General features: G+C 39.0%; 1 protein-coding gene across 4 annotated transcripts; it reads right to left on the reverse strand.

Annotated features, from left to right (window-relative positions):
* Positions 1 to 11,868: 11,868 nt before the first annotated feature.
* Positions 11,869 to 226,361, reverse strand: CDH8 (cadherin 8). Of its 4 annotated transcripts, none has more exons than XM_081963430.1 (13): positions 225,827 to 226,352; positions 200,981 to 201,435; positions 142,766 to 143,060; positions 117,315 to 117,434; positions 96,395 to 96,562; positions 82,434 to 82,621; positions 77,896 to 78,149; positions 64,731 to 64,867; positions 43,329 to 43,450; positions 34,873 to 34,990; positions 18,805 to 19,056; positions 15,135 to 15,317; positions 11,869 to 12,383 (listed from the first exon to the last, which is right to left on the reverse strand). In XM_081963430.1, exons 2-13 carry the CDS (start codon positions 201,230 to 201,232, stop codon positions 12,364 to 12,366), a joined length of 2,109 nt encoding a protein of 702 aa, XP_081819556.1. In that variant the 5' UTR covers positions 201,233 to 201,435; positions 225,827 to 226,352; the 3' UTR covers positions 11,869 to 12,363. The 4 variants fall into 4 exon arrangements, with proteins under 4 accessions (XP_081819556.1, XP_081819557.1, XP_081819555.1 ...); XM_081963429.1 differs by lacking the exon at positions 11,869 to 12,383 and adding an exon at positions 224,139 to 224,197 and having other exon boundaries at positions 13,844 to 15,317; positions 225,827 to 226,357; XM_081963431.1 differs by lacking the exon at positions 15,135 to 15,317 and having other exon boundaries at positions 225,827 to 226,361.
* Positions 226,362 to 235,557: the final 9,196 nt, after the last annotated feature.

A 235,557-nucleotide genomic window follows, 5' to 3' on the forward strand; every position in this document is an offset into this window, starting at 1 on the left:
CCGCGTAACAGAGTGAGCTCCCATTACTTGTTCCAGCTTCTGCCAACCTAGCAGTTCGAAAGCATGTAAAAATGCAAGTAGAAAAATAGGAACCACCTTGGTGGAACGGTAACAGTATTCTGTGTGTCTTTGGCATTCAGTCATGCTGGCCACATGACCGCGGAGACATCTTCAGATAGCACTGGCTCTTTGGCTTTGAAACAGAGATGATCACTGCCCCCGAGAGTTGGGAACTGCACATATGTGCGAGGGGAACCTTTAACTTATTCAGTTATACTCCGATTTACAAGTTGGTGGCAGCTTCTGTAAACATTCTGGAGACAGCAGTTAAAACTTTTGGAGGTTGAAAGGGCCCTTGGGACAAAACTTGGGCACCTCTATCTTAAATAATTTTGATTGCAATCTGCCATCCTTCCACCTTCCTCTTCAATCAGGACAACAGCAATTCTAGGAAGAATAGATCTGGGATTTGTCACTTGGCTCCATACAGATGGAGATGACCCATCTATCATTCCTTTAGCTCTGTCAAAAGTGTAATTTCACTTAGTTCCTCCATTTCTTCCTGGGCTGACCCCCTCTCTGTGAGGTTTCCAATTTCCACTTGTGCCTCTCCTTTTCTGACATCTCTGAAAATCTTTACCGAGATGCCTTGGCTGATGGCAAACCAATTACATTAAAAGCAATTTCCAGGTCATCTTTGCTATTTTCTTCTTAGCATGCCAGTGAAATGCATAGCTCAGGTCAGCCAAGAGCTCTTTGCTATTAAAGAAGGGTGTTCCTCCCATTACCAAGCTTCATGGTTTACACTAATGCTATTCTGAAAATTCCCAAATGTTCCCCCCCTCTCTTTCTCTCCCCCCCCCCCATCAATATGTCGAAAGTCTTACAACACGGCACTCTTTGCTCAGGAAAAAACAACAACATCCTAATTGTCTCGTTGGTCCATAGCAGATCATCGTAGAAAGACTCTAAAGACTGTTAATTCTGAAGAGAATGAGCTTTCCACATTTTGACTAGTTGTATTTTAGTACTGCTCTGGAAAGAGCGAGTAACGTTCTGTCTGAAAGCATTGTGCTGAAAGGGTTTATTGGGCCCTTCGTGATCTCTGGTGAGCTAACTTAATTACAAATCTGCCATGGAAACATCAGCACGGTTCCAAGTGATAGATGGCCATTGTTATCTCCTAAAACACCTCAAAGGAGGCAGATGGAGTATTTAGGTAAATGAACAGAGCAGATGCTGGCAGAAGATGGGTGGGCAGGAACAACTGCCATAAAGTGAGGTTTAAAGAACATTAGGCTTATTGTAGACAAACTGTGTTGCTTTGATTTTTTTGGGGGTGGTGGTGGTGGTTCCTGTTTATTTTTTACTTTAGCGAATGGAACTCAGAAATATACCAAAATAGAAAACAAAGCAACTCACTTTTGAATGGAGAATCAAAGGGATAAATGCAATCCTTAGAAAATCATTGATCTCCACGCCCAATCTTTCAAGATACTCCTACTCGTATAAGGTAACAAGTCAGCATAGGTTCTTTCTGTTAGCAATAGCACTGAGACTTACATACCAATTCACAGCGCTTTTACAGACCTGGATAGATGGAAGGCTGAGTCAACCTTGAGCCTGGTGAGATTTAAACGGCCAAATTTACAGAGTCAGCCTATTGCCCCCCAACAATCTGGCCCCTCATTTTACCCACCTTGGATAGACGGAAGGCTGAGTCAACCTTGAGCCTGGTGAGATTTGAACTGCCAAATTGCAAGCAGTCGGCAATCAGCAGAAAAAGTCTGTAGTACTGTATTTTAACCACTGTGCTACCATGGATCTGTTAATTTAAAAAAAAAAAAGGTTTGTTCCATATCTGGAAAATCCTAGATTATACGCAGGTCACTAAAATTGGCACCTTCGTTAAAACTAAGACATATCATGCTCACACTAACTCTCAATATATTCACATTCAAATAATTTTTGCTGCACTATCCAAAGATCAAAATGTGAACAAACAGGCACACAGACTATGTATATATGTGATGCTTGCTCATGTTTAAGTCAACCATGGTTTACACAGTTATTAAATGACATAAACTTATTAGCCACATAATCTGCCTCTCTGTGTTAATCCAACTGTTTAATGGCTCATTGGAAACCATACAGTAAAAGTTCATTACGTTATTAAGAGTAGCCATGGCATGAATCAGAAGAGACATTGTCTAATGTCCCCTTTCCTCCCATACCAATTTGGGAATTTCAGAACATTTAAGGTACAAAGAAACCCATTATACACTTTAAAACCAGAACCCGGGGGGGGGGGAGGGAGGGAAGGAAGGAAGGAAGGGAGGGAGGGGGGAGGGAGTGAGAGAGAAAGAGAGAGAGAGAGAAAAAAAATAGAGGAAGGGAGGGGAGTGGTGGGAGGGGGAATAGATGGATGGATGGATGGATGGATGGATGGATGGATGGAAGGAAGGAAGGAAGGAAGGAAGGAAGGAAGGAAGGAAGGAAGGAAGGAAGGAAGGAAGGCTAAGAATAGTTTCATTTATTTTCCTTATTCAGTCTTGCATTTTGGGTCTTCCAATCCTATGATACACTAACATAAAACCTACTTTACTCATTTTCCACATCAACAGACTTACTTCTTAAAATGCAGTGGTTTCCTCTTTCATTTCTTTTAAATATGTGGGAGGTTATAATGCCATAAAGGCAACAATGCTTCACACATTCTATTATTGATGAAACGGGTGCCAGATATTAATTGACCTGAATGTTCCATTTTAATTTAAAATACAATTGTCTTTGGTTGAATAGACAAAGATTCACCAATGGCACCAATTCTTAAAAGATGCTATAATCTAGGCAGATAAAGTTCCTTGAACAAACGAATTAGTTTTATTTTTAGCAATCACCACTCTCTTTATTCCAAGGTCGCACTAACTGTTAAAAACAAGTTAAAACAAGGTCTGATGCAGTGTGTTAAATAGTGTTAAATAAATCCAAAGAAGTGACATTTATTTTCAAATCCTTACATTTGTACGGCTTCAGATTTTGCCTCTCTCTGAACCTGGCCTCTTTTAAATGTTTGGTATCTTTGGCAGAGTCAGGGTCAGTTAAGAGGATGTCAGAATTACCTTTCGATGAGTCCTCAAAACCAAGAAAACTTATCTTTATATATCCCAGGTTTCCTCTAGGAGAATGTTGATTGTGTCTTGTAGAGAAACTCTCTCTCTCTCTCTGTTCATCCTTCCCTCCCTCTCTCTCCCTATATTGTCTGTCTCTCTGTTTATCTATATCTATATCTGACCATCCATCCATCCATCCATCCATCCATCCATCATCTATCATCTATCTATCTATCTATCTATCTATCTATCTATCTATCTATCATCTATCTATCTATCTATCTATCTATCTATCTATCTATCTATCTATCTATCTATCATCTATCCAACTTTCTTTCTCTCTCATCTATATCTACCATGTCTTTATTTTTCTATTTTCTCTCTATTTTCTATTTTCTATTTATCTAATCTGCATCATGTATTATCTGCACACACACACACACACACACCTGAAGCTTATTTGTGAGCTATCCTGTTCATACCTTTTCTCTTCCAATAAATGAAACAATTTTATTTTTTAAAAAAAATGATTATAGCTTTTAAGGAGGAAAAATCAAATGGCCTACCAAATCTTCCTCTACACAAACTGATTGGAAATAGTCAAGGGAAACAAAGTTTTTTCCCCTCCTTCTATCTCTCTTTCTCTCCTGTTACTAGTAAGCATTTTTAAAAGGTTATTGTTGAATGATCCTTGAAATGCCCTTTTGAAAGAGGGGATTGCTTTGCCCCTTTTTTAAAAAAACCTCTGTTTATCCTGTTGTTTAAGCTATTATTAATGTGATTCCACATGTTATTATCCAAAGAAGCTTTGGCATCTCTTTGGTACTATTTATCAAACATAGTATATGCAGAGTTATAAATCCATCCCTATACAGTATTGCCTGTTGGAATCTAGAAGCTGTTCTTTGCAAATTGGTTTGGCTTTGAGGTAGCTGTACAGTACGCTTTGAACTACCTTAGGTGGGTGGCACAACCAGTAAACAAACAGATAAATCTCAAGTTGTCCGAAACTATGAATGGCTTCTACAAGACTGGTCAGGCTAATGCTCTCCTTGTAGAATAATGGCTTTGCTAATCTTACATTCACATGAGATGCATAGAAAGATCTGTATTAAAATAATGCCACTCTTTTTGTTTTAAAAAAACCCAAGCAAACATAATTCATTGTTTTTTTTTATTCTATTTCTGCAGTGATTTCTTTCCAGGTATTTTCAACCCACTATTCTAACAGTTTTCATTCTAATGGCTGAAATAAAGTAGAAGGAAAAAGCTTAACATTTATGTGTAACATCAGTGAAATACAGAAAACATATTCTATATATCTTGTAACTGTTTTTATTGATCTTTTTCCTTCCTTCCTTCCTTCCTTCCTTCCTTCCTTCCTTCCTTCCTTCCTTCCTTCCTTCCTTCCTTCCTTCCTTCCCTGAAATTTCTTCTGCGTCCCAGTGTTTGTTTTCCCCTTTTCCAGATTAGGAAATTTCCTCTCCTCACTTCCAAAGAAAAATAAATGAATATATTAAATTGGGGAATGGGGCAGGTATTTTGGCAGCTTTTCCAGCTATATTAACATATTGTACTTAGCCATCTTTTCCATAAATATGGCTCATTAAATGCCCCAGTTTAAGATGGACTCACCCATAAACTCTGGCTTGTGAAACAGAAATGCACTAAACCCAACCCAAAGAAATACCTAATTGCTGGCCCTTTATTGTGGATGCAGCCTGAATCTTCCATGGAACTGACTTTATGAATTGATTTTTAAGGTGAACAATAGCTCTTAACTTTCAATGAACCAGCATTCTGGGGGTGGATATATATATATGTATGTATGTATGTATGTATGTATGTATGTATGATGTATGTATGTATGTATGTATGTATGTATGATGTATGTATGTATATATATGCTGGTTTTGTTGTATTTGGGTCTTTTCCCGTGTAAGGTTGAGATTGTCTTTGCAACGTTTCGGCAGGATCTCACCTGCCACCTTCAAGCATGGGCTCAAAATGTGGGCCCACATTGCTTGAAGATGGCAGGTGAGATCCTGCCGAAACGTTGCAAAGACAATCTCAACCTTACACGGGAAAAGACCCAAATACAACAAAAACAGCATACCTACACCCGTGAAAATCTACGAAAACACACACACACACACACACACACACACATGTATATGTTGTATTTGTAACACATATATATGTTGTATTTTTAACACAAATACATATATATATATATACACAAATACATAAACATATACATATACATCATATACATATACACATACACATACATACATACATATACATATACATATACATATACATATACATATACATATACATATACATATACATATACATATACATATACATATACATATACATATACATATACATATACATATACATATACATATACATATACATATACATATACATATACATATATATATATATATATATATATATATATATATAGCAATTGAGTCCCATTCCCAATTGGATTTGTTGGTCACTCCCCAAAGGGATTTCCTGCAAATGGAAAGAAACATCTTGAAGACCCCAAAGTTTTCAGGCACTAGTGGGATGTTCTGCAATATGAATGAGCATGTTTCCCAGATATTGCTATGCATCACTTTTATTTATGCATTTATTTATTCATTTACTTCCCCTCTTAATTACTCCTATAAATACATCAAGGCAATGAGCATACCTAATACTGCTTCCTCCTCCTATTTCTGGGGTGGGCTGAGAGAGAGGGATTGGTCCAAAATCACCCAGCCAGCTTTCATGTTATAGGTGGGACTACAACTCATCATTCTCTGATGATTAGACCAAAGTCAACCAACTGATTTCCATGCCTAAGGCATGATTAGAACTCACAGTCTCCTGGTTTCTAGCTGGTGCATTAAACACTAAACCGAACTAGACCAAAATGGCTTAGTTTGCCTTTGTGAAGCCTGTTGGGAAATATCTTTGTTGCAGGGTGACAAAAAGAACAGCCAACGGTTTATATACATTTTCATAAGAGAATCCTGTGATGGGTTTAGGAGAAGCATTCTCCCCCCCCCTTCCTCGGCATTGCAGCCTCTAATATAGCATCCTATAATAGAACAGCTTCTCTCATTTTACAGTGTGATTACAAACTCCATCATAGTGAATTATACAGTGGACTAAATTGGCTTCCACTTTCCACAAAGCCAGAATATTATCGTTCACCAAAAGTGAACATGTAGAAATAATGCACATCATATCCAGCTTATCAGAGCCATAACTATGGAAATCCATTTTCTGGTTTCTGGTGTCTCATCATTAGCAGGTTGGCTGCTTATGACATGCTCCCATATGGAAACAAGCTCTAAATGTGGTCAATAGCTTCCTTTTCTTCTCCAACTTTTGAAGGCATTCTCAACATTATGGACTGCTCTTCAAAAGAATGATGAATATTTATTGGAAGACATTTCTCAGGCTGCCAGAGTTCCTGGAAATTCTTTTTGGCAGGTTGTCTAAGCACCATATATAACTCTTGTGAAATGTATGCTAATCATTCTTATTTGTGCCAAGAAATCCTGGCTATAATCCAACAGAGTTATGGTTAACCTTTGGTAGCCATTAGTGTGAAGTGGTTTCAATCCATTGCCCCTATTTGAATTGTTACTCAGAAGAATAGCGGAATTGTTGTAACTGCTACCTTCTTCCACTCTTTTTCCTTCTGCTTTTAGAGAGGAAAGTAGCAAGAATGATATTTGGCACTCGACAGATTCCTATCATGCTTTCCTTTCCCTTTTCAATGTAAAATGACTTCTATTTTCTTGGAATTTTAATGTGATTTTACACATTTATTCGTATGTTTATGGTTTCATGTTAAGGTTGTAAGCTGCCTTGTGGCAAAGCTGGGTGGAAAATTTAATGAATGAATGAATCAATCAATCAATCAATTTATTTATTACTAATTTCAAACTGCTGATCAGGATTCTGAAAACGTTCATAGTTGGTCATGAGGTTCTTGTGTTGAAATGATGGAAATGAAGGGGACGAAGGCCTTAAGGGGCCTGAAACCCCTGATAAGAAATTACTAGTGAAGTTTAAAAAAGAAAACAAATGGGAATGTGTACAAGTATTTTTGTAATTGCTATATCTTATCTAGTATGACCATATTCCTGTTTATGTAACTGCAAAAAAATGTATATATACTTGCTTGAAATTGCATTCTTCCAGCTTTATGGGAGAGCCCACCTTTGTCCAGTGTTGAATAAACTTGTTATCTAGAAAGAGAATATTAAGTCTGTCTCTTTGTTTGCACTGAGCCATTTTTAGTTATCCACTTGACAAAATCTTCCTTCTTCAGCCCCCTCACAGCATCTTACAAACTTCAGCCATTGCCAATTCTGAAAGCAGTGGCATACAAAGGAAAAGATCGGGGCGAGAAGTAGAAAGAAAGATCACCATGAAGAAAAGTGGCCAAAAAGAGAGAGAGATGGAAATGGACACAAATTATGGGTCTTAGATCTTTTGCATTTTCTTGGTGCCACTTCTGCTCAGTGGATGACAATTCTTGGCCAATCTGAGCAAAATAGCTAATGATTGGTGAAAATATGGATCTAAGATTTCTAGCTAATACTGAATAGAGGAATAGAACACTAAAATAGAAGCCAGAAAGAGAAGGGGAAAAAAACAGCCCACAAATGCTGAAGCTTCCACACTGTTGCTTAAAGAAATCTACGTGAATGTACATAGGCATTGAGCTTGAACTGGCTGCATCTTCTGAGCTATCTAAACAGCACTTTTCGGTCTCCTTTTGCTAACATGAATTGGAAAAATCCTTGAGGGTGGCTAGGAGTGATCATGGATAATACTCACCCAATTGATCAAAATAACTAAATAAAGAAGTCACATCATTCCAAAGATCTGTAGTCTGCAATGTGAAATTCAAAGACTTTTACAGATTCTTTCTCCTTCCTACTCCTCCCTTCCCCTCCAGGGTTGAAATGCTACCAGTTCACCAAACTGGTATTTCCAACGATGAGCTGGACAACAATCAGCTGTGACATGTGATTTATATTAGCTAGAATCGTCAGATTTCCTGCTTTCTAACTAATCTAAATTGCATAGCACAGCTGATTCCTTACCTTTGCAGACTCAGGAGGCTTCAAAATGTTCCTTTCTTAGCCCTGTGCAGGGACGCCTCAGGCATGCATGTGTGCGCAAAGCACTCGGTAGCAGACTCACTGACCCGGTAGCATCTTCAGAAGATTACATCGCTGCTCCCCTCCCCTCCTTTCCTCACTAGGAAAGTAATTAGTGTTCAAGAGATGGAAGGGACAAACTTGACCATTCCCCAGGAAGTGGAAATAGCATTCTGCATTCAGACAATTGTGTACATATTGTTATATAGGCATCAGATAATTTTTTTTTGCTGAGAGAGAGAGAGAAAGGAGAGAGGGAAGAGGACAAAGAAACTATATAGCAGGACTGTCAAACTCCCAGCCTGTGGGCCGCATGCATCACACCCACATCTGGTTTAGCAAAGGGGGGGGGAATATGTCACGTGATGCCACCATGATGAGTTTGACACCCCTGCTGTAGAGTCTTTGAATTTCACATTGCAGACTCCAGGTTGTAAGGATGACGTGGCTTCTTTATATAAAAAAGAACACATAATAATTATTATAATATCCCAGTCTAAAATGATAGTCCCTCTTTGTCACTCCTGAGGTTTCCTGAGATTTTGTCAATGCAGAGCTTTGAGAATGCCAAACATTTCTTGGATCTCTCTCAAATATCCTAGAATCTCAAGAACTTCAAAAGGATGCAGAGGTTTTGTGACCCCTTATGAATTCTCTGGAGGATTTGGTGCTTCTGCATGGAAGATTAGCAAATGTAATTTGGGGGATATTGTGCAACGGTATCTAGCTCTGAAAAGGTTACTGATCCTTGAAATGTGGAATAGCTAAATAATAAAAAAGGTATTTGCTTTGAACCCTTTCCCACTCCACAGCAGAATTTCTGTTGATTTCACCCACTAAACGCTGTTAGATGAGACCGGTTTCACAGGCACCTTAACATTTACCACAGATAGAATTGTGATTAGTTCCCATCTTTCCTCAGATTCATTTTGTGCTTTAAAATTGCACAGACACATAATTTAAAGTAACACCCGGTGATACAGGTTATTGGGTCCTCTTTGACTGATGCCAATGAGATTTGTGACATGCTTTGATTCTCCTACAGTGGAGACAATAGCATTTTAGGGAAGGAGGGAGGGAATCTTATTACTGCTGTGGTCTCTGTTGCAGTTTCAATCAAAAAAGGCAATTGGAAGGTCATATATTTGAGAGTTTCTCTGCAAAGAAATCTGTTAGGCATTACATGAAGAAATGTAATCACAGGGAGGAACTACTTGGCTTAAATTTCTGGGCGACTTAGAAAGGTAATTCAATCCACATATTGGAGTACTTGTATTTTGGATTGGAACATTGACATAAATCTCAAATTTCATCTCTAAAAGCAAACCATATCTAAGTCTGTGTGAATTTGTGCACGTGTGCATAAAAATTAGAATGCAGATCATAGTTTCATAAGTCAGCTGAAGCTCAAATTATCTGTGCACCATCGGAGAACATTATCACAAACACCCAGCTTTTCCATTGAGCATAACTATTTTATCCACTCATTAAAATATTTTGTTGTTTCTTATTTACTATTAAATCCATCCTGTGCCTTTCAGCTTATTGAAGTACCCAACATGGCTTGCAATATTAAACCATTTATAGCCTGCCATCTGACCTGAGGATCTCAGGGCCAATTGCAAGCCATGCAATCCACAGGATAACATTCTGAAATGAAATAAAGTGGCAGTGGGCCATGGCCCAGGAATTGGGTAACCTGTTTTAGGTGATGGATTCAAGTACCCTATTTGCTCTTTCAAGGATGTGAAACTCCATCCCTAGGTTTTTTTTTTAAAGAAAACCCATTACTTTCTCTAAGCCAGCTTTCTATCCATGCTTTGGAGATAGTTTTATACTCATTTTGTGTTTTTCAATTGTTCTTATTCATTTGTGCAAAGTACAAAGGTGTTCGTTTCATTCTCTGTTGTTTTTCTGAGACAGGATGTGGCCATGGTGGCTTCTCTATCTCTCACAATTATTTCTCCAGTGGCCTGAAATCCTGCAGGCCTATATTTAAGTCTCCATGGAAGACACCAGGAAGACAGAATTCCTTCTATCAGGCTTTCTCAGCTCAGACAGGAAGCTTAAAGAGTAAGGGGAAGTTGGGTAACCGAAAAACAAGCCAGTAAAATGAAAATATCCAGGATCCGTTGACAATTAATTAATTAATTATATTATAATTAACAATTGATTAAATAATTAAATTTGACAACAGTAAGGAATAAGTTCTAAATTATTACAACTCTCCCCAAAAATAATAATACACAAACACTCTGAGAAGGAGAATTTTTTTTTAAAAAAAAGCAATTTCTAGGAATTTTCCCAGATTGCATATTGCTTATGGAGAACTGAATTAAAATAGGCATTATATATTTTTAATTTTTTTTGGAGGGGGGGGGGAAGATGGGATTAACAATCCCTTGGTGTGGCTTCATGTGTTTTTGAGATCTCAATATGTTGAGAGAAAAACATGAGTTTTCAGTATCCATAATTGTATGAGCAGTATAGATGCTAACACTAGATTCAATTCTCCAGATGCTGTACGCTCCCAACAAATTAATTTAAAAAACAAAACAAAACAAAGGAAGGATAGCAATAGCAATTAAACTTATATACCACTCCTTAGTGTTTTACAGCCCTCTCTAAGCAGTTTACAGAGTCAGCACATTGCCACCAACAATCTTGGTCTTTATTTCACCCACCTCAGAAGGATGGAAGATGGAGTCAACATTGAGCCCAAAAATCTGCTGTTTGTGTTAAAAACAAGTGCCTTCTGTAACTATTGGGATTTGTTTTACATTATTTGTTACAAATTATTTTCAAGAAAACCCAGCAGTTGTGAAAGTTCACTGTTCTTATTTCAAAGGTTCAAAAGGGATGTATTTATCTGGAATCTAAATGGTCAGGATTGAACTTGTGGCTGTGGGCAGAGTTAGCCTGAAGTAGTGTATTCTAACCACTGCGCCAACACAGTTCTTGGAAGGATGGAAAGAAGGAAATGAAGATTCTCTAAAGAAATGGGGTCTTCTCTGAAAAAGTAAATATTGCAATGAATTTGTTCATTAATCATTGAATGCTTACCATAAGGAGCTATAGGGGAAAATGGGATTGGGGGGGGATATAAAGTCCAAGATGAGTATATAGATGTGGAGTGAAACCTTCAAGAGAAACACTTCATACTGCAACATTTTTTGTTAGTTATCTACAGGAGATATTTTAATCTGAACGCAATGCTATCATATGGAACTCTCCACCCCATGAAATTATGACTGCTTGTTAAATAACAAAACAATCTTCTTTTGAAGCAAGCATGAAAACAAGTGCCATACTGGGACACTATTTCACCCTTCTGCACACCCCCATCATGCTGTTATGGTTAACTTTAATAAACAGCTGTCAATGATCCTGTTTATAGTCCATTTTTCAGTTTATTTACGTTCTTACGAATGTGGGAGGGAAGTGACATTTTTAAATAAATTGTAACATCACCTATCACACAGTCATTTGCTCCTATGACAAAGTCATTTGCTCACTTACATCGATACGGTATAGTACTGCATTCTCATTTTAATATATCGAGCAGAATGTTTTGAGATCAATAATTCAACTTTATTTAGTGGCCTTCAAGGATATCAGAGAAATGAACATTGAGGAAAACCTTCCCACATTTATTCTATGAGTCCTAATGCTTAGTGGCTGATCTGCAAAGTATACAGATCAGATGATTAGCCACACAAGGAATTTGTCTCCAATGCAAATGATCTCAGTTTGGCATGTTTTGCCTTTGCGTACGCTTGTGAATTGAACATAGAAAAGGTAAGATAGAAAGAGTATTAATACTTTTGAACTTTGGTGTTGAAGATGAATCCCGAGATTAACATGGACACTGAAGAAAACAAACCAGTGAGTCAATAAACAAGTCAACCCAGAGTTCTCACTCAAGGCACAGATGACCAGTCTCAAATTATCCTACTTCGGACACATTATGTGAAGTCCCAGCTCTCTGGAGAAGGCTGTAATGCTGGGAAAAGTAGAAGGAAAGAGAATAAGAGGATGACCAGCGGCAAGTTGGATGGACTCAGTTACAGTAGCGATGGGTGCACTGTTGGAAGATGAGAAAGACGAGGTTAGGGATAAATCATCACGAAGAAAAACTATCTATGTGGTTGATAAAAGTTGAAAATGACTGGATGACACATAATCAAAACAATCAAACTGTGTGTGTGTGTGTGTGGTGTGTGTGTGTATGTGGGTGTGTAAATTGAGGCATTGTGTTAAATCATGCTATGGTTTCATTGTTTTGGCAATGCATCAACGTAGCAATTCTGGACATGGTGAATTTGAAACATGTACAGGTCTTCATAAAATCTAATTCATTTTTGCATCTTTTATTATTACGGTTGGTCACAGAGTCAGTCAGTTGTTTACACTGGGTTTGCCATTTGTCCACCTATCGAGCCCTTCTCAAGGACCAGGAATAAGCAGTTGTTGCTGTTGTTTAACAATCTTAAACGCATTGTCACAAGATGTAAGGTATTCCAAGTAAAGCTGCCTTTTGCAATTGACTGATGGTGATTTTGTCAATGCCGATGGTATTCAATTTCCCTCATTGGTTTCTTTCGTGGCAGACATTCTACTTCTACTTGCAGGGCAGGAAATGCATATATTGACTGATATCCACATAATGTACTTATTACTTAAAAAGGCTTTAAAAGAAATTAACAACTCTCTGCAAGATGCAGGTAACACTAAAAGAAACCGTGATCACAAAGAAGGTATTTATATAAAAATATATTTCCATAAAGTAGGAAACAATACAAGTATTTTGATTTGTTTTTTCTCCCTTTTCTTTTTCTGAATACAATACATTGAGAATTCTTTTTTTTTTAAAAAAAAGCTTCCAAACAGAAATAGGGAAAAAAAGTAAAATGATTTTTATATACCATTTAATTTTATTATACAGACGCTACTTCTAAATGATAAGTTTCCATTACAAATTGAGGATGCTGACAGCTTCCATAGGTGGTTTTCTCTGAACAAGATTTTCATACAGAACTATGAATATTTTAAGGAAAAAAATCAATAAAAGCTAAGAACATTAGCATAAAATATATTTATATATATATACACACACACTGGATCCTTTTTCTAGCACAGCAGAAAAACCTTATGGTATTTTGTGTGGAATTTTTTTAAGAGTCATTTTTTTGTTTGTTTGTTTCAATATTCACATGAACTGGTTTACTTCCAGCTATTTGTGCTTCTATTCAACATAGTTAGTAGGTTTATGATATAAATATAAAAACATCCAAAGTTAATTTCCTCTAGGGACATTTTTTTTTCCACTCACTAGCATTCTTTTTTTTTTTTTTTACTCCTCTAAAGCTAACAATCCTTGTGTTTTCTTTTTGGAAAAAACATGTTTCAAATAACATTCACTATATATAGAAGAAGTCACTCTAAAACTTTTGTCAGTGGATGGAATACAATACTTTAGATGGTTCTTTTTTTTCCCCTTATACACTTCCAAAACCCAACCTTAATAAATAAAAGCAGTAATGGACATCAATAAAATATTTATTTCAAGGATTAAACAAATAAATGCATTCTTTAGCAATAAAACCAGCTTCAGTTTCATATATGTGAGTCCAAACTCCTTCACTGATTCCTCTCCTTTTTTTTTTATCCTTTATGAAAGTCAAAAAAGGATCAATCCTTCTAGAAAACAATCCATATTGTCAGATTTCCTCCCCACAACTGTGGATTTTGAATCCTGTCCCTGGAATGGATTAAGAACATGTGAATATTTTAAGGCTTGACACAATATTGAAAGATGTTATTGTTCGGTCTGTGTTGGTGGTGTTTGTTTGTTTTTGTTTGTTTGTTTGTTTTTTGCAGCCAACAGTTATCCTATGTACAACTTTGAGTCACTGCACAGTTGAGGTCAAGAGGGTTTTTTTTTTTATTATTATCAATCCTGTCTTTAAGGGGAAAAAAAATCAGCATTGGAAAGACGACAGATATTGCTTTAAATTTTTATGCTTTTTTTTTCTTTTTCCCTTGTGAAATATTGGTGGGTAGTGGGGAGATAAACCCTTTGTTCTTAATGGACTCTCAGAAGATAATCTTCTTTACCAAAAAAAAAAAAGTCCTACAAAAGTCCATTAGGAAGTGAAAGACCTTCTCCATTGCATTACTGGTTCCCGTTGCCAAAGACGATCAACGCTCTAGACCCCATCTTCAGAGTGGTCATGTGAATATAGAATATCCAAAGACTTCTAGACACTCTACATAACGCCACACTCCACGAGACTCAGACCTCCTAACATATATTATTATTTTTTGATTTATGTACTTTTCTTTTTTCTTTTTTTTGGTTCAACATTACAATGTAGTTGATTTTAAAAGATGACTGGTGCTAAAGTTGTCCCCTAAACAAAAAGCCACGTTAGTCATAATGAACTGTGGTGGCCGTAGAATATTACATGAGAGTTTTAAGTCAAGACTGGGGGGGAAAAAAGGTGAGCATTTGTAATCCACTGTCAAGTTTCTTTGTCACTTTCCCCCACTGAATATAATTCCCCAAGTCTTTTAAAACGGGGTCCCCATTCGCTGAGGTAGTCAAAATTTTGATCTGAGTCTGAAGTTGATGACTCTAAAGAGCTTAAGGAACCAGCCACCGATCCTCTTCCCTCATAACCATATATCTGGATTGAGTCATAAGGAGGCGCTGTGGGGTCATTATCAGCCTCGTGGAGTCTAACGTTGATAAATTCATCAACATCAACTCCATTAGGGACTGGTGCCAGGCCCTGCCTGGGCATAAATTGAAGATCAGGTTTAATATCCTTACGGGGTAAAAATCCATTTATTCCGTCTGGATTCTGCAGTGTCGCGATGTCGAACGCTTCGGTGTCCTCTTCGCCGCCCCCTTCGTCGTCGTACCGGATGATGTTTTCTCTCACGTCTTCATCGTCTTTGATGATCAGGGGCTCATTCTTATGTCTCCTTAACGTTACAAAAAGCACCACAATGACTGCAAAGGAAATATCACAAAAATGGTGAGCCCTAATTCGACAGCTCCTAAGACAAAGCTTGGAGTCAAAATGAACAGAAGTCAGGAGAAATGAAAACATCCCAAGCACAGACCCTCCATTGGAATCCATGTAGCAAAAATGAGCTTTTTCCACTCTAAATCCTTCTTACTCCTCCCTCCTAACAGTTGCCTTCCTCTGGATCATCCTACATTCTGGAAAGGCGGACAAATTTTCAAGGTTGCTCTTTAACGTCTCTTCATAGGATTTAAGTTTATACTTACATACTTAGCTTATAAGAGGCTCTTAGGTTAAGAACTGTGGTGGTGTAGTGGTTAGAGTGCAGAACTGCAGGCTACTTCTGCTGACTGCTGGCTGCCTGCAATTTGACAGTTCGAATCTCAGAAGGTTCAAGGTTGACTCAGCCTTCCATCCTTCTGAGGTGGGTAAAATGAGGACCCAGACTGATGAGGGCAATTAGGCTGCCTGTGTAAACTGCTTAGAGAGGGCTGTAAAAGCACTGTGAAATGGTATATAAGTCTATTGCTATTGCTATTACTATAACCACTAATACGGGACACACAGCTACATCCACTTTTTGTCATGATTCTATCCCACTGGGTCAAGTGTGGCCTTTGGCCATCAAGAAGTTCTGATTTAATTATTGTTAGTTATAATTATTAATTATTTAAATTATTAGTTATAATTATTTTTGGAGCTTTGGAGACTTGATGCTTAAAATACCTGGAGGACACTAACACTTTTTATCTGTGTTCTCTTAGCATAGATTTATTTCTGTCAGGGTTTCATTCCAAGTTCAATTATTTGAAGCCAAATGAGAGTATTTCCTTCTCTCCTAGAAAAAAGTGAGAATTTTAGGATACAAAATGATTTTCTTGAAAATACAGACACACACTTGAGCGGTGTTTTTGTGTACTATGGAACTAGTATTTTACTTTCTTTCAAAATGGTTGGAGGAAGATTTATGCTTGGCTGAAATTTCTCAAAACATTTATTCCCTTTCAGAAAGACAATGCGTGGGAACTTTTTCATCACTCTCTTGTTTTAAGTTGATTGGTAATCAGAAAAGGGATGCTGCTTTTGTGGGGTGGGCTTGTTATTGTTACACATTTTTATATAAATCTGAAAAAAAAAAAACAGTTGTACAGGCCAACCAATCTCAAACAAAGAAGCCAAAAAGGACAACAATAAAACTCTCCAAAGAGTGTCTATCTGTGGTCTTTTCTTCAGCCCGACCGTTAAATATGAAAAGTCAGGGAGAGAAGAAAGAATATTCATATATCCTTGGTTATCTTAAAATAAATAAATACAATAAATAATTCTCCACTTGTGAGAATTTTACCAAAATTCTCCTGTCCTTTGGAAAACAAAACAAATTTCTTTCTTAAAATGAATGAGAACATCTAAATTAAAATACAGGGTATTAATTACACAAGGGCCGTTTGAGACCTGGAAGCCATCTTTTACTTTACTCCAAGCCTGCCACATTTTCTACTTTGGGAAAATGGGAGGGGGCATTATACACAGTGTGGGTGATATATTGTCAAAATAACCTTCTTTCTCAGAGAGTCAAGGCCACCTTGCCCTGCAGCTGCGATGAGGTGACTGAGAAGCATCTCCAGTTTTGGATGGTGCCTGATTGGACCATGGGACGGGCATGTGGGTGCTGGGCAGGGACTTGGACTTTCTTTTGGGTGCGGAAATCCTGAAAACTTTCAGATTCAGGTTTTCCCAGATGTGCCAATATGACAGCTTTAATAAAATGGAACTTTGAGGAAACTCAAGCCTTGGAGTTTTCTTCTGTTGGGGGTGTTACTTGGAACCCAATCAAGCAGTTTGCAAAGAAAATTGAAGTGAAGACCACTGTAGATGTTTGCAAATGAAAGTTTGGGTGTTTCTGCCTTATTTTATCTTTTTCAATATATTTCATTCATATTTTTAGCCAAATTTATTTCTGAACTTCTGTTGGTCCCTACAAGTCCTGCTTTAAAAAAGTCTACTTGAAATCTGAGACCCAGGGAACCTATAGATTACAAGGTGTGTGTTTTTAGAAAAAATAATAATACACAGAGGCGAAAGAATGATAAAGATCCGTATTCACCTATCTGCTAAATCAGTTTTCCCCAACTTGGATTCTCTCCAGATGTAGGAACTTCAGTTCTCAAATTTCTTAGCAATGGCTTCCTGCTGACTGGGGAATTTTAAGATTTTAACTCTATGGCATCATTATTTCAGTTCTATTTTTAAGCTTTGCACCTACAGGCTTAGCTTTTTTTAAAAAAAAATGCCTTCATTTATACTGAAGATGTTTTGAAAGTAGACAGAGATGAGTATTTAAGCCCGAGAGTTTGCCTGATAAACATATTTTAATGGAATGTTGACTCATTTTCAAGAATGTTTCCCTTGCTTTTTATGTCACTATTTTATGCTTTTATGCTTGTCTCTCACGTTGGGTTAAATTTGTATTAATGCTGTCAGGCATCTGGGTTGCCATTGACAGAAAAGTGGACATAATTGGAAGAAATTAAACGAATGGATGATTTGAATTGGCATATAAAAAAACAGTGGGGGTTAGGTTGACTCAATCTATACTCAGATTCCTTCCCCAGAAGTTCTTCCTGAGAAGTGCATTTGTTTATTCATCAGATTTATATCTCTCTGATCCAGATAATCAAGGCAGCACACATTTCCTTCTGTTGGGCATTTTTTCTCTCTCTCCTATCATCATTAGCCTTTGGTATGGTAGGGATCTGAATATGATTTAGAAGAAATGCTTTGAATGTCGCACAAGACTAACCACAGCACCCCTCTGCTTTCATTAAAAGAGATACAGATTTCCTTCAGGCTTGAGAGCTTGAAAAAAAGATGTGGCTGCTTTAAGAGCCTCGTTTCAAGGATTCAATGAATGAGTTGAATGCATTGAAACACATTTTTAAAGCTCACAAAGAAACGGGGGGAGATGGTTTAGGGAACATAAGAGAGTTCTCTATCTTCTGAATCATTTTTGAAATGAGAACACCCAGAGAAAGACCAGCCCAAGTCACCCTATCAGAGGTGGCATTCAGCAGGTTCTGATCAGTTCTGGAGAACTGGTAGCAGAAATGTTGAGAGTTTGGAGAACCGGTAAATACCACCTCTGACTGTCCCTGCCTCCATCTATTCTCTGCCTCTTGAGTCCCAGCTGATCAGGAGGAAACAGGGATTTTGCAGTAACCTTCTCCTGGAGTGGGGAGGGAATGAAGATTTTACTGTATCCTTCCCCTGCCACGCCCACCAAGCAATGCCTACCAAGCCATGGAACACTTACCAAGCCACACCTACAGTAGTAGATTTTTTTTGAATCCCACCACTGCACCCTATGATCTTCTATGGCCCAGAATGAATTTCAATGCAGATACCCATCATCCCAGTCTAACAGCCTAATCATTGCAACGTGGGTGTCTTTCCCAGCAACATATTCATACGTACCTAAAAGCAAAATGATGCAGGCCAGAATTGCTATTAACGCTCCCATGCTGAGACCAATTGGGAGAACATAAGCTTCCGCATTGCAGGACTGGGCAATGCCATCATTGCTGCAGCCACAGACCTTAATGGTAAGAGTACTAGTGCTACTCATTGGAGGATTCCCACTGTCACTGATGATGATGGGTAAAAAATAGACTTCTTGTTTCTGCCGGCTGAATCCGTTGCGCTTGGTCAAAATGTTGAAGGTGTTATCTGGAAGGGATGAGATGCGTAGAGTGGTGAGGGAAAATATAGTTTTCAGTTTACCTAAAATTATTAGCCTTGTGGAACCTTCCTGATTTTATTTCTGTGCACTATTCTAAATATTTGTTATTAACGAAAGGGACAAAATAGTGTAGTGCCACCTATTTATTTTTTAATGTTCATCTACCCAATATATGCTTTTACTTACCTTGCTTGAACTCCCTTCTCCTGTTTTTCTATTGTTAAGTTGAGACATTTCCATTTGTAAGTGTTGGTTCCCACTTTAAAATAAGACAATCAAGTTCTTGGGGTCTTTCTTTAATCTTTGGCTAATGCAATCCTGGACCTTAGTCTAACTTAAATGTATAGCTTCATGGTAGCAATTTGAAAATTCATTCTTTTGAGAAAAAAAAAACATTCAATTTGAGACATCTTTTAATCAAAAAGAGAAATCATGAAACATCGGTATGAACATCTATACCTTCTTTTAGTTCAGTGGTCCCCAAAATTTGAATCTTGGCGTCTCGGTGGAGATGGGGGGGAGAGGGGAACGGGGCCAGGTGTTGACCTGCACACATGTGCATGTATGCCAGCCCATTACTCACACAAGTTGAGCTCTACACATGTTGTGTACCACCCACCGCTTGTGTGGCCCAGTTGTGATCAGACACAGCCAATGGTGGGATTCAGCCAGGTCGCACCACTTCGGGAGAACTGGTTGTTAACTTTCTGAGCAGTTTGGTGAACTCGTTGGAAGAAATCATTAGGGCAGAGAACTGGTTGTTAAATTATTTGAATCCCACCACTGGCCACAGCTCAATCCTTGGACAACAACCCAAGGATTGGCGACCCCTGTTTTAGCCTATGGATAAGATGTCCCATATAGCTCCTGGAGATGAGGTAAACATAGAAAAGGCACTGAAAGGATAGAGGCAGAAATTTGACTATTGGAATATCCATTGTATCCCAATAAAGGAGAATATTTGTTGCTCAGAGCTGAAATGAGGGTTTCTTGCTGCTCTCTAACCTTGCTTTGTTTCTTACAGAAAACATTACCCCAACTAGGTAACATCATCAGCGATAGTTTAGGTGGCAGTGGTGAAATCTAAATTTTTTTTTTGCCACCGGTTCTGTGGGCGTGGCTTGGCGGTGGTGGGGCATGTGACTGGGTGGGCATGGCCAACTTTTTTTTTCTTCACTTTTCAAAGCATTTTTTTCCTGCCAGTTTGGGAGAATAAGCAGGAAAAAAATGCTTTAAAAAGTGGGGGGAAAAAGAAGTTCCAACAATCGCGGCTCTTACACCTGATCCGCGTGATCGACGGAAGCTTTTTTCCCTCGCTTTTTAAAGCATTTTTTTCCTGCTTATTCGCCTGAACCAGCAGGAAAAAAAAATGCTTTAAAAAGCAAGGGGAAAAAAGTTTCCAATGATTGCGAAACTCACAGCTGAGCCTCGCGATCCTCAGAAGCTTTAGTTTCTTTACTACGGGTTTGCAGAACCAACGACAATTGTCCTACCGGTTTTGCCGAAACGGGCCGAAACGGGAGGATTTCCCCACTGCTAGATGGGTAATGAAATGTTTTTTTTTAAACCCCACTAAGCTCAGAGAGCACCAAGGTGAGCACCCTCACCTATTGTATTCATTTGGATCAATGGGACAAGCAGTGGCCTCAGTACAAATTGCTATGCTTCCCCAAAGTGATCTTACTTTTATTTTTAACAGCTTTGGGGCCCAGTTTGTCATTAGCAAAGCGATGGTCATTTGCCTTGTGTATTTGCTGGATTTACTGAGCCCTTTCTTTCATTTAACATGTAAAATATAGGCCATGCTGCATAGGCTCAGGTGAAGTAAATGGTGGCTTTATTTAATAGCAGGTATTATGAGTGTATTAAATCAAATAGCTAAGGATCCCTCAAGTAATTATCAAATTCGTTTTATTCCTGAATGCATGAGATTTTCCTATTACGTGAGGGAGCTCTGCGTTATTGGCAGGCAACAGCTCGCCCACTATTTCCCACCTATTAGCATCTCTGGGTGAGGCAGAAAACATTTCAGAAATGTAACATTATTTGATGCATTTCACATTAGCTCTTTATTGCTTTCATTTGAAGAATTATAAATAGCACAATAACAAATGTTGGAATTTTCCTACTCAGAAGTCCGCAGGCTTCAATTTGTTTCCGCCCCCCCCCCCTCAATATAATTTTTCATTTTCTTTTAGAAGTTAAATTACATGTACTATCCAGGTAAGCTTGCTTGCTTGCTTGCTTATTTATTTATTTAGTTATTTAGTTAGTTAGTTAGTTTGTCACTCATGTACAAGATAACAGGAAGAAGAATAAACATGAATAAGAACACAGGAAATGGGGCCAAATAAATGGGGACGGTAGGACAGGGACCTTTGGCACCCTGGTGCACTTATGCGTGCCCCTACTGACCTCTTAGGAAAGGGGTGAGGTCAACAGAATAGAATAGAATTCTTTATTGGCCAAGTGTGATTGGACACGCAAGGAATTTGTCTTTGGTGCATATGCTCTCAAGTGTACATAAAAGGACAAGATACATTCATCAAGAATCATAAGGTACAACACTTAAGGTACAAATAAGCAATCAGGAAACAATCAATATCAATACAAATCGTAAGGATACAAGCAACAAATTTACAATCCATAAGTGGGAGGAGACGAGTAATAGGAACGACGAGAAGACTAATAGTAATAGTAGTGCAGCCTTAGTGTATAGTTTGACAGTTTTGAGGGAATTATTTGCTTAGCAGAGTGATGGCATTCAGGGGAAAAAAAACCTGTTCTTGTGTCTAATTGTCTTGATGTGCAGTGCTCTATAGCATCGTTTTCAGGGTAGGAGTTGAAACAATTTATGTCCAGGATGTGAGGCATCTGTAAATATTTTCACAGCCCTCTTTTTGACTCGTGCAGTGTACAGGTCCTCAATGGAAGGCAAATTGGTAGCAATTGTTTTTTTCTGCAGTTCTAATTATTCTCTAAAGTCTGTGTCTGTAAACAATTTAAGGTTAAAGTTATGGGGGTTTGAGGAGCTTGCTTAGTAACTTTTTTCCCCCTCAATTGGGACTGTAGGTTTTGTCCAAACATTCTTTAATTTCAGGAAATCCCAAGCTTTCCCCACGTTTCTCCATTAAGCCATATTTATGGATAAAGCCACATGGGTGGTATCCTATTATCTATATTATCTAGCATTAATGGTTCTTGGGTCAGTCATCATTAATGGTCATCAAGTCTGCTACAGATACATGTAGTCCTCTATGTACAACCATTGTTTAGTGAATGTTCAAAGTTACAATGGCACTGAAAAAATTGACTTATGACTGGTTTCCACACTTATGACCATTGCAACATCCTCCTGGTCACATGATCAAAATTGACAACTGCTTTATATTTATGATAGTTGTAGTGTCCTGGGCTTATATGATTCCCTTTTGAGAATTTCTAATAAGTCAGTCAATTCATAAGTCAGATTCATTGAACAATTATGTTACTAGCTTAACAACTGCACTGATTCCCTTAACAGCTGTGGCAAGAAAGGTTGTAAAATGGGGCAAAATTCACACCAATGGCTCACTTAGCAAGAGAAATTTGGGGCCGTAAATCAAGGACTACAAGTGACAGTTCAAAGTTACAACAGCACTTAAAAAAAAGTAGCTTACCACTGGTCCCCAGACTTACAACCACCACAGCAACCTCACAGTCATGTGATCAAAGTTTGGGCACTTGGCAACTGGCATATATTTATTATGGTTGCAGCATCCTGGAGTTACCTGATCACCATCTGTGACCTTCTCCAACATCTTCTGGCAAGCAAAGTCAATCAGGGAAGTGCTAAATGAATTCCGATTCACTCAACTGCTGTGATTCATTTAACAATTGTGGCAAAAGTGGCAGTAACATTGGGTGCCACTCATTAACAACTGCCTTGCTTAACAGAAATTTTGATCCCAATTGTGGTCAAAAGTTGAGAACTACATAAAAAAACTATTTTTTTTTTAATGTAAAAGTCTTTGGTATGATTTTTTCTCTCTCATCCAATCTCATAAGATTTAATATTCTTGCATGATACTGATTCTGGTCAGGCAAGAATTAATGTAGTAGCTTGCATAAAAGGAAAAAATTGTAACTACAATAATTGATCTGTCTTCTTTGTTTGTTTGCTTGCTTGCTTGCCTGAGTTTCTGCAGATTCGAATACCTTTTTTTTTGTAAATAGAAACAAAGAAGAAAAACGAATAATGGACCACATCTATAGCAGCTCAAAGATTTCCGAAGATTAAAACAAAATATTGGTAGATACCAAAATAGTTTGACATAAAGCAGACCCATTGAGATTTTAAATCCATTGAGACTTCTATGGAATCTTCTATCTGATGGTGATTTTTTTCAGGTTCAACCCATCAATTTTTTATTATAATCATAGCCAGAGTCTCCTGCTAATCTTGAATTCCATGAGATCTCAAGACAAGCTAAACTATTAATTAAACAGATAAAGGGTTGATATAACATTCTAAAATATGGTGAGTTGAGTTGTAATTCAGAATACCATATAAAAATGGCCTGTGGTTGGATTTTTAAACCCTTCTCTATAGTATATTCTGTGCAATATTCCCATGTTAATAAGCTTATTAATAGAAGAGAATATTTATGATTGAATTTAGGATTGAACTGCAGAGTCTTTGATGTCCTCAGAGTTTGGTTGTTTTCTTGCAAACATTTTATTACCCAACTGGGTAATATCTTCAGCAACTAGCGAGTGCTGCTTCAGACCAAGCTCAGAGAGCACCAAATCAGTAAACAAATTTATTGACCTAGAAATGTTTTAATTTGGTTATTTAAAATATGGATTTAGAAACAACTTTAAATTTCATGCATAAATGGAATATAAAGAATGGGAGAATTGGCAAAAAATATTGTAAGCAATGGAGACTGACAGATTGATCCATAAAAACAACGGTTTCCAATATTCAGTTCTTATGGACTAGTTCTGAATCTATCTTCAATGGTGATTGGAAATCCTTAGCATGACTAAAAGTAAAAGTTCCCCTTGCACATATGTGCTAGTCATTCCCGACTCAAGGGGGTGGTGTTCATCTCTATTTCAAAGACAAAGAGCCAGCACTGTCCGAAGACGTCTCTGTGGTCATGTGGCCATCATGACTAAACACCGAGGGCGCACAGAACGCTGTTATCTTCCCACTAAACTGCATTTTTACATGCTTTCAAATTGCTAGGTTGGCAGAAGCTGGGTCAAGTAATGGTAGCTCACTCCATTATGCGGCACAGGGCTTTGAACCGCTGGACTGCTGACCTTTCTGATCAACAAGCTCAGCGTCTTAGCCACTGAGCCACTGCATCCCTTTAGCATGATTACCGCATGATTATTTTAATCAAGAATAGTTTCATTGATTAAACTGGACCAGTGCAGGTAGGTAAAAATTCAGGAGAGTTTAATGGTCAAAATTAATAAATGTTTTCATAAATTAGATTTAAAACATCAGCAAGAAGAAAGACTAAATGCAGGAGAAAGCAAAACTGACAGATTCATCTATCCTTAGCTTGACACATTGCATTGAGGTTAACCAAAGGATTTAGGCACTTTTATTGAGTTTCTCCAACTTGAAACTTAAAGGCCACCTATCTTCCTGACTAGTAATAAAAATCACTTTATCTGACTGACTTTCCCTTCCTGGCAAACACTTTAAAAATAGCACTTGAAAGCTGAGAAAACAGCAGGTGGTTTTTTGAGTTGTAGACACCAAGGCTACTGCATGAATTAGCTGGGAAACAGATGTTCAAGAGGATTGTGGGAGTCTTGCTCTCCACTCATCTTCCCAATTAACCTCCTCAGCCGTCATTATCTTTCTTTTCATGTATTTTATTTACCCGTGCCTTCCTTAACAAAGTAAAGCACTTTCCATGTGGAAATAAGTCAGTGATTAATACTGGCTCTATGTATTGCTATGTTCTTTAATATTTACTTAGACCAAACTCAGCATAATAGAAGGACCTACATATTGGGGTAAGAGAAATAATTGTATCCTTACTTCTTTTTTCCCCCTCTTTCTCCCCAGGCCAAGATCTACATCTGCCTTTGGGGGATATGACAAGAGCCACACTTTGGAAAAAAAAATAGATAGGGTCGGGACAAAAATGAAATTGGATTTCATCCAAGTTGAATCAAATAATAAGGTGCAATTAATACTATTGATTTCCCATGTACCTAATAATTTCTTCTCCAGGTACATTATATACTTTGGACAGAGAATTTGAAGGCCTTCGTAGCTTGAGATTGTATAGATAATCCTTTATTTACAACACTTCATTTAGGGGTCATTTAAAGTTATGGGATGTGGTGGCTCATTGGCTAAGACACTGAGCTTGTCAATCAGAACGGTCAGCAGTTCAGTGGTTCAAATCCCTAGCACCGTGTAATGGAGTGAGCTCCCGTTACATGTCCCAGCTTCTGTCAACCTAGCACCATAATTCAAAGGCCTCAATTCTTTAGCGCATAGCCTTCCTTGTGGTCCAACTTTCATAGCCCTACATTGCAAATGGGAAAACCATAGCCTTGACTATACACACTTTTGTTAGCAGGGTGATGTCTCTGTTTTAATAAGCTGTCTAGATTTGCCATAGCTTTCCTCTCCATTTGTAGGCTACATTTGTAGGCCGATTTAAAAGATTAGGAGGAGGACAAATAGTCGACATGTTAAATGTCTCTAAGCCAGGCTTTTCTGAGAGCACCTGATGTTCCTTTACTTCATGAAACTTTCTTTAATAAGTAGACATCTGTAAGTTCCCCTGCTGTGCAACCTTCCAACTAGCCATCTACTTTTTTTTTTCTTTTTCTTCTTTCCATTTTTTTAAAATAACTGTTTAGAAATATCAAATCATTAACAGCATTAAAGACCGTATTATAAGTTATCTGTGCTGGATATGTTGCCTTTGAAGGGGAAAGAAAAGATTTTTTAATTGGGAACTTTTACAGCTGGAGATTTGAGAAGATCTGGCAAAGAACGTTTCTTTATGTTTAGATAAAAGTTGGTCAGCCTGAATTGAAAATTGTGGTGTTCGGAGTCCTTCTGTGCACTTGGTTAGGAATTGCAATAAGCTGTTACTAAGAGGAATATTAAATGGGATTGTAAGCAGGAGTTTTTTGGAATTCTATAGTATTAGCCACCAGTTGGAATATCTTAGATCTTCTGATTAGTTTTGGGCACTTTTAACGATGCTGTACAGTTTCCCATTTTTATCATTCCATAGATTTTTTTCCTGGCCACCATCATTGAGCCTTAGTGGAGCAGTGGTTAGAGTGCAGTACTGCAGGCTACTTCTGTTGATTGCCGGCTGCCATCAGTTTGTCAGTTCGAATCTCATCAGGCTCAAGGTTGACTTAGACTTCCATCTTTCTGAGGTGGGTAAAATGATGACCCAAATTGTTGGGGGCAATAAGCTGACTCTGTAAACTGCTTAGAGGGGGCTGTAAAGCACTGTAAAGTGGTATGTAAGTCCCAGTGCTATTAAAGCAAAAGGATCCTGAGAGTTACAGCCTAACATTTTCTGTAGGTTTTTCATAGGTTATATTCCATTTTCTTAGATCATTTCCAGTTTTTCCTAACAAAATTTGGAATCAATGGCAAGGCTCCAGCCTATAATATTCAGATGTAGTCACAAAGGTAATGTAAGGCTTCTAGATCAAGATAAATTTAATGGAATGGGCTGAGACATTTCCTAAATAATATGTAACCAAGAGAATTGGTCAGGTATTGGAGGTAGCCCAATAGTTAACCAAGCCAGAAGGTATGAGAAAACACTAAGGCAACGTACAAACCAGTTCCGAATCCAAGAAATTAATATGTGGGGTCTAGGGTAAAGTTCAAGATATCTTACTATTTTAATAACAGCATATGAATTTTGTTTTCAGCACTGACTTGTTTCCAAATCACAAGCATATAACCTCCAAAGAATGTCATGACTCAAAAGTAATTTTAGCTCCAGGGGACATTTAAACACCTTTGAGTCTTTTTACTGGAGGTCTATCTTGTCTCACTTTTCTTTTCAGGGAATCTGAAGCAACTAACAGAAGCTGGGGGGGAGGGGGGGGAGGGATCCCTTAGGTTGACCAAATAGCTTAAAAAGAATCACATGTTTTAAAGAGTATAATACAGCAGGTCACCGAAACCAGGCACAATACATTCTTTATGAGAAAGATTCTTTACATGAGCTTGACAATAAAGACAGAATCGTCCTATTCAGCCAGAAGGCTGATTAAAATAAATTAGGCTACTTGATGTTACAACTTTTATAAGTTGTTTTAAAGGGTGATGTTGGGGTAACTGAGCTGTACACATGTAGACATTTTCATTCATGTAAAATGACAAATTTTCAGTAAACGTCAAAGATTTGCAACGGATGCTCTGGAAAAAAAATCAAATTGATGGCCGCCATAACATTTTATATTACAAATCTTACAGAACCACAACACAGATGCAAAAGCCGTTTTAGAATTCCAGTTGACTCATTTAGTTTGGCATCTTCTGACACACAGGAAACAAATATTACTACAAAATATCCCAAATTCAGTCAAAGAATCACCTTGACTTGGTTCACTGGAACCATTTGATCTGAAATGAGGATGACATTGGTGATTTCAGAGGAGCAACATTTAAGAATCTACAATTTCCACACAGACTTTTTTGTTGAGAAGTTGGAATTTGATCCGGACAGTCAAGGTTGACTCAGTCTTCCATGCTGCTGAGGTCAGTAAAATTATGACCCACATTGCTGGGGGCAATATGCTGACATTGTAAATTGCCCAGAGAGTGCTGTAAAACATAAGTTTTACAGAGGAGCTATTGAGTTCCATCATCTGAACCTCTATAACTGTCTGGTTTTGTTCTGCAACCCAACAAGACAGACACAGACTTCAACAGATAATTAGAACTACAGAAAAACCAATTACTAACAACCTGCCTCCCATTGAGAACCTGTGCACTGCACGAGTCAAAAAGAGGGCCGTGAAAATATTTACAGACCCCTTGCATCCTGGACATAAATTGTTTCAACTCCTACCCTCAAAATGGATGCTATAGAGCACTGCACATCAGAACAACTAGGCACAAGAATATTTTTTTTTTCTGAACGCCATCACTCTATTAACAAATAATTCCCTCACACTGTCAAACTATTCACTAAGGCTGCATTACTATTACTATTAGTCTTCTCAACGTTCCTATCACCCATCTCCTCCCACTTATGACTGCAGGATTGTAACTTTGTTGCTTGTATCCTTATAATTTATATTTATATTGATTGTTTCCTGATTGCTTATTTGTGCCCAATGACTATCATTAAGTGTTGTACCTTATAATTCTTGACAAATGTATCTTATCTTTTTATGTACATTGAGATCAGATGCACCAAAGACAAATTCCTTGTGTGCCCAATCACACTTGGCCAATAAAGAATTCTATTCTATTCGACTCTATTTTATTAGTCTAAGTGCTCGCTATTGCTATTTTGAAGGGGGTGATTGTGGCAAAGATATATATTAAGGGATGGTGCTTGCAAAAACATAGGTAAATATTTACTCACAGGAAAAGATACACATAATATCAGTAGTGGGATTAAAAAATACTACTGGTTCTGTGGGCGTGGCTTGGTAGGCATGGTGGGGCTTGGTGGGCCTGGCAGGGGAAAGATATTGTAAAATCTCCATTCCCTCCCCGCTCCAGGGGAGGTTACTGCAAAATCCCCATTCCCTCCTGATCAGCTGGGAGTCGGTAATTCATTAGAAGATACTAAAGCTTTGCAAAATTTTGCTTTGGCGATTTGATTCAAAGTTCATTCAATTGAATCTTCAAATCTCCTGAACTCTGATCAATAATTCAGATAAAATTATCAAATAAAATAAAATTGAAAGCCTTTCAAATAGTTCGATCTATAACAACAACTTAAATTAAAATGTGATTAATTACAGGAAATGACCATTAGACTTGTCATTTTTTATAAAATTACCTAACAGAGGTAGATGTTAATGAATACCTGGTGTTTCTGAGGATATATCAAATAAAACATTTATTTGATTCTGTGAGCTTTCTAGTAACACTTGGCCAACTGATATCCTGGATGAAGTGGCAGAAGTGACAGAAAGAGAGAAGCATTCATATTATGCTATTGGAGAGTATGTTAAAATTACTTTTATATGAAGAGGAACCCAAAACTGATATGTTTTGTGGATACAATGTAGACAGAAAATGGGCTAGACATAATTAAGCTTTGTGAATTGAGGCAAGTAGAAGGAGAAAACAATGAACAAAATGGATAAATAGCATTAAAGAGATTACTGGAATGTCCTTAGAAAAACCATGGGTTAAAATTAAAGGTCGGTTAAGCCTCAATCCATAGAATCACTAGGAACTGGATTCAACTTGAAGGCATAAGTGTAATTGGATATGAGTCAATTGGATCGTCTCATTTACTTGTACTTGTTCATGCTGTAAGGTGAGAGCTATACTTAATAATTATGGAAAACATAAGGAAAATATCTAGAACCACAGAAATGAATTTTTCCTTCCCTGGAGAAAAGTTATTTCAGAGTTCAATGCCAGAAAAGTGCGCTTGAAAGAGAGGATTATTTCCAAGTAAAGCTTCCTTAGTAAAGCTTGAATTTAGTATTCTTGAGACATTTACATTGATTTAATTTGCCATTCAGCTCTTGAATAAAATCCGTTAAAGTCCACCCCACATAATAACCAGCTTCCTTGGCAATTCTGTCTTCGGGTTGCAAGCATCCATCTCATCACAAAAGCCACGAGAAAGGGATTAAATCATTCACCAAAGAACTTCACTGTGGAGGGGGATTTTTAACGGCTCAAAGGTAACAAGGCAGGTGACCAATTTAAATGCCTTTAGATCACATGTTCGTCCTCCCTGGTTGGATAATAGCTGTATCAAAAGAATGTTTGCCAGCTTTCCATGACTTCAAATGAAGGCTTATCTGCAAGAATATCCATTGATTTATCATCTACTGGACCCCAATGGTTAATAATAAAAAGGAAGAAGTATAGCTGGACAGGTTGAGGAGAAATTAATTCATATTCTCACCAGCAATCCACAGTTGGAGAATATTAAATACAGCAATACTCCAGAGGAAGAACAAATGATTGGCACATAGATATGAATAATATAAAACTGGCACATTTAATAGTTTCTTTTCCTTCTCGATCTCTCTTTGTCATGCAGCGCACCCCTTTTCCAAGCAAAGGTTCATTTTCTAATATATCAGTTAGTAATTTATTTATTTTTTTAAAAAGGAAAGCAATTGCATATTATGCATAGTCAGAACCTGCTGAACTAGTATTCAGCAGGTTCTGACCAGTTCTGGAGAACCGGTAGCGGAAATTTTGAGTAGTTTGGAGAACCGGTAAATACCACCTCTGATTGGCCCTGTCCCCCATCTATTCTGTGCCTCCTGACTCCCAGCTGATCAGGAGGGAATGGGGATTTTGCAGAAACCTCCCCTGGAGTGGGGAGGGAATGGAGATTTTACAATATCTTTCCGCTGCCATGCCCACCAAGCCCCACCATGCCTACCAAGCCATGCCCACAGAATCAGTAGTATTTTTTTAATCCCACCACTGATATTATGTGTATCTTTTCCTGTGAGTAAATATTTACCTATGTTTTTGCAAGCACCATCCCTTAATATATATCCTTGCCACAATCCCTCCCCCTAATATTTATTCTTCTGTGTAATTGTTTTTGTTAAAAAAATCAATTGATGACTAAATTTAGGAAATTATGTCATGGAATACCAATGTGGTTGATGATGAAGATAATGTTTTCATCCCATTGAAGTTTAAGATGAATTTATGCAGTTTACACCACTATTGCTAAAGTACATCCAGAGTGAGGTTTGAGATGTTTACAAGGCAAAATCCAAATATACCCAAATGTTTTTGTATCAACAAAATATGAATGTTGAGAAAAATGAACATAAAACTCTGGAAAGCATGGGAAAGATGCTGGGAACGATTGAGGGCAAAAGAAGAAAGGGATGACAGAGAATGAGGTGGCTGGATGGAGTCACTGAAGCAGTCAGCGTGGGCTTAAATGGACTCCAGAGGATGGTAGAGGACAGGAAGGCCTGGAAGAACGTTGTCCATGGGATCGTGATGGGTTGGACACGATTTCGCAACTAACACAACTTTTTTTTTTAGTACATGGATCACTTAATCATGGATAAAGGGTTGAATCTTGTGCTGCAACAGTACAATATTGCTTTTGTCATTTTGATCCTGCACATTTCCCTGACTGACGTACTTCTTTACCCAGATGTTTGTTTTAAAGCAACGAACATTACTTTTTAGGCTGCCTTTTCCAAAGAACTTAAGTTTTGGCACTTTCAAAATTTTGTTCTGACTTGCTTTTACTTTATGGGTGAATGCTTTATTACTGATTTATTTTTTGCAGGAGGCTTTTTTATATTAAACCGTTCCTTTTTGTCCTTTTATACTATTCAGGGTTTCTTTGAGCAGAACAGAAAAATCAGCCTTCATCATCACCAATCTTTTTCAGATATTAAGAGCAGGAAAAGAAATGTTAGCAACTGTGGTCATGTGGGTGGCATGACTATACACCGAAGGCACACAGAATGCTGTTACCTTCCCACCAAAGGTGGTTCCTATTTTTCTACTTGCATTTTTGCATGCTTTTGAACTGCTAGGTTGGCAGAAGCTGGGAGCTCACTCCGCTAGGCTGCGCTAGGGATTCAAACCACTCAACTGGTGACCTTTCTGATTGACAAGCTCAGTGTCTTAGCCAATGAGCCATTGTGTCCCTGCTGTTGCCTGTACTCTCCAATAATTCATTATTTTTCTGAAGTGAAAAGATTCTATAATAACTAAGCTACCAGCATGCTGATTTAATGAGTAAGTTTGAATGTATGTATTTCAAAATCTATTAAATGGGAGATAATGATTACTTTCAAAAAAATGCAAACAAGTCTTGGCATTGCTTCCCCAGAATAAAGGTTATTTACTTAATGCAATGTCATCAAGTCGTACAAAAATAGCATCATATCTATTTAAAGATAAAGTGTTCCTATGCTGCATTCGGTAACTGAATTTAGAGGGGCAGGAAGTTTCAGAAAAGAAAACTGATTGGAGGGAAGAGTTAAGGATTATTTAGCATGCCTAAGATTTAAAAATGCAAGGCTTTGTTGCTTTCACACAGTTATGAGTTACATTATTGCCATTTTTAATGGCACTTTGAATAATTAAAGAAAGGAGGGAGTCTGATCCATGCAAGAAAGCCCGAAGTAGGGCATGAATATAGATGGCTATCCTATCCCTTTTTTTGCCAAGACCTTTGATCTCTCCAGATAATTAGTTCGGTTACTGAGGTGGCCTTACCCTACATTTCTTCTAAAGTCTAAATGAAATCTATGCCCTCTCTAACATACAATTGCTACATGTAAACCCATTTGTTGAAAACAAGATCTTTGGTTTTATAGGTAGCATTGATTCAGCATCAATGAAAAATTCTGTTATTTCTTCCATCACTCTTGTTTCCTCCTGCATCAATACACTAAATTCTTAATTTTTCATTGTTGGTTGCTTCCTGAGTAGATCTTTTATGGAACTGCAATAATGTGTTACTAAAGCATAGTAGGAAGGACTCACTGGAGAAGAACCGAATGCTGGGAAAGATTGAGGGCAAAAGAAGGGGACGACAGAGAATGAGGTGGATGGATAGAGTCACCGAAGCAGTGGGCATGAACTTAAATGGACTCCAGAGGATGGTAGAGGACAGAAAGGCCTGGAGGAATGTTATCCATGGGGTTGAGATGGTTTGGACACAACTTTGCAAGTAACAAAAACAATAAAGCATAATATCCAAAATTATCAACAACACAGGTGTTTTCAAGTATTCCCAAGAATCTGAATGTACTCTGGGGACTTCAATTGATGGTTCTAACTAAAACTACATTACTACATGGTTCTACCTTTACTGTCATTCATAGCCAACAAAACTATTGATATAACCTTAAAGTCTGTCTCCATCTCCTCCTTTGATATGGCCATTAGTGAGCTCTGGGAAAACCATTGATTGTGAATAATAGTTAAACTTTTTGAACACATAACTACAGTTTTCTTCCCTACCCCAAGCCTGATGTTGCTATTAACAGAGGTCGAACTTGAGAATAAATATATAATTAGGGGACAAGCAAGCCACTATACAGGCAAGCAACTAGAATAGGGGTGTCAAACTCAAGGCCCACGGGCCAGATCTGGTCCGCAATGTCCCATAGATTCATCCTGGTCTACCCAATGAGAAGAGGAAACATGCCATCAATTTAGGGAATGATGTCAAGCTGGCCACCACCCAATTGGCCACACCCACCCGGTGAACCACAACTCTCTTCCCTCCCTCCCAAAGTACACTACAGCCCTGATGTGGCTCTCAATGAAAAAGAGTTTGACAGTCGTGCACTAGAATATAAACTGACAGCAAACAGCACTTCTTAATAGCACTGATGATGTTACTTAGTTGGGTAATGAAATATCTGCAAGAAAACAAGCAAGCTCAGTAAGCACCAAGGATCCCTCATGTCAACCCTGAGCTACAAATATTCTCCTTTATTAGTGTAATGATGTGTAAGTTTTATGTTATATTTTAAGTGCAATTGCTGTGCTTAGCTCTTTAAGAAGGCTAGGAAAAAGTTAACCTTTTTAATGATGTCATCTAGGGCAGAAGTCAGTTTTACAGATGGCTGCCGCTGAATAAAGACAAGCTCTAGTCAAGCTCCTTGCTGTCTGCCTTTATTTTATGCCAAGGTCATCACAATTAGTAGGGAACATTTAAAGGCTTTTCAAATCTTGAATAAATTGTGATTTCAAAAAGGCTTTTCAGCTTGGTCTGCAATTTTATCTGGCCATTTCCATTTTTTTTTTTTTGCAAACTATTTTCAAATAGTTCCAGGAAAATGAATCTAAGAAAAAAGAATCTATCCAGAAACTTTATCTTAGTTCCAGTTTCATTTCTTTAAACATATGTAGTATCTATTGAAGGTTGGAAGAGGCAAATAAATCAAAACAGAAACTACAGGAAACTTCCTATTCCGAAATTGATGTTTATTATCGTTAAGTCAGAATTCAGAAGGAGTGTCTTGTAGGACAGCACCAAAATGTACAACTGGAAATAATTTCACTCCTTGTTAAACGTGAAGTCAATATTACTTTGTCCGTGAAGAAATATGCCATAATGTATACAAATAATCACTGTTATATCAAAAAGAGCAACAAATATACTACAATATAAAAATCTGCAATATGTTGCTGTGAAATAATTATTGTGTCCATAATTTGCTGTTTTCCAATGTATCATATATATCTTTATAGCTCTATATTTCCCTATGTCTAACTTTAATGCTCTCTCTCTCTCTCTCTCTCCCCCCCCTCTCTCTCCCCCCCTCTCATATACACACATATCCATCCATCCATCTGGAACCCATCACTGATGTAAACATCTGTCTGTCTGTCTGTCTGTCTGTCTGCCTGCCTGCCTGCCTGCCTGCCTGCCTGCCTACCTGCCTACCTACCTACCTATCTCATCAAGATACTTTGAAAACAAACATTGACCGTGTCATAAAAATTAAAGGCAAATGCTCACGATAAAACAGAGAATGACATTAAAAACATTAGCAAAACAAAGCAATGAACACAGTAAAAGGTACCAACTTTTCCCCACATTAATATTATTATTAAAGATGGGATAAAAATAAAGAAATATATTTACCTTCATTTTCCTTAATTGTAAAATTAGGGTTGTTGGCCAGTTCAGACGGAAGGTTATAAACAAAATAGTGTCCATTTTTGGGATCATCCTTGTCAATTACTCTCATGGTATGAATGACCTAAAACAGAAAAACAAACACATTTACACATAAATCTGGTATGTTCAGCATAATATTGGCTAGAAACTGACAAAATTGTGTGCAATTCATCTCCTCTAATGTCAGAACTTTCTCTTATTAACATTCAAGGGATATAATATTGTCCTAGGGATCAGGGTTTTTTTTTTCCCTGAAGAAAATATGTTAAATGTTAATATGGGAGAGTCACGATAATTCTTTCCAGGATAAAAAAAAAATTACTCTAAGGTGTTATATTTCCAAGCTTTGGAGAATAATGGAGACAGGAAATAGTGATACTAATTGGTCTTGATTTCAGTGGTGAAATACATGCAAATGCTTAATTATCCCATGGACTTAAATGGTTCTCAGTTTTACTGTTTGACTTCAAAGTAATTCCTTTTGATACAAATATAACTTTTTAAAGTGTTTTTTTTAAACAACGTTTTATTGGTTTTTTAAAAAAAATTACAAGGAAAAAGGTAGTGGATAAGTACAAATTTTGACGGTTGCAATGTGTGGTAGGTGTCCCCTCCCTCCATACTCAAAGTATACATTTGCGGAAAATTTCATTACTAAAAAGTTACATATAGTCAGCATATAAGTTCAATTAATAAATTCGGTCAACTTATGTCAAGCAAGTTTTCTTACTCATTTTTGTGATCTGGTTTTTCTTGGTGTCGCCCCATCTCCCCCCGCTGGCAGAGCTCCGGCCCCTCCTGTGTCCTGTGTGTCTGGTGTTTTTTAAAGTGTTTTTAAGACTATACTTAGGATGTGTAATTTGAGCTATATTGCATTGCATGTTAGAATATATTTAGTTAAGTTCTCTTCCTGCTCAGAGACTAAGCATTTATCAATTTTTTTTGTCCATGCTAAATTAGCACAGAAAAGTGAGAAATATACATTCCCCATCAGTTACACCATTGTGAATATTTAACCTGTGGATTTTGTGTGTCTACAGAAACACCATAGACTGTTTCACTATGCCAACACTTTAATCCCATTGCTTATAACGCTTATGCGTGGATCAGCAAAAACATAAAGAACAAAGATGGCTGTGTTTTCCAGTATAGTTATGGTAAATTTGTCATGCCCACTTTGCAATAATGTACAATCACATACAGAAAGGGAAAACAAAACAAAACAAAACAAAAATAGCTCAACCTGACTTGGGTGCATCAGTAAGTGGAATTTTGTTTGTTAATCATAATGTCACTCGATAAGGACTTTATTGGCTTTATTCTGGTTTCTTAGGAGTTCTAGATTTCAAAATCTCACAAGAGATTACTGAATTGCAAGCTTTTGTCATTCTTATCCAAAGTCTGTTAATAGTTTAGGTGAGAAAACCAAACATTGGTTGATTTCATGTTATTTGGGCCATGTAAAGACACACAGAAGCTTCTGTTTAATTGTGGGGCATAACACATCACATCTATGAGATTCACATGTAGCACCCTAGATGCTACATGCCCAATATCTGACTTATTTACGGGCCCTCAGATCTCAGTCTAGCAATCTTTTTGAAGAAAAAGTTTGGGAATCAGTAACAGTAACAGTAAGGATGAAGTTGGTGGGAAGGGAAAGATCACCTAATTTTAGCCTGACAACAATCTGGTGAGATTGTTTAGGGTGAGAAAATGGGATGGCTGTCACCCAGTATTCTCTATGAGCAAACATTGCTTTGAAATTGGATTTCCCTGATCCCAGCCTAGCACTCTGTTTATCATAGCAAATTTTAATGACTGTACAGCTTTGATTTAATGAAGGGATGAGCAAAATGTCTCTGGTGTCCCTTTACAAACTCCATATTTTATCACTTCTAAGGACGGAATCACATTGGCTGTGGATTATTCCTTGATCAAAATGCCTAGTGAGTGCACAGACCATACTTGGCCAATGAAAGGATAATTGTTTTTATTGTACAGAGATAACCATATAAAAAAGGTACATAAATAAATTCAAGAATACCCATTATCCTTGAGAATCTTCTTCTTTCTTTTGAAAAACATTTGAAAAACATAAAAAAACAATACGTTTTTCTGAAGAAGTTTTTATTTTCTGAAGAAAAACTAGATGAAGCTAAAAAAATGTCCTTCACATGTTTGATTTTCATAAGTGATTCAAAATGTAGCTGAGATGCACTCCACCCTCATTCATGACACATTGACTCACTAAGTGTGGGCAAACACAAGTATAATGGTGAAAAAGTTATGTAACAGAAAAACAACACCATTGCAGTTGCATCTTTCCCCAGTTCATAATTAAGTTCTAAGTTTTCAATGAGAAATTCAAAAGACATTTTCAAGTATTCTGAAAAGAAAGTACAAGTACCGAGGCCTCTTTCATGGGGTGGGGTGGGACAACTTCTTTTCAGAATTTTCAAGGCAAATTCCAGCACTGTGTTAATTTCTGCACAGACAAAGCCCTTTCTTTGCAGTATATTTTCCCTCACACAGGGAAATACTAGAGCATATCTTAAATCTTAATGGATTTAACCAGTATCACATTGAGAGTGATAGTTTCCTAAAAAGCAAAGCAAAACAAAACATCCCTGTAGATAAATGTACAACACAGCTTCTATTTTCAGTTTTCAGAGAATGGGTTTACATTTTTCTTTCTTTCTTTAATTTGTAGAGGTTTAAGTGCCTGGTATCGGTTTCTGTTCTATGTGCTCTTCTGATTTATGTCTCCTAAGGTGGTAATCACAGCATTTTCAAAAGACCAGTGAAATTGACTAGTGGCAATGTGGAAGGTAATTGTCTTCTGTCTTTGAATTAGATTACCCATCAGAATTTGGGCATTCCAACCACTAGCCAACATATAGAAGAGGGTAGATGAGAAGAAGCAATGTTAAGCTTGAGATGAGGGCATGAAATGGGTGGAAGGAGAGTTGGACAAGTTAAGAAGCCAACAACTGGTTCAAGATCAAATAATACATAGCCTATTTTTGGAGATCTATACTTTATATCTTCTGTTATGGCAAATCTAGACAGCATACTAAAAAGCAGAGATATCACCCTGCCAACAAAAATGTGTATAGTCAAGGCTATGGTTTTCCCAGTTGAAATGTATGGCTGTGAAAGTTGGACCATAAGAAAGGCTGGGCGCCAAAGAATTGAGGCCAACTATGGTGCTGGAGAAGACTCCTGCGAGTCCCTTGGACTGCAAGGTGATCAAACCGGTCAACTTAGAGGAGATCAACCCTGACTGCTCTTTAGAAGGCCAGATCCTGAAGATGAAACTCAAATACTTTGGCCACCTAATGAGAAGCAAGGACTCAATGGAGACAATCCTAATGCTGGGAAAGACTGAGGGCAAAAGAAGAAGGGGACGGCAGAGAATGAGGTGGCTGGATGGAGTCACTGAAGCAGTCAGCGTGAGCTTAAATGGACTCCAGAGGATGGTAGATAACAGGAAGGCCTGGAGGAACGATGCCCATGGGGTCGTGATGGTTCGGACACAACTTCACAACTAACAACAACAACATACTTTAGTATAGAATTGAGGATCTGCCAGCCTGATCAGGAGAATTCACACAATCATCTTTTTTGCAGCATTCAGAGCATCTCTTAATATTGCCTCCAACTGAATTAGCTTAATGAAAAAGAGAATAAATCAGAAATAACCATAGTTACTGCACTTAAAATTTAACGTAAACTGAAAGTTTGGGCTTCAGTCTAGCTCAATTCCTTGTTTCTGTACCGCCCACTTTGGGGAAGTCAAACCCTCTTGTGCTACTCCAAATCAAAATGAGGCCTCAACATTCTTGGAGAATTTTGACAGTAACAGAGTTGGAAGGGACATTGGAGGTCATCTAGTCCAACCCCTTGCTCATGCAAGAGACCTACACTAGGGATTCGAATTGTTGTTGTAGAATTGGCTATTTTATAGTATTATGCAAAAATAATAAGTTGAGATTTGATGCTGTTATCTTATTCTGCTGCACTAAAGAGAGTTGGAACTCAAAATCTTTTCTTCCCCCCTCCCCTTTCCTTCTCCTGTTTTCCTATTATCTTCTATTGTATTTTATATTATGAACTAATTTAAAAAATCTGATATAGCAACTAACAGAAAAGGACATTAGAGGATCTGTAGTTGTCCTTCTGTAAGCTACGAAAACCCGCTAAAACAGCAAGATGGGTGGAATAAATATAAATGTAATAAATAATAAATAAATCTCTAGACACCAGAAGGAGCATGTGTGGAACTCATCTTCCCCTTTATTGTGAGATAAGAATATTTTATATCAAGCATCTCCCCCTCAATTTAAAGGAGCGTCATAGTACATATTATCTGATATCCTTTAAAACAGAATTGAGTTGGGATAGAGTACAGTGTCTTAGAAGATAAGAAATGATATTTTATACAAGTGAGTGTTCTTGAATACAGGATATTTTTGGCTCAGTTTAACTTTTCTCCCTATTCAGATAAGGGGTTTGATGACTCTTCTCTAGCAGTTTTCTTTCCCAACTGGTGACTAATTAAATTAATTAATATTAGACTAATGAGGAGAAACAAGGATGGTGTCTAAGTCTGCAAAGTTGTGTAAAGAACACCCAATGCAACGCAATATGCTTTTTCAGCAGATTCTCGTTGAGCAGTCAACTGTTACAAATTTGGAATAAAAGCATAAAGAATTTATCTTGCAATGTTGTATATCAACAGTTTTCAATGTATTCATTCATATCACTGGCAGCCGTTGTTGCCATTCTCAATTATAGCAGGATTCAAAATAGAACACATGGAGAAATGAACTGCACCAGCTAGTTTACCCCATATATTTACAGACTGCAAATCAGGTTTTCTAAGAGGTTGAGATGTAATCAGCTCCCTCGAGGTGATTCAAACTCAATTTAACTTAGCTGTAAGTTAACCTGCAAATGTGTAAATGTATTCAGTGAGTGCATTTGTCCTTCATGTTATACGATAGAGATTTAGCTTCAAAGAATCTGGGGAATTCAGATTTAGACTAAGGAAAGCATCTATAATTGAATAAGTATTTTCCAAGAGTAGTGTTGTGGCCCATCAGCAGCCAGAGGATCTGGCAGCAGATTCAGGCAATGAGGAGGGTTGGGGAGGAACATGGGCCAGTCCTGGAGTCTGGGGAAGGCTCTGATGAGGGCTCTGTGTCGGAGGCAGAGAGGAGACCAGGGCGGTATGCCAGTTATCAGCTGCCTTCAGAGTCAGACATCAGTGAGACAGACAAACAGCTGGAGCCTATTCACAGTGTGCACATGTGCAGAGCTGCGAGACAAAGGGAACAGCTAAAGAACAGGGGTCGACTTGGGAGTGAGGCCGCAGGTGGATGATGAATGGCCCCTCCCAGAGAAAAGAAAAGAGGAGCGAAAGGGGAGTGGAGTTTGCAGGAGACAATTAGCTCGCTTAATTGGTTCGTGACTCTCTAAGACTCCTTGCCACGTTCTGCAGATATTGGCCTGTCAGCTCTCCAAGCCAGATAAGGTCTGTGACTGTAAATCCTCCCATGGAAGACTTTGCTGGATGTGAATTAGCAGAATTCACAGTAAATTAATAAAAGGGGTTTTTGTTGGGACAAGGGGTTTGCTTCATGCTCTTAGGAAGCCTCGGTCAGAACAGATGTGTGTATAGCTACATAAAAAATTGTTATTTAAAAAAAAAAAGCTCAGAAACACATTCATAGTCCTAAAAAACTTCGAATCCCAGATATGCATAGCTTGGGTTTATGTTTCATGAGCCTGGAACATAAAGGGTCACATCCCGGTTGCTAGATTATAGTAATCACGACCCTGCCATTTCCAAATTCTTTTTTTTTTAAGCAATCCAAAAGAGCAGCAGAAAACTGCAAAAGAGGGCAGGGTTAATTACAGTGACGAAGAGATAGGTTAGGAAGTTCAATGTTTTTACTTCTTTGGCACGGAAGTTGATTTTTTTTAAACCCTGAATTTGCATAATTTCAACTGCATTTTAAGGTTGCTGGTTTCAGTGTATCAGTGTTGGTTTTAATTCAGGATTAAGAAGGGATTCTTCGCCTTGTAAAACTAATATAGATGTTCCGAGATTTATTGAAGTTGGTATACAATATTAAATATTAAGTGGTTTACCAAGATGTGTTCTAGCCTAAGAAGTTGTGTGATTTTCCTTTTGGAAAATCCATCCTTTCTATCCATTTCCATCTGTTTTTTTTTTTTCCTTCTTCATCCATTCTTTGAAGACGTTTACTTTTTAGCCTAATGTAGTGCTTCTCAAATCTGGATACATTTTCCCAAATTGGATAAAAGTGTTTTTTTCTTTAGGTATCGATGCACGTAATCCAAATCCAATCACAATGTGGATGTTTAAATAAAAAGTATTTTCTGATGTATGTAATGGATAATGAAGTAAAAGTTTTGGGAAGCCCTAGCCTAGTATCTTAGTTATATGCCTGCCCTTCCTTTAAGAACTCTCTATCCATTCTCTGCCTTCTTCTCTCAGCTATGTTTTCCTTTCATCATCAAAATTATACACTGAAATTCTCAGCCTATCATTGCCAACTGAAGATATTTCTTTCCTTCCAAATCCATTACTTGTGGGGGGTCCTTGGTGCTTGCTGAGCTAGGTGGTTTTCTTACAGACATTTTATTACCCAACTAGATAATGTCATCAGTGCTAGAATGGAATGGGGCTTGCTCTCTTTACCTTGTTGGGTAATGAAATGTCTTCAAGAAACCAAGCTCAGAGACCAGCAAGGACCCACACTTCAACCCTGAGTTACATACATCCTCTTTTATTCAAAGTGATACTTGTTTGTTTGTTTGTTTGTTTGTTTGAACTGCTTGGAAATTCAGACTCTATTATCAAGCAAGCTGTTTTGGTAAATGGTGATTTTAATGCCAAACCCCACAAGGCATAAAATTAGTTGGATTAACAACTTTAAGTGACATGCTGTCAGTTGCTGTTTATTTAAATTAAAATGTCACTGCTCAAAAGTAAATCAGGTATATAGAAAGCTGTGGATTTCTGCCACCCATGGATTATAAAATTATTTGTCCCATGTTGTATGTCACTTTCTAGGACAGGAGTCACCAACCTTTCGGATCTCAGGAACCACTAAATTCATACTTTTAAAATTCCGTGGACCACTAATATGAACTTTTTAAAAAGATAAATAGTATTTAGTGCAATATAAAAAATGCAAATAATTTTTCTGCCAAGCACCAACATTTTCTCGCAGACCACACTGGTTGGTGACCCCTGTTCTAGGAGATAAGGGTCTATTATATCATTCAACACACTCCAACATTATGGGTCTTCCTGAATGATGGTCACTATAGACATTTGGTGAGTTTTTGCATGGCCATCTGATCAAACAACTCATCTGGAAAGAAGCATTTTCTCCATCACTTATGTTGAATATGAACTTCCATAATTCCAAGGCAGCTGCATTCTAAAAGTGACAGGATTAGGAATCTAATACACCAGAGAATTCCAAGATGGGAAAAGTGTTATAGGGTTTATGTATTAGATTTATATTCTTGCTTTCCTCTAGGATCTTAAGGTGACTTATAGAGTAATCACTTCCCCAAGCTTTTCACAAGTCCTCTGTCGGATTGGGTAGGGAACGAAAGTCACCCTTTTCAGCTTTCCTGACTGAAGGATGAATCTTGGATCTCTCAAGTCCAAGATTTTAACTTTCAATACACTATTCCACATTGGCCCAAAGGTTTTTTCTTTAAACTCTACTTTCTTTGTTTTTCCTTGAAGAAGTTTTGCTTTTCATCCAAGAAACTTCTACAGTTCTGAAATTATGTAGGAGCTGAAGAAGCTTGAGAAGTGAAACAGCTTCAAGGAAAAACAAAGAAAGTCCGGTTGCCTTTTGAAAAAAGCCACTTAGAGACAACCATGGTCTGAATGACTGAGAATCTCCAAAGATATTTCACATTGGATCTCTAAACCGTTGAGTGACACAAATGGCCAGGACCCACTGTTCTAGGAGATAAGGATCTATTGTATCATTCAACATACTCCAACATTATGGGTCTTCCTGAATGATAGTCTCTATAGACATTTGGTGAGTGTTTGCAGTTACCTTTTGAAAAAAAGCACCTTTCAGACAACCATGGCCTAGATAATTGAGACTCTCCATAGATATTTCACATTGGTTCTCTAAACCACTGAGTGACACAAATGGCCAGGACCTGCTATTACTAAAGAGAGGACAAATTTGAATGGAGTAGAGCCAGTTTCACATCAAACCAGATCAACAGAGAGGCAATCAAGAGGAGAGAGAGAGACAGACAGACAGAGAGAGACACAGAAACAGAGAGGAGAGAGAGACAGAGACAGAGAAAGAGACAGAAAGGTTGGAGAAACAAGGCATATTTACTTTTCCAGTTTTTCCATTTTCGCATAAATAGGCTTCATTCCCGGACACAAGTTCAGGAGCGTTGTCATTTACATCAAGAACTTTGATAGCAACGGGTACTCGAGATATTTGACTAGGATTTCCTAAGAGAAGAAAAACACAGCAGAGGGGAGGACAAAAAGAAAAGAGAAAAGAGAAAGGTAAGCACACTTCATACCATACTACTAATGACATCCAGGGCCCAAGGTAGATATACATTTTTTGTGCTGAAAGCTCAATGAACCTTTTCTAGTTCTAATAATTGGGCTGATTGATTCCAAATTGGAGCAGGAAAGAAATGAAGATAAAGAAAAGGGTAGTATTTAACAAAGGAGAGAGAAAAAGAGAGAGAGAGAGCAAATAAATTGCTACTGAAAACAGCTTTTGCTGGAGATTAGGTTGATGAAGATCTTGGATTAAATTGGTAGATGTATTCTTTCTGATGAAGTTTGCATTGTTTTATTGATAAAGGGCATTCTGTTTGGGAGAAGAGAGGCTGTAAGCAACCAAGATTTATTTTCATTCTTACCTTTCTCATTTTACTCTATTAGCTGACCTGATTGCACATCTATTATTTCAACAGTGAAAAGGAAAGGGGAAAAGGAATAGAGGGAAGGAGGGAGTGAAAGAGAAAGGGAGAGAAAGAGAGGGAGGGAGAGAAAGGTTAAAAAAAATCCAGCAGGAGGGTTCTAAAATATGGAAAGCGTAAATAATAGAAGTTGAGGGGAATCATTAAAAAGAAAAGGACAAAGAATATCTCCTACTTATTCAAGGTAGTCGGAATATTCTCGGGTTGATTTATTTGATACAGAAGTGGGCTTTTGAACTCATGAAAATTATGCACAGAGGAGGCAAAAGTCTGACCCACATTTATAACTACAATTTATCACACTTCTCTTAATTCATTGCCTGGTTCCTATGTGTGTTTGCTTATATATATATATATATACATCCTGTTTTATTTCTTACAGTTAATTTTCAAAACAGAGACCACCCAATCAGTCTTTTTTAGTTTATAATTGTTCCTTAGAAATAACATTTGGGGGTCTTCTCCTTGAAAAAAATCAGACTCTGAATGTGACAATTTGCTGAAGATACAATAGAATGGTATACATTTATTCCATATATTTGGGTGCAAGTTAATGTTGTATTTGTACAATTCCATAAGAATAAACCAGCTAGCTTTTGTCAGTATGTCAACTGCTTACCAAACTATATAAAGAACCCTGCCTCCCAAGGTCAAACATAACACTGATGAGGCCCTCAATGAAATCGAGTTTGACACCCCTAGTATACATTGAACACACAAAAACAATGTAAGTTCTCATCAGGGTAAGATTCAGTTACATGCAAGCTGAATATTCAGAACATCACAAATACACACACACTCACACACACACACACACACAGAGCATTGAATTTTCAGTGCCAAGTGTCACATTTAAGCACTCAAGATTTCCTTTTATCTAAATTAACAGAACAATTGGCAGTTCAAATTTTAGAGACGTTGTACTGAAATGCAATTAATTAGATAAGCTTCTGAGGAAATCATTTATGTCTCTTGTGGCTGGTCCCAAATGTTTGTCTTTCATCTGAACCACAAACACGAATCCTACAGTTATTATTCTTAGAAACTGGAAAATAATTCATTAAACAATCTATATAATTTGCTAAACTCACTAAGAGAAAAAACCTATTGAGTACAGAAATTGTCAAGATGGACACACCAAGAAGATTACTTAAGACACAGCTGAAAATTGGTTTTTTAAAAAAAATTTCTTCGCTCCTTTTGCTCATAAAATTTTGATTCATTGCTGCCTGATATGTTACACAACATGGGAAGATCTAAGTCTAAGTTTTGTTCATGAAATACATAAACATTATTATATATATATATATTTTATTTCAGAGTGAAAGATCAACAGAAACCCTACATTGAGTGTCCTCCCATAATGAGAAGTTGTAAGATGCTACCTAGAACTAGTTCTTTCAATGATAGCCTTGTGATTTGTTAATGTCACCCCTGCGCACATGACCCCCCGCACTTGCTTGGGCAACCCCCCCCCCCCCATCCTCCCCTTGCTTTTGGTGCATGATGGCACGGTTTACCCATTTTTTCAGGGAAGCCTCCTGAAGTTTCCAGAGGGAGAAAAATGATCCTGCAGGCAACCCAGAAGTCCATTCCCAAATTAGGGCTGTTTTCTGCCCCCCCCCCCCCCGAGGCTTCAGTAGGCTTCCCTGAAGCCTCCGGAGGGGGAAAATGGCCAACAATGAAGGCCGAAATCAGCTTGCCAGCATGCGCATGGAGCTTGTGTGCCTAAGAAATGGCTCCATGTGCCACCTGTGGCACATGTACCACAGGTTCGCCATCACAGCTATATAGTATTTTAAGTACTATCCTAGTTCATATCCACACTCATTTTAAGGTAAAACAAGAGAAACAAACAGTGGCAAACAGCTTCTGGAGTGCTGTCACAAGTGGTCCAGGTTGCTATTTTTGATCGTTTCACAAGATACCTTTCTTTATAATAAGTGGTTGCAGCAGAATTTACTAACAATGATAAACTGTCTTTAGGGACAACATTATTGTCTTTTAAAAAACATACAAGTAGATAAATCACAATATATTTTTGTGCCTTAGGAAAAACATTCTGCATTCAGAATTTCCTACATTTATTTCCTTCGTCGGTGAACTTAATACCCCTATTATCCTTCTTCTGATTTATACAAGAAAACAATACAAGACGAGATATACGGACAGGTTTTTCTCCATTAAACTCTCTTTCCTATGCTGTTTTAACAATGCACAGAACTGCATTTGTATAGAGCTAAAAACTTATATATTCCTACAAGTGTTTTTTTGCAGGAGAGCAGCAGTGTTTAATGAATCCCTGGGTTTGGTAATGCAAAGGGTGATTGGAAAAGCAAATGAATGCAAAGTGTTGAAAAATACAGGGCTGAAAACTTGACTTTTGTAAAAACCAAAAAGACTGAAAGTACTACAAATCTAAAAATACTGAAAACTATTATTCTAGAGATTGTGCTACTGGTCTCGGAATGCACGAAGAACGAGACAGAGGTCATACTAAAATCATCAAAACAGAGGAAAGGAGCAAAATCAGCCCTCTCACTCCTACACATCCCAGAGTTTGCATAGATGATTATAACTAGCTACATGTGAAATCAATCCTATTCATATTCACCCAAAACTCAGTATCTAACTGCATTTGTGGTCAAATTGTAACCTATCCGAATACTGAAATTGTATTTAAAATGCACTAATACAGATCTCATTTGGGACCGGAATAGGTGGAATTTAAAAGAATGGTTATTGCATTTCTGACATTTAACACCTACTTCATTTAATAAGCGCTCGGTGGGCACACTGCCTCCAGTGTAAATGATTTTGGATAGCTTTCAAAGGACAAGAGGCTGAAAATCTATAAACAGTGGCAGCCGAGCAATCTACAAGTCTGATTAGTGACTCTCCGAGTTTTTCTTGATTCACCTTCACGAGGTGACATATATCTGCCAAGGTCGTTTACTATGTGAGGGATCGATAGGTGAACTGGAGGTAGACAGGCAAAGGTGGATTTTTCATTCTTCATTTCCTAAGTTGCAGAGTATTTAAGATTTATAATTGCACCAATGCTGAGGCGTCATTAAAAAAAAATCTATGAGGTCCAGTCTGAAGGTTCCCCACCAGATATGAAGTCCAGAGCATGTAAAGCAAAGCAGTCATCTATATGCAGCTTCCTGGTGTTGGAAGAAATATCCATCTGGTTCAGTTCCAAGTGGGGAGAAAGACACTGGAAACATGGAGGCTGATTGGAAAGATGGTTTATTGATGGACAGGACCACATGGGTTTGAGGTCCTGGGCAGCTGACCACATGGAGCTGAGAGAGAGAGAGAAGTATTTATACCCTCTCTTGGGCCTTGCCCTTGAGCTTCCTGTTCCTGTGCAAGAAATGCATTCTATTGGTCATCAGACTCCCAGGGGGCTATTCAGAGGTCATAGCTGAGGTTGTCTGAGATGAGCCTTGGTTGACCCTTGCTGGGTGATGCAATGAAGGGGGCTTGGTAGTGCCATGTGGTGAGATCTGCTAATAGATAATCCTATTATGTCCTGGAGGGCCATGTCTTAAACCCACCACCCTGGAGCTGAAGGTCTAATTGTCTTGTAGGTAGGCTAGCCCAGTCCTGCTGGGGCTATTAACAAAGATGGGAGCTGCTTTCCAAGAGCATGTTTCTCCTTTAGGGAAATATAATAGCAGACAAACAGCTGGAGCATGTCCCCGATGTGCACGTGCACAGAGCTGCCAGATGAAGGGAACAGCTAAGGAACAAGGGTCGACTTGGGAGTATGGCCACAGGTGGATGGTGAATGGCCTCTCCCAGAGGAAATCAAAGAGGAGCGCAAGGGGAGTGGAGTTTGCGGGAGACAATTAGTTGGCTTAATTGAGTTCGTGACTCTCCGAGACTCCTTGCCAAGTTTTGCACATATCGGCCTGCCATTCTTATGAGAAGATGCTAGGCGACTGGAACCTTTTTCAGTTCTCTGGGTAGTTAATATTCCTTAACTCAAGAATTGGCAACCTTAAACACTCAAAGAGCCATTTGGACCCATTTCCCACAGAAAAGAAAACACCAGAAGCCCCCTGTTCAATTCTGGAGCTGACCGGAAGTTCAGTTCCCCCACCATGGAGTCTCCTCCTAGCATGGCATACTTTTTCCTCTACCTGTCATAACCGAAAGCCCTATCAATTGTGGAGACAACTGGAAAACCCTCCCCTTGCCGTAGAGTCTTCTCCTGGCACACTGTGCTTCTCTCCCCCTCCCCCACCGGAAGCTCCTCTCAAAATTGTGGCACTGACCGGTGACGGAGCCACAGCAGAGGGAGGAAAGAGCCACATGCGGCTCCAAAGCCGCAGTTTGCTGACCCCTGCCTTAACTGATTTACTTGTTGGCATGTGGCATAGATAGAGAGCGTTCTATCAAATGTGCATGGTTAGGATACCCAAGAGAAGTGGATATTTATGTCACAAAAATCTTGAAGGACAAACTTTCTTCTGTACTGACAAAACTTCTTGGATGAGAAGCGAAATATTTTCAAAGAAAACACCAAGAAACTCCACTTGCCTTTTGGAAAAAGCAGCTATGGAAAAATATGACAAAGTGAAGCAGATTTTGAAATGATCTAAAAATGCGAAAGTGTTGATTTAAAAAAATGCATTAAGGGGGGGGATCCAAGATGTTAAATCCAAGAAAAGGGTAAAGTATTCTGCAGACAAATTGATTGGAAAGTGAAGTACTATATCTGTTGAATGCATCCTTTATTGCCTCTTCTGCATGTGCTTTAAGAACTGTATGAAAGGAGGAAACGAGCCAAACCTGAATGTTTTTATATCTATTGATCTCAAAAGGAGAAAGCAGGAGAAGGAGCCTAATTCTCTCCAGCAAAATCAATGGCATTTAGATGGTCTCAACACTTAAAGAGATCATACAATATATAGCTTTGTTTCCCTGAAACTTTTCTTTTCTAAAAAAAAAAAAAATGATTGCTTAATAGACCACAAAATGTCAGAAAGCATTAGAGTCACATCTCAAACATATTGGCATTACTACCTACCTACGCCCCCAAATCAGGAAAATAAACTGTGACAAGAAAATGAAACATTTATTTCTTTTTGATCTAATGATTCAGTTTGAAGATAATAAAGGAACAATTACTTTGCTTTGAAAAAAATCTTTGCTTTAATCAGAAATAGCCATTGTCCATGCCTGCTACGTAAAATAACAGATGGATTTATAGCACAGCCAGTTGTGTTTAGTAGATATGTGTGCATATATATATTTCATACATATGCTCATCCATATCTTGACTGAATGGATATTTAAATGTATTATTCATCTGAAACGTGATGGAAAGGATTAAATGCTAGCTTTGAATCTGAAAACACCAGCTTCAAATGTCTAACTACCTATTAAAGAAGACCATATAAATAGTTTTTTTTTTCAGAAAAAAAAGTAATAAAGATGGTAATGGAATTACAAAATACCTAATTTTTTCCTCTTTCATTGGTCTTTATCATTAAAAAAATCATTTTATTATTAATTCAGTAAAAATACCCATGTCCTCTCTCCCCTCCCTTTCCTTCTCTTTTTTAGAGCCTCAATTTGATTTTCAACAAAACATTTGGTTTTGAACATCACATGTAAGATAACTTGGTAGGTCCTTCTTGTTCTACGTTGATCACAATTTACTCAACAAGTTACCAATCTGGAACATTCTAATCTTTTCAAGTGAAGATAACATTATTCTGTAATTTGCTAAAAAAAATACAATAATTTGTAGAAGGTGAAAGATCACCTTGCAGTCCAAGGAGTCTTCTCCAGCACCATAGTTCAAAGGCCTCAATTCTTTGGCGCTCTCTTATGGTCCAGCTTTCACAGCCACACATTGCAACTGGGAAAACCATAGCCTTTATTATACACACTTTTGTTGGCAGGGTGATGTCTCTGCTTTTTAGTATGCTGTCTAGATTTGCCATAGCTTTCCTCCCCAGGAGCAAGTGTCTTTTAATTTCTTGGCTCAGTCCCCATATGCGGTGATCTTAGAGCCCAGGAAAATAAAATCTGTCACGACCTCCATTTCTTCCTCATCTTTAGACAATACTGAAAGTAAGATTATTTTCTCCCTGTTGCTCACACAAAGACATTTATATATACTTCTGAAACATTACACAGCTTCATACTTGAGATTCTTACTCTTTTTTTTTAATAACTATTTAATCAGGCTAATTGCCAATATCAACATATGGACTTGTCCAAGTTCTCCTGGAGCAATATTTGGTGCCTGGTAACAATTCCGATTGGCTTCTTCTAAACTTTAAACAAAAAGTCACTTGAAGCCAACCACTTAATAAAACAATATAAATGTGCTGCAGCTGCCAAAAAACCCAATGCAGTCCGGAGCTGTATTAACAAGGGGATAGAATAAAGATCACAAGAAGTGATATTACCACTTAATAATGGATCGGTATGACCACACTTGGAATATTGCATACAATTTTGGCCACTGCAATATCAACAAAGAGGTTGAGACTCTGGAAAGGGTGCAGAAAGAGTGACAAAGATGATTGGGGGGGTTGAAGGCTAAAACATACGGAGAACAGTTGCAGGAATTGGGTATGCCTTGTCCAGTGAAGTCTTCATTTAATGATCACGACTGGGACCAGCAACTCAGTCATTAAGGAAAAAGTTGCCAAGTGAATTTCCCACTGTGTTTATGATCTTACTTCAGTTTTAATTTGATTTACAGACCAGTGAAGATAATAAGTGCAAGGATATGTTGCAAAATTACTTTTTCGTCAAGGTCACAACTGCAAATAGTCACTAAATGAGGCAGTTACTAAAAGAGGGCTAGAAAAAAACATCCATAAGCTTTGGCTGGCCTACATGGCTTCTTTCAGCTCCAAAACGGTATAAAGCTCAACCCTTCCAAGACGGAGTGGCTGTGGGTACCAGCCCCCCGGTTCAGCCAATTAATTCCATCATTGGCCATTGGGGGCATTCATCTTGCCCCCGTGGAGCGGGCGCGCAATTTGGGCATCCTCCTGGATGCCCGGCTGTCCATGGATGACCATGTGACAGCCGTGGCAAGGGGGGCGTTCCACCAGGTTCGCCTGGTGCGCCAATTGTGCCCCCTACTGGACCGGGACGCTTTACGCACAGTCACTCATGCGCTGGTGACGTCTCGCTTGGACTACTGTAACGCTCTCTACATGGGGCTTCCCTTGAAATGCACCCGGAGGCTACAGTTGGTCCAGAACGCAGCCGCGCGGGTAATTATGGGGAGTACTAGGTACTCCCATGTGACACCGTTCCTGCGCGAGCTGCACTGGCTTCCTGTGGTCTATCGGGTGCGTTTCAAGGTTTTGATAACTATCTTTAAAGCGCTCCATGGCTTAGGACCTAGTTACTTGCGGGATCGTATTCTGCCCCATACATCCCTGCGACCAATTCGCTCGCACAGAGAGGGCCTCCTCCAGGTGCCGTCCACTAGACAATGTCGTGGGGCGGCGCCTAGGAGTAGAGCCTTCTCTGTGGCGGGCCCAGCCCTGTGGAATGACCTCCCTCCGGATATTAGGAATACCTCTGACCTCCGCTCCTTCCGTATTAAGCTTAAGACCCACCTATTCCAAGCAGCTGGCCTGGCTCAACTTTGATCTAACCATATCGCTCCTGACGGGTTTTTAACTGGGTATTTTAATTATATTTAATTTCTAGGGGTTTTAAATACTGTATTTTAATTGTTTTTATTTATCAGCCGACCTCCTTCTTGTGTATGTCTCAGTATATGTCTCTGTTATATGTTTGTTTTGTCCACATATTTATTTCGTATGTTTCATTGTACGCCGCCCCGAGTCCTTCGGGAGAGGGTGCGGCTAAGAAATAAATAAATATAAATATAAATATAAATATATATGTATGTATGTATGTATGTATGTATGTATGTATGTATGTGTATGTATGTGTGTATATATATATATATATATATATATATATATATATATATATATATATATATATATATATATATATATATATATATATATATATATATATATATATATATATATATATATATATATAATTAATTAATTTTAAGAGCATCCTTTGGAAATCTTTTTGTGAAACTTAAGGGTTTTTCTGTGGAGCATTAACATGTTTTATGTCTCCAACATGAATTTGACCAATTTAATTTTAAGACCAACTAAACCAGTTGTACTGGGCAAATGACAGCTATCTACAGTAAGCCATCCCTAACATTTCTGCTTTAGGAAAACCAAATGAAAGAAAATATATATTTTTCCACTACATTTTCAAAGGGATTCTCTCTAACCTTGGTGACATATTCAGAATTCCAATTCTTTCTCAGTGGGTAGAAAAAAGTCATTTCTGGGGAAAACATTTTACTTCATTGCTCAATTTTGGAAAAGTCCCTATCTCAGCACATGTATCTATATCTATATGTATATCTTTCTGTCTCTCTCTCTGTCTCTGGCCCTCAGAATAATAATAGTAATTAAAAAAAAATGACAATATCTTTATTGTCATCTCTTTCTCTCTCCCTCCCTCCCTCCCCCTCTATCTCTATCCCCCCTCCCTCTCTCCCAATCTCTCCCTCTCAATATCTCTCTCTCTCTCTCTCTCTCTCTCTCTCTCTCTCTCTCTCAATCTCCCTCCCTCCCTCCCTCCCTCTCTCTCTCTCTCTCTCTCTCTCTCTCTCTCTCTCTCTCTCTCTCTCTCTCTCTCTTTCCCCAACATCCCTGAGTCCTACACAAGCCTTATAGGTAAAGGTAAAGGTTCCCCTCCAAATTAGCATTTGGTTCACCCGAAGCGGCTCAAACAGGTTGAATCCGACCTCCGGTGAAACCCAATTTTGGCAAATGAATATGAAGTCCCAAGCAAGATGGGGAAATTACAAAAGAAAAAAATCCACCCACCCTTGAAACCATGCTTCTGCATTTTTATTACAAAATGTATATAGATGTATTCATTAAGGGTCAGTTCAAAGGAAATAACATCATTTTACCAGGATAATTTTTCTATGTGTACCAGTAAAGTAATGAATTCCTTTAAGATGCATCTTAACTCTACAATTTAAGTAGCTTTTAACTTAGATATATGAATGTTGCAGGTCAAAAGATACATTCTGTGGGTGTAATTATCATCATTTAAATTCTGCCTGCCTTCCTCGGTGTAGTTATCTGGTTGCCACTGTTGTAATCTATTTATGCAATTCTGAACAATATTAAATCCCCATTTGTATCTACTGTTGTTTGCATCAATTAATTAATCATGACGGAAGGTGAGGACACTACGGAAGTATTAATGCCAAGTTGGAAAACAATGAATGTAGACAGGTTTTTGCCTCACGCTAATAAGATTGAAATGGCATCTATGTACTATAAACAGGGAAAGAAGCATTGTAATTGTGATATGAGGACAATGGCGTAGTACTGTGTAAGCTTGAATAATCCAGTCTTAAGTCTTAAGGAATGCCATTGTTCTCCATATATTACAAACAGCAAGCATAGTGAAGTGGATGTTATGGAAGTTAAAAATAAATTTAAATACCCTCCACATTTGATTTTGCTATAACCTTAAAACAGCCGTCAATAGAAATATTAATTGTGCACTTAAAGAGAATCATAAAACCCACTAATGTGTTATTTGTCAAGCCTGAGGAAAAACAGGAGAAATTAAAATGGCAAAAAACAAACAAACTGCCAAGTTTTGATTCTTCTGTTTGGATTTTCCACAGCAAATGCTGCAATTCAATCCAGAGAAAGAAATGTAATAGAATTCATTAAAAGCAGTGGATCTGAAATCTACTTTTGGACTTGTTTGGGGTTTTTTATGTTCATAATAGAGTATGAAAGTAAATTTATAGCAAAAGCCAGTTCATTGAGGAGTTTATTTTATTTATTTATTTCTTGGATTTCTAAACCGCCCCCTCTCCCAGAAAGGGACTCTTTATAATGGTGAGGTGACAGCAAAATTTCTTAGAAGTTCAGTCCATGTCTCTCTGTGGGAGAGTCTTTCCTCTCCCACAGTCTTTCAAGATAGTTCACAATTACCGACCTTTATCAGGCTTGGAGAGTGGCCAGGCCGATATCTTTCAGACGCCGCAATACTTGGCAAGAATGCAGAAATGAAGTAATTGTCTCCTGCAAACACTCCTCCCCTTTCACTCCTCTTTTATTCCCTATGGGAGGGGCCATTCACCGTCCACCTGTGGTCTTACTCGACCCTGTTCCTTAGCTGTTCCATTCGTCTGGCAACTCTACACAGGTGGACACTGGGACAGGCTCCAGCTGTTCATATGCCTCTGACCTCCGCTCCTTCCGTATTAAGCTTAAGACCCACCTATTCCAAGCAGCTGGCCTGGCTCAACTTTGATCTAACCATATCGCTCCTGACGGGTTTTTAACCGGGTATTTTAATTATATTTAATTTCTAGGGGTTTTATATTTTGTATTTTAATTGTTTTTATCAATTGACCTCCTCCTTGTGTATGTCTCAGTGTATGTTTTTGCTTTATGTTTGTTTTGTTTACATATTTATTTCGTATGTTTTGTTGTACGCCGCCCCGAGTCCTTCGGGAGAGGGTGCGGCTAAGAAATAAATATATTATTATTATTATTATTATATGCCTCACTGATGTTTTACTCTGAAGGCAGCTGATAACTGGCATAAGGCTCTGGTCCCCTCTCTGCCTCCGACACAGAGCCCTCATTAGAGACTTCCTCAAACTCCAGGACTGGCCCTTGTTCCTCCCCAACCTCCTCACTGTCCGAATCTGCTACCAGCTCTGCTAGCCACTGGCAGGCCACAACAATAGATCCTTCCCTGATACAATTATGATTCTGGAAGAGGCCACAATTCTTTATGAGCCTGGCCCTGCAATCTGGCATTTTCCTTCTCCTGGTTCTTTGCCCTTCAACCGAGTTGCAGTGACATTCATTTGGGATCACAAGTTAGGGGATTCTTCCAGGGATTGAGAAGTGCAGGTTCTAAGATGTGAAAGAGATTCACTTCTTTCTAGATTACATCCTCGTGAGACAGAATTACATGCTTCAGGCATAATTCAATTCACAGAATCTCTGTGTTCGTCTTCTGACAACTCTTCTCCTTGGAGATGGTCCAGGGAGATCACGGCAAGAAAATGCCACTGAACTCCGTGAGATCAATTTCCAGAGCAGCTTGTATAGCACTGTTGCACAATCTATTTTCTGTCAAAGGACTTAAAAGCCTGAAGTATAATCCCCTGGAAACCATACAGTTGGCAGGCTTGAAGTATTCTCACCTATTCTTTCTTCTTTCCCTTTGGAAGTCTGCATCTTTCTTCACCCCAAGCTGCAGAGAAAGGATTGCTCAACCTTATGGGATATCTGAATTTCTTTTTCATTAGGCCTTTACATTTAGGCTGATGGTGGAGGCATCTGCAAAGGGAGATCTGGATGGCAAAAGCAGCAACTTGCTGTAAGCTTGGTCCCATTGGTGTATGACTGTGATACCATGCATATAGGACACTTTTATCATTTGGATGAAAGCCTCTGACTACATTGACGTAACATCCAAATGAGGGCTACAAATTGATCCCTTCCTTGCACAGCCTTAATCCTGTTGTGTAATTGTATAAATCAGTGATGGCTAACCTTTTTGTTGTTGTGTGCTGAAAGCGCCCGTGGGTGCCACAGTGCGTGCATGCATGTGCACCCATAATGCAATGTGTGCATTACGCCGCCCCGTGCATGTGCACACAATTCCTTCATGCTTCCCCTGCCCCCGCGCATGCGTATGTGACCTCCCCACCCATGCATACCCATCTTCCGCATTCACCTCAACTCCGCACATGTAGGGCAGAGACCTGGAAACCAATTGGCTGGCGGGAGGCATCCACGCATGCATGGTGGAGCTGAGCTGGGGTGATGGCTCACGTGCCCACAGAGAGGGCTCTGCGCGTCACCTTGGCTGCCTGACATACGGGAGGTTCTCCATCCCAGGTATAAATGATAGATTGAGCTTTTTTTCCCCCCTCTGGACTCTTCTTTACCGTTTCTCAACCAATACGAAGAAAATCAATTGTGGGAAGCACGGTCATATTTTCGCAAGATGCCGCAGAACATCTCTGATGTTATAATAAACATATTGATTTGTCATTGAATCTTCCTGCAGTAAAATTGGCTTCCAGGGTAAAGTTGACTTTCCACTCAAGGTTCTCTATTACATGTTAGAGCACACAAAATAGCCAATCCGTTTTGCAAAGCACGCCTTGTTATCTGGATAAAGTATGAAACAATGAGGAAGTCTTCAAGTTCAAACTTTCTATATGATGTTTGTTACCTCTGTAACTGTCTGGTTTATTTCTGCAAGCCAACAAGACACACATAGACATCAGAGGATAATTAGGACTGCAGGGGGAAGAAAAAAAAAACAATTGCTACCAACCTGCCTTCCACTGAGGACCTCTACACTGCATGAGGGCTGTGAAAATATTTGCAGAACTCTCACGCCCTGGACATAAATTGTTTCGACTCCTACCCTCAAAACGAGGTTACAGAGCACTGCACATCAGAACAACTATACACAAGAACAGTTTTTTCCCCGAATGCCATCACTCTGCTAAACAAATAATTCCCTCAATACTGACAAACTATTTACTAAGTCTGCACTACTATTAATCTTCTCATTCCTATCACCCATCACCTCCCACTTATGATTGTATGACTGTAACTTTGTTGCTTGTATCCTTACAATTTATATTGATTGTTTCCTAGTTTGATTTGATTGCTTATTTGTACCCTGCAACTATCATTTGTTGTACCTTATGATTTGTGACGAATGTATCTTTGCTTTTATGTACACTGAGAGCATATGCACCAGAGACAAATTCCTTGTGTGTCCAATCACACTTGGCCAATAAAGAATTGTATTGTATTGTATTGTATTGTATTTTACTCTCTGTGGGCATGTGCGCTGTCACCAGCTGGGCTTCAGGTTTCTGGCGCTCGAAGACCAGCTAGCCATCAAGCATGTGTGCACCGTAAACCCAAAGATCAGGTGGCCAGTGCATGCATGCACGCCAGCCACCTGCTCTTCAGGTTTCTGATGCTTTGGTGTGCATAGGCACAAGTTCCAGTTTGGGCACTGGGTGCCGTAAAGATTCGCCATCACTGTCATAAGAGCTAAGGTCTCTCAGGAACAAGTGAGTTGTTTTAGAGTGGGCTAATGTTGGTGAAGAGGAAGGGGGCAATTCAAAAAGTAGGTTCTTTGTTTGTAGTTTTCCTAAACTTTTTATATTCTTTGAAAATATTAATTTAAGGGAAATCTATGAGAAACAAGATGGCAGAAGAGGTATCTGTCCTAGTAGAAATTATAGCCCCTGTGTCTTTTGCAATAACCCCTTTTCCGAAAGAAGATGCTGTTAAAAAGTTTTTTTTGTACTGCATATTGGTCCCTTTTGCCCAATCTATGTCAAATGGATTATTGTTGCCCAATTAATTAAAACCACACAAACAATATTTTCTTCAAAAGAGGGTTGCATTTTGAAGGTATTTTTTTAAAGATTTTTTTTTTTCCTGTTCAATGATTTTGGGGACTGAAATCTCGGTGCCTCCAATTCTTTAGAATAAATTCAAGGCCTATTTTTGCTTGGAAAGTCCATACAGTTTAGGAGGAGAAACAATTGATTTATGACAAACACAAAATTGACTCCCAGGTTCCAAATAAGGATCTTCCTAATTTTCCAGTAATTAAAACTTTTGATAACTATTCAGTGATAATTTCTGGAGATTATCATTTATCTGTTTCAATCATTATGTTTCTCACATATGCAGCAAGCAGAATTGATTCTATTTCTCTTAAACATAGCTTTCATGCACAGAGACACAGAGAGAGGGGGGGAGGGAGGGAGGGGGGAGGGAGGAGGGAGAAAGAGAAAGACTCAATATTTTCTTAACAGTTCTTTTTTCTTCCCCACAAAATGCTACACATTTTGGTCTTTGTTTCATCACAATTCTAATAAGAATAGGTTTTCAATGGTGATAAATGCTACATTGATGCAAGTTGGTTGGGATTATCTAAAAAAAGCTTAAGATCAATTGTATTTCTAAATTCCTTCTGTTGGATTCAGAAGCAGCATATTCTTACTGTCTATCTAGTGGGATTATTAATGGTGTGATTTAAATTTGAATGAGAGATAGCCAAGGAATTCCTAAGACTTGTCCCGAAAGTAGGGGAAAAAAGCATACAGCTTCAAAGCTATTGCCTGTATGTATCTATCCATGTAATTGTCAGAAGTTGAGATCAGCTCTTAAACTGAGCTGGCTACAATTCATTTGAGTTAAGAAGAATTCCAGACAAGTGAGTCTGATAAAAATAAAAATAGATTTTTATATCTACCTAATGGCTTGAAAAGATGTAAAAATATATATTTATTTTTTTATCAGATTCACTTGTTTAGATTTTTTTCTTAACATTCAAATGAATTGCATCTACTTGAGGGCTTGAACAGGGACACAGTGGCTCTGTGGCTGAGCTTATCAATCAAAAAGGTCAGCAGTTCAGGGGTTTGAATCCCTAGCACTGCATAACGGAGTGAGCTCCTGTTCCTTGTCCCAGCTTCTTCCAGCCTAGCAGTTCCAAAGCATGTAAAAATGCAAGTAGAACATCAGGAACCACCTTTGGTGGGAAGGTAACAGTGTTCCGTAAGCCTTCGGCATTTAGTCATGCCGGCCACATGACTATGTAGATGTCTTCGGACAACGCTGGCTCTTCGGCTTTGAAACGGAGATGAACACTGCCCCCTAGAACGACTAGCACATATGTGCAAGGGGAACATTTACCTTTACGGGCGTGAACCTTTGGATTGAAGCATCATGCCACATATCTTTGCTGAGATGTTAGATGTTCACAAACACACCTCTTTTCTCCTCTCTTTTTCCCTGACAGATTCTCTTAACGTGGCGGAGGAAAAAATGATTTGTTGGTTTTTAATAAGAACCTATGAGACTGGTAATGATTATGGAATTAGGCACTAGGACCTGCAAAACCCAGGTTCTGGTCTCACAACCTTAGGAATAAATAATTGGGAGTTAATAATTTAGGACCCATCATTCTCAGTCTACGTCATAACACTGGCAGAGCAATAACCTCGGAGAAAAAGGTTATATGAACCACTGTAGAATAAATCTAAGAACTGAAGATACACACATTTCTACATCAGTGGGTTTGACAGAACTTGAAGCTTAATAAGCAAAATAAAATGTGGCAGAAAACAAAGGAGACAACTAGCCTGAGCTTCAGGGCGGGGTCAAATGCATCATCAGTCTGGCACACCTGAAAGAGACAAAAGTCAAGTCCCCCTTTCGGTCCATTGACTCTGATCTGGCACCAATTTGGCTTGATCATTAGTAGATCAGATTCTTGTATGTAGGTTGCATGGAATAAACCCACAGTGCTCCTGGTTTCTTGCCTCTGATGAAAACCTATATCTATGCTTACTTCTAATATCTAATCCTGACTTTAATTTCAGGTCCTCCATCTAAATAGAAAGTGTCTCTTTAAATAGAAGTGCCATTGCAGCCTCCTTGGTAGAGAAAAGTCATTTAGTAATGAAGTTGTCATCTTTTCAATAGCACTTGAACATTTGTTTTAATTTACGAAGGCCTTTAAAAGAAATACATTGTGTCTATTTTACTTTAATGAAACAGGATCCCCCCCCCCCCCCTTATGCTTTGCATTTCTTTGTTAACAACCCCTGCTGTTGTTAATGTGCTTTTGCTTTATGTATCTGAATGATTGTTGTTTTGAACCATTGGCTTTAATTATTAGTACCACTGTTGTTTTATTTTACATGTTTGCAATAAGTAAACATTAAAAACCCCAAAACCAACAATAGCAGGAAAACACAAAACTGCCTGGTCACATTTGTAATTTATAGTTTTAGTAACTTAAACAAATACATAGATAGTATGATATTTGACAGATAGATAGATAGATAGATGATAGATAGATGATAGATAGATAGATAGATAGATAGATAGATAGATAGATAGATAGATAGATAGATAGATAGATAGACAGACAGATAGATTGATTTATTTGCACCAATATGGATGGGGTTGGGTTTATTGTGGGGGAGGGAGTAACATTTAGGAGTATAGAACAGTTCAGTCTAACAAAATTTTGTTCCATGCAGAAAGAATCAGGAAGGTGATGGCATCTGTTCAAACTGCTATTTCCCTAATGTCTAAAAGGTCTACTCAGTTCATTTTTCTTCTGTTCTGCAAAGGTCACAATTTTTCCAACTGAAAATAAACTTTCGTGTTTTGCCTGTTCTGTAAGATCCTTCTATGACCTCATTTGCCAGAAGCGTTTCTAAATGCTCTTCTCCCTCTGGTTTGAATTCTCAGTTTCTAGAAGACTATGATTTCCTGTGTCAAAAATTGTATTAATCTCTTTTGTGAAAAGGAGCGAATATAGTATGTTTGTGGGAGGTACTATAGTATATATAATAGTGAGATTTTAATTAGTTTTAATTGCTATTATAGTATCATAAAAAGAAAACAAAGCAAAACAAAGCAGTAGAATCAAATCAAAACAAATTGCAAAAAAGTCAGCGCAAACTATATATACCCCATAAATCCTAAACCAAATATAAGAATGTAATGATAACTGCATATACATAAAATATGCTATGACTCAATTTTAAATAAATTAAATCTTGATCATATTGCTTAATCTTTCTTGACTTTAATAATAAAAAAAAACCCGTTCAAAGTTTGGAAGCTGATACATTTCACCTCTTTAACCTTTCATACCTGGTATACATGCACATTTTCAAGAACCATTTTTTGCCCAAAATCCTGGGATGGTAAATCCAAAGTTCTTGATAAATGGGCATGTCTCTTCCAAGAACCTAATTTATCATAGTAAGAGGATACTAAGGGACACAATCAAAATGTATGTACTAATATATATTCAGACTTCTATCTACCTGCCATCCATCCATCCATCCATTTTATGAAATAAACTTCTTTTAGGATCATGATTCTGTATATTGATTCATTGGACAATATTCTTCAAAAGATCATTTACATTCTCAATTCATAATTTCTTTCACACTATTCATGTTGCATTTTAGTGAAGATTCTTTAATCACAGTAATAAGAGATTCCACCCAACACTAGGAAACTTGCAACATGAAAAGCAGGAAAAAAATAAAATAGGAAAACAGATCATATGTGTCCAGAAGGAGACCATACACAGCATGCATAAGTCCATTTGTGCATCGGGGCCTCTAAATTACAATTTTTCAAGGATTCTCTTCCTCATCCCCAGATATGAAAAATGAAATCATTCCAGACATCAATAATCTTGAATGCACTCACAATTCGTTATTAATAAGCTGTAGCCTACACTGGACAATGATACTGCATTTCTCGAGCATTGCAGATCCGTACTAACATACAGTTCGCTGCTGAACCTGAATTCTTACAAGCAACAGAAAAGAACAGGTCAATAATACCAACATGGGAGCCAGTTCCTCAATAAACTAGATATCTTTTTTGCAACAAACTAGATATCTACTCATATCTAGACTAAGACCATTAGTTCAGGACCCATAAAAGCTATACGCAAGACTAGAAGCACCTTCACAAGCTCTTCCTCCAATATGATATATGCCAGGGTCGACAAACCTTCTCGGCATCAAGTGTCAAAACCAGAACGCACACACGCTGCCCGGTGTGTGTGCTGGAAACTGGAAGAGCAGCTGCCTGGTGTGCGTGTGTGCCCCGGCCAGTTGCTCTTCCGGGTTCGGGCATGCATGCCGGCCAGCTAGTCTTCATGCATGTGGGAGCGCCAGAACCTGAAAGAGCATTTGCCTGGTGTGCATGTGCTTGCCAGCCAGTTGCTTTTTGGTGGGGTCCGCCGTGCACATGTGCGCTGGCCAGTTGGTCTTTGCGTATGTGGGAGCACTGGAAACTGGAAGAGCAGCTGCCTGGTGTGCATGTGTGTGCTGGCCAGATGGTCTTCTTGTTTCTGGCGGTCCTGTGTGTGCAGAAACCAGCTGGCTGGCACGCATGCACATGCCAGAACCCAGAAGAGCAGCTGGTGATGGTGTGTGTGCTCAAAGCGAGAGCTCTGTGTCCCACCTCTGGCACACATGTCATATGTTTGCCACCACAGATATATCCCATCATCTTCCAGTAATGATCCTCTTACATTCTACAGAGGATAAACAGGCGAAACTTTGCATAAAATAATTAACATATACAAGATTGACATCAGGAACTCAAAAGAAGGACACCATCACATCAGAGCACTTCAACCTCTCAGGACTCAAAGTGATTTCAGGAAATGGGACTTTAACAATAGAACATCTACATGTTTCTGGCTATCTCAGAAGGGCTTAACAAACACAATTGATTTTAATACATTGCAATTGCTAATTAGTAAAATATTTGTAATCTGTCTCACGTGTAACCTTCATCTGCATAAGTAGCCTATCTTTCTTCCTCCTCTACCTTTCCTCTTCTTAAATCTTACCACTCTGTGAATCCAATTAAGATGTGGCATATGCTTTCTACCAGGGACGTGCGGTCAGAGGAGGCAGAGCCTCACCGCTCTCATCATGAAAAGAAAAGAAAAAGGGAAAAGGGAAAAGGCACACGTGGTCCGATTCCCTGCCTTCCTGAGTCAACATGAAGGGGATCGCGGAGCCTCCTGCACACATGGTCCCATTCCCTGCCTTCCTGATGACGTCACCAGCCTCACCAGTCATAAACCTCACCGCACGTCACTGCTTTCTACGTATAAAGTGTGTTAGTCAGAAAAAGCATTTATCAGACTTCTGATTATTATTATTATTTTTCCCATCATAGATGAACACAACTTATTTCCTAAACGGCCTGCTGCAAGTTTCCACAGAACAGGAAATATTTTCTGGTGTTCTGGATATGACCTGGCCAGAGGTGGGTATTTAGCAGGTTCTGACCAGTTCTGGAGAACTGGTAGCAGAAATTTTGAGTAGTTCGGAGAACTGGTAAATACCACCTCTACCTGGCCATGTGCCCATCTATTCTCTGCCTCCCGAGTCCCAGCTGATCGGGAAGGAATGGGGATTTTGCAGTAACCTTCTCCTGGAGTGGGGAGGGAATGGAGATTTTACAGTATCCTTCCCCTGCCACGCCCATCAAGCCACGCCCACCAAGCCAAACCATGCCCATCAAGCCACACCCACAGAACTGGTAGTTAAAAAAAATTGAATCCCACCACCGGAACTGACCTTGCAGTAGGCTTGTTAATTGTATCTCAAACATCACAAACTACTTTATTTTCCACAACAGATCTGACTTCACTATTTAACAATTTTTGTTTGGGAAAAAACAAAACAGGACTTTCTGGATTTTCATATTATAATTCTGGCAGAAGACACTGCACATTCCTTACTGCAGCCTTATGAGATTAGAAACAAATCTGACTGTATTTTTTTTTTAAATGAGTCTTTTATGACGCAATGTGTATTTAAATTTGTATATTAAATGTTGCAAACCAGAAAACGAGTTTCAGGACCTCTTTGTGCCATGAAAAGAAAGCAAACCAAAAATCTACCTTACATTATTTTAGGCCTCAGAATTGGGTAACAAACGTCAAGACCGTTTAGCTGGAATTGGGTCTGTTCAGTGCCAGAAGTTTCCAGAAGCACTAATATTTGCTGAGTTTTATTGCGCAAACTGAATATATTGTACGGTTGCATCCATTGATGTATCCATCGGACTTCTTTCAGTAATTTATTTATTTGTTCGATTTTTATAGCTGCCCATCTCAGTCAATGATTCTGAGGCAATTTGCAATTCATTATGTATCTCCTACATCACCAGCCTGAATTGTTTATATTATTTTTGGCTTGGAATTGTTATAGTGGACCCATTGCCCTTCATTCCCTCCCTTTAAATTAATTTTTGTATCCAAACAGACATCTTTAAAACTCAATAAATATATTTTAAACAATTTAATGTAGTTTTGTGATACTTCCTCAGGTTGGTTGTTCAACTCCTTCAGGAGTTAGGTAACGTAATCAGAGCAAGTGAGGGCGGGATTTGCTGTGTGCTTCACTAATATTGAAGCCAGTATTTTGGAACCAAAGGGGGGGGGGGATATTTCTAGACCTGGAGTACATCAACCTGATAAAATCACTATAGAAATGTCTACATTCTGTTGCCAACACTCATTTCTGATTTCAACATTTATCCATTCGCTTGGCAAAACCTTAAAAGGGAAGGCAGGAAAGCTAATGCTTTTTAGGAAACTAAATAACTAAGTAAAGGGATTTCTGGCAATGCTGTTAAATTTTGTATAATGTTTATATCTCATGGTTTGAAAGGAAAATGAGGCTGGTCCAAGCATCTAGGTATTATTTCAAAGGGAGAAAGAGAAAGAGAGAGACATCTACATGCCATAAAAATGTCATCGCGCACATGCTGCTCCAATGTATTCATTAAAAAACATTACTTGGAGCATTTCCCATGCTATTCCATTCCCGGCTGGCATAATTTTACTCTGGTGGCATATCTGATTAAAAACAACCACAATAAACAAGAATACATGCAGATTACTCAGCATAAACAATTATTTCCCTTTCTCTTTTGCTCTCCTCCCCCCCTGTGTTTGAGAAGACTAACTGATAAATTACGATTGCAGGTGGCTTTAGCTCACTGAACCTTTCCAAGGAAATAGGAAACACACAACAGAGCGGTCAAAGATCAAATAGGCAAAATAAAAATGAATAAAAATGAACAATCACTTACTTTCTTCCATTGCTACAATGGTTATATTATGCCATGTGCTAGTTTCTCTGTCCAGCGGTGTGGCCAATGTTATCTTTCCATCTTGAGTATTAATGTTGAATTGTCTCTCAAGGTCAGTGTTCCGATCGATGGAAAACCTAGGGAATAAAGGTCCTTATTCAATTATTCACTTAAATATTTTTTTGCCTGATCTGAATAGCACTTGCTCTCATAAACTGACAAATCCGTGTTTGGTTGAATAGCAGCTTTGTAGCCTCCGTGGATTCACTGGCTCAATAATGGTATAATTCATAAGGCCCAATAAATAAATAAATAAAGATGGACTGAGGATCAGGGAGCAGAATTATAGTCCACTGAGTAATTAGCTGCATGCTCTCAGCGTGAAGGTTAGGAGCCATCACTAAGATCAGTCGGTAGCAATCTTTCAAAAACTACTGCGAATCAAGAGTTAATTAGATGATCCATCACTTTTATTGGACAACTCTTGTTGTATTTCATCGTCACTGCTGATAATTCTGTCAATACATTAAGAAGGAAGGTTGTTTTCTACATGTCTGTGTGTTTCAAAGATGCAGCAAGCACTCCAACAAAAATGACTTTACAGTAATTAGGCAAATATGTCATCTCTGTATGCTGCAAACCAATTCTGAAGACAATAGCTGGTTTTTGGTTTTTTTAAAAAAAGCATCTTTTCACGGGTAAAATACTTTTAAAAATGACCGTTTGATGAACTCATCTCATTGGTGTCTCACAAAACAACTTTGATCTGATAGCAGAGCAAAGGAGAAGGTACAGGTGCATTATGCAGCCTAAACACAAGAAAGCCAATTTGACAAAGCAAGAAATCTCAGTAGTAAATTGTTCAAACGGTGCATTAAACAAAATGGTGACTTAGAACGCTCTGAAAATTCTTCAAGAAAGCTTTTATGCTGGTCCATTTTTATGGAATTGTTTTATTAATGCATTACTTGTAAAAGAAACCAAACTGGGAAATTAAACTTTCAGATTTTTGACAGGCCATGCAGAGAGCGAAAGAGAAAGCAAGAAAAAAAAAAGGACTGGAGGAAAAAAAATGATACAGTACCAGCAACCACAGTTTTTTATGATTCTACTAAATCCTTATGGAGAATTTAAATACAGAAGCATATTTAGTATCATTCTAAAGCGTGACATTCTCCAAACATCACACTAATTCATTTACATCTATCCAGTATTCTTCCGTACCGTGCAGCTATTAATTAGTATTAGCTATCTCATACCGCAACTCAGGCTGTTGAGTACATGAGGAATTGTTAGAAAGTTTTTCTCTCCAAATTTTGTTCTGACCTGATTTGGATCTGATTTGAACCAGATTTGAGAAAAGGAATTGCATCGCAAGTTGGTTATATGTTGGTTACATTTTGTCATGCATAACTTCAAGGAAAAAGACGAAAAGGAGCAATTGTAAATGTACCATGCCCCCATAACTAAATACCATGCTGGATAAAATCCACAATTCATCCTGTAACATTGTAAAATTAGGGTATAAAATATGGAGCTTCAAGGCAGTAGGAGCCAATAATGATGATGAAGGAGGAGGAGGATGACGAGATAGAGGAAGGGAGGAGGAGGAGGAAATATCTCAAGAAGGTACTTGGTTGATACCAAGGATGCTGGCAGCAACTTGTATCAACCATTAGCACCAGCCAATGACATTTGTGATGCATTTTTGAATGTTTAGTTGACTATTTAACAATTTTTGTTTGAAAAAAAACAGGATTTTCTGGATTTTCATGTTATAATTCTGCCAGAAGACATTGAACATTCCTTACTGCAGCCTTATGAGGTTAGAAACGAATCTGACTGTATTTTTTTTAAAAAAATGAGTCTTTTATGACACAAACTATACTGTTTTTAAATTTGTATATAAAATGAGTTTCAGATTTAATTAAGAAAGTAATAATAATAATAATAATAATAATAATAATAATAATAATAATAATAATAATATCTGAATGTGTAAATTCATAAGAATTAATTAATTAATTTAAATGGTTTCACAGCATTTCAAGAAAAATAGTGTTTTAGTGCTTTTAAACCTTAGGTGATCTGACTGTAAAATGTAATTTGAGAGGGGATTCATTTAACAAAAATGGAGGGAGACATAAAAAGTGTTGCAACCATAAACTGCCTCTTCTACTACAGAAATATTCCATTGCTGGAGGTTTTCAAGAGAAGAGTGGAGAACCATTTGTCCAGGATAGAATAAGGACTCCTGTCCTGGGCAGGGAGCTGGACTAAAAGACCTCCAAGGTCCCTTCCATCCCTATGTTTCTAAAGAAAACATATGGTCCGATATTTGGATTAAATTGTCGATTTATGAACCACCAGAAGCTCTTTTAAATTACTGGGTAGACCCTTATGCAAAATAGCTTGGGTCAACAGTAGCAATGTTATGCCAGGCAGTCAGAAGAAGTAGACATGAAAGAAGGAAGGTCTTGCCTTTCTTCTTGCACAGATTGCTGTACAAATAGCAGCAATCTGCACAGAGATCAAATGTTGGCATGAGTCTTGGGTAACTCAGCCAACAGCTTCCATAATAATTCAAGAGAGAGATAACCAGGGCATGAACCAACTGCTTAGCCATCTTGGTGGTAAGGAACTGATGGATCCTTTAAATATTCACGAAATGGAAATTAGTACTTTTTTAAAAAAAAATGTAATACTTTAAAAGAAACCTGTAGCTGAAGCCTTGAACCAAAAGAATAAAGAAAAGTGGAGGAAAGGAGATGATATAACCAAGATGGACTACAATAATTGCCTGTCTTCTGTTTGCTTCCATCGTCCCATTTAAGGCCATCCAATCAGACCTTTTGCTTAGACGTTGAAAAGAGATGCCTAGGCCAAACCATTCAGAGCAGTGACAAAAGAATAAACCTGAAAACCATCAATATAGATGCAATAATTGAAATGAGAAATGAAATTAAGGAGCCTGGAAGAAAGGTTTATAGCAGGGGTCGGCAACCTGTGGCTCTGGAGCCACATGTGGCTCTTTCCCTCTGCTGCGGCTCCCTGCGGCTCAAAATATGTGTCACAACCACCAATGTGTGATACCCGCCGGCACATTATTTATTGAGCTTTTTGACCCCCAACCATGGGTAAATCCAAGAAAAGAAAAGTTTCAGAAGAAAACAGAACATTTAACTCAACTACACATGCTAGTTCTGTGGCCACTGTGGAAATAGTCAGTCACAGGAAGGGTTTTGTGGCCCCCCAGTGATTTCTTTTCTGTGGGAAACGCGTCCAGATGGCTCTTTGAGTGTTTAAATTTGCTGGTTTATAGATAAAACCACAAGGGTCACAATAGTGAACCCAAGGAATCCCCACGGGTAATGGAAAAGATAAAAAGATCAAACTATTTCAAGAAATCAGAAATGCCCAATGCAATAACAAAGCACCACCCTACGTCTTATGATTCCTGAGCTATCCATAGGATATGGGCATTGTCTTGAATGTCCTGTAAGGAGTGATGGATGGATGATATTTCCAAATATTCATGAAACTGTGATTGGATTGTTAAGTATACCAGTTAAACTGCTAGCTTTCTGAAGACAAAACAGAACAGGATTATCTTCTGCTCACTGTTCAGTTCAATTTAAGCCCCATCAGATGGATTTTGGAATTATTAAAGAATGCATATTTAGAAAGATCACAGGAACAAATGAACATTAAATAGGCAATTCTTCCATTAAAATGATGAACTCCAATTTAGATCTGGAGCAAAAAGTCATATTTCCAATCAATTTTATTTAGTATCATAAAGAAACCCTTCCCTGGGCAAATTTTGACTTATAATCCCCGTAACTCTTTAAACAGAAACAAAACTGGGGATTTGTGAAATTTTCTGCATTGATTTTCAACAAACTCTTCATGAGATCAAAATGTATTAAAAAGGTAGATTTTTTGGGGGGGGAGAAACAGGATGCCAGGAAGAAAAAAAAACCTTTTTTCCTCTGATTTCAGACCAATATACATCACATACAACAGTTTTGGTAATTATATGATAGTATTATTCTTTTTTGAGGGACACGGTGTCTCAGTGGCTAAGATGCTGAGCTTGTCGATCAGAAAGGTTGGCAGTTCGGTGGTTCAAATCCCTACTGCCACGAAATGGAGTGAGCTCCCATTACTTGTCCCAGCTTTTGCCAACCAAAACCAACCCTAAAACAAATAAAAATGCAAGTAGAAAAATAGCCACCACCTTTGGTGGGAAGGTAACAGCATTCCGTGCACCTTAAGTGTTGAGTCATGCTGGCCACATGACCACGGAGACGTCTTCGGAAACTGCTGGCTCTTTGGCTTTGAAACAGAATGAGCACTGCCCCCTAGAGTTGGGAACAACTAGCACATATGTGCTAGGGGAACTTTTACCTTGATTTTTACTATTTTTTTTAATGAGGATATTGTCAAAAATCTAAGCAACATACAAAGGAACATTTTAATCAACTGGATAAAAGGGGGATGGAAAGAATAGCTTACTAATTAACACCTTTTGAAATTGCTTCAGTAGTGCCAGAGTTTATTGAGTAGTGGTGGCTGGTTGTGAAAACTGAGTTTGGAGGGAGTAGGTGGTGACTGAGACATATTTCTTCAATTGATGGTTGAGAAATATGGATTTGAATGTAACTCTACCTCCTTGCCTTTTTATTCCTTTCCACCAAAATGCTGTTTTGTATTGATGCAAATTAAAGCTTGACAACCAAATCTGAACCTTCCCAGCCTTTCAGACTTTTCCTGCTGAGACATGAATCACAATATTGATACTGTAAATCACTGTATCTCAGCATTGCCAACCAGAGAGGGCATGCTACTAGGTGACTGAGATAAACAGCTACAGCTGGGGAAGGCATAAAATATTTTATCTGGGGTTTTAAAGCCTGCTGTGTATTAAGAAAATGATTTACTTTTGCTAAAGATGAAATACCCTTCTAGACTCTATGCGTGTGTGTGTGTGTGTGTGTGTATGGGATTGTGTACATATGCATACACAAGTATTCTTTCTTAAAGAAGAAGAATGCCGAATGGAGAAAGATCCAAGAACCATTAGCCACCAAAGTTTTGAATGAAACCAAACACAAGTTTGGAAAATATCCCCCTTTGAATTGGAAGGTATAATATTAAAAACAAAACAAACCACCATGGAGAATATATGTCTATGGAGATTCTCAGTCATCCAGGTCATGGTTATCCCAAAGATGCTTTTTTATAAAAAAAAACCTAGATTGAAGATAGACATTTTGTATATCTATTTCCAATCTAGAATACGGTCCATTCAACAGTCCCAAGAAGGCTCCACACCTATTTGCACCACTCAGGTGACCTTGATGACACAGATAAATCTCCAGGTGACCTTAATGACTTGCTAAAGAATACAAATGTCCAGCTGTCTGCAAGGAGTACAAATCCTTCCATGACCCACCATCCAGTCAGAGCCAAAGAAGCTTCTTGGACGAGAAGCAAAACATCTTCAAAGAAAAAAAAAAACCAGAAAGTCCAGTTGCCTCTTCAAAAAGCATATTTGGGATGGAGAATATAATATTTCAAAAAATAAAAAATAAACTAATTGACATGAACCTATGGCTTTAATGTGTGAATTAGGGCTTGGTTCTTTTCCTTACATGACACCCTTCTCCAGCTGTTCACACATCACTAAACTATGCAGTTCATCACAACTCCTCTCAGCTACAAACTACATTTTTAAATGGACTGTATATGTTTGAGTTTAGAATGATTTTGAATAAAACGATGCCAACATGCCTATAATTCGTACCGTTTTAGTGAGGTACTTGGTGCTGTCTGAGACTGCTTAAGTTCTTACAGATGTTTCATTAACCAAACCAGGTAACATTATCAGCGCTAGTGTAGCTATTTTAGGCCCAGAAAACACCAAGGACCCCTCATTTCAACCCTCAGCTGCAATTATTTTCCTTTATTGGTACATTTCAGTATTGTCAAGTGCCAGGGAAATAGGGAGATTCAGTTGGTTCAAATGAGTATAAAGATTTATTGTAAACTTAAGTTCTCTACAAGAATCTGAACTACTTATGGTCAAAGTAAATTAAGGGGAGTTAAAAATACAAAGGAATTCAGGATGGGCTGGACTTAGATCGCTTATGGGCATGAAGGGACTCATGATTGATGATGTGTTTGACCCCTTCCTTGGGCTCAGGCTGGTCATCAGTGTGCAGCAGCTGCCAAAAAAGCCAACACAGTTCTAGGCTGCATAAACAGGAATAGAATCAAGATCACGTGAAATGTTAATACCACTTTATAATGCCTTGGTAAGGCCACACTTGGAATACAGTGTCCAGTTTTGGTTGCCACGATGTAAAAAAGATGTGGAGACTCTAGAAAGAGTGCAGAGAAGAGCAACAAAGAGGATTAGGGGACTGGAGGCTAAAACATATGAAGAACGGTTGCAGGAACTGGGTCAGAGGTGGGTTGCTCCCGGTTTGGCCTGGATCAGGCAAACCGGTAGTAGTGGAGGGAGGCTCCACCTACCCACCCAGACACTTCTGCGCATGTGCAGAAGTGTCATGCATGAGCACCTGAACTGGTAGTAAAAAAATTGGCAACCCACCACTGAAACTGGGTATGTCTAATTTAATGAAAAGAAGGACTAGGCGTGACATGACAGCAGTGTTCCAATATATCAGGGGCTGCCACAAAGAAGAGGGAGTCAAACTATTCTCCAAAGTACCTGAGCAATGGGTGGAAACTAATCAAGGAGAAAAGTAACTTAGAAATAAAGATAAATTTCCTGACAGTTAGAACAATTAATCAATAGAACAACTTGCCTCCAGATGTTGTGAATGCCCCAACACTGGACATTTTTAAGAAGATGTTGGATATCCATTTGTCAGAAGTGGTGTAGGGTTTCCTGCCTAAGCAGGGGGTTGGACTAGAAGATCTTCAGGGTCCCTTCCAATTTTGTTATTCTAAGTATTTAGCCAACTTTGAGATTCTAATATGTCCACTCTTTGGTTACCCTGGTTCTTTTTGCTGCATGGAGATTTGGATCATCTTTCCAAAAAGACACTTCATATCCCAATTGTATCTGTCCTCAGGACTGTAAAATTTGGACAATGAATTTCAAGCACTGAACCTCCATAGCTCGCTTCATAAAAGAAAGCTAGAAATGACTAGAATATTTTGTTCACTTAAATGTCAGCACAGGAGAGAACTAACTCCTGAGATTTCTTTATTTTCAGCAGGGGATTTATGTAAAGCGTTTAGGGAGAACTATCAAACAGGAAAAAAAAAAGCCACATGAAAATAGACATATTGATGAATGAATTGAAGGAACTAGAATTAAAACCAAAACAGAAGCCACTTTGGATTTTGACAAAAAGCTGGAAATGTTTAGTAAACAACTGTGTAAACAACGGGACTTAATGGATGGGATCAGACCAACGTGTTGCAAAGATGAAGTGTTGCAAAATATATATATATAGAAAAAGGTAGCTGCAATTTCTTGATGTATAGCTTCCTGCAATAACACCAGCGGAACTGCAAAAAACTATGCTGCTCAAAACATCATATATTTTAAAAAGACACTTGGTACATATATTTAAGAAAATACGTAGATGCTGGCAGCAACCCGCGGCAACCATTAGCACCAGCCAATGGTATCTGTGACACATTTGTAAATGTTCAGTTGACTGAGTTACATGTTTAATGAATAAAAGAGATAATAATTAAAATTTACTCTTATTCTTTTTTGCAAATACTAAACCAGCATCTTATCTAGTTTACTACCTTTTGCAAAATATTTTTTTTAATGATGATGATGATGATGAAAATAATTATTATTATTATTATTGTCATTCACACAGTCAGCCAGATGTTTAGATTCCTTTTTTAAATTCATCTTTCAAGTCTTTATGATGATGATGCACACAACAATGTGAAATTCTTCAACGATGTATCTTGAGATAAAACTCTGCCTCCATTTTTCCATTTTTCTTACGACCTATTATGAGTATCACTACAGGGATATAATGCATAGTGAATAGTCATCAGGTTGTTGTTGTTGTTGTTTTTCAATCCAAATAGTCCATTTCAGCTTGTGTCCAGTTAATAATTCCACCACTGTTTTGTATTGTACATCCATATAGCTTGGATGTTATTTCTGACATTCATTTTTGTCTTTAGCAATTTTCTCCCTCTTGATGTACTCAAAGATGGTGTTCTTAGCTAATCACGTTTTTGACTTGCCCGTGCTTGATATTATCCAGCTATGAAATGTCCAGATAATTGTAGGTTTCGTCCGGATGGCGCCTGATGGTTTGCTTATATGACAATTCAATTCCATTAGTGTTTGTGATTTTATACCAATTTATTGCTAATATAGCAAATTTCTCTAGACCAAATTCCATGGCTGAATCTGTGCTAAAAATTCTTGTGGTGCTTGTCAAAGACTGGATTTCAATTTTAGATTTTCCCAAACAGCTTCAGATTATTCATATAAAGGAAATGTGAGATTTTATTTGGATTGTTGCTATTGGAGAGCCAACATTTGTTTTCTTCAGAATCACTGAAAGTAGGATCACAGCAAAAAGCAATTACAAATAATAAGGGTGGTAATGAATCACCAGGCAGCTGCCTCCCCTAATGTTGATAAGGACTAATAAAGGCCTTGATTTTTTTTTCCATTCCCAACCAACAATTCTTTCTGCTACTGCTTCCAGTTTAATGTTTTTATTGACACCAGTTGTTTTCAAACTTCTGATGACCCAACTATGCGGCAATGAACCAAATACGTTGGCACAATTGCCTCTGGTTTCACTGAAATAGCTGATTTTAGTTCAGTTGGGTGATTTGTGCCTCACAGCATTCAATTTTTTCCAAGTTATCGCTGTTATTTGTTGTTTTATGATCGCCATAGCTTCAACAACTTTTCCGGTGCTGAGCCAATATTTTGTTTTAATTAGACTTGTGTTGAGAACAGAGTCTATATTTTTTTAAATTTCACATTCTTTAAATTACTTGCATCTGACCTTAATTTCTTTACCTCGGTCTCAGGTTTGATCTTCCACTTTGGGACTGAATATAACTTTGCTTTTAGTTTTTTGAATTTCAATTCCCATTATTGATGTACTGTAGGCAAGTTGATTAGTCTGTTCAATAGATGTTAATTCTTGCAAGCATCTTATTAACACCCGTTATAAATGTCCGGTTGTTTTTGGACATTACTTTCATTGCAGGCAGTCTTTCTATTGGTAGTTCTGCACATAACACATTTTTATGTTTTAAATCTTCTTGTCTGGAGGTCAGTTTACAGTTTGCTACACTGCTGGCCTGTACTGATTATGTTGTTATTACTTTTTCTAAGTTATCATTCATGTAGTTCATATCGGCTGTTTCCTCTATATTTATAATTGTTGTTCCTTCAACTGTTCTACTACTGTTTTGGATCTTTCATTTTCACACACACACACAAACACAAAAATTGGAATCTCTTCCAGTTGTGCATCCCTGAATAATTTATTTCTGGTAATGAACTTCCTTTGATCTGCTAATAATTGCTCAGTGATAATTGATTCTCGATAGAGTTAGATGATCATCATTCTTATTCGTATTTCTACTTAGGATTGCAACAAGAAAGAAGGTAATAAATCAATTTGTTAAATATTATTTTAAATTATACAATAAGCATACTGAACCAAGAGCAGATGGAAAAATATCTAACTATGGTTCAATTTATAAAATTAAATGAACAATATGAAGTTCTCGGTAAATCAGTTATTGAACCTGAAACATCTGTCTTTCAACCGTCTATGACAATCATTTCTATTTTATTTCAGCATATTCTTCTAAGAAAGGAGGGAAAAAAAGAAAAGGGAAAAATAACACACGTCTAGATTTGTCTACTAAAAAGGTTATGAAAGAGATATGATTTACAATAGGAAAATGTACATTACACATTATGGTATGTTTCATGTAAAATCTCTTTAGAAGGAAAGTTGCATACAACTTTTTTAGGGGGAGGGGTCAAGCACATCATTAGTTTAGAATCACTTTTCATTCACAATAGAGCTAAGTTCAGCCCCATTTGAATTCCAGTAGGAATTCTACCAATAATTTACCTTGACTGTTAGTAGTTCAGATTCTTGTTTAAGAATAGTTGGTGTCTGTATTCATTTTGGAACCAACTCAGGCTCCTGTTTTTTTGTGCTTGACAGAACTGAAATTAAAGCATTGGATTGCTCAGAGACCACAGCTCAGCACACAGACATTTAAAACACACACACACACACACACGTAAAGAAATGCAGGCCATAAGCATCATAAACATGAGAAAGGCTGAATCAGTATGTATATCAGGCTGAATCCAGATGAGAAAGGGGAGACACACATGCTACTTTTGCATATTTAATTAAAACATGTGAAACGCCATCATGCATGGTGGATCTTATGGGCCAGGAAATGCTCACAAGGCTTAAATAGGGTTATTGGCACAGAAAGATACAGTATATACTTTCAATAACCAGTCAGGAATTTCTGCCTCCAATTTTTCCCTCTTGTGACTTAATAACTTGAAATTTCTTATCTGATTAACCACCAGCCTTGTATAATCCTATTGCACAGATGGCGGCTTCAAAGAATTTGGTGTAGGCCTGCACTCATGAGGCAAAGAAACATTTCCAAAGCAATTAAAAATGAAGAAGTGCCTAAAGGTGATGGATTTGAGAACTTTTCCTCACAACATTTTCTGATCAGCCTGAATGTTTACGTGTTTTTTTTTAAAAGCACCTTGAAGACCAGCAAATTCAATCTGTGGCATATATTTCCTTAAGCCAGAAAATGTTCTTGGATCAGATGTACTTGATAGACACTATATATAGTTTTTGGATAAGGAGGAAGAGGAAGAGAGAAAAATGGAGTAGGTGGATCTTCACTAGAGTACCCATGGACATTAAATATATATTTTTTTAAAATAAAATATATAAACATTCTTTTAATTATATTTAACATTTAAGCTAACCTGCAAAGCAAAATAGCAGCCTCCAGATCAGTTCTTTTATATCAAAAAGACCCTTGGGTATATTTGTTTTGTTAGACTTATTATTCCCTGCAATCAAAAGTTTCTTGGCAGTTCACAGCATGACCTAAAGAACAATACAATAAAAGACCTACCAGATATCATTTAAATAATTTCTAATGGGAAAAAAAAACAATCTCTCTCATGGCAAAACGAACAAATGGATTACAGTAGCTGCATTTTCTAACAGTAGTAGAGTTGGAAAATGAAGATTATAGGCAGTGGTGAGATTCAAACATTTTTACTACTGGTTCTGTGGGCCTGGCTTGGTGGGCATGGTGTGGCTTGGTGGGGCATGGCTTGGTGGGCATGGCAGGGGAAGGATACTGTAAAATCCCCCTTCCCTCCCAATCAGATGGGACTCAGCAGGCAGATAATAGATGGGAGTGGGGCCAGTCAGAGGTGGTATTTACTGGTTCTTCAAACTACTCAAAGGTTCCACTATCGGTTCTCCAGAACTGGTCAGAACCTGCTGAATACCCACCTCTGATCGTAGGACTGTACATTTCTATTTTATTTGCAAAGGTGCCCTCTAGCTTGGTGGTGGTGGTGGACAGGAGAATAAAATTACTAACAATGGGTGTCCAAGGAGGCTACAAAATATGGAACAACCTGATTCTGGCAGACATCTTTTATGGCAGGTTTTTTTTTTTAATTGTTTGTTCTTAAGTTTTACAGCATGCTCAGCAGTCCAAAAGAAGCTGGGTGTAGGGGAAGGTGTGGCCAAACCTGGGATTGGAGTTAAAAGAGGGATCAGCCTAGAATCCCTACGTAGCCACAAATAGAGTTCACCCTCCGTTGAATCCCATTGACCCTTATCTAACTCAAGGCAGGTGCTAACCCTTAGCTGAGAAGATTCCTGCATAGATACAACTAGCAATAAATCAATACATCAATAAAGTCGACTTTCACATGTAGATCCAGTCTTTTATGCTTGACTCTGGGATTCTAATTATTTTTAAAGTATATTATTCATCTTTTCTTTCATTCCAAGGGAAATCTTTGAAGACCATATCATTTGAAGCTTGCAAAATATTGGGCTTTAATATGTTCTTCTCCTCCCTCACACCCCAAAAGACACAACAGAGAGGATACCGTTAGAAATAGAGACTTTACAAGAATGATGTTTATTCACTCATTGGCTATCAGTTGCCTTCATTTGTTCTGTTGGCTCAATTTAAGGGAACTCAATGGTTTGATGGCATCTGGTTCGACGTGCAAAAAATGAATGTGCACATTTGCACATAATAAGTTCTGTGCACACTCAAAAAAAATAACAAATCAGTTTAGTATCACTTTTTAAAAAATACCAAGAAATGTAAAATGATCTCTCTGGACCTGGAAAGATATCAGACACCAATCAAGCACAGGTATGATAAGGCCACTCAAAAGATTTCTGTAATGCTACACTGGTAAAATTAAAGAAATCAGAATAGTTAAGATGTAGTCATATGGAAAGAGGAACACTGGATGACGTGCATTAACTTAGGTTTATTAGAAAATTTATGAACATAACACTGAGAAATTTTACAGTAGCTGCCTTGAAGTTTATCTGTCTGGTATAGTTAAACAAAGTGGCGCAGTATGCAGAAGTAATTGATGAAAAACATCAATGATTCAGACAAAGAAAAACTTCCTTTTATTTGGAAATCTAGAAAACTCCGGACAGAGTTAATTTAACTTAGGTGTAAAAATGATCTGACTAGATTTAATGTTTAAGTTCTCCATGGGAGAAGTGGAACAAGTCAAACACAAATGGAGATTGGAGATGGTATGTCAGGTATCATGCACTATTGACCCCTTTTGAGCCATGGTGGCGCAGTGGTTAGAGTGCAGTACTGCAGACTACTTCTGCTGACTGCTGGCTGCCTGCAATTTGTCAGTTCAAATCTCACCAGGCTCAAGGTTGACTCAGCCTTCTATCCTTTCGAGGTGGGTCAAATGAGGACCCAAAATTGTTGGGAGCAATATGCTGACTCTGTAAAACGCTTAGAGAGGGCTGTAAATCACTGTAAGTATAAGTCTAGATGCTATTGCTCTTGTTATTGTTCAGCAGGAAGAATTGTGTTAAAGCAGGATTACCGTATAGAGCTTGAAGATCCATCTGGATCGTGGGCGGTCACCTGACCAATCACGGAGTTAATAGCAGCATTTTCATGCACTTCCAGGAGATACGTTGGTGATGAAAAGATTGGGGGTTCGTCAGCATCTTCCACTACAATTTTTAATGTTGCCGTATCCTTAAATGGCCCCATGCTGATGAAACGTGGATCAATGTAGACATTACTTGCTTCCACCTTCAGCGTATATGAATTTTTGGTCTCAAAATCCAAGGGCTGTAAAAGAATGAGAAACACAAAAGCATTTTCTAGATGTTCACAACAGCAAGAACAAGACAATAAGTGACAATACATCTGCTTCTCCTCCATTTCTTGACTTTAGTGCAATCCCTTTTCCCTTTCTTTTCTCGCGGCTGCAAATTTTATGAGTGCTTATTAATGTCACATTTATTTTGTAAGCTTTAGTGAAACCCCACCAAATTGGAGATTTGCTATCTCCATTAAAACATTTTTTTTAAAGAAAACACCACCACATATAAAGGTTTCTCACTTGGAATTTTTTTCTTTTCTTTTTCTTTTGCAATGGAAAGATTTTTTTTTTACTGTTAATGACCTACATTGCATATTAATAACTCAGCTAATTGTCATTCTGTTCACTATAGTTAAGGAGCAAAGAGAGCGAAATGAGCAAGTTTTATGTGGCAGAAGAATTCTATTGTTTGCAGAAATGAGTGGGGGGGAAGACACCGGACTGAAGGTATTGTTCTTTGATTAAGATCAAACAAGACAGAACAATGGAGATCTAGCTATACGGGGAGAGGAACATTCTGGTATACATTTAACTGAAGTTTATAAGAATAGTTGTGTATCATAACCATCAAGAGATTTTTACAATATCCCTCCTGAAGCTTAACTTTCTGGTATAGTTAAACAAAGCAGCATTGGAGAAATGGGCACAGTTTAAAGGTGTTCAACACACATTGAGCTTTGCTTGGGATTTAACACATTGGTATTAGCAAAAATGAAAACATTCACGTTTGAGAGGCTAACTACATTCAGATCCAAATTATAATCATTTCAATTCCAAAAAGGCAAGAACATAATAGTACATATAACAGGAAAGACCTAAATCCCTACGAGTAATAATAACAACAAACCTCTGAGAAAAAAAAAGAAAACACTTTTGTCTTCATGGCATAAGTGAGTTTCAAAATTGCATTTAATGTCCATTTAAACATGGCCCATGTTCTTTTCTCCTGGCTTAAAGAGGCCCCACTATTGGTTTTATGAGACTTTAGAGTTGGTCATTGAGAGCACAACTTGCAAGGAAATTCTTTGGCTGTTAAGTTGAAGCTCAAAGAATTAAGAAGGTGAATATTGTTTTTAATTATTGAGAAACAGATGGAGCACAGCTTTAGAGATTTAAGCAATGTGATCTTTGTTTTCATAGAGGTTTTAGGCTTCTTCTCATTAGAATCACAGGTTTTAGAGAGTTACCTTGAAGGGAAGAGTTGTTAAGTGCATAAATGCACTGAAGATATGAATAATCATGATTATATTGGTGAGTTAGTTAGTCTGTCTCTTCACCTTTCCTCTGGAAACACTAGAGAACAGGTCTCTATTCCTTATTATTATTCTTGGTCATACAGTCAGCCAGATGTTTAGATTGGACTTGGCATTCTCATTTACCAATCAACTTCCTAAGGACATGGGGCAGGCAGAATAGAGTTGTTTGATAGGGTTAAACTGTTCCTAATAAAATTGCCTTTTGCAAGTGATGGATGGTGATTTTGCCAACGCCAATGGGTTTTATTATTATTATTGTTTTGTGCATAAGGATTCCAAGAGACAGTATTGTGAGATGAGAGAGACAGCCCTCACACAATGGCTGGATACAGAAGCTGATGTGCAATTAGGTCAATTGTACATGTTATATGCAAAATGATCTTTGTATCAGGAGTGCCAAGAAAAAGAGAAAAAAAAAAGAGAAGAAAAACCCTCAGATTCACAGCATCTCTATAGAGCAAGAGTGATTGGATATTCATATTTGCAATTTGCCAATCATTTCAATAGGTCTTGGAGAGAAGCACTTCTGATTGGTTTTGCTCATAAATATTTGAAACATGCAGATAAGAAATAATAAGAGTTACAGGACTTTTTTTTTTTTAAAAAAAAAAGAGGCATCACAAATTTTATGACCATCCAAGATTAATATCTACTACAACTTGAAGAACATTGACATGTGCGGCTTCACAACACAACCCTTTGATGCCTCACAATGATTAACATTTCAAATGTACAAATTTGTCACGCTTTCGAAAGATATATAGATTTGCATCACAATGTCCCATCGAACGGAACAAAGAGAAGGGGGAGAGAAACATAGAGAAGCTTAAATCTGCAATGCAAATATAAAGAGCACAAATAAAAATCCCAGAACTCTTTCAGAAAGTCTCCAAAAGCTTAAGTATATATTCATATTTTCATATCTTTTTTAAAAAAAAAATCAGCAGTTTTTGAATCTAGTTCTAATGTAACTTTGCCATTTTTACTAAACATGACAAGCACTTGCCTCTCTGCCAACTCAGAAATTACTAGGTCTTTGTACCAATGAATAGGTTGCTGGAAATCAGCATATACACAATTTGCCAATCACACAACGGTATCATTTGAACCGTTGCAAATTCAGCAGCAGTAAATCATACCAGTCCAAAGCGTTTGTCAGCTTAGTGCTCCAAATGCACGAAGTTATTATTATTTAAAGTATATTTGAAATTAAAAACAATAACAGATATGTGTCTATTATGGTGTGTGTTAGGTGAAGACTATGTGCTTGATTGCAACCAGGGTCTACTATTGAGTGCTGAACACAGTGGAAACTTACAATCTCTAGAATAATCACTCTCCCCAAATCTATATCAGAGGCAAATAGTAGATTTTTTGATACAAAGCAGAGAAAGTTGGGGAAAATATTTAATTTTTGCTTGGGCAGGCTGCTGCTGCAGGGAGGCTGAATGACATTGTTCAAATGGAGTTCATTGAGAGATTAAAACAAAACAAAACATTAAACATATTTCAGGCTTATCTTATGGCCTCCATATGTTTCCCACTTCAAAATGAAAGCTCAACAGTGAAACTAGAAGGGAGAAATCACCGTGATGATTTTGCACTCATGTCAGAAGCACTGAGGCAGTTCCAGGTTGAAAGGATTAACCAATGACATCATTGTTGCCCTGGAGACACCCAACGGGGGGGGGGGGGTCCTTGTCCCCAGCAGGAGCTGGAGTGAAGAATGAAAGCTCAACCCCACCTCATGGCAGCTCTCAGGTCTCAAACACGGACTTGTTAAACTCCTGCCCAGCCTTCCAACCATTTGTGTCACCATCCTCCTAATTATGATAATGATGAATTTTCCATCTATTAAAAAAATACTTTTCACCAAAATACTTTTTGGGGAGAGTCAGGTGCAGAAAATGCCAACTGAACATAATGACGATGGAACACTTTCAGTATTAAAAAGTAAAGGTAAAGACTCCCATCGCACATATGTGGTAGTCGTTCCTGACTCTAGAGGGCGGTGCACATCTCTGTTGTAAAGCCGAAGAGCCAGCACTGTCCAAAGACGTCTCCGTGGTCATGTGGCCGGCATGACTAAATGCCGAAGGTACACACAAAGCTATTACCTTCCCGCCAAAGGTGGTTCCTATTTTTCTACTTGCATTTTTTACGTGCTTTCGAACTGCTAGATTGGCAGAGGCTGGGACAAGTAATGGGAGCTCACTCCATTACGCGGCGCTAGGGAACCAACTTTCTGGTTGACAAGATCAGCGTCTTAGCCACTGAGCCATCACATCCCTTCTTTCTGTATTAGGAAAGAGTAAATTGTTGTTCTGAGGGTTTGTTTTTTTTAAGGGAAATCTGTTGATTATTGTAAAATTGCACTCCCTTACTTTGTGTGAGATCAGGACTAGGGTCCTGCAGTGAAACTAGTTGGATGGACATTGAGAACAAGAGAAGAACATAGGATACAACATACTGGAATTTACAACCACTGGATTTGGTGATGGCTTCAGGAAAATTACTAAAATCTATGTATTTGGGATATGGGATACCTGTGGTTATTGCCTCTCTGTGCACCTGCAAGATAATTAGAAACAATATACCTCAAGTAACAACTTATGGAACAACAAAAAAGGTAGACCTTCCATAAGTGAAACACAGCTCCTTGGAACGACACATGACATATTAATGTAGTTCTATTGGCAACAATATGAAAATTACTCTCTTCTGGGATGTATTTTTGACTTCTCAACTCAATTTACAGTTCTTGGATTTCTTGGTCATCTTCCAAGAAGCTATTAAATAGGTCATATCCTGCTGCTTAGTGGTTTTTTTTTTTTTTTTATCAACAGTGGTAGCTATGAAATCAAATATATTTCTTGAGCTGGTCCATATCTTCTCTGGTCCCCATCCAAAATTGGGCACCTCTGCTTTAAGAACTGCTTTGGGTATTGTCAGAATCCACAAACCCACATTTCTTCCAGTTCCCCTGCCAATTACCTTTCTTAATCTAATAATGCCTTCTTGATTTTGAGAGTCAGGGGTGATCTCAAAGATATCCATTCCATCTCCCTCTATGATGTCATAGGATGACTTCGCATTCTCACCGATGTCCAGGTCATTTGCTTTAATCCTTCCTATCGCTTCGCCAACAGCAATGTCTTCCAAGACTGAGAAATGATACAAACCTGAGAGGAAGAGAGAGGAAGAGAGATTAAAAGAACAACCTGAAGAACAGTAAAACCTTATTACACCACCTATTTTCTTCCTGCTCTCAATTTCTTAAATGTGGCAGTTTAGAATGTAGTCATGTTTTTACAGCTTTCTCGGGCTATATGTCACATCACATACAGTACACTCTGCAACAGGATGACAAATAACTAGGTCTAAGAATGATTCATTTTGCTAGCCCACTTATAACTTATACTGCTAATGCAAAAACATTCTGCTATTTTCAGCAACAAAATGAAAAGGAGAAAGAAAACACACAACTTTCCAGATGTTTTGAAAACTGTCTACCTATTTATAGATCGGCTGCTAAGGATACAAAAGAAGTCTAGCACATATTTCTTTTATTTTTAAATTGTATGGTGCACCAAAGTAAATTCAATTATGGCACGGATGACAGAAACATGGAGTTTGGTGCTTTTAACATGCACAGTTAGAACAAAAAAAGAGAGAGGACGAAACGTCAAAACAGGTTTCAAAGAATGGTATAAAACCAAAGTATAATTGGAAAAAAAGTACTTTTATAATGAAGTTAAGGCAAACCCACATTTAAATATAGCATATTTAGTGGGGCATTTCTAGAAGAATTCTCTGTTTTGTGCGACTGATTTCAGAGATGCATTCAGGTGACTCAAGGATTGGGGGGTATTAAAAATTCTAATGAAATGTGGAGATATGGGGTTCGCTGTGCAGAAGCTCAGACCATTCTTTTGGTGATTCATGGAAATCCAGAGATAGTCAAAACATATGAAATCTCTGAGTTGACCAGATCTGATGGGCATAGAAGGGGATGCCCTTCAGTCTCCACCCAGCCCCAAATTCTTAATATATAATGGTCTGGATCTATTATAGCCGTGATGGCGAACCTATGGTATGTGTGCCAGAGGTGGCATGAAGAGCCCTCTCTGTGGGCACACGTGCTGTCGCCAGCTGCCCTTGTGGTTTCCATTGTGCATCTTTGTGGGCACTGGAGTGCTGGAAAATGGCCTGAAAAAATGGCCAAAAAACCCAGGCCATTTTCAGGCCTGTTTTTGGACAGTTTTCCAGGCCATTTTTTTGGCCATTTTGTGGCATTTTTCAGGCCATTTTCCAGCCATTTTCAGCCTGAAAAATGGCCCCAAATGGCTAAAAAATGGCCTGGAAATGGCCAAAAAACCCAACATGCACTGGTAACAGTGCTCCAACATGCATGGAGACCAGCTGGCCAGTGCGCATGTGCATGCCTGAAACCCAAAGACCAGCTGGCCAGTGCATGTATGCGAACCGGCCAGCAGGTCTTTGGGTTTCCAGTGCTCTGGGATGTGCACCCACACAGATGCATGCGCATGCATTCACATTCTGGTTTGGCCACTCGGTGCTGAAAAGATTCACCATCACTGTATTATAATCAGACTCTGCAAGTCTTCCGGTTCTAATGTTAACAGACAAGGGATTTTCCCATGGGACCACAGAAGGAGACGAAACTCCAACCTTGCTAAGAATCTTAATTCATAACCTTTCCTATATAACTGGGCAGAAAAACAACGTATCAGTTTCACCCCTCCGCGGTATCACAGCAAAAGAACAGTGGGGAACTTATAGATTGGTGTACTAATTGCTGCAAATTAATTAATGTTTAATTATGGAGCTGAGTAGAGAGAGCAAGTATTGCCAAGTCGATGAATAAGATCTGGGAAGTTTTATCTATTTGGAGACATTTGGCAAAATATCAAAGGATGAGTATAAATGTAAAATAGAACAATGAACTATTGCATTAGCTGGAATTTGTTCCTTCCAACTGATTATTTTAATTAGAATGTATCCTTTGTTTACCCTCTTTATATATTTTACTCAGTCATTCAGTTTGTATCTACTACATTGAAGCATTTTGAACCAACAGCAATACAATAAAATATCCATGCTAAATGTAGAATAGCATAGCATAGCATAGCATAGCATAGCATAGCATAGAATAGCATAGAATAGAATAGAATTCTTTATTTGCCAAGTGTGATTGGACACATAAGGAATTTGTCTTTGGTACAGATGCTCTCTATTAAGTTTACATAAAAGAAAAGATATATTCATCACGAATCATAAGGTGCAACCATTTAATGATAGTCATGGGGTACAAATAAGCAATCAAATCATGCTAGGAAACAATCAATATAAATCATAAAGATACAAGCAACAAAGTTACAGTCATACAGTCATAAGTGGGAGGAGATGGGTGATAGGAACGATGAGAAGATTAATAGTAATAGTAAAGCAGACTTAGTAAATAGTTTGACAGTTTTGAGGGAATTATTTGTTTAGCAGAGTGATGGTGTTCAGGAATAAATAATAAATCAATAAAATCAATAATAATGAAGCCATCAATCATTCATAGGTGCCATCACAATTACCATAAGTCCTCTAAAAAGCTTCCCATTTTTAGCAACTTTCAGAAACATAATCACTAATAGAATTTTTTACATACCACAGTTTATCACATCACTGTAAAATATCCATAATCGTTTCAAATTGTCTTGAGATAAGTCAAACATTAAAAAAGGGAGATAAAGATCCCTAAACTTTTAAAGAACATTAAATTGAGAATTGTAAAAGACCTTTTCATTAAACTAGGACAGGTAGAACATGCTAATGGTTTCACCCACTCCTAATTCAAAACACAGGGAAATATTTCTTATCTGCTTCAACTGGTTTCCAACATAATTTTTTACATCACCTATCAGTTTCTCATTACTTAGAGAAAGAACCAAATTGTTCATTCTGATGACATCTCTGACTTTTAGTAATGAACTGGAAGCTGGCAAAGCATGGGCAATCTCGGTCTCCTGAACATGTCTACAGATGGCCTAATTACGCATGCTTCTTAGTAATTCACTTGTTCCTGGGTAAGAGGTGAAATGATCTGTTTCAGAGACTACCTATCTCTGAAACCAATCAGATACAATTCATGCATACCCGATGAGTATGGCAGTCTTAAATAGAAATACCAGGACCTCATCTTCTCATTTTTTGGTTCCTTTCACAGGAAGAATTTGCTGGTGTCATAACATAATTGCCATAACTATTTGCACAGATTATCATCCACAGTATATCTCAGAATGGTTATAAAATGATTGTATCCAAGAAGCCCAGTGTTGGAGACACACATTTTGTTTTAAAATATTAATAAGTCTCTTGGTGAAATAACAGTATGCTTAAAAAAAAGTCTCTTTATTAATAAATATTTTCATTCTGTTGACAGAATCCAATCATCTAAAGGAGATTTACTGAAAGATTTTTAAATCTATTGATTAGAACAGTGGGATACGATAGCTCAGCGGCTTAGACCTGAGCTTGTCAATCAGAAAGGTCGGTGGTTCAAATCCCTAGTGCCACATAATGGAGCTCATTACTTTTCCCAGCTTCTGCCAACCTAGCAATTCGAAAGCATGTAAAATGCAAGTAGAAAAATAGGAACCACCATTGGTGGGAAGGTAACCGTGTTCCATGTGCCTTTGGCGTTTAGTCATGCCAGCCACATGACCACGGAGACGTCTTCAGAAAGTGCTGGCTCTTCGGCTTTGAAACGGAGATAAGCACCGCCCCCTAGAGTCAGGAACAACTAGCACATATGTGCAAGGGGAACTTTTACCTTTATCTTTTTAGGCAATATGATGCTTTCCAGATGTTTTGAATCTTTTAGCATTGGAATGCAGCTGATGATGAGTGGAAGTCAAAACATCAGGAAGGCACCAGAATACTTAACCTTAGGAGATAGTAACTCCAGTTTTGGGTTAAAGTTAGGGAGTTTGCTACTTATCAATAAAGAAAAATAGACTCTATTGGTGTTAGAAAATAATGCAATTGGGGATCTGTAGACTTGGAGACAATTAAAAAAAACCTACTCTGGAGCCAGAAAACATGAGTGAAAATATCCTTTCTAGTGGGTTGGAAGCTAACTGTTGATAATGACATTTCTCTCCTGAATTGGTTGGTGGACCAACTTCTTGCTGGGCAAACGGGAAGTATGAATCAGCCTTTAGTCAAAGCTGGATATGTAATGTTATTTGATGGGCATTGTCAGAAAATAGGGGATGGGGATACCCCAGTGTTTGTTGAAGGTATATCCAGATGCCAAGCAAAATAAGAAAAAAAAGTAAGCTAAGGTAAGATGAAGTTAAATGAAATTGTATTCTGGGTGATAAGGAACATCCTTAGAGGATGAGTGTCAGTTTCTCATTTGGTGCATGAATGCTTTATGATTGCTCACATCTACCATGACAAGCATGTTGGACATGGCTAAGCCGCTTAGTGGCAGCTATTTTATGAGAGAAACCATAGCATATTTTCAACATTACAAAAAGTCTCCTTGGCCCAACAGATTTGCCAACCTGAGCTACAGAGGATCATTCACCACTCTTTAGCATATGCTAATCTTCTCCCAAGTACATTACCCTACGGATATCTGACACTAAACTTCCAGAATTCCCTTCTTCCACATGACCTCTGCTGAGAATTCTGGGAAATGACTGAATACCTGCCTAACTAGCTGGAAAAAGAGATACTACACAGACATAATATTTGTAGTCTAAAGTAATTGAAATTAAACTTCCAATGGGCCTTTAAAACTTGGGTATTCTCCAAGGGTTACATGGGGAAATGGAGTCCCAGTTAGAAGGCTGTGTGTTTCTAAAGGTGCAACTTTTATTTCTTATGAATGTGCATTAATTTCTTTTCTCGTTGTTGCAAATTTGCTACAGAGAGTCAGAGGACCTTAAAAAGGTGATAAATAAGTTTAATAAATATGTTTTACATCCTGCTCTATTATACTATTACTGACATAAAATTCATGTAAGTATCAGATTAATGTGGTTAGCTTTGTGTTCTGACTTAGGCTTCCTTAAAAAGCATGAAGCAGAGTCTTGGTCCTGGCAAAACCTCTTTTATTTACACGACTATGAATTCCTTTCATTCACAGTCAGCAAAGCTTGGCAAGCAATCTTTCAGAGGAATATTTATCAACACAAACTTTATCTCGCTTGGAGAGCTGCCAGGCAACTAGTTTCCAAATGCAGGGCAAGGCAACCTTTTGGCACAGAGTCTGTTATAGTCACAAAACAGAACTTTCCACTCTTGAAACGACCGAAGGAATGAATTGTTTCCTGCAAAAGCCCGTTCCCCATTCGCTCCTCTTTTGTTTCCTATGGGAGGAGCCAATCACCTCCGAGATGTGGCTTTACTCCCAAGTTGACCCTGCTTTAATTGTTCTTGCTTCTGGCAGCTCTGTGCATGTGCACACTGGGAAGAGACTCCACCCAAGAGGCTTCCTCTGCCTCACTGCTGTCTAGCTCCCTCTCTACCTCCAACACAGAGCCCTCGTCTGAGCTTTTCTCAGTCCCCCAGAACTGGCCCATGTGCCTCCTCACTTTCTGACTCTGCTGCCAACTCCGCTGGCCACTGGTGGGTCACAACACTTTGGTTTGGGAAGCTCAAAGATGTTAGTAGAGATTAAACAGTGATTTAAACCGATATTTTGCCCGTCTCTAGGAAGGAAATGTGGGGGGAAAAGTCTGCATGCAACTTTTCACTCTGACAATAGGAGCAAAAACAAATATAATATACTCGGCTTCATACATCTCCTTGAAAATCACCATTTGTGATGATTCAAGATCCTTCGTGTAAAAATAAATACATAGATGAAAGTAAAACCATACACTGGAAACGTTCATTTGTAGCCATAAGATAGAATTGATTTCTTTGTTCCCTCCATTCACATTCTGTGCCCATTATATCTTATGCTTATTGCCTAAAATAATGCAACATGGGCTACAAAAACAGAACAGCAGTTAATTATGTACTATATTCTTTCTCAGTGTTTCCAAGGTTGAAACACAGATAGGGATCCCGCTGGCAACCACTAAAATAATTCATAACATATATGCAAGAAATGGAATTATAATGAAAGGTTATCGCAGGGAATTTTTCAGATGGGTTCTATTTGTTTAATCAGGCATTTCCTTAATATATTCAAAAATGCATGTCACAACTCATACTCAATTTTTTTACTTCTTTTTTTAAAAAACCATAGTTTAAGGATATAATCAGTTGGATCAGAGATTCCATTTAAGATGCCAGTACTGGACACACTTTATACTCTTAATCAAGATGGTGTCATGGTCTGAGATATAATTGTGGATACAATCTGAATAGAAAATGAGTCCAACGTTATCTCGCCTGGGGTTATTTCAAGAAGCAATCTTACAGAAGGCTGGAGGCTAAAAGATATGAAGAATGTTTGCAGAATCTGTCTAGTCTAGTGAAAAGAAGGACTAGGGGGTGATAGCATTGCTCCAATATTTGAGGGACTGCCACAAATAGAAGAGGTTCCACAAATCTACAGTGCCGTTTAGAACCGGTTCCAGCTCCCTCCCCCCGCCCATCCGCACATAATCAAGATGAAGAGCGAGAGGAGGAATTCTGGGAGCTGAAGTCCACAAGTCTTAAAGCTGTCAAGTTTGAACATCCCCGGGGTTTTTTTCTAAAGGGTTAGGGGTGCAAGGGTCTTGTAACTTGACAGCTTTAAGACTTGCGTGCTTCATTGCCAGAGTTCCTGAGCCAACATGACTGGAGGAAGATTTCTGGGAGTTGAAATCCACAAGTCTTAAAGCTGTCAAGTTTGAACATCCCTGGGTTTTTTTCCCCCAAAGGGTTAGGGGTGCAAGGGTCTTGTAACTTGACCGCTTTAAGCGTGCATTAACTGCCAGAGTTTCTGAGCCAACATTTTGGTTGCTAAGAAAGAGCGTTGTTAAGTGAGTTTCACCACATTTTACAAGTTGGCCACGCCCATCCAGTCACATGACTGCCAAGCCACTCCCACTCAGTCACATGGCCGGCAAGCCACTCCCACCAGTCACATGGCCGGCAAGCCACTCCCACAAAGCAGGCCACACCTACAGAAGAGGTTCTAAAATTTTTGAAACCCACCACTGGGGTCAACCTATTTTCAAAACCACAGGAAACCAACACAAGAAACAATGGATGGAAACTAATCAAGGAGAGAAGCAACCTAGAACTAAGGAGAACTTTTCCTGACAGTGAAAACAAGTAACCAATAGAACCACTTGCCTCCAGAAGTTGTGGATGCTCCCTCACTGGAGGCTTTTAAGAAAAAAAAGTGGACAGCCACTTTTCTGGAATGGTATAAAGCAGTGATGGTGAACCTTTTCAGCACTGAGTGCCCAAACTGGAACATGTATGTATGCGTGTGTATGTGTCTGTGCTGGAGTGCTGGAAACCCGAAGACCATTTGGCTGGCGCACATGTCTGTTTTCAGACCGTTTTTGGCCTGAAAATAGGCGTGCGCGCTGGCCAGTTGGTTTTTGGCTGTTTTCAGGCCATTTTCAGGCCGTTTTGCAGGCCAAAAATGACCCAGAAAATGACTGCTTGAAAACAGCTTGAAAAACTGGCTATTGGCCGTTTTTTCAGCCCATTTTCTGGCACTCTGGCGCCCACAAAAACCAACATGCACGCTGGAAACCAGAAGAGCAGCTGGCAATGGTGTGCATGTCCACAGAGAGGGCTCTGTGTGCCACCTCTGGCACAGAAGGCATAGGTTCGCCATCACGGCTTTAAAGTCTTCTGCTTGAGCAGGGGGTTGGACTCCAAGGTCCCTTTCAATTCTCTTATTCTGCTAGAATTCCACCTGCCAGATAAATCCTGTAGGACACTAAATAATCTCTTTAGAACCAGTCTAATAACGTCCACATTCACTGATCAAGACTTCCCAAAAAACAATTTAGCACACGGTATTGACCATGTTTTCAGCAGTGACAGGTATATGAGAAACGCTCCTCTTTATTTGATGTACAGGCCTCAGGAAATATATCAGTAGACTTTTATATATGGAATATCTATGTTTTCCTCTCAGTAGGGATGTGGAAAATTCACTATTTCAGGAACGGAACGTCTGGTACACCTCTTCAAGAAGATTTGCTTTCAGAAAACTGGATCCAAAGATCCAGTTCATAAGCAGATCAGCCCGAGCTGAGTCTACTTTATTATTCAGCTCTGTTATTCTATTCTATTCTATTCTATTCTATTCTATTCTATTCTATTCTACCGTGTTTCCCTGAAAATAAGACAGGGTCTTATTTTCTTTTGACCCCCAGAATAGGCACTTGACCTTCGTTTCAGGGAGGTCTTATTATTTTTGAGGTGCAGGTGGTGGCAAAAAACAGATTCTGAAAGGGAATTAATCCATTAATTAATTCCTGAAAGGGAATTAATCCCCTGTAAGAAAAAAATAATAATTTGAAAAAAGGTAGCTGTTTACATTGCTTAATACAGAATATAAAGCTGAAATATGACTTACATATCAGACATTTATATATACATTTATTTTTGTGCCCTGAAAGTTTTGCCCAAAATTCTGCCGTTCTTATGAAAACAAGGGCTCTCTGTAACTATTGGGGTTTGTTCTACTGTACATTATTTGTTATAAATGCCCCTAAAATTATTTTCAAGAGAACTCAGTAGTTGTGAAAGTTCAGTTCTTATTTCCAAGGCTCAGGAGGGCTGTATTTATCTGAAATCTAGCCACAAATACACATGTATATTCTGTGCAAAAACAATAAAGACGCATAACTCTCTCAATACTGTCTGAGTTCATTAAAATTTATTGTGAATATGCCAAGTGTTACGTCTTATGAATATTGATCACCTTCTTGTTCAGTGTGGGTCTATTGTTGCTACAAACATTTTGTTCTTTATGCTTGTTTATTTTTATTTTCCCAGAAAAAAATATATGTGTAACAATGTCTGTGTGCCTATATATCTATTATATTTTTCCTCCAGGACTTCAAGGCAATATAAGTAGATATCACTAAGTACTAATTAGGCTACCTGCCAATCTCTGAATCAAATGTGTTCAATAAATTCCATGACTGATTGAGGATTCAAACCTGAATCTCACCCCAGACCAAGACAATAACTACTATATTACTCTTATTTTCATGAAAAGCATAAAAGTTCTGTGGGCAACTATATACAGTTGCTTTCTGCTATTAATCTCTCCTGATGGCTAATATAGCTAGATTCAATTTCCTGTAAAATCAAAACACGAAACTAGGGCTGTATCAGACTGTCCAAAGATTGGAAGCCAACGTGTGCTGAGTTAATTTTTATTCCATAAAATATCCAATTAGATTAAAACAATGAGCAGCAAACAGATTACAGCCGCCGCAGTTAAACTGATGGCAACAAAAACACTTCCTGGGGGAAACAGAGTGTAATTTATCACAATCTGCGTGTGACTTTTAATGTGGCTCAGTCTTGTTTTAAAAGGTTTGCGGGGCAATATAATATGATAGATTCAATGCTCACTACTCAACCAGTATTATGGACAGGGCTGGCCTATCCAGGGTAACTAACTATGCAATGAGGAGCATTTTATAACTACTCTACCTTTAGCTAACATATAACACATCATTTATGGGTAGCGGTTTATAATGAAATCTTCCTTCTTTTCCCTTTTCAGGGCAGAAATGAATATTAACTTCATGTGCAAGTAGGTGGATTCCTAACTTTGTAGATTGGCTCTAATTCCTATTGTTGATTTATTTATTTTTCTTGTTCATCTAGAACAACTTAGAGATATTGAAAGTATATTATAAGCGATTCATCAATCAACTTTCTGATTTTAGCAGTGACTGATTGTTCTTATAATCTAACAAGAGTTCTTTTAGATGGGGAGACGTACAAATCTTTTTAAATAAATAAATAAATAAATAAATAAATAAATAAATAAATAAATAAATAAATAAATAAATAAATAAATAAATAAATAAATGTGTGTGTGTATGTTCCAGCATAACTCTGGAACACCTCCATCAATTTCAACCAAACTTGGTACATAGATGACTTACTCTCTGGAAACAAATACTGTGGCAGGTAAGACACCCCTAACACCCCTCAGGGTGTGTGTTCTGTTACGATACAGCCTATTGTGCCTTAAAATGACTTCTACTGTACTGCCGTAAAATGGTTTCTACTGTACAATGCAGTGGAGTTGCCATGGCACTTCATGAGGGGGCTCTCTCTGGTAGGGGGCAAAATCCAACATAAGAAATTATGTTTGGTCTGGACATTCCCCCCCCCCCCCATATAAATAAATACCCAGGCAACAATAAGTAATAAAATAAAATAACGAAACTAAACTAAACTAAAATAAAATAAAATACAGCCACCAATGTATAAATTGTAACACAATCAGCAACTACTATACAGGGAAAAAATGCTGAAGGAATGACTGATATTTAAGTGGTGTTTGCACATACTGACTGAACATCACTATTCTGCTTGCACAAAATACATTGACTATAAACTAACCAAATAAAGTCATCAAGATACAGATAAAAATTAAGATTAGCACTAACTAGTGTTAATCTAACACATTGACTATAAACTAACCAAATAAAGTCATCAAGATACAGACAAAAATTAAGATTAGCACTAACTAGTGTTAATCTAACACATGTGAATGTACCTGCTCCAGGATTCACTAACCTGTTTAAGTTTGTTGGGCAAACATAAAATCCCCCCCCCATTGTTCTGCTTGTCTTTCATAGACTGGTTATAATAAATGAAAGGGGAAAACAGCTAACAGTGATAGATGCTTATAAGAAAATTCTAGCAGAAAAAAAACCCATGTCTAATAAAATCAACCCTTATTATAACTCTCAGAAAGCACCATAGGATAGATCAACAAAGCATAGCACCAAACATGGGTTTTGAATTTAAGATCAGCAATTAACCAGACCTAGGATTGTTTTCCCAGTTTTTATCTCCAATTATGCATTGGTCGATCGCTTGCTTTTAACAACAACACTATGTATCTTTTTAGATATGTCACTCATTGACTCTAACATAACACATAATCTAACAGGGCTTTGAAAGCACTGGAGATAACACAAGGCTAAGAAATAGACAAAGAAAAGGAGAAATGCAGGAAAAGGGGGAAAGGAGACTCTGAAAATCAATATTATAAACGGATTGTGTGTGTGTGTGTGTGTGTGTGTGTGTGTTGTATTTGTGTTGATAATAAATAAAGGGAGACTAGTATAGATCCATTTCAAGCTATTTAGCTCTCATCAGCTAGCCATACCCTTACTGGGATTTGAACCTGGGCTGTATTACATATTAGGCAGGAGTCTTAGCCACTAAGCCACAGGCTCTCGTCCTTATCAGCTGAGCCAGGGAAATAGGTATGCATTTGTGTTACAACCCCTGGTATGCCCAAATATGAGAGGAAGCTCACTACTCCCTCTTTCTGTCCTTCAGCTCATTACAGAAAACCATCCAGGCAGAAAACCATAGTTTTTTATATATGTGTGTGTACACACACATACACACACAGAGAGTATATTCCCTTATGGATTTGTAGGGCTCACATTTTTGAACTTCTCATTAATTCGAGCCGTGACCCTAAAAGCTGTGTGACATTACTCAGTCCCAAGGCTGTTATATATGAACCTGACATATCAATATTTAGTCTCTGTATGTCAGTCACGGAAAGTGCCTGTTTGAAGTAGGCATCTCAATAGGATGACTTGTTGGAATAGGGTGACCCGACTTCAAATCAATACTCATCCACCCTTCTCCTTTACACAGGTCAAATTTAAATTTAAGCAGCTGCAGGGATCAGTAGACCCATGGTCATCCCGAGATTGTTACCAACACAATATAAAACAAGTCCCTGTGTTTATAATAAGCATTTTAAGGGGAGGCTAAGTACAAAAAGGTCAAAAGACAGAGTGTTTGAAGAACAATGAGATTAGATGTGTGATGCGTGCCAGGCAGAGAATTCTTACTTCCTCCCAGCAGAAAAACAAAAACAATGTTTTAAAGCTTCTTACAAGGAAGAAAAAGTTTCTATTAGACTTTTACAGGTGTGACTTTCTTCTGCTTATCAACTAGACAAATATTTCACCCAGTTGATTTGCTCTTAAACTAGGAGGAAAGAAAGAAAGGCAATGAGAAGACAAAAGAGATCAACATTCCTGGGTTGCTGTTATACTGAATTAAGCAACCATTCCCCCCCCTTTTTTTTTTCTGTCCCTCCAAATAGTCATATTCCAATAGTCGTATCAACCTGTTTGGTTGTGAGCTCTAATTGCTTTGCCTTGAACATGACTAAAAGTCTCACAATAAAAGGGTATCAAACCATGATGTGATCAGTGGATTGGCTTGTTTTTGTTCTGAAACTTCTGTGTTCAGTAACCGGACACTTATTTGGGCTGAGAGGGAGACTAGAATTACACAACTAGCCTCTATGCTCAAAGGGCGTGTGGGTTTTTGTTAGCTCTGTTAGTTGGTGGGATTCAAACATTTTTTACTACCGGTTCTGTGGGCGTGGCTTTGTGGGCGTGGCAAGGGAAGGTTACTGCAAAATCACAATTCCCTCTGAACCCGACTAACCTGCTTTCCAGTTCCGTTCTCCTGTTCAGGGCAACAAAAGAAGATCAGCTGGGAGGCAGCAGGGGCAGGGCCAGCCTGTTTGCTGGTTCTCCAAACTACTCAAAATTTCCGCTAACGGTTCTCCAGAACCGGTCAGAACTGGCTGAATACCACCTCTGCTTTGAGGTAGTCCAGAAAGATGCTCATCCAGGACTAGCATCACTAGGTTTATTATAAGGTTACATTAAACAGAATCTTGTGCAACCTGATGGTCCCCTCTGTCTTTTTAGTCTCTAGAAAACTAGGGAGGGTCCCTTCTGAAATGCTCGCCATATTTTTTTCTCCTACCTGCGGTCTGAAGTGTCTCTTATCAGACCATTGAGACATGGTAGCTCACTGGTTAAAATGCAGTACTACAGGCAAATTCTGCTGATTGCCAGCAGTTTGGCACTGAGTCTCACCTGATCAAAAGTTGACTCAGCCTTTCAGTCTTCCAAGGTTGGTAAAATGAGGACCCAGATTGTTGGGGACAATAGGCTGACTCTGCAAACCACTTAGAAAGGGCTGTAAAGCCCTGTGAAGCAGTATATACGTCTAAGTGCTATTGCTATTGCCCTTTCTGTGGATCTTCCTCCTGCTCCCCAAGGCCATTCCACACACCATCACAGTCTCTTCACCCCTAGTCTAACACCTACAGCACTCCACTATTCTACTTTTCTATTTTATGCATTAGCAAGCTTTATAAATCACACATTATGGTTATTTATCAAGTAAATATGATGGCTGGCTACTGTCAGAATATTCATGAACTGGAAAGTGCCATAGCAACAGGTCAGCCATTAGAGACTGGCTGGAATAGGACATGGTAACATGGTCAGCCAATGTATAGGCATGAAAACTAGGTCAGCCAACGGGAATATTTAGTGACTGAGAGTCATGTCAGATGGCTTGGAGCCATCTAGTCTACTCTCTGAATTGAAACGGAAAACCAATCTCTCTACCACGTTGGAAGAATCTGCTATTGGCATTGTACATTTATTCATGTGTTATTATGTATATAAAGAAGTTAATGAACCCTGCTGAATCAGTTATCAGTGTGTGCTTTCTGGATCTGATTTTTGCAATAAACTCTCACAGCTACACCTTAAAGAACATGCCGCGCATTGCATATCACAGTGATTAGATCCACACAATGTGTCAAGATAAAACCATACAAGGTCTTCGTTCCTTCCAATGATATGTGTATCCAATTATTGTCTTGGCCCGATATTTGATTATTATGAAGTGGATGCACCAGAAATGTCACTTACTTTGTGCAAACTTTGGAGCATTGTCATTGACATCAGTCAGTGTAATAGTCACTGTGGTGGTTCCAGAGAGTCCACCCATGTGTCCACCCATATCCTTTGCTTGGATGACCACGGTATATTCCTCTTTGGCTTCCCGGTCCATGTTTGAAAGAGCAGTTTTGATGATGGCTGGGGGAAAAAAAAGAAAGAATAAAGAGAATATTGTCACGAAAAAAAAAAAAAGGAAAGTGTGAACATCATGGCATCTGACCAAAGCTAGATTTAATATTGGGGGTCATTCTCTTGAAACCATCTTCATACAAAGGTAATATTTAAAATGCAGTAACACAAGAAGAACCCATCTGGATGTGGCCATTGGCTTATTTAGTCAAACATGTTTAATATATATGAAATTTGGGGATCTAGTTTGGGAATTGCCCACCGCATTAACTACCAGTTGATTTGGATTATCTGATTGCCTAGGTCAGCAACCTGCGGCTCTGGAGCCACATGTGGCTCTTTCATCCCTCTGCTGCGGCTCCCTGTTGCTGGTCGGCTCCACAATTGACAGGGCTTTCGGTTAGTACAGGCAGAGGAAAAATAGTGCCATGCTAGGAGGAGACTCTATGGTGGGGGAACTGGACTTCCGGTCGGCTCCAGAATTGAATGGGGGGCTTCTGGTTAGGACCTTTGTGGCTCTTTAAGTGTTTACGGTTCCCGACCCCTGATCTAGGTAGATATCATCTTCACTGCTTCATGGATGTCTCTCCAGAAACTTCAATGGCAAAGGTGACTATCCTGCCCAGCACTGAGCCATTCTGTGGCTCGGGATGTATGAGAGCTATGTTTCTCTTGCACCTGATAAACCAGCTCAACTCAGAAGGAGTGCAATTGCTTCCAGTCCACTCTACTCCCTGGAAAATGGAGTTCAAGGCATGCTAGTAAGGATTCCACAAGTAGAAACCAGCATTAAAAATAACAGCCACTAATAGTCTGACCCTACCCAAATATTTTCCATTTCAGTTCTGAAACCTTCTAAATTCACAATTAATTCTGTAGTTTGACTTTACTTCTCTTCACATTTGGTTCCCCTGCGCAGCAGGAAGAGCTACTTTGCTTCAGGCAGCCCCAGGCAGGAAGGGAGAGGAAAGGAAGGGGGGAAAATTAAAAGAGAACAAATGCCTTCAGAATGTATTTATTTACACCTATAGATGAGCATGGGTAAACAGTTCCCTAAAAACAGGGAGCACATGCATACAAAACTACCTTGCATTTGATCTTTAAAGATCAACTGTTAGTCTTCAAACATGCTTCAGTTTTAGATTCCATCTAATTTAATTCAATCAGATAATTGCCTCTGGCAGTCCTTGTCCCTCTTCACCTAAGGAAAGGTATTTTGGATATCAAGGAACTATGAATATTGTTGCTGTCCTTATTACCAAGCCAATGTTTATATTAGTGATTTCCATTCGGCCAGAAGAGCATTGAAATCACAACAACACACTACCAAAGCATGGCCTACTTAGTTCTGGATAGATGCCATACAATGCAGGGTGGCCAATATTATTTACTTTCAGTCTGGCCAGGAAATATTTTAATAGAAAAAAAATAGGTCTCTTAAAGCATCTAAGAGTAGCATAAATCATGGGAATTTGGGTGACTTAAATCTCTAGATTCTGATTCTTAGCCTAAAAACAAAATGCCTCATATAGAGATCCACAAATCCACAATGGAAACATTGGTTTCCTCCATTCCAAAACTCACTGGGATGAAGAATGGGAGCTGCATTCAGTCAATGTCCTGTGTGAGGAGTCTCTGTCGCAACCAAGTGTTCTGACTGAGGCTTCCCAAGAGCATGAAGCAAACTCCTTCTCCTGACAAAAAACCCTTTTATTAATTTATTATGAATCCTGCTCATTCACATCCAGCAAAGTCTTTCAAGGGAGGATTTACGGTCACAGACCTTATCTGGCTTGGAGAGCTGACAGGCCGATATCTTCAAAACTTGGTAAGGAGTCTCGGAGAGTCACAAACCAATTAAACGAACTAATTGTCTCCTGCAAACTCCACTCCCCTTTTGCTCCTCTTTTATTTCCTCTGGAAGGGGCCATTCATTGTTCATCTGTGGCCTTACTCCAAAGTCAACCCCTGTTCTTTAGCTGTTCCCTTCATCTGGCAACTCTGTGCATGCACACACTGGGAACAGGCTTCAGCTGTTCATCTGCCTCACTGATGTCTGACTCTGACAACAGCTGATAACTGGCATATGTCTCCAACACAGAGCCCTCATCAGAGCCTTCCCCAGACTCCAGGACTGGTCAATGTTCCTCCCCAACCTCCTCACTGTCCAAATCTGCTGCCAACTATGCAGGCTGCCAGTGGACCACAACAGAAACATTGGTTTTCTCCATTCCAAAGCTCATTGGGATGAAGAATGGGAGCTGCATTCAGTCAATGTTCTGTGTGAGAGGTCTCTATCTAGCCACCAAGTCTCTAGCCATCAAGTTACTGTTTTTACTTGTACATCCCATGGCCCATTCTGTTTTCCCCTGAAGTTCAGTACTTCTGTACATGCTGAACAACAGCCTTAAACACCTGCAAAATATTGTTACAGATCAGAAAATGACTTGGAAGGCTACATGTGTTTACTGGCTATGAGATCAGGAACAGTCTTTACATGATGGCTTGGAAGACTACCCTTATGCCAACTGGGCAGAGGTGCATGCCACTTGATGAGATCATTTGAATTTCTTTAGAGCACCCAACTTTGGTTTGGGGGTTTTAAAAGTTAGAGAGGAAAAACCAGCCTCCTTCCATCAGGTTGGCCCACAATCGCCTCACTTAAAATAAATAAATAAATAATAAATAGAAAATATAGACATTAGAAAAGAAACCACAGAAGTCAATTGCAGCAAGCTGAATTTATTCACACTTGCTCTGCATATTGAACATGCAGTCTATAATAATGGATTAGTAGCCCCCCAGGCAGCAGGGATAAAAATGATAATACTGTCAGCTTTTGTGGCAGAAACTATCTATTTCTGCTGAGTGAAACTTGAATTTCCTCTCCTGCTTATTAAATAAGTGATTGGTGGTGTCCATTCTTAGAACATCTGGCAGCTTAATGGCCGTACATGAAGATATTGTTTATTTATGTATTTATTTACATATTCTTAAAAATGTGCTAATTGCCTTCCTGGAAAGAAGAAAAAAAGCAAATGCATTGACGAGTCAGTTATAAAATGCCAGTGACAAAAGTACGGTCTGCAAAACAAGATATTCACAATGGGAAAGGACAGCTCTACAAGGAATGCAGACTAAATCAACCGGAGAGTGAAACCATTTTTAGAAGTACACACAACAACTTACGTTTCTTTTTCTTTTGCACTGGGATAGCAACCGCACTTAGGCTTATGTATCGCTTCCCAGTGCTTTTACAGCCCTCTCTAAGCAGTTCACAGTGTCAACATATTGCTGACTGAGTCCTCATTTTACCGACCTCGGAAGGATGGAAGGCTGAGTCAACCTTGAGCCTGGTGAGATTCGATCTGCCAAATTGCTGGCAGCCGGTGATCAGCAGAAGTTACCTGCGGTACTGCACTATTGACCACTGTGCCGCCGCAACTCTGATAATATTTATGTTGCAATTGACAGGACTATAAAAAAAAAATACCTGTAGAATATAGAATTTCCCTACCTTTGGGTAACAACCCTTTGAGCATTGACGTGCTTTCATCTCTTTGCTCCCTATATGCAGGAAGTCCTCAACTTACAACCACAATGGAGTCCAACATTTCTGCTGCTAAGTGAGACAGTGGTTAAGTGAGCTTTATCCCATTTGATGAACTTTCTCGTCACAGTTGCTAAGTGTTATCACTGCAGCTGTTAAGTCAATAACACAGTGGTCAACTGAATCTGGCTTCCTCATTGGATTTGTGTGTCAGAAGGTCACAAGAGGTGATCAAATGGCCCCGGAACCCTGCAACCATCATAAATACGAATCAGTTGCCAGTCATCTGAATTTTGAACACGTGATCGTGGTGATGCAGCAACAGTTGTAATTGTGAAAAACGGGTTTAAGTCGCTTTTTTTCCCAGTCCTGTTGTAATTTCAAAACAGTCACAAAATGAACTGTTGGAAATCAAGAACTACCTACAATCTGTTCGTTAACTATGAAAAACAGGAGGATGGTCTAGATAAGCCACAATGTTTTCATTTTTTTGCCTTCTAATGCTATGCAAATGGGGTCAGTGAACAAATGATAATAAGGCAATAAAACTTAGTTTGAAGCGATGGTTTACTTTTGATATACTGATTACAAATGTGCCTTCGAGTAATATGTTAATAGGATACACATGGTTCATTTAGAGTATTTTAGCTTATTCCTAGTTTTTATATGTCCCTTGAGCTTGTAATCACTCCCCAGGCAAAGGAAGAGTCACGGAAACACTACAGAAAGCAAATTACAAATTGACCAAATAACTCATAATTATTGCGCTGATCCATTAAACTGCCTGTGGTTTATTTACCCAATCAAGATAAAAATAAATAATGTTTTAATGCGAGACCTGGACATGAAATGTAGGGTTACATGCTACTCAATTAAGATGTGCTTCATATCAGTTTTATGTTGTAGTTTAGCTGGAGGTCTCTTGTATTACCTCTCTCCATTAAAACAAAAACATCACAAGCGCGAGGAATGCACTTCTATTTTTTTTTTTTTTTTGCTCTAATTTTCTGTAGTAGATCAACTTGCACATAAAACATCCCAATACTGTATGTGTTTTTAATGGGTGTCTTCTCTGTCCACATGGTTGTATAAAGTAGTCCTTGATTTACAACACTCTGTTTGAAGTGACAAAGACCTGACAAAAGTGATTTACAGCCGTTTTTTCACATGTATGACCATTGCGACATCCCCCACCGTCGTGTGAACAAAATTCAGGTGCTTAGCAACTTGCTCATATTTATGACGGTCGCAGGGTCCTGCAGTCATGTGATCCCTTTTGTGACCTTCTGGCAAGAAAAGTCAATCGGGAAGCCAGGTTCCTTTAACAAGCGTACTACTAACTCAACCACCGCAGCGATTCACGTAACAACTGTGGGAAGCAAGGTGGTAAAATGAGGCAACACTCACTTAACAAATGTCTCGCTTAGCAACAGAAACGTTGGGCTCAATTGGGGTCGTACGTCGAAGATTGCGCGTAGTTAACGTATGTATTGCAGAGGGGAATTTAATAAACAATTGTGCATCCTCTGCAGAGAAGCTGAGGAACTGGGAAATAAAATTAGCTCCTTTCAAAACACAGGCCAACCAACCCTCTTTTACCCTCTTTTCATGAAATTCCTCTTTTTAAAACTGTTGTTTCATGAACTTACTTTCGTGAATAGTTTTTAACATCAGGGAAGACATATGAAACATTCTATGCCCTTGAGTATATAACACAACTCCCACCTTGTATTAGGGAATGAGTATTTCTTTGTTACTGGCTTTAAAAAAAAGCCTCCCTTTTACCAATCAACTATTGTCAGCTATGGTTTACACTGCAGATGCTAATAGGTGAATTAATAATTAGGGAACAGCTTCCCAGCTGGCACACAGTTTCCCTTTGTCAAACCTATTTTTCTTTATCATAAAACTGTCATAGAGAAACCATTTCACCATCAAATATCTGTTTAGAAAAGGGCAAAATACAATTGTCAGTACTGTGGCAGATGTAGAAGATGGCCACAGGGAAAGGGAGAGGGGAGAAACCCAGCTTGTTTTTTTAAAAAAAGAATGAGAATTGGAATTTTGGAAAATCAGTTCTGTTTTAAAATGCTTTCAGTTCAGCTGTTATTTGCAAACCACCTCTCTGATAACATCAGAGGCAAATGGAATTATGTGGAAAATTCTGGATTATGCTTCACATCACTTACTGCCAGTTACAAAAAAAAGGGTAATGGAGCAAAAAGAGAAAGAGAAAAAAAGAAACAGAACACTGTACGTTGTTAGCTGACTTTCAAAATAGGGTGGTTTCCCTCCCCCCCCAAAAAAAAATCTAAGAAGAAACAGAAACATTGAGATAGGGCTAACTGGGAGGTTGGCAAAATCAACTAATTAAGGAAAAGAGTAAAGATTCCCCTTGCACATATGTGCTAGTTGTTCCCAGCTCTAGGGGGCGGTGCTCATGTCCTTTTCAAAGCTGAAGAGCCAGTGCTGTCCGAAGACATCTCTATGGTCATGTTGCTGACATGACTAAATGCCAAAGACGCACGGAACACTGTTACCTTCCCACCAAAGGTGGTTCCTATTTTTATTATGCTTGCATTTTTACATGCTTTTGAACTGCTAGGTTGGCAGAAGCTGGGACAAATAACGGGAACTCACTCCATTACATGGCGCTAGGGATTCGAACCACTGAACTGCCGACCTTCCTGATAGACAAGCTCAGGTTTTAGACACTGAGCCACCACATCCCCATCAACTAATTAAAGTTCCCTATCAAAGTGGTGAAGGGTTTGGTCTGCTCCTGAGATGCATATTTCTTCATTTTAGAAACTAGAGTACACCCCACTTCAGGAGTGCCACATCTATGCAACATTTGTTGGTAAAACAGCTTAGCAAATGGCAAATCTCAAACAAGGTGCGTGTAGTTTTCAGAGTAAGTAGAAATACTAACACATTGCAAGGAGAATGAACATTTTCTTTCCACTTCTCCCCCCGCCCCCAATGCAAACCTATAGCATATTTCAAAATCTAAGCAAAAGAAGGCAAACCACAAAACATTTTATCTTTCAAAAACCATGTTACAAAAGTTTGGGAATTCCTTATGATACAAAAAAAAAAAAGGACAGGAAATGATCTCATCATTCAGTTTGAGAGGTCCTAAAGTCAATGTGTGATTGTCACAAATTAATCAGGATTTGCATCATTTTTGAACACATACACACACACACACACAAACACACGGGGGGGGGGGAGAGATGAGGAGGCAGAGAGAGGGGGGAGGGAGGAGGGAGAGGGAGAAGGAGAGAGGAGGGAATGGTACAACTTTTAAAGGGTTGCATTGTATGCAAGAAATTACTCTTCCTCCACAGAAATACACAATACTAGGGATGAAAGTCTTCTTGAGATCAACCTTAGGCGTACAGCGACATTTCCTGTAAGTGAGAACAATTAATCAATGGAGCAACTTGCTTCCCAGAATTGTGGGTGTTCCATCACTGGAGGTTTTCAGAAATAGACAGGACAACCCATTTGTCTGGAATGGTATCAGATTTCCTGCCTTAAGCAGAAGGTTGGACTAGAAGACCTCCAAGATCTCTTCTAGCCCTATCATTCTATGTTCTAAAGACTCATGCAACTAAATATAATAATACTAATAATAACAACAACACAACACGCCAGATATCACGGTTATCGAGGGTTGAAGCGTACTGTTTGTTGATATTGCTGTACCAGGAGATGCCAGAATCGAAGAAAAAGAACTGGGAAAAAAATAATGAAATATTGCGACCTGGCCATTAAAGCTACACGGCTATGGATTAAACATGTAATACCCACTGTCATCAGGTACCATGTCCAAGAATTGTATAAGATACATCAACAAACTGCAGCTTCCTGCAATAACACCAGCAGAACTGCAAAAAACTGCGCTACTCGGAACATCTTATATTTTAAGAAGGTACTTGGTTGATATCTAAGACTCTGGCAGCAACCTGTATCAACCATTAGCACCAGTCAATGGTATTCATGATGTATTTTTGAATGTTCAGTTGGCTGAGTTTCATGTTTAATGAATAAAGTATATAATAATAATAATAATAATAATAATAATAATAATAATAATAATAATAATAATAATAATAATAATAATAATATGATGATGATGATGATGATGATGATGATGAAAATATTAATAGAATTGTTCTTTTCCATAGTTGAAAATAAAAATAAATAAAGCAGGGTGTCAGACTTCTGACTTTTGCTTTTCATTCCTAAATCCTTTTCTTAGGGTTAAAAAAAAGAGTGACAAGTGCTCCTACCTCCAACCTGTGTGCCATTACAATTCCTACTCGGTGTTATATGAATAAAAGCAAAAAAAATAAAAAATAAAAGAGGCAGAGGAGGAGGAGGAGGAGGAAGAGGAGGAGGGAGGACGAAGAAGAATAAGAGGAGGAAGAAGAAGAAGAATCTTTTTTTTTCTGGTATACTTCTTCATCATCCACTAAGTAAAACAATGAGCAAATCGTCTATCAGAATCAGCCTTTTATTATTCCCGACATCCACTTCTCAAGACAACACATCTCTCTTAATAAGTGGAGACACAAAGAAAATGACAATGAACAGTAGAAGAGACCCTTCTAAGATGCATACCCAGGTTGGCAAAAACAGCAGAGATTTTTAATGGATCTGCAAAGATGGAATAACAGCTTTAAGAGTCTATCAAATGTTGCTCTCTTAAAACTTCGATGCCATCAGCTTGCTTTTATAAACTCCTATCATAGTGATTTCTGCCCCTCTCCAATGTGCTAATCGTGACATCACATTTGTTAAAGCTGCAGAAATCTGTAAATGTATTGGAAACCTGGCAGTCCTCATCCCTGAGACTCCGTGTCCATTGCTAGAGCAACTTCCTTGAATTTCCAAGGCTGCAATCTTTGCAAGCCATCGTTTTGCAAGACAAAGGCTGGCAAGATCTAACTTTTATCTGAACCATGTGCGGCAGCTGGGACAAAAGCCATACAGGAAGATCAGATACTGGTCTGACATGCACAATGCTCCCTTCAAAAAGTGATCTGCCCATTTAACATGATGAATTGTTTCTTCTTCTTTTTTTAACTTGCTTGGGCATGCTACTAGACTCTAGAAAAAGTGCAGAGTAGAGTAGAGCAACCAGGATGATTAGGGGACTGGAGACTAAAACATATGAAGAACGGTTACAGGAACTAGTCTAGTGAAGAAAAGGACCAGGGGGAGACATGAAAGCAGTGTTCCAATATTTGAGGCGCTGATCGGAGGGTGTCAAGCTATTTTCCAAAGCACCTGAAGGCCAGACAAGGCATGATGGATGGAAACTGACCAAGGAGAGATTCAATCTATAAACAAGGAGGAACTTTCTGACAGTGAGAACAATCAACCAATGGAACAGAAGTTGCCTTCGGAAGTTGTGGGAGCTTCATCACTTGAGACTTTCAAGAAGAGATTGGACTGCCACTGGTGTAGGGTCTCCTGCTTGAGCGGGGGGATTGGACTAGTTGACCAACAAGGCCCCTTACAACTCTGTTAATCTGTTATCTGCTATCTATAACAGACGCACCTTGGAGCAGGGTGCCCAACTCTTGTTTCATATGCTATGTGAAACGCCAAGAATTCCATTTGCACCCTCCAGATTTTTAGCCTTCTTGAATTTTAGTGGGTTTTCCATTGGTTTTTTTTTTAAAAAAAAAAATTAGCCCACTGTGTTTTAACATTTTAACAACCTGGCACCTATAAACTCCAATGTGCTCAGACATATTTCTCATGGTGTGCTCAGTTTAACCTTTAAGATTCACAAAATAATAATGGCAATAACAATAACAATGGGATAAGGGGGCTCTACCCATTAAAAAAGAAAATACAAAGATATTGTAATGGAAGAAGTTTAAAGAGTAATATGATTTATTTTCCAAGACTCAAAAATTCCCAGGGATGGTGGCCATAGCCCTGAAATGAAAGGGCTGCACCTTGGGAAGAAAAAACTATGAAAATCTAGACAAACAATTGAAATGCAAATATATCACACTGATATCAAAGCCGTGTATTGTCAAGACCATGATTTTCCCAGATGTAATGTAAATCTGGACCATCAGAAAGCCTGAACAAAGAAAAAGTCCTGTCTTTGATTTGAGGCACTGGAGAAAAATTGTAGAGAACACTTTGGACCACAAGGAAAACAAATAACCCAAGACTAGTTGAAGCAAAACCAAACTGTTCACTGCAGGCATAAATAATGAAGCTACAGTTTACACATATTAGACATAAAACACAAGGGCAAGTGTCGCTGGAGAGAATTCTGATGCTTGCAGGAAATCAAAAGCTATTGAAAGGAAGTTCAACAGAAGACAAAGTGCATAGAGACAGTCAATGAGGACACAAGAAAGTCACAATCTTTATTACTGAGCTGGGGAAGAGAGGGAGGGAGGGAGGCTTGCAGAGCTCAGGAAAAGCAATTGCCAACTTGCAAAATGAAGACAACATTATGTTCTTTGGGTCATGAAGACTCGGAAAGAGTTGAATGATTAATCAACAATGAAAAAGAGAGCATAATATGGGGATACAATGGATAGCTGGGAACAAACTTTATTAATGTGCTTTATAGTGAAGGAAGAATCCTTTGTGAATCCTATAGTGAAGGAAGAATCCTTTGTCTTCAACTCAAAAAGGTGCTTCATGCTGCAGAGACAACAAGATTCTCTATTTCAAGGCAAGGAGATACAATTCTTCTTGATGAGCTCTTTGTGTCAGCTGGACTGGCAGTTGCCATAGATTCTGCGCAATTGTTTACCTTCCTGCCAAACTACAAATACATGAGAGCAAACAACTAAACGTGTTAGAGCAACCCTGATGTCTTCTTGTTCTCATTATTATATTCATTATATTTCTGGTACTGGATAGGTAACTTTCACAACAGAAATTCTGCCCTGTTGATGTAAGTTTTCCATAAGGTTTAGAACCTCTGATATGCAAAATAATTAATGTGCAAAAGCTAAACCCCAAAATTATCTCTTTATCCTAAAAGAATACCATGCAAATGTCTGAAAAGTTTTCCAGGTTTCTTGTTATAGATAACTGAGAATACCTCTAATGCTGGCTTCCTTATTTCTGTGTGGGCTGCTTTGAAAATATGAGATAGTCTCTCAGATTGTTCTCCTCTTTGTAAACTTTCAGACAATGGTGGAGACCACCCAGCTTCTGAAGCCAAGACTTACATTTTGAATGAAATGTATGCAGCCACTTTTCCTGAAAGAAAACCATCTGCCTTGGATACAGAAACAATGGAGCAAGCAGTATTGTTTAAAACAAACAATCTATAGTGATATTAATTTTTGAAATTTATTGGACTGAAAAGCTAAGGCCTATTTTTTTCCTTCCTTTTAAAATAGTTTCACTACACTGATGCTCTCATCCTTTAGATGAGTGCTTCAACATTTTAAGCTCTTCCTTCGAGCCAAATAAGAAAGCAAGCTGTTTGTCTTAGTGCAACTAAGTGCAGCTGGACTGAATCCAGTTACATACGGGAGAGAATCCTCGTGAGTTAAGTACTCCCTGTTTCACTTTTAGTTAGGCACAAATGACTTTTTTTCGGCTTTAAGAAACAATTTCTCACTTCTATTATTAAGGCAACAATATGATGGTCTCCATCGGAGGTGTCAAAGTCGTCATGGTGGCATCACGTGACGTATTGCGACTTTTTTGCTCTTCGCTAAACCAGGTGTGGGAGTGGCCAGCGTGTGACGCATCTGGCCTGAGGGCCGCACGTTTGACAGCCGTAGTCTAGGCAGGGGGTTGGACTAGAAGACCTCCAAGGTCCCTTCCAACTCTACCATTGTATTATTGTATTAAATGGCCTAGAGATTAAGGTACCAGGCTAGAAACCAGAAGATCCTGAGTTCTAGTTCCACCTTAGCTACAAAAGTTGTCTGGGTGACCTTGGGCCAGTCACTCACTCTTAGCCCAACTGACCTCATAGGGTTGGTTCTGGGAGGAAAATCGGCACCTTGAGTTATTTGTGAGAAATCATAAGGGGGGGGATAGAAATAAATGAATAAAAATCTATCTAGCTTTTCTTCTTTCACCATGTTTCTTTCCTCGTTTTTTTTTTCTCTGTCAACTTTTTTCTCCATTGTAAAGAAATAGAAAACCCCAGGATACATAGTGAGCTAAGTCTCGGTCTACTCCTAATGACCCAAAAATCTGTAAAGCTGCTCAGACATCATGTTTAGCAGCATCAGGAGCATTGAAATTCCTCCAATTCAGTCTAATTCAAAAGGTGGATGGCTGTTTAAATGCTCACAAAATGCTAGTAGAAAAATAGGGACCATCTTTGGTGGGAAGGTGCATCTTCAGCATTTAGACATGCCAGCCGCATGACCATGGAGACATCTTCCGACAGCGCTGGGTCTTTGGCTTTGAAACAGGATGAGCACTGCCTCCTAGAGTCAGGAACAACTGGCACATATGTGTGAGGGGAACCTTTAACTTTACCTTATAGCCTTCCTTATGCACACCCAGTTTTTTGTTTTCCTAATTATTTTGTTGTCGAGGCTCTAATTAAAAAGAAGCTATCTATTTTGCGGGGACATGAAACCCCTTCACCTCGTCCTGATTTAAACAAATCAAATCTTTAAATAGGACCCAAGTGGTTGCTTTATTTAATTCTAGGACAGTACCTTTGACACTTCCTTGTACACAGCTACAAACTGTCTCCTCATACACCCTCATTAACACTTCTCAAATATTTGAGCAGCGATTTGGTAACTATCATAATTATCTCCTGCGCAACTGTTATCCAACTAACATCACACATCAGATTCCATCATCTCTTTCTCTCTCCCTCCCTCCCTCTCGCTCATTTTAACACTCAATTATTTTCCCCCAGTGAAAGAACTCCAACACCGTTACAATATTTCACCAAAACAGAGTGATAAAATTACACACTGCAGTAGGAGAAAGGAAGGTGGGGAGAGAATCTGAAATGTGTCCAAGACTTTTGAAGCAAACAGCAGGAGAGGCTGTAGATGAGCTAGAAGAAAAGGTCAATAAATCGTAGATGGAGCCAAATTTTAAATTAGGTAGCCAATAGCTGGTATCTGAATGAAGATCTGGTTCCTTGAAAACCAAAAATCGAACATTTCCTCATAAGGAAATATAACTGTATGAGAATGCTTTCATTTTCTTATTTTGATAATTTTAGCCTCCTTGTAAGCCCAAATCAAGTGCAGTGATTTGAAATGAGGGACATGGACTTTAGAAGAAGAGAGAAGTATACATTTAATTAATTAATTAATACACACACACACACACACACACACACATATATATATATGGTAAAGGTTACCATCGCACATATGTGGTAGTCGTTCCTGACTCTAGGGGGTGGTGCTCATCTCCATTTCAAAGGAGAAGAGCCAGCTCTGTCCGAAGACGTCTCCATGGTGATGTGGCCTGCATGACTAAATACCGAAGGTGCACATAACACTGTTATCTTTCCACCAAAGGTGGTTTCTATTTTTTTTCTACTTGCATTTTTACATGCTTTCGAACTGCTAGGTTCTCAGAAGCTGGGACAAGTAACGGGAGCTCACTCCATTACGCGGTGATAGGAATCGGAACCGCTGAACTGCTGACCTTTCTGATTGACAAGCTCAATGTCTTAGCCACTGAGCCACCGCGTCCCTGATATATATAAATAAATAGATAGATAGATAGATAGATAGATAGATGGATGGATGGATGGATGGATGGATGGATGGATGGATGGATGGATGGATGGATGGATGGATGGACGGACAGACAGACAGACAGACACATAGAGAGATAGAGAGATAGAGAGATAGAGATAAGAGATATGGAATTTGGAATTACATATGGAATTATCTTTGTCAGATCTCATATTCTGAACACAATCCATCTATACATAAAACCAGTAAGCATTAAAAAATTCAGCTCTTTTTTACCAGTTCCAACTGTGTTAGAAGTCTCTCATCAGGTACAGTTTGTTTGAATCCCTTGTTTGGGCCCTGCTGAATTAAGCAAAGTCCATAGGACACACGTTTCTGAGAAAAGCTATGCATTACTCTATTTCTCTGCCCTTTTCACTCTGGGTCACATTTACTGATAAAAATGCACCTCAAATACAGAATATGTTTTTCCCCTTTGCTTGTTCATATGTTCTCTTTGCTGGTTCGATAAATAAAATTTACATGCAGTTGATTATCACAGAATCAAAGAGAAGTTAGGGGCATCCATGTTCTAATTACAGCTGAACACTGTTATCTTCTGCAAGTCTTTTAAGGTTTATAGGTTAACTCCAGGTTTACCCGGAGATGTCCACTTCTGAAAATTGGACAGCTACAATCTAAAGTACTCTGTTTAATAAACCAACTTCCTCATTATGCACCAGTTTTATGTTTGGATTGCTCTCATGGTATATAGTCTCAATTGCCCACCTGTGCAACCACACAGCACTTAATGGATTTCCTCAGATGTTACTAAGGGCATTGCTGGAAGTTAAGAAGATTACAAAGATGACCTTGTAAACATTTGTGTGTGGGGGGGTTAACCTAAATAAAATGTAACACAACAGAAACCAGTTCAGTCTCTCAGGTCATCCCTGCTGGTACAAAGACGTTACTAGGTTATGTGTGGGAAGAGGGAAACAGTTTTCAATAGAGGTTCAGGAGCCCATAAAGACATTTACATCCAAATTAGTTCAATTGATAGCATAAAGTCTGTTTTCAATTAGTGTTCTCATCTTGTTTCCTGAAGAGTGAACAGATTTGGTATCATGACACTCACATTATTCATCCAAATTATGAGCTGGGTTTGCCTGAGATAAGTTTCTTACAAGTTTCTATAACACACATTAAAATCTGGGCCATATGGATACCATCAAGCCAATTTAGATCTCCCTGATAAGAGTTGTGCTGTATTAGATGAAAAGCCAATAGTGTCAATCGCTTTGATCGCAATTCTGATTGATCAGATTTTGATCAGGATAACAACCTGCCTCTTTAGGTTATCTAATAATCGTTTACATAATTTACTAATAAGAAAGTTTTGATAAAAATCATAAAAGGAACTATTGTTGTTCCATTCATCTAACATCCTATTTAAAAACAACAACAACAACCTAGGACAGTAGACATTCTCACAATGTTGCTATGGAGTTACAGTTATGTTGAGTAACTTCACCAAATCCAATTTAATGTGCTGAATGTAAGAAGATGTCTTCAGATGAAATCGGCAGTTTGGTGGGGTTATGCACAGGGTTACACAAATTAACCAAACCAAAAATCTGATTCCATATGAATTTATTCAACTGTCCAATTGATGATTCAAGTTTGATTTGACTGGAGTCACAGAGAGAATTTGAATCAAAGCTATATAAATCCATATCCATATCAATTGATATCTATTAATCTATCCTTCTACAGTGCACACAAGTTGAGCCACAGGTAAACTTAGCTTTCATATATATTTTCTACTCTTAGCATAGGAAATAAGAACAAGAACTCCTGTTCAACGCATACCCCAAACTGTGTAAAATGTTACAAATAGAGAAACAAGAGAGACAAATGCTTTGAAAGGCACCAGAAACATTAAATACAAAACCACCCAACATGGATTAACTCCACAGCTAATTAAGTGGCAGACAACATTTGAGGAAGTCACAGTTTTTAATCCAGTAACTAATGGCACTTTCAGGATCTAGCCCATCAATGGGTCTTAAGAAGCTTGTGGATAAAGCTGGTATTATAACCATTAGAACCATGTGCTACAAGGAGATTAAGGAATTATTAGTTCTGGATCTGAACTAATATTCATTGGCAAATCTCTTTAGGAAATGAAATGGAAAGCTTTCATTTTGGGGGGAAAGCTATCCTTCTACAGTGCAAACAACTTGAGCCACAGGTAAACTTTCATTTTACGCTGTTCATTTGAGAATGAAAGGGATAGCTCCTGGTTGAGCCCTGATGCTTCAGCTAAGCATGCAGAAAACCCCAAATTCAGTGCCTGACATATCCAGTTAAAAAGCTTACATTTAGCGCATGGTGAAAGTAGCTGCACTTGGCATGAAACTCTAAAGAACTTTGCCTGAGAAAGATAGACAACCTGACCAGGAGATGCATACAATTCATTTTTTTTTAATCAGCTTATATTTTTTTAGGATGTTGGGATGATTTATGCAACATGAGTAAATTCTTAACATTTAAATCATATTCGTAATAGGCCAATTTCTAGGCTATTTTTTGTCGGTTGGTTGGTTTTTAAACAAGAGAAATATGATGCTGTAAATTGTTGTCATGTTTTCGGGTTTCAATTTGGAGGACTCCCAGTTTTGAAGAAGACCTCATGTTACATTCCATCACTATGGCTTAGATAGATATCAAAGTAATGAGAGTCTGGTGTGAGACACCTTATTGATGACTGTATCCACATATGATAATGAATAAAATATTTCTAAGTACATTTATTCCATTGTTCCTTAGTTACCAACAGTGATGGGAGTTTGCCTATCAAGATAAGGTGGACAGGTTGCTTTCATGGCGTGGAGACAATAACTTGGTCCTTAACACCAATGAGACCAAGGAGTTTATAGTGGACTATAGAAGGAGTAGATAAGACATCCAGCCCTTGCTTATCAATGCAGATTGAGTGGAGCAAGTGGCCAGTTTTACATTTGTGGGTGTTATCATAAAAGAGGCAACTCACATTGCAGCATCAGTCAAAAGGGCCCAGCAGAGATTATATTACCTGAGACTTCTCAGGAAACAACAACTGAATGAAAACAGCTGGTGACCTTCTACCACTGCACCTTATAGAGTAGGAAGGGAGGAAAACAGCCTCCTCACAGCTGTTTCCATATCAGTTTGATATTTTCTTCCATAAATGGCCACATAATAATCTTTTTTAAAAAAAAATAAATTGGGGTATATTGCTCCAAACATTTTCAGGAAATGTTTGGGAAATAGCAGGAAGGAAGAGACAACAATCATCAAATTAGGTCAGGATTGTACAACTCTAGGATCAAATAATCAGGAAAAAAAAAGAATAGGAGGGATGGACAAAGAGAAGAGGAGAGAGACATATATCTCTGGACAGAGACACAGAAGAAGAGAAAAAGAGACAAAGGATAAGATAAATGCATATCTCTGGGGTCACAGAAAAAGAACGAATAGCAAAAAAGATATAAGAAATTAAGGACGAAACAGCTACATGTCTCCAGAATGACAATGAAGGCCACAGAAAGAGAACACAATGATCCAACAGGTCATGACTTTCTAGTATGTGTATGTTTATACATTCAGGGACGTGTTTCTAGTATGTGTATGTTTATACATTCAGGGACGTGGTGGCTCAGTGGCTAAGACGCTGAGCTTGTTGATCAGAAAGGTCGGCAGTTGGGCGGTTGGAATCCCTAGGACTGGATAATGGAGTGAGCTCCCATTACTTGTTCTAGCATCTGCCAACTTAGCAGTTTGAAAGCATGTAAAAATGCAAGTAGAAAAATAGGAACCATCTTTGGTGGGAAGGTAACAGTGTTCCGTGCACCTTTGCCACTTAGTCATGCCAGCCACATGACCATGGAGACGTCTTTGGACAGTGCTGGCTCTTTGAGGGAGAAGAGCACCGCCCCCTAGAGTTGGGAATGACTAGCACATATGTGCCAGGGAATGTTTATACATATGCGAGAAGATGTTTATAGGTATGGTATCGAGATTAAAGCACCTGACTAGAAACTGGGAGACTGTGACTTCCAGAATCGTCTTGGCTCAAATTCAGCTGCGTGATCTTGGAATTGAAGGCACTAATGTGGTAAATCTGCCCCCTATCTGCACTTCTCAGGAAGGAACAAGAATTTTTTTCCTCAGCGTATCTTTCTTTGTGATTTAAGTACAGTCAGTTAGGATAGAGTTCACCAGAGAAGTTTTTCTATAGTAAAAGAAAGGAGGATACATATTCATCTCAGCCACTAGTTAAGTGTAAGAATACGCACTCCTCTCATGTGCTTTTCTTTCAAATACTTCTCTCTGGAAAATGAAAATAATAATAGCAAATTCTCTTTCACTGAATATGTTTTTGGTTTTTTCCTGCAAAAACCTTAAGGAGACTTTCTCTTTGCAAACAACTACTTTGTCACTCAGATCTGTAGTGTGCCCACCATTGCCGAATATTCTCTGTATTTATTTCACCTCTGGTGAACATGCATATTATAAAATCTGCAACACTACTTTCTCAGAGAGGCAGTGAGAACTCGGTATCATTTGTATGTTTTATGCATGGAAGTCTCTGAAAAGTTTAACATTCAGAGTGCCACAAACTGCTGGAAACTTTACCCCTCTTTGATCAGTTACTTCTGGCTCTCCAGCAAATGCATTTAAATGCATGTAAATAAAAACACTCAGGGTGCATATCATTTATTCTCATGCTTATTGCTGAGAAGTATGTATGTATGTATGTATGTACACACAACTAGCTGATAACCCGGCATTCCCTGGGTATTTATTTATTTATAGGGGGGAAATGTCTGGACAAAACATAATTTCTAATGTTGGATTTCCCCACTTAACAGAGGGAGCCCCCTTGTGGAGTACTGTGAAGCCGTTACCACGGCAACTCCGCTGTGATGTACGGTAGAAGCCATTTTACAGCAGTACAGTAGAAGCCATTTGAAGGCACAACAGGCTGTATCGTAACAGAACACACACCCCGAGGGGTATTAGGGGTGTCTTACTCCCACAGTAATTGTTTTCAGAGAGTAAATCATTTATGTAAATAAATTACTCAATAAGTAAGTAAGTAAATAAGTAAATAAATAAATAAATTCTCTAATACCAGCAGGAGACTGAATTTTATGTCAAAAATTGTCTTCCAAACAAGATTGACATACATTGTATGTATTATGTTTTGAGTAGTCACAGCTTCCAATTCAACAATTTTATTCATCGGGGAGGAAAAAAGTCCCTCTTATTTCTTGCAGTTTTAAGTATCTGTGAATTCATCTGAAATTTAATGAGGGCATTTATATGGAAGGAAGGAAGGAAGGAAGGAAGGAAGGAAGGAAGGAAAGAAGGAAGGAAGGAAGGAAGGAAGGAAGGAAGGAAGGAAGGCCTAAGTATAAAATACGAAGAAATAAATGAACTTTAGCAACACACACACACACACAAACACACACACACGCAAGAAGCCATAAAATAAATCATAATGCCTGATCCATTCAAAAGAAGAGCAGAAGACATAACATTGTACAGCACACCGAAGAACAATTTGAATCCAAACAATATTTGCACATTTAACTCCTCCTGTGTATTTAAAACCTCCTCTTCCTCAATTGAAACCTTAAAATCCAGAGATAGAAAACAAAATGATTCTGACTTAATTCCCTGAACTTTAAGGACAGATTGCAATGTTACTTGCATGCTCTCACATGATGAAAATGGTAATCTTCAGGTTTTCTTGTTCTGCTTTAAGGATAAACTATGCAAAGATAGGGCACTTTTATCTTAAAAAATCAAGCATATATTTCACTCATCCCTTATCTATTGTCCTTCTCAGCCAAATCTAGAATCTAAACATGTGAAGCTGCATTTTCCCCTCATTCGGTACTATGGAATCTCCTCCCTTCCCTCCTGCTTCCTGTTAGTTCTTCTTCTCCCTTTGATTTTATAGCCTTCAGGCGAGGTCTTTAACTTTTTTCAAGACCTTGTTTGCTAAAAATGGCACATGAACCTGCTTTGAACCATGTTATTGTGGTTCATTCAAGCCTAATGTATAACCTAAGCCCTGAAGGCTACACACTCCTTCCCAGAGTCTTGAGGGAACTCCCATGGATCTCCGCAATTGTTACCAAATAGTAAATACGAATGTGAGAGAAATACACAAGGAGTCCTTATCCCAAAGAGTCTAGAGCCATGTTAGCGAACGTATGGAACGCGTGCTGGAAGAGGCACGTGGGGCCATCCCATGTGGGATGCACAGCCTCGCTAGCTCCCCTTCTGCGTTCCTGCGCCCATATGCGTGCTGGCCAGCTGGCCTTCACATGCATGGGAACACCAAAACCAAGAAGAGCAGCATTCCATCGCATATGCGTGGACTGGCACCCAAACCTCTGGGTTTCTGGCACACGCATGCATGAGGGTCAGTTGTTCGTCAGGCATGCACACGCGCCAGAAACTGGAAGTTTGGGTGCCGGCATGTGCATGCACAATGGAACGCTGCTCTTCCGGGTTTGGGCACTCCCGTGAAGGGCAGCAAGGCCGCGCATTCCAGGCAGGATGGTTTCACATGCCGTTTCTACCACGAAGGTCAGTACACGGGGATGTAAAAGGTTAGCCTTCACTGTTTTAGAGTCTACTCTGACGGATTCTCCAAAGCTAGGAGGAAAACATATTTCATGACCCTCCTTGAGAAGACAGATTTAGAATAAGAATATTGATTAAAATATTGGAGTAAAACTGGGCATATTCAGATGCTCAGCCACAAACTTAAGCCAGACTTTAAAACTGAATTACAACAGAAAGTCCATAAGTGGGGAAAATCTTGAACCGTGCCTTAAGATCTTTACTAGGCTATAAATGAAACCAATTACTAAAAAAAAAAAAAAAAAGATAAATTTATCATTCCAAACTGGAGATGTCAGAGATTAAAAACATGGGTCTCTTAGGTGCAAAACACATATATCTTCTCAGTATCCTTTTCTTGTCTAAATCTATGTGTAAGTTAGTAAATTGGATTATTTTTGTAATCACAAGCAGTAACATAAGAATGCCGTAAATTTCAATAAAATAATACTCTGCGTACACAACTTTTTTGCCTCCATAAAAGTACAACGGAGGTTTTATGACTGTAAAAAAAAAAAATGTGTTCACAAACCAGACCAAAATGATTTCCTGCTCTTCATAAAGCAGACTAGTTAAATACAATGAGCTGTTTGCTTGTTTTCCACTTACCACCTTAGTTGCCTCAACAAAATTTATAAATGTCCTTCTTTCATTTTAATGTCTCTACTTTGCCAGTCCTTTGGGTGGAAGAGTGAGAAATGACTCACCTATTTATGCTCTACAAATTGACTAATGTCAGCAGCCATCCACCTACACATTCTGTTTAAATGCAGGGCACAAAACAGCATCGGGGTAGCATTTTTTCCCCCCTCGTGTTACATTGGAAAGTTAGCTGACATTCCAAATCACTTACCTGTGTGTGGCTCAACGGAAAAATAAGGTTGTCCTTCCAAAATACTGTAGACCAGCTTCGCACTATTTCCGTAAACAGGGTCATCTGCATCGGTAGCTGTCACTTTAGTAACGTAAGTACCTAAGGACAGAAAAGAAACAATATTGGATTTTGGCTCTGAAATATGTGCCTGCCAAATATCAGTGACTTTATAACTTTGAATGGTCACTAAACAAAAGGGAGTTGTAAGTTGAGGACTACCTGGAATCAAGGAAGCGAAATAGAAATCATTGAACAGAATGAAACCATCCGTGTTTAGAGACAACAAGCCTCTCATTACAAATGAAGAAAACAGTGGAATCTTTCAGCAAGACAAAGATCTGAGATGTACTTTCAAACGAGCCAAGAAAACTAGGAAAGCATGAGAAAGGCTTGGGGATGGTCTACAAACTCTCCAGATTTGAATATCTCAAACATGCACAGTCTGTAAAGTTATGTAGGAATCATAGGTGGGTATTCAGCAGGTTCTGTCCAGTTCTGGAGAACCGGTAGGGGAAATTTTGATTAGTTTGGAGAACCAGTAAATACCACCTCTGCCTGGCCCCACCCCCATCTATTCTCTGACTCCCGAGTCCCAGCTGATCGGGAGGAAATGGGGATTTTGCAGTAACCTTCCTCTGGAGTGGGGAGGGAATGGAGATTTTACAGTATCCTTCCCCTGCCATGCCAACCAAGCCACGCCCACCAAGCCATGACACACCCAAAAAGCCACGCCCACAGAACCTGTAATTTTTTTTTTGAATCCCGCCACTGGTAAGAATGTTTCTAATCTGGAAGTATGCTTCAAGAAAGGAGAGAGGAAGGGGGAATCCAAATTAGAAAAAAAATATTTAAGTCAGCTACGGGAAATGTTTTGAAGTCATTGTTTCTGTCAAAGGAAGAGTTGTAAAGAACTCCCAAATTAGTAAAGGAGAATCTAGTTTGTGGTTTTCTTTCATGTTGTCTTTGAAAATAGATTTAACTCATGTTGGGCAAAATAAAGAAAGAAACTAATCAGCTCATGAAAGTAGAAACAGATAAACCCACACAGGTACCTCCCAAGCCTTTAGAAGCTCAAATATGAATATAATTCTTCCAGTAATCATACTAACAGAATAAGAAAGTAGGATGACCATTTACCTGGAAGATAAATATCTATTTTTCATATCATACCCGTACAGTCCTGTACATAGTAAATATTGCATTAATCTTGTTTTAGTGGTGGTAGATTCAGTAGTAAGAGGTTCATCCTTCTGCACTGATGCAAGCATTCATTGATTTAATTAGATTTATTAGGCTGCACACAATAGCATTGTTTTATCTCAAGGAGATCTTTTGCACTGAGCAATAACACACACTTGCGTGATGCTTCCATTAGAATTGTCAAGACAGGGGTGAACTGCCTTGATACAGGGCAGGGGTGTCAAACTGGATTTCTTTGAGGGCTGGATCAGCATTGTAGTTCTCCTCCGTGGGGTGGTGGCTGGTGGTGGTGGAAGGAGCGGGCGAGGGGTGGGGGGAGCAGAACGGATGCCTCCTGCAGCCCTCTGCCAGCCAGAAACAGGCCAGGTGTCTCCATTTTTACCCGAATATTTGGGCAGTTTTGACCCATTTTTGGCCCAGTTTTCGGCTGTTTTTCAGCCCATTTTCAGCCTGTTTTGGGCCCATTTGTGATCTGTTTTGACCTGTTTTGGGTGTAATTTTTCAGTCCATTTTGGGCCCATTTTTCAGTCCATTTTGGGCCCATTTTTCAGCCCAGTTTTGGCCGGCAGAATGCCGCAGGAGGACATGGAGGGTGAAAACGAGGCGCGAGGGGCTGCATGCATCCTGTTTTAGCTGCCAGAGGCACCGCAGGCCTGTCCCGTCTTACTCCCAGGCCAGTCCTGCAGGCCAGATTTAAGCACCCTGCAGGCCGGAAGTGGCCCACGGGCCTTGAGTTTGATACCCCTGATCAAGGAGCTTCCCTTTGCAAAAAGTGGTTTCCGCACATGTGATATGTGAGTCCAGAAACCAGATTTGACAGGCAAAGCAAAGCACAGCATTCACTTTGCTCTGCCAATTAGAAGCTGTGTGTTGTGACACTTTTCAAAAGAGCTCAGAAATCTGCTTTAATCAAAGTGAAGTGTCCCTTTGAGGCTTTCTGCAGCCCTAATATTTATGTGCCATCCTTTGGTTTTTGTTTTTGTTTTGTTTTTCAATCCACTGCACATACAACACTGAGTATCTGTATCCTAAAATGTTAATTCAACAATATAAATACAATATTTTAAAGCCACACTCCCTTCCGCATTCAAAGGGCTAATCTGAAAAAAAAATGCATCAAAATTTTAAAAGCAGACTGTAATCACCATTTCCAGCTCCGCAGAGCACATTGAACAGTTTGGGAATTAAAATTAGAAATCCTTTTGCATCAGTTCATCGAGCCATATAATATAGATAAAATCCAAAAAAGTTTTCTTCTGAAGATATAAAGAATTTTGAGAGACGAAGCATCAACCAGGGCAGATTTAGAGCAGCAGAAATCTATGTGGATCTCTATAAATCTAGGCAGATCCAAAATTGATGGTGCTCAAAAAGCAGAACAAAACCTGAATTGCTTTTATTAGGTATAGTATCAGGAAAAAAAGTATGTATTTAATATTACATGTCTTGACAGCAGTGAGCATTATTTTCATACAATATTTGAAAAATGAAGTTATAATGCCAGGTGAAGAAATAGTCAAGAAGATATTAGATTGTGCAGAAATGGATACGCTGACTGACATTGAAAATTAAACAGAAAGAGGATGTAGGACATTATCAAACATGGGATTTATTTTACCAATGGTTGGAAAAAAGGAGTGGAGATTAAGAATGTAATTTGTATTGTTAAGCAAATTAAATACCCAGACAGCATGATGTTTATTAAGCACTAAGAAATGTATTTAATAGGAAATCAATAAAAGGGAAAAAGAAAAAAGGAAAAGCAGGACAAAATGAAAGAGCCCCTAACACAACCAAGATAGTAAGTAAGTTACCAAGCAAATACATCTGCTGGAATATTATAATTATTTTTTTGTTTCTACTGAGATCCACTTTACGATTGAAAATGATAGCATCTAAAATAGGGATCTTGGAACATTGGTTACTTTGTTTTGGGGAAGGCAATCTCTGTTTTGGATCTAATTCTGAAGTGGCCAAATGGCAATCATCACCATGATATCTTGATTTTTGATAATATCTCAAGGTGAACCTCAAACCATACAACACAATGCAATAAATATTAAAGCTTAAGTTATGATCGAAGAAATGAAGCTCTACTCTAACTTTAAATGAAGAAAGTATAATAAGCCATTCACAAAGACAACAGATGATTAAAGAAAACCCATTCCAATCAATCGTGTATTAAGAACAGAATAAAATGCAATGAACTCCCTCTTTCCCCACTCCAAGTAAATATTAGAACCTGCAACAGATAACTATTGGTAAATCTGATAGCCAAATCTTTAAAAAAAGGCAAATCACAATGAAATGAGAATGGATTGGACATTCCAAAAGCCAAATGTATTTAAAAGAAATGCAGTTTCAAATAAACACCTTTCAGGTAAAAATGTCTAAAACTGGTAATGTGGCATATTAAAAATCCCAATAGTGTATAGAAATTATATCAATTAAAAAACCTGAACCAAACTAATTACTAGCACAAAAATTAATGATAGCAAAAACAGAAAATACAATCAGATATTATTGTAAATAATAACAACAACAACACTGAAAGAATATCCGAAGCCCAAGGTTATCCTTTGTCTCCGCATCTCGGCACCTGACTGGGACTAGATGGGTGGAAATGCCAGTGTGGCAGAGGAAGATTGGACCATGTGATGGACTTGTGGGTGTGGAGGAAAGCTTTGCCTTGAACTCTGATTTAATTCTGGATGATATTTGGAACGCTGACACTTGGATGTTTGGAAATTGTTTGATATTTACGATGGCTGTGTCCCAGGGTCATGTGTCCCTCTGACAAGCAATGTCCACGGGGGAGCCAGATTCACTTAAGAACTATGTTACTTACTTAACAACTGCTATGATTCACTTAACAACTAGGGCAAGAAAGATCATATAATGGGGCAAAAGTCACTTAACAACTGTCTCACTCTGCAACAGAAATTTTGGGGGGAACTGTGGTCGTAAATCGAGGATTACCTGTGCACGAGAAAAACTTATTGAAAACCAGAGGAAGCAAACTGAAGAAGAGAGAAGAAGTCAAGGCAAAGCATTACATGGCGAGGACACAAATAAGATAGCTGGATAAGCAGATAATAACGAGACCTAACAGCAGCAAATTTGAATGAAGAGAAAACGGAGATAATTCTGGTTGCACAAGACCAAGCCTTAAGAACAAATGCATAAAAAGCCAGAATAACAACAGCAAGAAAAGGCCACCTCTGTAAAGAAGCTGAATAAAAACTGGACCAAATAGTTAGCTGTTGCAAGAAGATTGCACAGACTGACTGCAGACAATAGCATGACAAAGTAGCATCAATGGTGTATTGGAAGATCTGCAATAAATATTGTTTGTTGGGCACCTACCAGCCCAGGCAATGAGGAACACTTAAACAAGAAAGTAGCTTTGGGTTGTTGCCCAGCTTCAAGAGACTTAGGACTGACCTCCTCCTCTAAGTTACATGGAATATTGTATGCCCAAGACAAAGCCATCTCAGGAGATTCTTATATTATAGTAGAATGCAATAAATTAATTGACTTCAACCTTTCACATGTCATCTGGTTGTTTATGCCTGATATCCTTTGCCTGAAAGCAAGAACTGATGGGACCATTAAAGATATAAAGTAGTAGAAAATTAAGAAGCTTTGAGCCTTTAGAATTCAAACAGATAATTCCACACAATACCCCAGACTTAAAAATTGTTGACAAGAAATACAAAAAAAGGTTTGGATAGTGGGCATTGCAGTGTCTCAATACAGGAGAATAGAAATGAAATAAAAATTAGAGGAAAAATTCAATATACAAAGATTTGCAAATAATAGTAGAACAACAGCAATTAAAGAAAGCAAAGGTAGTGCCAGGAGCAATAGGCAGCTTGAGTGCAATTACAAAACATCTGGCGAACCATTTGAACACTATCGGCATTGACAAAATCACCATCAGTCAATTACAAATTGCAGCTGTACTTGGAATGGCTTGCATCCTGCAACAATACCTTTAAATATCTTAATATTTAATTGGAATTAAATGGTAATATCTGCCTATCCCAGATCATTGGAAACGACTTGATAGGTGGATAAAAATGCCAAATCCAGTCTAAGCAACAGGCTCACTGTGCAACTGATCATAATCATAATTGGAAAATGGGAAGGAAGGAAGGAAGGAAGGAAGGAAGGAAGGAAGGAAGGAAGGAAGGAAGGAAGGAAGGAAGGAAGATTACAGAGTAAGCTTTCTAGATGTAGCCAGATTCTTCAAGGCAGAAGACTACGGTCATATTCTCCATCTCCTTAGCAATTCAGAAATCTGGAACTACAAAAGCATCAAAAAAGCTCTTAGAAGCTTGGATAGCATCTTCAGAGGGTGAAGCTCATTACAGATACAAGATGTCAATCAATTGGTTTTCTATTGTGGTCCAGATCACATTGTAAAATGACTGAGAAATACAGCCAGGTGGAACTACTCCATTGATTTTTGCTGGCCTTCTTATTGCTCCTTGACTTTTTTCTGTAGTGAATCAAGTCCTATTAATTAATCATCCCTCCTTCCCCATTCAGTTTGAATCTATCTACTTTAGCTGGACTGTTCTGGGAAAGGTCTGATAACAGCTACATCCCCTGAGTATTCTAGTTCCAGCCTTGTCATCAATTAAACCAAAATCCACCTCTTTAGATGTATAGATATCAACTTCCAAAATTCCCTAACCAACATGACCATTGAAATCCAGACATGTGAAATATACTTCGAATGGCAAAAGAGTTAAACCAGTGGTTTTCAACCTGTGGTCTCGGCACAATATCCTCACAGGATACATATGGCTGTGACGGCTTGAAGAAATGTTATGATTTAAATCTTGAGTTAAGTCTTGGCACGTAGATTCTCTTTGGCTTCAAGGTGCTCACTAAGAAAGGATTTTTTGAAATGACCATCAGATTGTTAGTATTTCTTATAGTATTATGAACACACTCTGATGCAAAGGAGTTAGATGTTCTACTCCACCTCCCCACCTGAAAAGAATTATGTTCCAACTGCCGCTTGGGCATGGCCATGGTAAAGGTTCCCCTCACACATATGTACTAGTCATTCCCGACTATAGGGGGCATGCTCATCTCCGTTTCAAAGCCAAAGGGCCAGCACTGTCCAAAAACATCTCCGAGCCATGTGGCTGGCATGACTAAATGCCGAAGGCACACAGAATGCTGTTACATTCCCACCAAAGGTGGTTCCTATTTTCCTACTTGCATTTTTACATGCTTTTGACCTGCTAGGTTGGCAGAAGCTGGGACAAGTAGCGGGAGCTCACTCTGTTACATGGTGCTAGGATTTGAACTGCTGAACTGCCAACCTTTCTGATCAACTAGCTCAGCATCTGAGCCATTGAGCCACTATATATATGACACAGGGACTCTCTGTTGTGCTTTGGAACTATCAAATTATTCCTCATTTAACATAAGATATCTTGTACATTTCACTGAGAAGCCAATTGATCCACGCTTCTTGGATTAAGAGACAGAATGTAATTCAGCCAAGACAGAACAGCTTTCAAAGATATAATTCAGCCAAAAAAAGAGGGAGATTTTTCTTCAGAAAGTCTCAGTTTAAAATGGTGCATTTTAGAACAAGGTGAAATTGTATGCATTGCAAAAGGGCTGAACCATGCATGAATATATAGCATAGGTTGCAACACATTTTTTTTCTATTCATAAAATGGCTGGAGCTCTACATTTTCAGTGGAAAAAATACAGGGACAAATAATGTCATTTTATTTTAGAACAGTTACATTACTTGAAGTATCTTTTTAATACTTTGTAGAATGCACAGCTACCTATCAGAATTAAGTGGACTACCAAGCATTTGGGAAATAATCATATCAAAGGGGTACAAAACTCTAGATGAATAATATAATATATTATATTCCATTTAAGGTTTTTGCAGGAACGGATATCAAAGAACTTGGCAGTAGTTCAGCTGCTATATAGAAAACCAATGGTTTGAACCTGGTATATTTTCTTTCTCTCATTCCCAGGTACAACAGCTTGAGGTAGCTATAGCCAGATTCTGAATATCATTTATTTTCTCTTCAATCACTTCACTTCACTCAGCTTCTTTTACTTTGCATTGTTAAGAGAGTTCTTTCTTAAAAAAATAAAATAAAATCCTTTTCTTTAGCTTTTCCAGGTCACTCTTTTGATTTTGATTGCAGAAAAAGCTAAATCAATCAAATTGGACTCAATTCTCCCAGGTTTGCTACCCATATATCGTTTACATCTATCGATTAGAAAAGCAGTGATGACATTGCTTAGCATGTCATAAAAACAATTATCAATAAGAACTAAGTTGGTGGACAGAAGCTAATATGTGTTCCTAGGCACCACAAACTTTGACACGAGTCCCAGTGCTTACTCCTAAACAGACACGTTTAACATCTCTCATTAGGATTTGGCTTCTCCACGGGGATTCAGCGCCATTTCCAGGAATAAAATTCAGTTTTGCACTTCCAAGTCAGCCATTCCAGCTCCAGAATTGGCACAGTAAACCCAGTTGCCACAGGAACTGTCTAACTGAAATCAAATAATACTAAAAAGCTCATCTAAGTCCATTGGAAGCTTTACAAAGTAGCTAGCCAGAAAATTTCTGGATGCATAACGTAGGAGTATATAAGTGATTTCAGATTGCAATTGTGCTTCCCCAAATATAAGATAGGGTCTTATTTTCTCTTCACCCCCTGAAATAAGCGCTTGGCCTTATTTTTGGGGAGGTCTTATAAAGTTTGAAGTGCAGGAAGCCCCTTAGCTACGGCCAGCAGCTGACGAATCGGCTGATCCAGAGAGAGCCGGAAGTCCTGTCTCTATTTCTGGCACATTCTTGACAGCCCTAGCGTCACTGGGCCTGCCACTCTTTTTGCAGCCGCCACTAAGAGAAAGGGCGCGGGAGCTAGGATTTGCGGGACCAGCCTCCGCGAGGCCATTCCGCATGGATGGCAGGTGAATTTGTGAAATGTTTCCCCCTTCTCCCCCACGAAATGGCAGGGACCGGCTGTGAATGTGTTTAAATATTTTAGGGGAGGGCTTATTTTAGCTCATGCGCTCAAAAGCCCGATTCAGCTTATTATCTGGGGAGGTCTTACTTTCAGGGAAACAGGATGTGTGTGTGTGTGTGTGTGTGTGTGTGTGTGTGTGTGTATAATATATATATATATATATATATATATATATATATATATATATATATATATATATATATATATATATATATATATATATATATATATATATAGTATATATATATATATATATATAGTATATGTGTATGTGTATAAATATAAATATAATATATAATCATGTGTGTGTGTATGTGTGTGTGTTTGTGTGTATTGTGTCACAAGCCCTGGTATGCCCAAATATGGGAGGGAGCATACTGCTTTCCTTTTCTGTCTTTCGGCTCACCCTAGGAGCCATCCAGGCAGAAAGCCATTTTTTATGTTGCCTTTCTTACATTTGTGTTGCATTTGTGCTGATAAATAAATAAAGAGAGACTAGTATAGATCTATTTCAAGCTATTTAGCTCTCATCAGCTAACCATACCCTAGCCATATATAATGATTTCTCTACATAGTTATATTTTAAATATGTTATATCAGGAATCCCAATCCCCAGTCTTTGGCATGCCAGAAACTGGGCTGCACAAGCAAAGCAAAGCAAAGCCCCACGTGGGGATGCAGCCAGCCCCCTCCGGTCCGTGGAGAACCCTCTCTCCACGGAAGTAGTCCCTGGAGCCATAAAGGTTGGGTGCCATTTTGTTATATGATCTATCTTAGCGGTTGCTGAAGAAGCCCCACTTCATTCAGCATTTCCCTGTCTGAATCTCACGCCTGAAATTTTTCTCCTCTCTTAGTTTTTCTTTTTTATGTTGAATGTAAATGTGTCACTTTTCATAGCCCATATTACTTTTCAGCACCTAAAGGTTAAAGTATCCATTTATTTGTTCCATCAAGCATCACTTATTTTATATAAGTCTGTCCATCTAATAAGCACACAGCCAGTCTATGTTCATCACCAACACCTGCAACTGGTAAATCTAGAAGGCTGGAAGATTTAATATTCACTGCATGATTTTATACTCTTGTATAATGTTGAAACTCCTTACACATTCTGGAACCAAATCTTTATGTGCTAAGATATAAGGAAGAGAGTCCCTTTCTTGTTTAATCGTGTAATCCACCTCACGTCCCTCTGCAGTTTGTTTTTTTTATTCACAGACTGTGTTCAGATGGAGATCTGTTGCTATAATTAATACATATTAAACTTTAATAAATCTCACACAATGGAGTGCCTCTTCCACAATTGAAACTGGGACTTTAAAGATTGGTTTGTATTGCAAGCCAGAGTAATCTAATTTGTCTGCTGCATTAAAACATACTAGAGTAGACTAACAGTAGCCCTTTCACCTTCCCACAGAGCCTCAAGCCATCTCGTTGTTTAGCAATCTCTCCCCAACCAGAACATCTCCTGAATTCTCAGGGACAGCCATAAGTTCACAAGCTGGAAAGTCCCCAGAGTGAAGATTGCAAGGAAGAAAGCGTTGAATGAAGCACAGCTAAGAATGGCACGCACCTATGTTGCATAAACCAAACATAAACCATAAACTAAACTGAGAGTCTATTTTGGCCTAGTGGTTAAGGCATCAGGCCAGAAATCAGGAGACAAGGAATTCAAGTCCCATCTGAGCCATAAAAGCCAGCTGGGTGACTTTTGGGTAAATCACTCTTAGACTAACCCACTGCACAGGGTTATTGTTCTGGGGGAAATAGGAGGAGGAATGTGTGCTGATATGTTTGCCATTTTGAGTTATTTCTTAAAAAAAATAATGCAGGTGGGATACAAAATAAATAAATAAAATAAAAATCCACACTTCTATGTAAAACTGGAAGCTCTGATCCAGCATCCTCCCCTTCTATTACTCTTGCTAAGGATGCTATTTAATATCATTTATAATATACTTCATCACTATATGGACCATTTATCATATGTAAAGAGCTGGCAGGTACTGAGATACTTTTGAGATTCAGCATAGTATTTGACAGTGTTCAGCCCTGTTGTATAATGGATAATGAAATAGGTTTATTATCTGTATGCATATGTATATGCATATGTAATGTAAGGTAAAGGTAAAAGTTCCCCTTGCACATATGTGCTAGTCGTTCCCGACTCTAGGGGGCAGTGCTCATCTCCATTTCAAAGCCGAAGAGCCAGCACTGTCCGAAGATGTCTCCGTGGTCATGTAGCCTACATGACTAAATGCCAAAGGGACACAGAATGCTATTACCTTCCCACCAGAAGTGGTTCCTATTTTTCTACTTGCATTTTTTACATGCTTTCACACTGCTAGGTTGGCAGAAGCTCGGACAAGTAACAGAAGCTCACTCCGTAAGGCAGCACTAGGGATTCAAACCGCTGAACTGCAGACCTTCTGGTTGACAAGGTCAGCAACTTAGCCACTGAGCCACCATGCCCCTATGTATATGTATGTATATAATACAGTATATGTACTTTTACTTATTACTTTATTATAATTACTTATAACTTACATGCTTATAGTTTTATTTATGTATAGGTATACATTATAATTTTACTGATTACTTATAATAATTAGTTATTATAATTTACTTTTAAGTAACTCTAACTTCTAAGTTATAATAGTTACTTGTGATTTTTATTCAGGCGATAAAGCAGGAAAAATAATTCATGGGTTGGTTTTAAATGTTAATTAAAAATAAAATAAAGCCCATCCATAAAATCTACCCGTCCAATAAAGCCTTTATTTTTTTTTTTAAAAAAATATTCATTTATTTTGCAAATGCTGGAGTTCGAAATGTTGACTCATTTTCCAGATTTATTTCCAACCCAATATCTCAACATATTCCATGCTATGTAGGATTGGATTACTGATTAATGTTACTCCCTTTTCCTTTCTTTTCATTTTAAAGAATAGCATATCAGAATGCGGGAGGGGGGGGATAGTGATTAAAAGGACACAAAAATAGCATAGAAGCACAAATTATCATGTGAGTTGACACTTAAAGGGAAGTCCTCAAATCTGCCCTAGAGATACAAGTTGCACCAGGATTCTACTGAAAGCATAAAGACCGATAAATGCTCTTTATGATCGCTTCACTTAACTCTTCTGGCCTACTCTATAGGTCAACGACTCTATCAAAGCATGTTACCAGGATCTTTGTTCAGATGACCTCGAAATAAGCACAATTTATACAGGGCATATGCAATTTTGAATTAATTGTGTGAAAACTACCACGGACAGATGTTGTTGACAAGACTGGCGAGAAGTGTTGGCTGTTAAAAAAAATAATGACAATAATACAATCAAATCAGTCAGTCCTGTTTCATCCAGATGAATGAAAAGCTGAGATGTGTTACTGTGTGTGTGTGTGTGTCTGTGTGTGTTTGTGTGTGTGTGTCTGGGAGACAGTGTGTATGGATGTGTACTGTTTATCTGCTTAACTCAGGCTATTTTCTGAGCTTAGCTTTCTTCTCCCATTGTCACCATAACTCAAGTAAGCCATTCTGCATTTGAGACACCACTATTTTAAAGGAAGAGGCTGCTATTATCTAAATTGCACTTGATGTTGCTTATAAGAATGCAATATGTTTTATAAAAGACAACTGCAATAATGTCTGAATTATTATTTTTTTTCCTTTCAGCCACACAATTAATGCTCTTTTATTCAATATTATCACATTTGGGATAAATATATACAGAACTTTTAGCACATTATTTTTAACCGCCTGATGAATCTGTGCTAATCACACAATAAGTGCAGACTTCAAAGAAGAGGAAGGTATATTAATTAATAACTTGTAATATGATTTAGATGTTAACCTTAATTCACCATTTTATTCTGTTTCATGCTGAGATTTTACTTTGAAATCCCTTTTTTATTTTATTTCACACCAGGGACAGAGGGTTAATGGAAAACTCATCCATATCATCCTGTATAGAATCACCCAACTATTCTGCTCTGCTTTATTTTCCCTGAGTGCAAAATCATGCATTTACCCCCTAAAGCACAGCAAAATAACCCTTGCACAGAAGGTAAATTGATGGTGCTAAAAAAAAGACAATTTAAGATTATAAAGAACAGACAAAACAGCCAACCACCACCAAGAAATAATCCAACTAACATACACCTTTCATAATTGGGAATGTGTGCCAAAATTTGCAGCTATTAGCTACTTCAATTGGGGAATGAATAAACCTTGGAATGAAAAAAAAAATGAAAGAAAGAGAAAATATTCCACTATTGCCCAGGGTCCACAGCTAATTTTCATGATATTGGAAACTGTTGACAAGGTAGGGAAATATTGGTAGAGTGAAAAAGAAAAAACAAATATGAGAAAGAATTGAGCATCTGATGGAGCCTAAGCATATGCTTTTCTATTTCCTCAAAATGCCAGAAAAAATTAGACCAGGATAGATAGACAGATAGACATACAGAGAGAGAGAGAGAGAGAGAGAGAGAGAGAGAGAATAAGTAAGTGGGTGATCATATGGACACATAGATGATAGACAGATAGACAGCAGCCAGCCAGCCAGCCAGCCAGCCAAACAGACAGACAGAAGATGTGTGATCATATGGATACATACAGTAGATGATAGACAGACAGATATATGATAGATAGATAGATAGATAGATAGATAGATAGATAGATAGATGATAGATAGATAGATAGATGATAGATAGATAGATGATAGATGATAGATAGATGATAGATAGATAGATGATAGATGATAGATAGATAGATAGATAGATAGATAGATAGATAGATAGATAGATAGATAGATAGATAGATAGATAGATGATATATTAGATACAGATACACACAAAAATGTACAGTCTGGAAGGACTCAGGAATATATATGCATTGATTGTCTTCACTTCTGCCTGTAAATCTTTGACATTATTACTGCTTAAGAAAAAGGAGAGGAAGGGAAGGAGGAATGGAGGGAAGGAAGGGTTTCCAAAAACCATTTATGCTCATGAATATCTTGTTGAAACTCCTTTCAAAAGAGAGGAGTCTCAACCATTTTGAAGTAGAAGAAACAACATTCAACTGGCATTTTGTAAACATATCATGGATATCTTTATAAAATATCTACATTGGAGAATAAACAAATTTACTTGAACATCCCTTTTACTCAAGGGCAACCTGAACAGGATGTTTTTTGAGCATCTTCTTGAGTTTCCAAGAATTTCTCCATCATCACCACGTCACTTTAATTCTCTCTATACAACCCAGAGATGTGGGAATACTTGAACCATCATCTTCAATCCTAAGATTGGCTTTGAGACTTTTGTGGGCTGGTTTGCAAAATGTGACTTTGTTGTTTAAACATATGTTTGTGTTGGTATAGCTATGGGAGTGTATAGATAAACCTAACTTGGGGAGCAGGAGGAGAACGTTGAGTCTGAGAGCCTAATAACATGTTTCCCCCATATTAAGACTCAGCCACATTTTCTTCTAGGTCCCAAAATAAGCATCAGGACTTATTTTAGAGGGATGCCTTACCTGCTTACCTTAGGACCACCGCAGCCAGGCCTCCCATGCCCCAACACTTGGTGCGCTGCTGCCTGATTTTTCAGCCACTTGCAGCCACTCATAACCAGATGCTGCATAGCTTGTCGCGCAAGGCTGTGTGGTGTGTTGCGCCATTACGAGTGTGAGTGGCAGCACCTGTGTGATGAGCCATGTGGTGTCTGGCCAAGAGCAGCTAGAAATGGGCGAAGAAGTCAGGCAGCAGTGCGACAGGTATAGGGGCATGGGAAGCCTGGCTGCAGTGGTCCTGAGGTAAGCAGATGCAGGGCACATGGGACAGCTTTACCTCCCCACCCCTAGCTAGATTTTTATGTATGCACCAGATGGTGGGACAGAGTGGGTGGGGTCTTAACTAGGGCTTATTTGGGGGATAGGGCTTATATTAGGCACACACATAAAAATCCAGCTCAGGCTTATTTCGAACATAGGTCTTATTTTTGGGGAAACACGGTAGGGTTTGCCAAGGGTTATTCCTTTTGATATATAGCAAATATTCATTTTCTTATTGTACTTAGACATATACTAGTCCCATATATTTCTTGTTAAAATATATTAAAATCCTCTATAAAGTAAACATGTGTTTCTTCTGTAGTGTTCCATTCTTACTTTTTCTTAATGCAGAAGCCAGGGGACCAAATCTTCACATTACTCAGGAAGAAAAATGCACAAAAACACCTTGGAGGTGGAAAAGTATGGATGGCAACTTGCCACTGAATGTGAATATCAAGAGAGCGGGGAGGGAAACTCACATGCCCTAAAGGAATTTGCTCACAGCATTTGAAATATCCATGCCTTTATTTTCAATGAAGGAACAATTTTGTTGAAATATTGCAATGACTGAGAAATAAAATAAAGAAGGGGAAATATGTCCAGAGTATATAGCCTAAAAAAGGGCTATTTTAGATTCTACCTCTTTTTCTCCTCCCATAATTTAACTCTAGGAAAATATTTCCACATTATATCTCACAGCACATGGGCAGTTTTAACCACATTTCAGCTGAGAAAATGTGAGCAAGCTTTGAATCCAAAATTGCTGGGAATTCCTAGACACCTGGGACTCAGACAAATCAGCCATCAACAGCCACATTTACAAACCATTGAAAATGTTTATAGGGATTCTCAGTCATCCAGGTCATGGCTTCTCCAAAGGAGCTTTTCAAGAGGCAACTGGGCTTTCTCTGAAGAACTCAAGAAGGTTCTTGGATGAGGCGTGAAATGCCTTCAAGAAGAAACAAAGATAGCCCAGTTGCCTCTTTAAGAAAACCACTGAAAAGGAAAAAGTTAAAAAGCTAAGAAGGAAATGAAAAGACCAAATCATACCTTCTTCAGTACCTAACAGGGAGTAACACATGATAAACAATCAAGCAGAAAACTATATCCTAATGAAGGAAGTACCAAGGAGAAAACTATATCTCCACCAACATGGCAGGGCAACCTACTGTATATGAACAAGGAGAAAATCTCACACTCATCGGCACCGTGCTGATTTTACCTAGTTGGATAATGAAACATCTATTAATTATTGAAATTTTGCAAATAATATTCTTCCCTGATCAAAAAGGCTATTTTAAGGAACACTGTATTTTTAGTATCCCTTTACAAAACTAGGGTTTTTTTAGCTGGTAAAATAATAAACATATTCTCCTTAAATCATCAATGACAATAGGAAGAACAGGTAATGTTTATCTATAAAAGAGAACTAGAGAATATCTAATACTGAAGCCAACCCATTTCCTATTCTAGATCATGTAAGTTTTCTGTCCACAATAATATTTGCTTAGCTTCTCTCTCCTTTTTTTTATCATCTCATAGATAGCTGTTGTCATGGCAACTCAGTTCCTTAGACTAATGTTACTATAATCTTATAGAAACCTGTCTAAATTGTTGACATGCAAATTTTTTGAAACAACTCTAAGAAACATTCTACTCACTTCTAGTCCATTAAATATATATATATATATATATATATATATATATATATATATATATATATATATATATATATATATATATATATATATATATATATATATATATATATATATATATATATATATATATATATATATATATATATATATATATATATATATATATATATATATATATATATATATATATGATCTATGCAATGGTTTTATCCTTCCGATCAGAAATCATCATTCTGTTGTCTTTGTAAAAAAACATCCCAGCTGATTTTATGTGGTCCTCCTAAAACTAGCTTCAAAAAAGTTCCTTAAGCAAGCAATTCACATTTCTATCCAGGCGGCTTCATTTTATTTTGTTTTTTTTTCCTAGGAACTTAGAAGGAGCATAGAAGGAAAGAAAGGGAAGGGGGAAATGAGCTATCTCCAAAAGAAAGCCATGAAGAATTAAGAGAGAGAGGGAGAGAGAGAGAGAGAGAGAGAGAGAGAGAGAGAGAGGGAGGGAGAAAGAAAGGGAGGGAGAAATATTAGAGACAAAGTCTGTGTGGCATTGTTCATTCTGACTCCTTATTTAGAAGAAGCAGATTCTTGAAATAAAGGACTGTCCATCTCTAATGTAGAATACAGGTAGTCCTCCACTTAAGCCCAACATTTCCTTTGCTAAGGAAGACAATTGTTAAGTGAGCCCCCCCTTTCATGACCTTCCTTTAGACTGGATTTGGCATTTTCATCCATCAAAATCTCCCCAAGAACCTTGGCTATTCATTCTTCTTAGTATGATAAACAAATATGAGACAAATCATTGCAGTTCTAGAAAGTATAAAAGAAGCAAGAGACAAATAAGCAAAGTATTCAAACTGATGTTTAGAACGGGCAAAATTAGGCTGCCTTCTTCTGATTATTATTTGTTTAATATTGTGATTACAACAACCTATAAGATACAAAGGTACAAAGCCCTTTTGGCCTGACAGGTAAAGTATCTGTGAGTAACAACATCTAGTTTCCCCTAGTATTTCAGGGGGGGGGGGGAGGAATCCCAGGAACTCTCTTTGATGCATGCACATGTGAGACAAACCACTACTTCTCAATATGACACAACAGTGCCATCTAAAGCTTCTGGTAAATTAACCCCAAGCTGTCAGCCCTAAAGAAACCGAGTTCACTTTTTCTTTTCCAGAACAGCTTCTTTAAAATGATCCTTGGCATTGCTGATGAAAATTCAGCCACATCTTAATCATTCAATCAAAAGTGGTTAGAAAGGTGCATTGAACCAACTGATCCATGACATCAGAGACAGAAGATTTTGCTGCACTGACAAAGCAACATTCAGTCCATCAAAGGGTCTTCTATCAGTGTCTTCTGCATTCCCATGAAATGAGTGATCAGAAGCAGCAAGGTCTGCTTAACAGTTTCTATAGAGGAGGAGCAGATAATTTCTCTTCATCTCCTCCCGTATTGATAATAGGGGAAAAAAACATAGATCTGGCAACAGAGTGTTTTCGAGGACTTTTACCTCCCCTCAGGATTGTGCATTTCTTTTTTCTAGAATCAAATTCTCCAAACTAGAAGCAATTTGAGGTGTCACTAACATGGCACTCCAAATTACAACAGGCTTGTTTCAGAACCATGCAATCAAAATTGAGATACTTCTAGAAAATTTGAGTCTCTAAAAACAACAACCAAACCAGGGGTGGGTTCCTGCCAGTTCTAACTTCTTCTATAGAAGAGGTTCCACAAATCTACAATGTCATTTAGAACCGGTTCCAGCTCCCTCCCCCCGCCCGTCTGCACATCATCAAGATGAAGAGCGAGAGGAGAAATTCTGGGAGTTGAAGTCCACAAGTCTTAAAGCTGTCAAGTTTGAACACTCCTGGGTTTTTTTTTTCTAAAGGGCTAGGGGTGCAAGGGTCTTGTAACTTGACAGCTTTAAGACTTGCACACTTCAATGCCAGAGTTCCTGAGCCAACATGACTGGAGGAGTTGAAATCCACAAGTCTTAAAGCTGTGAAGTTTGAACAGCCCTGTGTTTTTTTTTCTAAAGGGTTAAGGGTGCAAGAGTCTTGTAACTTGACAGCTTTAAGACTTGCATGCTTCAAATGCCAGAATTTCTGAGCCAACATTTTGGTTACTAAGCAACAAGCGTTTTAAGTGAGTTTCACCACATTTTACAAGTTGGCCATGCCCACCCAGTCACATAGTTGGCAAGCCACTCCCACCCAGTCACATGGCTGGCAAGCCACTCCCACAAAGCAGGCCACACCTACAGAAGAGGTTCTAAAAAATTTTGAAACCCACCACTGAACCAAACCACCCAGAATGGTTTGGTCCTGGTGGACATTCAACATGGTCTCAGAGAAACCAAAATTCTTGTGGCATATTCCATTTTCGGATTCATTGATTCTGCACTTCCCTATTGGTAATAAATCTAAAAAGGAGGATTCCATATTATACTTCAATAAAATGGTACAATGTGCAGCAAAGATAGTTGATCTAGTTCTTACTTATCAGATTGAGCTCAGGGGTGGGGTCAAATGTATCATCACTCTTGAGTCTCTTTAAACCCACAAGAGACTTATGTCCAGCTCACCTTGAATTTCATTGATTCTTATCTACCATCAATTTGCTTTGACTGTTAGTAGTTCAGATTCTTCTAGGGAACATAAGCTTGTAATAAATCTTTACATTCATTTGAGCTACCTGGACGTCTGATTTTCCTGTGCTTGACAATACTACTTAAAATGTTACAAAGATATTAGATGATTCCATATCTTACAGTTGGATTTGCTTTGAATTTGAATGTTGTCACTTTAATGTTTTTCATTGCTAGAAGTCAGTGACTTTCATTCATGACACAGGCAACAGAAAATTAAATAAGATTCTACTCAGGTTTCTTAACTATTCAGTAATTTCATTTGCATTGCACACTTAATAATGATGATTAATCCATTTTGGGAAGAATTATGCATTGATTGAGTTCATATAATAAAGTAGATGGAGATGCAGTTGATTAATTATTATTTCATACAAACACAACTGTCCACTAGGCCTACTTAAATACAAATTAGTCTGACTCTAACACACTTGTTGTCTCTCACTTTTAGATCCTGCCTATGTGGTTATGGAGAGAAGAAGTCAACTTCAAGAAAAAGTTGTGAACAGTTCAAGGCCTGAGAATCACATATAGCCACTCAACCAATTCTTGCAGCCTCTAGTATTGCCAAAAATCAATGAAATTCTTTCCAATCGTGTTGAATTTAGAAACACACAATGCCTTAAGTGCATTTAATTATTATTTTTTAAAGGGAAAAATAAATCATCCTGAAAAGCACAAGGTCCTAACACTAATACTTCTGTGTTGAAAGCACAAAAGTGCCTCCATGGTGAAAGGATTTGCCAGTGACCTCATCATTGCCCAGGGGAAACCCAGCTGGAGGCTCCGTTCGAGATACGTATTGAAGTGGTACCCATTTATCTACTTGCAGTCACTTGCTTTCGAACTCCTGGGTCAGCAAAGCTGAAGTATGTGATGGGACCTCACCCCACCCCATGGCAGCAGCACATCTGCTGATCATCAGCCCAGCCTCCCTATGTCTCCCACTATACACTGCTATCCTAACAACTGCACTCTACAACCTCCACAAAAATTGTGGCCTCTTATGTAAGAACCCGTTGCCTATTTCTACCCTGAATTGTCCATGATGGAATCTATGGAGGCCCTCAAACTATGAAGACACAGTACAAGCCTTTTCATTTTTAGATAACGGGACAGTGTTATATGTAAGATAAAGAGTGAGAGTATTAATCTTTCCGGCATCCCACAAATAAAAGGCTTCTTTTTTTTTTTCTCAAGGTCCCGGAGTTTTCTTTGCAGCGTGTTGGAGAGATTAATTCATTCACCCTTCTATCTTGCTTATAACTTTGTGCTGTTATCTAAAAATGAAATGGCTTGTACAACATCTTTGTCGCTTGAGGGCTTTGCAGCAGACACAAGTTTGCTAGGTCCAGGACATGCAGTACCATGCAGCAATGTTATTTTAAAGCATGAGTGGGAAGGAAGGAAGGAGGGAGAGAGAGAGAAAAAACCGAGGGAGGAAGAATGGAGGCAGGGAGGAAGAATGGAGGCAGGGAGGGAGAAGGGGAGGGAGGGAGGGAGGGAGGAAGGAGAAAGGAGGGGAGTGAGGAAGGGAGGAAATGAAAGAATAAGGGGAGTGAATGAGTGAGTGAGTGAGGAAGGAAGGAAGAAAGGAGGGAGGGAGGGAGGGAGGGAGGAGGAATGTCTTGGTACTTCCTTAGATTGCTTAAGTATTTGTTTCAAATTTCTTTTTTGAACTGATTTGCTGGAGGCAATGAAAATATTATTGTTAATTTGTTTTCTGCTCACATCCTTCCACATTTTAAGGCCCCCATGTTTCAGATAGGAAAAAGCCCCAAAGGAGGACTCTTGTACAATTCTTTTGGATTTAATAGATGGACAAGAACTATATGAGTGTGAGGTCCACTGAAGGAATTGAACTCCTCTTTGCCAACTCATGACAAGATAAATGGAAGGCCACCATTCTCCACCAATGGAGAGAGAGAGATTGGGGGGGGGGGAATGAATGAATTGCTATTTGTTCCTTCCCTTTTTCTATGCAATTGTTCCAGACTTTTAAATAAACCACCCATCTGTTCTTTTTTTCCAAACTTGGACCACAGAGGTGTTTCATTTTTTGTTGTTGTTTCTGTGCATTTCTGTGCACTTCTGAGTCAGTGTTTGTGACTACCTGGGCTAGTCCATGCAGTTTTCTTAGCAAGCTTTCTTGGAAGTGGCTTCCTCTTGACTTCTTCTTCCTAGGGCGACTGGTCTAAGGTCATCCAGTTGGTTTTGCGCCTATGGTGGAACAGGAACTCATAGCCTCCAGTTTCTAGTCTGGAGCCTTAACAACTACACTAAACTGGCTCCCATTTGCTTTATAGAAGCTTCAAAAATGAACATGAAAGCAATGGTGCCCTCCTGCTGTTTTTTCTTCTCCAGCTTCTGATATTCAAAACTCTGAACTATGGATTTCCTTTTAGCTATCATGGCTAATCCACTTTGGCTTCTATGATTTTGTCTTCTTTAGTGTAATCTCTTAAAGCTATTAAATCCCGTAACTTGGAGCGTTTCTTTTATCTCTTCCCAATCTGTCACCAAATTCACTAAATGGCTTGGATGAAAGAATAGGATTTTTCTCTTCATTTATAAATTTTCTTCCCTTTTTCTCCATTTGGCGAATCACTTTTAATTTTTATTATGCTAACACATAATTACCAATAATTATTAGCAGAGAATAATTTGGGGGAGATGTATTTCTTTTGTTCTTTAAAATTGTAATAATAATTGATAGTGTTACTTTGGTTTCTTAAGCATGTGCTAAGATTACACTTGCGAAATTGTCTTGAAGCTTTGACAATTAAATTAAAGTTGGGCTCCCAGTCAGGAATTTATCGAAACTGAAAAGACTCTGTTATTAGATGTATAATTATCCTAGAACAATCTAGGAAAAAATAAAGTCTCCCTTCTGGACTTTATTAGTTGAAATTGCTGTTTGCGGATGAAGCTTAAAAAACACATTCCATCTATTAAATATATATATATATATATATATCTGCATTTGTATCTCTGTATTACAGAAGTGGTTATCTTGAGTTTCAAAAGTGGAAACACACATACACACACACACACACACACACACACACACTATTACCTGCTTTTCAAACCTCAAAGCTATCTAGAACACCACTGCATGTTTAATTCTGAATTTTCTGCATTTTATGACAGAGTTCCATTTCAAACATAAGAACAAAGTCTGTATATAGAAATAAAATTGAATAAGCACTTAAAATTACAGTGATCTTGATTGTTGTGAGCAGAAAGTAAGTGGAAATGTATCTCAAATAAGCACTGTCATCTCTCAGTCCATAAAAGCTTCTTTTCTCATTCAAAGTTCTCCATAACAAGCTATTCTGACATCAAAATGACATCATCACAATTTCATTGTATCAATGATTGCATCATTTCCACCATTACAGAATCCTACACATGTCGTCATTTGCCTTCATCCCATCTTGGGATGCTCATCTTCTTATTTTACAAACATCTCAGTCAAAAGACGAGGTGTTGACAACTCTGTTCCTGTTCCATACAATAAGTCTCCAGGCCATCACCATTTTCTCCATAGTCTATGAAAGTCAAACTAGAAAAGGATGAAGAAATAGTGATGTCCTCCATAGACTTCCTGCCAAGTTTTTGTTTAAAATTTCATTTTGTGAGCTTCAAGAAACACCTTATTCTATGCAGTAACATTGTACTGCAAACTTGGACATACAAAACCTTTGCCAGACCAAATCTTGAATACAGCTCGTCTGCCTGGAATCCACACTGTATATCAGGCATTAATACAATTGAACGGGTCCAGAGGAATTTCACAAGAGTACCCCGCTTCTCTGCTCACAATAGAATCCCTTATGCCACCAGGCTCGAAATTTTGGGCTTGGATAACCTGGAACTATGCCGCCTACAGTCTGACCTAAGCATAGTACATAAAATTGTCTGCTACAATATCCTACCTATCAAAGACTACTTCAGCTTCAACCTCAATAATATGCGGGCAAACAATAGATACAAACTCAAGGTAAAGTGCTCCAAACTTGATTGTAGAAAATATGACCTCAGCAACAGAGTGGTCATTGCCTGGAATGCTCTACCCAACTCTGTTGTTACATCCTCTAACCCCCACAGCTTCCATCTTAAATTGTCTACCGCGGATCTCACCCATTCCTAAAAGGTCCATAAAGGGGGCGTGCATAAGCACACCAGGGTGCCTTCCATCCCTGCCCTACTGTCCCCATTTAGTTGTACTTATTTTCCTTGTTCATGTCCAAGTTTATACTTATACCTGTTATCTTGTACATGTTCGACAAACTAAAAATAAAATAAAATAAAATGATAGAAATGTATGGCTTAACTCAAATAAACATTTCATTTCCCGAACAGCATCTTACCCAGGAAGCTATCTTTCATATGCTTTCCTTTGAATTGTAGCCATTATTCACATTCACCCAACATTCCACATTTTCTTTGTTCTTTTCTCTTCATAGTGCCAAGTGTTTGCATTCTCTTGCCAACATGCTGGCAAAAATATATAAATGCCTAAGCCATAGGCCTTCGGTGCCCTGGGGTATAATTAAAGGAGCTTAACATATTAAGCACACATTTGAGTCATGGACACCGGCACAATAATGGAGAACCGCTTTGCCAATTTCGGCACAAGCCGTTGAAAGGAGCGAAGGCATTCAAACCTACGGAAGAGCTGGAATTGACAAGCCAGCTCAATCTCAACTTTACAAATGCTTCTGGGCCGACTCCAGTTAGTACAGACGATTGCTTTTTAGAGTTGATTATGCTGGCTGACAGAAAAAGAGCATCGTTGGCCTCTCACACACAATGTGGATGGCGGGACTTCTGCTTTAAAACTGAAACAGGACAGTCTATTGTGATTTTTTTTTAGATCCAAGACAGGGCACACCACTGAGAATAAAGCATCCAGGCATTTTTCCAAGTAAACATTTATGGGCAGATAGCCTTGACAGCTTTATAGAAATTGCTGAAAGTCACATTGTTGGCTACCTTCAAATAAAACAAGGTTTCCACAGAATATCTACGGGCACAAATACAGAGAGAGAGAGAGAGAATTTGCAAAGCAAGCTAAGAAATGGTAAACAGGGCTTTAGAAAACCTTCTTCAGTTCCTATTGTGCATGGTGTATAGCGAGGAATGTGGGGTGATTTCATTTCTCATTTGAAGTGTCACACAATCTGTCATTGTCATATAATTATATATTCTGTAATTTATTCTGATAATTCTGTGAAGTAACAGGCCATAAAAAAAATAGCCTGATCATTTACTTTCACAACGATGTGGAGATTTAAAGCTGGGCGTACATGATACATGAGGGACGTGGTGGGTCAGTGGCTAAGGTGCTGAGCTTGGTCATCAGAAAGTCAGCAGTTCAGCGGTTTGAATCCCTAGCACCACATAATGAAGTGAGCTCCCGTTACTTGTCCCAGCTTCTGCCAACCTAGCAGTTCGAAAGCACATTAAAAAGGCGAGTAGAAAAATAGGGACCACTTTGGTGGGAAGGTAACAGCGCTCCGTGCACCTTCGGCATTGAGTCAGGCCGGCCACATGACCACGGAGACATCTTTGGACAGTGCTGGCTCTTCGGCTTTGAAACGGAGATGAGCACTGCCCCCTAGAATCGGGAATGACTAGCACATATGCTTTACCTACATGATTCAGTCCACTTTTATTATAATGCCAAATAAGATCTATAAAGCAGCAGACTTTATTTGTGAAGTTTAATTAATATCCATTTTCTACCAAAAGCTCAAGGATGCATTGGAAATCTTCACTTTCATCCTCCTTGAGGTAAATTAAACTGAAAGCTTAAGATCATAGAATGTATTTGCAGACTAATTAGTGATCACTGTACTCTAAATAAAGCAGTTTTTATTGATAGGGAAAAGGATGGGTCAGTTCATATTTGATATGCCACATGGTTTAACCACATGTTATTATCTGTAAATTTGAAGTGACATTTGCATTTATCTCTAGTTTTTTTAAAAAAAACTGAACTGGACATTTGCATCTAAATAAGTCATTGTGTCTATCACATTTTCTAACTGTATTCATATGCCCTCCACTCCAGTTAGCAGATGTCACTTTGCCCAACAATAGAGCCTGTCCTGCTAACCATAACTGTGTGCAAGACTTTTCACCAAACAACAAATTCCATTTGTTTCATTAAAGTTTCATTAAAAGTAAAGATAAAGTTTCCCCTCACACGTATGTGCTAGTCGTTCCCGACTCTAGGGGGCGGTGCCCATCTCAGTTTCTAAGCCGAACAGCAAGCACTGTCCGAAGACGTCTCTGTGGTCATGTGGCCGGCATGACTAAATGCCTAAGGTGCACGGAACGCTGTTACCTTCCCACCAAAGGTGGTGCCTATTTTTCTACTTTCATTTCTGCATGCTTCAAACTGCTAGGTTGGCATAAGCTGGGACAAGTAATGGGAGCTCACTCTGTTATGCGGCGCTAGGGATTCGAACTGATGACCTTTCTGATCAATAAGCTCAGTGTCTTGGTCACTGAGCCAGGTTTATTTTGTCCCCCAAAATAGTCTTAAGATATCTCCCCTATGTTTTCAGTGCTTCTTAATTTGCTTTACCTTCTCTTCAAACAGCTAATTGAGTACAATCCAACAATGGACTTTTTGCTCCCAGATACATTTTTCACAAAACCACTGTGAGCTAATTATATTTCAAAAGAAGTGGGCGTGCAGGAGATGTTAACATGTAACCATAGATCCTAAGTGCTACACATGAACTAGGAAAAAAAAAGAAATTCTCCATAGATAAATATTAACCTAACGCTAATGGTATCACCAAGATATGCTGGAACAAATATTGATAAACAGCTTTAGCAACACTAATTCTCACAACACCTGGAATGTAATGCAAAACAACCTAATTGTTCAACTATTCATCTTTCAGAGGGACAAAAAAAAAATTGTTTGGAAAAGAAAGCTCGCTCAAATACAAATCCGGAAATGCAAAAGCAAGAAGGAGCAAAATCCTCTGTGAAGAAATGTGGAAATCTCATTCTGTCATACATACCTACAAGAGACATTTCTGGAACAGTCGCATGATACGGGCCATCTACAAACTCTGGAGGGTTGTCATTAATATCTTGGACCTTAATAATGAATTCCGAAGGAGGCTCCAATGGTTTGTTTGTGTCCCTATCGACAGCTTGAGCAGTCAATGTGTACTCTGCTTTTTCTTCCCGGTCAAGTCTTTTCATAGCATGGATGTCACCTGTCTTGTCATTGATCACGAAGATAGTCCCAGCGCCATCACCTGACAAGATGTACTTGATCTTACTGATTCCTGGATCCATGTCTGTGTGTAGCTGAAATTAAAAATAAGCAATTTGTTTATTGCAATTCATTCAGCTACCCAGCTTTCCCTCTTCCCCGCTGCATATGGTATTTTCATCCAAGATCTATTGAACAGTCTTAAAATACACAACTGACAAAATTTGCATGCATGCTGAAAACCGTACATATGTTTTCTGCAAAGGTGTAAATCACTCTGTTTAGTCCAACCAACTGTTTTTCTAGCCATGTCTTCTGTTAGCCCTCAGAGATAAGCAAAATTTCAAAGCACCTCTAATGGATCTATAAAACAGTAAGAAAGTAGTGCTCATTCATAACTTTGTTACTCAGACATTTATGATAGCAGTCTCCCAGTATTTGAGGGGCTTCCCCAAAGAAGAGGGGGTCAGGTTTCAAGAAGCAATGGGTGAAAACTAATCAAGGAGAGTAGAAAGCTGGAACTAAAGAGAAACTTCCTAACAGTGAGGGCAATTAACCAGCTTGCCTCCAGAAGTGGTGGGTGCTTCATCACTGGAAGATTTTAAGAAGAGACTCGACAGCTACCTATTTGAAATGGTACAGGGTCTCCTGCTTGAGGAGGGGGATTGGACTAGAAGACCTCTAGTCCAGTGGTGGGTTTCTACCAGTTTGGACTGTTTCAATCGAACCTATAGAGGTTTGACAGCCAGGGTTGCTGGAACCGGCAGCGACCCAGGCCAGCCATGCCCCCGAACCATTTCTTTGGGTGGCGCCATTGATGGCGCCATCTTGTTTTTCGGTTCTGTGCATGCGCAGATCAATTTTCATCGCACAAATTTAATGTTGTTTCTTTCTTTAACGTTTTGCGCATGCGGAGACCTATTTATGTGAAAATGCACACACGGGGGCAAGCAAGGCGAGCGCATGCATGCAAAATTGCACGCACACCGAACTGGCGGTAATGCAACCCATCCCTGCTCTGGTCCCTTACAGCTCTATTCTGATTGATTGATGTGGGCAAGTTTTGATTTTCAATTTTGGGGGGACAGGTTTATATGCTTCTGAAGCCATCCAAATTTGATCTTATTCGTTTTGCTTAATTTGCAGTCCTGGCAAAGGGTTATTTAATCTAATGATGGTATTTAGAATAACAAGGAAAGATAAAAGCTTTATTCCTGATGAACCGCCAAACTGTGAAAATCAACTAAGATAGGATTCTTTGTGAGTATGCTGCCTGAATAGTAAGTTACTCTCTATTGTCTGGATATTATGTATTTTCATTGGAATCATGATTAATCACTTTTCAAGTACTTTCCACAGCTTGAGGATTTACTCATCTCTGCAAAATCTGTCTTTTGATTTCTAGCAGCACACTGTAGATTTCACAGCAGCTTATGTTACTATATAGGAGGACGGTTTTGTTATGTTTCCCCACCATCGACTCTCCTCTCGTTCTCACAATGATGCAGACACAAACAGAAATACTAAATATAGTTAGCTCTCATTGCATCACCAATGAATGACATCCGCTTCTATTTAATTATTCCAAAACACTGACTGAGCATTAGAAATATGTGGAGATATTAAAAGTCTAGCTATCCAGTCTTGATGAAATAGCTTTTCTTTTCTCGTTGGAAAGGATCGGTAGATAAATAGATATACAGACAGACAGACAGACAGACAGACAGACAGAAGATGTGTGATCATATGACAGACAGATATCCTCAAGGCACCTGAGGGTAGAACAAGAAGCAATGGGTGGAAACTAATCAAGGAGAGAAGCAACTTAGAACTGAGGAGAAATTTCCTGACAGCTAGAACAATTAATTAGTGGAACAGCCTGCCTCCAGAAGTTGTGAATAACCCAACAATGGAAGTCTTTAAGAAGATGTTGGATAGCCATCTGTCTGAAACAGTATAGGGTTTCCTGCCTAGGCAGGGGGTTGGACTATAAGACCTCCAAGGTCCCTTCCAACTCTACTATTGTATTGTATTATTGCATTAGATAGATAGATAGATAGATAGATAGATAGATAGATAGATAGATAGATAGATAGATAGATAGATAGATAGATAATCATATGGACACATATATGATAGACAGACAGACAGACAGACAGACAGATAGAAGATGTGTGATTATATGGACACATAGGTGAGAGGGGGGAGGAAGGAGCTTCACACTGTTGACCCCTGGTTGAAGATGTTGCTAAATTCTTCAATGTACGACATGATAATTCTACAGAGGTTTATTAAATTTAAACACATTTATCTTGTTTACTCACAAAGAGCCACCTGAAATGTGAGATATCAGATCATAGCAGAAAGAAAACCAAGCTTTTCTTTTCTTTCTTTCTTTCTTTCTTTCATTTTTTTAAAAAAATCAATCTTCACATTTGCTGCTGGAGGTTTAAACACAAGTTAATCTATCAATTCATTTCTTCCTTAATGTTAGTAATTCACTAAGACAGTAATTATTTTCTCCTGTTAAAATCAATAATGCATGTGGCACAGAAATTAAATGCACTATGAAGCCAGCTATTTGAAACCCCCATGTGATTTTTTAAAAATAATAATAATAAACTAATTATAATAAAAATAATAAACCCATCTTTAAGAATGTTTCAAAATCTATGCCACTTTCCCCATTTTTTTTAAAGTCATTAGATGCACTAATTTTATCTCCTAGGATGTAATTTCTTAAGTATCATAAAATATGTATGAGAATGTAAAGCCATTGTTAGGATTCAAAATTATTTTCTCATGTCAAAGTTAAAGATAATTAGGTTCATAATTATGTGGGGCTACAATGAACAATAGACAAAGAACATAGGATGAGTTTCCACTACTGCTATTATGGAGATATAGACTTTTTTAAAAAAAAAATGTACCTATCATTTGTATCTGTAGCAATATGTTAGGGTTCTAGTCCATTTCTCCAGTAAAGGAACTTAAGATTATTATATGGGGGTGGGTTATGAATTAAAAGTCCCCCCCCAATAAATTTGCACATTACCCTTTGGAGTCTGAAGCTGCTTTCTCCAGTTGTCTATTTCAGATGATCAACCTTCATAATGCATACATATATCCATAAGGGTACAGGGAGACTTACACTTACTTAATGGAAAGCTCACTTAATGACCATTACAAATGGCACTGAACAAAGTGACTTATGGAGAGAGGGTAGGAAGGGGAAGAAAAGAGGAGGAGTGGGGGAGAGGGAGGGGAAGAAGGAAAGAGAAAGGAGAGGAGGAAAGAAGAAGGCAGAGAAGGGAGGATGGGAGGAACGGAGGAAGAAAAAATAGGGTTGTAAAATAAGATAGAGAGAGCAACCCCGATTGTATTTTGAAATTTATAAATCAATTGTGATAAATGTTAAAAGACGACACATAAATATTAACATTATTTATGAGAATGTACATTTGTGAATGTATACTCACAAAAGTTTTTTTTTAAAGTGATTTATGATCATTTTCCATACTTATGACCATTAGGGCATCCCCATGGTCATGTGATCAAAATTCAAACAATTGGCAACTGAGCGTCATATTTCAGGGGTCCTGGGGTCACATGATCAACTTTTGCAACCTTTTGACACACAAAGTCAAGGCCAGATCCACTTAACAACCGTGCTACCAATTTAACAACTTCCGTGATTCACAACAATTGTGGCAAGACATGAGACAATAGCCACTGAAATGTCGCAGTTAGCAACATACATGTTGGATTCAATTGTGGTCGTAAGTCTAGCACTATCTATATATAGTATACCAAAGCTATCTTATCTCGACTAGGGTCAAAGCTACTCTACAAGAAATCATTTATTTGCTCATTTATACTGAGGACAACATGACTCACTTTTGGCTTGATATACCATTTACAAAACTGAGATGTCTCGGATGTGTTGCAAACAAACCATGATAGATCAGTGCACTGCAGGCATCCATATAATTGCAGATTATTCAAATGTTGCAAAAATGATGGTGTAGTACAACCTTTGACTTGGTCACCATCTCAAAATGATTTCAATTACGTAATTCCTACTTCCCCTTTCCTATTTGATATCTTTCAAGAGACATGGAAGGGATTACCTGCAATTTTATACCAATCAGATTGTGATTTATCACCACAGACTCATTCAATGATGACAAAATGAATATTTGAGACGTATAAATTCTATCACAGAAGAATATACAGTAAATGTGTAGACATAAACACACCCTGATAGAGGTACATATATTTTTTTTTTAATAAAAGAGGAGAACAAGAGGAGTTTTATGAAACTTTGTGAGGCATAAAGGTGTTATGACAGTCTTAATAAAAATCAACAATACAAATGCTCAATACTATTAAAATATGTATTATTTTTAAAGCCCAAGTAGCTTCTTTAATCTCTGTAGAAATAAACAAATACAGACCACATCGGGGATATGAGCTTCTCCCTCATCCAAAAGGAAACAAATTATGAACAATCTTTTTAAAAAATATGCACACAAAATAACACCAAACCTTTGAGAATTGGATAAACAATTCTAGATGAACAGAGAAGGAAGGTGGGATATCAGATGAAATAGTTTCACAACTCTCTCCTGTAAAACTTTCTTCAACTGAAGCTCAACCTCTAAAAGCATGAAAATGTCCATCTCTTTTTTTTCCTGGCAACAATATAAAAGTGGTTTGCCATCACCTTTTCCTGAAACATTTCTTTCAAATTTCTTACTCTAGAATTACTCCATTGAAGGAGTAATTCTCTAAATGAGATTCATCCTGCTCAACGTTTCAAGATCAACTAAGGTTAAGAACAAACTGATTTACTGTTTCTTTCGCTTCTCTCTCTGTGTTGATCCTTGTGAACTACCAAATCTATTTGAGTACTAAGAAGTCTAGGTTGTAAAGGTTTGAGCTGGCTACTTGTGTTATATTATTACAATTTGGCTGGGACTATGAGGTGTATTTATTACATGGATCACACCCTAAGGGGCTGAAGGCATAAATTAACAGCCTCAATACAGTGATCCCCAAGACAAATTCACACACAATCTGATGTTAAACCAATATCCTACTTATCTCAAATTTAAAAGTTAGCTGTGGAGCTACTGGGTGATGCATCCTCATTGAGGGACTGAGTCGAAAAGCTGGGGTTGACTATGGAGACGTCTTTGGACAGCACTGGCTTTTCAACTTTGAAACAGAGATGAGCACCGCCCCTTAGTGTCTGGAACAACTAGCACATATGTGCGAGGGGAACCTTTACCTTATACATTTAAGCCAAGTAACCTATTCCACAACTTGAAAGTAGCTTATTCTACTTGTCAATAAACAAATTATAGTCTTGTATTACATCTTTGCATGCTTGCTTCTGCAGAATATTTCAGAATATCCATCTAGCTTTCTTCCAGAAGGCATTAACTTTTTAAAAAACCAGTGGCTTGTTCAAGGAACAATAGATCATACGGAATTGGAACTTCAATTTGGAGGAGAAATTTCCTCCCTTGAAAATAAATGAACTACTGTTTCTCTTGAATGCTTATGCTGGTAAACGATCATTTAAAGGATATGTCACTGATGAATGCATTTATCATTCTTTAGGTGCCAAAAGTCACCAGTGGTAGTATAATAAGTTCTCCTTGTCACCTAATGGCTTTTCCTCTATTGAATGGATACAGAAATCATAAAGGACAAATAAGAATAATAAAGATAGGGATAGGACCACAGCATGAAGAAGTTGTTGAATTATTTGAAGCAGCGGTGTTATATTAATAGATTCTAAAGGTGTAAACATATCTCACTGTTTAGCTTGTAAGCTAACACTACCTGGCCTCTGGAATCAAAAGCAGAACTTTGCTAGGATTGTTAAATCTGTTTTCTCTCCCAAATTTATTGGTGAATGAATCCATCAAAGTTTCTCAAAGTTTTGCACAATAGCCATAGAGAATCTCTCATGGCTACGGCTGAACTCAAGGTGGGTTTCTAAGCTTTTTGTTTCAGATAGCTGATTTAAACTCACATGCAAATAACATAATTTCTCTACCAGTTTTTGCTTTACTCACTATGTGTTATTTTGTTAGGGTCACCATGTTAGTGTCTCCAAATAGTTAAGGTATTTTTATATGAACTAATAAATGGGAATATAAGGTTGGTCCAAGGCAAATTGCCCACCAGAAGAAAACAAACTGAAAATAGAGTATATGCACATAATTTGTCCCATTAAAAAAATGAATTTAAACACTTACCCAAGCTTTAGTTTGCTTATTAAAATAAAGTATGGTGTGAGTTCAGATTTCATAGTTTGCAAGCCATGGATTATGTATTAGTGTACTGTTTGAATCCAATCAATTATATTCAACAATTCAGTAACAGCCCAACCAGATGTTGCATATTGTCTTGGCTTATCATATTCATACAAACAAGTATTGGAATTTTACTACAATCTACAGTTGAGCCTGAATGTGTGACTGATTTCCTGCACTGAACAGAGGATTGGAGTTACACATGTCCATCTTGCTGTGTGGTGCTAAGACTAACCTAATTATATACTCTAGGAGAGAGAATGGGGCAACTCACTGTGATCAACTTGCCATGGCCAACTCATCATAGCCAACTCACTACTCACCGCATAACAACTCACTATGGGCCAATTTAACAATTCTATTTAATTATTTAAAATAAATAAAATTATTTAAAATAAATAAAATTATTTAAAATAAGAAATTATTTTAATTTTTGCCATTCACATTTCATTTTGTGACTTTTCTTTAATGATTCTATTCTACCATTTCTGTGATATTAGTGTAACTTTTGTCGCGCAAGAAGTTGTCCAGTGGCAAGTTGGCCATTGTTGAGTTGTTCTGCAGTGAGTTGGTTGGAGCAATTTGGCTGCGGTGAGTTGGCCTCACCACGCAAGTTGGCTGCAACGAGTTATCATAGACCCCCTAGGATACATTCAAATAAGCAGCCTTTTAGAAGGATCCTTTATGCTATATGAATGCAACTGGAGAACAAGCTGTCCGTTTGTAACCATTCTAATCCATCTCTGAAAATGTGATTCCTATGGTTCTCCCATTTCTTTCAAAAAGGCCAAATGACTAACTGCTTTTCACAGTGGGCCTCGTGAGTCAGCCATTCTGCTTTTATTTTGAAAATCTCTGCCGTGTTGGGCAATATGATCTCACCTCCTCAATTAGAAAATAAATTTACACTCCTCCTAAATTGAATTCATTTCCCTCTTCTGTGTGAATGCTGAAATAATGAAAGAGAATAAAACTGCGACAAATACTGTTATGTTCTAGAAGGTCTTCAAATTGCATGATGAAGTTTACCATTTCTATCAGCTCAGGCAATATGTAAGCATGCCAAGACAGCATGGGATTAATTGTAATCTGCAATGGTTTTTGTCCCCTTTTCCGGTTTGGTAGAGTTAGCTTGTGTGTGTGTGTGTGTGTGTGTGTGTGTGTGTGTTAGGCTTAGTTTGATGTGCTTTGTCTATTTTTTTTAAAGTTAATTTTACACTCTAGTTCTGCACTCTCATTTTGCAAAATAATAATAAACAAGTAAGAATGCTCAGGCTTTGAGTTATAGGAATCAGAGCAAATCAAATAGACCAAATGAAAGAGAGGATAAATCTAGAAATCCTAGCTTAACTTGGGTGCTGGGCACTGTGGACAGAAGCATGGTTATGAATTCAGACATCAGTGCCCAGCAGTGGTGGGTTTGCGCAGAAGTTTCTATGCATGCACAGAAATGTCCGGGCAGGTGAGCAGAGCCTCCTGATCTGTAGCAAACCGGTAGAAACCCACCTCTGGTGCCTAGGAATTTAGGATTCAGTACCTAGGAATTCAGTGCTTAGGAATTTAGGATTCATTACCTAGGAATGCAGTGCCTAGGAATTCAGGATTCGGTACCTAGGAATTCAGTGCTTAGGAATTTAGGATTCATTACCTAGGAATTCAGTGCCTAGGAATTTAGGATTCAGTACCTAGGAATGCAGTGCCTAGGAATTTAGGATTCGGTACCTAGGAATGCAGTGCCTAGGAATTTAGGATTCAGTACCTAGGAATTCAGTGCTTAGGAATTTAGGATTCATTACCTAGGAATTCAGTGCTTAGGAATTTAGGATTCAGTACCTAGGACAGCAATCTTGCAACTGAGGTAAAGGAAGAAATGATTACAATGGTTGAGCATCACCAATGAATGAAATTTCTCACCAATTTTTCAGGACAGATATGTGGCTTATATGAACAACCTTAGATCTAAGACTCAAAAGCATAAGGCTAAATATGTGTTAAATCACTAACAAAAGGAAGTGTTGCCTTAAATAAATGCCATGTGTCTAAGAAGGTTCCATGTTTTATGACGAGAGAGCCATCAATTCCATAAAGCAGCTTCATTCTAGAGTACAATAAAGATTTGTATCAAGTTTGAGCTGTAAAGCTTTTAAAGACTAACAGTTTAAAGTTTGGTCCAGAGCAGTCGAGTGAGTATTTTGTTTTAACAATGGTTTGAATGGTGCGTGCTCAAAGCTGGGAAAAGCATAGTCACATCATCCCCACAATTTCTGACAAAATTGCAAGGTTTAAAGGTGGCTCCTGATGGGATCGTGGTCTCCTGTGATGTAGTATCCCTATTTAGATTCACACACACCCGTGTAGCATCTAAATTAATAGATTAAAAAAAATCAATACAACACATATGAGAACAACCTAAGCAGGACACAAATCAGAAGCTACTCCAATACTGTCAACATACCTTCTTCACATTCAAAAGGGAAATGTATGAGCAAATAAAAAGGACACCCATGGAATCCCAATATCAGGAATTACGGCAGAACCTGTCCTGTGCGAACTAGAACACCATGCATTTCAAAACTACACACCTAAATTTTGATGTTGCTACATGGATGCCACGTTTGTCATCATCCAAAGAAATGCACTGAAAGACTTTCATATGATCTTGTCAGTTAACAGGAGTGCTGGTTTAAGGTAAAGGTAAAGGTTCCCCTCGCACATATATGCTAGTCATTCCCGACCCTAGGGGGCAGTGCTCATCTCTGTTTCAAAGCCAAAGAGCCAGAGCAGTCTGAAGAGGTCTCAGTGGTCATGTGGCTGGCGTTATTAAACGCCAAAGGCACACGGAATGCTGTTACCAACCCACCAAAGGTGGTCCTTATTTTTCTACTTGCATTTTTACATGCTTTCGAACTGCTAGGTTACCAGAAGTTGGGACAAGTAACGGGAGCTCACTCCGTTACACGATGCTAGGGATTCGAACCACCGAGCTGCCAACCTTTCTGATCGACAAGCTCAGTGTCTTAGCCACTAAACCACCGTGTCCCTGGTTTTCCACCAGGGAAATACCTAAGTATTATCAAATATTTAGGAGCTGAGGAAATGACAGCCAATCATCAATCATCAACACACCAATCAGCCAGTAAGAAGGCACCAAATAAACATGACTCATATAACAGCCCAGAGCAAATATTCCAGTAGCGAAAAGTTCCCTTAAGATAGGCTCCGGAAGCTTGGAAGAGTAAATCTCTGGTCCCAGTGACTGACCCAAATTCAATATCTATAAGTAGAAGAAAGGAAAGCAATATAGCTTTCCTTTCTTCTAACCTATAAAGCAATCCTACACAAACACAACTTCATAGTTCCAATATCTAGAAGAGCCTTCTGTACATGTAGTAGATATGGAAAAGGACGTTCTGGCTAAGGCTCTGAATCCATAAGAAACAGTTTGATTACGTCACAATATCTTATTCAGAAAAATCATATCAATCCATAGGACAAGATATCCCTGGAGATAAATTAAAGGCATATTTGGCTTCCTCTACAGAGCAGGTTTTGAGTTTCATGTTCAAGAAATCTACAAATCCTTCATTAGAATCCAATAGGATATACCTCTTTAAGTTTTGGAGACTTGGAAGTAAGATATGTTTTTAGTAAATTCTTTTTAAATTTAATAATAATAGCATCTTCCTAAAACCTACTGATGGACAATTTTGAATCCAGTGATTCTTGATTTAGGGGATGGTAGACACACTATGCTGTATGTCCACCCATGCTTCCCTGTGTGCCATTGTAGTTTTGATGTTTTGCATTATCAAATCTGTTGGCGAAACAAGCAAATGCAGTTATGTTTTCTTGAATATTTAATGTACCCATGCAGGAATGGATAAAGGAGAACATTAAGGATACCCAAGGAAATCTAATCTAAAGGAATAAGGTTTATACAGAAACAATGTTAAAGGTATCAGTTATGATCAATACTTCACAAGTCTACTAGCTTATACATTTATGATTTACTCTTATCAGCATAAACTACACAGCCAAGCACCTTATTACTGTCACTTAGATAAACAAACAAATCAAAAACCCGAAAGCAGCAAGAATCCATTTTTACCAGTTTTTCAAGTGGTAATAATCCAGGATAAAAGTCAGTGGTGGCTGCCTGTTTCTTGAAGTTTTATGACAATGCATCTTTATTTATTGGTGCTTAATGTGATAACCTAAGTCTTATAAACATTCACAAAATGGTTCAATGGCACACAAAGACCAGAAAGAAGGATTCAATAGATCAACACTATGAAAAATAAAATAAATAAAATAAAATTATCATCAATACACAAAGGAGGACACAGTTCCATAGAGGATATTTAGGATTTTTTTTTAAAAAAAAAATCAGATATCGATCCAAAAAGTAAGGATGAGAATTGGCTGTAAAACTTAAATGGGTGTAAACCTCTTTCTTCTGTTCACATCCAGTTACTTCCCACTCTGCCCCAAGAGGCCTTACCTGGATTTCCTAAAACTGATTCACTTCCCTTTGAGCTTGGCTGCTCATTTCGGCTCCAGACACAGAAAAACAATCCCATGAAGAATATTCTTACCACTTCCTTCACTCTATGTACTCCGACTCCTCTACCTCAATTTGGGCTCCCGGGGAATTGAAAGGGAAATTGGAAAGAGTAATTTCGGTTTTATTTCATCTTTCACATTTTGTGAACTCTCAGGGGAGAAATCAGTTCTGAAAATGCCAAGCAGAGACCTCAAATATTTGGTGAAGTTTTCATTGGCACTTCTAAGCTACTCAAGTATAACATTTAAAAAAAAAAACAATACTTATGGAGTCCTTTTTGCAGATCTTATGAAAATAAAATTGAAATGTGGTAGCTCAGTGGCTAAGACGCTGAGCTTGTCGATCAGAATGGTTGGCAGTTCGGCGGTTCGAATCCCTAGTAAAAATGCAAGTAGAAAAATAGGAACCACTTTGGTGGGAAGGTAACAGTGTTCCATGCGCCTTCGGCATTTCGTCATGCTGGCCACATGACCATGGTGATGTCTTCGAACAGGGCTGGCTCTTCTACTTTGAAATGGAGATGAGCACTGCCCCCTAGAGTCAGAAATGACTAGCACATATGTGTGAGGGGAACCTTTACCTTTATGAAGAAAAAAATAAGCATGGGAAGGAAGCTCATACTTAGATTAGCTCATTGTTATTAATTCACACTAGATGTTCTAGTGTAGTATTAAAACATTAAGGAAGAAAAAGGAAAAGAAGGATTAAAAAACATGCCAAGAAGGGCATCACTCAAGGCATCCTAAGTCTCTTACAAAACTGGCAAGGCACATTACGTTTTCAGCTAAAAACATTCAACCACAAGCTATTTAACATCCAGATGCCCCTTTACTGATTACAACTTATGACAGCTGGTTTAATAAACAACCAAGACAACGTTCTCAAAACATGTCCGTCAAGAAATGGCAAGTTATGCTTGACTGAGATAACTTTATCTTCAAGCATGCCCTAAGGATTTTTCATTAGCTGAAAGCCTTTTTTGTCCCCAGTGAAAACGCAAGGCATATCTGACCAAATTTGACAACTGCAGAATGGTTCGTAAGCCAGGTTGTAGAGCAAGATGATGGACTGAGGGTAAATCAGGAGGAGGGGGAAAAGGCCATAGAGGGTACCCCTTCCAAGTTACATCCACAGAAGGATGGCCTGTACATTATGAACAAGCAGTTGCATAAAATCAAGGACAGAAAGAGAGGGAAGGTCCTAAAATGTGGACAAATGTTCACAGCGAGCCATTTGTGGACACCGGAGGCTGCAATATGACTTCTTCTTTTATGCCACTAGCAAACAACAGAATGAACAGAAAGAAACTTTTAGAGGGAGGAATCTGGCAAGCCGATTTTTGCCATTTGCTAAGGGACAAAAGGATCTTATCACAGCCATGGCAACTGTGCTCTCTCACTAAACAAAAGCTCCTACACTACAGATATTTTAGTTGTTTTTAATTTTATTTTATGTTTCCTCTACAGAATAAACATTTATTACTCCTTGGGCAAACAGACAACCAACAGACCGTTGTCAACACCCTGGATTAAGAGACTGCATCTAGTCCAAACTTAACCATCGATATGAAATGCTTCATGAAGATTAATAACCGTAATTATTAACAATGATCAGGATTTTATTTATTTTCTACCTAGATTTATGCTTATCCTGCTTTGCTTCTAAGAACTTTACTTCTTCCTTTCTTTTTCCTCCCTTGTAACCATAACAACTCTATAAGCGAGGCTGGGCATAGACAGAATGGCTGGTCCCCAAACCTCAATGAACTTCATAAATTACGTTGGGTTCAAATCCAAACTCCCAAGTCCTAATTCTGTACATTAATTGTTATACCGAAACATTTCCTTATTAATTATAATTGCTAAATTGGAAGCCAATATTAATCACAGTATGTCATGTTTATTCCTATGGGGTGTGCATATTCTTAGATATTTTTCAGAAGGCCAATTGTTCTTCTACCAGTTATGAAAGCTAGTAGTAGGAGCTCTAGACGTGGGTATTCAGCAGGTTCTGACCAGTTCTGGAGAACCTGTAGTGGAAATTTTGAGTAGTTTGGAGAACCGGTAAATAGTACCTCTGACTGGCCCTACCCCCATCTATTCTCTGCGATCCAAGTCCCAGCTGATCAGGGGGGAATGGGGATTTTGCAGTAACCTTCCCCTGGAGTGCAGAGGGAATGGAGACTTTACAGTATCCTTCCCCTGCCATGCCCACCAAGCGACACCCACAGAACCGGTAGTAAAAAATCTGGCATGGAATCCATGTTTTGCATTGGGCCTTCAGCCTGCCACATTCAATGCTGTGGGAAAACGGGAGGGGGGATTATATGGAGTATGGGAGATATATAGTCATAATAACATTTCTTTCTCAGAGAATCAAGGCCATCTTAACCTGCAACTGGAGTGGTATGATTGGGAGGCACCTCCAGTTGGGCCATGTGACGGACATGTGGGTGCTGGGCAAGGATTTGAACTTTCTTTTCAGTGGGGAAAACCTGCAAGCTTTCAGATTCGGGTTTTCCCAGATGTGCCAGTAATAAATGGGATAACGGTTCCAAACTCGATTGCAGATAATATGACTTCAGCAGCAGGATGATCAATACCTGGAATGCAGTACCTGGCACTGTGGTTTCTTCCCCAAACCCCCAAAACTTTAACCTTAGACTGTCTACTGTTGACTTCACCCCATTCCTAAGAGGTCTTTGAGGGCATGCATAAGCACACCAGCGTGCCTACCATCCCTGTCCTAATATTCCCTTGTGTTTGCATTCATTTCATGTATTCATAATCATGTTTATACTTACAGCATAAACATGCTTTGGGCTCTTTTTTGTTTTCTTCTGTGTGTCTGAGGTTTATCTTGCTGGACTGCAAGTTTTGGGAGGGGGAGGTTTCTTATTTGAATCATATTTTAGTGAAATGTTGCCCTGATATTTGGCTTCATTGTTGGTGTAATGAATCACGGATTGTGTTTTTTCTTTTACTTAGGCGAGTTGTCCAAAGTTGTATGAATTAAGGCAGCCAATCAATAAGTCAACCAACTGGTCTTGCAAAACAGAATAGCCCTTCCATTCTCTATTCTACTCTTTCCAATTTTAGAACAATAGATCTAAAATTTAGGCTGCAGGAGGAGTAAAGAGAAGTATGAATACTGTCAAAGAACTAACATTATCCAAGACCTTTGCAGATTACTTATCCTTACATGTTTAGTACCCTGATTTAAAGCAGTTTGCTTAGTATACGCACATGTGTACTTGCGCATACATGCCCACACAAACAAGCTATCGAAAAAATAACTTCCTCCTTGATATACATACATACATACATACATACATGTGTGTGTGTGTGTGTGTGTGTGTGTGTTGTATTTGTGCTGATAAATAAATAAAGGGAGACTAGTATAGATCTATTTCAAGCTCTCATCAGCTAGCTATATCCTTACTGGGATTTGAACCTGGGCTGTATTACGTATTAGGCAGATACATTAGCCACTAAGCCATAGGCTCCCCTCCTTATCAGCTGAGCAGGGAAATAGGTATGTATTTGTGTTACAACCCCCGGTATGCCCAAATATGGGAGGGAACTCACTACTTCCCCTTTCTGCCTATCGGCTCACTACAGGAGACCATCCAGGCAGAAAACCATATTTTTAATGTTACCTTTTTTATATTTGTGTTGTATTTGTGCTGATAAATAAATAAAGGGAGACTAGTATAGATCTATTACAACCACACAAACAATCATTCCACTTACTGAAACAATGCCAGCACTCCACACACCCCCACCAAAATTTATAGAAAGACGGCAGCTCCGACCACGCTTTAAGCTCAAAATCCAGCCTGAAGATGGCGAGTGAGACCTCGCTGAAATGTTGCCAAGACAATCTTACATGGGAAAAGACCCGAATACAACAAGACCAGCATGCATGCATCAGACAAGAATTTAACAAACATATAGTGGTCTCAAATTACCAAAGTCGCACTTGTACCCTTGATAAAATCAACAGGGGAAAAAAACAATATTCATCAAAACCAGATAAGGAGACCCTCTAAAATAATCCACTGAGACCGGCAGAAATCAAATTGGAATGAATAAGAACGATTCTAGCTACAAGTAGTCTAGCAAATTGGTCACAGTTGGTTTCTAAGAATCCTTTATTATCCTCTGGGATGTTAGATCGAAATGTGCCTTCAAGATTTGAAAAACCTCTTCCATGTGACAGTAAATAGATAGAACAGCAATGGACAGAAGACTCTTCTGTTCAAATAGTGTATTGTATAAAAGGACTTCAAACTTGTGACAAGCTTATTCTTAACTTTTCGCTTCACTTGCACCCGAGCTATCTCTTGAATCCCTTTACATCTTGCTTAATATGGCCAGAAATTCATGTCCCATTGATTGCAATTAATAGAAAAAATGTGCTAGGAATAAGGGAGGGGGGAGAGAGAGGGGAGGAGAGAGATACAGAGATACATGGGGGGGAGAGAGACATAGAGAGAAACACACATATAGGGGGAGAGATAGAGATAGAGATAGAGAGATAGAGAGATAGAGAGATAGAGAGATAGAGATGAGAGAGAGAGAGAGAGAGAGAGAGAGAGAGAAGTGGATGTGAATCATACATTTCTAGAAGTGGTCCTGATAATTTAGTTCTCTCAATAAATGATGACCAGTCTGGCTACAAGAAGCTGCATCTGTAAGAGAATAGTAGCATTCTGAAAAGAATATGTTGTAAAGCCAAGAGAATAATATTTGATATAGGCACATCCCAAAGTTGCCATAATGGACAAGCCAAATGCTATATCAATGCTGAATTCAGATTGTTCTATAGTATCAGCTTTGAAACTGTCTAAGTATGTGCAATTGGGAATTTATTGGAAAACAGTAGCAAAGCACAGAATATTTCCAATTTTCTCTGACACATAGTACAAACGAAGCTTTTTTAAAAAAAAAAATCTCTCCCACATCCTTGTTATAAATACCACTTCATGGTCAACAGAAACCCAATCTAATGAAACCCATGGATTAAGAATAAAGAATTTTATACTACCACCACCATCCCAAATCAAACAATACCTTGACCAGCAAAAATACAGGATTAGTTATATATATATATATATATATATATATATATATATATATATATATATATATATATATATATATATATATATATATATATATATATATATATATATATATATATATACGTACACTCTTTTACTGTCCTTTATATATCAGCTGGCAGGGGGCTTTAACTCATTGATTAATCTCACTCATGGAAGCTTAAACAACAAAATTAGACTCTGTTCTTAGGTCACGAGGATAGTCTCAGATGGCTGCACACTTTTTTCCAATATTTCCTGAGCAAATGAAGAGACAGCCTCCTTGTTCACAGCCTTGGGGTACCTACTGCATACTTCCGTCCATGTAGATGCAGTTCCATACTGGATTGTATATCTCCAGGCCACCAAAAATAAAAGCTTAGTTTTAGGAACATGTAGGTACAATGATTTTTAATGTAATTGTTGAAGAATTGGGTCTCTGCTCTTCAGATTTCAGTTATCATCTCTCACCCTGATAGTCATATTTTACTTTTAATAGGTATCTCACCATGCTTTGGAGAATGACGAGTTATTACAAAGTTCTTGAGAAGATGCTACATGTACGTAAGAAACTTCACATCAAATTTTCAGAGTGCAGACCCTCACTTTTTAACCATATCTAAAGCTGTGCAGCAAAATGATACATCCACAACACAAAGAAGATACAGGTAGTAATAAATATAGGTATCAAAACATCACTAGTCCATCTAGTCCTGCTTAAAGTTTTCTCCTGGGATAACCTCAAATGTTGACACTATACTTTACAAATTCTGGTGTGACAAGATATGAATCTATGACAAAGCTTTAGTGATCAGTAGATCCAAAGTTGCTAAAATCATCAATAATCCTTATTCCCTGGCAACATTTTTCTCTCTAGAATAGAAATGTGAGTCCCTCCTGTAAAATAAGAATATGATGAGCCAGATGGCTGAATGTTGCAGAGTGATTTGCTGTGTACAAGCAAAACATGACTCTTTGTTCTAGTGCATTGTTCCTCTATTTATTAAGCCATGAGACTTTTTCTTTGGATAGGATAATGTAATGGTGTCTAAAATTTGCAATGCACATTGGTTAACTTCATTTTACATACAAATCCATATTAATTTCTTCTTAATTCTTCACTGACTGGCCTTTCATTTCGGAGGGTCTGTCACCATTGTGGGTCTGTTTTTCCTCCTTGAGGGATGCGGTGGCTCAGTCGCTATGACGCCGAGCGTGTCGATCAGAAAGGTCAGCAGTTCAGCCGTTCAAATCCCTAGTGCTGCGTATCAGAGTGAGCTCTCGTTACTTGTCCCAGCTTCTGCCAACTTAGCAGTTCGAGAGCATGTAAAAATGTAAGTAGAGGAAGTAAATAGGAACCACCTTTGGCATGGTGGTAACAGTGATCTGTGCGCCTTTGGCATTTAGTCATGCTGGCCACATGACCACGGAGACATCTTTGGACAGCTCTTCACCTTTCAAATGGAGATGAGCACCGCCCCAAAGGGTCAGGAATTACTAGCACATATGTGCGGGAGGGGTAATCTTTAACTTTACCTTTTCCTCCTTCTTTATTCAAAATGACACCTCTTTTCCAGTCCCTAAGATTATAATAACTAACTCCTTAGGAAGTCCAATATATACAAAAGAGGGTAAAACCAACATGGATAACTATTATGTAATCATGCTTGGTTGTAATTAGTAAATTATATGCAAAAATCTCTTCCAAAAATTTTCTGATTTGATAATCGCCCCCCCCAAAAAAAAAATATTGTCAGGGGATACAGAAGCTTCTGACCATCTTTTTGACAATTGATCAATGGATTACTCTACACCATCTGCCCACCAAATATTCTAGCAGTCTAGGGTAATCTGTCCACACTGTTGCCAGATTTGAGGATGCATTTCAACTAGTTTTCCAGCTCAAGTAATAGCAAAAAAATTAATAGCTTCTTCTATGGATTGTTGTCTTCTTAACTTAATGATTATTTACTCAAAACATTAGATGCAGGTCTATTGTGCCAATGGCAGAGACTGAACCAGCTTATACTCATTATCTTTTCAATGACTCAATGATAAGAGCTCTCACTGCACTTGAATCTCACCTTCTATCCTTAATCCTTAGTCTAATTTCCATACTATTATATGCTGATGATACTGCCATTCTCTGTTTTATAAGTGGGGCCGAGATGAAGTGTTTGTATACTGGCATCATTCTGCACAACCTCACGCTAGAAATCAATTATTCAGAAAACCAAGCTCGTGGTATTCAAAAGGCATTGTTTTCCTCTGCCTTGCACATGGAAAATTAACAAATCTATTGATTGAGCAGGTAAAGGCTTACAGATATCTCAGCATTTATTTCCAACCTATCACTTCAAAGGGAATTCACTGGCATCACAAGACATCTTCCCCTTGATGAACATAACAGGGAAATATAACAATAGTCCTTCCAAGATTGATTGAGTGAGGATCTTTCTAATAGTAAAACTCTGGCAGTTTGTCATATCTTCTTGGCTTGCCCAATCTATCATTCCTGGAGAGTGGAACTGTTAACCCATTTAATTGCAGAATATTTCAACTGGCACCAAGAGAAAACTGTGCATTTCTTACTTAAGTGTACAGTTGAGTCTTCAGAAAAGTGGCTAACAGTTGTATAATAGTCATTCCTGTGAAGGCTACTGGACTTAATTGGAATTTATGTACTATAAAGGTAAAGGTAAAGGTTTCCCTTGCACATATGTGTTAGTTGTTCCCAACTCTAGGGGACAGTGCTCATCTCCATTTCAAAGCCGAAGAGCCAGCGCTGTCCGAAGACATCTCCATTGTCATGTGGCTGGCATGACTAAATGCTGAAGGCGGATGGAATGCTGTTACCTTCCCACCAAAGGTGGTTCTTATTTTTCTACTTGCATTTTTACATGTTTTGAACTGCTAGGTTGGCAGAAGACAAGTAACAAAAGTTACACGGCCCTAGGGATTCGAACTGCCAAACTGCCGATCTTTCTAATCGAGAAACTCAGCGTCTTAGCCACTGAGCCACCATGTCCCTTCTGATTAATAAATACAAGCATCTAAATTGCATATAATTTAAGTAGAATTCTCCACATGTTTATTAAATGTAGATTTTCCCACCCAAATTTAACTTATCTTGATGTGATTACTTATTTCCACAGTCCAGTCTGCCTCTGAGTTATAGATGTGTTAACCCTTATCACTGAAGCACAATGCCTATTTTTCATGGGCGAGCTATATTAGCCGGCGGATAACTTGATCTATGCGATGCTAAAACCCCATCTGAGATTGGATTTTAAAGATGTAGAATAAATGCTAGATGAATGCCAACAAGAGTTGCTTATCTCATTCATTTAAGGTCTTTAAAGCATTCAATAATATGGGTATTTTCTCAAAATCCATGAGTAGAATGTCAATTTTCTTGTTTACACTACAATAAATTTGAAAAGATGCCTCCCCTCCAAATTGCCTAGCAATAGACAGACTCGTTACATGGGAGAGAAAAAAATGCCGTAATTTGCATTATTTGTTGTAAGTAACTAAAAGGACATTAGGGCAATCATCTAAATGAAGGAAATAATAACTTGTTTTTGATGGAGTCTAGGACTGTGCTGCCAAGTATATAAGCCTGAAATGAACACACTTATTCTCTAAAGGTAAGATTCCCCTCACCCATATGTGCTAGTCGTTCCCGATTCTAGGGGGTGGTGCTCATCTCCGTTTCAAAGCCGAAGAGCCAGGGCTGTCCGAAGATGTCTCCGTGGTCATGTGGCCGGCATGACTAAATGCCAAAGGCACACGGAACGCTGTTACCGTCCCAACAAAGGTAGTTCCTATTTTTCTACTTGCATTTTTTAATGTCCTTTCGAACTGCTAAGTTGGCAGAAGCTGGAACAATTAACGGAAGTTCACTCCGTTACGTGGTGCTTGAGATTCAAACCGCCGAACTGCCAACTTTTCTGATCAACAAGCTCAGTGTCTTAGCCACTGAACCACTGCGTCCCTTTAGATTACCTTTAGATGTATATATTATATATTCTTTAGGTTACCTTTACATGTATGTATTATACTAAATGATAAACTTTACAATGTGGGCTGAACTGAAACATTTAATAATGTTTAATAGCTTCGTGTAATGTGATGTTAGGGATTCAAACCGCTGAACTGACGACCTTCTGATCGAGAAGCTCAGCGTCTTAGCCATTGAGCCACAGCGTCCTTACTTATTGTATAGGCAACATATTATGGAAACTGAGAACAGAATTGTCTGACTACAAGCCATCTAGACTCCTGAACCCATAAAAGGGACCTTCATGAAAACAGCACTTTGTCTCAGGTGATACATAAAAATGAATGGTGCATTTCCAATTTAAGAAAAATCTCATAGAAATGCCTACATGCATGCATGCATACATACATAATCCACCCGACAGGTTGTTGCTGTGTGGAAAATAGGAGGAGGAAAGTATGTTGGATGTGTTTGCCACCTTGAGTCAAAAAAATAATAAAGGTGGGATGCAAATTAAATAAATAAATACACAACACAGAGAAACATGGGCACATTCACACACCAACATGTGTATGCATACACACATACATATAAGTTGATTTTATTTGTTCTCTGGTTTCTATCTGTATAATGATGTTTCTAATACTTCACATGAAATACACTGGTGTTATGCTTTCAAAGAGAGTCAGTTTGGCAAAGTAGTTAAGGCATCACTAGAGAAAACCGGGAAACTGTGATTTCTACTTCCCACCTTAGGTACAAAGCCAGCTAGGTAGCCTTGGGACAGTCAGCCCTAGGAAGGAGGCAATGACAAACCACTTCTGAAAACCCTTGCCAAGAAAACTGCAGGCACTTGTCTCTGAGAATTGGATTGACTGAACAGAAGGGGGTGGGGGTGGGGGGAAGTGTCTTGAAAAAGCCAAGTTGTGCTTTGCTTTGTCTGCTCAATGAAGCCAAGAGCTGTGTTTTGAAGTAGCAAACATCTATTTCAGCAAAGCTTAAAGACATTTCCAAAGATGAAACTGGTGCCACTGCTGGGATTCTTGATCAATTTTATAGAACATGATGGCAGCCAATTCTAAATAGGAATAGAATAGAATAGAAATAGAAATAGAAATAGAAATAGAAATAGAAATAGAAATAGAAATAGAAATAGATTGGAATTAGAATAGAATAGATTAGAAATAGAATAGAATAGAATGGGATGGGATGGGATAGGATAGTATTAGGATAGAATAGGATAGGATAGGATAGGATAGGATAGGGCAGGGCAGGGCAGGGCAGGGCAGGGCAGGGCAGGGCAGGGCAGGGCAGGGCAGGGCAGAATATAATAAAATACTTGTTATTAACTTCATTCTCACTTTAAATGTACACTAAGCAGCATACATTAAAATGAACTTCATTGCATTCAGCTCTCAAAAAAATAACCATTATGCGTATACCCACATACATTACACATATATATGACACAGAGAAACATCAGTCTAGTTCAAAAGTGTACATATACATGGGAAGAACCAAGAGAAAACAAAGGAATCCTGTGAATTTACAAGACAGATGGCATATTATTGGCATAAGGAACAAAGCCATAACAGAATCTAGTAGTCCTCCTATAGACACGTCGAGACCTCCTCCCAGAGGGCAGCAACATAAACAGACTGTGAAGTGGGCGTGTGAGCTCTAAGCACATAGCATTTCAAAGCAATACCCTGAATAATGGGACACAAGCTTCCTATAGTATTCTCAGCTGTCCTTACCACTCTCTGTCTGGACCTTCTATCTGAGACACTGCTACCACCAAACGAAAGAGTGATGCAGTTTGTTAAAATACTCTCAATTGTGCCTCTGTAAAAAGTGGCCAGGACAGGAGGAGAAAGATGGGCTCTCCTCATCCAGCACAGGAAATGTAAACACTGGTTTGCACGCTTCACTAAAGATAATGTATGAAGTCAGACTGTTAGTTATCTGCAGCCCAAGATACTGAATGATACTTAACATGAGCTTCACCATACCCTTGTATCCAGAGGTGGTATTCAGCAGGTTCTGATCAGTTCTGGAGAACCGGTAGCGGAAAGTTTGAGTAGTTCTGAGAACCGCTAAATACCACCTCTGACTGGCCCCGCCCCCATCTATTGTCTGCCTCCCGAGTCCCAGCTGATCCGGAGAGAATGGGGATTTTACAGTATCCTTCCCCTGTCACGCTCACCAAGCCACACCCATAGAACCGGTAGTAAAAAAACAATTGAACCCCACCGCTGCTTGTATCTCTTCCGTCAATCCCATCCTCTTGTTAGCAGGTGGCATTGTTTGTTTTTGAAAAGCGAATAGCAATTTTTGTACAATAGAAGACCTGGTTACAAACTGTGAGGCTGAGCCATATATAGTCAACAATGACATTGTGTCACAACACATGTTGCAAATGTCAACCTCATCCTGTACATCAGGTCGCCACAAATACTTTGCATTGCTGCTAAAGTAGGAAAATGAAAGCATTATTTTTGTGGATGATGAATCAGTCATGCATTCAAGTATTTTGGGTGATTCCTTCCAAGAACACAAGAACCGCATGGATTCATCATAAGCCTGTCTTCTAGCCAAATGTACTCAAGGAAAAGCTTTTGCTATGAATGGGGAAATTAAAAAAATAAAGCAGGATTTCTCAGAATATTTTAGTTTACTGGAAATATTTGTGCCTGCCTGCCAACTGGAGGTCCTTTCTTGAGATTTCTTGTTCCCTCACGTTATTGACAGAAATGCATTTTCTGGGGTAGCTCCCAAATTTTGGAATTTACCTTCCAGGCACGTTACCATGACATCTTCATTGCTACCCTATACCCTGGGTATAGAGTATTTCTTGTTCATTTCAACTTTTGATTGTTTTCCAGAATCATTATCTTCGCCTCTTCCTTCTCATCTCATCTCCCTGTCATCCTCCTTTGTTGCTAATTTATTTATTCTGGCATGGTAGTTTTACTATGATGTGTTTAGCTTTGTTAAATTCCTTATTCAGCTTCCTGATGTACATAAAGGTTCATAAATTCTCAAAACACGGGAAAACAGAGTGAAGTTATATGGTTATTCCAGGATGTGCTGGAAAATAGAAGCATCTTATAAAGGAGATTCATACTGCTATTATTGTGTGAGACACTAGAAACAAGGAAATACCTTCATATGCTGTTCTTTTACATATTGCATTCTAAGAAGTTCCTATCCTAAATTCTGTTTATACTGTATTGTTAACAAGTATACAGTATAAAGCAAGAGGCTTATTGCTGATGGAGATTTTAAAAGGTAGCACATAAATAAATATACAACTTACATTAAACTTATGTTCTTACATTAAAAGCCCAAACATACATCTTGTTATATAGGAAACCTGGCCCACTACATATTAAAATAAATATTTTATTTTACCCCATTGTTCAGACTGATCTATTGTCAGCTGTGCAAACAAACACTTTAAATTAAAGCAAAGTGTCCCCAAGATAAAACTCTAGTCTTCATTCTCGTATAATCAAAGGAAGATATGTCTGTGTGGTTTAATTTAATAAATGAGGCATCATTTCCAGCACTAAGAATAATAAACTCTCATTGGAAGCAAGTATTTTCATAAATTCATGCTGTTAAAAAAACTGCTTTCTATCAGAAACGGCCTGGACTCCTATGGTTTTCATTCAGATTTCCAGTTCTAAACAGCAGGAGGGATTTTGCCCATGTAAAATATACTCTTATCATTAGAGAATATATCTCCAGTACTACAGAACTACTAGCCATAGTCATGGAGGGGGGGGAGGAAATGGGGGTGAAAAAAGAGGAAAAAGAATGTTTTTATCTCTGGCTAAGTACAGAACAGCTATAAATTTCTGATTCCCTTCTATCCAATTTTTTTGCAGTCAAGTGTTTCACATTTTTATGCTACACGAGTTCCACATAATGAACACAGATGAATAATAAGCCACAAAGGCACCGAAGCCTCTGCCACAGTTGTGCATCCTTTGAAACAAAGCAGGTTTATGTTAGCAATCCAAGCAGAGGCACAAATCTAACACTTGTGAGTTAGATTTACTCAGAGGTAAATCTGGATCCAAGATTGCAATGCAGGTTTCCAGCAAGATTGAAGGAATGTACATTTAAATAATAGTCTATGGAGATTCTCAGTCATCCAGGACATGGTTTACAACACAGCCCTTTCAACAGTTTCAAGAACTGGGAAAATGAGATATTTTAGGAACAATTAAAAGGGCAGCATATTTCCCCTTAAAGGGGAGGCAGAAATTCAGCCCCTCCACCTTTGTCAATGGGCCTTTAAAGCCTGGGCCAGTCTATTCTACATAACAAAGATCTATCTCCTTCAGGCAGAGCCATACTAGGAATTCCAAAGCCCTTTCATTACATCATCACCCAGCAAGAGTCAATCAAGCCTGGGACCCAGGACAGCTTACAGGCATGCCCCCATGGGAGTCTAACAACCAATCAGAATACAAGCTCAAATTCAAAAGCCCAGAGAGGGCATAAAACCAATGCATTCTCCATTATTCGTGAAGAAGATTTTTGATGAGAAGAGAAATGTCTTCACGGAAACCCCCCTCTCCCCCCAAAAAAAGTCCAGTTGCTTCTTGAAAAAGCTCCTATGAGATTTATATAATAGCATTCCATGCCTGAATTTCTATACCCATTAACTTTTCAAATGAACAAATTTGTCAGTTGAACCCAGTTCAAATTGCCTGTGTCCCATTGAAGGAGAAATCCATACATCTTAATTAGTGCTTAGATTAAGACAGAGATGGGAATGAGATTAGGTAGCGTTTCTTAATAATAGGAATTGTTTGTTAAGAGTTTAAAAAAAAGGTTTAAATATTATCAATTAAATAGTTTCACTATTTCAGGGCAGCAGCAGAATGAAGAAATTCTTTGTCAATATAAACTACATGATAATCCAGATCCAATTTTATTACATTTTTTTTAATATTAGTTGTTAGCTTTCTAATTGGGCCTTTTTTGCATTTTTTTTTTGCCGGAAATTGACACACACACCCCCCAAAAAATGGGTGAAAATCAAAGCTTAAAAAATAAAAATCATTTTAAGAAGAGACTGCCATTTGTCTGAAATGGTATAGGGTCTCCTGCTTAAGCAGAGGAGTGGACTAGAAGACCTCAAAGGTCCCTTCCAACTATTACAATCACTGACACTGCAATTGTTGCCAAGTGCTTGAATCACAATCGCTTAACCACAGGGGTAGTGCAACAGTGGTAAGTGTGAGTACAGTTCATGTCAATTTTTCCGAGGCTGTCATAACTTTGAACCATTGTTAAATAAGGTTTTAAATCAAATACTTTCTGCGTGCTTAAAATAGATAAAACCTATCCCACAGTGAATACACAGACATGTTCACAGCCTCTAAAGCCAAGTTTTCAAGGCTTGTCTGAGGGGAAAAGAGGATTGGGAATATTCGAATCTCTACAGGAATGCTATCCAACAGGGCAGGCACCATGATAGGGAAGGTGGATCCCTGGAGTTTTATAAGATTACATTGCTTGAGAGATGGGATCCAGAAACTGCCAACTTCATAAGATGCCACAAAAACAAGGGAGTCAATCCAAAGGTGAGATTCAAATAATTTAACAACCGGTTCTCTGCCCTAATGACCAGCTGGGTAGGCGTGGCTGGGTGGTCATGTGACTGGGTGGGCGTGGTCAACTCAATGTCACTCAGGTCGATGGGAGCTTCGCCTAAGCGGTTACAATGTAATAAGGGTTAACCGGAGAGGCAGTTTCTGTAAGCAGGGCAATGAAGATGAGGCTAGAAACAACACCAGAATCTTTCCTTCCTGCCTTCCTTACAGGATTAGCCCGGTAAAGTGGAAAAACACAAAATGAGATTTCTTCCAACAACCGGTTCTCCCAACTGCTTAGAAAGTTAACAACCGGTTCTCCCCCAATAGGTGTGAACTGGTTGAATCCCACCACTGAGTCAATCTATTTTTCAAAGCATCAGAAGGCAACATGAGAAGCAATGGTTGGAAACCAACCAAGGAGAGAAGCAAGCTAGAACTAAGGAATAATTGTGTAACAGTCAGAACAATCAACCAGTGAATGGCTTGCCTTCAGAAGTGATGGCTCCTCCGTGACTGGAGTCTTTAAAGATGAGACCCGACAGCCATTTGTCTGAAATGGTATAAGGTCTCCTGCTTGGACAGAGGGTTGGACTAGAAGACCTCCAAAGCCCCTTCCATCTCTGTTATTCTGTTAACTTAGGAAGACAGGCAGAAACACTGACTTGATATACACACACACTTGAATTTTCTGCCATCTGCCTTGGCCAAACTCAGCTGATACCACTGTATTCCACTCCTCTGCCCCCGGTTGCCCCTGAATAATTATGAAGAGCACTCAAAACCCATTTCCAATCCACCCCATATTTCTACTTGTTATACCTCTATTTAGTTAGAATTCATTTCAAGGAACCATGCGTAGGGCTGCATACGAAAGACTGCAGAAATGCAGAATGTAGTGGGCTGGTTGTGTTTTTTTTTTTTTTACCTGACTATAAATGCCAGCAGCATATTTCTATGTCAACATAGCTCCAAGTCACTGTATCAAATGGAGAGAACCAATTCCCTAAACCCATAGAAATTGTTATCTGCGGCTGAAATCAAATAATGGAATATCAAAATTAGAGAGCTTGAAATGCCATTTTCAAGACAAAGTAGCCCATGTAGAAGAATAAATTATACATATGCCATCTGACAAAAATAGTCAAGTGGAAAACATCAAGCTGTCGGGAACTCACAGTCTCCCTCAATAATTCTCTCTTGCACGGTCTCTGTGGCTATGTGTGTGTCAGTGCGTTCGTGTGACGATAGACTTCTCTGCTTGTTCCTTAATCCATTTTAATCCTCTGGGTCCTTTTTAAAAATTGAGTATGCAGGGATATCAAAGTAATGTAGTATATAATGTGTTGGAATTGAAACCGAGGAGTTCCAACTAGAAGACCTCATTACACTTCTTTGGCCCAGTTGTCTCACAACTATCTCCTAGGATACTTTGCCAGGATGATAAAATGAAGGAAGGGGATGCCCAGGTACATTATAGCAATAGCAATAGCTCTTAGACTTATATACCACTTCACAGTGCTTTTACAGCCCTCTCTAAGCAGTTTACAGAATCAGGATATTGCCCACAACAATCTGGGTCCTCATTTTACCAACCTCGGAAGGATGGAAGGCTGAGTCAACCTCGAACTGGTCAGGATCAAACTCCTGGCAGTGGGCAGAGTTAGACAGCAATACTACATTCTAACCAATGTGCCACTATGGCTCTTGTAAAGAACTCCAGCAGGAAAGAAAGGATATAAACATAAAACAATAATAACAACAAAAAACAATGGTGGAAAACATCAAAATAACTGCTCACACCCACATATGCACACACAAATGTATGCACATACACACATATACATATATTAATATTACATGCACAGAAAAGTCTCTGTGATAATACCTGTATTAGCACATTCCCTATTTTTAGCCCAAAATCATTCTTGTAGTCAATTCTGCTTCATCCTTCTTGAAAAGGCCAATATACTGAGATACTGCAAAGTGCTTTGGATCTGATTCAGGCAGGAAAAAAACACACCTTGTTCCTATTAATTACAGTAGCCTCCACCCCCCCCCCCCCAAGGGCAGAGCACAGTGACTCAGAGATTAAAACAATGGGCTTGTCAGCTGGAAAACTGGCAGCCCAAGTTTGAGAACCGAACATCACACAATTGGGTGAGCTCCCATCCTCATCCCACTTCCTGCCAAACTAGCAGTGTGAAAGCATGCAAATGCAAGTAGATAAATAGGCACCACTTCAGTAGGAAGGTAATAGCACTCTGTGATGTCATGCAAGCCATGCTGGATGAAATGGTTTAAAGCATTTGGGTTTTAAGGTAGGAATCTTCTAGTTTTTCAGTGAGTTTGGGAACTTCTCTTGAAGGCAGCATTTAACCAGTAAATGAATGCAGAACTATACAATGGGTCTCTTAGCTGTGTTAGATACCTAACCTGAAGATCTGACAAACAGACAAAATTGTACGGGCTGCTTCCTCTGACTTCCTACACTTCCATTAAAGCCCAAGAAAAAAACATCAGGAGGTAACTTTCTGCTGAGATTTTCTTTTCCACTAGTGACGGTGCTGTCACTACTAAAGGTAAAGTCCTGCTTTTAAGAAGTGGTTTGGGGAATTTCTCCTTTTCCTGGATTAATTCTCCATTCCATTTCTCTGCATTTGGTGCAGAATTTTTTTTTAAAAAAAAGGTAGAACTGTGTTTAGATGGCGAGATCCTCATTACCCCCCACCCCTTTCCCGAGAAAGCAGGGGTGAAGGCTCTACAATCAAGAGTGTGTCAATTTAGCACTTCAGGAGTCAACCTGATGTGCTAATAAAATAACACAAGACCAAAAAAAAAAAAAAAATCCATCTTTAAGGAGACACTTTGCTTTCCTTTTAAAACAAGTACTTTGGGCTTCATCTCAAAGTGATGAGATCTGATTCCTGACTACCTACCACCCCCCTTTTTTTTTCTCTTACATCTTTTACACAACTCGTGACATAGGACCTCAATTTCTACACAGCTGCATTACAGATACGTTATAGCACAGTGATGGCTAACCTTTTTGTCATCACGCGTCGAAAGTGTGTCTGCACACCCATAATACAATGCGCATGCGACCCCCCCTGTGACCTGATCCCCATGCATGCACATCTGACCCCCCCGTGTGCGTCCCACCCACCACGCATGCGTGTACCACGTTCCCCACCCACTCCCGCATATGTGTGCGACCCCCATGCTCCCCCCACCCATGCATTCGTGCATGACCGCCCCCACATCCCACATGAACGCACATCTCCCACATGTGCCCTGTGCATGGGTACACATTTCCTGCATACGCCCTGCCCCCTGTGTATGTGTGGCAGAGACCCAAAGACCAGCTGGCCAGCAGGAGGTTCACCATCACAGTTGTAGCATAAAGGTTGAAATATTCCAATACAGGTAGTCCTCGTCTTACTACAGTTTATTTAGTTACTGTTCAAAGGGACAACAGCACTGAAAAGAGTGGCTTTTGACCATTTTTCACACTTGGGGCCATTGCAGTATTCCCATGGTCGTGCAATCCACGTTCAGATGCTTCATATTTAGGAGGGTTGCAGTGTCCTAGCATTCGATTTTGCAACCTTCCGACAAGCAAAGTCAACAGGGATGTCATAGTCACTTAAAATCCCTGTTACTAAATTAACAACCACCGTGATTTACTTAACAAATGTGGCCAGAGAGGTCATAAAATAGAGCAAAATGTACTTAACAACTGTCCTGCTTAGGAAATGAAATTTTGGACTCAACTGTAGTTGAGGGCTACTTGTAAGTCTAAGTAGTTCTTTCTTCAATCCTTCATGAACTGATGAAGCGGTCTTAACCTCAACTATCTGACAAAAAACCCAAATAAATGCAAAGCTATAAAGATGGATAGAACTGTTTAGAAATCACCACTTCATCATTTCACATTTAGAAGTTTTACAGGTGCGTTTCTAAATATCTGCGTAATCCCATTAACATTATTATTATGGCTAACACCGTTCAGTATATGGGAAGAAGTATAATCACAATTCTGTTATTAATCTATATATTCACTGTTGTTGATAGTGGTTATGATGTTTTAATGACTTGACATCAAGGATGAGGGAAAAAGAAATTTACAAAATGAATATGTTAGAAGAAAGCATCACAAATGGAGACATTAGATTGTTATGGAGACAAAATATTGAAGAAAATTGCATATATACTGCATCAATTAGAAGAATAACATACACAAAAAAGAGAAATATTAGGAGAAATATATTCAGACATATGCTGTTTTCATGAAAATATCTTTTTTTTAAAGGTGGGGAATATTGCACATTTAATCTTGAAAAAGTAAGAGAAACAAGTTATATTTATTGTCAGTGACTACTTCAGCTTCAATTGAAACAATACACGGGCAAACAATAGATACAAACTCAAGGAAAACCGCTCCAAACTCGATTGCAGAAAATACTTCACAGAGTGACACAGAGTGGTCACTGCCTGGAATGCATTAAATAACTATGTGGTTTCATCCCCAAACCCTCATAACTTTAACCTTAGACTGTCTACTGTTGACCTCATCCCATGTTTATACTTATGTCTGTTATCTTATATATGCTTGACAAAATAAATAAATTTTAAAAAACAACAACCTAGTGCTCCCTTCACTGGAGGCTATCTTCATCATGGGAGGCTTTTAAGAAGAGATTGGATAACCATTTGCCTGAATGGTATAGGGTCTCCTGCTTGAGCAGAGGGTTGGACTAGAAGACCTCCAAGGTCCCTTCCAATTCTGTTATTCTGTTATCTTTTTCTTTGCCATTCATTGCTATATAGGGCTTCATTCTTGACTGTAATAAAGATTCTAATCTATCTGAGTCAACTCTATTCTGAGGACAAGAAACCTTCAGATTGTAATGAGAACTGTTCCTATTAAGGTTGCAAAAGTCCAGAACAAACATTTCAAATTCAACACATTTGATGTACACTTGTTTATTGGTGGCATTGGGTGATGAAACACAAGTGGGTGTATAATACTATATCTGTCGATCTAGTATTATATAAATTCTTATTTCACTGGCATGCCCAATGGTATTTGTCGTCTTTGGATACAATTGTATGAAATAAATTAGCACATCTTTTGAAGTATATATGTCAGTCACCTACCCAGCCTGCCCCACTTCCTTCAAGGCTGACATTGTGGTTTATTTTATTTTAAGTGAAAGGGGGTGGGAGGGAATCTCTCACAGTTTCTGGGAGTTTTAATTCTTTTGAAAAAGAGAACAGTGTGTGCACAGCTTATTTCTCTCTGAAAGTAATAAAAAGAGACAGTTCCCTAAATAAAAATGGAGATGACAACCACAGCACAGTCTCCTGCTAGGAAATGTCTGTTTAAATAAAGTACCATTTGTTGGATTTATTATTATTATTATTTTCTTTTCAACCCAGGACTGGTCTCCTCGTTTACTTAAGATAGGAAATGGAGCTTTAAAGGGGGGAGAGGAGGAGTTTGGGAGGGGTGGATAGCTGTAGGCCAGGGGTGTCCAAACTTGGGAACTTTAAGACTTGTGGACTTCAACTCCCAGAATTCCCCAGCCAGCAGAGCTGGCTGGGGAATTCTGGCAGTTGAAGTCCACAAGTCTTAAAGTTCCCAAGTTTGGACACCCCTGCTGTAGGCAATCTGGCAAATATATTCAAGGCACCAAATGGGACGTACAACTGATTCTCAAATGCAAGTGGCTAACAAGAAGGGAGAACAAAAAATTCTAATGCACTGGGAGAAGGGAAACTGTCTCTGGCACACCCCAGTAGTTCTCCTGGTTAATCTGGAGAGCAGGCTTCCCCTTTTTCCTGGAAGTCACATTTAATTCTTCTAAACATTCAACACAGGGAGCTGGGGAAGGTTCGGAATTAATGAGGGACGACAACGAAGAAGACGATGGAAGATCCTGATGGAGAGCAGAACTGTTTTATTTTATTTTTAACCTGGCAGTTACCTTGGTGATAATGAAACCCAGGGCATTGTTCCGCAAGTAGGAACATTTTATATTCAAGTGTCAGGATTTCTTTCTGATTTCTCCTCCACTTTCTTCCAATACTTTGAATAGGAGAGAAGCCTGGACTATCTGCTGAAGGGGAGTGCATGCCCTCTTCAACAGAGAAAGCTTCTAATCTGGGGGATCTTTTAGGTAATGTTTTCTAAAAGGCCTTATTAGTTTCCATTTTCGACAGGTTTTTTTTTTCCCCATTGATCTTTTTAAACTTCTGGTTTCAAGATCAGCCGTTATTCAGAAAGAAGCAATAAGGGATGTTAGATACATCTGGTAATTGCTCTTTCTTGGATATGTAACTCTACAGCGGGTAAGTGAATCCCTGTTGTGAACAGAGAAACAAAAGTGGGAGAGTTCTCTGTGGAACAGCAATGTTCTGCGGCGAGATGCGACTTCAACAAATGTGTGGAAATCCTGGACAATGTTTTTCTTCTTCTTTTCTCTCCTGCCTTCCCGCAAGTGCCTTGTTCTGATTTACATTCTTTGTGACATGTAGCAGATTTGGGCTTGCAACAAGTATTTGTTCTCCTTATGTCTCCACTGCCTTCGTCCTTCGTTCCCACTTTACACGCGCACAAAACCCAGATTAGATAGTGAGCGTGCGTTGCAGAGGATCTCACCCCCTGTCCTGCCTCTCTGACAGCTTGACATCCTGGCAAGAGCACTAAATGAAATGAATCTGCTAGGCTGTTGAGCTTCAGCAAGATGGCCTGTGCTAATGGAAGAAAGAAATGTGCTGGCAGTTAAAGGAGAAAGATGTTGTCTCTAAGATGCCTTTGGATTAGTCAGCCAACGAAGCTGAATGAACGTACAGGATTCCCTCTTTTGATCATTTGTTAGGTTAGCCGAGCATGCTTCACTGCTTCTCATTTTCCGAGTTATTCTGAAACTAGTTCTTGTGCAATTGACACAGGTTCATGATGGTTTCTCACACTCAGTCAAATGTTCATACTTTCCCAGGATGAGCTTCCTACCATATTTGGGCATACCAGCTTCCTCCCATATTTGGGCATACCAGGGGTTGTAACACAAATACATACCTATTTCCCTGGCTCAGCTGATAAAGGAGGAGAGCCTGTGGCATAGTGCCTAAGACTCCTGCCTAATATGTAATACATATATACATATATATAAGAAAGAAAGATGGATGGATGGATGGATGATGGATGATAGATAGATAGATAGATAGATAGATAGATAGATAGATAGATAGATAGGCAGGCAGGCAGGCAGGCAGGCAGGCAGGCAGGCAGGCAGGCAGGCAGGCAGGCAGGCAGGCAGGCAGGCAGGCAGGCAGGCAGGCAGGCAGGCAGGCAGGCAGGCAGGCAGGCAGGCAGGCAGGCAGGCAGACTGACAGACTGACAGACAGACAGACAGACAGACAGACAGACAGAGCTTTCAGCAACCACTAAAACTTTTGGTGCTGCCCCATATTTTAAAACTGATCTATTGATTTATTTGAAATGTCCAGCATGGTTCATCATTAAACAACCAAACTGTACTTCAGTACCATACTTCTGAAATTTGATTTATGAGGTTCTTATTTGTATTCATTGATATAATGCCATCCACAAACATTTCACATTCCCTTTACAGAGAGGCATGTGAGCTGTCATTCTATGAGATCATCATATACCACCAATTGGCATGGAGGAAAATACAAAAAAACATATTCTTATACCATACCTACTTCCTTTCTCTTTCAATATTACATTCAGGACTAACAGCACTAACTCAGCAGTCGCAGTTTCAGAGCAAACAAAAATCTTCTTCATATAATGTATAATTAGCTAATGGACTTCATTACAACGCAACATAATGTTGTGATCCCTGCTAGCATAGATGGCTTTGAAAATGGATTTAGCATTAACTGGCTGCAACTGTTAAAAATAGAACACTCAAGGTTTATGGTAAGTGAACATTCACTTAGCACATATTGATGAGAAGGAACCATTGATTTGGGAAAGAATGAATAGAAAGAAGATAGATGGATGGATGGATGGATGGATGGATGGATGGATGGATGGATGGATGGATCGAGATAGATAGATAGATAAGATAAGATAAGATAAGATAAGATAAGATAGATAGATAGATAGATAGATAGATAGATAGATAGATAGATAGATAGATAGATGATGGATGGATGACAGATGATAGGTAGGTAGGTATAGGTAGGTAGATGACAGATGACAGATGGATAGATAGATAGATAGATAGATAGATAGATAGATAGATAGACAGACAGACAGACAGACAGACAGACAGACAGACAGACAGACAGACAGACAGACAGACAGACAGACAGACAGACGCTTTCAGCCACCACTAAAACTCTTGGTGCTAGACCCATAATATTCTAAAACTAATCTATTGATAAAAGCATATATGCAAAGGTGATCCACTGAAAATGTCCATTCGGTGTTCAATCATCTCAAAGGCATCCAATTCAATGCATTGGCGGATTTAACTATTTGTTCTGAAGATTCCATTCAGAGGAGTCATTTGATCAAATTCCAACTGCAATATTGCAATCAATGTTTGCCACTCACAAACCCTGTGAATTCCTATGCATTGTTCTGTTTCAGTCAAAGATACTTTGGGATGACTCCCTATGTAAACAAAAAACACAATTTTTGGTGCTCTGTCTTTCATTCTATGATGTAGTTACTTATGTTTAATTCCAAATTAGTGTAACAATACTAATGTGTCTGAATAAAAACAACAATAACCCAAGCTAATGAGATTTGAAAAATAATTGTTAATAGAACAACACTGAATTTTCAAAGGGATTACACTGTCTTAATGTTTTTTCCAGTACAATCATATGATATGCTTTGTTTTGAAGACTTAAAAAATAATGCTTTTAAAATCAGCATTTTTTTTTCTCCTTCCAAAGGCCAGGGGGGGAGGAATGCTGAGTTCGTTTAAACTCATTTTTTATGAAATAGAGTTTTTAGTCTTTTGCAATCAGCTAAGGTTTGATTTCTGCAGCTGAGCATCGCTGACTGTTTCATATCTGAAGATAAAACAGTACAGCCTCTTCTGGACCATTAACTAGAAAGCGAGTGTGTTTGCAGACTGAAGTCATTATGTCTCTCTGGTAATGCTGTGCACTAGAGAGGATGCCGCTATACTACAGAGGAGGAAAAAAAAGAAAAGGAAGAGAATGGGGGAAATGCTTAAAATGAAGCATTGAGAGCAATCCTGAAGGGATATTTTTTCCCCTTCAGTTATTGTGTATGGAATTAAAGCCTTTCACAGTTATCAATGACTCAAACCTATTTGAATTCGCACAATGTGCTAAGCCATAATAGATTCGGCTTTAGCCTGCTGAATGAAATCAACCATTGTCGTTTGCTAGCTTAGGTTTGTGCTGTGGGATGATGTGCGAACCCATTGCACCCTGATTGAATCAGGACAAGCTGACTATCAAACCATGGCTTATTGGAACCACTTCCACTTTTTTTTTTCTCATGGCGATGGTGAATTCCTTTTGAAGCATGGGAAAACAAGAGTGGCTGCATGGAGACACGACGTTCTATTGACATTCTTTTGAAATAGGTTTTGAAAGCCACTTTATTTCCTAAAATTCAACTATGAGAAACAGTGAACAAATGCAAGAAGTCGTCGTCCCCTTGTCCCGTCCCCCCCATCTACATGAGCAGGCTAACAGTTGGGTAGATTGGTGGTCAATCAGTTATATTAGGAAGGTAACCGCTGTTTTGCTCTAACTGTTGTTCTTTCAGGCACATCATTTATGATTTGGGAATTGCATTTTTCTCCTACTGTCCTGGCCACTTTTTTACAGAGGCACCACTGAGAGCGTTTTAACAAACTGCATCACTGTTTGGTTTGGTGGTGGCTGCAGTTCCTCAGATAGAAAGTCCATACAGAGAGTGGTAAGGACAGCCGAGAAGATTATAGGAAACACGCTTCCTGTTATTCAGCACCCTAATCTTCCATGAATCTGTTCTATCCCCTTTAAAACTGTCTAAATTTGTGCGACAGTCCCACACTGTGGACTCTACACTGGGTAACGGAATCATTTGTTTTATTGGTTTGGAATCATATTCAGAAGTTAATAGCTTGATCATGAATTCTGACATCATGAGATGTTAGCCATCTGTCCAATTCCAAATCTTCCAATTCTTTCAATATTGACCTAGGTGAAAGGGCTACTGAACGCGGGTCTTATTTTTCTGTAAGCATCTATAGGATTGCAGTAAAACAGCTGATGTTTTTCATTTGAGAGAGTTAGATCTGCTAAATTTAACAGGCTTTGTTCCCAAGGGAACATACAAGAAGGAATCCTTAGCCTGCACTTGTCAAAATTGTATTTCTGTTTATATTCAAATGTTTTGCTTGCATTGGGAGGGATGGGAAATAAATGTCTTTACATTAGATTATAGGACTGTCACTAGTTTCATGACACAAGGAAGAGACATGATGTCCAATGAGCAGAGAAAAAAATAAAAGAAAATTTAACTCCTATGCAATTTGGCTCCAACTCAATGCTCCAAACAATAAATAATGGGATTAAGGTCTGAAATTCTATGCCCAGCTATTTTCTCCAGTAGCAATTGCCTTGAGGAATGAACTTTACATTGTCTGCATTTTAAAGAGCTATGATTGTCCTATTTTTTTCCCCCCAGCCCTTCCATCGTTCACGATGCCCTTACTGAAAATAACTCCTGTCTAATGAGGAATTTAATTGAGGCTGCCTCTTTGTAATTATCAAATTTCAAACAGAAAGCCATTCTTAACTCTGATGGTCAGGGGATTTATTTATTTATTTATAAATCAAATTGATAGGATGCCCAACTCATAGCCACTCCATGTCACATACAAGAGACAATATCAGCCCATAGAATACAAGGAATAAGGTAAAGTACATATGTGCTAGTCGTTCCGACTCTAGGGGGCGCTGCTCATCACAATTTTAAAGCCAAAGAGCCAGCATTGTCCAAAGACATCTCCGTGGTCATGTGGCCAACATGACTAAATCTGAAGGCACACGGAACGCTGTTACTTTCCTACCAAAGTAGTCCCTATTTTTCTACTTACATTTTTACGTGCTTTCGAACTGCTAGGTTGGCCGAAGCTGGGACAAGTTAACAGGCGCTCACCACATTATGCAGTCCTAGGGATTCGAACTGCCGAACTGCCGACCTTTCTGATCGACAAGCTCAGTGTCTTAGTCACTGAGCCACTGTATCCATATATACAAGGAATAGAAGGAGATAAATAGAGAGAGTTGGGTGTGTGGAAATCATACTAAACAAATTAATAAGATTTCCACATTGTCACATGTTTCCTAATCTACCAACTGGGGGTGGGGGGTGGGGGAAGCCAGGTCTTTGGACAGCAAACTCGGTGCCACTTGAGGGATACATTTCCAGAGCTATGAAGGTACAAAAAGAAAAAAATAAAATAAAAATCCTTAGAAGAGTTAAAAGGCAGAGACAGAAGAAAGAGAGGGATAAAAGCAGTCTTGTGGAAAATATCCTTTGGAAATTCAAAAGTGCCTTGCTTCTATAGGAGCTTTTTTTTTTTCCCCTCTGTTTTTAAGAATCAAAAAAAGCATGAAGCTAAATAATACCTTATGTGGCAGTCAGACAAGTCTGTTGGTCTATTCCACAATGAAAAATATGGTAGAAGAAAAAGGGAAGATTTTATTTCCACAAACCTCCTGGGACTCACAGAAGACTGCCTCTCCCTAAGGATATCTGTCAGTGGTGATTTTTTTTTTTTACTACTGGTTCTGTGGGGGTGGCTTGGTGGGCATTGCGGGGGAAAGATACTGCAAAATCTCCATTCCCTGCCCACTCCTGGAGGAAGGATACTGTAAAATCTCCATTTCCTCCTGATCAGCTGGAACCCAGGAGCCAGAGAATAGATGGGGCGGGGCCAGCCAGAGGTGGTATTTGCTGGTTCTTCGAACTACTCAAAATGTCCACTACCGGTTCTCCAGAACCTGTCAGAACCTGCTGAATTTCACCCCTGATATCTGTCCATTCCACCAGATCAAATAGAGTAGGCTTGCTCCAGATCGCTCTCCTTAAATGTTGCCATTTTGTGGGGCTTGAAATTAGGCCTTTTTTCTTGGAAGTCCCAGTCCTATGGAACACCCTTCTCAGGCATGAAATCTTCTTACCTTTGCTACTGGTTAGGAACTGGGAGCGTGCACTCGTACACAGCACTTCTGCACATGTACAGAGCATCTGTGATGACGCCTGGGCAGGTGGGCAGAGCCTCCCACCACCGCCACTATCGCTTCGCCCGAACTGGGGCAAACCAACAGAATACTACCTTTGACCCTTCTCCTTAAGGTCTGACACGTCCCTACCCTTTCAACCATCCAGAAGGCCATAATAATGCAAGGGTAACAGATTGTTAATGCTTTATTTCTTAAGCAAAAAAGAAAATGCATCCATTCATTGGAAAGCAGGGGAAATGGAAGCAAATCTCTAATCTCATTTATATCCATGCTCTATGTTCAGGGCACCAAATATATATAGGACTCTGAAAAGATAGAAGGTAGAATAATAGGGTTGGAAGGGACCTTGGAGGTCTTCTAGTCCAATCCCCTGTTCAAGCAGGAGATCCTATACCATTCTGGACAAATGGCTATCCAATGTCTTCTTGAAAAGCTTTAGTAATGGAGCACCCATGACTTTTGGAGGCAAGCTGTTCCACTGATTAATTGTTCTCACTGCCAGGAAATTTCTCCTTAGTTCTAGGTTGGATCCAGTGGTGGGATTCAAGATGTTTTACTACTGGTTCTGTGTGCATGGTTTGGTGGGTTTGGCTTGGTGGGTGTGGCAGAGGAAGGTTACTGCAAAATCTCCATTTCCTCTCCTGATGAGCTGAGACTTGGGAGGCAGAAACTAGATGGTGGCAGGGCCAGTCAGGTGGTATTTACCGGTTTGCTGAACTACTCAAAAGTTCTGCTACTGGTTCTCCAGAACTGGTCAGAACCTGCTGAATACCACCTCTGGTTGGATCTCTCTTTAAGGATTTTCCATCTTTTACTTCTTGTCTTGCCCTCAGGTGCTTTGGATAAGAAGTTAATGTCTTCTTCTCTGCCACAGCCCCTGGTATTTTGGAAGACTGGTATCATAAAGTATCACCCCTAGTCCTTCTCTTTGTTAGATTAGACATACCTAGTTTTTTCAATGGTTCATCATATGATTTAACATCCAGACCCATTATCATCTTTATTGCTTTTCTCTGCACTTTTTCTAGAGTCTCAACATCTTTTTTATATCGTGGTAACCAGAAATGGACTCAGCATTCCAAGTATCCACCACCTAATAAAGCTGGTACTAAGATCAGGATGCTGATTCGAATGAAGGGCACCTACTGGGAATTCTGGATATGTTAACCGGCTAAACAAAGAATGAAACATAACTCAGGAGTTGAACTTCACGGGAGATCTGTGAAGGGAAACACTTGATGGTGCCCTTCCAACTACTATGCTGTCAAGTACATCTTTGGTCTTCACCAGTTTCTCAATCCCACACAATAATTATCAATATTTCAAGAATTATTTTAATTTAAACAAAGAGGAAGCTAGCAGGTTGAACATGTGTGTTCATACAATGCACCACACTCTAAATCTTAAGTCAACAGAGTGGCTGTGTTCATAGAAAATGCTTTGCTGAAATAGACAATCCATGCTGTGGGTTAATGGGCTAGTCTATTTACACAACATGCTATCGCAATGGCTAGATCATTCAAGAGCACATTTGATCACATTGCCCAATTCATTTCATTTCAATGTGTTGTGCAATTTCAGCCATTTATTTGAAAGAATTTCTTTGGAAATCCCAAGATCTTTCCTTGAAGACTGAGAAACCCTTGGAGAGCTATGCTGTATTTGCTACTCAAAAGATATCTAATATGTTGAGGTTTAGCCTTAGCTTTTATTGGAAAATTTAAATGCTTGAGTCAACTATGAGTTAGAAAAAAAGCCAACTTAATAGATATAACACATTCTTATGGACGTGGGAAAATAATATATTGGCAGTTCTATTTCAGATCAGTGCTAGGCTTTTTAAAGATCTTATTCAGTCAGTTTGTTCGGGAAACAAATGCCCTTGATTTTATTCTCTAAAGTTGCAGAAAATGTTGAAATGTTAATTCAAGTAGGGACTCTTTTAGTTATTCTGATTATTGGATGTCTGAGAAATGTTGAAAATGTCCTGGTTTTCAATATATGTTACTTCCTTTAACAATCTATATATAAAAAAATCCTTGGCATATTAATGGTGCAACAGTGCTTAGAATGCAGAGGGCAGAGACTAGATGGTGGCAGGAACAGTCAGAGGTGGTATTTACCGGTTCTCCAAACTACTCAAAATTTCCGCTACTGGTTCTCCAGAACTGGTTAGAACCTACTGAATACCACCTCTGGTTGGATCTCTCTTTAATGATTTTCCATCTTTTACTTCTTGTCCTGCCCTCTGGTGCTTTGGATAAGAAGCTAACTACTTCTTCTCTGGGACAGCTCTTTGTGTTTTGGAAGACTGTTATCATATAGCATTCACCCCTAGTCCTTGTCTTTGTTAGATTAGACATACCTAGTTTTTTCAATGGTTTATCATATGATTTAGCATCCAGGCCCATTATCATCTTTGTTGCTTTTCTCTGCACTCTTTCTAGAGTCTCAACATCTTTTTTTATATCGTGGTAACCAGAAATGGACTCAGCATTCTAAGCATCCACCACCTTATAAAGCTGGTACTAAGATCAAGCTGCCAGTTCAAATGAAGGGCACCTACTGGGAATTCTGGATATGTTAACCAGCTAAACAAAGACTGAAACATAACTCAGGAGTTGAACTTCATGGGAGATCTGTGAAGGGAAACACTGTATGGTGCCCTCCCAACTACTATGCTGTCAAGTTCATCTTTGGTCTTCACCAGTTTTTCAATCCCACACAATAATTATCAATAATTTGAGAATTATTTTAATTTAAACAAAGAGGAAGCTAGCAGGTTGAACACATGTGTTCATACAATACACTGGACCCTAAACCTTAAGTCAACAGAGTGGCTGTGTTCATAGAAAACACTTTGCTGAAATAGACAATCCATGCTGGATTGGGTTAATGGGCTAGTCTGTTTACACAACATGCTATCGCAATGGCTGGATTGTTCAAGGGCACGGTTGATCAATGGTGCAACAGTGCTTACAATGCAATATTGCAGGCTGACTCTGCCCACTACCAGGAGTTCAATTCTGACCGGCTCAAGAATGAGATAGCCTTCCTTCCAAGATTGTAAAATGGGAACCCAGGTTGCTGGGGGCAATATGTTCACTCTATAAACTGCTTAGAGAATGCTGTAAAGGACTTTGGGGTGGTATAATTCTAAGACTTAGTGCTATTATTTTTCTCCTGGTACTTGACTTGTATCAAAATTAAAGGTCAAGGTTCCCCTCGCACATACGTGCTAGTCATTCCCAGCTCTAGGGGGTGGTACTCATCTCCATTTCAAAGCCGAAGAGCCAGGCTTTCTGATGACAATTTCATGGTCATGTGGTTGGCATGACTAAACACTGAAGGTGCACGGAATACTGTTACCTTCCCACCAAGGTGGTCCCTATTTTTCTACTTGCATTTAACATGCTTTTGAACTTCTAGGTTGGCAGAAGCTGGATCAAGTAACAGGAGCTCACTTCGTTACGCAGCACTAGGGATTCAAACTGCCGAACTGCCAACTTTTCTGATTGACAAGCTCAACGTCTTAGCCGCTGACTCACTGTGTCCCCTGCATCAAAATTATACTGCCTTCGTTGTTTTTACGATGGACAGCAGCTTGATGAACTACAGAGCATAGTACAAAAACTTTTAAAATATCATGATTCAATCAACTTTTCTAGGAATTATATAAGGAAAGCATGAATTCAATTCTTCCCCATTAGACCCTATCCTTGTGACCATCAATAGCTTAAATTTGAGGCTCTTCAATCCATATTATTGAGGACTCAGCTCAAGACCAGCTAAAGAAGCCCTTGACGCTCCAAAGAGTTGCAATGGATGCTTAACATCTTTTCTTCGCAGACTTTTCCAGAAATGGGTATGTTGTGGTATATCAAAGCTTCAGACATTTACATCTACTCATCTTAATTTCCTACACTGATATGTTGCTGGAGGGTTTTAGGGGAGCTGGGGGAGGGATGAAAAAAGAGAAAAAGAAAAAAAAAAGATTTTTTTTCCCCCTACAACTTTATTATTCTTTCCTGGGAAGGAAGGACAGTGTTAAAAGTAATGATGATGACAAGGAAGCAAATGTCTGAGATTAGAAATGGCAGCAGATGACGATGGAAGAGTGTCAGTCTTTGCTATTGAATGCCTGCCATAGAAAGGCAGACAGAGATGAGCAGATGGGGAGTAAGTCAAAATGTGAGTACAACGTAGCAACTGCTCCTTCTGCTTCATGCCATCCTGTACGAAGAGGGGAGGGGAGAAACGAGAAGAAGGGCTGAAAAAGAAAGAAAGAAAGTAATTCTTTCTTTTCCCTTTTTAAGGAGAATATGGGAAGGAAAAACAAAGAGGAATCCTCTCCTCTCCATTGTGCTGTCCTGTGCTGTCCTATCCTTCCCTTCCCTTCCATCCCAGAAATTATATTTGGGACTTATTACTGGGAAAAGAGGCTGAAGTGGCATAATTAAACTTCTTAAATCCTAGCACTACAATACTGCAAGTCAACGGGAATTATTCCCCCGAGACATCTGTTTGAATCTCTCTCTCTCTCTCTCTCTCTCACACACACACACACACACACACACCATTCTTCTTCCATCAATTTACTTGACCCCTTCTTACAGTGTTTCTCCGATATATGTAATGGCCGTGAGTGCTCCATATTAACTACATGAATGATTAGTTGACTTATCAATTAGACAGTGTGGTCTCCAGTATATCCTCCTGAGCTATTCCTAATCTTTCCTAATAGAATTTGAGGGTGAAGAGGTTGGCTTGAATGAAAGCTCTCCATGACAGTGTGATGATGAGTGAACAAACAAAGAGTAAACAACCTGTCCAGGTTAAACTAAGTCAAAAGTCCATCAAGAAGAGGTCACCCATCTTCTTCCATGTCATTTAGTCAGTGATGTACATCCCTCTGAGGGTGACATTCGCTCAACAGACATAACCTTGTTTTGCCAGAGTATTTGGGACTAGAACTAGAGTCTTAGCTTCAGGAACCATTTGTTACATAAAGCAATTGTAGGTCTACAAATCTATATTTTCAGAGTCCCTCAGCACAAAGCAACCTCTGCTGATATTGTCTCGACTTGGAAGTTAACAAAGGTCAAACCAAGTTAATATTTGGAGAGAAGCCCTGGGCTGTAGGTTAGTAGAGAGAGCCCCAGAGATGACCCTGGAGAAACTATGAAGAAACGGTTACAAAAAATGAAATCATTCATTAAACCTTGGAAACAGAAAGTATTAGAGACAAGCTTGGTCTGCCTCTGCCCTAATTCACCAGGGTATAAGAGGGATAGAAGGCTTCCCAGATTCTGTTACTTTAGCCTACGTCAGTGACCGATAACATTTTTCTCCTCGTGTGCCGAAATCGAGCGCAACGATGTTTGTGCATGCCTACACCCATAATGCAATGTGCCCTGCCCCCCTGCACATGCGTGCACAACCCCCCATGCCCCCCGTATCCATGCATTTGACCCCCAAAACGCTTCCCCTTCAAATGCAAGAAATCCCCCCACACTCCGTTTTAGGCCTAGCAGGCCTCCCTGAAGCCTTCTGAAACCAAAAACAGGGCACGGAGCACAACACATACATTCCGCGCATGTGACCCCTATTCCCCATGCATGCATGCGTGTCTCCCACTTGCACAGCAGACCTGAAAATCATCTGGCCGGCGGGAGGTACGTGTGTATGCGTGGTGGAGCTGAGCTGGGCGACGGCTCATGTGCCCGCAGAGTGGGCTCCGTGTGCCTCCTGGGGCATGCATGCCATAGGTTCGCCATCACAGGCCTACATCAATAAAGTAGACTTCAAGTTGAGCTTTCAGAGTGTACTAATGGCCTGGCCTCCTTCACAAAGTTAATAGGATGGGAGGTCATCCCCTCCCTCCCTCCAAAAAATTCACAGAAGGCAACAATGGCAAAGAAGTTCTATGCCTTTGCCCAGAAAATGGCCCAGATGTGCAAAATGAAGCCATGAAGATATGCACTCAACATAAAATAAACATTTGCATTTTTAAAATATATTTTAATGACTTGTCCTGTTTTTTATTTCGAGTGAAAGAAGAATCAGCAAAGTGATTCCGCAAGTGAAGGGAGATAGTTGGAGATCTGAATCCCATCAGGAGAAACAATAGGTACTGGAGAAGCATGCCATCCAAAGCACCTCAGTCTGTCACCAAGTTTGGTCTTTTCTGCTGAAATATGCAGTATTGATTCAATGAATTTTAAAAAGAGAGCGAAGAGAGAGAAGGTTTTTTTTTTTGCCATTTTCAGTTCTCCATTATATTTACATCAGTTGCCTTCATCCCTCACCCCCCAAATACAGCACCTGCAACTGTAAAGCATACATTAAATTCCCATGGTTTCTACTACCCACCCCAAAAAAACCCAGACTGCATTATGGTCCTTATGCCATTGACTGCTCCATCCAATTATGCTTTCTGTAATACTAGCATATGAGAAACTGCAGTAGCATGCCTTTAAATGTCATTGCCATGTGCAGAGATCTAACATCTTTTTTTTCTTTATTTTACTGGAGTCTTTCCGAATTCTGCTTTTGTCACCAATGGAATGAACGGTGACATTTGATGCACTGTTGATGACTTCTCACATCTGCTACCGAGTTGCAAATGCATGCTGAGGAGACTCCAAATATAGACCAGTTCTACATCAAAGGACAGAGAGGGAAAAAGAGAGACATGAGCTCTTTCTACTCTCCCCCCCCCCATCATATCTGCAAGCAAAAGCAGCTGAGTACGTCACCAGACATATCATTCGACAGAAGAATTAGTTTGCTGTTTCTCTCCCAGTATACTTTCTCTAAGAGAGACAGAGAAGGAGGGAGGGAGGGAGGGAGAGGGGGAAGATGGAGGGAGAGGGAAGGAAGAAGGGAAGGAGAGGGAGGGAGGCAGGGACAGTGGGAGAGGGGGGAGAGGGGTAGGGAGGGAAGAAGGGAAGGAGAGAGAGAGGGTGGGACAGAGGGAGAGAGAGGGGTGAGGGGGGGAGGGAGGGAAGAAGGGAAGGAGAGAGAGGGAGGGAGTGACAGGGAGAGAGGGGGAGAGGGGTAGGGAGGGAAGAAGGGAAGGAGAGAGAGAGGGTGGGACAGAGGGAGAGGGGTGAGAGAGGGAGGGAGAGAAGAAGGGAAGGAGAGGGAGGGAGGGATAGGGAGAGAGGGGGGAGAGGGGTAGGGAGGGAAGAAGGGAAGGAGAGAGAGAGGGTGGGACAGGGAGAGAGAGGGGTGAGAGGGGAGGGAGGGAAGAAGGGAAGGAGAGGGAGGGAGGGACAGGGAGAGGGGGGAGAGGGGGAGGGAGGAAAGAAGGGAAAGAGAAAGAGAGGGTGGGACAGAGGGAGGGAGAGGGGGGAGGCAAGAAGGGAAGGAGAGACGGGAAGGAGGGAGAGGGAGAGAGAGAGGGAGGCATCCCCACAATCAGGTGATCAAAATTCAGAGGCTTGGCAACTCGTTCATATTTATGACTATTGCTGTGTCCCAGGGCGATCACCTTTTATGACCTTCTGACAAGCAAAGTCAACGGGGTAGCCGGATGGACTTAACGACCAAGTGAGTAACTTATCACCTGCAATGAATGACTTAGTAACCGAGGCAAGAAAAGTCGTAAAATGCGGCAAAACCCACTTAGCAAAAGTTAAGTCATTTAACAACAGAAACTTTGGGCTCGTTTGCGGTCAAAAGTTGAGGACTACCTGTACCATTCTTTTGTAAAAGCTACTGGGATCTGAGCAAGCCTTTGCAGTAAATAAAGACTGATAAATTCAATGGGATTAAATCCTAAACATGCAGAAGGCAGCATGCTTGCCATCAAATCCCATAGCAATTCAGAAGTAAGCTTCAAGGCCTTTTGAGTTCGCAGTTATGAAGGCGATTCTCAGCTAAACGGGGATTACATTTATGGAAGTTTTTCTTTTTTTAAAAAATCACTGCAATGTCTGCAGGAAGGGGAGACGACTTCGCTTTCCATAGGCTTCACAATGGGGTAAGTGGCAAAGGTAAAGGTTCCCCTCACATGTATGTGCTAGTCATTCCCGACTCTAGGGGGCGGTGCTCATCTCCATTTCAAAGCCAAAGAGCCAGTGTTGTGTGAAGATGTCTCCATGGTCATGTGGGTGGCAAGACTCAATGCTGAAGGCGCATGGAATGCTGTTACCTTCCCACCAAAGTGGTCCCTATTTTTCTACTTGCATTTTTACATGCTTTCGAACTGCTAGGTTGGCAGAAGCTAGGACAAGTAACGGGAGCTCACTCTGTTACACGGTGCTAGGGATTCAAACTGAACAGTCAAACTGTTCTCCAAGGCACCTGAAGGTAGAACAAGAAGCAATGGGTGGAAACTAATCAAGGAGAGAAGCAACTTAGAACTGAGGAGAAATTTCCTGACAGTGAGAACAATGAATCAGTGGAACAGCTTGCCTCCAGAAGTTGTGAATGCCCGAACACTGGAAGTCTTTAAGAAGATGTTGGATAGCTATTTGTCTGAAACGCTATAGGGTTTCCTGCCTAGGCAGGGGGTTGGACTAGAAGACCTCCAAGGTCCCTTCCAACTCTACTATTGTATTGTATTGTATTGAACTGACCTTTCTGATCAACAAGCTCAGCGTCTTAGCCACTGAGCCACCACGTCCCTGATGGTAGTATTAAACAATCAACTTGTTTAATGACAAAAATCCACTAAAAAAAAAGGAGTTCTAAAAGGGAGGGCATTTGCTGAAATTTTAATGTAAATGGTAGTGGTTCCATTCAAAAGGAGAGTTTACCTATGGAGAAACTGCATTGGGGAAAAAAAATTCCAGCATTTTGGAAATGTATGTGTCAAAGAACAAAAGCCAAGCGATTTGCATTAAAAAGACCAATTCTCCAAGGCTTCGGGCTGCTTCTCAATGTTGCAGACTGAAAAAAACAAAGCAAAGCAAAATAAATAAATAAAGCACCCTGGAGATTCCGGGAAAGTGAAGGTGCATAATTGTGGTTGATTATACAAGTAGTCAGATCCAAACCTTTAAGAGCTAAGCACTCCAAATCCACTTCCTCTTTCACATTTGAACTCCCCCCCCCCTTTTTTTTTTCAGGCTTTGCCTCCATTCTCTTCCTTTCTAGGATGATGTTTACTCATTTGGGCTAAAAAAAAAAATCCACCCAACAACCCGATCCCTTTGATGATGGGCGATTTGTTTGAAGGGAAAGGTGGATATCTATTTGTGTGTTGGCTCTCCTCATTGCACAATCCTCACAAGTTCAAGCACATTGTTGCCTCTGCAGATCAGGGAATTAAAAGCTCCGATATGCTCCACCAAGAAAGCAAATTTACATGTGTAAATAAATGTGAAGTATTTGGCGAAGTAAACAAACAAAGAAGAGCCACAGAATGGCTTTAGGTCCTCTGCCGGCTACACATTTGAGGGCTTGAAGGGGGGGGGGGGTCACAGCCCTAACAAACCCATGCAGGCTTTGGCCTACTTTCAATAACTATCTGCAAGAAAAACAGTTTAGACTTCTGGCAGGAGCAATCCGTCCATGTCTGCAGTGGAGAGAGGGAAACAAGAGACATACAGCGAAGAGGTGTCAGAAATAGGAATTTAAAGTACCTAAAGGGGAGAAAATGATTGTCCCAGCTTATTTTTAGCCTTGGCTCCACGGAACTGCTTGTTGAAAATCTAGCGAACATTGCCATACAATCAGACTTGTCTGGGGTCACAGAAGGGCAATGAGAAGGAAGGGCAAGGGATCAAATGTGTACTACCGCACCACAATGACACTGTCAGGGTTCAAAGTAAGACACCCATAACAAGCAGAACTCCGAGGCAAGCCATTTCCTCAAAGAACAGTTTTATTGGATAGATCATATTGGCACAAACTGGTGAAAACCAACTCTAAAGGTCTCAGCGGTTTTCGCCTAATTAAAAGTTTTTCCTTTTTTCCCCAATCAGTCACATGGTCCAATCAGAGTGCTGTCCGGTTGCTTGGAAACGTCACTCCTCCTCTCTTCAGCCATCTGAGGGAATGTCCTTGGTTCACAGGGAAAACTATTTTGTTTTGGCTACAAAACCCCAGAATATCTCTATCCCCCCCCCCTTCTATCCCTCAGCACCATTGTGGCAGCACCAAAGTCTCCGAGATGGCCTCGGCCAGATCAGCTTCAGGGTTGACAGCTACTTTTCCATCGATGTACATGTCTGCCTTGTTGCCACACGTGTAGAAAAGGGCAGAGCTTGGGTCATGGTTCACCATCTCAAGGTTGGCCATTGTTGGTGCTTTTAGGATTAATGATAAGCTACTGCTTGCTACCTGGTGGCTCAGTGGCTAAGACACTGAGGTTGTCGATCCGAAAGGTCGGCAGTTCGGTGGTTCGAATCCCTAGTACCACATAATGGAGTGAGCTCCTGTTACTTGTCCCAGTTTCTGCCACCCTAGCAGTTCGAAAGCATGTAAAAAAAATGCAAGTAGAAAAATAGGGACCACCTTTGGTGGGAAAGCATTCCGTGGACCTTCGGCGTTTAGTCATGCCGGCCACATGACCACAGAGACGTCTTCGGACAGCACTGGCTCTTCAGCTTTGAAATAGAGATGAACACCGCCCCCTAGAGTCCGGAACAACTAGCACATATATGCGAGGGGAACCTTTACCTTCACCTTACATTAATAGAACCTTGCAAGTATGAAAGTATTAACTTCTGCAATTCATTTAAATGCTCTGTTGATTGGCTAGGATGACAATAAACATTTAATTATTCTGTATCTCAATCCACCTTTGACTATTTTAGCATTTTTATCCCACTGTTATGTTACAGCACCATTTGAGAATAATGTTAACTGTTACAATTGAAATTAGTTTATACATTTGTGTGTGTGTGTGTGTGTGTGTGTGGTTGTTATAATGTTATGTTCCTGTTTATTACATGTAGGCTTTAACTTACAACCCTAATTTAAAGTGGAACTTCTTTTACTAAGTGATGCAGTCATTAAATGACTCACACCCAATTTTACAACCTCTTTTTACCACAGTCATTAAGCAAATCTCCTTAATAACTAAATTGCTTGGCAATGGATGTTCCAGTCCCAATTGTGGTTATACATCCAGGAGTATCCACAATTCAGAAAACCAGTCCAATGTGATTCAGATCATTTCAGAGTTTGTTGTTTTGGTTTTTTTTTATTATTATTTTATCATTTATTTACATTTATTGGCCGCCTAACTCCAGTGGACAAATCTAGAAAAAAACAGCTAAAAACATTAAATCAAGGCAGACAGCCCTACCTAAAATGATCTAATAAAGATCAAAGAAAACATAACATCAATCTGGCTTGGAAAGTTGATTTGATTTGGAGAATCGATGGAAACAGTGTTAAATGGAATCTCCATATAGCAGTTTATAGAGGTGTGTTTTTGAATAGGATGGTGGTAAGATAAATTCAGAGAGCAACACTAAGGAAGAGTTCTTCCTCCATATGAACAATAATGAGATGATGATGATGATTGTTGTTGTTGTTGTTGTTATTGTTGTTGTTGTTGTTGTTGTTATACAATTGTATCACAGCGGCCAGTTGTTTCACCGGATTTGGCATTGATTGCTAGTCGGGCCCCACCCAGGGGCCTAGGACGTCGTAACGTATTTTCGTAATATACGTGCAGATCCAAGCAGTGCAGCTTTTTGCAGTTGACTGATGGTGATTTTGTCAAGTTTTAACTGTTTTAAATGTAATTCCAGTGCTTTTGGAATAGCACCCAGTGTGCCGATTACCACTGGAATTACCACTTCTGGTTTATTATTATTATTGTTGTTGTTGTTGTTGTTGCTGCTGCTGTTGCTGTTGTTATTTTACACTCATGTCAGAAGCACTGAGGCTCTTGAAAGGATTAGCCAGTGACATCACCTTTGCCCTGGAGACCCCAAATGGGGGCTCCTTTCATGACCCCTGGCATTTCCCTGGTCTTGAAAATGGATCTGCTAACTTCCTGCCCAATATTTCAACCAATTGAGCCACCGTGGTCCTAACAATAGTAATAGCAATAGACTTACACTTATATACTGCTTCACAGTGCTTTCCAGACCTCCCTAATTGGTTTACAGAGTATGCATATTGCCCCCAACCATCTGGGTCTTCATTTTACCCCCTCCCCCCTTGGAAGGATGGAAGGCTGAATCAACTTTGAGCCAATGAGATTTGAACTGCTGAACTGCAGCTAGCAGTCAGCTGAAGTAACCTGCAGTACTACACTCTAATACTGCACCACCTCGCTCATCAAATAATCAGATTTTACAATGTCTATTGCAGCAAACAAACCAAAAAATCTCATTGTAGTTGCCAAATTGTTGCAAGCTCTGAATTAACAGTTCTAAATTTCATAATATTTTAATGGTATTTTATTTTATTAGTTTCCCTTTACTTACTATTTTACACAGTCCCTTCAGTGGTGGGATTCAAATAATTTAACAACCAGTTCTCTACCCTAATGATTTCTTCCAACAACCAGTTCTCTGAACTGCTCAGAAAGTTACATCAACTCGTTGTCCCAAAGTGGTGTGCACTGGCTGAATCCCACCACTTGAGTCTCTTGGACTCAAACATGACGGTGCAGTTGTATTTGCTGTTAATCTTGCAAAATATATTTTCTTTTAAAAAAAACCACAGGGATATTTTCTTCTTTCTTTTGTTATGTGCTCATGAGTGCAATACAAAGAAGTTTGATCTGTTAATCTAATATACTCTGTTCAAATAATAGCATTCATCTTTAGAATAACGAGAAAATGAGAATGTGGGAAATTAATAAATAAAGTCAAAAACTTTCATTGTGCTCCTTTGAGATTTCAAAGAGGTAGGAAAAAGTTCGATCATGGGGATAAATGACCCTATTTATATATCAGATCGAAGGTTTTTCAGGGCTGAAAAAAAAGTCAGAATAACTGTAAATATATATATTATTTTCTTGCTACTTTCGTTTATTGATTACATAATCATCACAACTGGCACAATTCTGCTGGAAGCTTAAAGCACACAAATTGGGGGCATAGGTTTCTTTGGTGCTGATTTAAGCTACAGCCATAGTAAAAAAGTGGAAAATATTAAAACTGATTTAGTTCAAGGATTTACACAAAGGACGTGATCCTTAATCAGACCATGTTAATTCCAGTCGTGGGTTCCGGATCCTGTTGCAACCGGTATGGTGCAATGGGGCCTGGCAGCCACAACATAAACATCCACAGTGCGCGCATCTGTCCTTACCTCGTGACGCCTCCGCAACGCTCCAGCTGCTTGGTGGAGTATCGCGCAGGCGCCATACGTTGCATGCACAGATGGCCGGTTTCCTTCAAATGCAGGTAAGAAAGGAGGGCAGGAGGGTGGGCCCTCCGCAGCACCATACCGGAACGGTACCCGGTGCTCCCGGAAGGCACTGGTATGCCTATACCAGGGCGTACTACCTGCAACCTACCACTGGTTAATTCATAGTTCATTATGAACTTACTTCACTATTTAATTCAGTAAGCAAAAAGGCAGAGTCCACTGTAAATTCCTAATGTTACATGAGACACACAGATCATTCACCAACAAATATATGGATGGACCTTTACAAAACAATTTATATAGTATTCAAGTTGCACTTTACTCTTGTGGCTTTGTGAGCATTTTCATGAAACATGGCACTTTTTAAGGATTTCTTTTGAAATTCTATACAAATTTCCCAGCTAAATATTAGTCAGGTCCTGCCCTCAGTGATTTTTACATCTAGATAGATTAAATGTTTTGGCCGGCAGAGACCAATTCATAATTAGAATGGGTCAACTAGCATTCCGTAGACAGGGGCTATGAAAAACCCCACTTATATCAATGTTCAATTTGGATAGAATTTTCATTCCATTTCTTGGAAAATAAAGAATTCATTGACATGCTCTGAACCAGTTTCAGATATTTTGAGCACGAGAAAGTCGAAGCAAATTCATCCTGTGGGACCCTGTTTTTTCCTCTTTCCTTGCCTAACGCTGTACAGCAGTTTGCAGACTAGACAGGCATGGTACTTGCATATCTGAATTTGGTCTCAGTTAAATGCTTCACCATTTTTGCACGTTTGGTAAAGTTTCTTTCTAAATACGCTGGTTGTTTGTGTGCACTTGCATAAACAGATGCATAGACAGAGTGAATTTTGTATGATCCATGAAAGAAGAATATGCAGTCAGGGAGTAGAGAGATTGTGAATTCGGGAACAGATCCAACATCCTCTTCCCTGAAATCATGTTTTGCACTGTTCCATCTGTTCTACAGAATTCAGAAAGTATAAAGTGGTCTCCGTGATTTAAAAGGGAAAAAAAAATCCCAGTAACATAGAAGAGCAAATGCTTTAAAAAAAATACTTCTAGAAAATGGACATGCCTGTTGGCACTATCTTGCCTTTTTCTTCCCTTATGTATTTACTAGTGAACTTGAATAATGATGGAAATTAAAGGAAGGCAGGATGCTTTAATGATGCCGTAATGCAGAGTATTAACTGATTTAATGTGGTGGTGAAATGAAGCTCCCAGAAACAAAACTCCCAATGCATCTCTTGTCCTATTTGCACCAGAGAAATTATCACACATGTGGTCTATATAAGACAGCACATCCTTTGAACAGCTTAGCAATATGTAGAAAGAATCAAGACAGGGGCAGCAATCTATTTTAACACACAATTTATTTATTTATTTTTTGGTCAGGGTATTTGATTGAAAACTTTCCTAGTTTAAATCCAGATGGGAATATGTTCCTATAAAAATGTGTTTGTGTGTGTGTTTGCATTCAAAAACAACAAAACAATTGCAATGCACTTCAATAAATTCTTTAGATATAGAGGAGGACCCATCATCAGTGAATAAAATTTGGCTCATAATTTCAATGAATGTAATAGAATGTAACGAAGGCTAAAGTCTTATTACAGATTAAGAATTTGAATAAGGGAATAATTATTTCCAAATAAATTGGATTGGGTGTCTTCTTTGTCTTGATTTTGTTAGGCGTAGCTATTGCCAGAGCCTGCACCAACGTAAGATAGAAATGCATGACTTTGGGATAAATTAATTCACCCGGTTAGCTCAAGATACTTTTCTCTCTGAAGCAGAGACATAAATGATAATCCTACACAGCCAAATCGGGAAACGTAATACCCAGAGCCACAGAACCTTTTTCTATATGTGACACAGTAAAGCCCTAAAGCATTCTCTCTATCTCCAGTATCCACAATACAGCAATAAAATGCTTCAAAATTGCCTGTCTTCCTATCCAAAATCTGATGCTTCAGACAGCTGTCTCACCCAGCTTAATTGTAGGGCCAGCTTTGTTAACATGCACAATTAAGAAGCATCTTGAGCTCGCAGCAAATATCTAATTCTAAATAAAATCAGGATTTAAGATTATTCAATATGTTTTTATTTTATTCCAATCTATTAAATCACAAGCTATGAAAAGTTTTACATAACGTCCCTAAAATATCTCCTTTAATTTCCATCATTGTGTATTTTCAGTGGTAGATTAAAAAGGGAGGAAGGTGAAATAAAACGAGAGAAAAATAATTTTCTTTAATGATTTTATCTTAACTTTTACAAACCACTGTAGAAGGTCTCCTGAAGGACAGTTGGACTATATTGAAAAGTTATTCCATCTGTTTCTTCGTCTCTCAGCAAAATCTGGTCTACAGGGTACATTTCTCAGCACCATATTCAAAATTATCTCAGAATATCAACAACATCATAAATGGAACTTTGTGGCATGTTTGACTAGACTAATAAGGGAATGGAAAGGCTGAAATGCAGGATATTGTAAAAATCTAGTCTTTAGCAATGTAAGCCATTACATTTAGTCACAATATGTTTTATATTTTTGGTCTTAGAATAATATTTGAACATATCAATTAATCTTTGCTATCTAAGGTTTTTGGATATGATTTCAAGAACCATGTTGATCCAGTGGTTAAGGCATCAGAGCTAGAAACTGAGAGGCCCTGAGTTCTAGTCCTGCCTTGGCCACAAAGCCATATGGGTGACATTGGTCCAGCCATTCTCTCCCAGCCCTAGGAAGGAGGCAATGGCAAACCACTTCTGAGAAACCTTGCCAAGAAAATTGCAGGGACTTGTCCAGGCAGTCTCTGAGAACCAGACACACAACTGAATGGAACAAGAATAAAACAAAAACCCAAGCTTTGGTGTGTAGGTTATGTAAACCCATGCCTTTGTATGGAAATAATGTTTGGCAGATTACAAAACTAGCATTTAATAAATAAACCTCAGTTGGCCTCTTGAATGGTATTGAAATTCCTCTACCTAAATATTGCCTAGCTCGCAATGACTATTTTTCATCTGACTCTTTCAGCTTAGCCTTGTAGAAGGTACAGTGTAAATGTATACTTCACCATTTAGTGTTTTCACACTTAAGGGTGACAGTACCAGGACTTCTAGAAGAGATTCCAAAAATACTGCCAAAAAAAAAAGGCAATATTGATATGTACATTAAAATACTGCTTCAAGATTCATATCCATCCCTTTCTGTTTAAGGTTTCATCGAAATGAATAAGAACATCTGGGCATCATTTCTTTAAAAATCATCTTGATCCAAATTATGTACAGGTTCTACTGAAACTGGTAAAGAGGCATTGTTGCCCAAACCAGAACGAGCATGTGTGCGCTTGCCAGAGTCCCAAAACTTTAAGATCTGCTGGCCGATAAGCATGCATGCACCGGCCACCTGGTCTTCAGCTGGCCGGAGCATGCTGACCAGCGTCCATGTATGCATCAAAAACCAGAAGAGTAGCTGGCGACAGTCCACATACCCACAGAGAGGGCTCTGCCTGCCACCTCTGGCGATTTTACTTTCTCCAAATGGGAACTAATGAAATCACACTGTACTTTATGGTTCAACGAATTATTTGCCCTTCTTAATTCTAAGCAGACATTACTGTCCATTGCTGATAAAAACTACCACTCCTTTCAGAGGTGTAGACAATAGTGAACCATTAACCTAAGCAAATAGGAAATCGGACTCTGCAACTACTGAAAATGGGATGCAAGATTAAAATTGGGGTAGAAACTTGGCGGTTTTCCTGGAATGCAATCCATGGATCAAATCCTGTTTGATTGCCTAACAATTGGAACCAGTTGGGAAGCCTTTGAAGGTTCCATTCTTAATTCTCTTATCCTATTCAACTTCAGCTTTTCTTTTAGTCCTAAATCTAAATAGAAAAATAGCTCAAAGACTTAGGAACAAGTACCAATATACTCAAAATTTGCTCTGAGGTAGACAAAGAATACATTCATCAAAAGGCCTGTTTTTCAATTATCACCATGAACTTCACCATCAGGTTCATCTCCTCCATATCTTTTTTCTACTTCGTTTGGACTGAACCCCGGTGGTAGACAGTGCTTTACACATTGTGGATAATGACTTCAGTTCTTAAGCATCACGACTGAGGTTTAGAAGGAGTCACCACAATCACAGCCAACTTGCCACCGCTAACTTACCGAAGCCAACTCACTGCAGGAAAACTAACTGTGGGACAATTCAATGCTGTATTAATCATTTCATTCCGGTACTTTTATTATTGGTGACCATGTTTTCATTGAAATTATTGCAACTCTTTCATTTCTGGATTTACTTTCTTTACTATGATTGACAATGCTTCCGTTGAAATTATTGTAACATTTTTTATTTGTGGAATTGTCCTGCAAATGAGTTGGCCATGAGTTGGCTGTGGCAAGTTGTCACTCGTATAGTTGGCCATGGCAAGTTTCCCCATTCAACACAACAGAAAACTAGATCTGACAAAAGAACCACAGGACAGTGTAAATATGCAGCTCAGATTGATATTTTAAGTAACAGCAGAATAATGCCAAGAATAAAAGCTTTATCTGCAACTTCCTTCATGATGCTGTCACCCCCATTTGTGGATTTTTTTCTTCTTCTTAAAAAGCAATCATACTCAATAACGCATCGCCAATGAATTAGGACTGCCCTTGTAGCTACATTTTAACAGATAGAATAAAACAGGAATTAGAAAGAAGATAATGTTGAAATAGTAAAAATGAAACATGCCATGGCATGAGCGGTTCAGATAATCTCATGCTTTTTAGGACTTGTTTCGATTTTTCTCAATCTGCATTTTGCCAGAACAATCAAACGGTAAAACTTATTTAGTGTAAATGACTTACAGTCTTTTTTTTAAGGGATGGGGGCTATACTAAATAAAATGAATTTATTTACATATAGTAAATAAATAACCCATGAAGACCAGTAAATGTTTGAGCTGCTATGTAGACGGGGGAAAGTTTGATGCATGAAGATGCTTAAAAGCCTGGCATTCTATTTGTACTGCTATACTGTGATTTCTATGATGCTTGATAATATAAGTGGTTTTGTAGTTATTCCACATTGTGATTGACAATAAAATGAAGTATTCACCTTAGCCCTTATTAATTTCTATTAGGATGGTTTATTTTGGGGGGAGGGGTGCCTTCTTCCGATTCTATGGGAACATAATAGGTATCATTAACAACGAAAATACAATATTTTTATTTTCTAGGAAGAAGGCACATATTAAATAGTTGTCACTCTGAAGCATACGTATTTGCTTGAAAAGAAAGAGTGTGTATATGTGAGAGATATACAAAAACAGAGGGGGAGATGAGAGACACATTTTGCTGCTATTTAAGATTGCCCCCCCCCAAAAAAAATGTTTTTCTAAATTTTCCTAAAAATTCAGAGAGAAATAACTGAAGTTAGCAATACAGTTACAATACAATACAATTGAGGCCTTTGAACTATGGTGCTGGAGAAGACTCCTGTGAGTCCCTTGGACTGCAAGGCAGTCAAACCGGTCAGTCCTAGAGGGGATCAGCCCTGGCTGTTCTTTAGAAGGCCAGATCCTGAAGATCAAGCTCAAAATACTTTGGCCACCTAATGAGAAGAATGGACTCACTGGAGAAGAGCTAATGCTGGGAACGATTGAGGGCAAAAAAAGAATGGGGTGACAGAGAATGAGGTGGCTGGATGGAGTCACCGAAGCATTTGGCGTGAGTTTAAATGGACTCCAAAGATGGTAGAGGACAGGTAGGCCTGGAGGAACATTGTCCCTGGGGTTCGTGATGGGTCGGACATGACTTCACAACTAACAACAAAGCAATACAGTAAAATGATTGCTAATGTGTGACTTGTGTATGTGAGAGATACACAGAAACAGAGGGGGAGATGAGAGACACATTTTGCTGCTATTTAAGATGCCCCACCAAAAATGCTTTTCTTCCTCATTTTCTTTTCTCCTTGCCAGTCCTCTTGCTTCTTCATATGGCCCCTTCTTCACGTCTTTAGCTCAGGTAATCAAACCTGCCTTTGAATTAATCCTATTCCGTATTTGTTTCAGTAGGCTACCTTGATTTTGGTCCCATTGTTTTCTCTTTTTTTTTATGAGATTTGATCCCTCACTATCAGACTTGAGGTCAATCAAAGAGATGAATCTCTTCCCCTCCAAATACTCATACAGCCAGCTTGAAAATATGTTCATGCATCCTGGAAGAAACCACCACTGCCTCTATCCATCATATTCTCTCTCACTCTGTGTGTGTGTGTCTGTCTGTCTGTCTGTCTGTCACACACACACACACACACACACACACACACAGAGTCACCTGAAGTAAGTCATTTAATCTTCCAGCAAGATAGGCCTCACAAAGTTTTGATTTTATATGTGCTCAACTACATATTACAAATAGTAAATAAAAAAAATGTGAAGAAGTATCAAGATAAGTTGAGTAGGCCCACTCGATGGTCTCTTATTGTCTATGACTGAAAGTGCTACCTGTCCTGTCTGCCAAACAATCCATATCAACAAAATCCAACCCCCAAATGCTCATGCTCATACCATTATCCTTGACTGTGATATGCCAACCACATAAAATCAATAATCACCCCTTTGGTAGAATCAGAGCTAACTACATCCTTGTCCTTCTTCGCTCTTTCTAAAGGCAGAAAGTGAATGAGGGGTCAGCTCCTTTTCTAGCTGACTTGTAGCATGTCAAAACATTCACAGGACGAAGAATTACGAGGCCAGTTTGAGGAAACAGTTCAAAGACATAAATATGTGTTATCGGTCTCATTGGAGGATTTAAAATATTGACTTACCCGTCCAACTAATATAGGTTCAGGTCCGGAAAATTCTTCTAACACAAACATTTGATTCCATACCCAGCCTCTCTTTGAACGGTTCAACACTCTTTGTTCTTCATTGAGTTCACTTAGTCCTCTACTGGACCTACTGGGTAATACTTGGGAATGATTGATTGGAGCCATGTATATAGATGGAAATGCAGTAATCCATAATATTACTAATGGAGCCCATGTATCCATAAGCATTTCTGCTAGTCCTTCTGGCATTGTTCCACCCACTAAGCAAATCACCACTGAAGAAGACGACACAATTATTCTGCTTGCTTCCAGATTGTTGTCATCCGATTCATCCTGCAGCAATGAAGGTTTACTTAGTGTTCCATTGTGTTTTTAGACCAAAGTAAACATAAGGAGAGACTGCTCAGGCGGTAGAAACACCCTCCATTGGAATTTATTATCTTCAAAGAGGCCTAAAAATTCAGAGAGAAATAACAGAAGTTAGCAATACAGTTACAATACAATACAATTGAAGCCTTTGAATTGTGGTGCGGGAGAAGACTCCTGCGAGTCCCTTGGACTGCAAGGTGATCAAACCGGTCAGTCCTAGAGGAGATCAAGCCTGACTGCTCTTTAGAAGGCCAGATCCTGAAGATGAAACTCAAAATACTTTGGCCACCTAATGAGAAGGAAGGACTCACTGGAGAAGAGCCTAATGCTGGGAAAGATTAAGGGCAAAAAAAGAATGGGACGACAGAGAGTGAGGTGGCTGGATGGAGTCGCCGAAGCAGTAGGCATGAGCTTAAATGGACTCCAGAGGATCGTAGAGGAGAGGAAGGCCTGGAGAAACATTATCCACGGGGGTCGCAATGGGTCAGATGTGACTTTGCAACTAACAACAAAGCAATACAGTTAAATGATTGGGAAAGTGGGACTTGGGTTTTTTCCAGATCTGTAGATTCTAAGTTTGTACATTCTATATTAACAATATCGTTTTAAAAAATTCATTTCCAGGTATTTTGGGAAATACGTATTTGCATCTTTGAAGTGAAATGGAAGCCATTCAATAATTTCTTTGAGTAGGGAAATTTTCCTTCCTTCCCACCGATGAATATGCACTAGCAATTTTTTAAACGTTTTTTTTTTTTTTTAAATATGCTGAATTCACAGACCACTCTACTGGCATTTGCACAATCCTCAAAAATAATTTGTTCAATGGTGTTGAACCTAAGTTTCCAATTGTAAAAATGATGCTAATGATGATTTATGTTGTTGCGGTCGTTGTTCTTTAATGCAACTAACTACAAAAGTTACTGGTAAACCTTGTTGATATTAATAATTTTAACAGCAAAAATGTTCATTCTGGAGCACCACTTGAACACCATCAACATTGAAAAAAATCACTGTCAATCAATTGAAAAAGGAAGCTTTACTTGAAACATCTTATATCATTCAAGGATGGTTTTAACACTATCAAACAACATCAGCCTCTCCTATAACATTTGTATTTTATTGTGTTTTACTAATCTAGGTGGAATGTTAATATATATTGCTAGTCCATGTATGATATGCCATATGCTAAGAAGTAAATAAATGTCTCTCCTAAATCCTTGAGAAAGACCCATATATACAGTTCTTTCTGCGTGTGTATGTTCCAGCATAACTCTGGAATGCCTGGAGCAATTTCAACCAAACTTGGTATGCAGATGACTTACTCTCTCAAAACAAATACTGTGGTCTAAGTATATACATTTTGATGTGTTTATACAATTGTAGAAGACCACAAATATATTCATGTAATGCCTCTCTGTATGCTCAGTGTTTTGAAAAATATTTTTTTAAAAAAAATCAAAACTACGATAATAAGGCTGAAGTCAGTGACACTGACTTGCCAGCACTAATACAAAGATTGATAAATATAAAAAAATATGGCTACTTATTTATATTGTATGCTAGCCAAAACACATGTGTTTAATTCTGCATCAGTTGACTGCTATTATAAAATTATGAATTTTCATGCACTTCCAAGTTTACATGCAGAAACAATTCACTGTTTCAATGTACGTTTTTTAAAATAGTCACAATTTTTGGTTGTGGTGGTGGAAATCAGCAATTTTCATTTTACTGGCCATTCTGGACTCAGACTTCTTAAACCAGGCTTTTAACACGAATTGTGACTTAAATATAGCTGCCAGATCCAAGAATGCAAGCTTTGACCTAGGCTTCCCCAAAAAGCTCAAGGCAGACTCCTGGTCCCGACAAAACGCCTTTTATTAAATGAATGTGAATTCCTGTCATTCACATTCAGCACGGCCCGGCACACAGTCTTTCAAAGGAATATTTACGACTACAGACCTTATCTTTCTCGGAAAGCGACCATGTAACTATTTTCCACATGAGGTGCTGTGCAAGGAAAGCTTGGGCACAGAGTCTCTGAGATTCACGGATAGATCTTCACTGAATGAACAAATGGCTTCCTGCAAAAGCCCCCTCCCCTTTCGCTTCTCTTTTATTTCCTATGGGAGGGGCCAATCACTTTCCACCTGTGACTTTACTCCCAAGAGACTTGGGAGTCTACAACTCTGATTTCTGAGTTGCTCTTTTCTTCTGGTAGCTCTGCGCATGCGCACACTGGAAACAGGCTCTAGCTGTTCCTCTGCCTCACTACTGTCTAGCTCCATAGGCACCTGATCACTGCCAGAAGACCTCGGCCCCTTCTCTGCCTCCGATGCAGAGCCCTTGTCCGAGCCTTTCCCAGTCACCAGGACTGCCCCATGCTTCTCCCCAGCCTCCTCACTGTCTGACTCCTCTGGCCGCTGGCGGGCCACAAAAGCAAGTGTTGTATTCCGTTTTTGTGTTAGCATGATGAAGGAAGAGAAAGGGAATTAGCTGAGGAGAAGTGCTATTTTTGCAAACATGATGTCTACTCAGGTGCTTTTAAAGGCACACATGCATCCATATTATACACACAAACCGCATTTGACAGGATATTTAGACTTCTTTCCCTCTCTCAACTCAGAAGTGTTCAATTAAGTTTCCATTGAGCCATCACTAATGCATCAAGATTCATTAGCCACAATTGAATCCAGTCTTGGAATAGCTCGGTAGGAATTGCTAGCATTGCCAGACTCACAAAAAGCAGCATCAACCACAACAAAGAGAAGCAACAACAGCCACGATTTAAATGGATTTCTACATTAAACCTAACTTGATTCTTGAGTTATTTTAGGCAAGCATGAACCATAAAATGTATCAGTAGAGGGTTATCATCACAACATGACAGCATCTGGATGCTAGCTTGTTTTGATGCCAAGGAACCCATTTGGCTGAAATGTTCTTGGTGCGTTTATTTTATAAACTCTGCTTTTTCCTGTATTTCAGGCACACCGCAAACAATAACGGCCATATGCAAGAGGGAGTGATTTCTCCTCAGGAAACAATAGTGAGGAGTTTCTGAAATGCAGTCCCTATAGAAAGACCTAACAGGTGTTTGTTTTTCCGGGAGCAAAAGCAAGGGTCCCTAGTATGTGGAAATGGGCTTGTTATTAGAAATTATCAGGAACCTGAAATTAATTCAGTAGATGACAGGCAACTCTGTTGATGGATATAAAGGAATATATCACCCTAAAGGTTAAAGGTAAAGGTTCCCCTCACACATATGTGCTAGTCATTCCCGCCAGCATGACTAAATGCCAAAGGCGCATGGAACACTGTTACCTTCCCACCAAAGGTGGTTCCTATTTTTCTACTTGAATTTTTACGTGCTTTCGAACTGCTAGGTTGGCAGAAGCTGGGACAAGTAACGGGAACTCACTCCGTTATGCGGCGCTAGGGATTCAAACCGCCGAACTTCCGACCTTTCTGATTGACAAGCCCAGTGTCTTAGCCACTGAGCCACCGCATCCCTATTGTTATAGAGTTGTGTTATAAAAACTGCTTTGGGTGGATCACATGAGAACAAAAGGTATTTATAGAAAAGCAGTAATTAATTTGTAGACCTAATATAATTAAGGCAGGGGTCTCAAACTCAGATCTGGCTTAGATCTGGCCCACGGGACTGCCTTGGAAACAGCAAAGAACTGGCCTGTAATGCCTCTGTCAGGGAACACGGAGCTTGGGGGAGCACACACGGCCCTCCTGAGCTCCATTTTCCCTGGAAGAGGGTTTCAGGAGGCCATTGCAGCTGAAAATGGAGCTCAGGAGTCCGTTTTCGCTGGCAGAGCGCTTGGGCCACCACAGGCGCTCCCGACAAGAGTGATGTTGAGCTGGCCATGCCCCCAAGACCAAACAGAACCCTGATGTGGCCCTCAATGAAATCAAGTTTGACACCCCTGAATTATAGGGAAGAATTATGAGGAGTCATTGACTGTCATACCTCTTCCTACAACACCACCCTAGATGATGCCCTACTCTGATCTCAGTAGAATCATCTCCTAAACTCCAGAATAAAGAGGAGAGATTTACCAGTCAGATGTCAACATTTAAAGATTTATTCATATCATGCATCTTATCTCTTCCATGTTTGTGCATAAGTTTCAAGTTATGAATACATAAGTGATAGTGTAGAACATTTCTTATTTAGAAATAATCCCATAAAACCAAAAGGCTTCCATTCACATAACGTTATACAGGCCTGTGCTATAAGATCAAATCTATCAGGTGGGAACTATGAAGCTATTTCTGTATTTGCTTTATTGAAGTAGTTGTTCTCTTGAAATCAATGAGATTTAAATCTACATAACTTAAGGTATAAGCACAAGGATGAAATATGACTAAATGTACTTGCATATATCATCTAATTGATTTTCCAGGTTAAGACAATGCATATGATCATATAAAATGCACTTAAGTGCATTGATCTTTATGGTGTAATGTACAAACAATGCAGTTTTGTACTTAGGGGCTGTTGTAATAAGAAAAGTGATGCATTTAAAAACTCCATTATTAACTTCCTTTGGATTATTTTAGAAACCCACTGCATAAAAGGAAGAACTGCACACACAAAAACCTTAAGGACAAATAAAGTAATTTTTAAGATGTACAATGAATAACCCCTTTTAATAAATAGCTACAAAATCTTTTTTAAGGCTGTCTTAAACTACAAACTGGCTTTTTATCAAATAAGCATTAATCACATATTTGCACATTGATTTGCATTGTAATCCCCAGGGTTGCATATTTTCACAACATCTTGGGAGTAGGGACCTGTTTACAAATAACACTTATTTTAGGGGTGATCCATTGCTAATTTTATTTCACATTGATTGCTGCCTTGTTGATCATTGTGATTACAAGTTATAGATAAGTCCTCTGACCTCAACAATTCATTAAGGTGGGTTCGATCGATTCTCAGACATTTGTTGTTACATTTCTAATGTTGCGGTATTGATTCTATTGAAATAAATTACACTGCCAAGGGTAAACAATTAAAAACTTGGTTTGATAGCTCTTTTTGTATGGAGCTAGGGCAGAAGCAACATTTGAGATGACCACCAGTAAGGAGTGGTCAACTATCAGCTTGGCATCATTCAAGGTAGGGGAAGAAGTCAAGAGGAGATGCAATAATCCCAGGCAGATTTCTTTATTCTTACTCAAATGGAGTCCCTGGTTTTTATTTACTTTTGCTTTATAAAAAGTTGAGCATAATGATTAAGACATCAGGGTAGAAAGCAGGAAACCATGAGGTCTGATTTTGCCTTAGGCACAAAGCCAGCTGGGTAATGGTGTGCCTGTCATATTCTCTCAGTTCTAGGAAAGAGGCAATGGAAAACCACATGCAAAAAACCTTACCGGGTTTTTTTTTTGAAGGCATGCTTGCACGTGCGCGCACACACACACACTCAAACTCTTGAGTTTAGCTTGATTTCTGGGAGTCAAGAGAGATAGATCCATGTAATTTTCTTGGCAACAATACAGATATAATTTATCATTGCCTTTTCCCATGATATAGAGGTAGTCCTGGACTTACAGCAGTTCCTCCAGTGACTGTTCAAAGCACTGAAAACAAATGGCTTATGACCCACTTTTCACACGTACAACTCTTGTGGCATTTCCGTGGCTGTGAGATCAACTCTTGGCAATGGGGAAACCAGATTCATTCAACATGATGTTACTGACTTCACAACTGCAGTGATTCAACTTAACAACTGTGGCAAGGAAGGTTGTAAAAGTGGGGCAAAATTCACATAACAGCTGTCTCACTTTGCAACAGAAATGCTGGGCTCAATTGTGATCATACGTCAAGGACCACCTGCATTTCTATATACCTTATGCCTATGGCGTAGCATGTCCTGATATTCTGAGTCTTTCACATGCTTTAACATTACAAAGAATTAAATATAATCTACAGCATTGGGGGTGACATACGACCCACCAAATATCACTGAACAAAAAATTCATGCCAAGATTTGTTATTCAGCAACCCTCTACTTCCTAGGTATAATCAGTATTCCTTGCAGCAGGGGTGAATTCTCCTTAAGTGATTTAATTTGTACTAACTATGCAAACTAAAATATAAAGCACCCAAATTAAAATCTATGTGAAGCCTAAAACAAAGGGGTGGGAAGGGAGAAGTTGCACACCATATTTTCACATTTGAGAAAGCAATATTCTTTTTTTTTTTAAAGCCACCATTCTTAAAATAATAACAACAATCTAGGAAGGAAAAGAAATTTGCATATTCTTCATTATAATATGAATCAGTCTGTTTTGCATTCTGGAATTAATATCCAAACTGGGGTTTGATTTCCCAAACTGAGTAACACAGTTGTAAAATTTGAAGTTCATGTTAAAAGCCTGGTTTAAGAAGTCTGAGTCCAGAATGGCCAGTAAAATGAAAATTGCTGATTTCTACCACCACAACCAAAAATTGTGACTATTTAAAAAAAACGTACATTGAAACAGTGAATTGTTTCTGCATGTAAACTTGGAAGTGCATGAAAATTCATAATTTTATAATAGCAGTCAACTGATGCAGAATTAAACACATGTGTTTTGGCTAGAATACAATATAAATAAGTAGCCATAATTTTTTATATTTATCAATCTTTGTATTAGTGCTGGCAAGTCAGTGTCACTGACTTCAGCCTTATTATCGTAGTTTTGATTTTTTAAAAAAAAAATATTTTTCAAAACACTGAAGATGCCTGAGCATACAGAGAGGCATTACATGAATATATTTGTGGTCTTCTACAATTGTATAAACACATCAAAATGTATATACTTAGACCCAAATGAATGCATTATGCTGAAAAAATAGAATTAAGGTCAGATAACAATCCTTTTCCATGTGTTTACTGAACATCTGCCAAATTAAACTTGGCATTTCAAAAAATAAGTACTTTTAAAAGTTAAAAAAAGGGAAAGAAAATAGACAAACAAGAGAAGAGAGAAAAAAGAATAAAGCACAAAACCAGTAAAGAGGGAATTCACAAGCATCATAAAATTAGGTTACCTTTTTCAACATTTCATACATTAAGTCTTAAGCAACTGAATGTATTGTTTTGTAAAGATAAGGTTCAAATCTAAATAATATATGGATATCAACAGCATAAATAATAAAGTAAGATTAAGCATATCATGGTATATTTTACCTAAGAGGCTGAAAAATCTATCTTCATGTAATGGATCCTTGAGAATTTGAATACTATTGACTAATTAATAAAGATGGCATTGCCAGTGCTTCAGAAGCAAGTTCATTTGTTGTAAAGAAGTACGTTAAGCAGTATCTTCTGGAACAGGTAATAATTAAACATAAAGGTAAAGGTTCTCCTTGCATGTATGTGCTAGTCATTCCTGACTCTAGGGGGCGGTAGTCATCTCCATTTCAAAGCCCAAGAGGTCTGTCCGAAGACGTCTCTGTGGCCGGCGTAACTAAATGCAGAAGGTGCACAGAACATTGTTACCTTCCCACCAAAGGCGGTCCCTATTTTTCTACTTGCATTTTTACATGCTTTTGAACTGCTAGGTTGGCACACAAGTTGGGACAAGTAATGGGAGCTCACTCTGTTACCCGGCACTTGGGCTTCAAACTGCCGACCTTCCTGATAGACAAGTTGAGCCTCTTAGCCACTGAACCACCACGTCCCCTTTGATTAAAAGATATCAAACAGATCTAGATAGGTAAAATACATAAGGAGGCACACATCACACCATTTCAAACTTCAGTATGGTTAAGTATAGCGAGCTTGTACATTTAGGCGCCAGTCGTCAAATGTTGAGGTAGAGAAACTCCAAGTGGTGGAATGAAGAGGAAAGACAATGATCTTCTCTTGTTTAACCCTACTTGGATTCATTTTCTGATATGAAGTTTGGACAACTCGTTAGGTAAAATTGAACGTAGTCCTAATTCTATTCCTTGAGTTGCTTGATTTTAGCCACAGCACTTAGACTTGCATATTGCTGCATAGTGCTTTACAGCCTTCTCTAAGTGGTTACAGAGTCAGCATATTGCCCCCAACCCTCTGGGTCCTCATTTTACCAACCTCGGAAGACTGGAAGGTTGAATCACTCATGAGCCGATCAGAATCGAACTACTGGCAGTGGGCAGTGAGTTAGCCTGCAATACAGCATTCTAACCATTGTGCTACCACGGCACAGAATCAGATTATCCTGGAAGGACCTGTCACTTTCACTGTCATCCCCTCTCCCTCTCTCTCTCTCTCTCTCTCTCTCCCTCTCTCTCTCTCTCTCTCTCTCTCTCTCTCTCTCTCTCTCTCTCACACACACACACACACACACACACACACAACACAGTGCAAAAATACCGACTCCCTTTGCTAATCATTCCTCACAATTCTGTTTACCTTCAGTATCCCATAGCTCTGCCTTTTCTTTGCCTTGAACACCTTGGATATTTCCTGATAACTGACAATCAGTTATTTCAGGGAAATCAAACTGAATGTATAAAATTGAGACCCACATGTTCTTTCATTCACCAGGCTTCTCACCCTCTGCCCCCAAAATATTATTTTAAATTTAAAAAGAAACTGGCTTGCCAGAAGGAAAACCACAACATTTTTTTTAATGTGCAACAATGCCTGTGGTTCTATTTGAACCCATAGACATTTTTAACATATCTGCATATACAGGTAGTGGCTACAGGCCAGCATTTTCTTTGGAGATAACGTAAACAGACACAGAAAATAGCATTGAGGGAGATGGTGGCGTTTGGGAATAATATTACCAGTTTATCCTCTGGCAGATTGAATTTTCTCTGGCTGGTCCTGTAGATTAGGGCAACCTTTATATGAATATTCAGTTCCTATCCATCCCCCCATCTATGTTGTGGAAACACGCGTGCTCTGTTCTCTAAATTCCAAATACCAAATATGTCCATATATCAAAGTGTCTCTATTCTGACATAAAGGAAAAGAAAAGAAAACCAATGTGGCACCTCATTCATTGGTTTAAAGGCAGTGGTAGGATTCAGCCAGTTTGCAACTATTTGGGAGAACCGGTTGTTAACTTTTTAAGCAGTTCGGAGAACTGGTTGTTGGAAGAAAAAAATTTCCCCCATTTTACTTGGCTAATCCTGTAAGGAAGGCAGGAAGGAAACATTCTGGTGTTGTTTCTAGCCTCATCTTTATTGCCCTGCTTACAGAAACTGCCTCTCCCGTTAACCCTTATTACATTGTAACAGCTAAGGCGAAGCGCCCATCGACCTGAGTGACGTTGAGTTGGCTACGCCCACCGAGTCACATGACCACCGACCCATGCCTATCCAGCTGGTCATTAGGGCAGAGAAAAGGTTTTTAAATTATTTGAATCCCATCACTGTTTAAAGGGCTTTTGGACACATACACAAAAGTCATCTGTTTTCAGAATTATCCTCCATGAGATTTAGCCACAGATGAGGATGAGGATAACAAGGAAGACAATTTGGGCATCTTGCAACAATTCAATCAGATTTTTTTTTTAAAAAGGCAGCATCTTCAAGTCAGTCAACAACAACAGAAGGGTTAAAGAAGAGGTGGTAATGGTGTGTGTATGTGTGTGTGTGCAAACTACACCTTTCAGGGTTGAGGAGACATGCAGATCATTTCCCGTGCGACAGATGGAGAAGCTTTAGAAGTTAGTATCTAAACAGCAAACAGGGGACTCTCAGTGTTTCCTGCTAATGACAAGACACCGTGCATTGCTACTGAAATAAAGTCACAATGTCTGTCTTTTCCTACAAATTATCATACACGTACACTGTGCAAAGTCTTACAAACACCCTTTCATTCTTTTTTCTCCTAATCCTTAAGAAAACATTTGAGCCATAGCTTTTTCCTTTCCTTTCCTTTTCCCTTTCCCTTCCTCCCTCCCTTCGTTCCTTCTTCTCCTTTAAGAATTTGGGCCAGTCTTCTTTTTCTAACCGTGCAGGCAGTATATACCAGAGCAGAACAGATTAGAAACACACACTAAGGAGCGATGAAATGAATAGTTCTTGTTCATTGCAGCAATTCGGCATTAAGCCTGCTAATTTGATGCATACACAAACAAAAAAACTTTAAATGTTTTCAGTAGTTTCCTTAATGGAAGAACCTGAGTGCTTTCTCTCGGTAATTACACGAGCTTATTACACTACTCACTTCTAGACTTTATTCAAACTATGCCCCCCGTTACTTGTTATCTTTCTTCATTGCAAGGATCTAAAAATCACCTTCTTCAATCTGTTATCCTCCAGTTGTGTCAGGACTGTAACACTCAGAATGCCAATTTGGCATTCTGGCCATGCTACCTCAGAATTCTGGGTATTGTAGTTGTAACCCATCTTCAAAGCACCAAACAAAAGATTTCAAGATACTTATAAATGGGCACAAGTTCTCTAAGGCAGAACAGTTTAACAATTCCAATCAATGGGAATCTATAGCTGGAGAAAATCTGTTGGTCCTCCAATGGCCAGCAGAGCTGGCAGCAGAGTCAGATAGTGAGGAGGTTGGGGATGAGCTTCGGTCAGTCCTGGAGTCTGGGGAAGGCTCGGACGAGGGCTCTGCGTCAGAGGCAGAGATGGAGCTGAGGCCGTCTGGCAGTGATCAGATGCCTACAGAGCTAGACAGCAGTGAGACTGATGAACAGCTAGAGCCTGTTCCCAGTGTGCACATGCGCAGAGCTGCCAGAAGAAAAGAACAACTCAGAAATCAGGGTACATTTGGGAATAAAGTCCAGGTGGAAGGTAATTGGCCCCTCCCATAAGACATAAAAGAGGAGTGAAAGGGGAGTGAGCTTTTTCAGGAAACAATTTGTTCGGTCGTTAGATTCATTTCAGGAGTATAAAGATCTGTCCGTGAATCTCAGAAACTCTGTGCCCAGTCTTTCCTTGCACAGCATCTCCTTTGGAAAATATTTACATGGCAGCTTTCCAAGATAGATAAGGTCTGTATTCATAAATATTCCTTTGAAAGACCGTTTGCCAGGCCTTGCTGGAAGAAAAATATCAATCAGGCCATTTCTAGGTCTTTTGCAACCTCAAGCTACAGTTCTCCTATTGGCACAGCTCCAGAAAAGGAGAATGTGAACTTAAAAAAAAAACTGGATGAAGTTTGAGAAAAAGTTGTCTCTTTTATCACCATCATTACCATTGAGAATTTATACATTTATGTGCTAGAATACCAGCAACAATTAAAATTAAAGCAAAAACCATCCCATTTTCACAAGACTCGGGTGTGTTTTCAAGTTGAAACAGAATTGTTATAGGTAAGAATAATGCTAGATAAATGGATAGATAATGCATTAATTAATTTCACCTTACCAATTTATTTGTTCAGTAAAAAAAAGTTACAAAACTGAAAACCACACAACACAGAAACTACCATTGTATGTTTTTAAACTCTTCCTTCTTTTTCCTATTCTTGTTGCTTTTGAACTGATCACACAATGGAGTGATTATTTACAGTGAGAGCAAAGATACTCATAGTCAAATGTATCATGGTGAGATGACTCTTCTCGCAAAAATATTTTCCCCAATTGTTAATTGTTTGGGGACTGCAAAAATAAGGGCAATATTGTTCTTGGGTGCAAATCAGAGAAAGGAAGACACCAAGTACACCACTAAGTAAGAAATTATTAAGGTAAAGGTTCACATATGTGCTAATCGTTCCCGACTCTAAGGGGCAGTGCTTATCTCCATTTTAAAGCCGAAGAGCCAGCACTGTCCGAAGACATCTCCGTGGTCATGTGGCCGGCATGACTAAATGCCAAAGGTGCATGGAGCGTTGTTACCTTTCCAAGGTGGATCCTATTTTTCTATTTGCATTTTTAAGTGCTTTCGAACTGCTAGGTTGGCATAAGCTGGAACAAGTAACGGGAGCTCACTCCATTACACAGTACTAGGCATATGGTGTTAGGCATATGCCTAAATATTTTTTAAAAAAACTTTGGCACACATAAACATAACTACCTTTTGAGGGTGTTATATGGGATGATCCACATTGAAAGAATTCTGTTTTGTGTCCTCTCTTTCACCCTCCCCTCCCTCTGTTTCCCTACTCTCTCAACACGACATTTGATCAGAAAAGTGAAAAGGAAGAGTGGGATTTTTTCTCTCCAAATAATAAGGAAAAAAGAATAATAACTTGTGAGATTTAAATTGCAATTCCAAACTTCCAACTTGTCATATATTGGGGGATGCAGTAAAGATTAAGAACAAAGTTGCAAAGTTTTTCTTCCTGAGCTTTTTCGCCATTCATGAGGAAGATAAACATGCACAACATCCAGAAGTGGAAAAATCAGGTGGATAAGACAGAGTTGCAGAGAAGAGCAACAAAAATGATTAGGGGACTGAAGGCTAAAACATACGAAGAACGGTTGCAGGAATTGGGTATGTCTAGTTCAATGAAAGGAAAAACTAGGGATGACATGATAGCAGTGTTCCAATATCTCAGGGGTTGTCACAAAGAAGAGGGAGTCAAGCTATGCTCCAAAGCACCTGAGGGTAGGACGAGAAGCAATGGGTGGAAACTAATCAAGGAGAGAAGCAACTTAGAACTGAGGAGAAATTTCCTGGCAGTTAGAACAATTAATTGGTGGAACAACTTGCCTCCAGAAGTTGTGAATGCTCCAACACTGGACGTCTTTAAGAAGAGATTGGATAACCATTTGTCTGAAGTGGTGTAGGGTTTCCTGCCTAAGCAGGGGGTTGGACTAGAACACCTCCAAGGTCCCTTCCAACTCTGTTATTCTATTCTATAGGAGTTGATGGGGTTTCTAAGAGAGACAACTGTGCTGGATGGAATTGTACTCTCCCCGAAGAATAAAGATTACAGCTCTCAAATTCTCCTGGACACAATATTCATGCTGGGCTAACATCAGGTGCAGGAAAGATATACCCAGAAGGGAGGGAAAGCGAGCTAGTGATTCATGAATTGATAATGTTAAGATTGGAACTGTTGTGATGTACTCTTTGTGAGTCATCCCTTGAAGATAGCCCAGAAGGTGTGAGAGTTACTTTGTCTTGCATAACTCCTATGAAGAAACAAGTTCACTGGCTGCCACTTATTTTTCAAGTCCAATGCAAGCTGCCCATAATGATATATAAATCTTCAGGTGGCTTTTGTCAAAGTTATTTACAAGAATATGTGCTCCCCTATAATTCCTCTATATACTTAGGCAATCAGTGGCACGATCTGTTGCAAGTCTTTCCAATAATAAGGTTGACACCTTTAAGTTAGTAGGGACTTTTTCTGAAGCAGGGACATTTTAGGGAACAAATTGCCATTTGGTTTTGAGAAAATTATCTTTTTTGCTACAATTTAAGAAGAAACTAAAGTCTTGCTTATTAGTGCAGGGTTTCTAATGCTGTATTTTTTTTTAATGTTGAGTATTTATTATATGAGTGTGCATATGCTCCCCCCCCCTTTTAATAATGTTGCTACATCTTTGCAAGCTGTCCAGAATTGTTAAACAGGTAAAAGGCCTAACATTCTTTTCTACATAAAATATAAATAACCATACATGTGTTTATAAAATGAAATTACTGGCAATCTACAAAGACAACAATGGCATTCTGAGCAGACTTCAGTCACTTCACAACTCATCCAGGCCTTTGAAAAAAAATTTGGACACTGATAGAGGTCAATATTTATAGCTCCGGGTTAGTGCTCTCTAAGCTGGGTTGTTTTCTTGCAGACATTTTATTATCCAAACTAGGTAATATAATCAGTGCTGTTACAACTGATGAGATCACCTAATTGGGTGATGAAATGTTTGCAAGAAATCAACCCAGCTTAGAGAGCAAAAGGGATCCTACAAACTGGATGCCTACTTTTTTCTGACTCTGCCCCCTGCCAGCAACAGATGTTGCCTTTGCCAAGTTCAATGAATATAAGAAAAATTTCATTTTCTCAAAGACGTTCAGCATTTTTTTAAAAAAAAAATTAAAACACAGACTTTTTATCCATGCTGGTCAGGATAACGCAAGGCTGAGAGGGACAGTGGGAAGTTTGCTAGCTCAGAGGAGAGCTGTGATGCACCAAAACTCAACATAGGCAGTCAGCCATTTATGGCCTCAAGTGACTTGATATATTCTGGGTTTTTGTCGCACACTTGGGACTTCAAATCCAGGAGCTGTCAAGCTCTAGTAAAGTGCACGGCTGGGTGGTCTGCGTTCAGCTTGATAGGTTACAAGTTGCTGCTTGTTTTGTTTTTTTCTCTTTCCCAGCGAGGTGCAGGAGGGGAGAAAAAACAACAACAACTTCCAGCTCCTATTTTATTTCTCAGTTATTTTACTTTCAAGTGTCCTTTGAAGAATATATTATGTATGAAGCCATCTACTAAAAGAGGGAGGAAAAATATGTTTATGGAAACAATGTTTATGTGCGCGCAAAGAATAAAGGCGCAATATTTATGTAAATATACATTCAACAAAGTGTTGTGTTTTTTCCCATCTGTGACTGCTACGCTAAAAATGGGCCCTACTTACTATGATAAAGGAAGCCATTACTAAAGGAAATGGATCATCTCAAGTGCTTAATGTCACGAAGGACAGACATAAAAGAATTTATTCATCAAAAAAACAAAAACAAAAAGATATGATCGGAAGCAGTAATACTCTTTATTTTTAGCTATGGACTTTTTTTTCTGTTTTTAATGCCCTACGTAAGTTCACCTTTGAAAACAGTGTTTTGCACAGAGGAGGATGTATACTATTTTTTTCAACCTTTTGATGCTCCCGTGTCCCCACCTGTAACTATAATTTTGGAGAAACTGCACATACCTAAATATCACACCATTGAGACATTGGCTATTATATAGAGGCATCGATAAACTCAATAACAAGAGTCTGTTTTTCCCCTCATTCTGTTTGACCAATTAATCCCAAACAGAGATGAAATCCAAAGAAGGTCTCCCTGGCTTAACGACCCTTCTTTCAGCAACTATTTGAACTTATGACAGCACTGATCTTTCCACCAATCCTAGTTGTAGACATTATAGCGCCCCTGAGGTCATGTGATCTCCCATCTGTGATTTTCACGGCTGGCTTCACTACCGACAAGCAAAATCAATGGGGAAGATAGCAGAAGGACGCATAGGGTGACTCTGTGACATCACGCTTAATGACAGGGCAGGATTTGCTTAACGACAATGGAAATGTCAGAAATATTGCCAATAAGCAGCGCAGTCATGCGTTGGTAAGCTTTACAACCATGTTGCTTAGCAACAGAAATTCTGGTCCCAATTATTATTATTAACCAAGGACTACCTGTAATTAATAATTTATGGGACTCCTCCCATAAAGCACTGAGGATGCTTTTGGAAGTCTACAAATGCAAACAGGTGTGAATGAATACACACACACACATGCACACACACACACGCACACATGCACACACATACATACATACATACATACATACATACATACATACATATATGGTCTTGTTGTATTCGGGTCTTTTCCCGTGTAAGATTGAGATTGTCTTGGTAACGTTTCGGCAAGGTCTCACTCGTCATCTTCAGGCTGGTGTTTTTGGCTTAAAGCATGGTTGGAGCTGCCATCTTTCTATAAATCTGGAGGAGGGAGTGCTGGCTTTGTTCAGTAAGTGGATTGATTGGCTGTGTGGTTGTATCATGATTGGTAGACTGGTGCTGATTGGTGCTGGCTGTGTGTCCATTGTTGTTTTGTGTTGTAACGGCCTGGGTGGTGGGTGGGGCTCGTTTGTTGACTAGGGCTGGTTTCCAGATGTCTGGTAGGTGGGAGGTATTGTCACGTTTATTCATGTTTGCAGGTGTTTCTCTATTTTGATAGCTGCCATAATTATTCTCTTGTTGAAGTGTTCAGTCCAAAATTATAATCTACGAATGAGTATATGAATATTATTTATATGTGTATGTGTATGTGTATGTGTATGTGTATGTATATGTATATGTATATGATGTATATGTATATGTATATGTATATGTATATGTATATTTATATGTATATTTATATCTATATTTATATTTATATTTATTTCTCCAGAGGTGTAGGAAGAGCTTGGAAGTTGATTTTTTTAAAAAAGTCTGTGAATCTAAATTTCAACCTAACTCTGCAATTTTTGTGCATAATGCGTTTTCATCTCAGAAAACCATGATACTGATTTTAGGACATTTCGCTTCTGCAGACTACAGAAATGTAGTGACGGCTCCCATATCCTGAGGGCCAAAAGTTTCCACCTGTGATTGATTTACTACATCAAAGAAGTACCACTGCAGTCATTCAGGATGGTTTTAATCTGAACATTCAGCTAATCTTAGCAATTCTACATCACTTATCATTTTTGTCACTGAAGTAGCAATGGTCCACTTTCCAAAATAAAACCTTTTTTTTTTTGCTTAGTTTGTATGCACTCCATCAACCACACATAATTGTTGTGGGGTTTTTTTAAGAGGAGAGGGAGGAGGAGGAGGAGGAGGAGGAGGAGGAGGAGGAGGAGGAGGAGGAGGAGGAGGACGAGGACGAGGACATGGAGATGATGATCAGCCTTGCATATCAAATGGCATTCCAGGTGAATTGCTTTTTGATATCAAAATAGCAGGAAAATGAACATGTTTCTATTTTCTCGTCCAAAATTAATCCACATGTTCCTTTCATTTTGAAGAGATCTTTTTGTGTAACTGGCAAAAAAAAATATGCATGTAAGAGCTGTGTTGGCACAGTGGTTAGAAAGCAGTATTGCAGGCTAACTCTGCCAACTGGCAATTCAACCCTGACTGCCTCAAGATTGACTCAGCCTTCCATCCTTTTGGGCTTGTAAATGTGGACCCAGATTGTTGGGGGCAATATGCTGGGCCTATAAACTGCTTAGAGAGGGCTGTAAAGCTCTATGAAGAAGTATATGTCTAAGTAATATTCCTATTCCACCTGAAACACAGAGGCATGTATTAAAATCAGGAGGAGGCTGGTAGCAATCAATTATATGGGAGGTAATATCCTATAATGATGCTTACCATTTAAAAGATACCAACAACAGCTATTACTGATAGGTCCATAACATGCAGTGCAAGATCTGAAATACCTTCCCCTCTAACAGCTCTGCTTTACGTAGAAATCCACTGCTTTTAAAATATGTGAATATGACATTTGGAGCAAGTGAAACAGTGCCCTCTGTGGAAAGTGCCACCTAAAACAACTGTTTCTGTTTTTTTGCAAACTGTTTTTGGCATGCAAACCTTATATCAGCTGTTTGAAGGCAACTCTGCAAGTTATTTTTTTTTCTATCTCAAGTATCTTTGTTCCCAAATAAATTGTGTTTTATTCTGTTTGCTACCTGATGAGCAGAACAGAGTCATTCTGGAGTTGTGAGTCAACTAAATCAATAATTAAATTAAAGAATTAAATTATTTTAATTTGGTTTTGCAGCAAATTATGCCACCTTAACTAGAAATGTGAAGCCAGCTAGGTTATTATGTCCCACGCAGTCAAAGGGGCCTATAAGACAAAGGGGGCACTTTCAGATTTGTTCATGAGCCAAAAATTGACTCGCCATCATCAGTAAATTGCATGGCTGTAATATCAAGTGACAAACTGTATGAATTTACAACTATAAATCTAATGTGGAGGGACCTTACAGTATCTCAGGCCATAATGCTTTTAAATGCAGTCAGCTCATATGTTCTGTCACCAAGAAAACAGCATGGTGAGCATGTTCATGCTTATAATTGTATATTTAAAGTAGGTCCCATGGTTATAACAACTCCATGGCAGCAGCAAAATATAAATTAGTCGCACTTATTTTCTATGCTCCAAAATCATGCATATAGTACATTCCCCCAGCTTTACCCATATTAGCATTTCCAAATGTGTTGGACCACAACTCCTACCAATTCTTTAAAATAAAAAAATAAAAAACATAGGCATTATATCTAGACTATGTCAAGTCGAAGGAAGGCTTCACTTGAATAATGTCTGAAATGGACTGAATCCAGTTAAGCTCTTTGTTTTCCCCCTTCCCTTCTTTTCAGCCCTTACTCCATGATTGCAGTCCTATTTTGTGGCCATAAACAGACCATCTCCATTTCCCCATAAAGTAACACAACAAAGCATCTAGCCATCTCCGCTCCCTCTCGTCTCTGTTTTGACGTTATCGGAGGCATATTGTTCCAAACAAGTGTGTCATTTTAAATGGAGAAAGCCAGAAAGTGGATGTGCTAAGCACAGTGAAGAAAAAGCTTTCCGTCACCTCTTCTCCATTGAGGAGATTCTGCAAAACTAACATGAATGAAACTGGGATTGTATTTGCTGAAAACTCCAAACAGTGGTGGACAGCTCAGCTCTTTTTAAGGCCAAGAGATTTTGCAGATTATCCATAATAATAAAGTCTGCCCAACAGTAGTTTATCACAGCATTACTCTGAAGCGATGCCTCAGCTTCCCTTAGGGTTATTTCAGATTTTGCCATAGATCAAGAAGAAACAAACGTCCAGTTTTAAAAGACCTATCAGCCTTGAACCAGTTGTATTAAAAGGATACATCCTACAGCTTGAGATAGAAAACTTCCCCATTCAATTGTGTTAAATATATAGATTAGAAACAGATGTTTGTTAAAAAAAATACTGATATTGCAGAGACAAGGCAAACAGGTTAGTGTATAAATATACTAACTTTTGCATTGTTGCTTCAAGAAACAAAGATTGTGTTTGTATTCAAACATACATATTTCTGCAAAATCTGATATTATATATAGGATTCCAGAAAATCTATTCAGAGTTCATTGAGATAAAACTGGGTTCTCCCTTCCTCCCTCCCTCTCCCTCTCTCTTTCTCTCTCTGTGTCTCTTTCTCTCTCTCTCTCTTTCCCTCTATCTTTCTCTGTCTGTTTCTCTCTGTGTGTCTCTTTCTCTCTGTGTGTGTCTCTTTCTGTCTGTCTGTCTGTCTGCCTGCCTGCCTGTCTGTCTCTCTCTCTCTCTCTCTCTCTCTCTCTCTCTCTCTCACACACACACACACACACACACACACACACACACACTGTTTCTGGATCAGACTGTGATCTCTGAAAAGATTTATAACATAGATGAAAGACATTTAACTGGTTTCTCCCTGTGACCCTCTTTAGTTGCCAGGCTGATCTCATTTTCTCTCTCCCCTATATATATATATATATATACCTTCCTCACACCTCCCGAAGTCAAATTCTATAATTCTGGTGACCTTCCAGTCACATCCTAAATCTCAACTGTTCAGCATGAAAATGTAAAGAACAATGAACATTTGATTCCTTAAAAAAATTATTTGAACAGAATGTGATGTGTAAAAACGAGTATGCCATATGTGGCTTCTAAACACTTACTGTATTTAATGTTGTCTAACACTATCAATGTCCTACATGCATTTGCTTTTAAAATTACAGAAATTGCAAAGTGGTTTTTAAAAAAAAAAAAAAAAAACCCTCTTTGCCTTCATAATCTGCTTCTAGGTTTCTCGGAGGCATATACCTATCTTTTGGTGGGAGTAACTCTTTTATATTCTTACTGCTGATATAAGGTAGAAATATTCACTCATTAATGGCAAAGACAAAGAATCAGATCATCTCAGTTAAATATGAACACCAGTTATTTCCCAAGAATTAAATTGAAGCACTAGAAATTTAATAATTGGATTCCTGAACATAAACAACAAACTCCAACACAATTTGAGTCATAGTTTTTTTCTCTGATAAAAGTCAAATCCCTACAATAAATCAATCTGCAACATAGTAACTAAAATCCATGCTAAAGCAGGGGTAGAAGAACTTCATAAATTAACTTTTAGATATCCATAGTTTAACAGTGATGTTATTATTCCTTCTTCCAAATACCTTTGAATCAAGTCCCATACTCAAAATTTGCTCTGCTGTTCCTATTGGTATATAGAGTTCATTACCATATAAAATTCTGATAATTTAACAAGCTCAAAAGTTTAATGATCCCTTATGTAGTTACCAGTAAGTTTATTCAATGCCTAGTAGTCTAGAACATATACAACCTAACAAATGAAATAAAAATCAAACCAAATGAAGAAAGTAGAGTGCCAACATAGCATAAACTCTCTATAGTAAAATACAACATAAATTGCTCTATTGATAGATAATAATAAAGCATGCAAATGCGTGTCAAAAATTATGTCTGTAAAGTAAAAGTGAAAATCATTTTAAACTAAGTACTTAAAACAAAGAATTTAAAGAAGTTACAAGTATGTATATTTCTCTTTTACAGGATTAGAGACCCCTGGAGTGACTATTAAACTGGATTCTCCACAAACACAAACTGGTATTACTCAACTTTTACTATTGGTCTTCCTGAACTATTCAAGATCAAAGAAAAAAGCATAACGATGAGGTAGAACGCAAGGAACACATGTTAATTTCTTCGCATTCCATTCCATTCCATTCATTCATGATCTCTCTATGCTTAAAAATCTGAAACATTAAATAGCAAGAATAGAGCACTACCAACACCAGGCCATCTATTTGATGTAAATAAGTGAGTTCAATAACAAAAAGAAAAAGAAAAAAGAAAGAAAGGTAAAACCTGAGTTTCACAATCGCCATTCTGTAGGTAGCTGTCACTCCTTAAAGGTCAGCCTGAGTTTTGTTTCCTACTTCAGTGCTGGTATGTTGTAAAACAAAGCATTCACGTAGGTTGTGTCAGCAACAGTTTTCAATCTCAACTCCACTGAAAGTATCCCCTTTGTATGGATTTTCTTTCCCTTGTTGACTTTATCTCTCATCGTGACAACATCTTGGTTGACTAACATTGTATTATTTCCCCATTAAAATGTTAAATCTGTCTTATGCCTGACCAGCCATCCTAGATTTGACCATTGATTTAAAGCATTTCTCCAGTGATCAAAGATGCCCAATTGGAAGACTCTGTTGGGACAGACATAATTCTCAGAAATCTTTTGACTTGTTTATGTTAAAGTTCTATTTCAAAAAAAGACAGCTGCATCTCTTGACAATAAATCTACCTGGAAAACCAGGTGATTAAAATGCTTGGATCTATTTATTTTTTTTCCCCTAGGAAAAAAAATGTACCAATAGCATCTAGACTTAAATGTTAGTGCATGCATATGTGTTTGCACACATATATGGCTGGAAAAATATCAAGCTCTATACATCTTTACTTACTTTCTCCAAATAAATAAAACTTGCAGAGAACAATTTTGTACAAAAAGCCAATAATGCTGACAGTATTCTATCCACTGCAGTGATAAAATACAGTTGGGACTATTTTATATGGATATAAACCCAAACCGAACCGAAAACAGATCCTAGACTGGACTGTAGCTACCTTGGCAACCTTTTAATTGCATCTAAAAGTGAAATTCAAATAAGCCTGGGCCATATTCTTTGTAAGTTATCATAGCACATCTCCCTGCCAGGGTGTTAGGGAAAGATTCTTTTTTGTTTTTAATGGAAGCAGAAAAAAAGGTGGATTGCATGCAGTAGATAGAATGTGAGCTGGAAAGATTTATTTAAACTGTTATTTGTCAAGAACTCTGACCTTTGATTTAAAAGGCACGCTTGCCTTCTAACATCTTTTGAAGGGGTCAACTGATTCCATTTAGTGGGAACAAAAAATGTAAGCACTATAAGCACGCTGTTGATGACAAGCGGGGGCTGCTATTTATTTCCTACCTGATAAGGCCCCTCCCTGAGTTTCAACCAAGTACTTGTCTGATCACGGTTACCTGTGATATGATGCATCATATACTTTAAGCTGGTCAAAGGAAGGAGAGAGGACGAAAGCTATAAAGAAAAATATTGCAAAAGGAAAAGCAGAATCAGCTGCATTTTGCAGGGAAGGTTCTGCTTTCTGATATTGGGTCTGCATAGACGGAGATAGATATTCAAAGATTAAACTACTTCATAGCTACCCTTTGTTTCCTCCACATTATTTTTTCCCCTCTCCCCTTCTCATTTTGTTAAAGCCAAAGTGGTCAGCAAAAAGCTTACACGACCGTTATGATAAGCACTGATTGATTTATGCTTATTTATTGGTCGTGTTTTCATTTAGTGAATAACGAGTGATGCTTTCGTGCCATTGCAGCAGGAGACTATCTCAATCTTCAGCTTTCATGCCTTCGCATACTATGGCTTTTCCAACCAGCCTCATAACTGAAACCATTTAACAAGTTGGATCATTCCGGCTTTGGATACTTTAAACAAAACTTGCATTTCTGGGGAAGGCATTCCCAGGGTCCATATTGTTGTTGATTTTAATTTGCAAAGAATCGTTGCTTGGATTCCTTGGATTCTTTGCCTCTAACCCAAAGCCTCACATAGGACAAGTCTATTTCCAAAGAAGTTGCAACAATGCCAAGGAAAACAGGCTTTCGGAAAACCCAAATCATTTCTTAAAACTAAGAGCCTTATTCCACCACCACTCCCCAACAAATTTCTTTGGGATTTTTTTTTTAAAAAGGGTGAATGAACTTTAAAAGGCTTTGGCACAACTCCCTTAACTCTCACACTGTTCCCTTGCAACTGAAGGGGACAACGGTTAGATTTCTGTTGATGCAAACCCAGTTAAGCTTCGAGACCCCCATCTATTAACACTATGGGATCAACATAGAATGAAGCAGAGATATCCCTGGGTATCAATGGTCAACCTCCTGTCTCTCTTGACCCCTTGACCCTTTTGAAGGATCAATAGTTTCCAAGCTGACCATACATCACAGGTATTTCTCCAGCCAAGGGGATTTAAAAATGGGGTTGGGACTTAACAGAGTTTGGTACCTGTTGGCATCCGTGTTTCATTTGGCTTTGGAATGGTTCCATCTTGTTCTCTCTTCAAGCTGTTCAAGTTAAGATAGAAGCTGTAAGCTTCACATCACCATGGAATCTGCATTTGTACTAAGGCTGTCAGTCCACAAGGATTTTTTTTTCTCTCCTTCCCCTAAATAGTCTTTCACCATCACCACCATCACCGGCAGGAAAGGGTAGATCTGCAGGCAGCCCTCCTTAGCCTCTGAGCCTTCATCTGGTTTGCCCCCCCACCCCTCACCCCAGCTGAACAAAATGTTCTGCTATGGCTCATTGTGTTCTGCAGGGAAGACTGACAGCTTGGTGGGGATGTTACCTCCAGAAGCTGCGAGATTTAAGTAGAAATGCAAAAAAGAACACGTTCTTCTTTCCAAGCCCTGACCCTTCCTCGATTCAGAATGAAATGCTGGGGGGAGGGAAAGGGGGGGGGCTGGAGGGGAGAGACAGATTAAGAAGAGCTGCCTTTGAATGTCTACTGAGCTTGCTCAATGATGCCATTAATATGGGACCGGAGCGAAGGTGATTCCTGCAAGTTTCATGTTGCATTAGCTGCTCGGCTTCTGAAGTAGGCAGCCTAGCGAATAAATAGAGGAGAAGAGGAACAACTTGTAGATAAGATGACGGGTTTTCTCTCTATTGCATAACTCAAATACTGCCTGCTTTGGGAAACCGGGAGGAGGCTGGACAGCTAGTTCTGTTTCTCCAGGGCAAGAAGCAACGGATGGATGGAAAGCTCCCAAGAAGGAGATCCAACCTGGGCATAAGACGAATTTCCTGATGGTGAGAAACTATTACGCAAGAGAACAGCTTGCCTCCCCGAGTTGTGGGAGCTCCATCACTGGAAGCTTTCAAGAGAAAGATTGGACATCCATTTGTCAAAGATGGGATGAGGACTCCTGCCTCGGGCAGGGGTTGGACTAGAAGACCTCTAAGGCCCCTTCCAACCCTATGGATTCTATGATTCCTCCTTCAGAGGGGTCAGGGAGAAGTTGCTATTTTCCTCTCTTTCCATCCATTGCACCTTTCTCCTCCATCATATATGGATTGGAAGAACCGGTGTCTTCCTCCCCCTTCTTTTATTTTCCTTTTTCACTCTTTTTCTACGTGTGTAAGGGAGGGAGGGGTGTCCATTTCAGTATATACCGGCAACAAGAGCAATGTCTTTCAAGATTTGGCTGTAAGCCTATCTTCAAGCTGGTGGGGGGGGGGGAAAGGATTGGGGGGGTGGGGGGAGAGGAGAGGAAGAAGCTAGTGCGCTAGAGCTTGCGAACCAAAAGCCCCCCACCTTCAATAAGTGCGCCTCCCACCGCAAAACTGGCACCTTCCGCCGTTTCTCTTCCCCCCCCCCCCTTCCCCATCTTCTCCGAAAGCCAGGAATCCCCAGGAAGGAACGGCAGAGGCAGGAAAGGAGGCAGGAGAAATTCGTTAGCTGAGAGATCCGAGTTAAGAGACACTTTTGCCTTGCCAACCCGACGGACACCCCCCCCCCAATACCCCCACCACCACTACCACCCCTCTTCCTCTTCCCCGGGTGTTAGTTCTGACGGTGAGGACCTTCCTTGAGCAGAGGAGAAAGCTGTCGCTGCTGATGGAGTGGGGGGGGGGGCAAATATGATGATGATGATGATAACACAATAATAATGCTCAAAAGCAGGACTTACGGGCTTGTTTCGCTCGACGGAGAGAGGAACCCAAAACACGTCTGGCTAAGTCCCACCACTTCGGGGCGGAGAGGGGATGCGGGGTGGGAATTTGGGGGGGGGGTGAGGAGGGAAGAAAGCCGGCGGCTCAACCCCAGGATAACCCGCTTCGCTTCCCAAGCTTGAGGTGAAGGTGGAGGGAGGGAAGACTTTCTCCGTCCGCCGGCGTCGCCTCGCTTTGCTCCTTCGGTCGACTGGATGGCCAGAGTCCGGGCGAGCTCTGCCCGAGTGCCGCCAGCCACCTGCCTCTCGGCGTTGGACTGTCGGGTGGCGAGGCGTAAGTGTTGGTCTTCAACCCCCCGCTTGGCTGGCTCGCCTTCCTTTCAGGGAGGGGGGCTCTCTGGCTTCACTTTCGGGGTCCCTCGCTCTCTTTCGGGGAGAAAGGGCGACGGAGTTCCCCCCCCTCCTCTCTCTCTCTCTCTCTCTCTCTCTCTCTCTCTCTCTCTCTCTCTCTCTCCCCCCCTCCCCTCAGTGCCGGGGCTTCGTCTGACGGCGCGAGGTTTTCCGGCGGCGGCGGCGGGTGCAACAGCAGCAGCAGCAGCGGCGGCGGCGGCGGCAGCAGCAGCAGCAAGCGCGGCTGCGAAAGCCCATCTCCGGCGACGCGAGCGAGCGAGCGGGCGAGCGGGAGGGAGGGAGGGAGGGAGGGAGATTCCGAAATAAATCCGCTCATTCAGACGCCGGCGGTCTACGCGCGCGCTCCCCCCCCCACCCGCCACGCGCGCGCCCTACGCTCCTGCCCGCCCGAAAGGGAAGCGCGAGGTGGGGGGGGGGCTAAAGTGAGCTGAGGGAAGGAGTGAGACGCCTCCTCCTCCTCCTCCTCCTCCTCCTCCTCCCTTGACACTTCTGATTCGGCCGGCTTGGGAAGCCGGTGGGGAGAAAGTGGGGAAGGGGGGACAAGGAGGGAAGGGGAGAAGGAGAGGGGGGCTTTCCCTCAACCCCCTGCCTCTTTCCCTCGCCCCCATCCCGACCCCAGGCTAGCTAAGCGCCCAACTTTCTAAGGGTGGTAAGGGTGGGTGGGTTGGCTTGCTTTTAAAGAACAGCCCCCTTTATTTATTTTATTTTATTATTTTTATTTTATTTTATTATTTTATTATTTTTTATTTTATTTTATTTATTTTATTTTTTATTTTTATTTTATTTTATTTTTTACAATACAATACAATACAATACAATACAATACAATACAATACAATACAATACAATAGTAGAGTTGGATGGGACCTTGGAGGTCTTCTAGTCCAACCCCTTGCCTAGGCAGGAAATCCTATACCGTTTCAGGCAAATGGCTATCCAACATCTTCTTAAAGACTTCCAGTTTTGGGGCATTCACAACTTCTGGAGGCAAGCTGTTCCACTGATTAATTGTTCTAACTGTCAGGAAATTTCTCCTCAGTTTTTCTATTATAGTAAAATTATTTTACTATTTTATTTTATTATTTTATTTTGTTTTGTTTAGTTTGCCAAACATGTACAAGATAACAGGAATAAGAATAAGCATGAATAAGAACATGGGAATTGGTTATGAATAAATGGGGACAGTCAGGCAGGGATGGTAGGCATGCTGGTTTGCTTATGCACACCCCCTTACTGACCTCTTAGGAATGAGGTGAGGTCCACGGTGGATGGTTTAAGGTTAAAGTTATGGGAGTTTGAGGATGTAAGGACAGAGTTTGGTAGAGCATTCTAGGCGTTGACCACTCTGTTGCTGTAGTCATATTTTCTGCAATTGGGTTTGCAGGGATTTACCGAGTTTGTCTCTATTGTTAGCCCGGGTATTATTGCGATTGAAGTTGAAGTAGTCCTTGACAGGTAGGACGTTGTAGCAGATAATTTTGTGTACTACGCTGAGGTCCCTTACCTGCCAGAAAGCCATGCTTTACCTGGCTTTAAAGAGGTTTTCTTTCTTTCTTTCTTCTGCGGCGAATTCTGCCTGCTAGAATGCCTGCTGGGAATCCCCTTCCTCGGGAATGCCGCCGTGGGGAGGGTGGGGAGGGGAGGACCAGAAAAGAGAGGGTGGTAGAAGTTGAAGCCAAGAGGACATGCATTGGACAGGTAGGAGAACTTTCTTATGTCCCTTGCATTGATTATGTTACTTACTTAGGGTAATGAAACATCGGGGGGGGGGGGGGAATCAAGCAAGCTCAGAGAGCACCAAGGCCTCCTTCTCTCAGTTGTGTGGAGAGGTAAGTAGCACTTGTGATTTTTTTCTCTTTCTAACCTGGGTTGGTTTATTTGGTTTTTGGAGTCGGAAAAGACTCTTGAGAAGACGGCCAAGAAAACAAATTGATGGATCACCAAAGATTGTTTCCAAAGATTGACATGGATCTCCTGTTTTTTTACTACCAACTTCCCTTCCATTGAGGACCTATATACTGCACAAGTCAAAAAGAGGGTTGTGAAAATATATACAGACCTCTCACATTCTGGACATAAATTGTTTCAACTTCTACCCTTCTACCCTCAAAATGCTATAAGGCTCTGCACACTCTGACCAACTAGACACAAGGACAGTTTTACCCCCAAATGCCATCACTCTGCTAAACAACTAATTCCCACACTGTCAAATAATTTACTAAGACTGTATTACTATTACTCTTCTCTTCCTTCCTAGTATCTATCTCTTCCCTCTTCTGACTATAACCATGTTGCTTGTATCTTTCAACTTAGATTGTTTTCTGTGTTTACTAGTATGATTTGATCGTTTCTTAGTAACCTTGACTATCACTAAGTGTTGTGTCTTTTTATTCTTGATGAATAAAATGCACCGAAGATAAATTCCTTGTGTGTCCAATCACACTTGGCCAATAAAGAATTCTATTTTTCAAAAGGCAAGTGGACTTTATTTTCCCTTGGAGACATTCCTCATCCAAGAAACTTCTTGGGTGAGAAGCCACACGTCTTCAAGGAAAAACCAAAGTCCAGCTGTCTTTTTGAGAAAAAACACTTTTGGGACAACGGTGACCCGGATGACTGAGAATCTCCATAGACAAACATTGAACAGATCAACCCAAACTTTCTCAACTGAGGCACAAATGACCAGCTATAATTGTCCTACCTTGGAGACTTGGATCTCTAGAGAAGGCTCTTAATGCTGGACAAGAAGGAAGGAGAGGGAAGAAGACAATCAGTAGCAAGATGGAGAGACTCAGCTTCAGTGGTGATGAGGATTAGAGGAAGATCATCATGGAGACACTCTGTCAAAGAGTCAAGAACTAGGTGGCATCCCGTTGACTTTACTTACAGGAGAAAGATGAAGGGTGAACATTTTAGATTTTCAGAATGGATGAGCAACATTCATATCTTGATTAAAAACTCGGTCTTCAGCTCCCAGCAGGGCCATAGGGTGAATCTAGCTTCTCCAGAAAGTGATGGTGATGTCTCTTCTTTTTCAGAGTTAAAAGTTTTCTTCAGTAAAGGCTGTTTATTTTTAAGTGACTCTACCCCCCCCCCAAAAAAAATCTGGCCATTTAATTTCAGTGAGTTCCATCTTTTCATTAGGGTTGTTTGGATAGAGATATTTGTAGTTCAGGGTTGAAATGGGTGAGTCTTGTTTTCTTGCAGACGTTTCATTACCCATACTAGGTAACATCATCAGTGCTAGAAGGCAGTGGGATTTGCAGGCAGAAGAGAGAGGAGGAGGAGAATTAGGATTCTGGAGTCTTTGGTGCTCTCTGAGTTTGGTTGTTTTCTTGCAGACATTTCATTACCCAAACTAGGTAACATCATCAGTGCTCTGATGAGATTTTCCCGTCTGCATGTGAAGGCAACTTTATGTGAGCATACATTTTTCTCTCCCTTCTTCTTCCTCTCCTTCTGCATAACCATTTGCAAAAAAGAGACAGAGAAAGCACAAAAGTTCAAATAATCACACGTCACTATATGCATTACTTATATTCTTATATTCACATTTTATTTTTGGATCAATGAATACCATTTCACAAGTCCCTTCCAAGTACTTTGAAGGCACAATCCACCTCCAATAACCAACTACTGTCACCTGCTGAGACATGAAGCAATACAATTCTGCTTCCAGTAAAGAAAAGAATATGAGTTCCTTGATCACAGAGATAAATTTCCTTGCCTTCTGAAATTATATTTTAAAAAAAAAAAAAATCACAATGCATTTTATGATATCCATTGTCGTCCTTTAGTTTATTGTTACTCTCTTTTGAATATCTTCCAAGGTGTAAAGTTATGACAGGCAAAGAGAGATATATTAATTTCAGTCTAGCATCTCTTTTTTTGGTCTTTATTTCAAATGCCTCAGGTGTCTCCAAGCTACCAAACACAAGAGAACAAAAAAAAAAATGAAATAAATCCAAAGTGTGAAATTTAGGGGCTCTTTGAAACCTTTGTGACTGAGTCATGTGTTTTTTTCTAATGTGGATTTTTTGTGCCCTCCTACTTTACTACTAAAGGAATGGATAATACTCTGGGATATTCAGTATAGTAACACTCATGGACCGAGCTAAGGTATGAAATGATTTGCTCCAATTTGGCTTAGCATGTTTATAAACTCAAAAATTATAACTTATAAATTAAGTTTTCTGGAGTCCACTCAACTCAGAGAAATGTGTGCCTCAACTTGTAAGGCTGCAGACAACCATTTGGAAGAGTAACCATAGATGGAACTGACATTTATGAACTTATCTAGTTCCTTCTTTAAAACTTCCTAAGTTGTGGCCATCACCATATTTGGTGATAGCAAATTACAGTGGTGGTCGGTGATTGAAACCCATAAGGGAATATCGCTACCACCGCCTTGAGTTCAGAAGGAGTTCCACAGGTGGAAGGCATAGACATTTTGGTGAAGTACCGACATTTAGTACTGTAAGGAGCCCCAGACCGCTCCTGCATGAAGGGGTGGAACGTCTGCCAGTTTGAACTGATGTAATGGAGTGTGAGGCAATTGGCAGTTGGAACAGAGTTATTTTCATGTGGGGAGGGAAAGTAGCATCAGAGTATGTTAATTACTGTATAAGAAATACTAATGATCTGTTGGTCATTTCAAAAAATCCTTTTTTAGCAAGCACCTAGAAGCCAAGAGGAACATAATACGTGCCAAATTTCAAGTTTGTAGGCTTTACGGTTCTGGAGATTTTGTGAGGAGTAAGTGGTATTTGGCACACACACACACACACACACACACACACTGTCTTTGAATAGTATAGAAAATGGGAGAAAAATGGGAGACTTGACTCATCCTGTCATGATCCAGGAATCAGATGATGACTCTGAATATGAAGAAGCTAATCCAGCAGGACCTGTGAAAGGCCAGCCTCAGGACACAAAGCCAAGAATGGCATGAGGCTGATCAAACGTAAGTGCCACCTGAAGAGTTGGAGCATTCAGATGAGGGTAATGTAAGCTGGAGTGTAGAGAGGAAAGCAGAGCAAAGGTGTTCTGTGAGGCACCTTGCCACACAGGATTGCAAATCTTGATTAGTGACAGCTTGTTGTAGCCTGATTTAAGAGGGCAACCCTGACCCATGTTCTTTTGCTGGAACAACTATCTGGTCCCCGACTATTGTGTGACACTCATGTGTTTTATCCTTGGATTGATCCTTGACAGATCCAACTTGGCTATCTGACTTTCAGACTAGATTTAACTTCTCTTCTGAATATTCCTATTGGAAGTGAAACTATTCAGACAAGCTTCTCTCAAGAGACTCTGTTTTGTTTACATTACTTCTCTGCTGTTATCTCTTCAACTCTGCGAAAATTGCTAAGCTCCATATCAACCATATTTGAGTGTGTAGTTGAAACCTGATTGAAGATACATCCAAAATCTTTTCCCCCAAGGACCAAGTGAGCTCTCCAAAAGATTCGCTGGAAAGAATTTTGTTTTCACGGCTAATCAGTGGCTCTCTAAAAAATTGTGATGAGGCACCTTTTCCAGTGACAGAAGATGGCAATATTTCACATGCAAAACATCTTACTAAGAAAACATGCTAACAATGTGAGAGAGAAAGAGACGGAGGGAGGGAGGAAAAGGAAGGAAGGAAGGAAGGAAGGAAGGAAGGAAGGAAGGAAGGAAGGAAGGAAGGAAGGAAGGAAAAACAGTTGGAAGAAGTTGAGCTTTCATGCTCAGCTCGAGAAGGCAAAAAGAAACTCAGAAAAAGGGCAAAACAAAAACAGGAAAACAGGAAAGTTGCGAAAGAAAGGGGAAAAGGGAAAAAAATAATCCAGAAATATGTGCAAATTGTTTGTAGCAGAGAAAAGTGGGCAAGGAGAGCCAAATGAGGACAACAGATAAGGAAGCAGAAGACAGCAATAAAGGTAACCTATGAAGCAGAAAAGGTGGGAAGCCTGCCAAGAAGAGGCTGAAGGAGAAGGACAGGAGACAGGCCGAGACCAGCAAGAACAAAATGAATGAGTCGCCAGTTACAGACTATGAAGTTATAGAAGGCTACGGGAGGAGAAATTCCCTTTCTTTTTCTTTTAATAGAATAGTCCTTTTGCTCCAGGTTTGAAGACATCATTTCGTAAACCGCTGAGAGTTTTGTTAGCAGTGTAATAAGACAAATCCACTCAAGAACAAAGAATGATGTCCCTTTCTTTAGGGCCGTGGAACTGATTGCATATGTAATGCCTGCTAATGACGCTTTTTAGCTATGCTTTCGTCAGCCTGAACAGGTACAGTAGAGATTGCCTATCATTGGACCGGTCATGGATGGATCTTCTTAGGTAAAGTTAAAGGTTTCCCTCGCACATATGTCCTAGTCATTCCCGACTCTAGGGGGCAGTGCTCATCTCAGTTTCAAAGCCAAAGAGCCAGCGTTGTCCAAAGATGTTTTTCGTGGTCATGTGGCCAGCATGACTAAACACCGAAGTCACACGGAATGCTGATACCTTTCCACTAAAGGTGGTTCCTATTTTTCTACTTACATTTTGACATGCTTTCGAACTGCTAAGTTGGCAGGAGCTGGGACAAGTAACTGGAGCTCACTCCATTATGCGGTGCTAGAGATTCGAACCTCCGAACTGCCAACCTTTCTGATCGACAAGCTCAGTGTCTTAGTCACTGAGCCACCACGTCTTCTTAATTCTCTTCTAAACATAGCTTTATTTTTCTCCTTTACAGGCACCAATACCCATGTGAACACCTGCTAAGTGCTAATGGCCAAAGCATAATTTGTGGAACCACAGTCCATTGATTAAACAACATTTGGCTGGATTTGCAAGTATTGAGACTTAAGTTATGGTTGACAGTGACTTGGTTCTTGCAATATACCCAATGTAAACCAAACAACTGTGGATTAATGGGTGCTATGAGCTCAACTTATTACTGCTTTCACTCCCTTCCTGCCCCACCAGAGTCAGCTCTTTTGTTTTTATTCTTTCTTTTTTTTCCTTTTAAAATAATGATAAAAAGAGGGGGAACAGAACATTAAGATAAGAATACATACATTGTTAAAAGAAAAAAACCCACACCAAAGTACTTTAAAAAATAAAACAATATATCAAAGGGAAATATTTTTAGCAACCATTTTTATATATATTTAACTATATGTTTTTTAAACTTACTGTATTTTGTGTAATGCAGATTGCAAATCACAAAGTACATTTAGTGGATCTTCTGGACCAATGAGAAAGCTTCCTTTTGAAAGAGAACCACGCTGCTAGAATTGGACTGAAAAAATCCAAATGATGACAGGTGGAGAAAAAAAGATCTAGAACATTTACTCTTTCCTGTCATTCGACTGTTTTCGCCCTCCCCAGGCTCCAAGAAAGCCGTGCGTGGGGCAGCAAAAGTAGGGTCACACATGCATGGCGTGGGGGGGGGCATTAAATTATAGGGTGGGCACATGAGAGCATGCAAGCATGCATGATAGTGCATGCTTGATTTTGGCACCTGAGGCTAAAAAGGTTCACCGTCATTGCTTTAAAGCATAGAAAATACAGAGTCAGTGTCTGCCCAGGTGAAGAAATGTTCATTTAAAAAGCAAAAGTCATGAGTAACCTTTCCTCTGCAAGACTAAATGAATAAGCATACTGCAAGCAGCTAATGGCCTGTTACTGAAAGCAACACAGGTTTAAAACCCTAAAGTTACCAGAAAATGGTTGCTGGAACACTATCTGTTTACCAACTCTCAATTAGCCTTGACTTGTTTCCTCCGCTGGGTTATTCTGTGCCTGACATTGTTAAGTGTTTTGCCATACACCAAAGTGCAGTTTGATATTTCTTTCCCCCGTTTGCAATGTCTATTGATTAGGCTTCTAAATAACTATTCCAAAGGAATAAGATCGTGCCTTGCTGATAATCATATTACAATGGACGCAAAGAACAGGGGATAAGATAAACACATGGGTGGGAACTGACTGAAAGATGAAGGAGAGGTGATATTATTTTGCCAGGGCAAGAAGGAAAAGGACAAAAAAAAAAAAAAGCAAAGAAAAAACCCTGGGATTAAAATGGGAATAGTAAAAGAGCAATTTTTAATCAAACAAAAGCACAGGATATGATAAAGTAACTTGCCTGTAGCAAAATTATTTTATGCAGATTGGGTCCATTGGTTACTATAATTGTAATTTTATTGGCATGTCACGTTTATGTAAATTATGACTCAAACAGCATGAAATTCAGTTTGTTGTAATGGTTAAGACATCGGGCTAGAAACCAGAAGACTTATGCCTTCTAGTCCTTCCTTCAGCCCAAAATCAGTTCCCTCTCAGCTCTAGGAAAGAGGCAATGGCAAACCGATTCTGAAATCTTGCCTAAAAAAAAAAAAAAAAACAGCAGGGACCCGTATAGGGAAATATGTACAAACAAAGATCATTATGGGGCTGGAGGCTAAAACAGATGAACAGTTTCAGGAATTGGGTTTGTCTAGTCTAGCCAAAAGAAGGACTAGGGGTAACATGATAGTAGTGTTCCAACATCTGAGGGGTTGCCACAAAAAAGAGCAGGTCAACCTATTTTCCAAAGCACCAGAAGTCATGATAAGAAGCAATGGATGGAAACAAATCAAGGAAAGAAGCGACCTAGAACTAAGGATCAATTTCCCAACATTCAGAACAATAGAACAATAGGGCTTGCTTTTGTGGGTGCTCCTTTTCGGAGGCTTTTTTTTTAAAAGAAGAGACTGGACAGCCATTGTATGAAATGGTATAGGGTCTCCTGCTTGAGCAGGGAGTTGAACTACCCTCTTTCCCTGAAAATAAGACCTTCCAGGATAATTAGCCCAATCAGGGTTTGGACCGCATGCGCTAAAGTAAGCCCTCCCCAAAAATATTGCAACACAGCAGCAGAGATGAGGTGACCATGCTCGCCGCCTCCTGCACCTCAAAAATAATAAGACCTCCCCAAAATAAGGCCAAGTGCTTATTTTGGGGGTCAAAAGAAAATATGATTCTGTCTTATTTTCAGGGAAACACAGTAGAAGACCTCCAAGGTCCCTTTCAACTCTGTTCGCTTCATGTTTCAGTTGCCAGGAGTTCACGCTGATTCAAAGGCACAAACACAGATAACTTTTAAAACAGCTATTCTGCATGTAACACATTTTTGTAAGTTGTCCAGAGCAGTTAAGGAAATGGGCTCTTTTAAAAAAAAACTTTAAAATACTGGGTATTTAAAAAATGAAAGAAATAAGGGAAGAAAGTGAAAGAAAGAAAGAGAGAGAGAGAGAGAGAAAAAAGAAATAGAGAAAGAAAGAAAGAAACTTATTTAATGCATGGGAAAGCCAGTTTGGT

This window comes from Natrix helvetica, assembly GCF_964273705.1.
Source record: "Natrix helvetica genome assembly, chromosome: 10".
In the NCBI taxonomy this organism is placed as follows: Eukaryota; Metazoa; Chordata; class Lepidosauria; order Squamata; family Natricidae; genus Natrix; species Natrix helvetica.

Bases quoted from the DNA above. Each gene is read 5' to 3' on its own strand.
- CDH8 (XM_081963428.1), bottom strand. From the start codon at position 201,232: ATGCCAGAAGGACTAGCAGAAATGCTTATGGATACATGGGCTCCATTA. The intron at 96,563-117,314 runs GTAAGTGATTTG...TTTTTCCCCCAG, and splicing joins TTCCGTTGAGCCACACACAG to CCATCATCAAAACTGCTCTT. The intron at 15,318-18,804 runs GTACGTATGAAT...TTTCCTTTGCAG, and splicing joins CTGCATCATTTTGCTTTTAG to TCATTGTGGTGCTTTTTGTA.